The 277,898-nt window shown below is 41.0% G+C and overlaps 2 protein-coding genes across 4 annotated transcripts; one reads left to right on the top strand and one right to left on the bottom strand.

Annotated features, from left to right (window-relative positions):
• Positions 1-35,619: 35,619 nt before the first annotated feature.
• ARFGEF3 (ARFGEF family member 3) lies at positions 35,620-209,611 on the bottom strand. 3 transcript variants are annotated; one of them, XM_032873025.1, is made up of 35 exons: positions 209,439-209,611; positions 201,610-201,661; positions 166,404-166,485; positions 163,058-163,189; positions 145,957-146,025; positions 137,102-137,233; positions 133,972-134,094; positions 130,521-130,563; positions 128,186-128,264; positions 119,899-120,003; positions 118,697-119,030; positions 109,153-109,265; positions 107,490-108,400; positions 94,134-94,300; positions 92,970-93,135; positions 89,399-89,506; positions 88,824-89,039; positions 88,553-88,663; positions 86,986-87,136; positions 85,392-85,712; positions 82,704-82,837; positions 80,660-80,805; positions 78,671-78,850; positions 72,616-72,760; positions 70,990-71,112; positions 59,888-59,991; positions 58,046-58,190; positions 53,516-53,644; positions 51,086-51,262; positions 49,614-49,728; positions 48,747-48,849; positions 48,385-48,516; positions 45,948-46,069; positions 40,219-41,440; positions 35,620-35,811 (listed from the first exon to the last, which is right to left on the bottom strand). In XM_032873025.1, the coding sequence occupies exons 1-35, from the start codon at positions 209,521-209,523 to the stop codon at positions 35,620-35,622; spliced, it is 6,669 nt and encodes a 2,222-aa protein (XP_032728916.1). In that variant the 5' UTR covers positions 209,524-209,611. The 3 variants fall into 3 exon arrangements, with proteins under 3 accessions (XP_032728916.1, XP_032728917.1, XP_032728918.1); XM_032873026.1 differs by lacking the exon at positions 137,102-137,233 and having other exon boundaries at positions 209,439-209,523; XM_032873027.1 differs by lacking the exons at positions 133,972-134,094; positions 137,102-137,233.
• Positions 209,612-255,341: 45,730 nt separating this feature from the next.
• Positions 255,342-268,098, top strand: PERP (p53 apoptosis effector related to PMP22). Its single transcript, XM_032873024.1, has 3 exons — positions 255,342-255,713; positions 264,941-265,081; positions 266,625-268,098. Exons 1-3 carry the CDS (start codon positions 255,500-255,502, stop codon positions 266,849-266,851), a joined length of 582 nt encoding a protein of 193 aa, XP_032728915.1. The 5' UTR covers positions 255,342-255,499; the 3' UTR covers positions 266,852-268,098.
• Positions 268,099-277,898: the final 9,800 nt, after the last annotated feature.

The following is a 277,898-nucleotide window of genomic DNA, read 5'->3' as shown; positions in this document are numbered from 1 at the left end:
ATATATATATATATATATATATATATATATATATATATACACACACAAAAATAAGGGTAAATATGATGAAGGGATGAAATATGACTATAAAGATGAAAAGTTGTAAAGAATCATGGGAAAAAACCCATGAATTCCTATGTGTTGCTTTCTTCTAGCTCTGGAGTTCCACAGTTCTCATTGATCAGAGAACTTGGTCTTGGGTGGATGTTCTTGCCAATCTTCTGGGGGTGAGGCCTATTGTAGTGATTCTCAAATGTCTTTGCTGGCCCTTGCCAGGGGCCAGGCTAAACAATCTTCTCCATTTCACTCTCAGAAGCTATTGTTCCCTCAATGCTTTCTGTACAGCTTTGGAAGACTGGAATGAAGATGGCCACCTCCCAGTCTTTGGCCTGTAGGAGCTGAGAGCTCAGGACCCCATGCCTTAGTGCACTGTCAGAAAAAAGCAGTCAATCCTTCCCATCTCCCTGGTATCCGGCTGTGCTCTGTGCTCACCTGGCCTATGACTGAACACTTTTATCTCTGGCTCATGGCCCCATTCGGAGTCTCCAAACCCAACAGATCCCTGCTGCATGTTCCCCTGCTGCTCATCCTGAGGATGAAGGAGGGTGTCTCCCCAGATCTGCCACTTGTGGGGTCATGCTCAAACAGCAGTGGCCTGACTGTGCCTCAGATCATGGTTTAAGGTAATCCTGAGCTGCGAGCCCACTGCTTGGCTCTGTATCTGCAGCCAGCTTCTCTGCTCTGATACCTGGGTGCTCTGCTGCACTCAGACACCCATGGTCTTTTTGCGACTCAATGAGTCCTGAGACTACACTGTTCCTGCAAGGACTCTACTCCTGCTTAGCCTCTGGAGCAATGTCCCTCAGTGGAGCAGATTTCTAAAAGTTCTGATTTTGTGTTCCATGGCTCTCTCACTTGCCGGGGGCTGGCCCTTCCCCCTGCAGTTTATCGTCCCATGGCTTTGGATTCATTTCTCCACACATCCTACCTTCCAGAAAGTGGTCAATTTTCTGTTCCTAGAATTGCTGCTCTTCTTTGCTTCTATCTCCTGTGGAGTTTGTAGGTGTTCAGAATGGTTTGATAACTAACTAGCTGAACTCCTGGGACCTGATGATATTTAGGTCTTCTACTCCTCTTCCATCTTGCTCCTCTCTCCCTCTGTTGAGTATTTTTTATTAGTAGCATTGGTATTTTATTATTTTTTGAGTTTTAATTTTAATTCTAGTTAATCTACAGTGTCATTAATATCAGGTGTACAGTATAGTGATTCAACAATTCTATACATGACCCAGTGCTCACCACGAGAAGTGCACTCCTTAAGTCCACCACCTGTTTCACCCATCCCCTTCTCCCCTCTGGAAACCATCAGTTCCCAGTTCCCTATAGTTAAGTCTGTTTTTTTTTTTTTAATTTCTTTCTCTGTCTGTCTCCCCCCTTGCTCATTTGCTCTGTTTCTTAAATTCCATATGAGTGAAATCGTATGGTATTTGTCTTTCTCTGACTGACTTATTTCTCTAGGTCTATCCATGTGGTTGTAAATGGGAAGATTTCATCCTTTTTTAGTGCTAAGTAAAAGTTCTGTTGGATATTTGTTATGTTCTAGGCAATATAAAACAGTCTCTGCCCAGGAAAGCTTATAGTTGTGTGTGGGACAAGCAAATGAATAGTTAGAACGTGACATGAAGCATTTTGGGCAAATGTATGCTAAAAGAGCTCCTAGAACCATAAATGAAGGCATCTATACCAAACATGGATGTGAGGAATGGTCTTTTAAAATAAATATACCACCAACTCTTTTCTCACTCCTTTCCAATCATTCACCACTCTCTTTAAATCTTTGCCAACTGCCTTTCTTTTCTCTTGGGCTCAGTTTTTCTCTCTGAAACAACTATTAAGCAAGAACTCTGTCCTATTTTCATTTTAGTCAACTTTCTTCATCTTTTCTTATCCACCATGGTGTGGATTGTGCTAAGGAAGTGGTGTCCTTTTTGTCCAAAGTAAGTTCTGCTGCCCTAGGTCCACCTCCAACCTATGATCCAACCCAGTCTCCTCCCTCTTGAGATCCTGTTCTCCTTTTCCAATATATATCTCCTCTCTCTCTCTCTCTCTCTCTCTCTCACACACACACGCACACACACACACTCCTGTCCCCTTCTCTAATAGCATGGGAGGCCACTTCTATCCTCCATCCCTAGCAGTCACTCTTGAGCCACTTTCTTTCAAATAATTTCCCCTCGGTTCATAAGCACTAGATTATCTCCCATCCTGAAACAAATAAAACAAAAACCTTAATTTTTTTCCTAGGTCATTGTTCCTTCTGTGTATTCCATGTTGTTCTCTTTGACACTGCAATTTAAAAATAGTCATCACTCCTGCCTTCCCTTCTCTCAATTGTTCTTTGTACAGTTTGTCTTCTGCCCTCACCCTTGTCTTGAAATTAGTCTGACGAAAGTCATTACAACTTTCAAATGGATGGTAGATTACTTCCAGTGTTTATACTATGTGGTATTCAGACTGAATGCTCTCTTTTTTTTAATTTTTATTTTTTTTATAAACATATAATATATTTTTATCCCCAGCGGTACAGGTCTGTGAATCACCAGGTTTACACACTTCACAGCACTCACCATAGCACATACCCTCCCCAATGTCCATAACCCCACCCCCTCTCCCCACCCCCCTCCCCCCAACAACCCTCAGTTTGTTTTGTGAGATTAAGAGTCACTTATGTTTTGTCTCCCTCCCAATCCCATCTTGTTTCATTTATTCTTCTCCTACCCCCTTAGCCCCCCATGTTGCATCTCCACTTCCTCATATCAGGGAGATCATATGATAGTTGTCTTTCTCCGATTGACTTATTTCACTAAGCATGATACCTTCTAGTTCCATCCATGTTGTCGCAAATGGCAAGATTTCATTTCTTTTGATGGCTACATAATATATATATATATATATATATATATATATATATATACCACATCTTCTTTATCCATTCATCTGTTGATGGACTGAATGCTCTCTTCTTGAAGGGCTCATTTACTTGACTTTGGGATATCCTGACTCTGCTGCTCTTCAGTCTAGCTGGTGGTGGTTTCTTATATTTCTCTGGGAGCAATGCTTCCCTGGGCTACTGTTTTTGCTCAGCTAATATTACCCAATGGTGAACTTCCCAAAAAATCAAATTTAAATAAAATAGCCAAATAGGTTAAATAGAAAATACTAGAAAAAAAAATTCCATGCAATAATTAACCCAATGATTAATATCATTAATAGCAGCATAAATTGATATCAGTCCAAGAAATATTAACTGAGATTTAAGGATATTTAATAATAAAAGGGTCAATTTGTTAAGGTAACAATCTTGTGCTCACTTCGACAGCACATATACTAAGATGGTATAACAATCCTGAATATATATACCTAACAACCACACTTTAATATATGAGACAAAAGCAGAAGAAATTAAAAGAAGTAATGGACAAATTCACAATTATAGTTAGAGATTTTAACATTTCCTCTCAATATAATTGACCTTGTTAGTATTTATAGAACATTCCATCCAACAACAGTAGAATATAATTCTTTTCAGGATATATGGCATACTCAACAAGACAAACCATATTATGGGCCATAAAAATTCCTAAATAGAAAAGAATTGAAATCATGTCCTTTGGAATTTAAATTGGAAATCAATAAGAAGATATAAGGAAAATCTCCAAATACTTGAAAATTAACATAACTTTTAATAACAAGGATTAAAGAAGAAATCACAAAATGAAATATTTTGAACTGTTATCTTAAGAACTTGAAAAAGAAAAAAAAAAGAACTTGAAAAAGGAGTGGATTAAACACAAAGTGAGAAATGGGAAGGAGACTAATAATACAGTAGTAGAAATCAAAGAAATAGAAAATGGACAAAAATAAGGAGAATTAATGAAATTAAAAGCTGGTTACTTGAAATAAATCAACAAAAGTACCATTTATCCAGATGGGTCAAGAAAGAGAGAGCAAAAATTGCTAACTTTGGGAATAACAAGGGAGTATTACTACTTGAGATATTTAAAAAATAATAAGGAAATATTATGAGCAACTTCAGGCCAATAAACTTGACAAATGAATTAATAAATTCCTACCAAAGCTCACTCAATAAATAGACCATGAGATTTAACAATTACATCCCTAGGAGTCTATGGGAGAGAAATGAAAATTTGTATACATGCATGTATAGCAGCGTTGTTCATAATAACTGAAATGTAGGAACAACCTAAATGTTTATCAACTGATGAATAATAAAATGTGGTTTACCCATACAATGAATATTACTCAGCTATAAAAAAGAAATGAAGTACTGATACATGGTACATGTTATAATAAAGGTGAATGTTGAAGACGTTATGCTAAGTGAAAGAAACCAGTTATAAAATACCGCATATTGTATGATTCCATTTATAGGAAATCTCCAAAATAGGCAATTTTAGAGAGCGAGAATGTAGATTAGTGATTGCTTTAGGGCAGGTGGAGGGGGTGGTGATAGATAAAGTGTATGGGATTTGAGGTGATGGAAATGTTCTAAGATTTACTGTGATGATAGTTCTGCAACTTTTTGAATCTAAAAATTGCATTAAATTGTACACTTTAAATGGGTAATATGGTATGTGAATTACAGCTCAATAAAGCTGTTATATAAAGAAAAAGGTAGATAACCTGAATAGCCACTATCTACTAAAGAAATTAAATTCATGGGGCGCCTGGGTGGCTCAGTGGGTTAAGCCTTTGCCTTCGGCTCAGGTCATGATCCCAGCGTCCTGGATTGAGCCCCGCATTGGGCTCTCTGCTCCGCAGGGAGCCTGCTTCCTCCTCTCTCTCTCTGCCTGCCTTTCTGCCTACTTGTCATCTCTATCTGTCAAATAAATAAATAAATCTTAAAAAAAAAAAAGAAATTAAATTCATAATTTAAAACCTTCCCCCCAAAAAAACTCCAGTCCCAGATGTATTCATTGGTGATTCTACTTAACATTTTAGGAAAAAGAGCATCAGTTTTACAAAAACCCTTCTGAAAACTAGAAGAGAAAGACCACACTTAACAATTAATTCTATGAGGCTACCATCACTTTTCTTTAACTATTCAGTTAGCTACTGTATAGTACATAATTAGTTTTTGATGTAGTGTTCAATGATTCATTAGTTAAGTATAATAGCCAGTGCTCCTCACAGTAAGTGCCCTCCTCAATACCCATCACCCTATTACCCCTTTCCCCACCTCCTCCCCTCTGATGCCCCCAGATTGTTTCTGGGGTCCATAGTCTCTCATGGTTCATCTCCCTCTCTGTTTTCTCCCCTTTCAGATTACCCTCCTTTCCCCTATGGTACTCCTTGCTATTGCTTATGTTCCACAAAGGAGTGAAACCATATGATAATTGTCTTTTTCTCCTTGACTTATTTCACTTAGCATAATCCCCTCCAGTTCCATCCATGCCGATGAAAATGGTGGGTATTCATCCTTTCTGATGACTGAATAATATTCCCTTATGTATATATACCACATTTTCTTTGTCCATTCATCTGTTGAAGATCATCTCAGCTCCTTCCACAGTTTGGCTATTGTGGACATTGCTGCGATGAACATTGGGGTGCACATGCCCTTTCCTTTCACTACATCTGTATCTTTGGGGTAAATACCTAATAGTGTAATTTCTGGGTCATAGGAAGACTACCATCACCTCGATACCAAAGTCAAAGGCATGACCAGAAAAGAAAGCTACATACCAATATTACTAGTGAATATAGATGTAAAAATTATTTTTTTAGATGTAAAAATTCTTAACACAATTTTAGCAAATTAAATCCAGCAATATATGATAATGATAATAATAATAATAATACATCATGAGTATTGTGGACTGAATTGTGTCCCCTCCAAAATTCATATTTTGAAGGCTTAACCCCCAATGTAACTGCAGTTGGAGATAGGGCCTTTAAAGAGATAACCAAGTGTCAGTGAAGTCATAAAGCTGTGGCCCTTATCCCATAGGACTGATGTCCTTATAAGAAGTGGGAGAGGGGTGCCTGGGTGGCTCAGTGGGTTGAGCCTCTGCCTTCAGCTCAGGTCATGATCTCAGGGTCCTGGGATCAAGTCCCACATTGGGTTCTCTGCTCGGCAGGGAGCCTGCTTCCTCCCCTCTCTCTCTCTGCTTGCCTCTCTGCCTACTTGTGATCTCTCTCTGTCAAATAAATAAATAAATAAAATCTTTTTAAAAAAAGAAGAGGGAGAGATGCCAGAGATCTTTCTCTTTGCATATGCACAGATGAAAGGCCATGTGAAAACTCAGCAAAAACATGAATGTCTGCAAGGCAGGAAGAAAGGTCTCACCAGAAACCAATCCTGCCAGTGCCTCAATCTTGGACTTTCAGGCTCCAAAAGGTGAGATAGGAAGTTTCTATTGTTTAAGTCCCTCAGTCTGTGGTATTCTGTTAGGGAAGCTCCAGGAGACTAACATAATGACCAAATGGAGTATATCCCAGGAATGTAAGTTTAGATTAACATTAAAAAATATTAAGCTGATTTTTCACCATATTAACTGACTTAAAAAAAAAAAGAAAAAGAATTTGATAGCCTCAACAGACATAGAAAGAACATCTGACAATCTTCAACAATCACTCATGGGAACAAAAAAAATGTTTCAGGAAACTAGGTGTGAAAGAAACGTTTCTCAGCCTGATGAAGAACAGCTAAATATATTTAATGGTGAAAGACCAATGCTTGTCTGCAAGGGTCAGGAATGAGGCAAAGATGTTCTCTGTCACTGCTCTTATTCAATATCTTATTGCAACTGAATCCTATAATAAGGTTGGCAAAAGAAATAAAAGACATGTATATTGGAAAAGTGACGTGAAATTATTTTAATTATCAGTTGATGAGATTGTCTAGATATTCCATGGAATTTACAAAAAAGAAACGCTCCTAGAAATAATTGACTTTTATTAAGGTCTCAGGATATAAAGTCAGTATAGAAAAATCAATTGTATTTCTGCATATTAACAAAAACTGTTAGAAGTTGAAAAATAATATAAATTATAATAGTAAAAACCATAAAATACTTAGGAACACATTAAACAAAATACATGTAAGAATTCACACAAACTTCAAAACATTACTGAGAAAATTAAAGAAGACTTAAATGGAGAGATATGTTATATTTCTGGCTCAGAAGAGTTAATATTAAGATGTCAGTGATCCCTGGGGACTCCTGGATGGCTCAGTCAGCTAAGTGCCTGCCTTCAGCTCAGGTCATGATCCTAGGGTCATGGGATCGAGCCTCACATTGGGCTCTGCTCAGCAGAGAGCCTGCTTCTCCCTCTGCCTGCCACTCTGTCTACTTGTGCTCTCTCTCTCTTTCTGATAAATAAATAAATAAATAAATAAAATCTTAAAAAAGGGGGTTCCTGGGTGGCTCAGTCATTAGGCATCTGCCTTCAGCTCTGGTCATGATCTCAGGGTCCTGGGATCCAGCCCCACATAGGGCTCCCTGCTCAGCAGCGAGCCTACTTCTTCCTTTCCTTCTTCTGCTCCCCCTGCTTGTGCTCTCTCTGTGGCTGTCTCTCTCACTTTCTGTCACTTAAAAAAAAATATGTCAATCATCCCTGAATTGATATACAAATCTAATGCAATCTCAACTCAAATTCCAGCAGATTTTTTTGAGGAAATTAATAAGATTTTCTAAAATATATATAGAAATGAAAAAAACTTGGGATAATTTCCAAAAAACCCTTTTTTTGAAAAAAAAAAAAAAGAAATTGGATGATTTACTATGTAAATCAAGAATTTAAAGATGTACAGTACCCATGTTGATATGATGTACTAATATGTGGTGTGGTACAAGCATCTAGACCACTTCAGGATAATGGAGTTCAGAAATAAATCCAAATCTATTGATTGTTCTGAAAAGGTAATAAGGTGAATCCATAGGGAAAGGCTAATCTTTTCGATAAATGGTGCTGGAACATTTTGAAATCTACATGCAATGAAACAAACCACAAAGCTTCCTTCATACTGAACGAAACAACTAAAAGTAGATCATTGACTTAGACTAAGAGTGATAGCAAAAACACTACTAGAAGTCAACACCAAACACATTTTTTGTGAATCTAAACAAAGATTTCTTGGGTAAGATATGGAAATCGGGAAAATAAAAAATGAATACATCTGATTTCATCAAAATTAAAACTTCTGCTTTTCCAAATTTACTATTAAGAAAATGAAAAGACAAGGCACAAACTGTGATTTGCAAAACCTGTATCTGATAAAGGACTGTATCCATAATATAAAAATAACTTTATATATTATGTGTGTGTTACACACACAATGTTACATTAATTTTGGGTGTATAGTAGTGACTTGACAAATCCGTATGTTATGCGAGGCTCACCATAAGTGGGGCTACCATCTATCCCCATACAACGCTATTACTGTACATAACTATATTCTCTGTGCTGTGCCTTTGATCCCCATCACTTATTTATTCCATAACCCAAAGCCTGTACTTCCCACTTCCCCTCACCCATTTTGCCCATCCCCTAACCCCCTATCCTCTGGCAACACCAGTTTATTCTCTGTATTTATACATCTGTTTCTACTTCTTTTTGTTTCTTTGTTCATTCTTTTTTTTTTTAAAGAGTGTCCATTTAAGTGCAATCATATTGTTTTTGTCTTTCTCTGTCTGAAAATTTCACTTAGTATAATACCCTCCAGTTCTATCCATGTTGTAGAAAATGACAGGTCTTACTCTTTTTTAAGGCTGGGTGATATACCACTGCGTATATATGCCATATCTTATTTACCCATTCATCTATCAGTGGACATTAAGTTATTTTGGTCATTGTAAATAATGGTGCAACAAACACAGGGGTGCATATATCTTTTCAGATTAGTGGTTTTTTGGGTTAAGTGCTAGGAAGTGGAATTATTTGTACACTATTTTCACTTTTGATTTTTTTGAGGGACCTCCATACTGTTTTTCATAGTTGTCGCACCAATCCACATTCTCACCAACATGGCATAAGGGTTCCTTTTTCTCCACATCCTTGCCAATACTTGTTACTTATCTTTTTGATTCTAGCCATTCTGGCAAATATCTTACTATGGTCTTGATTTGCATTTCCCTGATGATTTGTAACCTGGAGCATCTTTGCCTGTGTGTGTGTGTCATCTGTATATTTTCTTTGGAAAATTGTCTAATCTTGTCCCCTGCCCATTTTCTAATTTTTTTTTTTTAGTGTTGTATAAATTCTTTGTGTGTTTTGGATATTAACGCTTTATTGGGTATATCATTTGAAACTATCTTTTCCATTCAGAAAATTACCTTTTTGTTTTGTTAATGGTTTCTTTTTTTTTTTTTTTAAAGATTTTATTTATTTGACAGAGAGAGAGATCACAAGTAGAGAGAGAGAGAGGAGGAAGCAGGCTCCCTGCCTAGCAGAGAGACTGATGTGGGACTCGATCCCAGGACCCTGAGATCATGACCTGAGCTGAAGGCAGCGGCTTAACCCACTGAGCCACCCAGGCATCCCGTTAATGGTTTCTTTCACTGTGCAAAAGCTTTTTATTTTGGTGTAGTCCCAATAGTTAATTTTTGCTTTTGTTTCCCTTGCCTGAGGAAGGAAATATGTTGCTAATGACAATGTCCAAGATATTACTCCCTATGTTTCCTTTTAGGAATTTTATGATTTTAGCTCTCACTTTTAAGTCCTTAATCCATTTTGAGTTTATTTTTGTGTATGGTGTAAGAAAGTGGTCCAAGTTCATTTTTTTTGCATGTAGCTATACAATTTTCCCAACCTCAATTATTGGAAAGACTGTCTTTTCCCTCATTGTATATTCTTCCTTCCTTTGTTGTAGATTAATTAGTCATATAAGTGTGGGTTTATTCCTAGGCTTCCTATCCTGTTCCATTGATCTGTGTGTCTATTTTTATGACAGTATCATACTGTTTTACTAGAGCTTTGTAGTGTATCTTGGAACCTGGGTTTGTGATACTGCCAGTTGTGTTCTTCTTTCCCAAGATTGCTTTTCCTGTTTCAGGTCTCTTGTAGTTCCATACAAATATTCAAATTCTTCTAGTTCTGTGAAGAGTCCTGTTGGTGTTTTGATAACAGTTTCGTAGAATTTGTAGGTTGCTTTGGCTAGTATGGACATTTTAGCAATATTTTTCCAATCCATTTCTTGCAATCCATGAGCATGATATGTCTTTCCATTTGTTTGAGTTGTCTCCAATTTCTTTCATCAATGTCTTATACTTTTCAGAGCATAGGTCTTTCATCTCCTTGTTAAATTTATTCATAGACATTTTATTCTTTTTGGTGTAATTGTAAATGGGACTATTTTCTTAATTTCTCTTTGTGTTACTTTGTTGTTAGTGTATAGAAAAGCAGAGATTTCTATATGTTAATTTTGTATCCTGCAAATTTACTGAATTCATTTGTCATTTCTAGTAGCTTTTTGGTGGAACCTTTAAGGATGTACCATATGGTACCATGTATATGGTACCATGTACCATATATATGGTATGATGCCATATGGTATGATGCCATGTGCTAACAGTGACAGTGTTACTTATTCCTTACCAATATGGATACCTTTTATTTCTTGTCTAATTGCTATGGTTCAGAATTCCAGTACTATATGGACTAAAAGTGTTGAGAGTGGATACCTTTGTCTTGTTCCTGACCTTAGAGGAAGTTTCTAAGTATTTCACCACTGAGTGTAATGTTAGCTGTGGGTATTTAATATATGGGCTTTATGTTGTTGAGGTATATTCCCTCTAAACCCACTTTTTTGAGAATTTCTCTCACAAATGGATGTCAAATATTGTCAGATATTTTCTCTGAATCTTTTGAGATGATCATATGATTTTTTATTCTTCATTTTGGTAATATGGTATATCACATTGATTGATTTGCAAATATTGAACCATCCTTATATCCCCAGACTCAATCCCACTCGATTATGGTGAATGATCTTTTTATTCTTGCTGTTAAATGCAGTTTGGTAATGTATTGTTGAGGATTTTTCATCTATGTTCACCAGGGATATTGACCTACAGTTCTCTTTTTTTTGTACTGACTTTGTCTGGATTTTGTATCTAAATGCTGGTCTCATAGAATGTATTTAGAAGCTTTTATCCCTCTTATATTTCTGGAATAGTTTGAGGACTATTGATATATTAAATGCTTATAAATATTTTAATGTTTGGTAGAATTCACCTGTGAATCCATCTGGTCCCGGACTTTTGTTTGTTGGGAATTTTTTGATTACTGACTCAATTTCATTACTAATAATTAGTATGTTCAGATATTCCTTTTTTTCTTGTTTCGGTTTTGGAAGATTGTATGTCTCTTCTTAGAAACATTTTTTTCTTGGTTGTCTAATTTATCCAATTTGTTGGCCTGTAATTTTTCATAGCCTCATAACCCTCTGTATTTCTTTTAAAAAATTATTTATTTATTCGAAAGAGAGAGTAGAGAGAGAAGCAGAGAAAGAGACAGACAAGCAGACTCTATGCTGAGTGTAGATCTTGACAGGGGCTTGATCTCACGATGCTAAGATTGTAACCTGAGCTGAAATCAAGGGTCAGACACTGAACTGACTGAGCCACCCAAGTGCCCCTTTAAAGATTTTACTTATGAGAGAGAGAGAGAGAGAGAGAGAGAAAGAGAGAATGAGTGGAGGAGGGGAAGAGGAAGAGGGATAAGCAGACTCCCCAATGAACATGGAGCCCAACAAGGGCCTTAATCCCAGGACCCTGAGATCATGACCTGAGCCAAAATCAGATCTTTAACTGACTGAGCCAGCTGGGTGACACAACCCTCTGAATTTCTGTGATGTTGGTTGTTATTTCTCCTTTCCATTTCTGATTTTATTTATCTGAGTCCTTCCTCTTTTTTTCTTGATGAGTCTGGGTAAAGGTTTATCAATATTGTTTATCTTTACAAAGAAATAGCTTTTGGTTTTATTGATCTGTTGTATTTTTTAGTCTCTATTTCATTTATTTCTTCTCTGATCTTTATTATACCCTCCCTCCTATGAACTTTGGGGTTTGTTTTTCTTTTTCTAGCTTTTTTGGGGGGGTAAGTGTAGTTTGTGTATTTGAGATTTTTCTTATTTCTTGAGGTAGGCCTGTAATGTTATAAATTTCCCTAGACTTGCTTTTGTTGTGTTCCAGAAATTTTGGACTATAGTTTTTTTTTTTTTCCCTTTGTCTACATGTGTTTTTATTTATTTGTTTCTTTTAAATATTTTATTTATTTATTTGACACAGAGAGAGAACACAAGCAGTGAGAGTGGCAGGGAGAGTGAGAGGCAGGCTCCCTGTTGAACAGAGAGCCCAATGCAGGGCTCAATGCCAAGATCCCATGATCATGACCTGAGCCAAAGACAGATGCTTAACTGAGCCATCCAGGCATCCTTGTAATTGATTTCTATTTTCATGCCATTGTGGCTGGAAAAGATACATGATATGATTTTAGTTCTCTTAAAATTTTTAAGACTTGTTTCATGTCCTAACATATGATCTATCTTGGAGAATACTCCATGTACACTTGAAAATAATCTGTATTCTGCTGTTTTGGGATGCATTGTTCTGTATATATCTATTAAGTCTATTCGGTCTAATGCTTTATTTAAAGACACTATTTCCCTATTGATTATTTGCCTGAATGGTATATCTATTGATGTAAGTGAGGTGTTAAAGTCCTCTACCATTAATGCATTGTTGTCAATTTCTCCCTTTGTTAAGATTTGCTTTATTTACTTAGATGCTCCAATGTTTGGTGCATAGATAATTACAATTGTTATAGACTCTTGTTGGATCAACCCTTTGACATTAGGTAATGCCCTTCTTTGTCTCTTGCTAGTCTTTGATTTAAAGTTTGTTTGCTTAAAATATCGCTGCTACTTTGATAAGTGATTGCTCTACTTTTTTGGTATGTTTCCTTTTACTTGTGAATTTTTTTCCTTTCATAATTTTCTTACTTCTGATTATGACCTTTAGGAAAAGGTCCACTTAAATGTCCCTTAAACATTTTTTTATAAGGCTAAATTAGTGCTAATGAACTTCTTTAACTTTTGTTTTCTGGGAGACCATCTCTCCTTCAATTCTGAAAGATAAACTTGCCAGCAGAGAATTCTTGGTTTTAGCTGAAAAATCAGCTGATAGCCTTATAGGGTTTCCCTTGTATGTTACTAGTTGCCTCGTTCTTGATGATTTTAAAATTATCTATCTTTAATATTTACTGTTTTAATTATTATGTGTCATGATGTGGACCTCCTCATGTTCATTTCGTTTGGAACTTCTGTGATTCTTGAAGCTGGATGTTTTTCCCCTTTCCAGGTTTGGAAATTTTTCAGCTATTATATCTTCAAGTATGTTTTCTGTGCCTTTCTCTCTTTTTCTAGAACCCCTATAATACAAATGTTTCTTTGCTTGATGTAGTCCAAGAGATCCTTTAAGGTATCCTCACTTTTAACATTCTTTTTTCAGAAAGAACTCTTATCATAAGAAGACAATGTGACTAAATGCATAAAATATTTGAACAGTATTTCATCCCCCCCATCAAAAAAGGGAAACAAGAACACAGAAAGATTCTCAACATCATTAGTAATCAAGGAACTGCAAATTAAAGCTATAATGAGATGTCACTACATATCTTTCTAGAATGGATGAGATTAAAGAGATTTTAATCTCCCTGATAATAAGAACAGTTTTTAGCAGGGATATGGAGTAACTAGAACTAGTATACTGTATGTGGATATGAAAATAATGTCACTTTGGAAAAATGTTTCAGTCAAAAAAAAAAAAATTAAAACCTGCAATGTCACCACTTGGTATATACCCAGGAGATTTGAAAATATATCTTTACATAGACACCTATGATTGTTTATGGTGTTTTATCCATAAAAGTCTCTAATTGGAAATAAGACAGTGCACATCAACTGAAGAATGCCAAAACATTGTAAGAATCCTTACATTGGAACACTTGGCAATTTAAAGAAATGAAATTTTTTTAAAGATTTTATTTATTTATTTGACAGACAGAGATCACAAGTAGGCAGAGAGGCAGGCAGAGAGAGAGGAGGAAGCAGGCTCCCTGCTGAGCAGAGAGCCTGATATGTGGCTTGATCCCTGGACCCTGAGATCATGACCTGAGCCGAAGGCAGAGGCTTTAACCGACTGAGCCACCCAAGTGCCCTAAAGAAATTAATTATTGACACATGCATCAACATGCAGGAATTTCTGAAAACTTACCCTTGTATAAAAAGTCAAACACAGGGCGCCTGGGTGGCTCGGTGGGTTAAAGCCTCTGCCCTCGGCTCATGTCATGATCCCAGAGTCCTGGGATTGAGCCCTGCATCGGGCTCTCTGCTCAGCGGGGAGCCTGCTTCCCCCCGTCTCTGTCCCTGCCTGCCTCTCTGCCTACTTGTGATCTCTGTGAAATAAATAAATAAATCTTTTAAAAAAAGAAAGTCAAACACAAAAGAGCATACACTGTACAATGCTATTTATATGAAACTGTAGGGAAAAAAATATATAAAGAAGGAAACAAAATAGTGGTTGCCAAAGGCCAGGTTGGAGGGGGATGACTGGCTGGTAAGGGGATATGGTTTGGGGATGAAAGCATTACCTATTATGATTGATGTGTTAGCCACACAGTTTTTTATTTGTCACACTTACCGAATTGTACACTTAAAAGTGGTGGATTTCACTATGTGTAACTTGGACATCTATAAAAATTATTTTGTTTAGAATGCAATAAGAATGCACAGTACATGAGGTACACCTGGAATTGTTTGGGTAGGTTGGCAGGCTTGAAGGAATTTTTGGAAAAGCAGAAGCTGACTGGGAGCTCCATGAATGCAGGAGGATGTCTTTCTTGTGCACTACTGTGTATCCAGTCTCTGTCCTTGTGCTCAGCACATGGTATGTGCTCAGTAGAAACCTACTGATTGAATGAAGAATGATAGTCTTTCCGACTGTCAGAGAATGAAGATTGGGACCAAGAGAGAGCAGCGTGAATTTCCAGAGATTGGCAAGGAGAGGACAGGAAAGTAGAATAAGCCAATTATGTGGAGCCCTCAGTGCCACGATTGTATATATTAACTATACTCTAATGTTAGTAATATTAAAGCTACGTTCTGTGAAAACCAAACAAATTAATACATGATCTTAAATTTTTAAGGAGGAAAAATGATACACGAATTCCTCTGGTAACAGTGTGGATGGAAGCTAACGGAGAGGAGAAAGTTTGGAGTGAGTGCTCTCAGTGAGGAGAGCATTTGGGAGGCTGTTGAGACATGTGGGTCAAAGGAAAGTTCAACTGTGGTAGAAATGAACATAAAGAAGGTCTTGGAGATCTTTATCCTTTCCTTTTTGTGGACTTTTGATTTGGGCCTGGAAAATATTTTCCTTTTAAAAACAATTTTTTTGATTATTTAGAGTAATCCATGGCACAAGGATTAGAAAATTAAACATAGAAGAAAATTAACATGTCTATTAATTTTATCAACTTAAAAATTTTAGTATATATACTTCTGATTTGTGCACTTATGATTGTATGTATTTTTTACACAAATATGAAGGTTGGATAAAAAAATGTTAAGTTGGAAAACTGCAGTTTAAGGAGTCTTAGGTAGTTTCTGCTTTCTAGGGTAGATCCTTCCTTTGTGTTGGGAGATATCCTTCATTCTAGCAGAAGTCCCAGATTGTTGAGGAATTGACACCATTGCAGAAATTTCAGCCTGAGTTGTGTTCTGTTTAGTAGAAGTTGATAACTGGTGGTAACATGATTTGCCCCTTACACTTGAAGTTATTTTCTACATACAATTGGAAACTTCAGCTCTTTATGCCCGACTGTGAATGGGGGTCCATATTTGGGCAAAAGCAATGACATTTCTCCAAGTAATTGCTTTCAGGTGGAGGGACTGGTAGACTATGATTGGACTGCCTATCAGACAGTGTGACCTGGACTGAATGAGGTCTTGGGGAATGTTCTTTGGATTTCTTACATTGCGAAGGACTGAATCATGAGGATTAGATCAGAGTCTAGTTGTTGTTCACCTGTCCAATCATCCCAGGACAGAAAATGGAATAAATATTAAGTTTGAGGAGAAAAGGATGGCTATAGCCTGGAGGGCAAAGTGGGTCAATGTTTCAAAGGAGACAGTTGACAAAAGAGTCACAACAATGGTATGAAACAGGTTGGGGGGCTGAAGGTGTCCTATATTTCTCCCAACCTTATTCCTAGAAAGTTTTAAGGACTGTGGAATTATCAAGAAAAAACAAGTTTTTTTTTTTTTTAAGGTAAGGAAGTGGAGGGAGCTGTCTAGAAAAATATTGCTGAGGAAAGGAAGTTTATTAATAATAGAGCAGTTATAAGATCACCACTGTAACTGGATCAAAAGCAATAAACGTGTAATTCTAGAGAATGACTGCTCCATCTTTTTGGGCTGCTATCACAAGACACCATCAACCGGGTAGCTTATAAACAACAGAAATTTATTTCTCATAGTTCTGGAGGCTAGGAAATCCAAGATCAGGAACTGGCAGATTCAGTGTCTGATGAGAAGCTACTTCCTGGTTCCAGATGAATGTCTTCTTGTGTCCTCACATGTGGGAAGGGGCAAGAGAGCTCTTGGGGGTCTCTCTCATAAGAACACTAATCCTATTCATGAGGGCTCCACCCTCTATCTGAATCACCTCTGAAAGACCCCCCCACCTCCTAATACCATTACATTGGGGATTAGGTTTCAACATATGAATTTTGGGGGGGAAACAGTGTACAGTAGTAACTCATTTTTTTTTAAAGTAGATTTTGGGTCTAAGCATAAATTAGACTAATAGAAAACTTTGATTTCTTGCTATTTTGAAAAATATTTAGACTACCTTGTGCTATTCTGAGAATTAAATATTCAATTACTATATATCCCATTGAATTTTGCCTATTCTAGATTAATACAAATTTTTAAAAATGCACAAATAAATGCTAATTGGGTGCAGTTTTTTGATAAGTTTTATAGCTCTTTAGGTTATTTTGCTTTAATGAGTTTTTGAACAGGCCTATAGGTCAGTAGTAAAATGCATAAGCTCTGGGGCGAGATTGATTAGTGTTCTACTTCTATTTAAACAGAAATGAGTTTGAGTGATAGGTAATTTCTTTAAGCTGCAGGTTCTTCTGTAAAACATGGATAATGCCTTGCTCAAAACTGTCCTGAGGATTTTATGAAATAATCCACGTCAAATGCTTTGTACTTAAGATGTTCTCAGTGTTCACCACAGTGAGGATAGGAAATGCTATTTCTCTTATTAAAAGAGAATTATAAACTTAACAAATTTAACTCTGAAAGCTCTTTGGTCAAAATCCCCTTTCTCAAGTCTTTTTTAAATTGATATATAATTATCATACAATGTTATGTTTCAGGTATGCAACATATTGATATAACAGTTCCATACATACTTTACTCAGGGTTCACCACAATATGTGTAGTCACCATCTGTCATTATACAACACTATTGCAATATTATGAATTATATTTCATATACTATATTTTCCATCTCTCTGACATTTATTTTGTAACTAGAAGTTTGTACCTCTTAATCCCCTTTGTCTATTTCACCCATCTACTTTCTGGTAACCATGAATATGTTCTTTGTATTTAAGAGTCTGGTTTTTTTGTTGTTGTTGTTGTTGATGTTTGTTTTTAGATTCCGTGTATAAACGAAATGATATGGTATTTGTCTTTCTTGGTCTGACTTATTTCACTTAGCATAATGCCCTTTAGGTCCATCCATGTTGTTGCAGATCACAAGATCGCATTCTTTTTTATGCCTGTGCAATATCCCATGGTGTATTTATACCAAACTTTCTTTATCCATTCATCTGTTTATGGACACAGGTTGCTTCCATCTTGGATACTGTAAATAACATTGCAGTAAATCTAGGAGTGCATGTATCTTTTCAAATTAATGTTTTTGTTTTATCTGGGTAAATACCCAGTGGTGAAAATTATTAGATGGTATGGTACTTTTAAGTATTTGAGGAAGCTCATGCTGTTTTCCACAGTGGATGTGCCAATTTATATTCTCATCAACAGTGCATGAGCGTTCCCTTTTCTCCACATCCTTGCCAAACTTATTTTTAGTCTTTTTATACTTATCATTCTGCCTGGAGTGAGATGTCTCATTATGGTTTTGATTTACATTTCCTTATTTATTTGTGATGTTAAGCATCTTTTTGTGTGTCTGTTTTCTAACTGCGTGTCTTCTTTGGAAAAATTCAGGTCCTCCACCTGTTTTTTAATTGGATTGTTTTTTGCTGTTGAGTTGTATATGTCTATGTATTTTGAATATTAACCTTCTTATTGGAAATGCCAGTTGCAGAGATCTTCTCTCATTCACTAGGTCACCTTTTAGTTTTGTTGATGGTTTCCTTTGCTGTGCAAAGAGTTTTTACATCAGTGTAATCTTAATAGTTTATTTTTGCTCTTGTCTCCATTGCCTGAGGATACATATCCATAAATACGTTGCTAAAGGTGATGTCCAAGAGATTACTGCTTATGTTTTCTTAAAGGGGTTTTATGGTTTCATTTTTTTAAATTCTCATTTTTATTTTATTTTTCCCTTTAGTTTGGTTGTTTTCCATTACTCTGTCTTCCAGATCACTGACTTGTTCTTCTACAACCTCTAATGTGCTGTTGATTCCCTTCAGTCTATTTTTAAATTTTAGGTATTGAATTTTTTCAGTTCTGATTGGCTCTTTTTCAGGTTTTCTATTTTTGTTGTTGTTGTTGGCATTCTCACTGAGTTCCTCCACTTTTTTGTTAAGTCTAGTTAGTATCTTTATGACCATAACTTTGAATTTTTTATCGGGCATATTGCTTAACTCTTTCATTTAGCTCTTTGTGGTTTTGTCTCATTCTTTCATTCGGGACACATTCTTCTGCCTTCTCATTTTGTCTAACTCTCTGTATTTGTGTCTAGGTGTTTGGCAGGTCAGCCATATCTCCTGGTCCTGAAAGTAGTGGCTTTGTATAGAAGAGATCCTATGGCGCGCCACAGTGCAATACCCCCTGGTCATCAGACCATGTGCTTCAGGGGTGTCCTCTGTATGGGCTGTTTGGCCCTACTGCTGTGGCCGAGCTCCAACTGCTTTCTGCCCAGCTGGGTTCAATATCCCACTTTGCCTACTATGAGCACAAGGGGTAGGGTTTGTTTTGCCTGCTGTGGAGAGGCCTGAGGCCACCAGAGGTTCATTGGTGAGTGGGAGCAGCAGTCAGCCTACATGTTGGCAATTAACTTCCCTGCCTCAGTTGTGGGCACACTGAATGTCAGGACTTGCTCCCTGAGCAGCCAGCTAAGAACCTGCGCTGTTGGAACTGTGGATATTACCAATGTGTGGAGTTATCTTCCTTTCTGGCCAGGGCTGCTTACAGGGTGTGGTGCTTGTGGTATTCCATTTGTGATTAGGTTCACTGTGGGTTTGTTTCCTGGCCATGTCTTCACCCTTCCTACCCTTTTCAATGTGGCCTTCTCTTTGCCATTCACTGTGGAAGGTCTGTTTTGCTGGTCTTCAGGTCACTTTCAGAGTTAGTTGCATAATTGTAGCTGACATCTCAGTGTGTTCATGGGATGAGGTGAGCTCAGGATCCTACTACTCTGCCATCTCTCTGTCTCCCTTCTTGATCTCAACTCTTTAGACAAGAATGTGATCCAAATAAAGACTGGTAAACTACATTCCCTCCCTGTCCCCATGGATGCTGAGGGACCCAAGTGGGATTGAGGGTCACCTGCTTCAGATTCTGTGGGTTATGCTATGGAGTTTTGCCACTGATACATTTCTGGCTAGTAGGGACCTGAAATTTGGGTATCTGGTGTGGCTAAGAGAACTTGTAAGTATTCATGCTAATTATTTCATAGTGTTAGCTAGGTTACATATTCCCCAAGGGAATATTTTATTTACATGTGACTTATTTCTAACTCAAAAAAAGGTTTTAGGTTGTTAATAAGCAAAAACAATACAAAATGAAAAAGCAAGGGAATAGGTGCTACTAGGGAATAAAAGTGAAACAATTCTGTTCACCTTGTGGAAGACTTGAACTTTGACTCAGACTTGGACTTGAATGCTGTTTTCTAGCTGCCTCCTTGGGAAAGTGATCTTCATGCACTTTCCTTCCATAAGATAACATGATTGACTCTACCTTGTTTAAGTGTTGCAATGAGTGAATAAGGAGAGTCAAGAGATGCAGTAGGTAGAATGGTGCTTGTGGTTTGCTCATTCCTTATTCCTCAACATTCCTGTTCAGCCTGAATTTAGTTCTGAGTTTCCTGGAAACTAAAGCAAAACTGAAGAAGTTAATATCTAGTATAAGATCAAATAACTGTTATCAAAGACCTTGGCTTTGAATTTGGGAAGAACTCCTTGGAGTTTCTTATATAAGAAAGCAAATGAGTAGTGTAATGGGTACCTACTACTATAAATATAGATTTATAAAAAGACAAATTTGGCAATTTTTGTATCGACCTTCTTTAAAAGCCAAGGACATAACATTAAATCTTAATTTGTGAAGGCATTTCTAAAGGAAGGTGAGATAATTTGGTTTGAATACATAGCTTCTCAACAGCATAACCTAATGCAAGAATAAAATTAGAAATTCTAAAAATTGTGTGTTTATAAGATGACCCTTAAGTTTTTCATGAGTATTAGCTCTCTCAAGTTATCCTTTGGCAAAAAGTTAGATTGCTGGATTGAATACAACTGTCAATTGAATTTCATGCTGCTTATTCCTATAGCAGATGAATTTATTCTGTATTTTCTATGGTCATAACTCCAAACTGTCTCTCATTGTGAGGACTAATGCAACACAATTATTTTGAGAGTACTGATTGAACAAAAATGTTTGAATTTAAGTTTGTAGGTGATTTTATCTGATTGAGGTTGGAGGTACTGCACAGGGCAAGTCTACCTCCAGGCTGTTAATTTCATTTAAATTTTAACCTTGAGGTGTATCATGTTCTAATGGAGAGAGCATGGCTCTCTGGTCAGACTGAGGTTTGAATCCTGGCTCTGCCAATTACTAGTCACGTGACCTTCAGAAATTTACTTTCCCTTTCATTTCTTGGAGACTTTGCTTTCCTCATCTGTAAAATGTATCTGAGAAACTCACCTGTGGAGTGTTCCTGGGAACAGTTGTACATAAAGTGCCCTACACAGGTCTAATTGAGATAGTGAACGTTGGATGTGGGGTTTATTTAGGTTCTCCACAATATAATGCTCCATTAAGACAGGAAATAGTTTTCTTACGATGGATTAAGTGTGGATTATCAGACACTCCTGTTCCTTTAAAAAGTCCATCCTCTCATTCTTGCCTTTCTCTAAAAAATGGCTACTTCTGAGGCACCTGGGTTGCTCAGTTGAGTAAATGTCCAACTCTTGATTTTTGGCTCAGGTCCTCAGAGTCATGAGATCAAGCCCCATGTTGTGCTCCATACGCAGTGTGAAGTCTGCTTGGGGTTCTCTCTCTTTCCCTCTCTCTACCTCTGGTCATATGCACCCTCTATAAATTAATCTTTAGAAAAGGATTACTTCAATCATCTATGAATTCATTTTAAAAACAAAAATAATGAAGATATGATTAAATAGTCTTGTTGCTCCAGGGTTAGTGCTGTAAGTAAAATTCCCCTCAATTTATTTCATTGTCTACAGACTGATAATGTAAGATTGTGATAATAAATGGGTTTGACCATTTATTCATCAGATTTCCTCAGTAAATAATTGCCAATATTAGTTATTGAATATTTTAGAATAAATATTAGCTTAGAATTTAGTAGTCAAATTGATTCCAGACTTCTAAAGAGTTAATATATTCATTTTTTTAAAAAAAGATTTTATTATTTGAGAGAACGTGTGCATGACCAGGGTGGGGGCGGGGGACAGTGGCACAAGGAGGAGCAGACTCCCTGCTGAGCAGGGAGCCCCATGTGGAACTTGATTCCAGGACTCTGGAATCATGACCTGAGCCAAAGGCAGACACTTAACCAACTGAACCACCCAGGCGTCCCTGGTATATTCATTAGTGGGAAGCTGAATCTAAATAAGAATTTAAAGTTAATTCTTTTGATTTGATATTTTGCCCATTTAATCTTTTAACATTGCTAGCTCTATTTTTTTATTTTTGAAATATTTCTAATTCAAAACAATTTTAAAATTTACATGAAATTAGTCTTTTTTTAATTTAAAGGGCCAATCTGACATTAAAAACATTGAATTTTTCCATTTTTCACAATATGAGCAGAGGAAGATTTTAGGACATTCTATTTTTTTCCTACAGAGCTTTAAAAATTCAAACCAACTGGAATTTGTATAAAATTCATGAATACGTACAGAATTATATTTTTAGTAAGCTTTACTCTATTGGAAGGAGACATTTCTTCTTAGTCGGAAAAAAATCTGTGCACTGTCCCCATTTGAATGACTCCAAAGCAAGAGCTTTTGTGAGAATTTACAGGAACTGTCTTGCTATCAGAATTTTGGTCAGGAAAGTGGAATGGTTTATGTTTCAAGTGCCATTGGCAATCACTTTACCAGCCCTGTCATATGGCAGGTGAGGGAATGAGACTCAGAGGTAATTTGCTGACAAACAGTGCTAATCTGGAACTGGAATTAGGGCTTCTGATTCCCAGGTGATCACACTAAAATATAAGGTGACACGAGAGAGAAAATGCTGTCACCCCAAACGTGATTTGCTGCATTTACCCCAGATTTACAGCCATTCTTCCTTATGAGAATTTTGGACAGAATTTCTCTCTTTTCTTTTCTTTTTTTTTTTTTTAAAGATTTTATTTATTTGACAGGGAGAAAGAAATCACAAATAGGCAGAGAGAAATGGGGGGAAGCAGGCTCCCTGTTGAGCAGACAGCCGAATGTCCGGCTCGATCCCATGAATCTGGAACTATGACCTGAGCCATAGTCAGAGGGTTAACCCAGTGAGCTACCCAGGCCCCCCTTTGGACAGAATTTCTTTAGCTGATTATTGTGCCATAGATTTCTTGCAGTTTGGAGAAGTCTATGAATCCTTTTTCAGAATAATTTAAAGTATTTTAAATACCTTTAAGTGCATATGGTAAAATACATTTTATTAAAAAAGGAAACGAAACTAGTGTAGTTATCAAAATATTCACCTTTGAAAGAGTATATACATATATTCTTCCTCATTAACACATTAGATAACAAGATCTAGCAGTGGTTCTAATAGCAACTTTAGTGCTTCCCAAGTATGGGAATTTTGTAATAGGGAAAGATCTGTAGCCTTTGTGGGAAACCAGTCATAGGCCTGCCAACATCATGGGGGTTTGTTGCCTATAAGAAAAAGTGAAGGACATGTTAAATTTCAGTTATAAGTCTGTGAAAATAGGAGGTGCCTGGCAGGCTCAGTCGGTAGAGTATGTGACTCTTGATCTTGGGGTTGTAAGTTTGAGCCACATGTTGAGTGGAGAGATTACATAAAAAAAGAAGATAGGGAAAACAAATCTACAATTTTTCCTTTTCTTGTTCATCGACCCCCTAAATTCTCGGGAATCCCAAGTTACAAACCTCTGCTCTAAAGTGCAGCCATCTGGGCAAGTAAAGGTTTGAACAGCTACAGTATTTCTGGGCCTCCAACTTAAACATTTGTATTTAAGGACCAAACTTTTCAGGTTTTAATTTTAGGTCAGATTATACATCAGATTCTTAGAAACAGATTCTTTGAGTAAGAATTTTAGAATAAGGTGAAGCATCTTAGAATAATTTTTGAAGAGTGATCCATAGGTTTTCTGTATCAGAATACTTTCAAAAGCTTATTATTGCCTTGCAGATTTCTGAGCCCTGCCTCATTTTTCCTGGGTCAGAATTTCTGAGGCAAGGCGTGGACACCTGCAAGTTCAACAATCAGTCAAGTGGATGTTATACACATCCCAGCTTGGGGCTGTCTAGGGTAGCTGAGCTAGTAATGGGCATACATGAGCTAGGTGGGAAGATGGCTTGTAGGCAGGGGAGGCGTGATTTTGACAGAGGTTGAGGTCACTCTGCAAACTGTTGTCCTGTTATATTTCTTATGATGATTACATAAAGAAACTAGTTCTAAGTCTGCATTCATCTATAATACAGATGGGTGGGTGATGTCTTTTACTGGTTAGATAAAACCTGAAGTGGGACTATTGCAGCTGCTGGTAGAAGAGGAGGTGAGCTGCTTAGGTTCACCCAGAAGCAAATAGGGGGAAGGATCTGGAATCAGGTGGAGAACACTGACTGGGTTTATCTGCAGCAATGGAGCCCTGTCCATTTGGAGGAACCAAACTGCCCTTGGTCAAAACAGCTCATACATCCAAGTGGAGACAGTTTGGGAGCCCAATTCTTCATGATCTAAGACAGACTTACTCCCAAAGGGGGCAGACAACTTTTTGACACTGAGGGCCACGGACATTGAACCTGAGGGGGTCTTGTCAATTGTCAACTCAGTTGGCCCTACCTTGGAAATAACTTTGCATTTGTGGGGGCAGCTGTCTCCCCTACCTACCCTCCATTCCAATCACCTTACAAAATCAAACATACTGTGATTTTTAGATTATTCATTACAAAATCAGGTATAAATCTCAGCCTACAATTTCATGTATCACATTTTGATCTCTATTTTTTTCTGACTCAATGAAAAAAAGTATTCCAAGCTTCTGCTCTCTACAGGTGCCTGCTCGCTCTGCTGCTTCTACACCATGAGGGTAGAGATCTTTCTGATACCCTGTGCCACTCCCAGAGACTGGGGTTTTTTTCCAGGCTAGCTGGTCAACCCGCAGCCAAGGAACACCATGCAGACCGGCCTTCTCTGGGCTCTTACAGTCTTGTCATTGCAATGGTCCTCCCTGACCTGCAGTATTTCTGCTACTAAACCTCTTTTCCCTGCTTCCTTATATCCCTGGGGATTCACTTCTAGTCAAGGACAAAGGAATTCTTTCTCCTTATGTTTCTACCCTAGAGAGTTTGTCTATAATCTCCCTTTCGATGGCATTCTTCCCTTAAAATCCATATTAAAAAAACCCAAACTGTGTGTGTATACATACATATATATGCACATGTATGTGTATGGCTTAGGCTTTTGGAGTATTAGAGCCAGAAAATGTCCCAGGCAACTCATTGTCATTCTGCTCCATCATAACCCTCCCCTGAAACAATGAACCCCTGAGCCAGTTACCTACTTAAATATGGGGAGAAAAAAGAACATGGGTTAATATCTCGATTACTTGTTAGTCACAGGATTCTACTTAATGCTTTTGAAGAAAGACTTATATTCAAGAAAGAAGCCCTGGTAGATTCATCTATGATCTTTGAATCAGGGATCTGGTCCTGTAATTCTGTATCTATGCCCATTCCTGAATATTGGCCAGTCAACAGTTTCACGAAAGACACAGTCCCGGTTATTCTGATAAGTAATGAATCCCGTGCACCTATGATTATATTAACTTATTACTATTTGATTCCTTGGAGTGGCATGAGAGGGAAGGAAGCAGGACACAGGTCAGCTGTCTGTGTGTGGGGTGGGGCAGAGCATCCCCCCTGCACTCCCACCAAACCCTCTGCCAGCCAAACCTGGCAGGGGGCTGAGGGAGACCTGGTGAGAGGAGATATAATTTTTATCCTTAGGGCATGCTCTAATCCCCAAGGGTTTTATAGACTTTTCCACCTCATTGGAATAAGAGCTACTTAAAATAAATTTACCAATTTAATAATGTAAAATTTAACTCCCTAAATTTGTACTAATTTAAACACTGCCAGTGTCTTCACTTGATAAGGCTTGGTTTTCCAACAAGCCCATTTCCAAATAGTTTGAACTGACAGTCCGTGGTAGTATCTATTCCTCCCACTTGAAAGAAAAATCTATTCTAGGCTTTTAGAATAATGTTACTTTTATAACCTATTGTCATCTTAGAAAACCCATTGAGTATTTACTGATTCGATGGAATATTGAATTTTTAACTATCATATAGCCAACAGTATCTTCTTCTTTACAACTGGTAAATTAACTTTGATTCTTATTTTTTCAAGTTGAGGTATGATGGAGCCTTCTGCATCACAACATTTATCATCTAATTTATCTTCTTGAAGGTTATTCTCTGCAAGAGACTGGGAAACCAGGTCAAAGTCAACTGAAGTTCAGTGTTTGGTTTCCCAAACACTGTTGTAAATTTGATCCTTTCAGGTTGAGATCAACTTTTTTTTTTTTCCTGATTTAGAAACTGCTTATAAACTTTTCTGGGATTTAATTATGCTGTTGCCCCCTCTTAGTTTGCATGAGATCATTAAGCTGGAGAGTTTGTTTCTCTGACAACAAAACATTTTGAGCTATCAGATTAAGTTAGTGGGGCAGATTGGGGGTGCCTATGACTTGATGTTGTAACTAGGAACCTATAAATAAAAATAAACAAGGAAGAGAGAAAAGGAAAGCTTTTAGAGTATTCTTTCAAAGGCTGAAGATAACAGGAATGTTTGTCAATATGTGAAAGCCACAATATTACATTATGCTTCAATTTTATTTTCACTTTCTTATTGAACGTACCTTTAAGCCAGATGGGAAAGTGAATTTTCTAATGAGCGAGATGAAATATTTATCAAAGCTAGATTATGCAGGTTTTGATCATAAGCCAAATAGCTGAAGCATATCAAGTCTCTACTTTAAAGAAATACATATAGATTAATGCACATATTATATTCATTGCTAGATATTAATAATGGAAGAACTGGCTATTGACCTGGAATTTATTTCCAAAATGTTGGATTAAAGAGATCTGCATCTGGGCTGCTAACCTCCTTGTATATGATTGGCACAGAAGTTAAGCTTTCTGTGTTGGAGTGTATTCATGGGTATGAATGTCAAGGGCATGTACACATGAGGTCTCAAGTATAAATCATCTTGCAAAATAGTGGCGCTATTTCTGAGATGGCTTATTCTCCAGCACATAGTAGTACTGCATTTAGTAGTCATTAACATTTACAAAACACTGCAACTTTGGGGCTTTCGTGTTATCTTGAAGCAGCTCTGAGGTTAGAGTTTTTATTCATTTTACAGTGTGGGAACCTTGAGCTCTGTACTCAAATGTTGTATGGTTTTCCCACTCCCGGGAAGGGGTGAAGCTTGGGATGTGGACTCTGCTTTTCAGGCTCAAGTCCAGGGCCGCCTTGGCTCTGCTCCTCTCCATCCATGAACATGGTTGGTCACTTATGTTTGTGATGTCCACATGCAAAGTATAGTAGTATCTATTATAGTTTTATTTCATCCATAAGAGGAAAGGGACAGTGTCTTCGTGATACAACTGTGAGATTGCCAGTGTATGATAGAATGAGAATCGTGGTTTAAAGTCATGTACACAGATTCCATCCCTAGGCATCTTGTACTTCTTTTATCCTTCTAATGGCCAGCTTTGCACAATTTAGGCATGATGATGCCTAGGCTTATACTATTACAGGCTTTTGAAATAGTTTTAAAGCTGCAATTTAATAAGACCATGACATTAAAAGTGGCTGTATTTTCTTTTCAATAACTACCTTCTAATATTATTTCTATTAATTGACAGATTTAATTATTTATGAACAAAAGGTAACAATTTTTGTAATGAATAAATTCCATCATTATCTACTGATATTATGAATTTATTTTAAAAAATTAAAATAATTATAGGGGTGCCCTCCTGGCTCAGTAGAGCATGGGACTCTTGATCTCTGGATTCTGAATTCAAACCTCAGGTGTGAGGCCTGCTTTAAATAAATAAAATATTTAAAAATTATATATATGTTATATATATATATATATTTCTTTAAATGTACTTTCTAGGCATGTACCCAAATTGTTAACAGCGACCATCTCTGTGTTATGGAACTGGAAGGGGCCTCTTCATTCAGTTGTGAAATTCCATGGAAAAAGGAACCTCATTCTTTTGGCCAAATTCTATAAACATAAGGTATTTATATAAATTATTTTGATATACCTATTAGGTAAAGAAAACTGTTTCACATAGATTTTTTTTAATGCATTTGAATTTTTATTCTACAACACAGGCAACATAAATACAATATCTTTTAAAATATTTTCTCTTTAGAATTTTCATTTTCACTTCAGATAAAATGTACACAAAATACACTTGCAAGCTTGCTTACAGGGACCTGTTAAACAATGAACAGACAGAGTCTATCAAATCAAACAGTTTATCAACATACAAAGGAGGGTAGTTTCAGGGTTTTTTTAAATTTTTTTTTTTATTAATGTGAGCAAACTAAATAAGAAGGCAAAATAAAAACTGTACTTCCTTGACAAGTCCTTTGGAGTAAACAAAATGCTTCAAGGCTCCTGGTGAATGGGATTGCAAGGATGAATTCTGCATTTTATAGATAAAATGGTATACTGACTCAAATCATTATGGCTATACCAAGCTTCATTTATTTATAATTTTTAGTGGAAACAAGTCAATTCTTTGGCATAGTATAAGAAGGGATAAAAGAACCCTTACCACCCACTGGCTTTATTTAGAGTGGGAAATGGTAGTTGGGGAACTGTTTATAATGTAATTTATTTCTCTTAGAAAAGCAGGAAAATAATCTGAAATAATAGTCTTTTGGCATGATTAGGGCAATAAACATCTTATTCTTAGCTCCCTTCCTCCCACCCCCACCCATCCACTGAAAACAAATCAACAAAGAAAAATAAGTGAAATTACTCTTTCCCTCTAGGCACCTGTTCCTGCCCCTATCATGCCATACCTGGATATCCTACTGTATGGTTTCCATTGAAGTGAAACCCAAAATATCAACACCATTAATCTTTGTCCAGTTTTGCCTATTTAGCAGGAAATGAATTTTTATTACAGAGAACCACTTCCAACAAAATTTAGATGGAAGAATTGCCAAGGGAGGAATACAAGGTAGCCCACATGTAATCATGAGGTAGCCATGGGTGACCACGGGTGGCTGGTAGTGTCAAGGCCCAAGATTCCCTAACTTGAAAACATATTCTATGTGGTAGCTCAAAAGACTGGCTTTTAGATTCCTCCCTTCCTTTTTTGGCACCAGTTGGTAACATAAGTCGGAAATAAATTATTCCTAGAGATTAATATTTTAAATTTAATTTGAAAATCAATTACTATTAGAAGAACTAAAAGCAAACCTAATTTCCAAAACAGATTATGGAAAACAAAAGTGAAATAAACCACTTCGATTATTTCCATCCACAGAAGCAAGAACTTGATTCTTTAGTATCATTAGCACTTTGACATGCTTTCTGATCTCACTAATTCTGTCATTACTTTCTGTTCATACAATAATCTAAAGTAATTTAAATGATGTCAGAATATTCAAGCAGAAGGCTTTAGAGAAAATTAAATCAATAAGAATTATATGTAATTACTATAGTTTATATGTGGATGATAATTTTAAGGTACTTAATTTTTTTCTCTTGAATTATTCGACGATCCTTATTTTTTTTTAATGCAAAAAGAATTTCCAAAGCTAATTAATCAAAGTGTTAGGAAGTAAACTAAGGCCCCACCTATATTTGAATTATGATTTCACTGTATTCCCAAAGCATGCTGATGCATGTGTACATTTCTCCCACCATTGGAAGATGAGAGAATACAGTCTTTGCTGTGTGGATATGAACACAACCATATTTATGAAAAGTCCTTAAAACAGGCACATGGACTGCTCAAAAGGGAGTTGTTCAGTTTGTAAATTTCTTTGAAACCACTTGGTAGACTCTTGACAGGTACACAGTAAATTAAAATATTAATCTACACCTGTTAAGTGAAAGATGAAGGTACATCAAGTAGTGTAACATCGTTTTGAAGTGTCAATATTTGGGTAACTAATGAGAGAGAGAAACCTACTGGCAAGCAAGCAACTACTCAAAAACCTCTGGAAGCCAGGAGCCAAGGCTGTGACAGAGTTGAGACGGGAACAGGAAAACTGTAATGCCAGAAGAAACTCAAACCCTACATATTGAAATTTAAAATCACATCAGTACAAGTCAAAGGGTCAACATGATACAAACGATTATCCATAGAACCAGTGTTTCTAAATACAAAGACAAGAAGTTTACACAGATCTCACTGTTCCATTGAACAGATACATTCATTGTCTTTTAGCTTGTAAAAAACCGAATTGTTGGTATAATAAACCTAGAAACTGGGAAGATAGAATAGGAATGCTGTAGAGAATCCAATCCCAAGTTGTCTGCCCAAGGTTCAGTTTGGTGTTTCTCTTGAGCTTGATAAGTCAGGCTGATCTTAAAGGTAGTAGCTAGAAATTTTTTCAAGGCGGTTCTCAGAGTGTAGTCCCCAGAGGAGCAGCACTGGCCTCACCTGGGTCCTTGTCAGAAATGCAAATTTCCAGGCCTACTAAATCCGAAACCCTGGGCGTGGGCCCAACAACCTGGGTTTTAACAAACCCTCCAGGTGATCCTGATGTGTGCTAATGTTTGAGAACCACTTTAGAACAAAGTCAAAGATACTACACAACCACTACTTAACCTTCAGGATAGGAACTAATAGTACAAATAATTCTTGGTGGTTGAAAGGCTGGAAGGACCATAACTGGATGGGATTGACCAGCAGCTGATAAAGTTTTCTTGCTAAGATGGTCAGCCAGTCTCTCCTCCCTGGAGCTCTCATGCATTATGACACACAGATAGAAGGGAAAGGTTTTGTATGGTACTAGTGGTGTGGTATCGAGTTTTCTTTAATTAGTATGTGGTGTCATAGTTTATGAGGAAATTGAGCATTGTTCTCAACTGAGTTTCTCATAAATTATCCCCGGGGATAATTTTTTTTTTTTTGGTCTGTTTTCCCTGAAGCAATAATTGTGTTTTGGAAATCTAAGTGGTGTTCTAGTCCAAAACTTCATATTAAACTATTTCTTACTTCCACATCAAATACAAACAATTACAAGCAGAGGAAGAGGAGCTCACAGAGGAGAGACAAACAGTTTTCTAGATAGCTCCACTACGAGGGAAGAGAACACAATTTTTTTGATGAAGCATAATTATGAGTTCTTTACTAGTTTCACAAGTCTTGCCCCATAGCAAGTTCATATTTCCAATAAAAAGTGCTTAAAAAGAGTCTCTTGCTTTTTTAAGGCCACACTAAATGTCCCTAGGATCACCTAAGAGGTACCCATGTGTATCCAAGTTCTGTCACCTGCTTAATGTAATATGTTGGATTTTCCTTCTGCCTGTTTCCTTGTCTGCAGAGTATGTAGAAATATTTAGGCATATGGCACATGGTTACTATGGATATTGACCTGATGCCCCCAGTACCTGGATCTTTAAACAATCCTGTCTTACCCGTAGCTTACTCTTCGGAGAGTGCATTTGAAAACTGGTTATAATTTATTTTGCATATTCCCAAACTTTGATGATGACTTCCATATTTACTACTGTATACTTCCCAGGGAAGTAAGTAGAGAGGCACTGTTGGCTACAGGGCACTTTATTTTGAGTGGTTAAATGACAATTGAAAAAAGTTTACCAACTGTGTATGTCATTCTGGACACAGACTGCCACGCTTTTCTGCGTAGCAGCTGGCCATGAGCAATACTATTCCATCATTTCCAACTAATTAGGAAAGTTTTCTAAATTACCACGGAAGGCCTGTTTTAAGATTCAAGTTCAGACCTTGTTTTATTTTCACTTAAAATATTATGTTACATGTGATCTTTCTCTGTATAAACACTAGCTTTTTCTTTTTTTTTTAACCCTATTTGAAAAATCCCTGTATCACAGCAGATCTGGGACACCGATCAGATATTTTCAACTCATTTTAACTTTTTAATTCCTTGAAACACTAAAGTGCTCACTCTGTGTACTTCGAGCACAGTGTCCTAGAGAGCATGGCCTTCGAATTCAGGAACACCTCTTTGGCAACGAATTTTGCCATTTATTGGCTATCTCGGGCCAGTTTCTTAACCTCCCTGGGTCTGTATCCTCATCTGAAAAAATATGAGGAAATCTATGCCCGTTTGGCCAGGTTATTGTGAGAATGAAATGCTAATGTAGGTCAGGTCTACATTCACAGTGGCTCTTGACAAATGTCACCACGCCCCGCAGTTTGTAAATTCTTGCTATGGTTACCAGCTCCCAACAAAGGTCTTTATTCTGCTTAGTTTGATGGGTGGAACACAAAAGGATTTTCTTTTCTGAGAAAAACTTTCCTACCTAAGCAGTCTTGTGATGTATTTGGAGGAAGTCCAGGGTTATCCATTATACAATTGCATTACCTTCTTATGGTTATAGGTCATTTGACTTTCTCTACTGACTCTGTATAAGCCTTCTTCTTAAAACAGCAAAAACTAAAAGCCTGGTGATACTGTACCAAGAAGTTTCCATTTAAAGGTACTTTTGAATTATGTTAAGTCTTTGTCACATTTGATTGCAAATATTTTAATCTGAGCTGTTATGTATGTTACAATCTGCCTTGATCAGTCACTAAATAGCATAAAGATGGTAGAAAATGTCCTAGTTTTATATTGATGGTGAAGGCTAGAAAATAATCATAAGGGGAGAGATAATAAGGTGGTGTAAAGAGGCAGCCCAACCATTTTTAGAAGCTAATCAGGAGAGGCAAGAGCTGGGAGAGATCTTAGCCTTCCATCAAACTCTGCCCTTATGGCAAGGAAAAATCTGATGATAAGTGTGGTCTACTTGGCGGCCAAGAAATCCTAAACACTTTCAATTTTCTAGGTGCTTTCATGATACATACTTTAGCAAAATATTAAAGAGTAATTCCCAGCCTTAGAGTAAATACAGGCAACTGAAAGCAATGTGAAAATCTTATTCTGCTTAGATCAGTAAATATATGGTAGTGACTGTTTTTAACCACCAAGGCTGTCTTGACCTTGGTCTTTCAGAGACCTTGGGCAAGAGGGAGTGAAGGAAGAGATGGGGAAAGGCAGAAAGAAAGACACCAAGAGAGTGTGAGAGGTTGACCAGGGCAGTCTGGAAGGGGATCGCTTATCTACTTAGGGTTCCTCTCCACCCCTGGAGAAGACGGACTTCACTGTGACCTGACGTCTATTCATTAGAGATTGTTTGCATCAGGCAATATCCTTTTTTACAACCACAAATACCTCTGGGAAGCATTAAGGTTAGCTTTCTGCTTGAAATCTGATGTAGATCTGGAGCACGGGGTATGCTGGGAATGGAGGTGGGCAGAGACCAATGCAGGCCTTGGGGTAGACTGCAGAATAGATGATGGGAAGGGGCCAAAACCGTCTTAAAAACTGTAGGTAAAGAACTATGTACAATTCCTCACTTTTTAATTCTTGGAACCTGCGATCAGTTTATCTTCATAAACTAGCCTTTGATCTCATAATAGAAAATCTATTTTCTATTTTCTATTTTCTATTCTATTTCCATCAGAATGGAGTCTGATTAGTCTGATTTCTACACAATTAACATACTCTGGGACATGACATTCTACATTTAAGACTGGCTTTCCTTGAATTTTTATACTTCTTAAAAAGTTGCTACATATAAGCATTTTATAATCATTCTGATTTGACACTCTACTGAAGCTTCTTCCTCACCCCCAAAGTAAATTTTGGGGTCCTCATGGGGAAAAGGGGAGCTAAACCTCAGATAAGCAGTAAATCGTGGTGGTTCTGTTTCTTTTTGTAGCTTTTGTTAAAACAAAATAGAGAAAGTACCTTTTAATTCTACTTCCAAAATATAAAAATTTTATAGGCTATAGCTCATTGCTATCCCCAAAGGTCATTGCTTAAGATCAAATAGTTGATCTGTTTCTAAACTTATTTGTCTATTGGGTAAAACCTGAAGGCAAAGAGAGTGTGTTGTGGAACTGAAATATGTCTTCTGAACCATGTGGTGATTTCCAGATGGTATATGGAATGCTGGGGTTCTTTCAGATTGCCTAAATAAATCAGGAAACCCTGTCTTCATCTTAACCTTGTAGATAGTTACATATTTCTCAAGGAAGACAAAGTTTACAAATCCAGCACTGAGTAAAGTTCTAAGTTTTAAATCCTTACTTCTATACTAAAGAGTTGATGTTTTATTTTAAAAGAATGATACTCAATTATGAACACATTTTTAGGGCCTGGGAAAATGATAACGTATGTCTTAGCAACTAACTCTACTTTCTAGAATGTACATGAGTGGGCTTGACTGAGGTGTTTCAATCATTAAGAACTACGTAAGGTGTTTCAATTTAAGAACTACTAAGTATGTTGTAAATAAGATAAAGTTTCCAAATTAATTTTCTAGTTCGATCTAAAAGAAAAATCCATGTAAAAATAGCCATTTAAAAGACCTCAGACATACGGTAAATTTACTTTCCTGAGAGGACAAATATTTTAAATTGAAAAACTTAATTTCCTAAATTTCACCAGGTCCCCTCCTCCTTCAGTTTTATTTTCTTCTGAGACTAGAGCTTAGATGTCTGACACTGCAATTTCATGTGACGGTTGTATAATATTTTAAGGTTTCAAATGACTTCCTCCCAGTCTCCTTTCTCACCCTGCCCAGCTGTCTCCCTACCACGCCACTCTTCCTGCCCCGTTCCCTGAGAAGTCTGCTCACTGGATGGAGAACGGAGTCCTTTCCTCCAAGGGTGCTGATACAAAATGAGTTGGATTTTTAAGATTTTGTTTTCTTAAAAGCCTGATGTTCTGCCTATGTTCAGATAACTGGAGCATAGAAATGTCTGTGCAACAAGAAACTAAGGCACCGTTTTTTTCTTTCCCTTCCTGTTTGGCCTTGGGAGCAAAAAGCAAAGACTAATGGGAAGCCAGGGTGGCAGGGCAGTCTCACGTCTCCTGGCAAGAAATGTATCAGTCACTGTACTGGGAGCTGTGTGTCAACAGCTGTCAGGACATAGACTTAAAACCTTGCCAGGAAAGCATTTTCTTCCTTGAGAAATAGGGAAATAAAGGCACAACAGCACCTTAAAAGAAGTTGGTTATGCCAACCAGAAAATCTTAACAATTTAGGACAACTTTGAAATGTTCTGGAACATGTTACAGAGAAAGTCATCCCTTTCTTGCTTATGACACCCAGAATTGTTTTTCCAGCTGTCTTCTTCCCTGCTAAGCCCATAATCATAATGGAAATCTTCCTCCGATGAAGAACGTCCGCTACTAGATGCCAGAGTGCCTACACATCAGCATGACTTACCAGTGGATATTTCCTTAACAACTGCATTTAAAAGGAAAAACATCAAATGGATCAGTGTGGTGTTTTCAAAGGAGTAGTCCATCAAAGGGACCCTTTTGGGAGTAGCATGGCAGGCAAAAGCACTGGGAAATAGACATCAAGATTTAGAAATGTGTCAAAGAATGGAGACTTTTCTGAAATGATGTGCAAAATCAGAGTATCATTGGTGTCCTCCAAATACAAGATGAGTGTCCAGAATGGCCCCAGTGCTGATTAGCGAGGGACGGGTAGACACTGGTTTCAGTAGGGCTGGTGGTGGGGCAAATGTTATCCGTTGGGGACTGGTGGGCATTCTCTAACCTTTGCGATTATATTTCCTCAATGTGAGTCTTCTACACGATGATGTCATAGACCCGGCCCACTCTGCCCAGCCATTCCCTCACAGCCTGGCGCACTCTGATGTCCGTCACGTGGCAGGTCAGCTGGCTGATGCACGGGAACACTGCTGGCTGGAGGGCTGTGAAGGTCTGGTCTGGAAGGATCTGAATCTGATTAAGAACGGTTAGCACCATGTTGGTCCACGCCTACGAGAAAGGATTGAGGAGAATTATTAGCAGCTTTTCTCTAGGTTCCTTTGAACTCTCGGGTGTGTGGCTAAGCCCTGCCAATTGGCAGGTGAGTTTTCTCAGGCTTTAGGTTGCAATAAATCAGTCTTTAGTAATTTACTATGGCTAAAAGTTGTCATTTTAAGTTCATCTACACAAGGCAGAGCAGAGTCTCCTTTAACATTAGGAATACCTTATTTTCAGGTTTCATGGACTACCGGCATACCTTGTTTTATTGTGCTTTGCTTTACTATGCTGTGTTTCCCAGATAGTGCTTTTTCTTTCTTCTCTTTTCAGACTGAACATCTGTGCAGCCCTGTGTGGAACATGTCCATTGGTGGCACCATTTTCCCCACAGTATTTGCTCACTTGGTATCTCTGTGTTACATTTTGATAATTCTCACAATATTTCAAACTTTTGCATTATTATTATATTTATTATTTTATTTGTTATGGTGATCTGTGCTCAGTGATCTTTGACGATGCTATTACTTGTTTTGGGGTGCCTATATAGAATGGTAAACATACTTGATAAATGTGTGTGTTCTGACTGCTCCACTGACCAGGTCCTTCATCTCTCTCCTGCTGCTCAGGTCTCCCTACTCCCTGAGACACAACTGTTACTGAAGCTAGGCCAATTAATAACCCCACACTGGCCTCTAAAGTTTTCAAAGAAAAGGAAGAGTCACAGATCTCTCCCTTTAAATCAAAACCTAGAAATGATTACGCTTAGTGAGGAAGGCATGCGGAAAGCCAAGATTGGCACAAGAACCTAGCTTCTAGCCTAGGTAAGCCAAGTTGTGAATGCAAAGGGAAAGTTCCTGAAGGAAATGAAAAGTTCTACTCAGTGAAGACAGAGATGACAAGAAAGAGAAACAACCTTAGTGCTGATACAGAGAAAGTCTGAGTGGTCTGGATAGAAGATCAAAGCAGCCACAACATTCCCTTCAGCCAAAGCCTAATCCAGAGCAAGGTGCTAACTCTCTTCAATTCTGTGAGGGCTTGGGAGGTGCAGAAGCTGCAGAAGAAAAGTCTGAAGCTTGCAGAAGTAGGTTCATAAGGTTTAAGGGAAAAAGCTGTTTCCATAACAGAAAGTTGCGAGGTGAAGTAGCAAGTGCTGATGTAGAAGCTGCAGGAAGTTCTCCAGAAGGTCTGACTCAGATCATTCACGAAGCTGGCTACACTAGACAACAGATTTTCAGTGTAGATAAAATAGCTGTCTATGGGAAGATGCCATCTAGGACATCATAGCAATAGAGGAGAAGTCAATGGCTGGCTTGAAAGAACAGGCTGACTCTTTAGTTAGGGGCTAATGCAGCTGGGGACTTTCAGCAGAAACCAGTGCTCATTTACCATTCTGAAAATTCTAGAACCCTTAAGAATTATACTAGATCTACTCTACCTGTGCTCCATAAATGGAAGAACAAAGCCTGGATGACAGCACATCTGTTTACAACATGGTTTACTGAATATTTTAAGCCCACTGTTGAGAACTACTACCCAGAAAAAAAGATTCCTTTTAAAATAATACTACTTTTTGAAAATAGTACAGAGGTTGCTCAAGAAGTTAAAAACAGAGTTACCCTACAACCCAGCAATTGCACCATTGGGTATTTATCCTGAAGATACAGATGTAGTGAAATGAAGGGGCACCTGTACCCCATTGTTCATAGCAGCAATGTCCATGATAGCCAAACTGTGAAGGAGCCAAGATGCCCTTCAGCAGATGAATGGATAAAGAAGATGTGGTTCATATAGACAATGGAATATTACTTAGCCATCAGAAAGGATGAATACCTACCATTTGCATTGACATGGATGGAATTGGAGGGGATTACGCTCAGTGAAATAAGTCAATTAGAGAAAGACAACTGTCATATGGTCTCACTCCTATGTGGAACATAAGGAATAGTGCAGAAGACCACAGGGGAAGGGAGGGAAAACTAAATGGGAAGAAATCAGAGAGGGAGACAAACCATGAGAGGCTCTTGACCCCAGGAAACAACCTGAGGGTTGCAGAAGAGAGGGGGTTGGGGGATGGAGTAACTGGGTGATGGGCATTAAGAAGGGCCCATGATCTGATGAGCACTGGGTGTGATATGCAACTAATGGGTCACTGAACACTACATCAAAAACTAATGATTGTCCTATATGCTGGCTAGTTGAAATTAAAAAAAATAAAAAATAGTACTGCTCATTGATAATGCTCTGGTTACTTAAGAGCCCTGATGGAGATACACAGTGAGATTACTGCCATTTTCATGCCCACTAACACAACATCTCTTCTGCAGTCCATGGATCAAGGAGTCATTATATAAGAAATCCATTTTGTAAAGCTATGGCTACCGTGGATAGTGATTCCTCTGATGGATCTGGGCAAAGTATATTGAGAACCTGGACAAATATTCACTATTCTAGATGCCATTAAGAACATTCGTGATTCATGGGAAGAGATCAAGACATCAACATGAACATCAACATTGGAAGAAGCCGATTCCAACCTCATGGATGACGGTGAGGGCTCAGGACTTCAGTGGCAGAAGTAACTGTGGTGGGAACAGCAGGGGAACTAGAATTAGCCTGCAGATGGGACTGGACTGCTGCAATCTCTTGATAAAACTTGAACAGATGAGGAGCTGCTGCTTATAGATGAGCAAAAAAAGTGGTTTCTTGAGATGGAAACTACTCCTGGTCAAGATGCCATGAGGATTGTTGAAGTGACAACTAAGGATTTAGAATATCATATAAATTTAGTTGATAAAGCAGCTACAGGGTTTGAAAAGACTGGCTCCCATTTTGAAAGAAGTTCTACTGTGGGTAAATGTTACCAAACAGCATTGCATGCTACAGAGAAATCGTTTGTGAAAGAGTCAATGCAGTAAACTTTATTGCTGCCTTACTTTAAGAAACTGTCACAGCCATCCCAACCTTCAGCAACCACTACCCTGATCAGTCAGCAGCTATCAATGTTGAGGCAAGACCTTCCATTGGCCGAAAGACTGGCTGAAAAGGTCAGACGATGGTTAGCATTTTTTAGCAATAAAGTATTTTTTTAAATTAAGGTATGTGTATAGATATATATATTTCTAGATATGCTATTACACACTTTATAGACTACAGTATAGTGTAAACATAACTTTCACACGCACTGGGAAACCAAAAAATTCATCTGACTCACTTTGATATTTGCTTTACTGCAGTTGTCTGGAGTCAAACCCACAGTATCTCCAAGGTATGCCTGTACACAAATCTTATTTATTCCTCAGATTTTTAAAGGCACTCTTGCCTTCTCATAATGAAATTTCCATGGGACATAGGACATTCTTAATTATCAGTCTCTATAATGCCTAGCAAACTGGAATAGGACTACCTTCCCTCAGAATAACTTTTTTAAAATCATAAGCAAATCTCCAAGACATGAAGAAAATGAAGACATGTTATTTGTCAAGAAGGTCATCTATTTTAGAACAAACATACATTTCCATTTGATTGGGCTTTTACAAATCTAGTCTGCTTTTTCTGGATTCTGAAGTTTGGTTCTACATTCAAGTACCTTATAGGAAAATAAGGCATCCTGCAAGAGTCATGCTAAGTCCAAATTTATGTTTATTCTGAGAACATGTTTTTGTGTCAGTTCACAGAATCCTAGGATCTCAGATCTCCCAACTTATGCCTGTGACAGGAGCCCAAATTTAAACACATGGATTATTTTTAAAGGGTCTCTATGACTCTAGATCCCTCTGTTTCTCTTTTACCGTCTCATCTATTCTTAAATTGAACAAACAGTACTAACACTTTTCTTCTCAAGCTGAGTTTTTGAAGTACCATGGAATTATGAGTATTAAATATATGAAGGAACAGGAATAATCAAAGCCCTCTAAAGAATGAGATGTGTTATGTGCTCCTAATGGGTTAGAAAACCTTGAGATGAAAACACTGGTATTCACGGGTATAACCACATAATAATAGGCACTTCGCTTTTTTTCCTTTACGTTTCTTCCATGCCTCTTCCAATCATCAACTCAGGACCCTATGCCAGTGAAAGCACATCTCGTTTAGAAGTTTCAGCTTCATCTTGTTTATCCAGGTGAGTTCTGAGTTCTCAATATCTTGTATAACCCTTAAAAATAATTCCTGAAGTTATGTAAGAGTAAAATTTCACACTGCTCTATTGACCCAGATGGATGCTCCAGCTTAGGCTCGGCCCACCCTCTGACTTTGGTGGGGAAATGGGTTGGTCTCCTACTGATGTCTATTGATTTACACAATGCGTGAGTGTTCCATGAGGGGGACACGTCTGCCCCTGGAAGGCTAGCCCCCCCCCCACCCCCAACACACACACTGCTGGGTGTGCCTCCCGGCATCCCCAGGCTAATGGGAACCCACCTGGATCTGTGCTTCCGCGTCCCTCACAGAGACACTCAGGGAGCTCCCGGTGGAGCCGGAGCGGGGCCTCTTCTCCTGTCGCAGCAGCTCAGGGCCCGCGCTGAATGAATGGCGCATCTGGCCCTGGTCTATCAAGTGCTGGGGACGCTGAAGCAGCGGGGAGTCCTGGCCCCGCGGACCCAGTGGCTCTCCCTTCTTCTCCCCTTTGACCTCTTTGGGGAATGTGGGCAGGTTATGCTGCTGCTTCCTCTTTTTGTATTCGGTCATCAGTTTGGAGATGGTTTTGTCGGCGGCCATGGTGTAGATCTTGTTGCCTGCGTTCTCCCACCATTCCTTCTTCCGGCTTGGGTCCTTCTTCTCCACCTTGGGGCTCGGCGGCAGCAGCAGCAAGTCCCCGCCGCCCGCCCTCAGGCTGCCGGCCTCGCCGGCATGATCCCGGGTCTGACTCCGGTCGTCCTCGGAAGGGGTGTCTTTCCCCGAGAACCCCCCGGTTGAGGGGGTGGACGACTCTGACTGGAAGGATGGAAGGATGAAGAACGGGTCAGTCTTGAAGACGGGGACCTCCTCCAGGCTGCTCTCCAGGTCCAGGTGCATCTGGATGTAGTTGTTGCACAGCTCCATGCACAGCTTGTGCAGCCGCTTGACCAGCCACACCCAGTCAGCGTTGCTGATGGGCTGCACGCTCAGGGAGGGCAGCCGGGCCCGCCACTGCCTCTTCTCCTTGCCCCTCGGGGGGCTCACCTGGGCCGTCTCCTCAAAAATGTCCTCGTCTTCGGATGAGCACTGCTGGGACGAATCTGTGCTTCTCTCCTCGTCCTCAAAAAGCACCTTCTTCACTTGCTCGGCGGTGATGGTTTCCTGGTTGGTGAGGACAGCACAGACCAGCGCGTGGAAATAAATATTAAAACTCATGGCGGACTGGCGGTAGAGGTTGGCCGCGCCTCCAATGCCCGACACCTTCTTCAGCAGGCACTTCAGCCCGGGGCTGGTGTCGAACTCCCGCGCCGTCCTGTATGAGTCCAGCAACAGGTCAAAGATGACCGCCAGGTTCTGCATGGAGATGTACCTGAGGAAGCCGGCCAGCTTGGCCTCTGGGACTTGCACTGTCTTCTCTTCCCCAGGGGAGGGGCCCTTGACGAACTCTTCTAACAAGATATCATACAAGTTCTGGAGTAACACCTGGTGGGATAGCAGGCTCACCACAATTTCCCTGAAAGAAACGCTTCAAATGAAAAGAAGGGATTGATTAGTAGCCTTCTTCCCAATGTGGGTTACTTTAAAGGGATTCCAGTGTTACACATTTTAGAATGACATAGGCAAAACTATAGGCTAAACTGCTTTATTTCAATGCCTTCTTTTAAAAAGGGCAAATTTGGGGGTGCCTGATTAGGCGGCTTCCTTCGACTCAGCTCGTGATCCCGGGGTCCTTGGGGATTGGACCCCGCATCAGTCTCCCTGCTCAGCGGGGGCGTCTGTTTCTCCTTCTCTCTCTGCAGCCTCCCCAACTCCGGCATGCTCGCTTTCTCTCTCTCAAGTAGAGAAATAAAATCTTAAAAAAAAAAAATTAAAGGCCAACTTCTGGAGCCATTACATGATCACCATTTTAGTCATGATTAATGGAATTGCCGATACTTCCTAAAATCTAGGCACTGTATGATATTACCGTTTTATAAAAACTTTTCAATATAGGCACAGTAATGGGATACAACATTTGACATTTTATTAGTCATAACATGAAGGAGATAAAATCAGAAAGTAATAACGTCTGGTCAATTCTCTGAATTTTAAGTGTCTTTCTTCTCTACTGTGTGGGCTTTTTTCTCAACCCCAAAGTTGTGAGCAATCTCACTGAAGTCTAGCTTTCTAGGGACCAAACCAGTTTACCAGGATTAACTTTTAATGCCTTCGGTGAGTGGATGTAAAAACTTCAGTGCTTCCAGCACGTGAGATGAATGAGGTCCAAACATTCGCAATATTAATAAATAAGTCAAGCTTTCTAAACCAAACCTAGGAGAGAAAAAGCCATGTTCGCTCAACACGTACAATTCTCTCCCGTGTCTGTTCCTGCTATCATGGCCCACGGGACACCTCTGTGGACCCTGAATGCTCTTTTGGATCCACTGAGATGCCCCTCAGGTCAGCTGTGTGGCATGGGGGTGGGGCGAACCCTCCCCGGACACCTGGCCAGGACTCCTGGTTGAGAAGCGGGCACAGCCCACATAAGGAAGCCTTCAAAGTGCCCTTTGGTGATTTGGCCTCTTTTGTTTGGTTGGATTCTTAGACTAAGAAAACAATTTCAATTCTAGGCACTACCTTTACTAAATATTTTAATTCACCCTTGTGGTTTGTGGTTTATGGTTTCACTTTGTTTTCAGTGCTCTTGGAATTGCATGAAAGTAGCTTATGCCATTATGTTGCAAACTAATTTTCCTCACAGGGTAATTATAAAATTATGATGCTTGGATTAATTGCTTATTTCAGAGATCCAACTATTATGTCAATATGTCTAGCCATGACCTTGCATTTAAAAAGGACTCTTTTAGCAGAAAAGAACACAAATGCTTCATACACTTAAGGGCTGAACTTGCCCTTGGTGGGGTGGTACACTGAGGGAACACAGTAGGCTCAGCCTAGATCTGTCATTTACAGACTCCAACCCTTTCTAAAAAATCACTGAAGTAATTTTTTCTTTTTGGTGGTAAAATATACATGTTATAAAGTTGCTACTGGAGCCATTTTAAAAAGTACAATTCAGTAGCATTAAGCACCTGCACAATTTTGGGTAACTGTCACCACTGTTTCTAGAATCTTTTCATCCCAAACTCAATACCCCTTGAACAATAACTCCCCATCCCCTCCCCCCTCCTTTTGGTAAATTATTTAAGGTATTAGGAACTGTGAATATGCATTTTTCTGGAGAAGAGGGCTCAGAAAGCCACCAATTTGGTCTAACGCTTCATGTCTACAGCTATAGGACGCTAACTAAAGGGAACTTCTGTCACCAGGCACTCAGGTCTGTTCCCTTGTCTGTCGGCCCCAGGACACTATGCAGGGCAGCCTGTTATTCCTCTATGTCCCAGGGCCTGGGAAACTGGTGAGAACAGTACTCAGTAAATGTCCAAGACCAACGGAGTAACAGACAGATTGGCTCTATGCACAGGTGCCTGCACAGATTGCTACCTGGAGGAAGTGTTCTCCTGGGGAAACGGCTCAGACACCTCAACCCGTGCCCCTGGCAGCTGGACTCCTGCGGCAGGAACCACAGTGAGAGGTGGGAGTCTGACCAACCTTCAGAAGGCATGACACCACAGCCCACAGGACATGATCTGTTACCTTTCCTGAGAGCTGGAAAGCCCTTTCCCAGCAAATATTTAAAAGGACGGTGGATTTGAGGCCATGTTTGAATTTTGGAGCATCTTTATCAGCCAAGATCATCCCCTTTGATGCTTTAGGAGACAAAATTGCTAAGGGTGCATGTGAAAAGGACAGAAAATTCCTTTTGCTTTAGGTTCAAGCCACACGATGCACAATAAGAAAAGAAAAGAAGCCAGGACAATAGTGAGATAAGCATTTCAGAAAGGCACGGAAAGAGTAAAATAACTGGTTACAGAGTGCAACTTTTCTTTTAAAAATTTTTCAGTGTTCCAGAATTCATTATTCATGCACCACACCCAGTGCTCCATGCAATACGTGCCCTCCATAATACCCACCACCAGCCTCACCCAACCTCCCGCCCCCCACCCCTCCAAAACCCTCAGTTTGTTTCTCAGAGTCTACAGTCTCTCATGGTTACTCTCCCACTCCAATTTCCCTCAACTCAATTCTCCTATCTCCCCATGTCCTCCGTGTTATTCCTTATGCTCCACAAGTAAGTGAAACCATGTGATAATTGACTCTCTCTGCTTGACTTATTTCACTCAGCATAATCTCTTCCAATGCAACTTTTAAAGATTTTATTTATTTTACAGAGAGCGAGACACAGTGAGAGAGAGAGCACAGCAAGGGGAGTGGGAGAGGGAGAAGCAGGCTTCCCACCAAGCAGGGAGCCTGATGTGGGGCTCGATCACAGCACCCTGGGATCATGAGCTGAGCCAAAGGCAGACGCTTAACGACTGAGCCACCCAGGCATCCCCAGAATGCAACTTTTAATCACCTATTCTGACAGGAGCTAAATAAAATCAACAGATAATTTCTCAATTTGTTGTCCCCAAGTGTTTCAACCTTTTTCTCCACCGCCCGTTACTAAGGGGACTGTGCAGTGCTTCTGAGGCCAAGTGCAAAGGAAAGCTGTCCTCCTGGAGAGTTAATTGTCCAACAGGTGGCTGACATAAGACATGCTAATACTAGCTTCAGAGAGAAACGGACCCAGAATTTCAAGTACCACATCTTAAAGCTCACATACGTGGTGGTTTGGGTAAAGTTCGGGGCTATCCCTGCCAACGTGATTTAAAACCACACCCAGATTTCTCTTTATTAATAGGTCTTTTTTCCACGGGTGACTTCAACATGGACCTTTGAGGATACACTGGATGGTATGTACAGGAACCTTCCGTAGGTCTAACTATAACTCATGCTATATCTTTTGCTAAGCTAAGAACTGCTCTGTAATAAGAGTCAAATCCATGTACGCCAGATGGCTCCCTGCCTTTGTGCTTGTGTGCCCCGGGACAGCTGGTCCAGTCTCTCTGAATGTTTCCCTGTGGTAAAATGGGAGTGGAAACAGCCGCTGTGGCTCACATATAGTGCTCAAATAGTCATCGTCATTATTTGTGTGCTGAAGTTTAAAAATGGGAGATTTCAATGGAGGCTATTATCTTCAAGTCTAGGAATAAGAGTTTTTAGGCAAAATGATAGTCTTTAAAAAGGGCAAGATTAGGGGCACCTGTATGGCTCAGTAGGTTAAGCATCGACTCTTGATTTCAACTCAGGTCATGATCTCAGGGTCTGGGATTGGGCTGCGTTGGGCTCCGCATTCACTGGGGAGTCTCCTTGAGGTTCTCTCTCCTCCTCTCCCCCCCAGCTCTCTCTAAAATAATAAATGAGTAAATCTAAAAAGCTTAAGATTCATGTGGCAGGGCACAGATCTTTTTGTCTCCTGACAGTTGTATTGCTCATGAGAAGTTGATGTATTTCTCCCCAAAACAGTATGAATCATGCCTTACGCTACAAATTTGTTTTAAAAGGCATAGTATGGACAATACTATAGACACACTGAGTTGTGTCCCCTCTCCTCCCGATTCATATGTCAAAGTCCAAACCTATAGTACCACAGAGTGACTGGATATGGAGATAAGGTCTTGAAAAATAATTAGGGCAGGCCCTAATCCACCGTATGTCCGGTGTCCTTATAAGAAGAGATTAGGATGCAGGCATGTACAGAAGAGTGATCCAAGTGAAGACACAGGGAGAGAACATCCAACCAGAAGCCAAGGGGAGAGGCTCTCAGAAGGAACTAGCCCTGCCACTATCTGGATCTTGGACTTCTAGGCTCCAGAACTGTGAGCAAATGCATTTCTGTTGTTTGAGCCACCCAGTGGAGGGTACTCACGTGAAGCGTGGAAGCTCTGGTTAAAAAGTGAACAATTTTCTGTAAAAACCCTTGCTAAATGACTCTATGAATATTTTCAGTATTCTTAGCCAAAGCTTGGATTACAAGCAGCCAGAAGTGAAGATAAACGGACTTCCCTCATTCTAAGTTGTCCACATGTTTAAGCTTCTTCGCTGCTTACCTTTTCTTGGTGTGTCCATTTGGCTTCTCATCAGGAGGCAGTTCAATAATGAGCTGACAGGACTGTGCGTGATCGAAGTTGTTCGGAGTCTTCGGTGAGCACTGGGTGTCCAACATAAACACCTGCAAAGGTATGCAAAGGTTCAGTTCGGAGCTCCATCATCCTCAACATGGCTCTGCCAGGGACTGGCTGGATGGCTCTGGGTAAGTTGCTAACTCTTCCTACTCATCTCACCTATAAAAATGAGGTTGATAATGGTCTTCTACCTGGTGTGTTTGTTGGGAGGGTTAATATGTATCATGTACATATAGTGTTAGAAGAATAAACATTCAGAAGTTAGCAGCTGACACTAATACTAATAACATATTTTATAAGATGACAACTCATTACACTCCAACTAGCAAGCGCTGATATTTAATATTAATTGAGAGTAAATAAAGAGGGGCTGTGTTTGTAAAAAAAAAAAAAATCTCTGATTTTGACATCTGTGTGGTATTATATTCTGTCCAACACAGGAGGAAGAAATTAATTAGGGTCCCCTCTCCGGACTCTGGATGTGGACATGCTACTCTACGGGACGGTGGGAAAAGTGACTAAAAAAACTGTAAGCACTTCTTGATTCTTCCCTTTGAAAATAGAAGTACTTTTTTCTTTTATTTTAAAAGCTTTTATTTATTTATTTGACATACAGAGATCACAAGCAGGCAGAGAGGCAGGCAGAAAGAGAGGAAGGGAAGCAGGCTCCCTGCTGAGCAGAGAGCCCGATGTGGGGCTCGATCCCAAGACCCTGGGATCATGACCTGAGCCGAAGGCAGAGGCTTTAACCCACTGAGCCACCCAGGCACCCCAATAGAAGTACTTTTAAATGTTTTCTTTCCAAAGTTTTTGGTTAGGGACTGAGGAAGAGAAAATATTAAAAAGTAAAAGCTTCACTAAATGGCCTCTCCCTTTTTTCTCCATTAACGATCTACTGTTTCAGAAGGTTCCGTGTTCTTGCTGTGTGGTGGGATGTAGTTTGGAAGCCCATTGTGAGCACAGGGGAGGATTGTTAGCAGTGTGATGGACTCCCCTTAGGGAAGCTATCCTGTCAGAGGATGGCCTCTTGGCTTCTTGTTACGGTGCCTTTCTGTGGTGGCTGTTCGTTACAGCTGTGTGGGCCGAAGTGGATCCTCACTGCAGCCTTGTTCCTTCTCTTCCAACCTCTGCAGACTGGCCATGGATGCTTCAGTGGGATGTGCTCTCTCCCTTCCCGACAGAACCGTCATGTCCTGGGCTGTCATGAATGTGGACAGCAGAGGGTGGGAGAAGCAGAGAGTGGAAGGTTCTTGACCCACCCTGTGAGGTGTGCTAGGGAAAGCCCTTTAGAAACCAGACCTAGCCAGGAAACGTCTCAACTGATAATCAGGGTATCCTGGATTATTTATGTCCTAAGGGAGATTTTATTAAGGATTTGAACAGATCTTCTAGAAAAAGGGTGCCTTTGAATATAACCCCCAATTCACTTTATTTTTCTAAAGAATTAGAATACTTAACCAAAAATTTAATCCAACACTGCATATACATTTATAAAAATTGCTTAATGTTTTAAACATACCACACATTTGCAAAATATCTTCTGCATGCGAAGACATACTTCAAATACGTCTGTTGCCACTAAATGATAGACTGAATTCTCAACAACCACTCACTATTTTGAATATATGTATATTTAGGGACAGTGCTTAATCCTGCTGCTGGAAGCCCCATGCAGTCTATCTCAGAGTTAGACTGACATGTCACTTAAGTATTTGGGGGCATGTCTGTAGCTAGTGCTAATGTTGGAAGGCCTTTTGTGATTTAGTAACTCTCAGACTCAACAGACATTAAGTAAGTGTCTTCTACATGCCTTGCTCTAGGAACACCAGGGGAAAGTATATAGAATATGTTCTCTGCTCAGGAGATCACAACCAACTTTTCTGCCTTCTGACATTTGCCAGAAGAAAAAAGTCATTGGTACATGGTGATCCCTGCATGTGTAAGTATATTTTAATTTTACTTATGACTTACATTCCACTGAAATTAAGTAGCTTGAAAAAGGCTCTGAAGGGGAGATATAAGGAAAAAACCAAATAGGTCTGCCATCCTTAGGCACTTGTAGACTGCAAGTAACATCAATATTTAAGCAAATATGGATAATATAAGGAGTCCAAGCAAATCAAGTGGTATATGAAGTGTAGTGGCCAGGGAGAGAAAGGACTTTAGCTGATCTGGGCACTGCAGGATGCCCTAAGAAAGAGATGGTAGAGAGGATTCTAATGCTATTGACTGCGTTAGTCATTCCTCATCAAGAACAGTACTGACAAGATGTCAGAGCCAGGAGGGGTAGCTCCCTAACAGAATGAAAGTCTGGTGATGCAGGACCATCAGGAAGAAGCTTCTAGAAGTCCCCAGTCCTTACCTGCTGAGCCATGGCTCGAATGCGCCAGTACTCCGCCTCGGCACTGGGGGAGGAGGAGGGGGCTGCCACCCTCACCTGGCAGCCTTCCCCACTGAAGCTCTCGGTGCCGCTGTGGAAGCAGCCCAGCAGATCCTGGGGAGAAACACAGCAGAGGTTCCCTGGGTGCCCCCGGCCCTGTCCTGAGTGTCCCTCAGTCTGGGACAAAAGCACTGCTCTGACAGCTTCTTTTTCTGCCCCTGTAGGAGTTCAAGAGAGGCTGCCTTCCAGGAGGAGGAGGGCGGCATCCAGATACCCCACCTGACAGGCATGAGGGGACAACGGGAGACGGGAACCCGCTCTAGCTCTCTCTGCCAGCAGTTTACCTTCACGGGCTTGAGCGTGGCGGAGAAGGCGTCCTGCAGGGCACAGCAGGCCAGCCTCCACATTTCTTCAGTGAACACGGGGCCCGCAGTAACGAGGACGTACCTGTTCGAGGAGACAAGGAAAGGATTCTTGAATCTGTACGTGTTGTTGCCCTTACAGAAGCATACCCAGATTCATCCCACAGCTTCCATGCACGCCTTGCTCCCTCTTGTCTTCAACCCAGCTGGTGTTCCACTGTCCCAACATGATTTCCTAAGGCATTCCACTATAAAATATCAATGGGTCCCCATGACAAACAGGGCAATGTTTCAATTTAGGCTTGCATGCAAGACTGTATATATTCTGTACTATTTTTTCCATTCTAGCCCCATTTTCTACTACTCCTGGACAAATACCAACCAAAATAACTGTTACTGGTGACTCCAATCTCCATGCATAGGTCTGTGATGTTCTGCTTACAATTCCCCAACTAGCAAGAGCTTGCCCACCTTGGGGGACCTAACAAAGTGTCATCAATAGAAAAAGCTCTTGCTGACCATCTAACTCCCCTGCCCTCCTTCGCCTGTAGAATAACTCCTTCCTATTATCATTTTCTATGCATCTCTTTCTGTTATGTCCCTTAGAAAGGGCTATAAACCTCTCAAGGGCAGGGGCCTTGGCTGACTTCTCATGCAGCTGAGTACCTCTCGTATAATGCCTACACGATAAATATTTGCTGATTAAACACTGAAATGAGGAATTACTGGCATATACATGCAGACATTTTTACCTTTAGAAAGCAATCCAAAAGTGAATTGCTATAATAAAATAATCCTGTTGGATTTCATAATAAAAACTGTGGAGAGCTAGGGAAGGTTTTTCCTCACCTAATACAGGAGCAGCCCACTCTGGAGATGGTTTCTGTGGGCTTGGCCACACAGGCTACCAGTAACTCAAACAGGTCCTTCAGCATCGTGTTGATCATACTCTCATACCGGATGTCTACATGGAAAAGTAAAACCAAGATTTCACTCAACCCTGTTGTAAAGGAGGGGGTTGAAAAGGCATCTATAGCTAAAGGAGAAAGTCTGAGCAATAAAAAAAATATAAATATCTGGGGAGAAAAAGTAATTTTCTTGGATTTTTTAAAACTTGATTTTAGCTTGTATTAATCATTTTATGATGAAGTATGTGGCTTTGGTGTGTTGTACATTTTTCAAAGTTATGCATATAAGTTATGCATATAATATAATGCATATATGCACAAATCTACCTACACAGAATAGAACACAGAACAGCCTGAATAGTAGCTAGTAAAAAAAATTTAAATTCTTAAAAAGAAAAGAGAAAAATGAAACGTATACTTCCCTTACACCTGATAGACTAATTAAATGCTCCTGGCAAACAAACCCTCTCTCAGCTTACTATCTTCAACTTCTCAGTCTGGCTTCAGTCTGCACACTATCCCCAGATTAAAGAAAATGAGACCTTCCCAAATCACATTCTATTTTCCCAATTCAAGAAATACACCTGTATTCTTTTCCTCAAAGTCCTTGTGATGACACAGATCCAATTTTCAGTAGCCTCCTCAGTGATTTTGTGCTGGGCAAAGCAACGATCTAGTTGAGAACATCTACCCCTAGGGATAGTTACCGTTACATGTGGAAACACCCACTTGTTTTCTTTCTCTATTAATGTTCCTTTTTTGTGGAGTCAAGTTGTCATTAAATCTAATAGAGCTACCCATTTCTTATCTTTGTTTTTTGACTCTCCCTTGGGGTAAACATCTTATGAGTTTCTCTAACCTCTCCAACAAGGGAGCCCCTTACCTCTTCTTTATAAAGAAAAGCCAAGGGCATATAGAATTATAACATCTAGGGCCAACAGTGATTTTTTTTTTCTGACTTCAATATACTATCCACCACATGCTTTTTCAAAGTGCCACAGATATTAAGATGCTTCACCCTTAACCTCCTAAGCAGCTTCTTGCCTATAACTGAAGCTTTTGTTAAAATCTTCTCTCCTCCATTTAGCCTCCCAGAGGAGGCAGGAGGCTATACCCCCTTCTCACTCCCAGACCACAGGGCCAGTTCTTTTTTTAATTGATTATATACTTGAATTTGCCTCCCCTCTTCTCATGCACAGATCTACTAGATGGCATTACATTTCTAGTCACATACGTATTTTAAGTGTCAAGTTTCATTTTGATAATCTAGGAGAAGGTTGGCACTGACCATATACTTCCCTTTGAGAAATTTCCAGACAAAATCATACACTGGTATTTATAAGCACTTTTAGACAGTGATGCTTCCCGTGAAAAAAATATGCTCAGCATGGACTTCTATGGGAGCATAGATACCTGAGTGTATAAAGCTTTGAATGTGCTCCACCACCAGCTCACAAGACAGGCCAATGGCATGCTTAAAATTGGCAGAAGCTGCATCCCAGTATGAATGGTCTTTATGGCTACGACGGAGCCACACAGACATCACAGGGAGGAGAAGGTGAACAACTGCATAGATACCAAATCCTGGTCCTGAAAAAGAAAAATTAGCATCAGAACTGTGATTGCAACAGCTTTCCTATAGGGAAATGGAAGTCACTGCCATGGCTTGGCATGGCCCTTCTCTTTCACAGGAGCCCTCCTTCCCCCTCTCTTAGAAGCTGCAAGGAAAGAGAATTTACTACTAATTAGGGAATATATGGCCTTCGGTGGCATTTTTCTTTAAGATTTATTTTAGAGAGCATTTGAGCAGGAGGGGCAGAAGGAAAAGAGAGCATCTCAAGCAGACTTCCTGCTGAGTGCAGAGCTGGACATGGGGGATCGATCCCAAGAGCCCGAAATCATGACCTGAGCCAAAATCAGTCAGAAGCTTAACTGACTGGGCCACCCAGGTGCTCCTCTTTTTTGTTTCTGTATGAATTTAGTTATGCAAATGACACACAAATAAATTCATAAAAATTCAAATAATACCCATAAAGCTAAAGTATCACCTGATTAACTCCAGTCCCCAGATGTAAACATACAGATGCCTATACACATATAAGAAAATAACTTCTAAAGTGTACATACAAGTATCTATAGGAAACATCAAGAAACACATTAACATGAGTTAGAGATCATTCTGTGTCAGTGGATTTAGATATTCCTCATTTTTACTGCGACAGACTGTTCTGTTGTTTGTATACACAATAGTTATGTCTCTGTTCCCTTACTGATGGACAGTTAAGGTGTTCTAATTTTTTGCTTTATAGATAATGCTATAGTGAAAATCCTTGTGAAAGTGATCGGTTTTTAAAGCTCTGATCACAAAAACAAGCATCCGTTTCCTAATAAACAGAAAACATAAGAATACAAAGAAGAAAGAAACCTTGCCCACAGAGATAATCACATTTTTGTTCGACTTCTAGTCTTTTTGAATGTACGTATGTATTTATAGATGCATAAACTTTCATGTTGTGATTATATTCCATAGTATATATACCTTAAATGTTATTCACAAATACTCATTTGAATGTCTGTGGAAAATTCATCTGCCCTTATCATAATTTACTTAGCACATTTAAGGTGTTCATAATTTTTTTGGAATTCAGAATATTTCAGCAATCATTATAAACCCATTTTGTCTTCATCACCATTAATTTCCTTTGATGATAGATTTCTAGAATTAAGTGCTCCTCACATACATCTAATGGCAATGTGAAAACAGGAAATATGTACTAACTAGTTAAAGAGTGGTATATAATTAATTCTACAAAGTACCTGCTTATTTTTGGATAAAAGATATAACATTCTGACATATGGGAGTAGCTATGCTGGATTTTCTGAAAAAAATTCTCCTATACGCTTTGCAATGGATCTTAAAACAGTATCAAGTATGAAGTCTTCATCACTTTGTGATAAATAACAAAACTCTTATTACTCTGGAATTAACTAGTGGGTTCATTTGTGGTTCTGATTGTGAAAACTAAAATTTCTGTAAGTTGCTTGGATCTTGGCAAAATTTGCATGGGTTAAGTGCACATGCTAAATTTAATTAATTCAAAAGAAGAAATAAATTCCTCAGGGCCATTCTTTTCTTATACTATCAAGGTATAGATGATCACTACAAGTCTTTTTCCTTTTTTGAGAGAGAGAGAGCAAGCGAGTGTGCGAAAGCACGCGTGAGCAGGGGGAGGGGCAGAGGGAGAGAGGAAGAGAGAGACAATCTTAAGCAGGCTCCATGCTGAGCATGGAGCCCAATGTGGGGATCATCTCATGACCCTGAGATCATGATCTGAGCTGAGATCGATAGTCAGATGCTCAACTACTAAGCCACCCAGGTGTCCCTACATGTCTTTTTCTCAATCATTAAGGATCTTGCTGTCTTAATATTATATATGCTTCTGAGTGGTTTATGTCCTTGGAAACTCAGCGGGCCCTACTGACAGCCCTGGGGCCAAGAGCATGTAACATCTAGCTAAAGAGGAAGCCTGTAATCATGGAACAGAGCAAAGCCAATAACCCTGCCTCGTTATTGGAGGGATCCAACACACCCAACTAACTGGATAGCACACATTATTTGTAAATGGACTGGTGGGAATATATGTCAACAATAACAGGACATACCTTAACCTATCACTGCCTCATTGTCATTCAACAAGTGTTTACTGAGCAGCTATTATGTAGGAGGCTCTGTACCAAGTCTAGGGGTAGAGCTGTGAAATGGGCAGGCACACGGAAATACCTTCCTGAGAAAAGTTTTAGGTATCACAACTCCCCACAAAAGACAGACATAGAAATTCTTACCAGGTGTTTTCGTCACGTCTCTCAACAGCTCAAAGAGTAAATCCAAGGTTGGCGGTTGGTGCTGACGTGGACAGTTGGACACAGCCGCTGTCAGCTGCTCTAGGAGGATGATCCACACTTCTATCAGCCCTGGAAACCAAGCAGCAGATCTTGGTGAGATCCAGTTAGACACAACACAGAGTCATTGTAAGAGCCAACTAAGTGTCATTAGCATGGCAGAGTGCCACACGGTGTGGTAGCCCTCAGTGTCTACAAGCCTGGGCGGATGATGACTAACAGGCTCTAACAAAGTCAAAGGGAAAAAAAAACCAAAATTTCTTCTCATCCCCCTACAGGAAGACGATTATGTGGTAAATTCTACTATAATGAAATAAAGGTCAGTTTTCTTGGGATCTGACAATACCAAAATAATAAAATATCATTTTGCATCATCTTAGTATGTTTTTTAAAAATTATTTTACTGTAAATATGTAACATACTTATATATATGTATATACTTTTCTTGTAAATATATATAAATATATAACAAAAATTTGCCATTTAAATCTTGTTACATATACAATTCAGTGGTATTCATGCACAGTTTTGTGCAACCCTCAGCCCTGCAACCAGTAACTTTCTGTTCTCCCCTCATTCCAGCCCCTGGCAACCTCTCATCTACTCTCTGTCTTTATGAAGTTGTCTATTCTGGATATTTCATATAAGTGGAATCATGTAGTATTTGTGTTTCCGTGTCTGGCCGATTTCATTTAGTGTAATGGTTTCAGGATCCATCTGTGTTGTACTGTGTATCAAATGAATAGTATTCCCTGGAATGTTGTACCACATTCTGTTTGTTCATTCATCTGTTGATGGACACCTGTGTTGTGTCCACCTTTGGCTGTGGTGAGTAAGGCTGCCATGAACACAGGGGTGTAAATATCTGTTTCAGTCTCTCAATTCCTTAGGGTATAGACCCAAGAGAGGAATTTCTGGGTCATCTAGTAGTTCTGTTTTTGAAGAAATGCCAAATTGTTTTCCATAGAGCTGTACCATTTCATATTCCTGTGAGGGTTCCATTTTCTCCACGTCCTTGTCAAGACTTATGTTGTTTTTTAACTACAGCCATCTTGGTAGGTGTGAAGTGGTTTTGCCCCATGGCTTTGATTTACATTTCCATGATGACTAATGACGTTGAGCATCTTTTCATGTGCTCATCGGTTATTTGTAGATCTTTTGAGAAATACGTATTCAGGTCCCTTGCCCATTTTTAAATTGTGTTGTCTTGTTGGGTTTTAGGAATTCTGTATATATTCTGGATATTACAACCTTATCAGAAATAGGATTTACAAATATGTTCTCCTTTCGATTGTTCTTTCACTTTCTTGATAATGCCTTGGATGTACAAAAGTCTTGAAATTTGATGGAGTCCATGTCAACCAGTTTTTCTTTCGTTGCTTGTGTGTGCTGGCCTATTTACTTTGCTCTTCTTTGTGCCCCATTTTCTCCAAAGGTCCATCATTCATCTCCCATTTCACTCTTTTTTTTTTCTATCTATACATTATTTTGAATATAACTGCCCACCTTGCAGTCGGCACTGCTGGCGCTCTCTCATCCTGGGTACATGCAAATCACTTCATTTACTGCTCACAGGTGGGGAATGGTACTCACAGCATCGACGGAATCACATGCCCAGAGTAGCACACCTCTCAGCACACACCTCTCTCTTCCTCCTCCCCTCCAGAGTTTCTTTTTTAAAATAAAATACTAACTTTTAATGTTGCTCATTACTAGAGAAAGGAAAAAGCATGAGAAGCTTTTTACTACAACTGAACAATTTTAGTTTTGCCATTTACAGAAGCACTGTCTGAGCCAACATTTCTGCTCACCCCTGCCTTTGGAAATCTGTGAATCTGACACTCAGATAACTGCTGCAAGGAAGGGACTTGACTTCCCTAGCGCCATCCCAAAGGACCCAGGACAGAGAATAAAAAAAATAGTCTACCCTACATTTTAATCCTAATACTTCTCATTTTCCTGTGAAAGACAACTGTCAAAAGATGACTGCTTTTAAATATTCCCATTAATCACTGGGGCACCCAGGTGGCTCAGTTGGCTAAGTATCTGCCTTTGGCTCAGGTCATGATCCTGAGGTCCTGGGATTGAGCACTGCAGTGGGCTCCCTGCTCAGAGGGGAGTCGGCTTCTCCCTCTTCCTCTGCCCCTCCCCTCTGCTCATACTCTTCTCTGACTCTCTCTCTCTCAAGTAGATACATAAAATCTTTTAAAAAATAAATATTCCCATTAAGAAAAATCTACTGGGGCACCTGGGTGGCTCAGTGGGTTAAAGCCTCTGTCTTCAGCTCAGGTCGTGATCCCAGGGTCCTGGGATCAAGCCCCGCATCGGGCTCTCTGGTCAGTGGGAAGCCTGCTTCTCTTCCTCTCTCTGCCTGCCTCTCTGCCTACTTGTGATCTCTGTCTGTCAAATAAATAAATAAGAATCTTAAAAAAAAAAAAAAAGAAAAGAAAAGAAAAAAAAGGTCTACTTCCACAATTTTGAACATCCCCATTCAAATTCAGATTCATTTGGTGTAGGAAGCTACACCCAACCCATGAACCACAAATATAATAAAACTAGGGGACAAAGGCTCATGAACCTCAGAATATAAGCAGTGTGAACAAGCTAATTTATAGGAAAGGCAGAAGTCAGAATCACATGTTATGCACCACTCTAGGGGGTATAACCAATAAAGTCCACATGGAAAACTCCATGGGACATGGGACCTCACTTCTTCAACAAATGAAGAGCGAATGAAAAAGAGTTGGAGAGGAAAATCTAGAGATTGTAAAGGACTTCAGAGACCTATCAGCCAAACACAGAGTGCAGATCTTAGATCAGTCCTGGAAATTCACTGACATAAGAAAAGGGAAATGCTAACACTGAATTTTATATTCAATAATTACTGTTAATTTTTTTGTGTGATAGTGGAATTATGACTATGTTTGTTATATTCAAAGATCACATACTGAAACATTTACAGATGAAATGCTATAATGTCTGGGATCTGATATAAAGTAGCGGATGTGAATGGAGGGAGGAAATAGAGTGAGGGTGTATGTGTAAATATACGTAATAAATTGGCCATAAGTTAATAGCTGAAGCTGGGTGATGGGTACATGAAGGTTCATTATACCAGTCTAGTTTTACACGTTTGGAATTTCAATAAGAAAAAAAAGTTATTTGCTTTTGGAAACCAGAGGAATAACATCTAAGAGCATATCAATTTTTAATACTAAGTTGAAGCCTTTGTTTTCAATTCTTTTGTCTGAGCTAGCTATGCTTCATATATAATTATAAATTGAAAGATCTCAATGAATTGATAATGTGGAAAAGTTTAGATAGGTCTTGGCTGAACTTAATCCTTAAAAAATGGAGTGCCTAGAAAAAAAACCAATGGATTAATGATTTGCATGAATGGAAAGATGATTGCTGACTGCCACGTACACAAACCATTTACAACAGTTTAAGACTGTATTATAGATAAACAACACTAGCTTCTGTTTATAATTGTCTGGGTTGGAGGTTTAAGAGGCTAAGTAAAAATTCTTAACTAATCATTAAATGAAACCTCTATTGAGCAACATCTAGCCAATTTCCATTTTAATAGTTCTCTATATTAGCTATTCTTTCCTATGGTTTTTCCTTAAAATTAGTCTCAACTAGTGAGGCTTTACTGTTTGTAATCCCTATGGAAAACTGTAAATCCTCTTGCTACTCTAAGTGAATTTATAACAGAAAAATAAAACAAAAATTAAAAACAAAGAAGCAAATTAAAAACAACCTCTCCCCAAAACTCCTTTTGCAAGGGTGTGAATCAACCTATGCCAGTTATTAGTCCCCTTTAAGGATGTAATTTCCATTTTTAGATCTAGAACAGGGCAGGGTCGACTGAATCAGAAGACAAGCATGAGCGTGAGTTAACCCGTCTGAAAATTTCCCAAAGTTACTAGACTGAGCTCCAATCCACAGGAAATTACATGGGAACTAATTTGAAACACATTCTTTAAAATTATTCTTTTAATGAGCCTTCAGTTCTACCAGTCACAGATAGACTCTCTCTTCAGTAGTGGCTTAATTTCCCCAGTCTCTAACCAAATAGTCCTGCAGGAAGTAATTATATAATGATTGTGTTTCCTAGAAGGTATTAAAGACAATTACCAGCCAATTTAAGTACCAATGCAACCACATTCCAATTTGCTAAATTATAGAGAATTCGGAGTTAGAAACTATATTTAGTGGAGTCTGCAGATCCGCACAGAGCTTGGAGGGAGGCATCCATCTAAAAAGGATGGGTTTGGAGACAAGACATCAAATGATGTTTTTAAACAGTCCATGGAAACTTTAGGTAGGCTTGTGCTGTTAAAGTTAAAAACAGTAGCAACATAAATGCGTGATCATTCTTACGATTTATAAGGTACCGAACTCAGGGCTCAAGTTTCTGGGAATACGAACACAGCAAATAACCTCATTCAGTTCAGTCAATCAACTCACCAGTGTCGTCATCAAAATCTGACAGGACCGACTCCATTCCATCCTCGCTGCTCGCCGACTGCTCCTGAAGTCTTCGAGGCAAGCTAGCGAGTCGCCCACTAAGGAATATTGGCTTCAAGGGCATTTTGTAGATTTTGGCCAGTAACTAACGGAATACCAAATTGCAATTATATGTCGGAAAAAGCTGTACTCTGGGTGTTGAAGAAGAATAAAATTGTATACCAGCAATACTGGGGTTAGGGAAAACCAGAGAAGCTCCCAACGTATGGAAGTTTTGAGGCTGTTCGTGATTTGGACTCAAACAGTAGCTTATGAGAGGCTTCTTATCCCGTGGAGCTGACGAAATAGCATTTAATGGAAACAAAAAGGTAGAGGGAAAAGGCTCTAGGGATACTTTTTCAGCATCTCAAATACCTATGAGTTTTACAGACTTTTGTAAACTGACCCAGGGAACCACAAAACATGTCAAGAGTTTTTGCCTATGGGAAAGTGTTCTGTGGGGATCACTGAGAAGAGGTTCTCTAGGTAAATGGGATACCAGACTGACTTCCCCTGCCCTTGCTTCAACACCAGGGCCAGGAGGCCAACAGTAAGTGGGGAAAGAGAGGCATCTGTGGGCCAGGGGGGACAGATGAAGGTATGGAAGCAGAGCTGACAGACTGCCCTGGGTTCTTTATTCCCCTCACTGCTAGAGCCCAGCCCCCCAGGAATCCTCATTACTGGGCCAAATGCCCAAGGATCTTCATGGATTAGAAGTGTGCCTGCTGTTCTAGAAAAAGAGTTGTGGGTGAGACAGACAAAATTCCTGTTCTGGGGTCTTACAGTGATCCTTTCACAAAGAATAAATAAAATTTTGGACATAAAAGCTATAGAAAATATTGGGTGATACTAGAGTAACCAGGGTATGTGGGAGCACTGGTGGTGAGCTGGTCGATACTCAAGCTCTGGTCTCTCTGAGGAGGTCGTGTTTCAGATGAGAGCCAGGAAGATAAGGAGTGTCGCAAGGAGATGCAGGGAGAGGCCATTCCAGTCAGAGGGAAGAGCCGTGGCCCTGAACATTAAGGCACCATGCATCTGAGGGGAAGAGAATCAGTGTGGTTGGAGCCCAAAGCGAGAGGGAAGGATCTGAGGGTGAAAAGGTAGCTGGGGTCCCGCCATGTGGGGCCTTGTGGAGGCAGCTGGGGGAAGAAGCTGGGGCTGGGGATCCTTTCCAAAGCCCTGGGATTTCACACTATTGCTGCTATCCCCGTGGGAGTGGTTCCACAGACTGGAAGAGGCCTGGTGACATGACCCGCAAAGATAGGAGGGGGCAACTACTGAGCATTACTGAGGCCTGGGGGAGAAAGGGCTTCAGGAGGGAGCATCCTCTTTGGATAATGGCAATTACTAGGTTTAGCACAATGAAGGGCGCTGTTCCCTTTGATAAGTGTAGTTTCATGGGATTTCTTCACTAGATCTTGACAGAATGTGCCCCTCTTTTGTTTTCGTCTCTCTTCATTGGTGGCATCCCCACCATCCACGTCCTATCATGAAGACTTCCCAGGACCTCGTGACCTCTCTCCCTATATCCTGACGAAAATATAGAGATTACGACAGTTTCTCTGTCTGAGTATATGTGAGAAGTTTCAGAGATTTCAATTCAATTGTGTGTACCAGCACATGATTATTCCCTTTTTCTCTCCTTCATGGAAGAGGTGGGGACAAAAATTCCTACTCCAGATCTAAGCCCCCAATCTCCTCAGAGTCAACAGAAAGTGTTTCTCTTGGGCTTCGGCAAAAGACATTCAGGCAGGTTTTTGAGTATCATCTGAGGTGGGTTTCAGGGCCTGGAGCTCAGTGTACCTGAGAGCAACGCCTGAGGTAATCCAGGGCAGGGAGGCACAGGTCTGGGGATGTGGCTCCGGGTCCGGGGACGCAGTCTCCTATTTCCTTACAGTCCACCTCTCCTGGAAGACAGACAGACAAAATTACTTTTGCGTTCGCCCTTCAACGGGAGACCTATTTATTCACACAACATTCGTTCATTAAACGTTGGCTAAAATAGAAGAAAAAATGATCCTGAACTCTGTGACCCTGAGATGAATCGTTTCAGTCATTTTTTTTCCCTCTGCCTGGTGTACATGCAGTTGGGAATGATACCGTTCTTATTTTGTTGGGATTAACCCATTTTGTAATTCCCCTCTTCACTAACCTATACTTTCCCCATATTCTACCACAGTTCCTGGCTGGCCAGAGTTCTTTTGTACCTGGCCCCATTGGAATTCCCTTCACTGTGCCCCTGCTGTGGGTGGTGTGACTGTGAAGCTTGATGATAAAGAACAATCCTGGTGACAGGCCACACGCTGGGCTGGAGGGAAGTGCTAGGTCACTGTCTGTTTGGAAAAGGACCCATTTGCTGCCAGTGTTCAGTGCTGAACAGTGATGATAAATTAAGTCCCTGGGTAGAGTCTGAACATCTGGGGCTTGGGGATGGAGACTACTGAATGGAATTGAAATGGTTTCTATTTTTTTTTGTGGTACGTATCTAGAGATTTCACAGATCTGGAGAGCATCTAGATTTCCTATAAGTAAATAGTTGAGGAATACCAGTTTTATCCTCATGTAATGAATCTATTTCATACTCTTAATAAAATCATTCCACAGTACTGTAATTGTTTCTAATTGTCTACAGTCATAGCCACTAAGCACCCTCCCCTGTGGGTAAACACACCTAATTACGAGGCATTAGTTAAAAATCAGACAAAGAGGCATGCCTCTCCTTAGAAAAGATAAACAGTTGTTATTTTAGATCAGCGATTGGCAAGCTATCTGTGTAGAGGGTGAGACAATAAATACTTTAGCCTTTTGGGTCATCATGTTTTTGTTACAACTCCTTGAATCTACCATTGTAACCCAAAAATAGTTACAGACAAATGACCATGGCTGTGTTCCAATAAACTTTATTTGTAAAAACTATTGATAGGTTGGTTCTGGCCTGCAGGCCACTGTTTGGCCAGCCCCTGGGTTGCGTTAACATATTTTACAACATAAAAACACAGACTAGGTCAAACTCATGTTGAAATAACCCAGTGGGAATTAAAATAAATTAAATTCATTTTTAAATTAAATTAAAAATAAATTCATTTCTTAGCCTGTTGGTCAAAGTGAGCATCCCCTCTGGTTTTGTCTTTTTAACCAAGGCCGCTGTGTTTCACATCAAAGTCTGTGCAAATGGCGCCCCCTGGAGTCCGGGGCAGGACATAGCCAGCTTGGCAACGGAAGCTCTTTGGTTCCTGCAGACTCCATGCCCCACACAAGTAACTCCCCTTATAATTCACAGAAAAAAAAAAAAAAAAAATCTTCCACGTGCATACCAATTATTCTGCATCTCTATTTGCTGCCTCTATCTCCCTCCCTAAGATAAAATCTCAAATTTGTAACTTGCTGCTAGGCATTTCCACTCGAATGGAGTTTCACAGAAGCTCAACCTATCTAAATGTCCAAAGATAGAATTCATAACTTGTTCTTCTCCTCCACACCTAACCTGCTCAGCTTTTGAACACCTTATTTCTGGGTAACACCAGTCCTTGGAAGGGGAGCAGAGAGCGGTGCTCAGTTCCTACAGTCCAAGCCTCCACTGGAGCAGGGCCAAGCCTCACAGATCCCACCCCTACCATAAGCTGGAGCCAATCACATCCTGTCTCCTTTCTCTCTACCTGCAGCTGCCCATCCCCATGTATGGGGGCATCAGCCTGCCAGAGTTCATGTGGTTGTATCATTCTTTACATAGAAACCCTGGGCACCTGGGTGGCTCAGTGTGTTATGCCTCTGCCTTCGGCTCAGGTCATGTTCTCAGGGTCCTGGGATTGAGGCCTGCATCAGGCTCTCTGCTCAGCGAGGAGCCTGCTTCTCCCTCTCTCTCTGCCTGGCTCTTTGCCTACTTGTGATCTCTGTCTGTCAAATAAATAAATAAAATCTTAAAAAAAAAATTCTATTTCCACTGAGCCACCCAGGCGCCCCTCTAAGTTATTTCTTAAAAAAGAAAACTTCCCCACACATTCTGGATTCCTTGAACCTTCCCCAAATGCCCCCTTCCTTTCTTTCCAACTCATCACCTATTATCCCTTTTTTGTGGGTACCTCCAATATACCCTGTTTTTTAGAAAAGCAAACCTATAGCTTACTCCACAAATTTCAAATGTCACTTCCTCTTTGAAGCCTGCACGGGCCCCCACTACCAAACATCTCTTTCAGGAGCTTATTTCTGCTTAAATGCCTTTTTCCTTTTTTTCTTTTTACTATCCTCCACAAAAGTACTCATCTTACTGAATTGTAGTTATTGATTTTTGTGTGCTTCTGAGAAAAGGCTGTGAGCCTCTCATAGGCGGGAAGCGTGTTTTGTTCATTTTTACACCTTCACGGTACATATGGGCTGTTGTGCCCCACAGTGGGCACCTAACTGCTCACTGAATAAGAGAATACCAGTAATTATTCTTTTTTTTTTTTAAATTTTATTTTTTTTAAACATATATTTTTTTCCCCAGGGGTACAGGTCTGTGAATCTCCAGGTTTACACACTTCACCGCACTCACCATAGCACATACCCTCCCCAATGTCCATAATAACTCCACCCCCCCAACCCCACACCCCCCAGCAACCCTCAGTTTGTTTTGTGAGATTAAGAGTCACTTATGGTTCATCTCCCTCCCAATCCCATCTTGCTTCATTTACTCTTCTCCTACCCCCTTAACCCCCATGTTGCATCTCCTCTCCCTCATATCAGGGAGATCATATGATAGTTGTCTTTCTCCGATTGACTTACTTCGCTAAGCATGATACCCTCTAGTTCCATCCACGTCGTCGCAAATGGCAAGATTTCATTTCTTTTGATGGCTGCATAGTATTCCATTGTGTATATATACCACATCTTCTTTATCCATTCGTCTGTTGATGGACATCTAGGTTCTTTCCATAGTTTGGCTATTGTAGACATTGCTGCTATAAACATTCGGGTGCACGTGCCCCTTCTGATCACTACATTTGTATCTTTAGGGTAAATACCCAGCAGTGCAATTGCTGGGTCATAGGGTAGTTCTATTTTCAACATTTTGAGGAACCTCCATGCTGTTTTCCAGAGTGGTTGCACCAGCTTGCATTCCCACCAACAGTGTAGGAGGGTTCCCCTTTCTCCGCATCCTCGCCAGCATCTGTCATTTCCGGACTTGTTAATTTTAGCCATTCTGACTGGTGTGAGGTGGTATCTCATTGTGGTTTTGATTTGTATTTCCCTGATGCCGAGTGATATGGAGCACTTTTTCATGTGTCTGTTGGCCATCTGGATGTCTTCTTTGCAGAAATGTCTGTTCATGTCTTCTGCCCATTTCTTGATTGGATTATTTGTTCTTTGGGTGTTGAGTTTGCTGAGTTCTTTATAGATTCTGGACACTAGCCCTTTATCTGATATGTCGTTTGCAAATATCTTCTCCCATTCTGTCAGTTGTCTTTTGGTTTTGTTAACTGTTTCCTTTGCTGTGCAAAAGCTTTTGATCTTGATAAAATCCCAATAGTTCATTTTTGCCCTTGCTTCCCTTGCCTTTGGCGATGTTCCTAGGAAGATGTTGCTGCGGCTGAGGTCGAAGAGGTTGCTGCCTGTGTTCTCCTCAAGGATTTTGATGGATTCCTTTCTCACATTGAGGTCCTTCATCCATTTTGAGTCTACTTTCGTGTGTGGTGTAAGGAAATGATCCAATTTCATTTTTCTGCATGTGGCTATCTAATTTTCCCAACACCATTTATTGAAGAGGCTGTCTTTTTTCCATTGGACATTCTTTCCTGCTTTGTCGAAGATTAGTTGACCATAGAGTTGAGGGTCTATTTCTGGGCTCTCTATTCTGTTCCATTGATCTATGTGTCTGTTTTTGTGCCAGTACCATGCTGTCTTGATGATGACAGCTTTGTAGTAGAGCTTGAAGTCTGGAATTGTGATGCCACCAACTTTGGCTTTCTTTTTCAATATTCCTTTGGCTATTCGAGGTCTTTTCTGGTTCCATATAAATTTTAGGATTATTTGTTCCATTTCTTTGAAAAAAATGGATGGTACTTTGATAGGAATTGCATTAAATGTGTAGATTGCTTTAGGTAGCATAGACATTTTCACAATATTTATTCTTCCAATCCAGGAGCATGGAACATTTTTCCATTTCTTTGTGTCTTCCTCAATTTCTTTCATGAGTACTTTATAGTGTTCTGTGTATAGATTCTCAGTCTCTTTGGTTAGGTTTATTCCTAGGTATCTTATAGTTTTGGGTGCAATTGTAAATGGGATGGACTCCTTAATTTCTCTTTCTTCTGTCTTGTCGTTGGTGTAGAGAAATGCAACTGATTTCTGTGCATTGATTTTATATCCTGACACTTTACTGAATTCCTGTACCAGTTCTAGCAGTTTTGGAGTGGAGTCTTTTGGGTTTTCCACATATAGTATCATATCATCTGCGAAGAGTGATAGTTTGACTTCTTCTTTGCCGATTTGGATGCCTTTCATTTCTTTTTGTTGTCTGATTGCTGAGGCTGGGACTTCTAGTACTATGTTGAATAGCAGTGGTGATAACGGACATCCCTGCCGTGTTCCTGACCTTAGCGGAAAAGCTTTCAGTTTTTCTCCATTGAGAATGATATTTGCAATGGGTTTTTCATAGATGGCTCTGATATTATTGAGGTATGTGCCCTCTATCCCTACACTTTGAAGAGTTTTGATCAGGAAGGGATGCTGTACTTTGTCAAATGCTTTTTCAGCATCTATGGAGAGTATCATATGGTTCTTGTTCTTTCTTTTATTAATGTGTTGTATCACATTGATTGATTTACAGATGTTGAACCTACCTTGCAGCCCTGGAATAAATCCCACTTGGTCATGTTGAATAATCCTTTTAATGTACTGTTGAATCCTATTGGCTAGTATTTTGGTGAGAATGTTTGCATCTGTGTTCATCAAGGATATTGGTCTGTAGTTCTCTTTTTTGATGGGATCCTTGTCTGGTTTTGGGATCAAGGTGATGCTGGCCTCATAAAATGAGTTTGGAAGTTTTCCTTCCATTTCTATTTTTTGGAACAGTTTGAGGAGAATAGGAATTAGTTCTTCTTTAAATGTTTGGTAGAATTCCCCCAGGAAGCCGTCTGGCCCTGGGCTTTTGTTTGTTTGGAGATTTTTGATGACAGTTTCAATCTCCTTACTGGTTATGGGTCTGTTCAGGCTTTCTATTTCTTCCTGGTTCAGTTGTGGTAGTTTATATGTCTCTAGGAATGCATCCATTTCTTCCAGATTGTCAATTTTGTTGGCATAGAGTTGCTCATAATATGTTCTTATGATTGTCTGTATTTCTTTGGTGTTAGTTGTGATCTCTCCTCTTTCATTCATGACTTTATTGATTTGGGTCCTTTCTCTTTTCTTTTTGATAAGTCTGGCCAGGGGTTTATCAATCTTATTAATTCTTTCAAAGAACCAGCTCCTAGTTTCGTTGATTTGTTCTATTGTTTTTTGGTTTCTATTTCATTGATTTCTGCTCTGATCTTTATGATTTCTCTTCTCCTGCTGGGTTTAGGGTTTCTTTCTTGTTCTTTCTCCAGCTCCTTTAGGTGTAGGGTTAGGTTGTGTACCTGAGACCTTACTTGTTTCTTGAGAAAGGCTTGTACCGCTATATATTTTCCTCTCAGGACTGCCTTTGTTGTGTTCCACAGATTTTGAACCGTTGTATTTTCATTATCATTTGTTTCCATGAATTTTTTCAATTCTTCTTTAATTTCCTGGTTGACCCATTCATTCTTTAGAAGGATGCTGTTTAGTCTCCATGTATTCGGGTTCTTTCCAAATTTCCTCTTGTGATTGAGTTCTAGCTTCAGAGCATTGTGGTCTGAAAATATGCAGGGAATGATCCCAATCTTTTGATACCGGTTGAGACCTGATTTAGGACCCAGGATGTGATCTATTCTGGAGAATGTTCCATGTGCACTAGAGAAGAATGTGTATTCTGTTGCTTTGGGATGAAATGTTCTGAATATATCTGTGATATCCATCTGGTCCAGTGTGTCATTTAAGGCCTTTATTTCCTTGTTGATCTTTTGCTTGGATGATCTGTCCATTTCAGTGAGGGGAGTGTTAAAGTCCCCTACTATTATTGTATTATTGTTGATGTGTTTCTTTGATTTTGTTATTAATTGGTTTATATAGTTGGCTGCTCCCACGTTAGGGGCATACATATTTAAAATTGTTAGATCTTCTTGTAGGACAGATCCTTTGAGTATGATATCGTGTCTTTCCTCATCTCTTATTATAGTCTTTGGCTTAAAATCTAATTGATCTGATATAAGGATTGCCACTCCTGCTTTCTTCTGATGTCCATTAGCACAGTAAATTCTTTTCCACCCCCTCACTTTAAATCTGAAGGTGTCTTTGGGTTTAAAATGAGTTTCTTGTAGGCAACATATAGATGGGTTTTGTTTTTTTATCCATTCTGATCCCCTGTGTCTTTTGATTGGGGGCATTTAGCCCATTAACATTCAGGGTAACTATTGAGAGATATGAATTTAGTGCCATTGTATTGCCTGTAAGGTGACTGTTATTGTATATTGTTTCTGTTCCTTTCTGATCTACTACTTTTAGGCTCTCTCTTTGCTTAGAGGACCCCTTTCAATTTCCTGTAGAGCTGGCTTGGTGTTTGCAAATTCTTTCAGTTTTTGTTTGTCCTGGAAGCTTTTAATCTCTCCTTCTATTTTCAATGATAGCCTCGCTGGATATAGTATTCTTGGCTGCATGTTTTTCTCATTTAGTACTCTGAATATATCATGCCAGCTCTTTCTGGCCTGCCAGGTCTCTGTGGATAAGTCTGCTGCCAATCTAATATTTTTACCATTGTATGTTAAAGACTTCTTTTCCCGGGCTGCTTTCAGGATTTTCTCTTTGTCACTAAGACTTGTAAATTTGACTATTAGGTGACGGGGTGTGGACCTATTCTTATTGATTTTGAGGGGGGTTCTCTGAACCTCCTGGATTTTGATGCTTGTTCCCTTTGCCATATTGGGGAAATTCTCTCCAATAATTCTCTCCAATATACCTTCTGCTCCCCTCTCTCTTTCTTTTTCTTCTGGAATCCCAATTATTCTAATGTTGTTTCGTCTTATGGTTTCACTTATCTCTCGAATTCTGCCCTCGTGGTCCAGTAGCTGTTTGTCCCTCTTTTGCTCAGCTTCTTTATTCTCTGTCATTTGGTCTTCTATATCACTAATTCTTTCTTCTGCCTCATTTATCCTAGCAGTGAGAGCCTCCATTTTTGATTGCACCTCATTAATAGCTTTTTTGATTTCAACTGGGTTAGATTTTAGTTCTTTTATTTCTCCAGAAAGGGCTTTTATATCTCCCAAGAGGGTTTCTCTAATATCTTCCATGCCTTTTTCGAGCCCGGCTAGAACCTTGAGAATCGTCATTCTGAACTCTAGATCTGACATATTACCAATGTCTGTATTGATTAGGTCCCTAGCCTTTGGTACTGCCTCTTGTTCTTTTTTTTGTGGTGAATTTTTCCTCCTTGTCATTTTGTCCAGATAAGAGTATATGAAGGAACAAGTAAAATACTAAAAGGGTGGCAACAACCCCAGGAAAATATGCTTTAGCCAAATCAGAAGAGATCCCAAATCGTGAGGGGTGGGGGAAGGGGATAAAAAAGAGGTTCAGAAAGAAAAAAAAAAATAAAATAAAAAAGAAAAAAGAAACAAATAAAAAAAGAAAACCAATAATGAAAAAAATATAAAAAGGAAAAAAAATATATATATTAGATAAACTAGTTAGAAAACGTTAAAAAAGGGTAAAAGTTTAAAAAAATTTAGCAGAAGAAGAGAAAAAAATTGAAAAAGAAACAAAAATTAAATTAACTGCAAGGCTAAAGAATCATGGGGAGAAAGCCATGAGTTCCTTGCTTTGCTTTCTCCTCCTCTGGAATTCCGCTGCTCTCCTTGGTATTGAAACTGCACTCCTTGGTAGGTGAACTTGGTCCTGGCTGGGTTTCTTGTTGATCTTCTGGGGGAGGGGCCTGTTGTAGTGATTCTCAAGTGTCTTTGCCCCAGGCGGAGTTGCACCGCCCTTACCAGGGGCCGGGCTGAGTAATCCGCTCGGGTTTGCTTTCTGGAGCTTTTGTTCCCTGAGCACTTTCCGTAGAGTTCTGGAGGACGGGAATGAAGATGGCGGCCTCCCAGTCTCTGGCCCGGAGGAGCCGAGAGCCCGGGGCCCCACTCCTCAGTGCGCCCTCAGTGAACAGCGCCCAATTGCTCCCGTCACCCTGGCCTCCGGCCACGCTACGAGCTCACCGAGCCTGCGACCGGTTCAAGGTAAACCCGAGCTGTGAGCTCACTCCTCGGCTCTGTCTTTGTAGCCGGCTTCCCCGTCCTAATACCTGCAAGCTCTGCGACACTCAGACACCCCCGATCCTTCTGTGACCCTGTGGGACCTGAGGCCACACTGACCCCGCGTGGGCTTCACCCCGGTTAAGCCTCTGGAGCGATGTCCCTCAGTGGAACAGACTTTTAAAAGTCCTGATTTTGTGCTCCGTGGCTCCGCTGCTTGTCGGGAGCCGGCCCCTCCCCCCGCGATCTATCTTCCCATCGCTTTGGATTCACTTCTCCGCCAGTCCTACCTTTCAGAGAGTGGTTGATTTTCTGTTTCTAGAATTGCTGTTCTTCTTCTCTTCGATCTCCCGTTGGATTTGTAGGTGTTTGCAATCTTTAGATAAGCTATCTAGCTGATATCCCACAACCTGAAGTAGTCTCAGCCTGCTACTTCTCCGCCATCTTGACTCCTCCCCAAGAATGAATCTACCAGTAATTATTCTTAAATGAAATACAAGACTGTGACATAGTAGCAAATACATATATTGGTCTCTGTTCCCAGTTCCCCACACAGAGCCCCTAAAACCCTGGTAATTTCCCAAGCGATAAGAGCACTGGAAGCATCTTGTGGTTTAATGTTTGGTATTTGACTCCAATTCCTGACACAGAACTCCTAACTCCTTGGGGTTTCCTGGATGATAGGAAGGTCTTCTAATCAAGACAACATGTGGTGTGCTCTTAGATGTGGATTGGTCACCAGAAAGACCAAACTGCGACTAGAAGTTGAGATGTTTAGCCACTTTCCACATCCTACGGCAGAGAGCCTGGAAACAGAGTTAAAGATCTGTCCTGCCTACGTGATGAAACCTAAATAAAATTCCAAAAGTATGGGGTGCAGAGAGCTTCTGGGTTGGTGAACACATCTCCATTGTGGGAGGGTGCACACCCTCACTCCATGGGGACAAAAGCTCCTGTGTTTGGGACCCTTTTGGATCTCATCCAATGTATCTCTTTGGGTATTCATCCGTATCCCTAATTATATCCTTCATTATATAAGAAAGGGTGAGCATGTTCTCCTGAGCTCTATGAGTTGTTCCAACAATTAACCAAATCCAAGGGGTGGGCTCATGGAACCCCCAAAGTGTAGCCATGTCAAACTTGTGGGTAACCTGGGGATCTACCTTTGTTTTGGCATGTGAAGCGGAGGGGGGAGTCTTGTGGGACTGAGTCCCTAACCTGTGGAGTCTGAGCTAACTCCGGGGAGTGTCAGAACTGAATTGAGTTATAGGACACCCAGCTGGTGTTGCAGCATATTGCATGGTGTGAGACCCTCACACCCCACCCCTATGTCCAGTGTCAGAGCACTGTGAGGGTGCCAGTCAGAGGGGGAAGGGAACAAAGAAGCCACCCAGGGTGAGCTTTTCCTATAGAAGAACTGAATTTTCTACCACCTGAGACAAAGATTCATACTTAAAGATCTTCTTGTGATGGAGATACTAAATTACTTGGTTTTTATTTAACATAGAGCAGAGTTAAAACAAATAAATAAAATCTGATGCTGTAGATCACAAGAAATCTTCCTCTGAAGGCTAGTTTGTAAAATCGATGAGAAAGTGGCCATGGTTGTCCTGCTCAGTCCTCCATTCTTTGGGGTATATGTAACAACAGAATGAGGCACATGTAATACATAATAGACTATAATAACAATGGTCAATACATCAGACTTGTTGCCTCTATCCTGAAACTTGCATTTTTGTTCCTGCTCCCCAAGAAGGGGAACATGAATGAAGTCCCCTAATTTCTTTGTGTCCAGTCTTTTTCTGCAAGTGAACTGCTGACTATTTAGCAAACATTTTAAAAAAATATTATGAACCTTATATTGTCCTTCTTCAAATTGTTCTTAGCCTCCGGGTGTAAGAGTACTCCCTGGTGAGGTTCTCAAAACTTTAAGACTTCAGGTCCTTCTCAAATTTTTGGTTTCACTAACTGCCCTCTCTTCTGTTTCACCCCAGATCAACTTGGGCTCCATAAAAAATCTGCTTCAGCAGGTCAAATTGTATAGCAAGGCTCTCCTTTGTTCAAGCGTTGCTCAGTGAAGCGGAAAATCAGGCCTTGTGTGTTTCAGAGAAGGGGGAATTTTACCCTCCAAAGAAATGTTATGATTAATATGGCCCAGGAGTAGGCATCCTAAATTTTTGCTTAGGAGGAGCTGGAAACTCAAGCTCAGGCTGGTAATTATGTGACATTGAGGACAGCAGCTCCCATGTCAGGAAGATTATAGCATATGATACTGAATATTTTAAGATTCAAAACGAAGTTGGAGTCAAGTAACATATAGATTGAAAACATGCTACACTACAAGAGCATTCCAGGAACATGATGAAAAATAGCAACCCTGGACAGAATCCCGGCTGCTTTTACAGTAAGCTTTCTGCTTCTGAATACACAACGCATACCGCCATCTGCTTAAAGCCCAGGCAGTGGGCTTACTGGCTCTAGGCAGGCAGTGGGCCCATCTCCAGGGTTTTTCACACACAGTCACCCAGGAAAGGGCCCTCCAGTTGTCGTGAGGGACGACAAGAAGACTCCACTCACCCAGTCCTTTGACAAACTTCATAAGGCACATGATGTAACTTGTGGCCGCATTAGCAAAGACCTGGATGTTGTCAGTATTGAGAAATGCTTCAAATACATCAAACACTGGAGCCTGGCTCTTTCCTAAGGGAGGAATATTAAGGACATCAACATTACCCTTCAGGTTGTCCATACTCGCAGTACCTTCCATGAAGTCTTGGAAAAGACCTATACCACTGGAGGAAATTCCTGGCCTTTTGAGGGGACAGGGAGCTTGGCTCCAATGCTGTCCTTCTCAGCTTTGCCTGCAGGGGGAGCTGCAGGAAAGCTACAAATACCAGAGAGCTCTTCCGCAGGGACAGGAGGGTAAAGCCCACTAAGTGCAGCGCTGTGGCAATGGGTAGGTCTACATCCTTGGGAAACACGCAGACCTCTGGGATTCCACACACGTAATTATAGGGAAGGGAAGGTTTAGATAAGCCCTGATGGCATATACTAATTGATTCACAACTGTGCAGGAGAGAGTTAACAGGCTCAAGATTGCTATCCTTAGAAAAGCTGGTTTACAAGATTGGCCGTTGGCTCACATCTGGGAACTTCGTTCTCAGAATATTCCTAGGCAATAGTGAACTGATGAGGGTGGTTCACTGTGCCTAGACTATGAAAACAACATGGTTTGTTCTGAACATTGGCTTTCCTCTGGGGAGTCTGGGATTTTGGTAGGTGCTGGTCAGGGGCTACTTAGATGGCCAGCTCTTAGCTGGGTCTCCAAAGGGCTTCGCTGGGGAGAAACATCAGACTCATGTTGCTGCATTTTCACTCCCAGAGCAGAGTGTGCTCTGTGGGACCCTTGGGGGAGGCTGAGAGCACACGGTAGCCTGCACAGGAATTTGCCTTAATTCTGTGTCTTCTGCCCTTACAATCTGGTTTGTCCTCACCATGTTGCCATGATAATCTGAGCCATGCAGTAAGACTTAGCTTACCTATATGCTGAGTCCTGTGCATCCCCTGTTGGGTCTCTTGGCTTGCTTTATGGGTCCCCATTCATTTCCAGCTAAGCTCAATTTCCCTAACTGGGATTCAACTGTGTTATGATGCTTTTTTGCTTACTAGGAAGCAAATAATGTTTGCTTTTTTGGCTTTAGGAATGAACTCAACACAGATATGTATAACTGAAAAGACAGAAGTGTCGGCATTTGGTCTAATCTATCAGTGAGAGCAGGGCCTGATAATGCTCAGGGTTCTTGGTCTGCCAGCAGAACTCAGAATGGGTGCCCCTGCTATAACAGGTTCATTTCCTACCAAGAAAACATGGCTGAATGGTAGCCTGCCCTATTGTTTAGCTTCTTTTGATAGCATGAAAATTGACATCAAGAATTCATACTTTATGATAAAAATCATCTACCCATTCTTTCCTCTCACCACCCGTACTTAATATAGTACTGGAAATACTCCCCAGAGCAAGTAGACAAGAAAAATAAATAAATAAATAAAACACATCCCAAGTCAGAGAGGAAAGAGTAAAATTGTTTGTAGACCACATGATCTATTTTGTTTAGAAAATCCTAAAGATGCCACCCAAAACTTTATAACTAATAACTGCATTCATTAAAGATTTAGGATACAAAATCAAACACACGTTCTTACCCATGGAGTAATCACCGACCAGATACTCCTTCACCTCAGACTTGTTTCCACTGTGCACAGTTTCCAGGGCACTGAACAAGGGCCTCCATCCCGACTGGATTTGTGTGGAACACACCTCAACTAGCTCACCAATGGATGTCACGACCTGGCAGAGGCAAAGGGGGTGGCACTAAAAATCTTTCCCTTAAAAGCAGGAGGAAAATTTCTGGGAAGGGGGATATACTTCTCCGCTTCCTATTTCTGGGTTCATTACAGTGAAAAAAGAAAAACCAGAATTCATCCAAACCCACTCAAAAATCTCCTTAAATGAGCTGCCATATTGCATTAATTTGCATTTGCTAATGGCTAATGTTGAGCAACTTTTCACATGCTTATTTGCCATCTGCAAATGTTTTGCTTTTTTTTTTTAAAAAACTTTTTGTCTTCTCATTATTATCTTTTCTCAAAGAAAGACTGATCGATTTTTAGAGAGTGAATGTACGCGTAGATGGGGAGGGACAGAAGGAGAGGAAGAGAATCTCAAACAGACTCCATGCTGAGCGTAGAGTCCAACATAGGTTCAGTCTCATGACCCCGAGATCATGACCTGAGCCGAAACCAAGAGTTGGACGCTTAACTGCCTGTGCCACCCAGGCACCCCTCATCACTGTCTTTTTTTAGTGAGTTGTTAGAGCTGTTTACGTATTCTAGATTCAAATCTTTCCTCCGATACATGATTTACTCTTTTTTTTTTTACAGCTTTGTCTTATTTTTTTAATGGTGTCTTTTAAAGAACAAATTTTTAATTTTGACAAAATCTAATTCATCAACTTCTCTTTTTATGGATCATGTTGGTGTCATTCCTAAGAAATCTTTGCCTAACCCGAGGGCCCAAAGATTGTTTCTAATAATATTTGTCATACTGGTGTTCATTTGGCTGGAGGTTAATATGGCTACCCCGGCCGTTTGATGGTTACTGTTTGCATGGCATATCATTTTCACCTCTTCTACTCTCAATCTTTGTGCCTTTGAATGTAAAATCTGTCTCTTGTAGACTGTGTATTATAATACCTTATTGTTATATCCACCCTTACAATTCTGCCTTCTGATAGCTTGGTCATTTCATGTTTTTTAACATTTTTAAAAAAGATTTTATTTATTTATTTGACAGACAGAGATCACAAGTAGGCAGAGAGGCAGGCAGAGAGAGAGAAAGAGAGAGAGAGGAGGAAGCAGGCTCCCCACTGAGCAGAGAGCCTGATGCGGGGCCCGATCCCCAGACCCTGAGACCATGACCCGAGCTGAAGGTAGAGGCTTTAACCCAGGCCACCACCCAGGTGCCCTGTTTTTTTAACATTTTTATTGAGATATAAATCCTGTATGATAAAGTTCACCCATTTATACTGTACAATTTGGTGTTTTTTAGCAGATTTAGAGAGTTGTGCAACCATGACTAATCTAATTTTATAACATTTTCTTGACCTGCCTATGCCCCCAAGCCAGCACGTGCCAGTAGTCATTCCCTCCACAGAACCCTACTCTCTGCCCTAGGCAATCACTAACTTACTTTTTCTCTCCTTAGATTTATTATGGACATTTTATACAAATGAAATAAAATGTGGGTTTTTTTTGGTTGTTTGTTTATTTTGGTGACTGGCTTTTTTCATTTAGTGTAATGTTTCCAAGCTTCATTCATGCTGTAGCACAAATCAGTACTGATTTTTTTTTGTTTATTACAGAATAGTATTTTATTGTGTGGAAATACCACATTCATCCATTTATCAGCAAATGGAATTTAGGTTGTTTCCAACATTCTGGCTGTTATGAATAATGCTGCTCTGAACGTTTGTGTCTAGATTTATAGGGATATAATAGAATTTCTTGCCAATAGACCTATCTTATAAGAAGTACTAAAGGAATTCCTTCAGACTAAAAGGAGATAAAACAGAGTAAGTCAGTTTCACAAGAAGAAATGGGTGTGTGGGTTAATATATTTTTTAATTTTAAAAGCAATGTTTACATAAACACTGACTCTAACATTGTATTTTTTAATTTATTAACTATAAAGATGTACATAGCCGTGGCAAAAAGAAAGGGGAGAAAATGAAACTATTAGAAGCAAAGTTGCCATATTTTGCTAGAATTAAGTCATTATTAACTTGAATATTGTGATAAGTCGAAGATGTATATTCTAATCCTTAGGACAACAGCCTTGAGAATAACACAAAAAATAAATTAAAAAGAGAGGAATCAAAATGATACACTAAAAATATGTTTAACACAAAAGAAGGCAGTAAAGGAGGAACAGAGGAACAAAAAACACATTTTATGTGGAAAAGAAGTAGTAAAATGACAGATGTAAATAAGACCATTTTAATAGTATTAAATATGTATTTGTGAAAAGAGGCTCCACATCTTTAGTCATTAAGGAAATGAAAATCAAAACCACAATGAGATATCACTTCAGACCACCTAGGATGACTACAGTAAAAAAGATGAAAACATATATCCGTATAAATCCAGACACAAACATATGGATATATGTTTTCATTTTTCTTGGGTATGTACCTTTTGAGGAACTCCCAGACTGTTTTCCATGGCAGCGCATTTAGTAGCATATGGAAATTCCAATTTCTCCACATCCTCATCAAACCTTACGATCTTTTTTACTGAAGTCATCCTAGGTGGTCTGAAGTGATATCTCATTGTGGTTTTGATTTGCATTTCCTTAATGACTTCCCTTTTCCTTCCATCCTTCCTTCCTCTTTCTCTCTCTCTCCTTCCTCTCTCCCTCCCTTCTTTCCTTTTTGCCTTCCTTCCATTTCCATTTCCCTCCTTCCCTTCCTTCCTCTCCTTTCCCCTTTCCTTTCCTTTCTCCTCTCTTCCTTTCCTTTTTCTTTGCTGAAAAGTCAACATTTTATATAACATAAATTGTGGCAATGCTGAATTCTGATTAATTTTTGAGTTGTTGTTGTTGTTGTTTTTCCTAAATAAGGGGTTGGATTTATACTGTGAAATCTGTCTCTTCCCATGTGTGAGGAGCCAGTGTGTCTGATCAGTTTCTTTGTTTTTAGGTCTTAGATTTACTATTTAACAATCCTCCCCATGTCTGAATAGGTTAGGGGTCAGCTGATGATTTGGCAGAAATTGTTCTCAGACAACTTGAGCCTTTAAGGCTTCCATCCTCCTCAACCAATCCACATGTGTAGGTTGGGGAAAATATTCTAAGTTTAGCCAGGTCTTGTTTTTTACTTTCTGATGTGATTTGTATGGTCTATACTGCATATGCATATGTTTCATTCAGCCAGAGATGCGTGAGGAATTGATCTAGTCTTTCTGTAAGTCTCTCTGGTTTCCAGGGACTCATGTTACATTTCTTATTCGATCACTGCTCACTATAACCTTAGGCTAGCAAAATTGCAGTTTCCCCTGTTCACTACTCCTCCTCCTCCTCCTTCTTCTTCTTTTTAAAGATTTTATTTATTTATTTGAGAGAGCAAGGGAGAGATAGAGAGTGAGCACAATCAGGGGGAGTGGCAGAAAGAGAAGGAGAAGCAGGTTCCCTGCTGAGAGAGCCCGATTCGGGGCTGGATCCCAGGACCCTGGGATCATGACCTGAGCCAAAGGCTTGATGGACTGAGCCACCCAGGCGTCCCTCTAAGTCTTCTTTAAACTAAATCTGTCCCTTATAGTGGAAAAGCTGCTGATTTTCTAAGTTAGCTTCACACTAGTCAAACTACTATACTAGCCAATAGCTTGAGAGTAAGGGTGATGGGGACAGTGTTTGGCAAGAGGTCACAAACTTCCATTGTTCTTAAGCAAAGTTCTGGCAAGAAGGATTTCTAAGCATAAATGCTGCTCAATTTGTTGTCTGCCCTTGGTCAATTTCCAGAAACCTGAAACCATTGATTTTGACAATTTTGTCTTGTTTTATACTTGATTTTTGTGAGGTAGCTTTATTAACTTTTTCATGCTGCCATAGCCCAAATCCCTCCAGTTCTAAATCTTTCTTTTCTTTCTTTTTTTTTTTTAAAGATTTTATTTATTTATTTGAAAGGGAGAGAGAGAGAATGAGAGAGAGAGCATGAGAGGAGAGAGGTCAGTGAGAGAAGCAGACTCCCTGTTGAGCAGGAAGCCTGATATGGACTCGATCCTGGGACTCCAGGATCATGACCTGAGCCGAAGGCAGCTGCTTAACTGACTGAGCCACCCAGGTGCTCCCAGTTCTAAATCTTTCTGAACACACTGAAGCATAGTTATTTTAAAGTCTGTCTCTGATGACTCTGGATCCCTGGCTAAGCATGTGATTATGTGTTTGTGTGTGTGTGTGTGTCTATTTTTATTGTTTTTCTTTTTGTTGTCAGTGACGTGTTATTTCCTAATGAGCCTGATTATTTTTGACTGAATGTACTGAATGTAGACACTATATATGCAAATCAAGAAATAATTTGAATCCTTGGGATGACGTCATCTTCTGTCAGAGAGTTGTTTTGTGCTAGGGCAGAGGCCCCAGAACTTGCAAATCATCTAATCTCATGTTAGGGATTGGGATTATTTAAAGTTGGGGATTATTTCCTGGTATGATTAGTCTATTTAAGTTTCACTCTTCTTCCTAATATGTCCCTTTCTATTCATGGTTCTGTCCCAGGATGTCCGTAAGTTACCAGACTTGGTGGGCCCCAGATTCCAGTTTGGGATAGTTTTTCAATCTTGCAACCTCCTTTTCTGAAATTAGTGGATTCCCTTTTCAGGAAATGTCACCTCCAGCACCAGGCACAGACTCTGGGTATTCTTCTTCTTCTAGACATTGGCCTCAGTTATTCATTGCCTTATGTTCCAATATCTAACAATGATTAAAAAAATTTTTTTTATCCAACTTTTCCTGGTTGTTCCCTGTGGAAAATTGATCTGACCTACTTAATTCACTATGATGGAAATCTTCCAACTTAGTCTTTAGGCATTAACTCACTTTTCATTTTGCTTTCTTTTGTTTCATTAAACTTACTTTACATTCCTATTTAATATTTTAAACTTTAAACTTTAAATTTAAAATATTTAAACAACATTTCAACTCTTTTCAGTCCTGACTGTACCATCTGTTATTCCAGCAGCTTGCTCTGAGCATTGCCTTGTCTCCCTGTGTGCTTTGTAATATTTTGGAAATACTGTGAACTCACCTATCTGGGAACTTTATTTGTGGGATTCTTTTATGGCCCAAGTTGAAATGAGTTCCTCTGGGAGAATTTCTGTTGCTTTTGTATCATGCCTGTATAAAGTTTTTCAGACTACAAAGGTGGTGTAATTTCATACACTGACTTGCTAGAAGGGATAGCTTGTAAATTTAAATCCTGTAGAGTTTTTTTTTTTTTTTCTTGTTTGTTTGTGTTTTAGTCTCTATGAAGAGCCAATGTTAGAGAGAGGCTGCTACTATCCACAGGAGGGTGGTATTGGGTTCATTTTGAATTCAACGTTGTCCTGAATGAACACCAGTCTTACACAGTTTGCCCTGAGATTGATCTATTCCTGTGGCCTCAAGGATGTGCTAAGCAGACCTCTGCTTCACCCAATGGCAAATTCCCTCATGGCAAAAGGCTTAGGACTCTACTTAGTGCTCTGGCTTCCCATGGTTACTTAGTTTTGGACACATTAGTACTCTTGCCTTTCTTGCCAGAAAGGGTCAATGCATTTACAAGGAATTTTTAAACCTTTATTCGACCTTTTTGGTAGGATTCAGAGGCAGAGGATCTGTCTGTTCCTAGCCCACCATTATGATATGAAGTAAACAGTTAGTTTCCTTACTGTCTGTCTCCTGGCAGAGGTACTGTAGTGATGAAAGAGTATAGCTTAGGTATATCGAAGTATGCACTGGTGCAGCTAGATTGCCTAGGTTCAAACCCCGGTTCCACTAATCATGAACCACGTATCATCAGCTAAATTGCTTGGCCCCCCTGTCACGGATTCCACAAAGGATTACTGGAAAGGTGAAACATGCAAAGACCATAGAGCAGGGCTGGCCAGGGCACTCAGGAGGGGCCGGCTCTGATGCTGGTGATGCTGAATTCCACACGCCACTGACCTGGTCTTGGACATCCTCATCACACAACTCCAGCTGCATGATACGCTCAAAAGGTCGGAAAAGTGCTTCATTAAAGTGAAAATGAGGTGGCTCATTCCAGTCAGTGAGAACCTCCGTCAGTATATCATGGATGAAGGAAACAGCCTTCTGAGACACGTGCCTTTCCTTATGGCAGGCGGCCTGCAAAATCCAAGGGAGAGTAGAACACCATCAGGACTTTACGAAGTAAGAAACTGGTCTCTTAAACTCCTAACCCACTTCGTTGTGGGGAGGTAGAAGAAGCAGCAATTCTGTTGACGTAAAAATAAATAAATGAAAATAAAAATAACTCCAAGGAATAAGTATAGATGAATAGCACACTAAAGTTAAATTTTTAATAATTTAACTAAAGATCACACACAACTCTAGTTTCACCTTAATATTTTTGAAAAAATGAGACTTTCTAGTAATTTCCTTTTCATTTTTCTTCTTGTAACATGACAGTTTTCTTGGATGGTAAAGAACACAAGGACTATAAATACACTGGAACCTAGTCTGGGAACTGCCTATGGCCTCATTCTAGCCATGTTCTGAATATGATCAGAGGTGTCACCTGTCCCTCAAGGAAGTGGGCCAGTTGCCCCCAGGATGGTCTAACTGGCTCACATCTTTGTATGCATGCCCTTGTGGAGCCCTCTCTCTCACTGACCTTGGGCTTGGATGTGTGATCTGCTTTGGACAAAGGAAAATTACCAAACATTGTATCAGTAGCGAACTGGAAAATAGCTCTAATTTGGGGTTTGCCCTCTCACTTTTCTTGGGAATCCTAAGAATACCACGTGAATGAGCCAGGGCTAGTCTGCTGAAGGGAGAGACACCATGAGGAGAGGCCCCCATGTCCAGCCCTCCTAGTCAAGGCTATCATGAACCAGCTGACAATAGGTGTACAAGTGAGGCAAGAAGAGCTCAGCCAAGCCTAGCTCAAGCCAGCTCAGATACCTGAACCACAGTATCAGGAGCTAAATAAATGGTTGTTGTTTTATGTGGCCAGATTTTGCGGGTGGTTGGTTGTTGTTTAACAGATAAGTCATAAACCCTGTTTTTCCATGACTAAGTTGTGATTTTCTATTCCTTTTCTTTACTAGAATGTTCTCAGTTTAGTGAATTAAGTTCCACAAAACACTTTATTTGGTGATGTAACTCTGCCAGATTAACACTGAAGAACTAATAAGAATCGTTATTACTGAAAAAGGAGGTAATAATTTTCCCACGAACTGAGAAGGAGCCAGTCGTTATGTACTGAAATGCTTAGTTCATAGGATATAATTTAACGCATGCACTACTTTGTATGAGAGTGAAAGGGGTCCTAACATTAATTTTGTTGGGAAAACTAGGGCATATGGTTCACCTACTTACAGCGTACTTCCCAGAGTACATTTAGCTCTCAGAAAAGAGAGACTGGCAGAACAAGAGGCATTGTTCTTTATACATAATCATGTATAAAAGTGAAACTCCTGGGGTGCCTGAGTGGCTCCGTGGGTTAAGCCTCTGCCTTGTGCTCAGGTCATGATCTCAGGCTCCTAGGATCAGGCCCCACATTGGGCTCCCTGCTCAGCAGGGAGCCTGCTTCCTCCTCTCTCTCTGTCTGCCTCTCTGCCAACTTGTGATCTCTGTCTGTCAAATGAATAAATAAAATCTTAAAAGAAACAAAAAACAAAAAATAAAAAATAAAAGTGAAACTCCAGCCTCAGGCTGAAAGTAAAGCATAAAGATCGCAAAGCCAACTGTGGGAAGTACTTCACCAAGTCACAAGACTGTAAAGAAAGATTGGGGCAAAACCAGGGTGGGGCTGCCCTTTGGGGTGATTCTCTAGATGCCCAGATGTCGTATGGAGACCTGTGATGTTTGTGCGTGGGTGGGTTGGGAGCCTTAGCCTTGCTCCGAGGCCACGACGCTCTTCAGCCCACCCCACATGGAAAGTGCCGTGAGGGCTCAGCTGCAGGGGCTCACCTCCACCAGGTGTGGGGCCACGAGGCTCCAGCAGCGCATCACATGGAGCAGCGGCCGCGACTTGCTCCGCACGATCCTCAGCATGGCGTCCCCGAGGCGGAAGAGGTGGAGGGCGCTCTTCCGGTCTTGGGTCGATTTAACTTCTCCTAGAAGGCGGCAAGACCATAAAAGCCATAAAGCCCAAACACAGGGGTAGTTTGGCCTTTTCTCAAGCACAGAGAGGATGAAAATCAAAGGGGATGAAAAATAGGGTGGTAGGATTAGTCAATGCGGGCCAACTGAGGGAGGAGAGGACCCAGGGTTCAGGAGGGACGAGGGGGGTTCACTCAGCACCTCTCCTATGGGCCGCCATATTCCCAGGGCCTGCCGGGACAAGCGTGAGCACTGTTTGTGGAGAAGGGGGAATGGCCTGGTGGTTAAGTAGGATGGGTGGGGACTCACACTGCCTAGGCTCAACTCCTGGCTGCACCATTTAGTAGCTAGGCTATGTTGGACCAGGACTTTCTCTCTGTAGGCTACATTTCGTGTAAAAGTGGGACTAACAGCACTTACCTCTTCAAGTTACTTGAAGGATTAAATATGGAGATCCTCACAAAGTGCCTATCGCAGGGCTGGGCACATACTAAACACCCCCTGCTGTTAGCCATTAGCATTACTGCTGTCACGGTGTCATCCACTTTGCCAACCCTTAATGGCACCTCTTAAGTGCTTACCAAGCAGGTCAGGCCCCTTTCTACTCAAGGACATGCTTGTTGAACCTGCTCTGTCTTGCTTCAGTGTAATCCTTACCTCCTCCGATCTTTTGCTACTGCTCTGCCCTGTCACCTTGGTCTTCTCCCTTTTCATCACTTTCTTCTTCCTCATGTCCTACTGCTTCTCCTACATTGCCTACAAAATGCTGATCATTATCTTGCTCTTGAAACCAGATTGCTCCTTTCTAATTAATCTTGCCATAGCAGATAAACTTCAAAATGACAGTAATATTATTACCAACTCACCTAAAAGAGTGTAGCTGGAAAAGATGGACGCAGCATTTTAACTCCTATCTGATTCATCCCAAAGTAAATGCCTCCTCCTCCCAGCTGCCTCTTCCTAACCCTGCTCCTTGCTTTTTGGTAAGCTGAGAGCTTGCTGATTTTTCAACCCCAAACACTTTGAAGGTGGCCCCCAAGTCCAGGGCTGCTCTGGAAGTTCGAGGGGTCTGGGAAGTTGGCGTTACAGAGCTAAGGTTTTAAAGTCTATTAAAAACTAGCAGGGAAAGGACTGTTCTTCTCAAATCAGAATCTGCAGTAAGGGTCAAAAGGCCAAATGCATGCACTAGAAATTCAGATCCCTAAAGATGGGACCTCAAGAGGCTATATGACCCAGCTTGCTGGTACAGTGTGTCTCCAGCATGTAGTTCTGTGGCCCTGCCCAGACCCATCAGGACAGAGGTTCACTGCTTCAGCATGACAACCTTGGCTACTGATGGACCATTGCATCTGTGAGCAGCCTACCACCCGTTTGGGACCCTTGGGTAGCTCATTACAACTGTGCTCCCTTCAAGGTCCTCATCAGTGAAGACAGTGACATTGACCTATCGTTAGGGATGTGCCTCGACAGCAGTTTTTCTAAGAGTAGCAAGCAGCTTCTCCCCCTTCCACTCTTCTCTCCCCCCAGCCTCTTGTGGAATCAGGAGTTACTTCTGCAAGCAGCTGAACTGAATGAAACAAGAGACATGGCTTGTGATATGGGGAAGGGGGTCCCACCCTCATGGGAACTACCTGCACCCTGAGTAGCCACATAATTTTCTCTATCTTAAGCACAAAACTTTGCAGAACCACCTGGCACAGTTCCAGTGGGAAGAGGGGCAGCCCTGGCCACAGCAGCATTTCCCCCAGCATGCCTGAAAACTGATGACAAATCTGCACTAGACCTTAGCCAGGGTGACCATGTGTGATGAGAATGGGGATTCAAGTCTTCTTGAATCTGAAAGCCTCTGCTTTCAGAGATCCGGGCTGCTTCCTGCTGATCTCATGGCATGGTTCTTCTGAGAAAGAATTACCTGGCATGGCCAGAGAGTAATCCACTGTATCTGTAACAGAATGGAAGAGCTGGGACTGGGATGCTTTCTTCAGCTGGTAGAGGAACCCCCCCAAAGCCATCAGGTTCAATTTGTCCGTGGCATCTTCGAAGAGCCTGGAGGAAAGAAACAGATTTTTTACCAACAATTCCACCAAGTCTTTGTGGTAGAATGATGATGGTAATTTTGTTAACTGTGAGTAATGAAAATGTGTAAAACTGTAAAGAAATGTGCGTTATGCTTCTCTACCTATTATTACTGTGTATAAGTCTGCTCGAACTAGGAGACTTTCATATAAAGGGCACAGACCATTAAAAAAAAAAAATCTTTGTTTCTGCATGGCGTAGCTCAGCCATGCTGGGCACTCATAAAACATTTGGCAAGAAGCTGAAACTTGGCAAAGCATCACCCCCTAAAACTGAGTAACTGGGAATGGAATCCTTAGAATTAGTTTTAGCTTCATAAACTATGTGATAGAAAAACCCATTAAGTCAATCAAGTCTTTTGCTGGGCTACGATTGATGAGTCTAATGTTGGGTTTGGTCTTCAGAAGGATACAAAACCAAAATACACCCAAACCTGTAAGCCCCCTAGGGGTGGGCCTAGTTTAATTATTGCCTCTGACTCATACACCCAGCGCCCTGCACGCAATGGGAGCTCAAGTAGCTACTAAAAGAACAAATATTCCCTAACATAATGAACCTCGCAGGTTCCTTCTGTTTTCTACTCTGCTGGGTGAAGGCATTTCTAGCAGAAGGAGGAGGGTAGGAGGTAGCAGGGCTTGGAGGAGGAGCTGAGGCTCGCTGGAATTCAGAAGGCTGGCATCCGATGTGGGTTTCTATGGCCGGCCTTTCACTGCTCTTCAGTCATCTGCTGCTTGCCCACCAAATCTGTGCTTACATCAGAAGGGCAAGCAGCAAGAGTCAATTATCATATGGTTTCACTTATTTGTGGAGCATAACAAATAGCATGGAGGACATGGGGAGTTAGGAGAAGGGAGTTGGGGGAAATTGGAAGGGGAGGTGAACAATGAGAGACTATGGACTCTGAAAAACAATCCTAAGGGTTTGAAGAGGTTGGGGGGTGGGAGGTTGGGGGAACCAGGTGGTGGGTATTAGAGAGGGCACGGATTGCATGGAGCACTGAGTGTGGTACAAAAACAATGAATACTGTTATGCTGAAAAAAAAATTCAATGGATTGAACTTGTAAAAAAAAAAAACCAACTAAATAAATAAGATTAAGAAGTGCCCCCCCCAAAAAAAAAAAAAAAAAAAAAAAAAAAGAAGAACAAGCCCCCCCCCCAAAAAAAAAAAAAAAAAAAAAAAAAGAAGGGCAAGCAGCCCCGTGGGCTGTCACATGCTGAGCAAGGGAGAGGGTCTCCAACAGGAATTGAATACAGAGTCCCTTTTGAAGAGGTTATATGAGATGTACAGGTTTTAAGATGGGAATTAGTAAGTTAAGCATTTACAAATGATGGAAACAAAGACTTTTTCCTTGCTATTTTTGTAAATCCAATTTTAATGTCATTTAGTGTCTGCGTCCTATTAACCACTTCTTCTCTCTCGTTGCTAGTAAAACAACAGCAGTGAATATTATGGTGCGCTGGATGCTTGCATACTACTTTCCAGATACCAGCACACTTTCCCAGCCACCTTGTTGGATAAGCTGGGAAAAGAGAATACTGCACGGAGTCTCAGCATAACTCTTTATGCAGACATGACCTTGTAGTTGATTAGTGTCAAAGCCAGGAAAGAACTCAGGTGTTCTGAGCCCCCGTGAGTGCTGTTTTACTTTCCCACTCCCCTGCCTCGGGCTCCCTGTATAAACTTCACTGCCCTGGGGCTTGGGGCACAATGACCCAGTGTGGACAGTGCAGTGTGGTGGGACGACATGTGACGTGACAACCAGCAGCAGGTTCAACATCAGGAGGTGTTGCCACTTGGGGCTGGGGTTATTGAGTTTTTCCTCTCAACCTCAGTATGGTTAAAGAATATATCACCCCCTTAGGTGTGGGACTATAGATAATAACTATCATAAGAATAATGGGTTTTTGGTGGCACCTGGGTGGCTCAGTCAGTTAAGCATCTGCTTTCAGCTCGGGTCATGAGCCCAGCATCCTGGGATCCAGCCCTGAGTCAGCCTCCTTGCTCGGCACGGAGCCTGCTTCTCCCTCTCCCTCTGCCTGCCGGTACCCCCTGCTTCTGTTTTCTCTCTCTGTCAAATAAGTAAATAAATAAAATCTTAAAAAAAAATAATGGATTTTTATGATTTATCAAGCTCTGTCTTAAGTGCTTCAAGTGTAGTAATTAATTTAACCTTATGACTGCCCTGACAGAGGCTGACTTTATGGCCTTATTTGACGTGAGGCAATCAGGGCCCTGGGGGGCAAACCTGCCCAAGATCACAGAGTAAGTGCAGGGCACTAGCCCCAGGGAACCCGCCTCCGGGTCTCTGCTCTTAATCAACAAACAGCAGTTCATTTTAAGTGTGGGGCCTGATGGGAGACAGAGGTATGTTTGAAAAAAATGAAAAAAGAATCTTAAATGACTGGCCAACACATCTAGTTGTCCTGGGAGTGATTTGAGAGGAGAGACATGGGTGTGGTGTTGCCCACTGGTGCTCTGCAGGGAGCACTCCTCTGAGGTATGAAGACCCCGGGGCGCTCTTACCTGTCCGCCTGGGTGGAAAGCGTGAGCACGGCCTTGGCGGCACTGCTCCCGGTCATGAGGCTGCCCCCGCGGAAGTCAGAGGCCCGGCCTCGGCTGCCTTCCCTGACCAGCTCTTGGATGGAGAGGGGCTGGATGACGGGGGCTGCGCTCAGGGAGCTCTCTGGCTCTAGGCTCTGCTCCGGGGCCGAGCCCTCACACTCTGGGTCGCCGAGGAGTCCGGAGCCCCCTGACGCCTTCTGGGGCTGGCTGATGGTCAGAGGCGGCTGAGAGGTGCCGTCGCTGAAATGCGTGTGCTCCAGCGTGCCTACGTACTCACAGACCCTAGACAGAGGCGCAGACAGACAGATGTTAGGTCATGTAGCTCAGCAGGCCAGCTCTGTAAATCCCACTGTGAGAGAAAGAAACCCCACCCAGCTTTGCCGTCCCCCACTCCCCAATTTCCTTTCTTCTCTTGTCAGAGCAACCTCTCCCTCTCCCCCCTCACTATCCATATTATTTTTCTTTTTTTGAGTTGGACCAGATGACTTGGAAGTGGGGTAAGTCTTCCTCAGACTGCCTTCAGTGCTGGGAGGAAAGGTGGGTAACAGAAGCCCTGTTCATCCAGTTCCATCCTGTCCGGTTTACTGGCTGATTTGGACTTGGGCTGCCTGAGGGAGTTTTCCCAGGGGGCCCTCTCTGCTTCTCTCTAGTGCTCTGATGAGGACTTGGGAAGCCCTTCTTTAGGATCCCAGCCGGAGTGTGCATGTGCCTGGCAGGCCCGCCGGACACACTGGGCCCACTCTCAAGGGCTCTGCCCAGCCATGTCCCAACTGGCCTCAACAGCATCTAGTGCTGGTGCTGGGGTCGTGCCCTGATCGTGGCAAACCCAGAGAAGCATCACAATGTAGGGGATAGCTGCCAACTTCCAAACTGTTCATGCCCAACAGACCCTGGGGCTAAGATGGTTCATAAGAGGCCTGGTAACCCAGAGAAGTCCAGTGACTGATAAAGACCATCCCGGATAACCCACTTTGTGTTCTATGCTCAGGCAATTTTTTGATTCCCTATAAAATGCTCTGGTGCAATTTAAGTCATTTTCTTTTTCCTATTTTGCCTGTGAGTGCAACGAAGAGCAGTAGGACACCAGCTCCCACGCTGAAACCCATTTGCTCCAGGCTGATTCATACTGGCTCTTTTACGTGTTCCCCCCAAGACGGGGTTTGCAATCCTTGAACGACCTGCATGCTTCTCTCTTTGAAACCCAACACTTACAACTGTATTTGCTTTGAGGGCATCAAACTGAACCCAGATTTGGCTGGGGCTCTGGGTGAGGTCTAGGTGCCTGGGCCCTGCCCTTGTCTGCCCCACTGCTGCTCTTCCAGAATGGAGCTCAGTGCAAGGCATCAGGCGCGCAGTGAGGAGGCAGTGAGGAGACAGCCTGGCCCCTGCCCCCTGCCCCATGCCGGCACCATGGACACTGCTTCTCTGTCCCAGATCAGCCCAAAGCCAATGCCTGCAAGACATGCTTTTTGTCTTAGTCTCGTGAGGACTGTAGAGAGATCATTGCTGCTTCTGCCTTACTGTAACTGATCGGGGTTGGGGGATCATCATGCACCTGAACACGTGGGGCCAGCAGTCCGGGTTGTGGCTTCCCATCTCCAGGCCTACACTGAGGATGGCGTCCATGCACAGGACGTGGGCGGTGTGCAGCCAGACCCCCTGCAGCTTCCCGATCTGCTCCAGTTTCTGTTCTACCTTCAGTTTCACTATGCCGGAAAGACATTCATTAATGTAATGGTCCAAGACAGGGCCAGAGAAGGATAAGAGAGAAGGGATAAAAAGGAGAGAATGGGTTACCATGCAAGAGCAAAAGGGAAACAGCAGATGTCACTTGATGGCACTGGTAGCCAGGTCCTCAATAGCACATCCCTGTGGTTCAGTGTCCAAGCTACACAGCCCTCAGCCCCTTGGACGCTGGTGAGCCCAGTTTGGCAGCCTCACAAGGTGGATGGGGTTCTTTACCCCAGCTAAAGTTGTTTGCACCCAAGCCCTTCCTCCACCCATGTGCTACACTGATAAGACAGAATTCCTGGTAATCTGTGAGTTCTCTGAGGTTTATTTAACATCCTAGGTTCATGGTGATGATCATCTAAAATATATGTATACATATATATGCTCTGAGCCCACGATCATCAGATCATTTCCTGAGTTTACATTTATACTTGTGATCTTCAAATAACACTTTTTAAATTGTAGATAACTAATGAGAAAAGATGCAGAGGGTAACTTAATATGTCAATTATGCAAAATGCCAAGGCAAGGCCCAATGTCAACATCCTCCATGAATAAAGGTATCAACTCATTGGAAGATGGATCCCGTGGGATACATGAAGGATGGTCTTGAGTCTAGAAACACAGCACGCTCACGTCAGAGGAGTCAAACCATATTCCTGCTGTGAGAGGCAAACTGAGTTTTAGCCAAGTGTCTTTGTCGTATGGCTGTGATACTGATTTTATTTATTTGTATATAACTAGGACATCAATTCTGGTTTTATAATTTTTTAAGAACTTTAAATGTAAGGATTTTTATGTAATTTATGGTTGTGCATATCAAGTATATATACTAATCATCCATTTCATTGGCTAACCGATTTTCACAAGTTAATAATCAACTCTTTTGGGAGTTCACAAAGCTCAGGTTTTTCTCTTACAAGAACAAAGTTTTCCTGAAGCCTCTCTTGGGGATTTCCTCCATTTGATTTCCCTCTTCAGAAAACTGGCTTTTCTGCCTTTCCCTGCTAGGACCTGAGGAGTCTTCAGATGGGTACTCTGTGCAGTGCCAAAGCATGTGGCCAGATGAGGACAGAAGAACCAACAGCTCGGCTAGGAAGGACTCTGGTGTCCCACAGGACTCCTGTGAGCAGCCATGAGCACTTTCCTAGTCAGCAAGGGCCAGGATGTCTCTTATCTCCAAAGGGATCTACAGAGGTGCTCTGCAGGGTCAGCCGTGTCAAAGAGAGCCACACCTGGAATCTGGACGGATCCAGACGGGGACTTCGCGACTGGTGGCAAATATAGGCTGCACATGCCACAGGGATCGGGGACAGGGATCTGCTCATGTGTGCGGGTGTGTGCAGATGGCACAGAAGGCGCCAGGTGGATTCTGGCCCTTCAGAGGTTACCTTGGGCTATGGCGTCACTGGGTTCTTGGACTTCCTTTTCCTCTTTTTCTTCCTGGACACAGGAGGCAGCTGCCATCTGGGCAAGGGCTGAGGCGCAGTTAGCCGCAACTCCTACAGAGATAACAAACGATCGCAGCTCACTGAGTCTCTTCTCCAACCACTTACCAACAGGGCCCTTCCAGAAGACTTGTTTGCCACTAGGCCATGCCCCGAGCACTCCTCAGGGATGCCCCTCAGGTCACGCATCAGGGGACATCACTCCCTCTGGTACCTAAAGCACAGCTCAGCCGCGCAGCTTTCCGCAGCCCATCGAGGCTCATGCAGATGGCATCACGCTCCTTTTGGTTCTGCTCCTTGACGCCTTCAGCTCCCAGAATGAAGGCCAACCCTTTGGAGCTTCCTGCCATCCGGCCAGTCAGTGGGGTTGATAAAGTATCGATGAGGTTCTTCCAGCAGCCCACCAGAATGTAGCGAGCAAATGCCACACCTGGAACGTGAAAGGGCGGAGGCATCACTTTCCAGAGGCAGAAACAACCCGGCAGGGAGCAGCATGGGATCTCCTGACCATCCAAATAGCAAGCCTGAATTGTGAGGCATTCTGCTACCGGAAATATAATTTAATGGCTATTGGATTGCATTTTACATTAAACATTTGTGTGTTTATAAATAATGAATGTTGCGTCATCAGCAAGACGTTGCAAAGTAACTTCCATCAGGCACACTTTTTCTGACAGGATAAGACGTTAATTCATCTACATCAGCACACAAAGCTGCCACTTAATGCTTTAACTGCTGGTAACATACGTGACACATGCATATTCATAAACTCAAGACCCAAGTCATTACCTGCCACTGTGGAGTCATCAATTCTCCTGCCCTGGGTGAAAGGGGACTCGGTAGAAGCTGAGGCCATCAGCTGGCCCCCAATCGCACTGCTCTCTAAGCCATCGATGTCTGTCAAGGAAAAAGACAAGGTTTTCCCTGATTAAGAACACTCCAGTCAAAAACAAATGGCCACCGCAATATTATTTCTTCCCAAACAAACATCCATTGGCTCTATTATGTAGCAAGAAAATAATAATCTTTTATCAGAATATTAAAATTTTTGTTTAATCTCATAGTTCAGTTTTCTTTCATTGCTAGAACATTCTTGTTAGGCTGTTGTATATTTTTTACTTTAAAAAAGGAAGATAAACTCTGCTATGTCTGTTGTTGGAAAATCTACTGATTTAGAATACTTAGATGTCTGAATACTCCTTTTATCCAGAACAGTGACATTATTGCCAAGTTTTATACATGCAGGTTGCCCCAACCTGGATTTCTCTTTCAGAGTTTCCTCATAAGAATAAAGAAAAGAAGAATAGTATCTCTTTGGTCAGATAATCACATAATCTGATTCCAAAATACAACAATCACTTCATAATAATACCTTACAGTTTATGAAGTATTTTCACATTTAGATTTTTCTGTCAACTCTAAGTAAGTAAGCAGGATAGGTAGTATTTTTCCCATTTCACCAAAAAAGAAATAAATATTCAAAGTAGGTAAGCTACTCAAGGCCATGGGGCCACTAAATGAAGGAATCAGACTTAGTATTCACGTCTTCGGATTCCCATCTGGACCTCTTTCCATGACATCATATACTCCATCCAGCTCAATACAGGAATCTTAACTCTCCTTCATTTGAATTTTTGTTAAAACACTCATTTCTGGAATTATTTCAATGAAACACTTCTTAATATAATGGCAAGAAGAAACTGGCCTGGGACTGAGAAGCCTTAGCTCTGAATTAAGTAGCCTTGTAGCCATGGGCTAACCTGCACCCTCTGGGCCCCAAATGTCTCAGTGGAAAGGAGGGAACCACTAGAGAAGTGATGGAATTGGGGCATGCATACTTGAAGGCAGCTAACATAGCTGAATACCAGCCGGGGAGAGCATGGGAAAAGAGGGTAGCTGAAGTTTATTCCTTGACCTTAGAACTTGACCTTCACCAACAGGATGAGCTTTCTCTGCATGCTGTTTTGAAATTATTTTATTATATCTTTGATTCTTATAGTAAGTCCGAGAAGACTAGAGACTTTTGGCAACACATCTCTTTAAAAGTTGCAAAGACAGCAGATCTTAAAAGTTCTGACCACAAGAAAAGAAAATTCTAACTACGTAAGGGGATTGACATTAACTAAACTTACCATGATGGTCATTTTGCAATAACACACACCACACACACACACACACACACACACACACACACACACACACCATATGATATGTATCATCAAATCATGCTGTATACCCCAAACTAAAAAATGTTTCATGTCAATTACGTCTCAACAAAACTGGGGAACAGAAGCAGGGAGAAACCTCAATGGCTACTGAAGTGGGAACAGACCCATTTCAATCACATTAATTTGACTTACAGTCAAATGGTCTTATAGCTTTCACTGGAAATTGCTGTTTCTGGAAGTTATGAGGTTTCCTGTATGCTAGGTAAAGTACTGCTGAATTCAAGTAATACGAACCTTATCTAAGCACTAAAATTCCGGTACTACAGAACACCTTTCCATGACATCAGGAATGGCCTGTTTGTATAACATTGATAATAAGATTGCTGCTGTTGCTTTTCCCTACATGTGACGAAAAGATCAGATGGAAGCTTCCAAGCTCCAGGTTAATTGCTGCTCAAATTCATTTGCCATTTCATACCTGGAATTTGCCACAAAGAATCACAGAATTTTATTTTGCAGAATTGTATGGAAAAACCTATGTTTTTATATCGTTTTGTGTCTAGAACTCTCCCGTGGAGGTAGCGACTGAGCTTACAGTTCCGTGACAAAGAGGTGGCTGATACACAGGAATGTGTGACGCATGTGGCTACTGTGAATGGCCTGTTATTTCTTCATTTTTATAACCACTGAATGGCTCCCTTTGTTAAGGTTCAGGTAAGAGAGACACAGAGATTCATTTTGGCAGAAACTGTGGTCTTTGAAAATTAAAGCTGGCATGTTTAGGATCCTTACCCAAATCCCAAGGCACCTTAAGCTCTGGGAAGTACCTTCAATCCCTATTGGAGGGATTTTATAAGGAAAGATGGAAACCGCGCACTACTTATAGGCTGCCTGAATAAATGTCTCACACATTTATGAAGTCCTAGATTTCAAATGGATATGAAAGTTATCATGATTAGTCAAACACAAATTAGTCACCTGTCCAGTGATCCTGATCCCTACAGTTAGGGACCTTGCCCTTGCTTCTCCCAGTTGCATCCTAGTTCTAGAACCAAGACTCCAAACGCCAGCCAATGATGAAGGCTCTGTCTGCTGTGGACAGACCACACTATGTGTCTTGACTCCCTGCCTGATTCCTAAAGAACACCTCAGCCTAAATCCCTCTTTGTTGGGTTTTATCTGTCAGTGGTCTACTCTGCTACCCTTGTAAGAGCCTCCCACAAACTGGCCGCAGGTAACATAACATTGCCTTTGGACATCGGATTTTGCCTCCTCCCTGGACTGTCCTGCCCCAGTCCAGTTGGGATCCTGCCCATGTGGCCTGCCTGGTGCAGAGCCATGCTGAGCTAGGTGTGGACACGTGACATGATAGAGGCAGGGGAGGTATCTGGCATAGGACTGTGCCCTACATACCCTGTCACCTGGGGCCATGAGATGATAACTTGGATCAGAAACCAGTCTGGGAACTCAGCTCAAACAGAAGATGAGCCTGGATATAATATATGAAGCCTACTGATGGCGAAGGTCTTGAGCACTCCCTGGTCTATGTGACACCGTAGCTAAGCCGTGAGAAGCCATGAATGACTGCTTTCACACACACACACACACACACACACACACACACACTCAAAAAACAAAAACCCCTGCTTCGTGACCACACCCCATAGAGCTCTCTATGCTCTCATGTAAAATTTCTAATAAACTGGATTTTACAAACTCTGGACACTGAAAAGAAAGATGCTGGGTAACCTCTTGGTATTATTTCAAATTCTCGTATAGTCAGGAAGGGAACAGAAGCCAAGTTTAAGATCAAGCATTTTACATTTCTGGCAAATTCGGGAGCATTAAATGATATGGGGTTATCTATTAGCACATGGGAATTTCCAGGAATAATTCTGGGCTCTAAGCCCAGAAAGTACTTCATATCCCTAGAGAGGCCCATCGTTTTACTCTGACAGACACAGGTGCTAAGTAGTCCTTATCTAATGGGGCACAGTGAGTCCCCCAGTGTCCCATGTGAGAGACAGAACATTCCTATGAGATGAATTCATGACACTTCCCTGAAACTGTTACCAGTTGCTGGGGAGGCTCTATGGGTGCTGTTTCGAGGCTGGCTTCTCTGAAAGGGGCTTTGGAGTGTCTGTCCCCCCTCCACACCAAGAGTCTCGGAGCTGTGTGAGGAAGCCACTGACCGGTCAGCATGGTGATGAGGGGCAGGCTGTTGTCCTCCGGGCTGCCCCAGTAGCCGGCTTCTCCAAGCATGTTTCTGTCGAGCACCTGATGGTAGAGCTCCTCAATCCAGGCCTGGGAGAAAACCATCAGCACGCCGCTGGTCTGGAACTGCTTCATGAACTCTTTCTATGGAGAGGATCACATGAGAAGGTGACTAGATAGGATCCCTCACAAATGAACACGTTTCCCTGCTGCCGCTTCCCTTCAGGCATCCCCTACCTGAGTCAAGGTTTCTAGAAAAAATAAAACCTTATTGATTGGGGGCAGGTAGGGGTGTGGTTAAGGGAAGGGGAAACCAAGATGGGGAAGTTCTAAACTTCATGAAGTTCCTTTTACTTACAGTATCTTTTTAAGAAACCCCGTAGAAGGATTAGGAACGCCGCCTCTCATCTCTCCCCTCTTTGATGTGTGGGGCGACTAGAGACGGTGCAGAAATATGAACAGAGCAGCTCCATCTCACTGCCCCAAGAGCAGCAGAGATGGAAAGTGTTCCCTGAAAAAGCCTATGCGGCTCAAGAACTACTGGATTTATACCCGTTACCCCTGCGGATTTATAGTATGCAGCAAACAAATGCAGCTCGACGGATGGAGGCTCACAAGCTGACATGAGGGCAGAGACGGCCACTGGACGATCAGCTTGCACGAGGTACTCTATTTCTGACCAGTGGGAAGTGTTGGTTGTGGGTTATGAGTAGATCTGAGTACATTCTGGAAGACCATGAAGAGTGTTGTTAAAGCAGGTCTTGATTTTCAGAGAAGGGGACCATTCCCTGCCCATCTTCTGATGTTTGAACGGTCTGTTCTGATCACCAGTTTCGGAATGCAGCTCACACATGTGTGTGTAACAGTGCCACTGGGGGGACATTCCTGGGCCGCCGGCAGGCAGCCAATTCTAGGCACTTGGGTCCTTGCCTCTCTGGAGCAAGGTGGGTAGCCGTATGGCCCATTGTACTCTGCAAACTGCCCTGCATCTCCCTCGGCCCGTCACGGCCCCCCACCCGCATTGCCCATGCCACGCTAGTGGGGAAGAGAGCACACCATGCCTCTCCTCCCAGGACACTGGTGGGTGCTCGGCTCTCCAGCCACCTGTCCTCAGAGGGTCAGCACAGAGGCGTCAGGCTCACCATCATGCCTGGCGCCAGGGTGGGCCGCTTCCGGTAGTAGTCGCCGTGGGAGAGTTTCAGGTTGAGCAGCAGAGCACAGTGCGCGGCCGTGTACAGGCTGTCTGCGTTCATCAGCATCTGCAGGCTGAGGTTGCCGGTCCCATCGAACCCGGGGGAGTGCATCATGCCTGTGGGGCAGAGTGCAGACACCACTTGGGGCTACAGACAAGGCTCCCGGCAAGGCTGGCTTATGGAGAGCCCTGACCTAATCCTTGTGACAGGAACATGCATCCTATAGGACATTTAAAACAGCTACAGCCAGCAAGGAGCATTGTGAAGGTCCCATATATGCCCTAGCCTGCTGGGGATGGGGATGTACTCTGGAGTGAAGCAGCTTGGGCAAGTTTGGATGAGCTACTCACCAGCTACTTTGGTAAAATCACTCAGACCCTCCAAGTCTCAGTCTCAACTGTGTCCATCTCCTGCTCAAAGTCTCCAATGACTTTCCATCACAACAAAATAAAACCTGGACTTCCCCTCCTGTTTCTCACGCCCCAGGGCCACCAGGACCTGTGCTGCTCCTTAGACTACACCAAGACTGGGCCTGCCTCAGGACCTTTGCATTTGTTCTTGCCATTCCCCAGAATGATCTCTCAAGATTTCTGGAGGAGGTACTCCCTTCTTTCAGGTTTCTGCTCAAGCATCAGCTTAACAGAGGCCTTCTCTTCCAGTTCTATCTCAGACAGCTTCCCCCTGCTCCTACCACTGCTGTGCTATTCTTCCTTCTCACCTTTGTTTTGCATTGTTTTCATCGCCTTGATGTCATTTATGCCACCCTGCATTGTATTAACACATCTATTTATTGCCTGCTGTCACTACTATTATCTACTATTATGTAAGATCTATGAGAGGGCAGGACTTTATTGGTTTTGTTCACTACAGAGGACCCAGTGCCTAGAAAAGTGCCTGGCATATAGAAGACCCTTAAGAAACATTGCTGGGGGGAGGGCGGTAGGGAGACAGTGGTTGGGTTATGGACATTGGGGAGGGTATGTGCTATAGTGAATGCTGTGAAGTGTGTAAACCTGTCACTTTACAGACCTGTACCCCTGGGGCTAATAATAGATTATATTTTAATAAAAAAATTAAAAAATTAAAGAAAAATGTGCTAAGAATGAACGAACATGTTTGTTATGAGAACTAGATGTAATAACACAGGTAAGATGCTTAGTGAGGTAACCCATTAGTACATACTTTAAAAAAAGTAATAGTGTTCCTCAATAAACAAAGCAGAATTCCCATATGACCCAGTAATTATGCTCTTTGGGTATACAGTATGCCCCAAAGAATTAAAAGCAGGGATTTGAACAGATCCTTGTATACCAATTTTGCTGCATCATTATTCACAACTGCCAAACTATGGAGACGATTGGACTGTCCATCAGAGAGGAATGGATCAACAGAGTACGGTACACACATACCATGGAGTTCGGATCCATGCTTCACCATGGATGAACCCTGCAAACATGCTGACTAAAATGAACCAGGCACAAAATGATGTCTATTGTATGATCCACGCAGAGGAGGCTCAGGCAAGAGGAGCCAAATGTACAGAGACATTATGAGTAGATGAGAAGTCACCAGGGGCTGGCGGAGAATCCTTTCTCTTTGGGATGATAAATAAAATTCCTGAAAGTCAGGATGACGGTAATACAACGTTGTAGATGTAGGGAGTACCATTGAATTGTACATGTAAAAATGGGAAAAGTGGAAATTTTTAAGTTTTATATATTTTTTATCCCAATTAAAATAAATAATGTAATATATCAAAACCACTGAACTGCACACTCTAAATGGGTGAATTGTATGGTATGCGAATTATATCTCAATAAATTTTATTTCAATAACGCTCTTAAATGAGGAAACAGAGTTTTAAAGATATATGTAAAGGAATAGCTGTTGGTTCTTCCCTCATTATTTTTTCTAAACATCATTTTATGCTTAAAAATTTTTCATTTTGAAGGGCTCCATGTGTTTTATACAAATTAACTGAAAGAAACAAAGAAACAACTATATGTCATAGATGGGCTTTAAAGATGGGCTTGTTTGGCCAGAGAGGATTAGTGCCTTGTTCAAACTTCAGAGAATGTGGGGGACAAACATTTCTCAGGCTGGGTTCTTTTAATCTGGTCCCACATCAGCCTCAGTGCTCCTCTTGGTCCTACATACACTCTGATGCTTGGTTTTGAAATGTGGCTGAAACAGACCATCCGAAATAATATGCATGCAAACGACACATATCTATATGATCTTCATATGCTTAAAATTATCCTGTGATCAAAAAGGTACCTCTTTGTGGCACCTGCTTCCCCCTCTCTCTTGGCCTGCCTCTCTCCCTACTTGTGATCTCTCTCTCTCTCTCAAATAAATAAATAAAATCTTTAAAAAAAAGATACCTCTTCTATAAAATGCAAGAGTTTTCAACACTAACAGTCAAATATATTGGAAATACAAATTTGTAACTGGAATTGTTACTTATATACTTACATCCCTGTGGATTTCTTTCTTTTTTTTTTTTTAAAGATTTATTTATTTATTTATTTATTTATTTATTTATTTGACAGACAGAGGTCACAAGTAGGCAGAGAGGCAGGCAGAGACAGAGAGAAAGAGGGAAGCAGGCTCCCTGCTGGGCAGAGAGCCCGATGTGGGGCTCGATTCCAGGACCCTGGGATCATGACCTGAGCCGAAGGCAGAGGCTTTAACCCACTGAGCCAGCCAGGCACCCCTCCCTATGGATTTCTTAATGAATATGCTAACAAGAGGACATGGGCCAGAAGAAGCTTTGAAGCTGAAAAATCTTCAAGTCCTTTGTTAAATTTGAAAACAGCATAAATATCCCTTAGTGGGCATTAAGTGTATAGCTTATTCCCATAAAACCACTTTACTCAGTCAAATGTTAGGCATCTCCCCGGCTTTCCTTTAAGAACTTTGCAGCTGTTATAAGAAATATTTTGTTGAGGGAACTTTGTGATCATAGGTGGAGGTGCATTTATAAAAGGAAGGTTGAGAGTGAGATTAAAAAATGTCATCCTTAGGGTACCTGGGTGACTCAGCTGGTTAGGCAGCTGACTCTTGGTTTCTGCTCAGGTCATGAACTTGGCGTCCTGGGATTGGGCCTGTGTTGGCTTCACATTTCGTGGGGAGTGTGCTTGAGGATTCTCTCTCTCCCTCTCCCTTTGCCTCTATCGCCTGCATACAAGCACTTTCTCTAAAGTACATGAATAAATCTTAAAAAAAAAATGATATCCTTGATCAGGACATGGGCAATGTGTTTCTTCTGTGATGGCCCAGAGGAATACTCCATACTCTTAAGGTCCTGATGGGGTTGGTTCTAGTCTCCGGAGGAGATAAAGGACACATGATGGGTCTCCTTCTAGGGTAAATAGAAAGCAGATCTCAGCATTGTTGGTATTTAACTATCCAGGATCATAGATGAAAGGAATATTTGAATCTGTGAATTAGGAAAATGGTATTTGCAAATGGCTTTGATTTCAGGCTTCAGAAATAATTTCTTTTAACGTTTTAAAACCAACCACTATTTACCTTGGATATGGTTTGGAAAACCAAGCACATACTCAGATGCTGAAAGGGAAGAAGGCAGCTGATGTGTCTGCTGACACAGAGACCCAAATCACTAGCAGAGGTGTGACAATGTTCTAGAAGGGCTAGTGCATATGCGGAGTTCTGAAATGATTTGTCAGGCCTGTTAGGAGCAATCTGTTGGTACTGACCTCTCTCTCTGTAAGCAGGCTACTTTCTTACATTACAAGGAGCTGGCAAATTTGAGAATAAAACAAAAGGATGTATAGTCTATCAACTTAAGGAAGACACTCATTTTCTTGCCATACCAGATAGAGTTCACTGGTGATGTTAATAATGGAAATAACAAAATAGCTACAATGTATTAAGTGCTTTCTAATTTTTAGAACCAATCTCTTCTTATACTTTATTTCATTTGACATATAAAGTCTATATTGATTGCCTTCCTTTATTTTCCCAGGAAGGAGAGTGCCTCAGAAATATTAAAGTGGGGCACCTGGGTGGCTCAGTGGGTTAAAGCCTCTGCCTTCAGCTCAGGTCATGATCCCAGAGTCCTGGGATCGAGCCCCACGTCGGGGGTCTCTGCTCAGTGGGGAGCCTGCTTCCTCCTCTCTCTCTGCCTGCTTCTCTGCCTACTTGTGATCTCCGCCTGTCAAATAAATAAATAAATAAAATCTTAAAAAAAAAAAAAGAAATATTAAAGTAATTTGCCTAAAGTTATATAGCTAGAAATTGCAAAGGTATTTTGGGCCCAAACTCCAGGCTTTTTGCACAATGCCATGCTGTACTTGTTTCTAATGTTGTTAAAAGATTGTACTCTATCATGTCCCTCTCAAACAGATACTCTATTTTAAATTCATCCTCTGATTGGGTTCATTGAAGTGTTATAAATTTGGAATGACAAACTAGGAGATCTGACCTTTAACACATTCTGGCTACTTGTTTTTTCCAGTTTTCTGTAACTAAAGTTCATTCTCTCCCTCTATAATTAAGATGTTCTTTACTGTCAGGAACAAAAGGCTGGGTCACTTGCTTGATTGCCTACCGGTAAAAGACTGGATACAAAATTAGCATAAGTGACCTTGAAACATCTCCTCCATTCCTTAGATAATGTTTTTTTTTTTTTTTTCCAAATAAACATTACTTATGTCACTTAAGAGTACTAAAAAATATAAATAAGAGTAACTGGTCCCTGCTTCTCCCAAGCCCCAATGATACCCATCCCAGCACACTTAGTTCCTTGTATGTATTGTGTGGAAATATAATCACAAATGAGATCATACTACATACACTGTACCATGACTTGGTGTTTTCTTAGCAATACATGTTAGATATCTCTTTTTATTTTATTTTTTTTTTAGAGAGAGAGGTGTGTGAGTGATGGGAAGAACAGGGAGGGAGAAGGAATCTTAAGCAGGCTCCATTCTCTGTGCGGAGCCTGATGCAGGGCTCGATCTCATGACCCTGAGATCATGAGCTGAGCCGAAATCAAGAGTCAAATGCTTAACTGACTGACCCACCCAGTTGCAGGTACCCTTAGATATCTCTTGATACTAGCACTTAAGGATCTATCTCATTCTTTTCAAATAACTAGGCATATACCACTGCATGGTTGGAGTATGATTTATTTAACTAATGCTCTCTTGGTAGACATTTATGTAGTCTCAATTATAACAAAAAGCTGAAATGATGAAATGATGAAAAGCTGAAATGTCTTTTAACACTTATGCAAGGGTATCTGTGGGATAAATTCCTTAAAGTAGACTAAGGAACATATATAAAGCTTGACAGATACAGCCCAAATATCTTCCCAACAGTTTATAGCAATTTTTCTTCCTACCAATGGTACATAAGAACACTGTTGTACCTACTCAGCAATACTGGGGATTATTGAATTTCTAAACCTTCGTAACAATAGTATATGATTTTTGGTTGCATTTCTATATACTAATAACAAAGTCACAGAAAGAGAAATTAAGAAGACAATTCCATTTGTAATTGCTCCTAAGAGAATGAAATACCCTGCAATAAACTTAACAAATGAGATGAAAGACCTGTACTCTGAAACTATAAAACATTGATAAAAGAAACTAAAGATGACACAGATAAATGGAAAGATACCCTCTGCTCATGGGTTAGAAGCTTTCATATTGATAAAATGTCCACGCTACCAAAGCAATCTACAGATTCGATGCAATCTCCATCAAAATACCAATAGCATTTTTCACAGAGCTAGAAGAATCCCATAATTTGCACAGAACCTTGAAAGAAACCCAAATAGCCAAAGCAATCTTTAGAAAGGTATCACAAGGGGCGCCTGGGTGGCTCAGTGGATTAAGCCTCTGCCTTCGGCCCGGGTCATGATCTCAGGGTCCTGAGATTGAGCCCCGCATCGGGCTCTCTACTCAGCAGGGAGCCTGCTTCCTCCTCTCTCTCTGCCTGCCTCTCTGCCTACTTGTGATCTCTGTCTGTCAAATAAATATATAAAAATTAAAAAAAAAAGAAAGGTATCACAATCCCAGATTTCAATATATACTACAATGTTATATTCACCAAAACTGTGTGGTATTGTCTCATAAATAAACATACAGATCAACAGCGCAGAACAGAGATCCCAGAAATAAACCCATACTTACATAGTCAACTAATAGACAAAAAAGGAACCTCTAAGAATATACAATGAGGAAAAGACAATCTCTTCAGTAAATGGTGCTGGGAAAACTAGACAGCTAGATTCCGAATAAAACAGGATCACTTTCTTACACTAACTCCAAATGGATTAAGGACCTAAAAAAAGTGAGACATGAAACCATAAAACTCCCAGAAGAAAAATAGGCAGTAATTCCTTTGACATTGGTCTTAGCAACATTTTTCTAGATATGCCTCCTCAGGCAAGGGAAACAAAAGCACAAACTATTGCGACTACAACAAAATAAAAAGCTTTTACTCAGCAAAGGAAACCTTCAATAAAACAAAAAGGCAACCTACCGAACAGGAGAAGATATTTGTGAATGACATATCCAATGAGGGGTGGAAATCCAAAATAGATGAAGAACTTGCACAACTCAATACCGAAAAACCAAATAATCTGATTAAAAAGTGGGCAGAGGACCTGAATATATGTTTTTCCACAGAACACGTACAGACGGCAAATAGATACACAAACAGATGCCACACATTGCTAATCATCAGGGGAATGCAAACCCAAACCACATGAAGCATGATCTTATGCCTGTCAGACTGGCTAGAATCAAAAAGACAAGAAATAACAAGTGTTGGTGAGGATGGGGAGACGAAGGAACCCTCATGCCCCTGCTGGTACAGCTCCTGTGGAAAAAGGTATGGAAGTCCCTTAAAAAATTAAAAATAGAATTATCCTATGATCTAATAAATTATTGAGTATTTACCCAAAGAAAATGATGGGGTGAAAAATACATACCTCTATGTTTACTGCAGCATTATTTATAATAGTCAACCAAGTATGGAAGCAACCCAAGTGTCCACCCATAGAGGAATGGATAAAGAAGATGTGGCATATATATGTTTACAAACACACGCATCATGGAATGTTATTCAGCTGTTAGAAGAATGAGATCCTGCCATTTGCGACAACATGGATGGACCTAGAGGGTATCATGCTAAGTGAAATAAGGCATACAGAGAAAGACAAACACCGTATGATTTCACTTACAAGTGGAATCTAAAACACAAAACAAACAAACAGAAAAACAAAAAGCAGAAACAGACTTGTAAATACAGAGAATAAACTGATAGTTGCCCAAGGGGAGGGTTGGAGGATAAGCAAAATGGGTGAAAGGAAGAGAGAGATACAGGCTTCCAGTTATGGAATGAATAAGTCACAGGAATACAAGAAACAGCACAGGGAATAGGGTCAATGGTATTACAGTGTAATAGTGTTGTGTCTTGACAGAGGGTAGCCACACTTGTGGTGAGCACAGGAAAATGTCTAGACCTGTTCAATCACTATGTTGTATACCTGACATTGCTGCGACATTGTGTGTCAACTGGACTTCAGTTAAAACAAAAAGATTACACTATTTTACTTGGTAATATATCACCTTAAGTCCATGTTTCCAATTTTTAAATAACATAGCTATTTTATTTTCTGGTGATAGAAGTCATAAGAAAAAAAATTTAAGGGGTTTGGAAAAAGGTACAAAGAAGAAAATGAAAATAATCTGTAATTATATCATCATGAAGTATTAACATTTGAAGTTAATTTTGAATCCTTTTTAAAATTACATTATGACCATTAACTGTACCATTAAATATCACTTGAAAACATCATTTTAAACAGCTACGTAGTGTCCTAAGTGAACATAGTAGAAATCATTTAACTTTCCCCTTATTTTGGGGCATTTAGGTTATTTCTAGTATTTGTGCTATGAAATATGTATCATATACATTTTGATATAGAAATCTGCTTGAGTTTCTGGTCCCTTAGTGTAAACTCCTGTGGTTCTCTCAGGAGCCAGTGAGATGATGGGCTTCCATGGCCTCTATCAGGACTTTTCTGTCAGGACTTGGAAAACTGTCCCACATTTCCTGGGCTAGTCTGCAACTGCTTTTCTTATTATGGCCAATAAACTCCAGAGGGCTTTGTGTTCTTGAACAGAGCCTCTAATTTACCCATCCATTCATCCCTCCTCCATCCACTCCTCCCCCACCAATGCAGCAGGCACAGTGTGGTACTACGAACAGGTCTCTGAAGTCAGACTGTGTACACACCTTGGTAGCTGTGCACCTTGTTTGACTTAGTTGACCTCTCTGTGCCTTAGTTTTCTTACCTATAAAATGAGAATAAGAATACTATCTACCCTATGGGGTTCTTATGAATATTAAATGAATTAATATAGATAAAAGCCTTAATCAATGCAGAGCTATGTTCCTGTTAGTTATTATTATCCTTGCAGATACATATCAATGCTGAGAAATGACTCCAAGGAAAGACACCAAGACATTTCAGAGGCAATCTCTGGGTGGTGTATAATTATGGTTTTTTAAAATCTTTATATTATTATATTCTCCAAATTTCATATTGCACAAATGCCAGGGTATTGGAGGAGGGTTTTGTTAGACTACTTATTCCCTAACCCTGCTTCCAGAATACTCCTCTTCCTCCTTTCTTAAAGCAAACGAACGACTCCACCAGCAGCAGTCATCTTGGCAAATGAGGAAACCTCAGGATGAGAATCCCATGTTAACAAAGGTAGGGCAGGGAGACAGGAGAGTCAACACAGAGTGCCGGACAGCCTACCCCAGCCTACCTCAGATGTAATTTAGGAGAAAGAAGCTGAATCTTAAACACTTGAGTTTTTCACCAAAAGCAAACAAATCTAATCCTAACTGATAGAGGCAGGGTAATACATTATTTATTTGAGATTTTCTTTCTGCATTTTACCTTTTGTATTCCACAGACATACTCTGGACTGTTCAAATCCCAGGGCCAAAAACTGAAGCTGGCAAGAGCATACTTGCCTTCCTGGTTTCGTATCCACAAAGCCAGAGATCCTTCCAGGGATGGTGGTCTATTCCCAGAAGGCAATGAGAGGAGAGAAGAAGCAGCAAGGCAGAGAAGGGAGAGCCCCAAATGGGCCAGGGTTGGAGGTCTGTGGCTTCCTGCTGCTGGCAGTATGGGGGGCATTGGTGGGGCCTCAGAGGAGAAAATACAATGGTGCTCAGGGGCTCCCAGTCTTGCCAGAGCAGTCCTGGCACCATGCTGGCAAAATCACAGGATGTCAGGGAGCCTGTGAAGTGGACAGTGGGGGCTCCTTGGCCAAGTGAGGTGAGAGGCCTCCCTGTCCAGATAGATCCCACATAAGCTCCAGCTTCTGGTTTTACCCTAGGATGGGAACCTGAGGGCTAACATCAAATGTTTGGCCACCCAGGCTGGCTGGAGGGTCTGCAGTCAGGTTTGCTTTAATTCAAAGAAAGAAATATTTCCTGCATAACTGAGATTCATACTTGCTATAGTATCCTTTATGAAATTTGGTACTTTATAAACATCACCTGGCTTATAAATAAGCCTCATATGTGGTCACAGAGAATCCCGAGATCATAACGGAACACCCCGCATCTAAGGAGCAGCGACCCCAAGGCCACGTAGGTGCCTGCGCCCCTCTACTCGTTGCTGTGTGAGGCTGGTCTTGCTTCTTCATCCGGGAGGGGCACTTCACACAGATGCCACTCTGTTCTGCGCAGGATGAGGGAGGAATTTCTGCCGCTGTCAAAGCTCACGTCCACTCCCGTCTCTATAAAACCTATTGCGTTTGGATGTTTTCAAACTCCCCCACCGTAAAAACCTTTCATTGCCTTCAGAGGAGAGGCTCCCTTGAATCATGTGGAATTAAGGGGCTCGTTTTAACCGGATGTTAGTTGTCTGAGGACAGGGTCCCTGAGAAACACTGAGCTAGTCTGGTCTCAGCCGCAGAGCAGACCCTGATACAAGTCAGGGGCAAATGCTCAATGGGAGCTTTTAACAAAATAAGGTTTAAAGCTTTTGACATTGAAGTAAATAATGAGCAAAATACCTGGGTTGTCACTCAGGGAGACTCTCTTCATTTCCTGTTATTATCTTTTAAATGTTGTCTTGGATAAACAAAGGCCATCTGCCTTCTCTCTCGTCCCTACAGGGTACAGGTGTTTCTCTTTTACTAGTCTTTCATCTTGGAGATGATGCTGGCAGTGGGAGGCGGGGATTGGCAGGGCCTAAGTGGACCCAGGCCAATATCTAGCAACTTTGGCCTACCCCTAGCAATGGTCAGTATGATCCATCAAACCACAGCTGTGACTGAGGAGACTGACCTTACTGGTAGCGGACCACAGCATGATGGGTCTGTAATTTGTAAAGGCAGACCAACTCCTGACTGGTAAAAATATTGTGGCGTTCATTAGAACTAAAAAGACAAATGACTAACTCAGTTATCGACAATTACTAAAAATTATATTTGGAAACAACCAAAAGACTTTGAAGTCTCTTTTCAGTGTATTGATTCCTACATATAAAAATCAACGTCACAACGTATTGGGTCTGATGGGACATTTTACTGACCTCTAAAATTTGAGCAGTTTGCAAAATCCATGGAGCTACATTCTGGAAAAACTGAGTGAAAAAATTTACCCAAGCTCTGTTCAGCATGTACTGTAAATAAGTATCGATTTGAAAGGTACAAAAACACAGCTGGTAAGATTTGCTTTAGCTTCAAATTTTACAAAAGACTTTGCTAGGATTCTGTTTCCTAATTCTTGTAGGAAATGAAGCAGGGCCTTTGACGATCAGTCTTTACACCAGAACAACTTACTTATCTGGAATTACTTAGGGATGTTGTTGATAAATATGAAGTAATCTGAATGTCAGATCTTACCTAGGTAAAGGCTGAAATTTCTGCAGCTGAGTTGTTTTATATGGATTAGCTTCATTTTATATATGTATGTATCTGGGGGCGGGGGAGAGGTTGAGGGAGAAAAAGAATCTTAAGGAGACTCCACGTCTGGTGCAGAGCCTGATGCGGGACTCGATCTCACAACCCTGAGATCATGACCAGAGTCGAATCAAGAGTTGGACACTAAACTGACTGAGCCACCCACGTGCCCCCAAATTATTTTAATTTTAAATACAAGACCCTAAATATAATTTTTCCATTTGTTAATGATTCAGGGCCACCAGTATCATAACCAGTGGCAGTGCTACAGTCTGATATACGGCTGTTCCTTGGGATCACTGATGTTCCCCAGCCTGCCTGCCTTGGCACCGGGGAGGCTGGTCAGAGCACCTGCTGAGCTCCTCTCCCCATGAATACTACCAGCTGAGAAGGAGCACAGGCTCAGAGGTTCTACCAAACCCCCTCAAAAGGGAAGTGAACATTCCTTCCAGTTCAGGCTTTACCCATGACTCACTTCTTCAACCCATGCCATATTCCACAGGTTAAGGGACCAAAGAACAAGCTTATGAATCTACAGTCAATACATATTTGTTGAGAAGAAGTCATGTATATCATGTATATCTTGAGGCCCCTAGTTCAGAGCATAGTGAAGCTTCTCTATAAATGCTGACTGATGAAGTGTCACTGGGTGTGTGTGTGTGTGTGTGTGTGTGTGTGTGTGACAGAGAGAGAGAGAGAGAGAGAGAGACAGGGAGAGAGAGAGGAGGAGACAGACACACAAAACATACTAGTAATGTTCAATAAAACAATAACAAATTTAATGATGGTAGCATAAAAGATATTAGGAGAAATAAATTTTTAGGAMGAGTATTTACATATTATCTTAGTATCTCAATGAAACATGAATTTTGCAGATGGGTGTGTGTTCCTTTACACAAATCGAATATCCTAACTTTATTTTTTGTATTTAATTCCAAAAGGACAAGTATCAAGAAAAAAAATATTGGGTAGCCTTAAAAATAGGAATTTTTATGTCTTGAAAAGAATCATAGTCCAGTTAGGAAAGCTGAGAAATTATATGTCTCTTTCCAATCTCTGGATAGGTTGAGAAGTCTAGGAATATTAGTCCAGGACTGAAAGTTCATTACCTCTGCTGGTACTTACAACTTTAGATCATTCTCATATTAAAAAATGTCCTTCCTTAAATATACCTGAGTTAAAGTGTCTTTTTTGTGTCCTTTTGACAAAGGACAATCTGGTCAGTTTCTTAAAGATACTTATTAAGCTACCTCTTAACAGTACAGCAGTGAGCTCTACCAAGATCCAGTAAATGGGCTAGGATTTTTTTTGTATGTGTGTGTGTGATGTGCTCTTTTGTTGGAAGACTGAATATGTGTTAGACACAGTTGCAACATGCAAGGAGTTCAAAGGACAGAGGGGAAGGTGGATGCATCACAAATAACTTGATAGATGTGGTAAGTGCAACGACAGACACATGCCCAGGCCTTACAGGTGGAAGAGCAAATGGTGATCCTGACTTTTAACAATGCAGTGTTCATTTTTAGGATTAGTCCTTTCTCTGTGAGCACAAGACCAGCAAGTTCCAACCAGCTTGGTGGGTTGTGGTCAAGAAACCCTTGAGTGTCAGGGGAAGGCACAGGTGATTACCTAGGAGTAAGGCACTCCTAGGTTGCCATAAATGTTTGCATCCATCTTTCTTTCTGTAGTCCTGTGAGATAATTAGTCTCCACCCACTTCCTGGCACAGAGCTCCTGAAATCCTTACAATTTCCTGAATGATATGAACTCTAGAAGGATCTCTTGTTCTAGTATTTATCTTTGACCTCATCCTGAGTCCTAAAACCCTTGTAAATGCCTAAGTAATAAGAGCACCAGGAACGCCTTTTGTTCTAAGGAGGTGACTCTGGGTGGGCTGCTGGTTGGGGACTGACCACCAGAAAGCCCCCCACAATGATCAGATGCTGGGATATCCCACACTGCAAGTTCGAGGGAGTCAGCCTACAGCTGATTCAAACCCTCATTTAAAATAGTTGACATACTGGTATACCCAAGTGCATGGCTTTGTGATTTTTAGACACAGAGGTGTAGAAGCACACTAAGAACTCAAGGTTTTGAGAGTCAGAGATTGTCATTTTGTTTCAGTCAGCAGCAACTTTCTAGAAGGTAGCAAGCTCTATCAATCTCAGAGTATCCCAGCTATCAGCTGCCTACAATTCCAGCAGGCGCCAATAGGTCTTACATGATTAAGATGTTCTGAGCACTTGAAACTACAGGCCAGACGGCAATTTCCCATTTCAGCAAAATGCCCTGAACACCCTTCCTGACTCGATAGCCAAGCCCCGTTTACAAACCTGAGCAGAAGGTAGAGGCGAAGTTCTGGAGGGCCGAGTCCACCTCTTCCACGCTGGGCAGAGACAGCAGGCGGGGAAGGAGGCTTTCCAGGGACTGCAGGAAGAGCCTGGCACCGTGCTGGTCCGCCTCCTGGTTCTTCAACAGTTTCAGGGACAGAGCGGCGGTCCGCAGGGACCGGTGGCCCAGGCAGTCCCGAGGGGTCTGCTCTTCGTCTGCCAGCGAGCCGTTGTCCGAGCCGATGTCCGACACGTCCGACCTCCCCGAGTCCTTCTCCGCCGCCATTGAGTACTGATCGCAGGAATCGAATTCGGTCCGTGAAAGGTCTTGGTCATCCACGCTGAAATTGCTCTCGCTGTACCTGGAGCCGTAGGACCTCAGCCTGCAGTCCACCGACAGGAAGTTAGTTATGTCGGGGAAAGCAACCGTGTGGCTTCTCTGCACCACATCTGGCTGGTCCACGGCTTCGGCCTCGGGCACCTTGCTCAGCATCTCCTTGCTCTCGGGCACGGCGGGTGACTTGAGGCTGCTCTTGTGGTGGTCCGCATGCTCCTCGGGCGTCGTCTGGCCCAACTCGCCCTCCAGCGTGGTCTGGCCCGTGTCGGTGGTCACACTGATGCTAATGTCGGGGCTCCTCTCATTCCCCAGCTCCCACGACGTGTGCTCCGAGGACAGGACGCGCCGCTGCCAGCGGAAGTCGGCCTCGTTGATCTCCATGGAGTCCCGGCTCCACTCGGCGCCATCCTTCAGCTCCTCCAGGCGCAGCAGCAACAGCTGGACCTGGCCTTCGCTCAAGCCCTTGCCCTGGCTGAGCTCATCCAAGGCCCCGAGCAAGGTGCAGACGCAGGATACCGCAGCATAGCATGCTTCGATGCCGCCCTTGATGCATGCTTCCGTCATGCCATCCATGATGCTGAGGGTCCAAAGAAGAAAACAGCGTGAGAAACATGGTAGAATGCTCAAAAAGGAACAAGAAGTGTCAGCCTGGTAAACAGTACAGTATTCAAGAGAGATCCTCCGATCTGTATGGAATTAAATGGTCTGGGCCAAGGAGGAAATGAAACTAACATGCCTGGGCCCACAGAGGAAAACCTTCAGGTAGAGCGGCCCACCTTGAATCACATTCTCTCTCAATTGGCTGGTTTATTTGGATATGCACAAAAATTCCAGATGGACTTTATAATCTCCACAAGGACAGAGGACAGGCATTGAATAATCTCACTTCTGTATTATGTTCAGTTTTTCACAATGCCAATCCGATAATGAGGACATCCTCTATAAAACAAACATGTTCCTGAACAGATGCATGTGAGTACAACTATTACAAATCAGATAATATTCAGTTTTCTAGGGGAGGGCTAAAGGAACCTTATAGTACTGTGATTCAAAAAGTTTTTGCCTAAAATAACCCCAATGAATAATAGTTGTACATTTCACTTTGCATACTGGGTTTACTTTAAGCCAATATGAAAATATGGAAAGCACATGATCATAATACATTGAAATAAGATTTCTCATATGGCTTGTGGGAACATTATTAAACAATAAAATTCCACATAATGCAGATTCATAAACGTTTCAGGGATTTTAAAACAAGGTCAAATGTATTCAGAGAAAGAGTCCTCGCCAAGCAATAATAGATGGAAAAGGGGGAATGTAGCATACAGTTTGAGAAGATCCAGATGAGACTTTCTTTTAGAAATTGATCTTTTTCTAGATTCTGGTTCAGTGGAGCTGGGTCCTGCCAAGTCACAGAGACGCTGTGGGCTCCCAAGTAGCTTTAAGAAAAAGGGTGGAAAAATAAGTGTAGTGAATACCATAAAAAAGCACAAGGTTTTAAATTGTGAGCTCAAGTAAGCATGTATTTTAGAAAAAGTGAGTGATATACTCTAAGGAAAAACACAACTATTAGGAACTACAAATCTTAATAAAACTGATCTAGTATTCCTCTTGTCATGGAATACACGGGTTCCCTGCTCCCTAATTCAGGACTGGCTTAGACAAAGCAAATTCTCTAGGGGATTGTTTCAAAAAATTTTATAGCCCAGAATCATAAGGCACTTGCATCTACGCTCTTTACTGAGAATGGCCTATAATTTAACTTCTCTGTACTCTCTTTGTCTCATTTTGCTATCAAAGCTGGTTAGCTTCAAAAACAGGACTGATCAAGTATACATGGAACATTCTCTGGGGTAGATCATAAGTTAGGGCACAAAACAAGTCTTAAATTTAAGATAACTGAAATCATAGCAAGCACCTTTTCTAACCACACTGGCATGAAAATAGAAATTAATTACATGAAGACAGTATCATTACACTTTAAGGAACTGGAAAAAGAAAAAAAGTGAAGCCCAAACTTGGTAGAAGTAAATAAAGATCACAGCAGAAATAAATGAAACAGAGACTAAGAAATAATAGAAAAGATCAATGAAACTAAGAGTTGTTTCTTGGGAAAGATAAAATGGACACACCACTGACTAGACTTGCAAAAAAATCCAAAAAACAAACAAAAAACCCATTAGATTTAAGTAAATAAAATCAGAAATGAAAGAGATGTTAAAACTGATACCACAGAAATACAAAGATCATAAGAGACTCCTATAAAGGATATATGCCAACAAGTTGGACAACCCAGAAGAAATTAATACAGTTCTAGATGTATTCGACCTATGAAGACTAAATCATGACGAAAAAGAATATCCGAACTGACCAATAACCAGTATGGAGATCAAATCGGTAATCAAAAGCCTCCCAACTGGATGTGCACTGGGTGTTATACGCAACTGATGAATCATTGAACGTTACAAAAAAACTTACGATGTACTATATGCTGGCTAACTGAACATAATAAAAAAATTAAATTCATATATTAAAATTATTTTTTAACATGGAAAAAAACCCTCCCAACTAACAAAAGTCCAGGACCAGATGGTTTCACCAGTGAATTCTACCAAATGATCGAAGAAGAATTAGTATCAATCCTTCTCAAAAAATAGAAAACGAGGGAACTGTCCCAAACTCATTTTGTAAGGCTAGCATTACCTTGACACCAAAACCTGGCAAGGATACCACAAGAAAAGAAAATTATAGGCCAATATCCCTGAGGAACATAGATGCAAAAATCTTCAATGAAATGTGATCAAACTAAATTTAACAACATATTAAAAGGATCATATACCATAAACAACTGGTATTTATTTCAGGGATGCAAAGATGGCTCAATGTGCACAAATTAGTGGAATGATACACAACATTAACAAAATGAAGGAAAAAAATAGATCATTTTAATAGATGCAGAAAAAATATTTTGACAAAATTCCACAACCACTTATGACAAGAATTCTCAAAAAGGTGAACATAGAGGGAACATACCTCAACATAATAAAGCCCACATATTATAAACTCACAGCTAGCATGATATTAAAAACAGTAAAAAGCTGAAAGCTTTTCCTCTAAGATCAGGCACAAGACAAGGATGTCAGTCTCGCCACTTTTATTCAATATAGTATTGTCAGTCCTAGCTACAGCAATTAGGCAAGAAAAGAAATAAAAGGGATCCAAATTGGAAAGGAAGCTGTAAAACTGTCACTATTCACAGATGGCATGATATTATATATAGAAAACCCTACAGATTCTATAAAAAACTGTTAGAACTAACAATTCAGTGAAGTTGCAGGACACAAAATCAACATACAAAAATCTGTTGTGTTTCTATCCACAAATAAACTATCAGAAAGAGAAATGAAAAAAAATTGTGTTTACAAAGCATCAAAAATAATAAAATGCCCTTCCAACCCACCATCTGCCATGGAACTACCACCAAGATGTAAAGTTTCATGAAAACCCTTAAGGCTGAACCCTCGGCTATAGTAGACAGTGTAAAAGCCAAGATTCAGGATAAGGAAGGAATTCCTCATGATGAGCAGAGACTGATTTTTGCTGGCAAGCAACCGGAAGATGGATATACTTTGTCCGACTACAGCATGCAAAAGGAGCGCACTCTTCATCTTGTGTTGAGACTTCGTGGTGGTGCTAAGAAGAAGGAAAGAAGAATAAGTCCTACACTGCTCCCAAGAAGAATAAATGAAGAGAAATGGCTATTCTGAAATACTTTAAGGTGGATGAGAATGGCAACATCAGTCACCTTCTTTGGGAGTGCCCTTCAGATGCGTGTGGTGCTGGAGTTTTTATGGCTAGCCACTTCGACGGATGTTATTGTGGCAAATGTGGTCTGACCTATTGCTTCAACAAACCGGAAGACAAGTAATTATATATGGGTTAATAAAAGACATGAACATTCAAGAAAAAACAATAAAATGCCTAGGAATAAATTTAATCAAGGAGATGAAAGATTGGAATACTGAAAATTGTAAGACATTAATAAAAGAAATTGAAAATGACACAAATAAATGGAAAGATATTCTGTGCTCATGGATTGGGAGATTAGTATCGTTAAAATGTCCATACTACCCAAAGCAATCTGCACATTTAACGCAGTATCTACCAAATTTTCAATGTATTTTTCACAGAAATAGCACAAATAAACCTGAGGTTTGCATGGAAACTTGAAAGACCTGGAATAGCCAAAGTAATCGAGAAAGAAGAACAAAGCAGGAGACATCACACTCCCTGATTTAAAATTATATTATAAAGCTATAATAATTAAAACATTTATATAATAATTTATATAATAATTAAAACAGCATTTATATAATAATTAAAACAGCTTTTAGGTACTAACTAAAAACAGACATGTATATCAGAAAGTATAGGTTTATTTCTAGGCTCTCTATTCTTAGAGAGCCTAGAAATAAACCTGTACATATATGTCAAATTAATTTACAACAAAGGAGGTAAGAATAGACACTAGGGAAAGGACAGTCCCTTCAACAAATGGTGCTTGAAAAACTGGTCAGAAGCAAAAGTATGAAAACGGACCTCTGTCTTATACCATACACAAAAATTAACTCAAAATGGATTGACTTTAATGTAAGCCCTGATACCATAAAACTCCTAGAAGAAAACACAGGCAATAGCTCCCGGACATGAGTCTTGGAGAGGATTTCTTTAATCTGACACCAAAAGCCAAAATAATCATGTGGGACTACATCAAACAGCAAAGGAACTGCTGACAAAATGAAAAGGTCATCTACTGAAAGTATTTGTGAGTCATATATCTGATAAGGGGTTAATATCCAAAATACATAAAGAACTCAAGTAACTCAATAAAAAAGCAAAAAACCAAATAATCTGATTTAAAAAATGGGCCGAGGATCTGAATAGACATTTTTCCAAAGAAGACATATAGATGGTCAACAGGCACATGAAAGATGTTCAATATTAATAATCATGGGAAATGCAAATCAAAACCACAATAAGATATCACTTCACATCTGCTAGAATAGCTATTATCAAAAGACTAGAAAAAATAAGTATTGACAAGGATGTGGAGAAAAAAGGACCACCTTGCACAGCTGATGGGAATGGAAACTGGTACAGCCACTATGGAAAACAGCATGAAGGTTCCTCAAAAATTAAAAATAGATTGCCATATGATCCATTAATTCCACTTCTGGATATTTATCTGAAGAAAATGAGAACACTAAATCAAAAAGATACATGTACCCCCATGTTCACTGCAACATTATTTACAATAGCTAAAATATGGAAACAACCTAAGTGTGTCTCAGTGGATAAATGGATAAAGAAATACACACATACACACACACACATACATACATACACACACAATGGAATATTACTCATCTATAAAAAAGGATGAAATCTTGCCATTAGTGACAACATGGATGAACCTAGAGGGTATTATGCCAAGTGAAATAAGCCAGACAGAGAAAGACAAATGCTGTATGATTTCTCCTATAGGTGGAATCTTAAAGAAACAGACAAAAAACCAAGCTCGTAGTTACAGAAAATGGACTGGTGGTTGCCAGAGGTGAGGGGTGGGAGGATGGAAAAAAATGGATGAAGTGGGTCAAAAGGTAAAACAACTTCTAAAAATTAAAAAAAAACAAAACAAAACCAAATACGTTGAGAAGCATTTCCTCTTTCTACTTTCTGGAAAAGTTCATATATTATTAGAATTACCTACTCCTTAAATGTTGGTATAAATATATATATATATATATATATATATATATATATATATTTATGATTTCATTTATTTGGCAGAGAGAAACACAGCAAGAGAGGGAACGGGAGAAGGAGAAGCAGGCCTCCCACTGAGCAGGCAGCCCGACGAGGGGCTTGAACCCAGGACCCTGGGACCATGACCCTAGCCGAAGGCAGATGCTCAATGACTGAGCCACTCAGGCACCCCAGTATAACTAGTTTTTAAAGTTATATGGGAAGGTCAGTTTTTTTTTTAATGGAAATATTTTTTATATACTGATTTAATTTCTTTTAAAGATTCTAGAACTATGTAGGTTCTCAATTTCTTCTTGAGCCAAACTGTTAAAGGTTGTATTATTTCCCAGGGATTTATCTATTTTATCTAAGTTTTCAAATTTACTGGTCTCAGTGGCCTTAATACCTTCTTTAATGTTTTAATGTTTATAATACCTGTAGTTACATGCATGTTTTCATTCTTATTTCCACTTGTTTTTACTTATTCTGGAATTTTTTAACTGTGTTTATCAAGAGTTTTTCAACTTCCTTAGTCTTTTCAGAGTCCTGGTACTTTTCACTTTATTGATCCACTCTATTTTCTCTTTATCACATTCCTTTCTGCTTTCATCCTATTTTCCTTTCTACTTTCTTTGAACGTAATCTGCTCTTTTCCCAGCTACCTAACTTGGAATATTAGAATATTAATTTTAGGTTTTCAATTTTTAAAATACAATCATTTTAAGCTATGAATACCCTCCTATGTACAGCTTTGGCTACATCCTACAAGTTTCCATGTATAGCATTTTCATAACTGTTCAGTTCTTACTAGTTTTTATTTCCATGTGGTAGAAATCTTTGCAGAGAATTTCAATTTGAAGCTAACTAATTCAGGAAAAGATTGGGTTAAGTGTATTGGAACAGACTTCCTATCACTAAGCCCATTATTTTCAAAGTAATTTATAGTCACAGGAAAAGGTATATTAACTAGAAAAAGTTATATCTTCAGGGGCACTCTTCTTTCCCTCCCTCCTTCCACATTTCCTTTGTACCCAGAAATTGCGAATGTCTCTTAGAGGTATAGCAATGAAGCTTTTCTCTCCACATTTTTTTTTTTTTTGACATTGAAAAAGTCAAGTTTCCCTTTCTTCTCTCTTTCCTTTCCCCTCCCTCTCCCTCTTTTCCTCTCTCTCCTGCCCTTGCTCTCCTCACCCTCTCCTCCCGCCCACCTGCTCTCTAACCACCAGCCTGCCCTGCATCCAAGGGAAGGGGTCAGGCCTAAGAGCCTCCAGCTGCCCCCTCTCAGGCTAGAAAGAAAGGTGCATTTCAGAGGGATAGCTGTGGGGAATCTCACTTTCTCTTGGAATCTCATTACATTCTCGAATCTAACCTTACCAGTAATAAGTTAGATGACATATTTGAATCCCCACATTGATTTTGGGTTTATTTCTCAGTTGTTTCCAAATCTGGAAGGAAAGCAATCACGCTTCTAAAGAATCCTCAACAACCACTTGAAGAAAGGCAGGGCACGCAGAATCTGAGCTTCCTCCAGTGGGAGGGAGGGATGTGCTGTCAGAGGCTGGGGTGTCACAGTCTGATAAAGATTAGGGAACTCCTGGGCACCTGTATGGCTCAGTTGGTTAAGCATCTGCCTTTGGCTCAGGTCATGATCCCAGGGTCCTGGGATGGAGCCCTGTGTTGGGCTCCCTGCTCAGCAGGGAGTCTGTTTCTCCCTCCCCCCTGCTCATGTGTGTGGTCTCTCACTCTCTCCCTCTCTCAGATAAATAAATAAAATCTTAAAAAAAAATTTAAGGAACTCCTTCTGAAGCCAAACCAGGGAAAGAGGAAAGGAAGCAAGGTGAACTTTTGATTACTGTTCCTTTTTTGGGAAAGCAGAAACAGAAAAGAAAACTGTCATTTGAAGAACAAAATGTCCTGTCTTTGATTAATAGGCACACGGCGTGTATGGCGGGGTGACAAGTCACAAAGACAACAGGGAAATAACACACCAAGTGCTCAAACTCTGAAAGGTTGAACAAACATCCTGGGTGCCCAGTGGTTTTCCTTGTGTGCACAGATGGCACATTTTGGTTTCCAAGTTACCAAGCTTCCCAGCTGATTGGTTGTCATAGTGAGTGGAGTAACCCGGCCCCCATCGGTCAGCTGTGCTCCATGGGGCAGCATGGCCTGGCCATGCTACTCATGTAAAATCATCTGGGGGAGAGCTAGACAAATTGATGAGAAAGTGGAAAACATGCCAAATTTCCTGTGCGGTGGCCAATAAATGTTTATTGAGAAAATACATTTAGACACCTATGTGCCCCGTAATGCGATGTATTTACTTAGCATTCAGGCAGCAAGTGCATCTGCCGTGGGCAGCCGCAAGCTCAGGACCAGTCACGTCTGGGTGGGAAAGAAATGTTTCTGCTGTTCTCAAAACACCCTCTTTGCGGATATTCTGTCCTCAGGTTCATCTGTCATTCAGCCACAATTCCCTGGGCACTTACTCTGAGGCAAGCACTCTGCAGTGTTAAATAAGGGGGTGGGCAGGGCACACATAAGAGTAACATACACACACACATACTTGAAGAGACAGGAAGTTTGTACCAAGTCATACTGGGAAACGATCAGTGGGATGGGACATAAAATTAATTGCTAAATGATTTAATTTAAAGAATTTCATGGTTTAAGGAAGCAGAACTGTAAAGGAGGAGGATTTTGCCAGCAGAGGCAGCAGTCCTTAGAATGTCTGGGTCCACCTGGTAGCCCGGCTACTCATAAGGACTTTGGGCAAGTAACTTCACATGGGGCCTCAGCTTCCCCATCTGGAAATTGGGCATGGTATTCTTTTCCTAAGAGGGTTTGTAAATAAACAAACATGTAGTGCCAGCTACACCTAGCACAGTGGAATCACTTCTGGACCCTGCTACAGGGCATGGGCCCTGGGGAGAAGGGAAGGGAGTCTGAATAGAGGCAGGAAAGTGGGATCAGGACAGAGCAGGGTCAGTCAGATGGAAGGGGGGTGAACCTGGGAAATGATGGGAAATGAGAATGGTGAGAGAAGGATCTGGAAACTGGGCAGAGTAATTCAGTCTTGCTGAGAGAGTCAATAGGAGCCATTAGAGCCTGAAAAATACTTAACGGTGGTGACTTATGAGCCTAAATTCAGAAAGACAAAAGGAAGAAAACAGGCAGGCGGCAGACAAGGAGCTGAGGGAGAACTGGTATACTACTCTTGGCAGGAGGTCACAAGGACCAGCTCTTTTCAGCCTCCACACATTTCTTCTTTTCCTTAGGATAGCAATAAGCATGCCAAATAGTTACCTAGCACTTTATACTTACAGAGTATTTACACCAACGTTATTGCATTTTGAGCCTTTGGAATATTGCTACTGTGTAAAGATAAAAAATTGTGAGTTCAGGGTTAAATGATTTAGCTGCTACAACCTTGCTGGGGAGTGGCAGAGACAGGATCCAAACCCTGACTCTTCAACTCAGTCTCACCAAGGGGTAGGTGAGACAGCATGGAAAGGGACTCCCAGAATCATCTGCATTGCAATATCAAAGTGTGGTAATAAGTGTGTTGCAGCAAAAGATGATGGGTTTCAGGTCAGAGGGACCAGGGTATACACCCTTCCTCTTTCTCTGTGACCTTGGGAAAATCATCTGACCCCTTGGGATCTTAGTTTCCTTGTGGGAGGGAAAATTCCTTTTCCCGGCATTGTATCTCTACGAGAAGGAATATCCAGTGGAATAAAATTCTGGAGCTCTTTCTTTTCTCTCCCTTCCTTCTGATGGAGGGGGAGTCTCATCTGACTGGTGGATTTAGAAGGAATTGAGCATGTGTAGCCAGTCCCTCCCTCTTTCTTCTCCTTGAAGATCTGCTTATTCAGACAAAGTCCATCTTGTGTCCCCAGTTATACACTCAACAAGGGTAGGGCCAGGTCCCCAAGGGAGGGCCACTGCTGTCTGGGTGGTAACAAACTAGTCTAGTCTCACTTGCCTCCAAAGCCGTATTGGGTTCACCAACCTAGGAGTAGCCAGGTATTAAAGGTGACCTCTTTTGTTCTCATTGCCTCAGGCTGTGATGGGGGAAAGAAATACCATTCTTCACAGGTAAAAGTTGATATATAACATCAAAGAGCTATTAAGAATACTAAAGATAATATATGTGAAGTGCTGGGCATATAGAAGGTAAGAAAAAAAATATTATGGTGTGCTCATAGATTTCCTTGAAGAACAATGGAATCTGGATCACTCCTTCTTTTCTAGAAATATTGAGTTAGAACTTTCCATTGCTCATTACAGTCAAATCTTATTAAAACAACACGAAGAGGCATTTTAAATTAAGCTTTTGAGAAACCGATGAGTAGCAAATATTACTTAAAATAAATGAATCATCAACAAAGGAATTTTGTTACTCTGGGTTTGTTGTTGTTTGGGAATAGGTACGGAAAACAAAGCCAATGAACAAGTTTACAAGTACAAAAATGCCGATCACTTTTCTTTCTGGTTATTTACAGGAAAGCAGAGAAATTCTTCTTTGAAGTACCTCCTCAAAATGGTGAAAGATGGGATCTCTATTATAAGATGGACAAGTCTACCTTCTCACAGGGGTCATGATGTTTGGGATATGTGCCCTAAGAAGGAATGCGGCAAAGGGATTCCTTTTACCAGTCAGAGATTAGCAATTTTTTTTTTTTTTTTTGGATAATGTACAACCTGAGCATAAAATCAATTTGAAATCCAATGTTAGCCAAAGGGAATAAACACCGATATCTGCACAAACAGTACCTAAGAAAGAGAATGCAATCAGCCTGCGGCCCAGTCAAATGCCTGCAGCTTTAATTATCAATGACTTTGCATCAATGAGCACCGATCAACCCCTCCTCACCCAGGCTCCCAACACATGCACCCACACCCCAGCCCTAAAGATACAGCCTAAAGATTACTGGATACCACGCGGTAGCAAGTAAGTGTTAGCAGGTGATCGGCAAACATGTTCTGAGTGCTTCCTGTAGGAAAGCTACTGTGTTCAGATACTGCCCCCCTGGCAAGCATGGTGGCCTTCTTCATGCCTCCCTACCTCTTTCATTATTTTGATGGCTTCCACCCGGTGCTGGGGTGGGGGATAAAGCAGCACACGGTGATAGAGGGACTGGAGCACGGGCTTCATGGAGTCCACCGACCCCACCAGCCGGACCAGCTCGGCCGCAATGTAATAGATGGTCCGAGCCACGGGCCCACTCAGGGCTGGCGCGGTGGACGAGCAGCCTGACCCCCGGCCGTGGTCAGAGACTCCCGGAGATGCAGAGTCTGACTCGATGCCTGGGCCAGCGCTGCTGCTGTGAGCGGAGGTGATGCTTTTATCATGGATCGGATTCCCCAGGATCACGACGAGAGCAGGGCAAAGGTTTTTCCTGGGAAGAAACAGGAGGAAAAAAAGGTTTTGCTAACAAGGCAAAAGGATAAGATGTGAATACAGTCCTGAGGGTAAATACCAGATGCCACAAAAATGACTAGTAAGGGCGGGGTTCTTTGCTGCTCCTCTTTTGGGCGACATCTTGCCCCCATCTTCCATGTCTCTCCATCACTTCTCGGTATACGAACAGAATAGCTTTTTCATAACTCAAGGCAGAATGAACTAAATAAAAATACCAAGAGAAGTGTTAAGAAACCATCTTATATAAAGAAACTGACTCAAAATGCTAAATGGCTTAGTTAGAAAGTTTCATTTTACCATAAATAACAAAATTATTTCTACTTCTAATGTGAGAAGTTAATTTAAATTTCTGACACATACACTGTCACATATCCTTCGACTTGCTCCCCGTGGAAAAGCCCAGGAACCCTGAGCAACTAGCTGGCTGCTTGGCACCCTGTCACCTGTGGGGCCCTCTGGCTATAATAGAGTGACTAGTCTTCAGGCTGAGACGGAGAATGTACCAGGCAAGGGCTAAGAATAACATTCAATAGCTCTTGCCCCGCCCTGAGCAACTTTCTGGGGCCTTTGTATACTTTTAGGATGATCTAATAACCTAGAAAATACTCTCCTCATTCTTGAGTCGCATGAGCCCGTGGCATCAACAAAACACAAGAGGCCCTCGGATCTAGCTTCTGTATTTTGATCCAGTGCATGTGAGCAAAACAATTTCTCTACTTTCCCTCTAAATACTATTCACACACAGATGAGGTGACCAGTTGGGCATGGATGCCATGGGCAGGGACCCGGGTGCAGAGCTGGAAGGGGGACGAGTCTGGTCGGTGTGGGGGGCATAGGGGGCTCACCAGATCAGGTCGGTGAAGGCTCTGTGCAGGTGCATGGAGGACGAGGAGCTGCTGAGCACGGACAGGACGCACTCCAAGTACAGGAGCTGCAGCTGCTGCTGGTCACTGCGGAACAAAACCAACACACAGACACATGCACAGGAAGGCAGAATTAAAGAGGGGGTGTGTAGGGAGCACATGGAAGAATGCCAGGCATGAGAGAAGTGCTCATTTTGGTGGGGGGCAGTTAGCATGAGGGGTTGAATTGCATCCCTGCGTGTTTCTATGTTGAGGACCGAACCCCTGGTACCTCAGAATGTGCCCTGATAGGAGACAGGGTCTCTGACACAGGCCATCAAGTTCAAGGGAGGTCCTTTGGGTGGGTCCTAACCCAATATGACTGAGGTCCATATAAAATGGAGAACACTGGGCACAGAGACACACACAGATGGAGGACAATGGAAAAGACATAAGGAGAAGATGGCCGTCTGCAAACCAAGGAGAGTGGTGTGGGACAGATCCTTCCCTGAAGCCCTGAGAAGGAGCCAGCTCTGCTCATATCCTGATCTTGGACATCCCACCTCCAAAACTGGGAGACAGTAGATGTGTGCTCTGTAAGCCACCCAGTCTAAGGAACTTTGTTACGGCAGCCCAAGCAAACTAATACAGTTCGGGGGAGTTTTTTTTTTAAATTAACAGACTTCGTTTTTCAGAGGAGTTTTAGATATATAGAAAAACTGAGCATGGAACAGTTACCGTGTTCTACCTCGCTGGCATTTGCTACCATTAAAGAACCAATACGGATATTAAATTCCACAGTTTATTCCAGAAACATTCAAACTCTTAATATGTTCAATTGTCTAAACTTTTCAAAGACCACTAATCACATTATCTTTTAAATGGTCAACATTTTGGGGCACCTGGGTGGCTAAGTGGATTAAGCCTCTGCCTTTGGCTCAGGTCATGATCTCAGGGTCCTGGGATCGAGCCCTGTATGGGGCTCTCTGCTCAGCGGGGACCCTGCTTCCCCCTCCCTCTGCCTAGCTCTCTGCCTACTTGTGATCTCTGTCAAGTAAATAAATAAAATCTTTTTTAAAAAATGGTCAACACTTTACTAATTTGAATTTGAATTTGTTTTGAAGGTAACATGGTTTTTCAATGGACAAATTATTTTTCTCAGAGTTATTATCATGAGATTAATCCATACAGCCAGATTTAAAAAAAAAAAAAAAAAGACAACTTCAGGGGATGCATGTTCTTATACCCAGGCTAAGTTTTCTGCCTAATCCACCAGCAAGTATTAAACTCCAGGTGGGTGGTAAGTGACCAACAGGAATAAGGAAGAATTTGCTGTTTGAGTGCACATTTATGATATAAAATAAATATAATAAATACTTCTAAGAGAATTCATTCAGGAGTCCTGTATGTTCCAAAAAAGGAGGAACTTGCTTTGAAAATCATTTTTGGTTGTATATCTTTCCTCCTAACTTAAATAAATGCCAAAAGGAAGTTTAATACCCATAACAGTTCAAATAACTCCCAGGAGAAGGGGGTGGACACGAGAGGCAAGACCAGTGACAGGCAGACTAGAAGTTGAGACAGAAAGGAAGAAAAGTTTACATCAGCCCATCCCAAAGCCCCAGAGATTACACACATACCATTGCCAAACTGAGAAAGTTTGTACAGATGCAAGACGAAGGATCTCAAGACGGGGGTTGCTGCGGGCCCCTCGTTTAATGGCTATGTTAGATTTTTGGCAATAGGTCTCTGTAAAATCGACATCAAATTCTAAAACTGGTTGGCAAGCTATATCCAAGAGCAAAATCCTGCCTATGGCCTCATGATCTAAAAATAATTTTTACGTTTTTAAGGGGTTGTAGAAAAACAACAGAAATGAATAGGAACAGAGGTAGTATGAGACCTTCCACAGAAAAAGCTTGCTGACTCATACTCTATGATGATCTCCCTTGTCCAAAGAGAACTGCACAATGATCCAAATAATGCCATTATTCTGAAGAAGGGAATTCCATGGAGCTCTTGGGTGGCTCGGTCGGTTAAACATCTGCCTTCAGCTCAGGTCATGATCCCAGGGTCCTGGGATTGAGTCCTGCATTGGGCTCTCTGCTCAGTGGGGAGCCTGCTTCTCCCTCTCCCTCTGCCTGCTGCTCCCCTACTTGTGCTCTCTTTCTCTGTCAAATACACACACACACACACACATATATATATTTTAAAGGGAATTCCGCTTCTATTTGGATATACTCTTCCACACCTGCTGGAGGGGGAAGAAGAGGTGGGTAAAGGCTGAGTTTCCACAAAATTATTACCATTTACCAAGAGGAAGGTGGTGGTTGGAGGAAGAATATAAAAGGTAATACCTACTTAGCCCTTCTGGGGCCAGGGAAGGACTTCATATTTCTATACTCCTACACCCACAAGCTTCCCTATGCTTTTGTGCAAGACATCATTCCTGACCAGAAAGAGCACATTCTTCATTCTCAAGGGACTAGAGAAACAAGGAAGCAAGTAGGTAAAGCATTGTGTAAGAACGGCTGCACATGAATAATTTAACACAAGGTTCTATGAGAGTATATGGGAGTGGCATCTAATCCTTAGAAAGATCCAGAAAGAATGTCTAAAAGAAAAGGCATCTTCGTAGAAACCTAAAGTTCAAGTAGGAGTCTTCCATGTCAGTGCTGGGGAGAGGGTGGTGTGTGGTTGGAGCGGACTGTGAGGATACTATCAGCGAGAGGTGGGCCTGGGGAGGCGGCAGGGGCCAGGTCAGGAAGGGATTAGGAGGACTTGTTCTGGACTTTATTCTGCAGGTAGGAAAGGGACAGGACCAAATGTATCTTTTAGAACAATCATCCTGGAAGCTGTAGAAATGAACAGATTGTAGAAGGTAAAACAGAAGGGTCATAAACCAATAAGCCACATTTTGAAAAAGTTCTGAAAGGACCATCTCTGCTATAGTCTCAGGTTCGTCTTTCTGACCAATCACCAGACTTATTACTCAGCCATCAAAAAAAGAAATCTTACCATTTGCGATGATATGGATGGAACTGGAGGGTATTATGCTAAGTGAAATAGGTCAATCAGAGAAAGATGATTATCCTATGACTTCAGCACATGTGGATTTTAAGAAACAAAATAGAGGCTCATAGGAGAAAGGAGGGAAAAATAAAATAAGACAAAAGCAGAGAGGGAGACAAACTATAAGAGACTCTTAACTACACGAAACAAACTGAGGGCTATAGGAGGGGAGGTGGGGTGGGGGGATGAGGTAACTGGGTGATGGGCATTAAGGAGGGCACCTGATGTAATGAGCACTGGGTGTTATATGCAACTGATGAATCCCTGAACTCTACCTCTGAAACTAATACACTCCATGTTACTAATTGAATTTAAATAAGATATAATAAAAAAATTATTAAGTGTCCCTATTCAAAAACATCTGTTTTTCAAACTGGCAGTCTCACATCGCAGAACTCAAAGAATTATAGACGATAAAGATTCCCAGTTTCTGAAACTGGAAATTGACCTGCAGAAAAGCCACGAACAGTCAAGGTTCCTCTGAGTACCTGCAGAGAACACACGCAGCAGCAATACTGCAAGCCCGAGTCATCACACCCGATGACAGAGAGGAGGCATCGCCAAGGTAACTGGCCTGGGAGTCTCCTTGGAGACCAAACACAGCAGCTTTTCTGTGGGCTGCTGCAGTCTGGAAAAATGGGTGCTCATGGCCTTGCATGAGTCACGTCACTAAAAGAGCTGTCTGAAATGTAAGCGACCTCCACACGTGTGCCTTGCGAGATACACACGGTCATGTGCCCTGTGTGTGTGCAGTTCTTATTTGTCTGACTGTAGACAGACAAATATGTGGAAGGCACAGCATGGCGAGAAGCCAAGAAGCGAGCCAACCCTTTCAAAACACAGGAGGAAAAATCTGCCAACATGGAGGGTTGCGAGTCCCTCGGCCGGGTTTTCCGTTGGAGCATTTCATGGATGGCAGGTTGAGGAGCTGCTGGTCTTGTTCTCTGCCCATCTCTGAACTTCTTCCAAGGTTCAAGAGCCATGGAGAACGACTCTCGTGAGTGGACCAGTGGGCCCTGAAAGCTAAGGAGGCCCCATCCCGGCAAGGTCCCTGAGAAGGTAATCTGGCAGCACGTCCTGGATCTCTGGAGTTCTTAGAATTTTGTTTGATGATGAATCATTTGGATCTTACCCCTTCCTCCTTGAGACAATTCAAATTTAGGTAGCAAAAGGAGAGAGGGACTTACGTCATTGTGTAAGAAGTGGAATGAAATTAAACACATGATAGGAACACCTGGCCTTGCCTCATTGGTCCCAAGACAGCTTTGGTGTACACTAATCTCTGACGTTCGGCACTGGGAGAAGAGGGAAGTGGGGAGAGGCTGATAGGAGACCAATGGGCAGAGGATGAATAAGTATCTTTCTAAGCCCAATTATCCTTCCCCAAACCCTTGGATTTAAAAAGCATCGTGTAACTCAACATGCCTAATATAGAGTTCTATTAATAACACATCTCCAAGGCATGTGAGTTATTCTGCGTACCTGGATGAATTTTGTGAATCCTCCCGGGAGACTGAGTGTATCATGAATACATACCCTTACAGAGTGAAATGAGGTATGTGGGCACTAATTTTTGGAAATGGTTGTTGAGGGAAAGTACTGACCATAGTGTGATTTCAGAGGAAGAAGATATTTAGAAGGTAGGAGAAATATCAAGTTTAGCTAGTAGAAATAAAAGGAGTTTGGGTAGCAAATTCAGAAGAAATTGTAAAAGATGTGGAAACTTAACAAGAAGAATAAAGAGAACTACCAGATTGAAAGTAGCCGAGAGTATGGCACCATCTGACCAGGTGGCCTTACAGGTCTCCTGTTGAAGCTAATGCTTAAGCAGGCTGTAGCCCAGTGTCCTTAGCAACAGAACCCTCATCTTAGGGAAATGGAATCATGATGGGAAAGGCCATACTCAAACACAGTGGACAGTCTCCAGAGGCAAAATGATGGCTGGGGCATTGCATTGAAAAACCAAGCAAGACCATGGGAATCCTATAAAAACCATTAATCTCTATAACAACATGCCTAAAGCCATCTTTGAGTTAACGTCCAATGAGAAATCCTAGAAAACCATGTATGTGCTGCATGAATTACTTTTCCTGTTTAAAATCAATTCCCAAGTCATATGGTTCAGAAAATGTTTTCATCCTTTTTTTAGTGACTGATAGAAATCTATGCCCTTTAGTTGGTAATATGTGTATACATGCATTTGCAGTGTGTGTTTGTGCAATGTATTTTCCTAATAATCTACAAATGTCTGATGTAAGAAGTTCAATGTCCCAAACTGCATCATAAACCGGAAATAGCACTGACAATTCTAAAAGTAAACAAATAATTTTAGAATATCAAATATTTATCACGTTAGGCACTATGCAGTTAAAAAAATTCCATTTATCCCAAACTTCCTAGAAGATACCAATACTGACGATCTATAATAAGTACAATAGGTGTAACCTCAGACTGTCCCAGGTATACTAGATCATGTGGTCACTCTACAGATGGCAGTCCCTTCAGCTGATGTTAGAGACATCTAGGTTTTAAAGAGCCATGAACTTGAAGCACTTATTGGACCTAGCTGAAGACAGTCTTGACCAGTGAACAATGGTATGTTTTAAATCTATCATTCATAGACCTATAGATTTGTTCAGACTTACCTTGGTGGCTGATTTTCAATTATTAATGGCATAACTACCTCGAGGTTTTTTAGTACTTAAAATCTTAGTTTTCTCTTAGTACACTGTTCAGTAAAAAAATGTTCAATTTTTTTCCCCCTTGATTGCAAGGTGATGAACATAGCCTTTATATTTTTCAAAGTTTTGATGGTCTTTGTTTTTTTCCCTCATAATGCTGAGACCTAAGGGGGTGGAGGATGGAGAAGAGGCATCTTTGACAGCTGGCGACTGCCTAGTTACTACCAGCCAGCTGGGATGTCTCCCTGGGGAACACAAACAATTTCACAGAATGTTAATATTGGATGAGGACTCTTCACAATGGCAACAGAACAAAATGAAAGCCAATCTATGAATTGGCCTGATCAGAGATTTAAAAAAAGGAATCCTGTATGACTACAAAAATGACCAAATATCACCCTCCCCTGTAAATGACTCCTGTTTTTTCTACAATGGCAGCTTCTTAACTGTTCCTCCCATCAGCTAAATAAAAATGAATATGTCCCATCCTGGGAATGCCCCTACTTTCTGACAGCACCCAATCCTTGAACAGAGCCTCGGTTCCTTTCACCCACTCCAGATCGCCTAACTCTGGTTTGAATCCATAACAATCCTTCCTAACATCCTTTGCCTGATTACCCTTGGCTCCCCAGAGTGTACAGCCTTCTTCATTAATACAAGTTGATAAACCAAATTCTCTTAGCCTCAGGTAATCTTTGGTTATTGGGACTCAACTATCTTTTAAGTAAATTTTCTCATTTCATTCTTACAAAAACCTTAATATATTTTATATCACTAATACTATATCACATACAAATAATAATAATTAATATATTAATTATTTTACAGGATATATAAGCTTTCAGTGGTTGAGAGCTCTGCACAAAGTCAAGAGGTAGTAAGGAGCCAAATGGGTTTTACCCATCTAATGCAACAAAGATAATGTAGTTGAGCCAATAGTGATTAAACACCAGATATGTTTATATCTCAGGAGAAAACAAGCCAATGAGAAGCATCCCCCACCTCTGACATAACCACTGGCTTTGCCATGAGGTAGTGGAACTAGGCAGGGGTGGAAAGGAGTGAGCACTAGAAGAATCGAAACCTGGGTCATGGATACGTAGAGTGAATATATAACCTATCCCAGCCAGGACACTGTCAAGAGTGAAGGAGGGTGATTATGATCATACAGAATAGGTACAACCTGGAACTGTTCCAAGGTAATCAGGTCACATGAAGACTCTACAGATGAGGTCATTGTAGTTGGTGTTAGAATCTTGAGGTTAGGATCAGAGTCTGGGTCCCAGGCCTACTGCCCTAACTCTCCATGGGTCAGGGGAGATGGAGACTTGAGCAGAGTAAGGAGAAGCCAACTACACATGGCATCTGCTTTTAGACATATCCCCTCTGAGGAAAAATAATGTTCTGCCCAGGGTCCAGGGGTGAGAGAAACTTGCAGGTGGGGCTTGTGGAAGAAGTGCTTTTCTTTTTCGCTTGTAGCACCTATGGATTCACTAGATCTCTTCATTGTTTAAGTGCCTAATATGAAGGGAACTTCATTTGGTCAAAATGTACAAGTGACCTAAAGGAATGATGGATACACCATAAAGAAACCATTGGGCAAAAACTCGAAAGAGTCATTCTAAGCTTACCTTTCAAAAATCCCAAGTTTATTTAAAAAAGAAACAAGAACAAAAACAAAAACCCAACAAGTTTCTGCAACTCTTCCAGCAAAGTGAGAAGCCTCACTAATGTCTCAACTAGACTATGTCTCCCAACTTATTAGTATATAGGAAATTCTATGAGTAAAAGTTTTCTGAATTACCAAATATTCTAGTTACTAGCAAATTACAGTGTCTTTCACAACTCAAAAGGCATTTCAGAATTGTGTTGTAGATTTTGTAATTAATTATATATGTAGCTGGTAGAGGCTTTTCATCTCATCTTGGAAAGTCTAGTCCTTTTATGATTTGGCTTTACTAAAGATGCATGAATTAATAAGTTAACTTACTACATGGAGAGTTAGAGCAGTGGATATCATCTATATGATCTAATATTGAGGATTAAACTGGCATACAAAAAATGAGTATTTAAAAGAACAATGTGTTCTTTTCAAAAATATGCATGTGAACTCACAGGCTCGGGAAATGTTAGAAGAACTATAGAAAGACCAGAGTCTGTCCTTGCCATTAGCAGAGGTCAGTGAGAAGACTCTTTTAGAGTCACACAGCTGGGATGTGCCCGGGTTACATCAACTAACTTTGTTAACTACCTCTTAGCCAACATTCTTCTCACTCAGCTCCATGCTTGAGGGATTAAATCTTCTTTGAAAGCTATTGTTTTCCCATTTCTCATGAGAAAGTTATATCCTTCAGTCATGGTATTGGTAGTGTGGGCTTGCCCAAAGTCACTGAGTAGATTTCTCAGGATTGGCAGGTGAATACCAATGGGGGTAACCATTGCCCCTATAATCTGTAATTGTAAGTGATGCTGTAGACAAAAGTTATCTCAGAAATAGACTAGTGGTGAATAAGAACACCAATGTTGAAGGCACTTACTTAATGGCGGCTTGCAGCTTCTCACACAGAACAGTGAGCACAGAGACAAGGTCATCACAGAGGGACTCAACTGTTGACCCTTCAAACAGAAGAGATTACAAGCATTAGACATTGGCAGAGGGCACTAGAAGCTTCCTCAACAGTCCTTCTCATCCTCTGCTTTTGATGTTTTCAGGACTGAAAAGAAGGTTTTCAGATGCTGAGCCTTCCTCAGGCCACTAAAATGATCATAGAAAATATAATTATTCATTTCTGAAGTAAAACACTTCAAAAATTAGGTTCAAAAAGAAAATGATACATTGTTTACTATTATAAATTAAACTCATTCACACTTAACAAAAGGAGAGTTCATTAATTTAAGAAACAATACAACTGACAACAATTTCCACAATATTTAGGTCGGTAGACTACAAATGTATCCCTTATTCTGACCTTTGAAATTTCTGGATCTCCTGAGCAGATTTGAGTTGTATCAAAGAGATAAAATGTGGCAGCATGAGAGAAAGATAGGCTTCTCAAACTAAGGAACCAGGGAAAGATGGCAAAATAACTTACTCCCCATTTGCACTACTTTACCTATTTTCCCAGCATCCTCTGGGCACACAGTTGCTAACAGAGCAATGACCAAGCCAGAAGAAATAATTTTTCCTCCAGACATGTTCATGTTCAGAAGCTAGCAACAAAACACCCACAGAAGCACTGAATGTATTGGAGAGAGGGTGAAATTTAGAATCTGGTCAGGTACTGGTCCACAACTTGCTGACCATGAGAGTTTGGATAAGCTTCAGTTCTCCCTTTGGGGGAATGGGTACAAATAATCCCAATCTCACAGAATTGTTGGGCCCAGTGAAATAACAAGTGAAAGCGTTTGTTTTTCTAATAACAAACACCTTTGAAGATCTATACAATTGGGGCTGAGTATTTGATGAATGCAGAGATAAAAAAAAATGAACATGAGGTCAAGAATGATGGAGAAAAAAATGGCTAGAGCGTAAGACAGAAAACGACAGCGAAGTCAGAGGAGGATGGGAAAGAGAAATAGCTAATCCTGAGAATTTATGCTCTTCCACAAAGAAACAAACCTGAGAAATGATAAGACAACAATAAGACACCACTAAAAATAAATAAAACCCATAAGTAGTCCTTAAACAAAGTTTTAGATAAAAGTCAGTGGGTCCATCCACTTTTTACTAATATATATTTTTTAAAGATAAACCTGTGGCCAAGAGGACTTGGACCTCCTCTTTGGTTTATAAAACCAAAGTGAAGGTTTTATAGAACCACAATGACCCAAGAGAGGGAAAGACAGGTGGAGCACGTCACTGGGAGCTTCCACAGGTGGCGAGATGCTGAAGCATGTTCTGGTCGGCAGCCCAAGAAGGCAGTGAGGGGGAATGAAAGACACAAGCTCCAACAATCTTTCAGAGATGACTTAATGCCTTTCTCATTTCTTTCCTTCATTCTGTGTCTCCTAATTGTGGCTGCTTGGCTGCATTTCTTTCCGCCTTTTATTCCCCTTTTCATCCTCTCTGTAACCAACTTTCCTCTCACCTCCATCTTTTCTTATTATTAACATGCAAAGATATCAAAGAAAAGCAGATTTTCTCGTATTTTTTTAAATTACTGAATAAAATATGAGATAAAACATGTTTCCATTTTCTAAATTCAATGGTTTGAATTTTTCATATCTTTTCAGAAAATACTACCAAACTAAGAAACAAAACAAAAGACCCCAAAAAACAAAAGACAAACTGCTTGTCAGTTATAGGTAGACCTCTGTTTTTCCTTTTCCTCTGGGTCAGAATGAAATTCCTTACCTGGATTTCATCTGCCACCTATATTGAGCTGTTTGTCCTACTGTCAGATTCCCTGTGAGATTCATTTTTTTTCATATTAAAAAAATGGCATTTCACCAACTTATTGTGGTACAGTAGCTCTACGCCAATCAGGTTTCTACAACCCTCTACCCAATTCTCATTTTAACAATTAATAAACCTTACTTCATGGAAAACAAAGCAAAGCAAAAACAAAACAATGACAACAACAACAACAAAAACAAAGCCACAAAAAAACCCTAGCCTCCAACAGGGAGTTATATGAAAAGTTACTCTCCTTCACAGAGTTGGAACAGAAATAAGTGTAGGGGCAGAGTACAGGGCCAGAAGGAAGGTTAGGGAACAGCTGATGAAGTACTAGCTGGTAAAGCAAAGCTAAGCAGAACCTCCGGAGAGCTCCCTGAGAGCCCCACTCACCTCTATATTCCCAGCGCCAAGCACATAGTAGGCATTCTTAGACTCACTTTTTAAACTGAACTAGCAAAAATCAAATGCAATACCTTGATTCCTGAATTCCTGTGGGACATCCGGGTTTTCAATTATCTAGCAAGGGAAACACACACAGGACAATTAGGAGATTCAGGCACAAAAATTCCTGACTCCTACACCATGGAAAATCCTAGGGAACAAATGTCATTCTGAGTGCTCTGGGCTCAACGAACTATCCTAAGTGGCCCTTCCAGGTCTTGATAGCATTTCATTACTCATGGTATTTGGGAGAAGCCTCTGATGTCTGGAACTGAGCTCATCAGTTCCTAAAATAATTCATTCCAGACTCCACAATCTTCACAAGGTTTAAGCCCTTTGCTCACTGTATGTATGATTCCAGGGCACTGAGCTAGGGCCTGGAGCTGTCCCTATGGAAACAGATGAGTTACCTTTGCACAGACGGCTTGTTCCAAGGTCACAGCCTATACTTGAGTTGGCACCTACTGAATACAGACTCTTAGTAATGAGAAGGATTAAAATAGAGGTCTGTAGAAAGGTTCTTCAGTCTTCCTACCTCTGAGCACTGGGAGAGAAAAGGGTATTTTCCAGCTGATCAACTGCCAGACATAGAAATTCTTCCAGGGCACTCTTTTGTCTTTTAAACTTGTTACAAGCACATATTTTTACTTTTCTTTGTTCATCAATTTGCAAGCTCAGCAGCTTTCATAGCATTCATGGTGAAAGGCTATGTCAATATCAACAGCTCAGCAGTGGCTAAATAGAGAGTGTAGAATAACATTTTCTGGAGAAAATACATCTGAATCATCTTTAAAGGACAGGAGAAGCACTACCACCTACATCCTAGTATTTACATGTGGCATTTTTGCTTTTTGAAATTAGTAACTTATAATTTAACAATGGTTTTCATCACCTAAATAATTCGACAATAAAGCTTGATAGTAACTCCAAGATCCTGATGGCACAAAATCAAATTGTGTGATCTGTTCTGGGAGTAGGGATAGCTATTAAATTGAAATTACAGGTGACCCATGAACAATGTGGGGGTTGGGAGTACCAATCACCCCTAAAAAAAAATCTGTATGTCCCTTCTGACTCCCCTAAAACATGACTACTTAGAGCATAGTGTTCACTAGAAACCTTACCAATAACATAAACAAGTCAAGAAACACATATTTTGTATGCTGTATGTAAAATATTTTGTTTTTTCAATAAAGCAAGATAGATAAAAGAAAGTATTAAGAAAATCATAAGAAAAAATACAGTACTATATTTACGAAGAAAATCTATTAGTGGACTCGTGTGGTCCAAACCCGTGTTGTTCAAGGATCAACTGTACATTTCCTGCTAAGGGTTTTGGCATTCTAGATTCATTTTCTTTCTGTTGTATTTAAGCCTTCCTAATTCTGAGGTGGCCCATGAAGCGTTCCTGTGAGGGGTCATGGTACACACTACATATCTTCCCCAGGTAAGGCTAGGTGGGCTGTGGGCAAACACACAATCTCTTTTGAATGAACCTCTCCACTCCTGTAGACCACTTCCCTTTACTAGCTTTTTAAAAAATCACTGTTCTTAGCTGACAAAACTTAGGTCTCCCGCAAGTAGACATCGCATATGCTTCAAATATTAGCATCCTGAGAATGATTTTTCTGGGACATGGAAACATCTCCGGGGACTGCATGAGTAATGGAAAGGAAATGACAGGAAACACTAATTTTCCACCTAATTTGGGATCTTGCCTCAGGTTGGGTAAGTCCAGATGGTCCATGATGAGCAGGACCAGAGGGCTTGTTAGACACATAATACCACAAGCAAAGGAAGATAAACCTCTGAGTTTTTGAGTTTTTTTTTTTTTTTAAAGATTTTATTTTTAAGCAATCTCTACACCCAATGTGGGGCTCAAACTCATAACCCCATGATTAAGAGTCGCACACTCTGTGTTTTACCCTGACCTCTATAATGTGCCTGTTATCCTTCCTACAGAAGAGCAAGGTGAGCTAAAAGGCTGAGTCATTTCACTTAAAGCCTCATATTCTCCTCCTTAACATTTCAAAAATAAGATTAAGTAAAGGGATACAATGGAAATCACTTTGAAACTACAAAGTTTTATTTAAATGTTTCATCTCAAAACATGGAGACACCATTAGTATTACATTATTTCATCACATTGCATTTAGCAAGGATGAACTATGAATGTATGATTAATACAAGATTTTCAATGTCTTAGGTTTACTTCTTTTAAAATGTGTTTTTAATGTTTTTTGGGTTTCTTTTCTTAGCTTGTTTGCTATTTATAATCTGAATTTCTTTTTAACTACTATTTCCATGCTATAATACTCAGAATCCTAATTTAAGTGAAGTAGTTTTTAACAAAGGGTAACCTAAGGTAATACTCTCAAGATAAAACAATTTTTTAATAGAAACTTGGGCTGGGGACATAGCAAATGTAAAAATGTAAACAAACAAACAAACAAACAAAAACCAACAACCACTAAAAGAAAAAAAGTGTTTGCATTTTCAGATTAGTGTTGCTTTTTCAAACCCTATCTGCTGCAGAGGCAGAAGCCCAGCGACTTAGTTCTGGCTCTTTTACTGATAAGCTCATTCATTTTAGATTTCAATTTCACTTTTCTGGGCTTCATCTTCCTCATTTGTAAAATGAGGGCTAAAAGAATTTGACTAGAAAAACCCTAAGGTTCCACTCAACTGTAAAAATTAGAAAATAATTGAGGTTAAAAATTGGAAATAATTTAAGTTAAACATGAGAACTTCACTTCTATAAAGTTAACTTCTGAGATATTTCAGACCACCCCTGAGATTTCCTATTCTAGAGAATAATAAAGTGTTCATTTCAGAATACTTCTTGTAGATTTTTAAAGAATTTTAATCTGAATTATTCAGAAGCAGATAAAAAAAAAACCACATACCTATTTTAAAGAATCATCATCTCCTTCATTAACATTCCCCAAAGATAAAATATACGAGAAGCCAACGACATTTACATTTTTCTTGGGAACACTCATTTTAGACAGTCTGTTCAAGTTTAGATCAATAAGTGCCAATGGACTTTGGTGACAGAGAGAAGGCAAATCAAGCTTTACTTTGATGGTCCCAGAAGGTGAAGAAAGATCTGGAACAATCTTTTAGTTAACAAAGAGCAACAGACACCAAGCCTCAAAGCATGTAATTAATTGCTATTAATTTTGCCTAATTTTGAACTTACTTCTGGTATTTGTTAGGATATTAACATAATATTTTTATATAAAATTTTCAATAATGACTAAAAAATGATAGGAACCATAAGGAAAAACGACTCTCTAAACTTTAAACAGGCAAAAATATAAAGAGCTGAATTTATAGAAATGAATGTTCTTCTAAACCAAGCAAGCCTCCCCCACTGCTTCAGGAGGAGGCCGCCCTAGCAGCAGGTGGGAGAGGAGGGAACATCGAGGGTGTGGGACACACAGCATGCAGTTACACAGAGACGCTGGCAAGCCCGCTCACCATGTTCTCCTGCCTTTGTCGTAACTGTAAAGTCAAGTCACTCAGCATTTGACTGAGAGTTGCCCGCACAGCCGTGTTTATACTACGTTGGTGACAGCTACATATGTATGTCTCAATGCACACCTGGTAAAGAGATAAGATAGCAACATACACGCTCTGTAGATACCAGTTCATTACCAACATGCTTTGGAATTAATCAGAGAAGACAGTAAATCCCTCTTGAACAGAAAGTCAGCCTGATTTAGGACTAATTATCAATGAGTACTATAAATCTTTAAAATCCCTGAAAATTTGTTTTTAAGCCTATAGGCAAGTAACATTTTCCTAAAGATTATCACTCTCAGAACTTACTGTTCTGAGCATCATAGGAGAATGCAAAGGAGTGATTTTTAGATATGCCAGATAATTCTATCGAGAGCAAACTCAGGTGTCTGGAAATTAATCTGGAAAAACTCCTCCCATGGTCAAACAGGAATAGAATCTACTCACGCCCATGTTATGAAGCATGGAGAAAGGGTTGTGAATCCCTTTCTCCTGCACTGTAAACAGTGATCTTGGATTTATGCTCTAGCTGTGTTCTGGAAACCTGATACAAATGGACAATTGGCTGGGTAACTGAGCAGCGTGGCTTAGGGTGAAAGTGTCTCTCGATGACTACGTTGCATCTGAATTGGAAAAATTATGGATGGACTTTAGAAACCTGGCGAGAAGTCACAGGTTTGGGTTTCCTGAGTGAATCTTGTCATTGCTCATGTCCTCTTAGAGACTTCCGCCAGCTCTGCTCATGGAGTTGTTATGGAAATTCTGGTTCCTCCGTGGTGGAAACATGGGGGCTCCTAAGCCAAGGTGACTGCACCCACCGAGGGGGCTCTCATCTCTTGTTTCAAGGCTGACATTTGAGAGCTGCAGAGTAGCTGCTGGACGACTGCAAGGACTCCTTCCTGGGAGAGAGAAATGCCTGCCAGGGCCCTGTTTCTCTTCCCTATCTATTCAGCAGATGTCATGCCAATTGTGGCCTATGTGGGTCTTGTGAGTCTGAATGTCTACTGGGATCTGAGTAGACTCCCTGATGGCTGCAAGCATGGAGAAATCTCAATTTGGGGATTTGATGATGATGATGTTTAATGTCATGACTTTGCAGATTTTATTGCCTCTAATTCTTCTGGAAGCTATAGGGATGGTCATAACAACAAAAGCGTGCTTTAAATTTACCTGCTGCTTTCTGTCTATCAGGTGGGTCATCCTTTCCTGTTTACTAAGTATATTTAGACCCACAAAAAGAAAGAGATTTAATGTACCTTAATTATTTTTTGAGGGATAACTCTGAGATTATCTATAATCAAAATAAAGTGTTCTCACCTCAGTGACAAACTTAATTTGATGGATAAGAAGGGAGATTGAAGAGATAGTAAGTGTTAACCTTCATGGCCGCTAATGCTTATGCTGGAACATTCTTTCAGGCCTCACAGTCATAACTTTTCAGTAAAATTAATAATGTAAAAGTAAATATTCTCCAACAGTTAAATTTATCTATTGAATCCTTAGTAGTCCGATTGAGGATTTACAACTCATAAATTTAATTGGAAGTTGGCTTAGATTAATTTGTTTTTAGCTAAAAAAGAAAAGCAAATTCCAAAATAATTTATTTTTCAAATTGCCATCGAAGGGCACGTCAGTTTTTTTTTTTTTTTTTCAGCAGAACAGTATTCATTGTTTTTGTACCACACCCAGTGCTCCATGCAATCCGTGTCCTAATACCCACCACCTGGCACGTCCGTTTTAAATTCATTTTCTCAAATGATCATGGATTAGAATGTATGCAAAGGCACAAACTATACATAGGTAGAAAAAAGCTGTCTTCATCCTGGAATGCGTTTACTTGGCATATCATGAAATGATGTGCAAATGCGGGAAATACATCTAAATGAGTGCGGGGCATCACTTTGAGGCAACAAATGCTCTGGAGTGTCCTTCAGCAGAGCAGAACTACTCGTGACTCAAAATTTAACAGTTTTCTTTAAATCCCATGTTCTCCCCAGAAATCTTCATAGCTATTGATCTTTAAGATCTCTGAGCTCTGACATTAATTGAAGGGGGATTTTGAAGCTGCAGAAGCATTAAAGATGAGAAAGTAGCTATTTTGAGAGCTAAACTCATACTCAGTCTAAGCATGCTTCTTTTAAATTCGGACAGCCATAGCGGCTCTACAACCTCCCTTCAAAAATTTTATTAGTTGCTTTAGAGCCATAAATGAAAGCACGGATGAGGAACCAGAGTTTATGTAATGCACATGGTACTGTATCCGGGCAAGAACTTCCTAAATGCCAAATGTATTTCTTTGAGTTTTAACATCACCACCACTTCTAGTTGCTAATCTCAGGGGTACAACACTGGGAAGGACTCCTTGCATGCTTACTTGGCTTTAAAAAAAAAAAAAAAAGGTATTACTCTGGGGCACCTGGGTGACTCAGTCTGTTAAGCATCTGGCTGTTGATCTCTGCTCAGGTGTTGATCTCGGGGTTGTGAGTTCAAACCCCACGTTGAGCTCTGTTCTGGGTGTGTAGCCTACTTAAATAAATTTTAAAAAGGGTTAATCTAAGAAGCTCACTCTGCTTACGATGGATGTGTAAGTACTTACTATGATAAAAGGGTATCCTTTTAAATATAAAAATGACCATGTACCTGATAATATTACTATCTTTAATTCCACACAAAGAAATGCTCTATCAGCTATCTTGACATTTTCTAAAAAAAAAAAAAAAAAAAAAAAAAAAAGGTTCTCATATTTTTTACAATCATAATAAATGGGTAAACCAGGAAGGGTCCTAGAAGGAAGGTTTTCATGACAAACCTGACCACTATACTCCAAGCCAATGCTTTTTCCCTTTGTAAATGTTTTTCTGCCTCTTCCTTGGGGTAGCGCTAAAATAAGCGCACTGAATTGAAGTCAAGAGAATAGCGAGTCCAAAGGCAGGCTGAGTTTCTGGGAAAAGGCTCATCAATTTCCTCTTATAGTATTTCCAGTGGCACTTCTACCTCCCCGTGCCCTTTGCTTTTGTAGTGCAGAGTTGACCCTTAAGGACCCTAATCCTGTATCTCTACCAGAGGCTTAAAGGGCCAAGTTAAATACCTTGTGAAAAGCCACAGGCCCCTGATGGCCAGGGAATGCACGAAGACACAGGGCAGTGAGGAGTTTCGTAACGGACTTTTTAGCCATTTCATGCATTTGCGGATGTCCAGCTTTATGGCATGCGAAACACAACTGAGGGCAAAACCACAGAGTTAATAAAGCAAAACAAATGCCGAAAGCAGAAGGAAAAAGAGCAAGAAAACACAGTCTGCAAGCCATACATAAGCAACCAGAGTAAGCAGTATCCTCAAGTAAGAAGATGGATAAATAACAGTACGCGGTTAAACCCCAGGCAGAATCATTATCACTTAATACAAAGCAGCATAATAGAATGTAATTGATACTCAGCGTTGGCCAAAGTGATGACAAATTTTTAAGTAGCCGCCACAAGAGAAATCTGTTTAGCTTCGCAAAATACATATGACCTTCACTTTGTTGAACTGTGCATTTGCCTTCTCTTTCCTATCTGAATGGGGTTCCTGGCACAGCTTTGTTAAATCTGTGTATGATACTGAGTAACAAGTTCCATAGACAGATGGGATAGTGTGTTTTCAATGGGAAAATTTTTATGGAGATGAAAAATAATGTATGGTGATAAAAAATAGAAAGATCAAAGGCTGAGCTACAAGAAAGCAGAAGAAATGTCTTTTTATATAGGGAAGTTACGAAAGCTTGCTGATCACACTGGAACCATGGACGATTTTGACCATTACTACAAGTCTCAACTCTACACTGAATCATGATGACAACCTGATGGCCAAGGCGCTTCCAGGTGAACAGCTGTAACAGGCGGGAATGTGACAGAAGGCACCTCAGGAAATGGTTCCTGCTGATACGCACACACACACATGCGTGCAGACGCGCGCGCACATACACACACACACACACACACACACACACCAACACACACAATAACTGAAGTTATTATTCCTAAGGAATACGTGTATAAGTAAGCCAGACCCCCAAGCTGGGTCGGGAAATGTGTTCATTTTCCTTTTGGAAATTTTTCAAGAGCCTGAGCATACATGCACACCTCTGACTGTGACTTCCCTTTTCCTCCTCCATATTCCTCTTGGCTTAAGCTGGCATATTAAAATGGCTTAAGGCACCTCAACCCTTTAATTCCTGCACTGGGGTCCCCAGAAGGTCTACTGAACTCTAGCCCTGCCCTATGAACTAGCCCAAATGAAGTAGAGAGGATCTCTGAACCACTCTCTGTGTCTTCTAACTCCATGCAAGTTCTTCAAGAACTGTGTAAGTCAGACGTTACAGGGAAGTGGGGAAAATCTTTGCAAAAGGACTCGTTTGTTCAAAGCCCATCCAGCAGCAAATAAGCAGAGAACAGACACTTCCAAGGAGTCAAATCAGAGTCAGTAAAGACACAGGCCCGGAAGGAAGAAAAGAAAGGGTTTCCGGAAGGGAAAGTGGAGATGCTCCTCCTTAGAACAGGATTTCCTTACTTCAGTGGCCTCAGCCAATTTGATACAACAGTCTGGGCTCCTTTGACCAGTTTTCTTGCGAGGAGGTGGGGTTACTCTTCCCAGTTTTAGGTAGAACATAACAAACAAGATGCTTCCAAGAAAAACTGACCGGGTCTCCTGTGTACTTTTCCTCTGGATTTTATCTGTTGGCTAATCTGCTCCGTAACTGTAGAATATTTAATTTGCTGCATGTCTCAGGAATAATGCTACTACATCAAACTAAAAGAACCAAAATGTATCACTGAACATTTAGGAGTTAGAAGTCAGCCCAATTAAAAAATATACTTTAGTGACAACTAGAATCATTAAATCGGTATCTCTGGTAGCAGGTCTTCAGCCTTAATGGTTTTGAACTCCCGTGGGGTAACAAGGGACACTAAACGAAACTATAAACATATAAACATCAGGTCATGTGATGCTAGCATAAAGCTCAGAGAAGATAAACTGAGTATCGATGCATAAAGACACCCAAGAAGGTGGCACATGCCTGCCAGTCACTTGGATCTATGGTCACAAAAAAAGTAAAATTCTTCAGTACTATGGTTCCCATGTGAGAACACCACACAGCTGCTTTCTAACGAAGCACCGTGGTGAAGATCCAAGGTGGATGAGATGCCTACAAATGTCAGTTGGTTGCCAATATTATTATGGCAAGATTCTACCAACATTTTCTAAGACTAATAGTAGCGAGGAAGCAACATAATACAGTGGTTAACAGCCCATATTTGAAATATAGAAAGTCTGAATTTGAATGTCTAGCTGTAGAAACTTGGATAGCAAATTATTCTCACTTTTTGTGGGATTCTTTATCTGCCTTGGTTGGGGTAAAGATGGGAGGAGAATGTACAGAAAACACAACTTATTGACACACACTAGCGACTCAGTAGCTAGTAGCTACCATTATTAGCTGGTTATTGTTATTAACCAGTGTTTGGCAGTTGAGGGATGGATGGACAGATGGAGTGAAAGAGGGAGGACCCTGAAACAAAGAACCTTACACAAAGAATGGTCTTTGAGACACTTTGCTTGGGCTTGATAGGATAAAATACTGGAAGTTTCCCACAAGTCAGTAAGATTGAACCAGCAAATACACATTTATAAACAAGGCTTTCTCACTTTGAAAAATCCCTCAGAGAAACCTTGAGCAGACTTGAAAATTAACCATTTTCAAATTTGTTCCACAGAGCTTCTGGCTATGGCTTCTCTTCTTCCTTTACCCAAAGACTTTGGCAATTTTTACTCCCATGGCTTCTTCCAATATTAAGTTACTACCTCTGGAAAACTCAACAGCAGATCTGCTCATTTGGGCATCATGCTAAGAGAAATCTTGGTTTAGCTTTCAACCAATGGCAAGAAGGATTATGTATCCATAGGGAGTTTTTATTTCTAATTATTCATGAAATTGAACAGAAAACACATATTGCATATTTCATAATTACCCATTTCTAAATTTGACGATATATCTTATTCTTCCTGTATCATGAAAAACTGTGATCTGAAAAACTTTCATTATTACAATTTAATTAAGCAAGTTAATGTGAGACATACAAATGAAAGTTTATTTACATTTTGAGTGCTTAATGATCCTTTTACTGTTTCAACAGTGCCTTGGGGGAAATGGCCTCATTCTTCATAGTTAAGTACACATGCCTATTTCCTGATCAACAGGTTTCAGGGTAAACACTGTTCTTGAGTGAAAGTCACCCTTGCAGCAGGGTAAGAAAGAAGAGGATGTCTGGATTTTTTCTCAAAATTTCCACAGGAGTTTTAAATGGTTTAAAATTTTTTTTTTTTTTATAAATTGTTTCCCAAGTTAATAGCAAAAGTGACAATACAACATTCTTTTTTCATTAAGTTAAAGGCTTATTTTTATGAAAAGTTCAGATACAACTAAGAAAGCTTCCAGGAGCTAACTGGTGGTTTTAGGCTGAGATGTCCTACTTTTGAAAGCAAGATGCAGATTTTCAAAGGCTAAACGAGCAGGTGAGAAGCACCTGAAAACCTACAAAATCACTGCACTGAAGTCTACAGAATGTTATTCTTTTTTTGAGGCTGTATAATTTTCTTACATATTTAATTCTTTCTGTTGATGCAAAATCATTTCTTAAGTGACTACTACGGTGGGAATTGAAAGGTTTTGAGCTGTTTTGCAAATTTGAGGAATGATACAGGCCAGTAAGAAAAGTGTTTCTTCCTCTCTTGATTTCAGAGGGTCCTACTATTTTTCTTTCTTAAATTATCTATATATGAGTCATCTAATAATTTAGTATTTATAACTATGGATCCATATGCTTATAAATTGTTGCTGTGCTTTTCATATAAATAGATCTACTCAGCCTGTGCCAGATTATAGAATTACAGAGTGAGGTGGGGGCATTCACCTCCCCCTCTTTTTAAAGGCTGACAGTGGGCCTTATGGTGAAAATCCATGCCTTCAGAATCACCTGGGAAGTGTTAGTAAAAATAAGATGTGTCCCACTGAGGAACAGTGGGACACCCTGTAGCAGATTTGACCCTTAAAGCATAAGAAATACACTTGATATATATCAAGCACTGACAAATGGGAAGGGGAAAGTGTGGAGGTGATCTGGCAGGAGATGAAGGGTGGGAGGGATAGGAGAATCAAAACCTTGTACTTATCAAGGGATCACAGTCGAAGGGATGCTGCTGCTGGTAGGATTCCATACCTGGTTGGGGAAGACAGTGCTCACCTGGGTTTTAGATCATTTAAAAGGAGGTTATACTGATATTCAGACATGGCACTTTTTCCCAAACTTGAGTAGGCCCATGAATCACAAGAGGGCTCCAACTAGAAAGCAGATTCTTACTCATGAGTCTGGGGTGGGGCCTGAGGTTCTGTGTTTCTAACAAGCTCTCAGCAGCTGCTGATGCCTCCGGTCGGTGGACCACACTCGGAGGTTTTATGGCGAAGGCTGGTGGGAGAGAAGAGTCACCATCAGGGCGGCTGTTCTCAACCTGATGTCCCCAGCACAATCACCGGGGACCTCTTGCAAAATGTGTAAGCACAGGTCCCCCCAGGAGCGAACAACTCAGATTTTCTGGGGCAACCCTAAGCATCTTTTTTTTTTACTAGCACTTCCCAGGTGATTCTAACATGCAGCCATTTGATGAGAACCACCAATGCGGGAGGAAGGCTCCAAAGGTTGGTGGCTGTAAGTGTCCCACACAGAACAGGGGGTTTCAGGAGTGCAAAGAGCAAAAGCCAAAACTTAGTCAAGGAACTACTGTAAACAGCCAACCTTATAGAGGAACATAAGCAAACTTTTAGAAGCCTATCCCTTGTGCTGATCCTTGATCGTTGTTAGTCAATGCTGTGTACTATTCACTTCATCAAAAGACATATTTTCAAGATAAAAGGCAAGGCTAGTTTCACTCCAACACTGTGTCTGCACAGTATTCATCACTGAGCACGGTTTGGGATGAAGGGGGGTGGGTAGCCTCTAGGAGGGTTCCACCATTTACAGAGGAGGTCATCAGGGCCCCCCGGGGGGAGGGGGCTTCTAGAGCCAAGCTGGGTGCTGTGTGCTGCACGGTGTGAAGAGCAGAAGCCCAGTCAGACCTGCTGGTCTCGCCTCCCAGTTCCAGCACTGCTGAGCTGTCTGACTTTTGGAACGTTGGTGCCCCTCTCTCTGTCTGTCAAAGATGGATAAGAGGATGTCCTGCTTCACGGAATTGCTGTGTGGATTTGTAGGATTTCCTGTAGGCAGAGCTTTTAAAACAGTGACTGGCCCAGAGTAAGTGCTAAATGAACATGAGGGACAGCTATAGAACATTGTCTTTGAGTTGAGGTACTTGTCTCTCGCCATAACCAGGGACATGATATGTTCTCGTGCCTCCTCAGAATTACCGGCTCTGAGAGAGAGTGGCCACTGAGGGCTCAGAACTAGAGCTCATGCTTTGTAGAAATAGGTGGGGCGGTGGGCAGGCCTGATGGATAAATGGCCACTATTCTTCTCTGAGGGAGGTGCACACTCCAGGGCGTGTCTCTTGTTGGCTCTGGGATCAGGGCAGCTGGAGACGGAAGCCCTGGGTCTAGCATCTGTGGGGCTCGTCATGCTTGGGGTCACTCTTCCTCTCTCAGCAGACTGGGTTGGAAATGTCCTTCCCATGGACTGGACTGACAGAGGAGCGGGATTCTTACTCTCCTGAACACGAGATCTATGCCAGGTCTGTACTAGCACAGAGGAGCAATTCTGCATGCTGCCATTCGTTAAGGAACTTCGAAATGATGACTCTTGAGGTGCCTCGGTGGCTCAGTCATTAAGCATCTGCCATCGGTTCAGGTCATGATCCCGGGGTCATGGGATCGAGCCCCGCATCAGGCTCCTTGCTCAGTGGGGAGTCTACTTCTCTCTCTCCCACTGCCAAAGTCAAATAAGTAAATAAAATCTTTAAAAAGAAATGGTGACTCTCACGGCCATGACAATACAGTCTCCACAGCCCTGTTCTGTCCAGGGACCTGAGCAAGGTGGCAGATGGAGGGAGGCATGGGAGACCTGGCCGACAAAACCATGTCCTGCTGTGAACAGGGAGGTGGAAGGGCCTGCCTGTGGGCCTGCAAGAGAGGCAGAGCTTAAAACATCATGTGGGGGCTTGCACCCTAATGGGAGACCCCCACCACCCTATACATAATGGACTGTTCATTTTCAAGATCTTCACCGAGTCCTTCCAAATTCCAGAGAATATGGTCTCAAGCCTTTATCATAAACTCTGAAGTCCACACGAGCATGGGGAACAACACATTTTTCTGTGATGGTTTGACCCCGGCTTCACGACCTTCATACAGTTGTCCTGCTAGGGACTCTTCCCCAACTAAAGGATCGCAGAGGGCCAGAGTGGGACATGGAGAGCTAGTGAGCTAGTTACCGCTCCCACAGGAAGCCGCCTGATCGATGCCCCATACTTTCAGGGTCCTGGCCAGATCAGCACTGCCCAGCGGACCGTGGACGTCATCATCAAGTGCAGCTCCTGACAGCAGCGGCGTGAACTTACTGCAAGGCTGGGTCTGCCCCAACAGCTTTGCACGTGGATTCTCTCCCCACTTGTCCAAATGGCACAAGCACACAGCTAACACTGCCTTCACAGAAAACAAAAGCAGGGCTGGGGAGGTAGCCAAGGCAACACAGCAGGTGGGCAGGAGGTGAGAGCGCTGGGGTTTACATCCAAACAGTGCTCCTCCAGAGCCCAGAGCTCCACTTCTCCCTTCCTGCCACGGCCACCGCTAAGCTGGAAGGCCTCTGTCTCTATATTGCTTTGGGGTGGAGAGTTTTTTTTTCTTTTCCAAAAAACCAAAAAAAGCTTTGTTTTTCCTTTGTAGGTTTTGGTAGAGACCACTGTGTTTTGATGCTTTATTCTATCTAGAAAGGCCTGCGGAGTCTCTACTCTGCGTTCTAACTACCTGCCGTAAACAGCCTGAGCTTGGGCACGTCATGGCAGTGTTTCCACTGCTCAGGAATGACGTCTTGATCAGATTCACATTCAAACACTGGTTCCCGGGAGGATGGTAAAGGCAACCTTCTCCTCCTCTGGAAGGAGAAGGGAAACCCTGGTAGCTCTCTCTCCCCTCTTGAAGGTCCTGAAACAACCTGTGCCCCATTCCCCACCCATCAAGCTCCATCAGCTGGGGTGTGGGGGGTGAGGACTGGCTAGGCAGGAACAGCTGCTTTCCCTTCTCACCCTTCACATGGCAAAGGGCTAACAGGCCACTTAGATGCCAATTTGTTTTCTTGCTCTAATTAGAAACTACATTTGTCATTTAAAAAGCGAACTGACGCGGCATACTGAAAATAGTCCAAATCACCCAGAGCGGAGGCTAGTAATTGCCAGGGGTTGAGGGGAGGGGAGGGTAGAGAGTTACTCTTCAATGGGTCTAAAGTTTTAGTTACACAAGATGAGTAAGTTCTAGACATCTGCTGAGCGACATGGTGCCTGTAGTTAACATTACCGCATTGTACACTTAGAAATGTGTTAAGGTAGATTTTGTGTTAAGTGTTCTTACCACACTCACCATAAAAAAAGAGAACCTGCAAATAATAGGAATACTCACAGGTGTCCCTTAAAAATCGCCTGAAAAAAAATTACTGATAGATATTCTGTTTCTTTACCTATACGGAGTAAAACATAAATAGGTTAAAGAAAGGTGTTCTTTCTACCTATATAAATACACATTTGGGAATTTACATTGTAGTTAGAAGTCAGCTAATCATTTCTTGTTCTTTTGATAGACACATAAAAATGTTCAATGTGCTCAAAAATAATTTTCTCTTACTCTTCACTCTTTAAGGCACACGATACCATAAAAGGCACAAGTAGAGGACAACAGAAATACTACTCGTGATAAGGTTGACTATGTGAGTTGATGGATATTTTAATTAGTTTCACTGTGGTAGTTATTTCACAATATGTATGTATATCAAAACACTAAGTTGTAGACTTAAAATATATAGAATTTTTGTTTGTCTTTTATATCTCAACAATGAGAAAAAGAAAAAAAAGAAAACATGTCCAAAATGCTACATTTCTACCTGGTATACTCAAGAAATGATGATCATTACTATAAAAAAAACATATATACCCTTGAGTGCTGACAGTTGAGCTTTTTCTTCCTAATTTCAGAATTCAGATTATCATTGCCTCTTTGAGGTCTGCACATGCATTCCTGTCAAAACACATGAATCCTGAAGATACTCTTTTCAAGAAATGGAAGGAAAATTATTCTAAGTGTATTAAAGTATAGCTTTGGAATGCTGACGTTTCCAAAAGCCAGAGGCATCTGCCAGGCACTGGAGAAGCCAAGAATTCTGTTGGACATACTTTTGGGAGTGCTGGAAGGCGCACAGTTCCCTAGCCTGCAACACAGATGGGAAAGAGAAGGCTTTCCAATGATAGTTATAAAATGTGTTTATTGGGCTTTAGGAGACAGGCCTGTAATTTCATCAGTAAAACGTCCCTCTCACTCTCGTACCTGGTTTCTTGAAAACCATTTTTTTAAATCAAATGCTTTTCAATTATTCTTAAGAAAAATAGACTCAGAAAGCAAAAGGAGGCGCAGCGCCTAGGTACAGGAGCTTTGGGAGAACCAGTACTGTTATTTCCATTTTAAAACCTCAAATGAAGCAAACCAAAGCATGCAGAAGAGCATTATGACCAAGGGTGAAAGATCCCACAGCCTGCTTCCTACAAATCAATTCCTTAGTGGAAACTCCCCAAGGTAATGATCAGAGAAGGGCTCACCCTACTGCTGGGCCTCAGTTCCCCTCCTCCCGGGACTTCTCCCAGCCTGGGGGAGGCAGCTGTGAGCAGGCAGCCAGGGAGCACAGCACATGCTCACTGGGAGAAGGGGGAACTACTCACCTCGGCAATCTTCAGCACTGCGCTTCCGTTCAGGTCGAATGTCGGAGTGTAGGTGATGCAGAGTAAAACCTTTAGCAACCAGGAGGTGAGGGAGGAAGGGAGAAAGAAGGGGTTAAAAATTCAGAAATAAAGAGAAATGTGGGGCACGTGGGTGGCTCAGTTGTTAAGTGTCTGCCTTCAGCTCAGGTCATGATCCCAGGGTTCTGGGATAAACCCCCCCCCCCCCGCATCTGGCTCCTGGCTCCCTGCTCCCTGCTCAGCAGGAAGCCTACTTCTCCCTCTCCCACTCCCTCTGCTTGTGTTCTGTCTCTCGCTGTGTCTCTCTCTGTGTCACATAAAAAAATAAAATCTTTTAAAAAATAAAAAAATAAACAGAAATATGATTTCACATATCACTTGTGCAGCCCTGTTTTCATGCCTCCTTTTCTTTTTGCTTTATTTTAATTTACTCAGTTATTTATTTAAAGATTTTATTTATTTGACAGAGAGTGAGCACAAGCAGGAGAAGCGGCAGGCAGGAGAGGAAGAAGCAGGCTCCTTACTGAGCAGGGAGCCCGATGCAGGATTTGATCCCAGGACTCTGGGATCATGAACTGAGTCAAAGGCAGATGCTTAACCTACTGAGCCACCCAGGAACCCCTGCTCTTTGCTTTATCTAACATTTCTTCCCATGCTACTCACTGCTCTCTAATGAGTAGCTGCACATTGCCCAGTAAAACAGAGACTAATACTGTAAGTAAAGGGAGCTACCCTCTCCCCGCAGGGAATGGGCACTGCAAGAATGGTCAGAAAAATCATTCCTCAGTAACTTGAGGAAGTCTGTCTGATAATAACAGGCTCAGTGCTATGCACGGTGTGTGAATTACCTAGGTTGATACTTTCAGTAAATGTGATGATTATTGTCCTTATTTCCCTGACAGGGAAATTGATGCTTAGAAAGATTAAGCCACTTAAGACCATACAAGTAACAAGCTCTACAGCTGAGATTTGAACCCAAGGAATCGGACTCCATGCTGTGAACCACCGTGCAATCTGTCCCGTCCTCCTCCTAGACCCAGGCATCATCATACTTCTGTTCCTGTCCCCTTCCCAAATCCCCAAGGGATTAGAAATTCTTTAGCAGGCACTTCCCTCTTCCTTCTTATAACATCCCCCAAGATGCTGCCCAGCGTTTACTTGTTCATCTCAGGTGACCCTTATTCTACAAGATAGACAATGAGTTAGAGACATTTGCAAAATCTTTAATGACCACTAAAAATCTCACTTTGTATCTGTAGAGCTATCACAGAACAGATGGACAAAACAGATGGACAAAAGCCTGCGGCATTTTAAAAATTGTTTCTAATTTTGTGGATAAGAGGCAAGACTCTCCCTGTTCCATCCTTTGACTTGCGGCACTGTGAATTTTCTCCCTGCTAGTCTGAGATAGAACTGCCGGTGTCTGCTCCTTGATCTCAAACCCAACACCTGGGTCCTGCCAGCAACTTGGCCTGTCAGTGGGGGTTGCCTGAGGAGGCTTCTTATCTGGTACTGCCCAATTCATGAAAGAATGCTGAAGCCTCACAAATCTACCTAATTCAGGATATACACCTAATCAGCACAGCAAAAAGTGCAATTGCCAGATGGGACAAGGAATCTCTCCTAATCCCTCAGTCTTAGTTACTGGCCAGGCCACCCTAGGAACAGCTGCCCCTCCAGGGAAAACAAATATGTACGTGATTAAACAAGGAAAAGGGGATTTTTGCCAACTTTATAGTCATGAGCTTAGATAAGTTCCTTGCGGGTCTGTCCCTCAGTCTTTTGATCCTTAAGGTGCCAGACACCCAAGAGTCAAGTCCAGATAAAAATCGTCCCATGTCAAGCAGGCTGACAGAGATTGTGGGAACAGCTGTCCTAAGTCCTCCTGGGAAAAGGCTTTCTTCTGTTTAATGAATATCTTTGGGGGTTAGGGCTTGGTAGACAAGAAGTGATGAAAACTGAGGAGAGACAGCAGTGTCACCAGGACCTAACTGGGCTTGGAGGGAGTCCATATCATCTAATGCCTCTGTATTTGGTGGTACCTTTGCCTGAAACCCTCCTGTCCTTGGCTCTTCCTGCATTTGTTCCTCATGTGACTCAGAGAGGTGTCCTCCTCTGACAACAAAACCCTCTAACTGGTTTGTCACATCTCTTTGCTTCATGACTTAAAAGCATGTGCCAGTCTCATAAACAACTGGTTTACTTATTGATAATCTTCCCATTAGACTAAAACATCCACTGGGCACCTGAAAGACCCTCAAGGCTTTCTTATATGGTGCTGTCTTACTTTGAGTTTTTGCTATGTCACACAGCTTCCTTTTCCTGAACTGCTCCCCCCGCTGTGATTCCTGGCAGGTGAGTGGGAGGTTATGAGGGACTGATGGAGATGGTGGTCCAAGGAGTTGGGAAATGGCTTTTCCATCTGGGCTCTTGGCTTTTTAAGTATTTACAATAAAGACTGGCAACTGGTAATACTTTACAAGGTGAAAATAATGGCAAATATTTGTCTAAATTGGTTACTGTTACTTCGAAGACTGGTGATCAGCTTTCTGCCCTCCATTACTCTGTACATCCATACAAGGTGCACAAGAGTGGATATGGAAAGAAATTTTCAAAAACCAAAGTGGTTTTCTGTGACAAGAGATGCTTTCAGGCAGAAGGGGTTGGGGGAAGTGGGAGCAATACCAATGGGGACATCTTCATGAAGGACACTGAGTCGGTGGTATTTGGTAATCAAGGTTCTCTGGGGAACAGAGAAGGGTCAACTTCCTTTGCCACAGGGAAGCCAGTCAATATAGAATGAGGCCCCCTAGCAACAGTCTGAAGGAAGCTGTGGATCCCTGGACCAAGCTAATGCTGATAGAGTTTAAAAGATCTTTGAAAAAAGGCTTTCCACACTTCATGTCTGGCCACCAATATCCAAAGACTCATGGAATTATTTGCAAAAACTAAGAACAACTAAAGAGAATGAAAGCTCCTTAAGCTCAGGTAGAGTTTCTGGTGTCAGAAGCATAGAAGGTTTTAAATACAGGGAGGACAGTTCTCCTGGGCCCCTATGACTCACATGGTCTATATAAAGAGCACAGTGTCTGGCAAGGATGACTCAGTAGACAGAAATGACTTATCACAAACAATCAGTGGAGAAATGGCTGATGTGCCCAATGCCTAGTAAGCATTCATTCACTGGATTAAAACAAAGACTGGGTAGGACATTTGGGGGACAGCTAATGAATTCAAAGAATCTGATTTCTGTTGCATCATGAGTAGGCAAAAAGTTCAGATTCACATTCTGCACACACTGGCCTCAAGGAAAACAGGAGTGACTAAACCCTGAGGGCGAATCCATTAAAAATACATCCCTCACAAGGTCAGTAAAGCTTATTGACTAAGTCATTGTTGTTGCTGAACAGCAGGAACTTGGGTGATTGGCAGTGTCTCACAATTCAGCTTGCTGGCATGGCCTCCATAGAGGAGCTATGAGGATAGGGAAACAGGTTTTCCAGGAACAAGGTTTTCCAGGAAATGGGAAAAATCATTGCAAAGGCTGAGAGAAATCCCAATCATTAAAAAAAAAACAATAATCAAATAGCTATGGTATATAAGAAGCAACCCTTCAATTTAAAAGATGTATAGAAACTTTGGGGCACCTGGGTAGCTCATTCAGTTAAGCATATGCCTTCAGCTCAGGTCACAGTCTTAGGGTCCTGAGATTGAGACCCATATCAGGCTCCCTGCTCAGCCAGGAGTCTGCTTCTCCCTCTGCTCTCTCTCTCTCTCTCTCTCTCTCTCTCAAATGAATAAATAAAATCTCTCTAAAAAAAAAAAAGAGGTTTATGATCATAAATTTAAACATGTCTCCAAAGGCAAAGGAAACAAAAGCAAAAATGAACTTTTGGGACTTCATCAAAATAAAAACCTTCTGCACAACAAAGGAAACAGTCAACAAAACAAAAAGGCAGGAATGGGAGAAGATATTCGCAAATGACACTATAGACCAAGGGCTGATATCCAAGAACTATAAAGAACTTCTCAAACTCAACACCAAAAAACCAGATAATCATGTCAAAAAATGGGCAGAAGACACGAACAGACACTTCTCCAATGAAGACATACAAATGACACATGAAAAAATGTTCATCACTAGGTATCAGTGAAATTCAAATAAAAACAACACTGAGATACCACCTTACACCAGTTAGAATTGCAAAGATCAACAAGGCAGGAAACAACAAAAGTTGGAGAGGATGTGGAGAAAGGGGAACCTTCTTACATTGTTGGTGGGAATGTAAGTTGGTGTAAACACTTTGGAAAAACAGTGTGCAGATTCCTCAAAAAATAAAAAAATAGAGTTATCTTATGACCCAGCAATTGCACTACAGGGTATCTACTCCAAAGATACAAATGTAGTGAAAAGAAGGGCCATCTGTACCCCAATGTCCACAATAGCCAAAATGTGGAAAGAGCTGAGATGCCCTTCAACAGACAAATGGATAAAGAAGATATGGTCCATATATTCTATATATTTCTTTGGAGCAGCTTAGACATATTAGTTAAACCTGTGCACCCTCTCTATGCCTCATTAGATTTATAAGCTTCTTAGAGGAGTAAAGTGTGACTTTTTGATGCCCACCATGTTTCTGGCAACTTGCCAGGCCCCAGGAGGTGTGGTGTCCTGGTCCAGGCTCGCCCCTTCTGATGCACGGTCCACATGAATGATGACCCTCAGAGTTTCAGTGAGACTGTGCACCTTCATACCTGGTCATTATTGTGAAATGTGTAGAAAACATATTAAGACAGCCCAGTCATACAGAAGAAAATTATCCTGGGAATCTGAATGGCAGAATCAGGTTGGTATTGTGTACAATCACAAAATGGCAGGTTTTGTGACCATAAAAGTAAAAGTAAGTAGTAAAAGTATTCATAAGGTAAGAATCCTAGAGTTTCTGATGACTTGGTTAGGGTGATCAGAATTCTGTAAGCCTCCTTTAGGAATGTCCAGCCACCTAGCAGGACATTCACTCTGGACAGGGAAAAAATCATCTCTCCTAACCAGAGGCCATCTCCCATGAGACTCATGGAACATTTTTTCCTTTCTGAGACCTTCTGCTATGCTCTGCTGAGAACCTACCTTTTGCGGTCAACATAGTAAATGGTAGCTTGCCTAAGATTTAGGATTCGAAGATCTCATTTCTGCCAAGGTTCCAAATGAGTCCTCTCCAGGACCATTCCTGCAAATACTGGAGTGGAGAAGTGGTTCTTGACCTTAATGGGTAGCAACTGCATGTCTACTTTACATCTAACCATGTGCTGCATAACTCAGGCTTCCATTCATGGATCCAACAAGTATTTATGGGTGTGTTATTAGGGGTCTGATCTAAGGCTGGTGTTGGGCATATAGTACTGAACCAAAAAGACACCCTGATCCCTGATCTTGCAGAGCTAACACCTGGTGTTGAAGACCATCATTAAATAAGGGGTTGCAATAAATTGTAATGGGTACTATGACTGGGAAAATCACTGTACTCTGGACAAGCTCTCAAGGTCTAATTCAGAGCATACTAGCCGTAATGCTACTTTCATCTTTTCATGGACCTTTAAATTTAATACACTACAACACACACTATTAATAAGTTAATCCTAGGAAAGAAGACATGGGTTCCATAAAGAAATGTGCTGATTTGGGGGAGTCAAGGCCCACTGAGGACACAGGGGTATACTAAGGAATTCTTCTTTTCCTCTTTCTTAAACTATTAAAATTACCTTATTTTACATATGAGTGCATCTTGAGGTGACTGTAGTTTCATTTTTCCAAATACCAGATGTTATTTATAAATCAAACCAAACAAAATCCACCAGAGCTCAAAAAAGTAGCTAAAACCTTGAGTACAGCCCACAGAAGGCCTTGTCTTTCCTGGTGCATGGAGAGGAGGAGACTCTCTTCAAATTCTTAATGCCAAGTGCATTTCAAACCCCAGCTCGGGTTCTGGCTGAAAATCTAACTTTGTTCCTTAATGCACAGTTCCTTCTGGCCTTTGCTATGTCTTGGCATGAAACTTCATAAAATTAAAAATGATTGCATAATTCCTTCTCTTTAGAAACCTTCCAGTTCTTTTTTTACTCTGTCAAATATGGCAAAAACAAGGATGGGAACTTCAGTGTTGAGCATGGGAATTCTGAGCCACCAAATGCCTTTCCATTCAGTGCAGGGCATGTCCCACTTCTGCCCCTGCAGCCTTACGGCGTGCGTACCGCTGACAGTATACCTTGGCCATGAAGTAGAAACAGACTTGAAATACAAGAAACAAAGCAGACTCCGTTTTCCAGAGATGGCAGAACATGTGCCATCAGAGTGGGGTTGCGGGTAGTCACAAAGTACATACCGAATGTCCTGGTACATTTTCTTTTATCTAAATGTAAAATATGGCTGCCCAAAATAAGCATTTTTTTCCCTTATTTTTTTTTTAAAGATTTTATTTACTTATTTGACAGACAGAGATCACAAGTAGGCAGAGAGGCAGGCAGAGAGAGAGAGGGAAGCAGGCTCCTGGCTAAGCAGAGAGCCCGATGTGGGGCTCGATCCCAGGACCCTGGGATCATGACCTGAGCCGAAGGCAGAGGCTTTAACCCACTGAGCCACCCAGGTGCCCCTCCCCTTATTTTTTGATCAAAGTTTTTCAACTTCAATACTATGGACATTTTGGGTCAAATACTTCTTTTTCTGGGGGACTGTCCTGTGCATTGTAGGGTGTTAGCAGTACCCCTGGCCTCTCCCCTCCAATGACAGTGGCAATCCCAACTGTGTCAACTACAATATTATGAGAACCCCTACAATATTATTACTCTTCTTCCAGAAGCCTCCAAGCTAGAATCCAGAACTTTCAGATGGCATCTGGGAAGGACCCACTGATCCTTCATTAGGTTTCAGAGACCCCGGACTGAAAGTAACAAGAAGTAGTTGATCTATGACCCTTTATTTTGGTTCAAAGAAAATAAATGAAATTATTGTATTGCATGAACCCTCTACCCCTTAGGACTTGAACTGACTTCTCTTAGGCTCAGGTGACAGATAATTTGAGAAATCACTTTCTGGTTCAACTTGCCCACATTCTGGCAAATGGCTATTCTGAGATTTTTTTAGTCCATAGAAAATATTTTGCTAGTGTTCCTGAGTACCCAGTTTGGAAAATATTTCTAATTATTCATTGGCATATGGTTGTGTCTTTTCTGGCCTTGATTTGGTGCCTCTAGTAGTTAAGTCTGATATTCATTCATATTTATTAATATGACCTTAGCACCTAATTCTAGGAAATACTATAACAGTGATTCTGTAAAAAATTTCTTTGTACATATTAAATCATAATGAACTTGGCTGATTCACTTGAACAAATAAATAAACCATTCTTATTCTTTCCTCCAAATTCTCTCCCTTGGCAAGTTCCCATAATTTCTCCCTCTAACTGGAGACTCAAAAATCTATCATTGGAGCCAACATTTCCTCCAAGTTTCCATCCCTAATTTCAACTTCTCAACATCACCATTGAGTATATGCAATTCCATGAAAATCATTAAATCTCCAACATGGTAAACAGATAATACTTCCCCCACCTCTCAAATTCCTAATTATATAACCATTAAAATTACACTTGAAGAAGAAAAAAATTACACTTGAAAGAATAAATATAGCCATCCGGGAAATGTTTATAATCTAAAGTGAAAAGAAATAAAAGTCTATATACATAATTAATATAACTGTGAACATATACATACGATTAGAAACAAATATTCAAAAGCCAGTCATCCTTATGGAATTTACAGTGAACTTTCCTCCACTTTGGAAAGCCTCTAGTGCTAAACTCCTTGTATTTCTTTACATGACCCTTTAAAAATATTATGATCCTTTCATATCTGACAATGTGAACTCACTATGTCTCTCTTAAATTGGCTCCTTAAAATCCATCATTCAGTCAGAAACTCTGGTTCCTCGTCCCATCATCACCTTGGATTTTTCCTTTCCCGCCCACTTACCACCTACTCCAGTGCCAGTCACTGCGGCTCCTGCTTCTCTCCCTGCCTATCGACTCGGAGCACGTGGATGCACCTGTCTGCACAGCGTTGCTAAGGACCCTTCCTATTGCTGCAATCTGATTCACATCCTCAGGACTTCTCGCTTAGATTCTTACAATAAGCTAGTTCACCAGTGCCTCTGACTCAGTCCTGTTGACTTCGGACCATCCTGCAAAGCCCTTCCTTCTTCCTGTGCACCTTCAACATCTAACACTCAGCTCTGGAAGTGTCCCTTTCCCGCTTCCTCTACCAGGCCCTAGAGAATCTCCCCCAACCTAACCTCCAGACTCATGGCTCACCCACCTTCAGGAATCCCAGTGTAAGCCCACACTTTCTAATCCACAGGGCTTTTCTCCTTTACCAAGAATACCCATCCTCCCAAAAAAATTGTCTTAATTCTGTACACCTTTCAAACTTCAACTCAAATAGGATCTCCTCCTTGAAATGCTGATCTACCCAGCTCAATGTAGTTTCTCCTTCTGAATTTTTCCAACTCCACTTCTGTGACAACATACACAAATACTTTGAATTATGGTAAATATCATTATCTCTTTCTGATTAGTTTATGAGCACTTGCCTTTGAATGTATGGCTTCTGATCCTACCAAGTTTTATATATTGCTGGTAATGAAAATACATTCACTGAACAAACCAATGCAAATAAATCTAAAAGAAAACAAATCAAAAGGCTCAATGAATTATCTTTTTCTAGGTTAGTCTGTAACAAACTTATTTTGACCTAATCTCACAGCTGATGGTTTAAGAAGTAAATTTCATGAGCACATCCCAGATAACACCTTTACTCCTTCCTTCTCTTTTCTTCTCAGACTCTCCCCAGAATGGGCACCTAATCTCAGATAGTCTCTGCTCATATATACTCAAGGATTTTGATAATTTCATAAACAATGCTTGTAGACATGACCAACCAAGTTCCACAAGATAGTATTTAAAGGGCTAAAGCCAACTTGATTCTCTATATGTGAAACATTTAACAATTTAATAAGTATAAAGCTCTTCTAGAATATCTAAATCATATGAATTGTGCCTAGCAGGATGGAACTGAAATTTATTGGTGTAAATGGTGGGGTGTTTTCTGTAGACTGTGGAATCATGGCAAATGGTTAGGACCCGAAATATATGTAGATGGACAACTGATAAATCAGAATTTACAGAATTCTTCTTTGAAGCTACAATTCAACAATAGTAAATATGATGAAGCCCTTATTTAGAAATCAGAAATATATGATGAAATACACATTCTTCCATTATGACAAAAAAAAATTTCCATTATAGGCTGTATAGAGGGCAGGACTATAGAGGAAGAAAAGAGATAGGAAGAAGAAACTCCTAAAGCAAAGATAGTTCTAATGTTCTGGTTCATAATTCTAATGAGTTTAGAGATATTCATTTTATCATTATGCTACACATCTTCTTTTCTAATAATTGTAACAACAATGAAAGCTAACACCAACCCCATGCTCTGCATTGTTGCAAGCACTTCTTTCATATTAACTCACTGAGGGCACAACTCTAGGAGGTATGCATCATCATTGTTCACATTTTACAGATCAGAAAATTGAGGAACAGAGAAGCACCTTTCACACGGTCATCAGGCGAATGATGATGTTCGAGCTCCAGATCTGTGCCCTTACCACTCTGCTACCAGGTATTTTGAAACAAAGAAAAAGTAACAAGAAGTTTAAAAACAGTAGAGCCTAATGATTGTTTCATAGAACAGTTACCCTCTGCCATCTCTTACTCCCAGAGACACACTTGGCCACTTAAGTGTTCCTCAGGGGATTCTATCTAATGCAAGAGAGTGTTCTTCTTTCATTAGGTTCCATTATTTTTCAGAAGCCATAGGACTCACATTGACCTTGCAGTTTATTAAACACAAGTCTGAGAAGTTTTCTTCTCTACCCATCCAATAGCACACATCCGGAGACCAGATCAAGTCCCAAGCCTTGCTACAAAGTTTTTGCAGAAAAATATAAAGAGCTGAAAAAGTAACCCTGCCACTGACCACTGTGCAAGCCCAGACAAGTAGCTGGACCACTACAGCTTCCATTTACCTCTAAAAAGAAGGATCTGATGATATGTGAACTTACTTCCATTCTAAAGTGTGAAGCTGTGTTAATCCTTCTCATCTGTGAACTCACACAGGGTAATTATCTATCATCATAAATTTAGTTCCTTTTGCTTGTTGCTTACCCTCGTGGTCAAACCTTCGCCTCTCCATCCATCAATAACTAAGTTAACAAGCAATTAGTAAGCCATGTGCCAGATGCTCTGGTTGGCACTAAAAGGATAAAAACAATACCAAAACATGTAATTAGTTTTCACTAACTAGTGAACTTTTCCTGTTATGCCTGGACCAATAGTTAAGGAGTAACCATTTGGAGAGATTATAATGTGCACTCTCCCCAAAGGGCCCACTGTAGGTAGTCCCCTGGGCCTTGGCTAAACTCCTACCTCCCCGAACACAAGGCCACCCTCTTCTGCCCCTGACAGAAGAAAGGTAACAGAGGGGATGATGGGCCAGCTGCCTTTTGGGAAAATATGCCAGACTGTAATCCCCATGTGACAAGTGATTATGGAAGACTGCCAGTTATTGTTCAACATTGTCCCCTTTGTTTTCAAGAACAGAACTCTGGACACACAGCTGCCCCAATAAAGACTACACTTCCCAGCCTTCCTTATGATGGAAAGTTGCCATATATCCATGGCCAATAGCTTGTAAGCAGAAGTGTCCTCTTGCCAGGTGGCTGGAGTGTGAACCATTGATTGAGGATGGGGCACCATCATGGACCACAAGGTGGAGAAACAAAATTCCAGAAACAAGGATAATGACCTAAGTCTATGAAAAAATGAAAATAAACCTCTGCCCTGTGTCAGCTGAAATGAACTCTAATTAATACAACAATCTTTTCTTCCCTTTCTCCAGGCCTATCCTCTTGTCTGATTCTTTATGCTTTAGATGTCATTTTATTTGCTTATTTAAATTCAACTAGCCACCAACATTAGTTTCAGATGTAGCATTCAATAATTCATCAGTTGGGTATAACACCCAGGCTCATCCCCTCACATTAAATGTTATTTTAAATGTCACTTCTTAAGAATAGCCTTCTCTGTCGTCCTCTTCATCTGTCCTCCATCAGGCACTATTAGAAATATACTTTTAGGTCCCTAGATTTTTCTTTCCTCGTGTTCATCACAATATATGTGTACTTACGTGTTTCATTGATTTCTATCTCCATTGCTAACCTCCAAACAGACTGTTTCTTTTGGTTTTGGTTTCATTTTCTTCACCAAAGATCTTCTGTGGCTTGCATAGTGCTTGGCACACAAGAAGCAATAAAATATTTGAGGAATAAATGACTGAAACAATCAAAGGATCTCCCTACTTTACTAGAAACTGTGGACCATCCACAGTGAACAGTGAAGGTCTCTCCATCTGTACTTGCTTAATAAAAATTACGAGGAAAATCTGTAAAAACATTTAGCAGAACTGTTCTCAGATGTATTCAAATGGCATGGCATTGGAAATTGTGACACTTAAAAAAATAGATAATGTGAAAATACCTTCATCTCAAAAATAATGCATACTATTGAAAGGAAAATTGCATTTCTAAGATTTTGGTGTTTGCTTCTTACTTCTTCATATATTTTTATTGTCTCTCTGAGGCAGTCATAGCGGAGAGTAAAGAAACCTGGGAGAAAAACTTAGTAAGAATTTTATCAGTGTGTGTACAAAGTAGGAAAAAGGATCATCATTCAATCTTAGCAGCAGGAAAATGGGTGGTTTAAGAACCATTTACTTAGCACATCCACATATTTTACAAACTTCTCTGCATTAATTACAGAAATAATATGTTTGTAAACAAGTCAGATCAATCTCTAACAATGGTACATTAAAATTAAACAGTTTTCATCAAATCCTGGATTTTTCCTTAATACCAGAGATTGCTGCAGATCTTCCAGATTGTCTCAGTAGCTTTAGACTAAGAAGGGATTTCTCTTTGTTACGAGAGGGGAAGACAATTTAACCATTTCATCCTGAAGCTGCACTAACGATCGTTTCTCACATGAGGCACTCCGGAAGACCCACTGCCCAGAGTCATGGGCATCAAAGCTAACCATTGGATAAAGAGCCAGTATGAGACTCCTCCATCAGGACATGACGGAGAGGAATTTAGAAACAGTCCCTTTATTTGGTCTCTTTCTTTCTCCCAGACCAAGGCACTGACTGCATTGTTGGTACATAATTTAAAAGCACACTCTCCTTCTCACTCTAAGACCGGAGTTCTAAATGGACACCTTTGGTCTATCTATCTCTACGGCCATCAGCTCTTTCTCCATCTTATCTGTATTTTCTGTAGGTGTTTGGTTGGCTTTTTGGTAAAATAGAAAAATACCTCAACATTAAATGACATGCTCTTGCCCTCCTGCCAGCCTGATCTCAATCTCAATCCTTCTCTATCACACACACACATACACACACACACACACAGCCATTAGATAATTTGGTGGGAAAGACATTGATTCTTCTTCAAACTTGAATCTAGGTCTTGAAACTACTAAGAGAATGTATGGTCACGGAGGGTGCCAAAACCCCACAGGGTTCTGAGCCACTATTAGCTTTGCTCCTTATCAGCCTGTGACTTAACTTTTCTACTCAATTCTCTTTTGAATAGGGATAGTGCTAACACCCAGGTGCCTTTTAGAATAGACTCAGAAGGCAAGCGACCTAACCCACTGTTTAAGAGTGTAAGTTTGACCTCCAGCGGCATTACAGGGCAAATACTGGCCCCGCCATTTGACTAGATGTATGACCTGAGTGTGAATGTACAGTATTGACCAGCACATCTGATGCATAGTAAATATCAAATTATCAACCCCTGTCATTTCTCCTTGAAAAATTGTGAAGGATCCCACCAGTATCATTTCTTTTGTTTTTGTTTTTGTTTTCTCACGATTCTCATTTTCTTTTTTTTCATTTTTTTATTTATTTTCAGCATAACAGTATTCATTGTTTTTGTACCACACCCAGAGCTCCATGCAATCCGTGCCCTCTCTAATACCCACCACCTGGTTCCCCCAACCTCCCACCCCCCCCACCTCTTCAAACCCTTCAGATTATTTTTCAGAGTCCATAGTCTATCACCAAAAGACACACCCAAAGTAAAACATCTAATAACAGCACATCCATCAGATGCTTTCTCAGTATTCATTATCACATTCTTCCTTATCCACAAAGCCGGCTGCCTCCCTCAGATAGGATGCTCACACTTCTGACACATTTCTGGAGGCAGAAGGCCAGCCACAGTTCCCTTCAGTTTTAAAGACTCAGCCAGCTGTATCAGCTAATAACCTCTCTACCGGTTATCTATCGGGAAGAAGGGGAAAAAAAGTCCTAATTGCTCTAGTTGGAGATGTCATTAGTTATGTACCCGGCTCCTGGGGAGTCTGCGTGGCATTTAACCAAATGGCACCCACCATGGGAAAACGTTACCAAAGCAGGCAAGTGTTTAACCTAAATATTAAGTAGTTCCCTGCTGTCTGTTAATCCTTTACTAAGATAATCTATCTTCAGAGAAACCTTCTTTCTGATTCTACAGTCCTGATCCTTGATTTGCTCAAGCTATAAAATTTTTATTTGGATTCCATGGCTGTTTCCATAAATCATAATAAAATAAAATTTTTATTTGGAAACATGGCTGTTTCCATAAATCAAAATTGTCTTTTCTCCCCCTTTTGTTAGTAAAACCATGCAGAACAGATCTTAGACTAAGTGATCAAACGTCACTCCGATTTAATTTGTCAGGAGCAAGCATCATTGATTTTTTTTCTTTAACCCTCCAGTTGAAAGTCTAGGGCCTTCTTTCCAAATGAGAACACTACCTTTGAAATCTTGAGTCTCGTTATTAGATAGTTTGTTTAATCTCTGGGAAACTTCAAAGAGGAAACCATATTATTTTCTCTCCAGGAATTTAATACAAGTGCTCCACACTCTTAAGAGTGTGGCAGGGTTCAATTTCTCGTGTTTACAAACACTACCAGAGAGCAACGTGTGAGTAAAATGCATGGCATAGCTTCTTAAAAAAATGGCACCTGGAGTTTGTCATAAAAATGGGCTCTGCTGTGGTTAGACAGAAATAAATAAAAACTGAATGGTGTGGCTTTATTGCTCCTGAATAACGTCCTGGTATCTGAAAATGCCTACCATATCTCACTTTAAAAGATTTTCTAGTACCTACAAAATATATAAAATGGATTTTTATAGGAAATGCCTAGTTTAGATCATTTATCATGAGGATGAGTTATATAAAGCATTAAGAATAAATATACCCTTCCTGTGTAATGGGGATCGAGCCTTTCCTTGAGGGCTCATCCAATTCTTTCTTTTGGCGAGAACAAGTGACAAAACCATTTTAATATGGTAATGATATTAGCAAAACCAGGGTGTATTTGGGAGTTTTAAGTTGGGCCATTATAAGTAGGATAGCACCCAAGAGAAAAGGGCACACGCTTCTAAAGCTGTCTGAAGTTACTGCAGAAATTTTTCCTGCATAGAGAAAGGGTATAAACACTATTATTATTTCTAAGCCAGAAATGCTATAATTTGGGTATGTCTTTATACCCAAATAATTTAAATGTCAGAAATAAGTAATGATCACGGAACCTTCCCTCGTGGACTCTTACGCTCGGACCACCGGTTCTGGAGATCCACTTGAGGCTAATAATATCACTTGAGGGTATAGTTAGTTATCTTGTCTAAAAAGGTTTGTCTAAGATAAAAGTACAGTATAAAAGAAAGTAACTGAAGGCTAGGTTTGTTGTAAACTGAAGTATTTTTTTCCCCACTCCCAATGTTTAAATGGTTAAAATGATTAATAGCGTAAGGCAAAGGCCCTTCTCTTTTTAAGCATTTTGGAAATCTAATTTTAAATAATAGCAGGCCAAATTACTATTTTCTTCTTGTCTGACAATGCCTGATTTCTTCCCAAACATTAATGTTGAATTCTATCATGGTGTCATTAGAAAGTCCATTAAGATATGCTTTCCAGAATTTCCAGCAGAGTTAACATGTGTCAACTTCTGTCCTCAGCAAGGCTAGCAGAAGGCACTGCTGGGCTGGAACGAGGAAGCAGGCCTAAGTTTTCAAAACAGGTGTTACTCTTGACATAACCATTAAACATCCTGCTTCTCTAAGACTTGTAGAAGAATGGGCACTTTCTCCTTCTATTTCCATAAGAATGTGAGTCTGTGGGGCGTGTGTCTCCTTGTGACACCACAGCTCACCCTCCAGTACATGGAGACCTAATACTACAAGAACAACTCAACAGACTGGTCTTGGAAGCCACAAAAGTTAACATGGCAGCCGGCCTTGTCTGTCTCTCAATGGCGGCATGGAGGAAGTGGAGAAGTCAAATAAGTTCTAGAAGTGGTTGCTCTTCAGTTCCTATGAATGCACAGCTGCCAAATGGATGTCAGAGGACAAGGCAAAACTGTGCATTACAGAATCAGAGAGAGTTAAAGACGAATGAGATCTTCGGGATCGGCTAGCTCCGGGATTCTCAATGTTTACTTTAAGAATAGTCATAGGGGCACCTGGGTGGCTCAGAAGGTTAAGCATGTGGTTTTGGCTCAGGTCATGATCCTGGGGGTCCTGGGATTGAGCCCTGAGTCGGGCTCCCTGCTCAGTGGGGAGTCTGCTTCTCCCTCTCCCCCACTTCATTTGTGCTCTCTTTCCCTTTCTCTCAAGTAAAGAGTGTTTAAAAAAAATAATGTTCCTAGACGCACCCACTGAGACTATGACTCAGCACCCGCAGGTGGGAAGTAGTAGGCATATGCCAACACTTGTAAAGCACTGGCTTTATGCCAGATACTGTGCTAAGTTCTTTACAAATATCACTCATTTAATCCTTGCAACAATCCTGTTGGGTATGTGCTACTATTTCCCACATTTTATAGATGAGGAGACCAAGGCACAGAGAGGTTAAGGAATCTACCTGAGGACATCCATCTGAAAAGTGAATCAGCTGCTTCAGAGTCTCAGCTCGTCATCACTGCACTGAAATTACCCGTCAGCTATGGGCTATGCTGAGGCCCAGGGCACTGAGAAAATATCATGACTGAAATCATCTTCTCTGAATGGAGAAACTGAAACCCAGAGGAGTGACTTCTCTTACCCGAGACAAAAATCCTTCAGTGCATTTCCAGGAAGAAATCAACCATTCTAGGACACCAACTATTCTTAAATATTCCTCTATACTTATTCCTCCAGGAGAAAATGAATAGATGGCATTATTAAAAGCCAGCCCAGTGGTTCCAGCTGTGTTGCTCTGACTGAGGTGCTGTTCTGGGGCAGAGATTTCCATCCTCTGCAGCTCAACTCATTGTTCATTCACAGGATAAGACACATTCCAGAGTTGGCATAAGGAGCTCCCAATCATGGTGATCGGCAAAGGGAGGGCAAAGGGAAAGGAGAGGGAGAGGTGCCATCCCCCAAATTGGTAACTGAAATGGGGGAGATAAGGTTCCCAGAATTTGAGAATAGACAAGAAAGAATGGGATTCTAATGTAGTTCCCCAAGTTGGTCTTCCTGACCCTAAACTGCCTATTTCTAAAGCCTTAGTATATGTGAAAACATCATTCGGTCACTGCTTTGTTTTAACATAAATAGGCAGCAGAATACCCAGAATGACCAGATCCACTCCCGTGCATTCTCTCAAAAAGTGATAAAGACGTTACCTAATAACATTGGATGTGCAGGATCAAGCCAAAAAATCATATAGATTTACTGAAATTCTATCTTTTTACCTAGTTATCATTTCTGTTCAACAATCCAGGTAATTCTGGGGGACCATAAGCAAGAATAACCATATATTCCAAATGAAAAGGGAGCCGGCATCACCACAATATGGAGGCATTTCTAGGCTAACAGTGAGGGGTTGGGGCAGGGGGGGACAGTCTGTTCCCATCCCAGTGACGCAAACCAGCAGCCACATCAAACCAACCTTCATCACTTCCACCTGCAGGTCTTCATTGAGGGAAGGCGTCACTTTCACAGCGTTCAGGATCTGATTGAGCAGCTGCTTCTCATCAGAGTCTGTTTCCATGGATACAAACCTCTCTTCTGACAGAAGCTTCTGTAAAGAGGCACAAGGCAATGATCACAGACAGGCTTTCCCCTGCTGCCATAGTCAGTTGTATCTTAGTATATGATGAGGATAATTTTTCGTACTCAGGAGCCCTGTCGGTGGAGGCCATTTGGAAAGAACTCATGCTACATGCCAACAAACAAGGACAAATTCATCAAACCTTTCGCAAGGTTGGGCAAAGACTTTTTTTTTTTTTTTTTTGATTTTATGTATCCATTTGACAGAGAAATCACAAGTAGGCAAAGCCGTGGGCAGAGAGAGAGGGGAAAGCAGGCTCCCCGCTGAGCAAGGAGCCAGACATGGGGCTCGATCCCAGGACCCTGAGATCATGACCTGAGCTGAAGGCAGAGGCTTTAATCCACTGAGCCACCCAGGCGCCCCTGGGCAAAGACTTTTTGCTGCTGTTAGAGAATTCATTCTAAATAACATGGTGACCATACAAGTTGTGTGGTTGGTGGAGACAGAGGATGAATGTGCCCAGGGCCATCTAGCGCCTAACCAAAGTCACATTCACACATAACCCTTTGTGAACATAGATTTGTCATAGGAAAGGAGGAGGTCTTGTAGACAATAAGTTCATTTTTCAGATATTTCCTAACGTGAACAATCATTTACCCAAGAAGTATTCATGAACTCACAAATCTTAATGTGTTTCCATCAGAAAATGAATCCCACAAAAACTAAAATGAGACATTCACTTTCATGAGGTCTCTCAGGAGATACTATACGTCACAGTTCTTTTTTGTGAGGGGACAACTCTCATTTTCCATAAAATTCTTAGATTGTACAAAAACCCTCCCTAGAACTCCTACTCCTTCATCTTTTCCTGGAGCCATAAGACTAAGCTAAATTTTCAGAAGTCAACTGTGAAGTCCCCCTAAGTCTTTTCTTCTCCATATTAAACCTCCTGGAGCATCTTCAAATGGTCCTGGTGTAAGATGGCTTCACAAATGCTCTCCTGCTTAAAAACGGGGCCTCCAGAGTGACTGTCACACTTGAAGGGGTGGTCTGACATTAAAGAATTATGCAACCAAGACCGGTCCCTAAGGTTCCCTAAGGTACACTCTGAACTTCGGGTGATTAAAATCTGTCACTGTTGGTTGATCCCTGGTTAAAAAAAATATCATTCTGGTGAGTGATAATGGGGAAGGCTAGGCATGGGTGGGCATAGGGGGCATATGGGAAATTTCCATACCTTTTTCTCAATTTTATTGTAAATCTAAAACTGCTCTTTAAAAAAAATCTTAAAAATGTTTAAGATGGCAGAAGGGAAAGACAAAAATAAATGGGGTCTTTGGTGGCACCATTGAGCGGTCACACCCAAATCAGAAATGCCTGCCTCTAGAATTCTAGTTAAGTGAGATAATTAAATATGTTTATTGCTTAAAACCAAAATCTGAAAAACAGCAATGCCTGACTTTAATTATATTCTCAGATCAAATGAGCTTAGTTGTAAGTCACAGTGCATTCTAGGCTGACTCACCCTGAAATCCCTAATTCTCATTCTCAAGGGCTGCAATTAAGCTATTCTATTTGAGACCCTAGTGTAGGATTTTATATTTATCCCTGTTAAATTTGTCCTCATCCCATTCCACGTATGGTTGCAGCCAAGAACCTTTGAAATTCTGACTCATCCTGTGTAAGGACTCCCTCTTTCAGTGGAATGTCACTGTAGATCCAGAAAACAAGTTCTTCAAACCTTCTCAGGACCCCCTGACACTGGTTCATATCCTCTCAAAAGAGATTCCCTGCCCCCCACACTGTCACACAGTGCATGCCGGGCACCCCGGAGTTAAATTTATATACACACGTGTTTTTACTTGATGTGATAAGGACTGGAAAGCCCTGCAAGAATGCGAAAGTTCAGAGGAAGTAACAGGGTGGTAAGAGGAAAGCTCACTGCCCAGCAAGTCCCTGGATTTAAAGTGATAGAGCAAGCCCGTGCAAACACGGTTTTGTAAGCTTGGAGTGTTTGGGAGTTAAAAAAGTAAACGAGGGGGAGCGCTCCAGGGTGGCTCTGTCGGTGAAGCGGCTGACTGTTGATTTTGGTGCAGGTCATGATCACAGGGTCGTGGGATCAAGTCCCATAACAGGCTCCAGGCTGAGCAGGGAGTCTGCTCAAGATTCTCTTTCTCCTTCTCCCTGCCCCCTGCCCCCACTCTGCCCCCACTCTGCTCGCTCTCTCGCTCTCTCTCCCTCTCTCAAATAAATAAATAAATAAATAAATCTTAAAAAAAATAAATGGGAAATCTGTACATTTTCTTAGAGAAAAGGGAACATACATGGCAGGTCAAAACAAACTCCCATTCACACCCATGGTTGGCCCAATCATGTCGGAGAAAGCAAAGAGTTTTTAATATCACTGACAATGTTTAAAAAGGTCTAATATTAATGCATATTAAAACACATTATCTAATTTCAATCCACTGGAGAAAGAAGAGCCATAGTCTTCTCACTCTTTCATATGTATGAGAAAGACACTTAAAGGATGAAATAGTACACGCTAATGTGAAAAGACATCTGACAAATGCCACCAATCCACGGCCACCCTGAATAAACCCCACAGGCTTGTCACTTAGGAACTAAGTCACTTACAAGCGAATATATTATATAGTCATCACTTTCACACTGTTGGAATTAGACCTATTCTATACGGTGTAAAATATGAATGAACAAATGCTCAGAGAAGGAAAGTGCTCAAGCAATCTGACTTTTCTGATTAGGCTAAAATTTTTCCCCCTCCCATTCTTGCTCTGGAAACAAAACACATGAATTTGTTCACCAACCTAACTGTAAAATAGAAAACAAGACAAAATCTTTCCGGTTTACTATTAATTCTCCTTCCACGGAACCAAAGAAGCTGAATGTACGTAAGATTTGGATTGGTACAGAACTTAAGGTGTCTCTCTTGGGATCCTTTGTCCTCCTAAAGGTGGACATCCCCTAAAGTATTTCATTTCTGTGTGAGCTTAGCTGGGAATCAGTGGCAGATGACAAACGCTCAGCAGTCTAATGCTATGTCCCAAGAAATGCTGGTAAATATATGAAAATTTGGGTATCCTCTGTGGTTATTACCTAGTTCAATCAGATTGTGGTCCAGGTCTTTAAACATCTAGTATTTAAAATGTTAAGTATTTGCTCTTTCAATGCCAAAGTAGCCTGTTAATTTCTGTTACCTGGTTGTGCCCAGTGAGAGCCATACCTGTATTCCTGCCAGAGCATGTTGGGCCAGTTTCACATTCTTGGATTCCAAAGCCAACTGGAGAGGAAGCAAGCATTTCTCCCTGGCAAACACATAAATAAGGACAACATATGAGCTCAGCAAAGCTGGCAGTCAAGTGATACAAGCCTTATGCATACCCACTACCAAATACTGCGACACACATACATAAAAACCATAACCGAGAATAAAAATGCACATGGACTTAAAAAAACACACAGCAAAAAAAAAAAAAGAAAAACAAAAAAACCAAAAAAACACCAGTGCAGAAATGAGAGCATTTCCTTGGCCACAGGAAGAGCCAACACAAGGATCCTCGAGCAATTGTTTTGGTGTACAAATTATTACGTGGCAGCAGTCTCACTAGTCTGTGCACGTGCCTCACTCTCTCGTAAATATAATTGCTACGCCCAATACACCTGGGGTGAACAACTCTAGAAAGCACCATTGATATAGATTACAATGTTTTGCTCATACCTCTTGTCTACAAAGTGAATGCATCACCACCACTACTCTGCTTCATCAATATAAATTGAAATTCTATTAACGTGTCAGTTTCTCTCCAATTCAAAATGTTCAGCAACAATTTATCATTTTTAAATTCACTTTTTAGTCTCCATCAGGTAGAGGTGCATTGTGTGATGGCTTCTCCATAAACATGTTTCCAGGACAGAAATATAAATATCAGCATCTTTAACCAATGAGAAGTCCCTGGTACCATGGGAAGGATGAAAAAGACGTATGTGGAGAGGTACTCAGATGTTTTAAAGCTTAAAAAAAGAACTGGGCACTAAAATATGTTAGGAATAAACCAAAAGAGCTGTTTAAAAAACCCATCTTTCTGTTAGAACATTCACTCTAAATAATTAAACAATATCCAAGAATTTTAATCAACCTATTATTTCCCCATGGAGCTACACTGGCACAACAAATGGAATGTTACTTAATTTTATCAGGATCCCCCACCCCCACTTAAACCACAGCAACCTCATTTTTATCTGTTTTCTATTTTCAGCATAAACTGAAAGATTCATGGAGTATGAAAGCTACAGGGTGAGGCTATGGGATTTCGTCTTTGGAGAACTAAGGGTCACTGTTGTAGAGCACAATGAAACAGAAAGTTAATTATAGCTCTGATTCCTTCCTATCAGAAGGATGTCAGGCCCTGCAGCCCTGCTGCTTTTCTGTGGATCCTCCAACAGCAGCTCAACAACAGATGAAGCAAGAGTCCCAGACCATCCTTGATGCTGGCCACAAAGACAGAACAAAGGAAGACTCCATTAAAGAGAACATGAACCTTCCCAGTCCTTCTCACCTCTCCCCTCACCAACCCAGTGCTACAATAGCTATTTTTTTGTGACAGTCTATTAACACTGCGGCCGTTTTTCATTAGACACATCCTGTGACAGATGGGTAAATTACCCAACTATGTTCCTTCCAGCTGGGGGGGCTGGAATTTTGTCACTGTACCCATTACCACCAGCTTACCTACCATTATAAGGCAAACTTGGCTATGCAGTCAAGTAAAGCAGGAGTGGCTGAATTGTTCCCAAGTTTATTTTTTTTCCCCCTTTGGTTTAATCATAACCATTTTATAAGCTGGACAAATTAACTGGAAAGGTGAACGCTGATAAGTAGAAATAACAGGCAGATGGAGTATTAACAGAAGAACCACAGAGTCTCATCTGCAAACCCTTGAAACAAATTTCCATGAGGATTCATTCACTGGAAAAGAACTTTCTGCTCATATTTGGAGTCAGATCTGCCAGTGAAGGCTCAGTACCGGTGAGCAAGTATGTAGGTCTAAAACCCCCATGGTCTCACAGCCCAGAGGAAGGAAAGTCTCTGCTGAGTGGCCCTGTGCTGCAAATGCATAAATCGCACACATCACCCACCAAGGGCACCAAACAAGAGCAGAGGCCACACTCGGCAGCCACAAGGACGCTCTGGAAATGCTGAACCTCATGACCTTTGGTAAGCAGCCCTGTGTTGGCATATAAGCAGCTACAGACTCCTATGGCTCTGCTGTCTTCAGAACTAGTCTTTGGAATCCTCATTCCACTTTCTCATTTACTTCCACATTCACACCATTTGTACCACAGACCTGAGCCAAGCTGTGGACAAATGTCAGCCCCCTCCCCCCAGGGTTGTACCATGATTCTAGCGGACATCACTGTGTGGCCTGCTTCCATGTGCTAGTCATGGTCACTGACTGAAAGATGTAGTGGTTCAGCTAGGTTTGGGCTGAATTGAAAGGTATCAGTGTTTAGGGGAAAGAATCACATAGACCCGGATTATTTTAAATTGTATGATCTCAAGATACTTAATTCTGTTGGCTCTTACTTCCCAATCCAGAAAAAGGGCATCTGACGACCAATCCTACAGGGTAGCACTAAGGAGTACAAATAATGTATCAGGGGTTGGCAAACTTTTCCATAGAGAGGCAGGTAATAAATATTTCAGGTTTTCCGTTCACGTTGTCTCTGACCTAAGTACTCAACTCTGCCATAGTTCAAGAGCAGTCGTAGATAATACAGAAATCAATAAGCATGGCTATGTCCTAATAAAAATTTACAAAAACAGGCAACAGGCCAGATTTGGCCTACAGACTCTAGTTTGACCAGTCCTGATACAGATAAAGGCAGCACAGATCATGATTTCCCGCAGGATAATAAGATCTAATCTTGTCAGAGTATGTAGAAAGATTTTGTCCAGGATATGGAGCTAACGGTCCTGGGAGGACTTTGACAAAACCAAGCTCTCTCCTACAGAGAGATCTTTTAGGACCAAGATCTCTCTTAGTAAATACTGTGTTTTGAGAAAGGAGACGGAGTTCATCTAGGTGCGAAGCCAAGGCACTCCGTCCATCCAACCATCTATTCAACCAACATTTAAGCGCCAGCAAGACACCATCAGGGTGCTCAGAAAAATCTGGCCAAAACCACAACTGAACAGATACTTGCTTTCATTTCATTCAAGGAAAGACAGAAAAAAACAAATAAAATTAGCCCTTATTTCTCTGTTTAGTATCTGTCACTTCAACCTTAAATAAGCATTCTTATCTGGTTTTACATTTGAGAAACCGGAGGTTCAGAGAGGTTCTGTAGCCTGCCCAAGGCTGTACTGCTAAAATCTATTGGATACAATCCAAATGGGATTTGACCCCCCAAGACCAAGTTCCTTCCAACACCTTTTAATCTCAAAAGATCAAAGCACAATTAGAATCAATCTGTTTCCTAACCTTTTTTGGATCATGAACGTATCTGGCACATGACCCTCTTCCTAGGAAAAGTACAGAAATCATGTTGAGGACTCATGACCACCCCCCCAAGTGCCAACTTCATATGGATCCCAGTTAAAAGCCCCCAACTTCAAGGGAAAGGACCCTGCCCAAAATGGCAGAAATTTTGATGGGTCAGGGAAGAGGGACAGGCTCCCTGACTGGGCTTAAGAATTCCGCAAGGATAGGCTTTGAAGTGATATTATGCTGAGCCCTGGGGCAGAGAAGGAGAGTGTGTCTGTGTGTGAGACTCTCTTTAAGATCCCAGGTTTCTTCTCCTCCCAGAGCCAGCAATGCCCTCGATTAGTATCACAAGCCTCAGCTCCTGACTTCAACAGGAAATGAACACATGGGAAATGAAAGAAGCTCACAGGCATGGCTGATTTCATTGTTTGCTCTGCGGTTCCGTGAAAACTCTGCTGTCTTAGTTTTTTTAAGTGATTTTAATAAAAGAGAATAACAGGCCTGTTAATTGGGTCTCAGGATGAAATTTATAATGAAGTTGCAAGGTGGCGCACACCCGGTCCCCTTTGCCCGTACTGTATTAGAATAAATCATCTTTTGATCTTTCTAGATGCTGCCTCATTGGGAAACGGGCATACCAAATATTAATATTCAGTTACACTAAGTGATTATTTTTATGCACAGGCATGTGCAAGTTCCCTCTAGCCTAATTAAATAAGGGCAATGGCCTCAGGTTCCATGTCCTGACATGCAATTATTCCTTAAAGAAGAAGAATTAGCCGTATTGCATATGCATGTGGAACTCATCATCCCACGACACTGTGTCTGGTTGCGTCAAGGAGACTAAATCTGTTTCCTTTACTGTGTTGTTAAGACCAGCGTTATAATTGGGCTAGAAGAAAGCAATGAACACGGGGCAACTGAAATAGGTCAACAGCAGGAAAGTTAGGATTTACCAAAAATCAGCTTTCAATACCAACTTCAATATGAACTTGAAGTAAAACCAAATCAGTTCCTCAATGTTGGCTGATTCCTCTTGGATGAACACAGAGACACTTTAGACTTGTAAGGTCTGCCGACTGTCCAATTCTAGGATTCTAGGATCCGAGCCATTTATTCGATAATTGCCTGAAATGCTTCATATAATAACCATGGCTCTGATCGAAAATCAGAGGCTTGTATGTGCAAATGCCCATGATCACATGTTCATCTTTCCTATTTTACTTAATTACAACTTTTGAAAGTAGAGATTTAATTGTCAACAAGGTGAAGAGATAGGAGATAACCTGTCCAAGGTCCCATGTTTGTAAATGAAACAGCTGTGATTTAAACTTGGACCCTATGTGTCTTCAAGACCCACAGCCTAGACCTCCCCAGTGCCTTCACCAGTACACAGCTCCCCACCAACTGCGGCATTAAGACACATGGCTTTAAAAACAGCAGTTCAAATGATTCCCAAGTAAAAAGACTGGGGCAGGCATCAAACAAGTGATGTAAATTACCTTATTTTGAGTGACCATTGATGAAGCAATGCATTATATTTGACAGCTGGTATGTAGTTATAAGAAGGTATAGACAGTTTAGATGCATGGAAAAGTGTGGCTTTAAAACCAACTGCTGAGTTCAAGCTATAGCCATCCACTTTTCCTAGGGGCCACAGACATTCCTAATTTTAGTTCAGGAGGTTTTTTTCACTGCTTCCCCTCCGCCCTTGTGTGACACTTGGGACTTTATTATTCGTGTTTATGAATACCGAGGCTGTAAAGAGTTTATATCAACACCAATGAATTTTCATTGACTAAGGTTCACCAGGGCCAATTCTATGGAACCAATTGGAATTTAATTGGTTCCTTAATTCACTTCCTCTGCTGTGCTGTTAAATAGGTTTCCACTGTATCGTGATTTTCATTTCTATTTTAATAAAATTATTTTTATCAGTATCAATCTTTTATATTTTATACCAAAGATTAGATTCACCCTCTAGGAACTTCTTTAGGCCCTATGAATGCGACTTTGAGCAACATAAAATTCCTTCTCTCCTGCAGCCCTTCAAGATTTCTTAGCAAGCCTCCTGCAATTATTAAGTTGAGCACATGAAATTACCATTTTTGCAGGTTGGAAAGGGTTGAATATCAGCAATTTTATATGATTTAATCTATTCTAAAAATCCCAAATAATATAATATGGTTATGCTCATATTTTCTCTCAAAATAAATATTTTCACTATCATTTTGTGATAAAATGTTTACACGTACCTAAAAACATTCAAACAGTACAGAAGAACAGATAGCAATGAAAGTCAGTTAAGGTACTCTCTAAGAGTGAGCTGAATGTTGGTGATGCGTGTTTTTAGACAGTGGCATGGGGGAATCTTTTTTTTTTATACTTTCTATTTCTATCAATTTTTATATAACTCTAGAATATACTTGCATAATTTGAACAAAATACTTTTTAAAGCCATAAAGCCATTGGCTCCTTACAAAAATAACCATCATTGCATTTCCTTCTGTTCAGCTCAAAAAGGTGAGTGCCTTTGCTTGTACTTAGGCAAAATATTAAATATGGAACTGAACTTTCTCCCATTTCTTACTGGTACTCACACTGACAATCCATGTATTCTTATTTTATTATTACTATTATCATTATTTTTAGAGACAGAGAGAGAGCACGCACGCATGCACACACATGACTGGCTGGGGAGGAGGGGTGTGATAGGAGAGAGAGAGAGAGAATCTTTAGCAGGCTCCACACCCAGCATAGAGCCCAATGACGTGGGGCTCGATCTCATGACCCTGAGATCATGACCTGAGCCAAATCAAAGAGCTGGACATGTAACTGATTAAGCCACCCCGGTGCCCCATTATGGTCCATATATTCTTTATAGCAATTATACCTGCTGTTGTTGTTGTTATTGTCGTCCATAAAGAAAGCCTCCATTTATACAGATAGGCCACACTATGAAAATTGATTTGCTTTTGTAATGAAAAGCATACTTAATTGCTTGTAGTTGTCCATCAGTTGTCTGAAAAGTTGTAAATACTATCTGGATTTTTTAAAAATTTAATTAAAAAATTTTTTTATTATGTTCAGTTAGCAAACATATAGAATATCATTAGTTTTTGATGTAGTGTTCAGTGATTCATTAGTTGCCTATAACACCCAGTGCTCATCATAACGCATGCCCTCCTTGATACCCATCACCGAGCTACCCTATCCCCCAAGCCCCTCCCCTCAGAAACCCTCCATTTTGGAGTCCAGAATCTCTCATGGTTTGCCTTCCTCTCTGATTTCTTCCCATTCAGTTTTACTTCCTTCCCCTGTGGTCCTCCATGCTATTCCTTGTGCTCCACATGAGTGAAACCATATATAACTGTCTTTCTCTGCTTGACTTATTTCACTGAGCATAATCCCCTCCAGTTCCAACCATGCCTAGGTAAATGGTAGGTATTCATCCTTCCTGATATCGGAGTAATATTCTATTATATATATGAACCATGTCTTCTTTATCCATTCATCTGTTGAAGGACATCTTGGCTCCTCCCACAGTTTGGCTATTGTGGACATTGCTGCTATGAACACTGGGGTGGATGTGCCCCTTCTTTTCACTACGTCTGTATCTTTGGGGTAAATACCTAGTAGTGTAATTGCTGGATCATATTGCACTTACAGTAGCACCAAAACCCAGAAGATACCTAGGAACAAACCTAACCAAAGAGGTAAAGGATCTATCATTTAGAAACTACAGAACACTTATGAAAGAAATTGAGGAAGACTCAAAGAAATGGAAAACATTCCATGCTCATGGACTGGAAGAATAAACATTGTTAAAATGTCTAAGCTGCCCAGAGCAATCTATACTTTCAATGCCATCCCTACCAAATGCCACTGACATTTTTCACAGAGCTGGAACAAAGAATCCTAAAATTTGTATGAAACCAGAAAAAAACCTGAATTGCCAGGGGAATGCTGAAAAAGAAAACCAAAGCTGGGGATATCGTGACACCTGACTTCAAGCTATATTACTACCTGGATTTTACCTTTGCTATCTGATAGATCTGATGGCTCCTCCTCTCTAGTAGATGGGTGTATGAATGGAGGTAGGTTAAATTTGTTCAAACTCTAGAATTTACCTTGAAAATCATATTTTTCTAACATATAAGAGCCAAACTTATTTTCTTCACATTTTTTAAAATAAAAGAAGTCAATTCAGAAGAAAAAAGCTGCAAAAGAATAGAAAGTAACAAACACAAAACATTATCTTGTTACATTCTTGTGATGGGACAATGGTAAACCCATTTACCTTTTTAAAATACAGAACAGGATGGGTCAAGAAAACAATTACATAAAGGAGAATGCATTTTTATTTATTTTGAAAATAACTTTTTCCAGTTTTATTGAGACTTACTGACCTATACCATATTAATTTTAGGTGTATGGCATAATGATTTGAAATATATGTATACTGCAAAATGATAGCCACAGTAAGTAGTTAACAGCTAACACCTCACATAGTTATATTTTTTTCTTGTGATGAGAACTTTGAAGCCTCTTAGATGAGAACTTTGAGGCCTCTCTTAGAAACTTTCAAATACACAACAGTGTTGTTAATTATAGTCACCATGCTGTACATGACATCTCAGAACTTAATTATCTTTGGAAAAAAATGAAAAACACATCATGGTTTGATATTTTCCCCCACAATCTGGTAATACTTCTGCCATAAGATATACATTCTGTGTAATTAAGTAGAAAAACATTAAATTTTTTTTTTTTAATTTCTAGAGGAAAAGAGACATGAAGTCCACACTCATCACAAGGGAGGCTGCTCTAGAATTTATCTTTTTCTATAACTATTGAGTGTTTATTACGTTCAGGGCATTGTACTGGGCACAGAGTACAGAACAGAGGGAAAAGCAGACATCATTCCTGCCCAAGATAGGGACAAGTGTCAGTTCAACCTTCTGATCTTCAAAAAGAAAGAAAATGACTGACAGTGTTAGCATCAAGGCTATTAAGGTGAGCTGAGCCTATAAAGACAAGAGAGTCCAATAAAAGGATCAAAGCAAGTGGCCTTCTCTTTCCACCAGACACAAACGTTGTATTAGACACAACATATTGGTTTTTCTTTGGCTCGAGTGTTCTGTCAACAGCCGGCCAGACGATCTAATTGATACATGAGGGAGGAGCCCCGCTAGTGTAGAAATGCCATTTATTAATAAAGGCTTTAGTATGCTGGGCACCAATTTAAGAGCTTAGGTTATAATATAATCTGCTTTAAGCTTCATGCCAAGCCAATGAGAAGGGACAAAAAATACTGGCATTTATCGATAAGGGACAGGAGCATAAGAGAGAAAATCTCACTCCTGGAAATGAGGTGGGGCACAATAGGAGCCGTGACCTCAAGCTCCTTGGCCCCAGAGGACCTTAGTGGTTACCATTTGTCACTCTCGAACCCTGTTCCAAGACAGGGTTAAGCATTTTACACCCAGTAAGCCTGTGGAGGACCTTTCATGAAAGACAAAGGAACAGCCCAGCTCCTTTCTTCCTGTCCATTGTCAATCCAATATTTCCTCACATCATTCCCCATGTCAACCATTTACACACGGACTTGTACATTTTTCCACTGTGAAACACTAAACTCTTACTCACCTCCATCAACACACTTAGCGATTCCTCACAGAACCTTTCCCTGTGGCTCTATGAAAGGTTTATTCTTTAACACTTCCATAAAAATTATTTGTCCGTAGCTATCCAGAGCTTACGAACGTGAATATAGTTTCACCGAGGATTTTCCATTCCATGAATCTGTTCTAAAGAAATCATTATACATGTAGCGAAGGTTTAGATGCAAAGGCTTTTCATTGTCATTTTATTTATAATGTAAATAAGGTTAAAGAAATCATGGCACATTTATAGAAGGGAATAATAGATAATAATTAAAAGTATTCTGGAAAATTTTCATTGACACCGGAAAACGCTTTGAAATCTTATGCCAAAAATTTAAAAATGAAAATGCGATGGAGAATATATACCGTGTCATGGCCCCGCTCTGAAATAAACCATTACTACAATTATAGAATAGGTGGAGGAGAGAGAGAGGCTGGTAAGAAATTCCTCAGAACACATCCAAAATCTCTCTCTGCCTGTTGGGAACATGGATGATTTTGGTTTTATTATTATGTGTTTCTACATTTAAAAATTTTTCAAGAATATATTACCTTTAGAAATAAAATGTGAAGCTAGCCTTGTACTACATGAGCAAAAACACCATCTTACTTTCCTTCAAAGCTTTTGGCCCGGGACCCTGAATGGCCGTGTTTCCCGTAACAGCTTTCATCTAATCCTTCCTGAGCTGCTTCTGTGCCAACTTCTCATACTCTGTCAAGTCACCACCCTTCCCTCTTTATCAAAAACTAGGCCATAATTCCTGGAACAGTTTCCCTTCTCCTTTCCTCTAAGACATTCTTTTGCCATTTTTCAAACACTCCCTGAATTCTTTCTTCTCCCTCAAGTCTTTTTGACTGAAAATAGGCTTGCTTGTCACCCTAAAATATAATTACCTTAGTCATGTAATCTAAAATAAGTATGCTTAATTTCATTTTGCTTCTTTCTAGGACAGATTTTCCCACAATCAAACTTTTGGGCTTATCATGTAATATACCAAGAGCATGCAGCCTGCCTCTAGGACTGGTTCTGCCCTGAACCATAACACAGAACCACATGCGTTTTGATACTTAATGATTTTTATTTTTTTTATGATGGAAGTGTTCCAACTGGCAGTTAAGAGGTAGGACTCTGCCCAGAATTTCTGCCATGAAGAGGCAAAAAGCAATAAACCACCAAAACAGAAAGGATCGCTAACTCAAATATTCAAATCTTAGGGAAGAAGAAAAGTAGCTGGACAATACAACATAATCTTTTTTATGTGCTGACAATTTTATGCAAAAAGGTAGCTACCTCATGAAAAATAACAATTAATGGTATAAATATCTTTCAGAAAAGCCTATGTAAGTAGTAACTTGAAAAGGCAAAACCAAACCAGTCACATTGAGACAAAACTGTGATTTATGCTTTATTCAGAACTCAGTGACCTGTTAAAGTTCACAAATAATATAGATCTACACATTTTTTAACAGCGACTTCTCGTCACTTAAATGCCATGATAGTGCAATTACAGGACTAAAAGTAAAGTGACATTTTTCTGTGAAATAGAAATTGCTGGTTGTGATGTCAAATGCCTTTAAAAAACCAGTCCATTGGAAGGTCAGCCCAATGGGCAGAACTAAAATTTGTATTCCTCAATTGTCAGTAACTGCCTTGTGAAAAGTACATAAGATTCTTAGTATTAAAATGGTCTTTCCAAAAAAAAAAATTATCTAGCCTACCATATATGTCCAGACTCTGTATGAAAACTTAGGCATATAATGAAAAGATACCTGGCTCATGTCTACATGGAAGCCACAGCCTCAAGGAAGGAACAGACATGGGATATTATAAAAACATAGGTAAGAAAGCAATGCACACTTTATTAAAGTATAAACAGTCAATTAGGAATGTATAACAGGAGTAGGAGAGATCCTGTCTAGAAAAATTCAAGTGTCTTCATGGACAAGGTGATATTCATTTGGCCTTGAAATTGGGGGTGTTGTATGGGACTTGGTAAACCAGGGAAAGAAGTGGGAAAGACATACCACGCTGAGGTTGTAGGTGCAAAGGCACAGAGTGTGTTCATTATGACTGGATAAGTCATAGTGGGAAGACTTATGAGAAAGGAGCCTTACCTTTGGTAGGGTAGATTCTAAACAGCTTTTGAAGGGTCTTTGCATGCTATTCCAGAGAAACTGGCCTTTAGCCAGTTGAAAATGAGGAGCTAATGGAAGATTTTTAATCCAGGGAAGATTGTGACCTCAGACATTTTCTACAAAATGGAACTCTGGCTACAATGTAGGGAATGATAAAAAGTACACTATCATGGAATAAAATTCTAGAGTCCAGTGAATCTGCATCAAATTCAGGCTCTGCCAATTATAATCTGTACACTTAGTAACCTCTGCAACTCTCATTTTATATATGGACCTAATATCACCTACTGGAGAAATATTACAATGATTAGATAAAAAACTACATTAGAAAAATTCCTGATTCCTTACCCTAAGATTTACAGCACTCCTGAAGTTTCCTTGCCCAGCCCCCGTCTTTTGCCACCTCTGGCTCTGTCCTGCCCCACAAGGGTCTCATAGCATGGGTCTCAAGACTACAAGCTATGCAAATAGCTGCTGTTTAGCCAGCCCTTGGGCCTAGACATGCAGACATCGATGGCATCATCTGCCTTCTGAAAGATAAAGCCATGTCCACATGCAGTTTTTGGAAGGAGACTCAGCATCGTCTAAGAGGCAGGGAGTCTAAGAGAGAATTCTGAGGTCTCAAGTGCCCAGAGCAAAAACTGAGGGGATAGGGTGGGTTCTAGGTGGAAATGTTCCCTCCACCTTGATGAGGACAAGAACGGGGCCTCTACAACATGAGCCCAGAGAAGGGTCACACTTCTCCCAGGACTTATGGTGATATGATAGTGCTTAGCATGTTGCACATACTCAACAAATTATTATTGTCTTTGGTACTTTTTCTCACTGTCACCACTTTCTTGTTACTATAGTTTTGTTGTTGTCATCACTATTTACTGGAGGCAGCAAAGCCTGGAGAAAGGGACTACACTGTTATAAGGACCCAGTGCTGAAAGCACAATGCAGTTAGGCCATATTCAGGAATGGAAAGGAAGAATTGGAACCTAGAGATAGTACAGAACTGGAGTAGAGAGGACCTACTGGAAGAACAGTTTTGAGGATGGAAATGGGATGGATGATAACTGTATCTTTATATATTGTGGAATTTCAGATTCCTTTGGGCATCTAAGTATTGGTAAGTACAAAACTGGATGTACTGGTTTTGAGCTCAGGAATTAGAAGATCTCCATCTTAAGGTAGCTGAAGCCTTGGAAGTGATTGAAACTTCCGAGGCAAAGTACAGGAAGAAGGACAGCAGAAGGACACAGCTCAGAAAAATCTGTCCAGCCAGTGAGTGAAGAGAAGAAAGGATGCTAGCAAAGAAGTCAGAGGAAGCTGTGATGCATAGAAAGATGGCAGAAGGGAAGCTGTCCTTCAATGATATGGCCATTCAGTACTAGTACCTACTAATCACTGAGTGCCCGCTCTGTGCCAGGCATAAGGACTGGCCATACATCCATGATCTCATTTAATTGAGTATTTACAAAACTGTGATTACCTCCTTGTGATCAATGAGCTAACAGGCTCAGAGATGGTAAGTACTTTGTCCCATGTCACTTAGCTGTTGTACAGCAGTAGGTCCCATTAGAAGCATAACCTTACTATTAAAACAGGAAAAACAAGGAACACTTTGGTTATTGCTCTAGAGGAGATGTGGAAAGAAGTAGTAAGCCCATCCATCAGAGGAAGCTATGAGCTGGGAACTTTCCCATAATGTTAGAACTCATTTAATCCTCATGGGAACTTGGACGGTGGCCATTATCGAGTTCATTTTACAGTCCAAGTCAAGGAGGCTTCCAAAGTCACATACACATGAAAAAAGTGGTAAATGGATGAGTCCAGATTCAAATGTAAGGACTATGCAACATGAAACCCTTCTCTCTTTCCTAGCAGCATGTTACCTTTCCATCATGAGGAAGCAAAAGATAAAAGCAGAGGAGAAAGGCATCTATAATATGGAAACAAGCACAGGCATCCCTGAAAATTAGCCAAAGTAATAAAAACTTTTTATTTTCCAGGTGACCTATGTTCTCCCCCACAAAACAACCCAGCACATGAAAGCCAGTGCAATAGTCCCCACTTTTGTCAGGAGAGGGACATCTGAGAACTGTTTCCAACTAATTAGCACACTCAGATATAAAATGTATAGGCCTATAGGCCACAGAAATAGAAAAATCTGTATCCTTTACTGTTTTTGACTTTTTATCTACAGCAATAAAATTTTCAGCATTAAATTGTCAAATTTAGTCCATGATGTAAAACCTAAGCATCTGGCTAGTTTGAATATAGGGAAAGGCCAAGAACAATACATTAAAGCTTAATCTCCAGTGTCAAGATAGACTGTACCATTCAAAGCTAACAATCGTTCATCACAGGCATGCTCAGTGCTTTTAAACCTCATGTCCCCTCTATTTACATGTCCCTCCGTCTTTACAAATTCTACCTTCCTCCACGCTTCCGCCTGACCCTACCAGCATTTCTAGAGTCCCTCCTCGCTGGGTCAGGGCCTCCCCTACCCTACAGGATAGAGTAGCTGGTTACACAGGTGGTCAGGGATGTTGTTAAATAACTGTGGAGGGAAATATATTCACCTTTCTTGGCTCAAAGTCAACTGGTAACGAAGGTCCTTGTGAAATCTACTAAGCAAGTGAACTGTCTTACTAATATTACAATGGCATACTACACCTTAAAATTGAGACCATACCTTTTTTTTTTTTTTAAAGATTTTATTTATTTGACAGAGAGAGAGCGAGCGAGCACGTGTACAAGCAGGGGGAGCTGGAGCCAGAGGGAGAGGGAGAAGCAGGTTCACAGAGCAGGGAGCTTGATGCAGGGCTTGATCCCAGGACCCTGGGATCATGACTTGAGCCTAAGGCAGATGCTTAATGACTGAGCCACTGAGGCGCCCCAAACTGAGACTATACCTTCAAAGAAGAGAAGCTCCCTAGCAGTTTATGCCAATTTTTGATCAATTGCTAGAATAATGAGGGAAATACTAAAAATGACTTTTCCTATGGTATACCAATTGGATGGAATTTTAATAGACTTCAAAATGTTTTTAAAGAACTCCTAGTGGCACTTGAAAATTGTTTTCAATACTAAGTGAAACTAGCAAGTTGCAAAACATTACATACCTTGTGACCTAATTTTTATGACATACATTCAAAAGAAAATAAACCAGTGTTAAGATTTATTATCTCTAGATGATCTAGCTTTTGCATCCAGCTGTCAAAGGTGGAAGTTCAGGCTTAACCAGTTATTACTGGGTCCTAGCTGTTTCATACCTCAGTGTCCTCATCTATAATGTATAGATGTAATGAAACCTATGAATAGTTCAAATAACACGGCATTGTACATCAAGAATTACATTTTGAATGTAGGCTTTTGAATTTTCTACAGTATGAGCATACTTTACAATGTAAAAACATTCCTCCCCCCCCCACCGTGAGTGTGTCATTTGTGTATTCTCTTACTTTCTAGATAATTTAAAACATGTATATTTCATACTGTAGGACACAATGATTCCTTTTAGACCCATCTCTTCTGCCACTCACAAACATTAACTCAAAATGGATTAAAGACCTGATCTGCTAAACTCCCAGAATATAGAAAAAAATCTCCTTGACATTGGCCTTATCAACAATTTATTGGATAACAACCAAAGGCACAGACAACAAAAGCAAAAACAAACAACTGAGGGATCTAACTAAAAAGGCTTTTCACAGCAAAGGAAACAATCAACAAAATGAAAATGCAACTTACAGAATGGGAGAAAAATATTTGCAAGCCATCTATGTGATTGAGGTTAATATCTAAAACATGTAGGAAATGTATACAACTCACTAGCAATAATAATAATAAACAATCCTATTAAAATAGGCAAAGAAATGGAAAAGACATTTGTCCAAAGAAGACGTATGAATTTTCAGCAGGTACATTAAAAGGTTGCTCAAAATCATTAATCATCAGGAAAATGCAAATTCAAAATCACAATGAGACATCACCTCACCCTGTTAGGATGGCTATTTTCAAAAAGAGATAACAAGTGCTGGTGAGGATGTGGAGAAAGGGAGCGCTGTGCTCTACTGGTAAGAATGTAAATTGGCACAGCCATTATGAAAAACAGTATGGAGCTTCCACAAAAAATTAAATATGGAACTACCATATGGCCCAACAATCCCTGGGCATATACCCAAAGGAAATGAGACCAGTATCTCAAAGAAATATCTGTATGCCTATGTGTGTTGCAGCATTATTCACAATAGCCTAGGTATGGAAAGGACCTCAGTGTCCATCAACAGATGAATGGATAAAGTAAATGTGGTATCTATCTACCTAGATATTGATATATAAATATAGGTCTATACATAAATATATAAAAATATAGATATCTATATATATACCAGATGTACCTAGGTACCTATACTTTAGATATTAAGCATAAATACACAGACACACAATGGAATATTACTCAGCCATAGAAAGAAAGAAATCCTGCCAAGTGTGCAACATGGATGAACCTGAGGATGTTATGCTAAGTGAAATAAGCCAGAGTCAGAAAGACAAACAGTGCACGGCCTCACTTATATGTGGAATCTAAAGAAGTCTAACTCAAAGAGAGTAGAATGGTGGTCACTGGGGGCTGAAAGGTGGAGGAATAAGGAGATGTTGGTCAAAGGGTACAAAGTTTCCATTATAAGATGAATAAATTCTGGGGATGTAATGTACAACATGGTGACGATAGTTAGTAATACTTTATTATATACTTGAAATTTGCTAAGACAGTAGATCTTCAGTGTCTTCCTAACACACAAAAATTGTAACTAAGTGAGGTGATGGATATGTTCATTAATGTGATTGTGGTCACCATTTCACAATGTATATGTATCTCAAATCATCACTCTATACGCCTTAAATATATGCAAATTTCTTTGTCAATAAAGCTGGGAAAAGCCATTGAATACCTTTTTATATTTTGAAATTACAGCCTCTGTCCCACTAAACACCCCACAGTTCTTTCCCCATCGGCATGAAAAATCACGTTTGGCCACTCACGTACAAAGATCACGTCCCTTAAAGCAATACATTTTGGCAATAAACATCAGAGAACCATGATGTAAAATTTTATATTCCCATAAATAGCAACTTCTCCCAACAGTCATGTGTGTGTGGTGTTTTAACCACTGACTATCCCGAAAGATCCCGCTCTATAAGCGCTCTCGAAAAATAGGCCTTGGGTGAGAGCAGAAAAGAGCGTTTTATTTCCTTATTAGCCGTCTGCTTTAAGCATAATGTAGATTTTATGCCTCCCCTCATCCCTCCTGTAGACTCCAATGAATAAGATCCATGTTAATCTGTCACTCAGTAGCCTCAGGTCTGGCAAAATCTGATAAGAAGACAAACCTGCTTCTTGGGATAAATTTAATTTTAAAGGTTGGGATTGTGTCTGGGCGCTAGTTACCCTTCAGCCTGCTAACCTGCCTTGGAGCCCAGGCATCCTGAAAGCAGCTGTATTTGCAGCAACACATCACCAAGGGGCTGCTTTATTCCACTCAAGGTGGTTATCGACTCTTACACACCCACATGACCTTCCTAAATGAAACACATACTGGAAGAAAAACAAACATGCCCCATATTTTTTTTTTTTCTTTTTAATGTAGTGAAGAGAAAAAGTGGCAGCGGATGGCTCTCTTAGTAAAATGATTATAGATCAGGACAACAAACCCTGCCTGACAAACATCCCAGGCTGGGGCGTGAACACGAGACGTCAAGGGACTGAAGGCTTGGCCAGATCAGGAGGGCCGTGATGGTGCTCCTCTGCCTTATGGTGTTACCATGAGTCAGCCTGGTGTTCCTGTCACCAGTCACAACCCCCAGAGATCATGGGGAGTGAATGCCACACAGCCAGCTGCTACAGGCTTGGCTCTCAATGGCCTACATCCAAATAGAGACTTGGTGAGTTTGCCAAAGTATGTATATGGGTCCCTACAAAATCCAGGAAAACAAGCGGAGATCCTGCAGGCTCATAAGGATGTTAGTATGGAAGAAAGGGAAATTTGTAGACAAATGTGTATTCAAGTATTTTAAACACTATAACTAAAATTCTGCTATAATTATTTGTAGTGGCAAAACCTCATTAGGTAAAAACCTCTGGCTAAGGAAAGGGGTCTCTTCTTCTATAAGGTTAAAAAAAAAAAGGACCCCATTCATTTTCTATTCTAATACTGATCAGAGAGGTCCCCACTATGGAAAGCTGAGATTAATGGACTCTATCACCGAAACACTTTTCCAACTGCTCAGATGCCTTGTCACTAGGGTGATTCAACACGGTGTTCGCATCACTGTGTTCTTCCCCATGCGTCAGGGGGCACCCTCAGTTCCAGCCGAGGGAGGCAAGAACACGCCAACCAGCTCAAAATGACCAAGTACTCTGCTGCTAAAAGACAGGGTCAAATACCTTGGAAAAATGTTTATACTCCAGTTTATGGGCACTAGCTGGCTGTCCTTCCTCCCTGGGGACTCTGAGGGACCCGATGTCTCTCTGTAGGCTGGGCTCCACCCAGTTGTCCCTGAAAAGCCAAAACTATCCATGCTGGGAAACTGGGGTAGCTGGGTCTGCCCAACAGAAAGTCCAAGGTATCTGGGCAGGAAGCCCACCCCGCCCCCCAACCCCGGCTCTGGTTTAAGTATAAGGCTATCGGAGAAGATCACAGTGCCAGGGAAGGCAATGGAGTCTGTTAAAAGAACATTGGCCTAACTTGGAAATTGGTGATTTTGTTTTGGCCAAGAAATGTCAGGGATAATGCTGAGCATATTACTTTGGTCTTCTGGTATGCAATTTCTGTTCACAAGACAGGTGCAGAAGCTTTCTAGACTCCTTTGAAAGGATGGGAAGGATAAACAGTAGGGATATGAAAGAGCTTTGAAAACACACATTTTATGGGAAATAGTTGGGAAGCGCAGTAAGAAGAACCGCAGAGGCTAAGGAAACCGGCTCTTAGTCTTTACGTCTCAGCCATCCTAGCAGTGAGATGGGGGAGCTCTGTCACCTCTTCAAAGTCTCATAGCCTCTGCTTCTTTGAGCTGTGTGGTTTGCAGTTGTCAGCCTTCTCCCTGTAACTTGATTACAACTTTGTTTTTGGCTGATGGCATGCCCAGCCTCAAGTGGTAAATCAAGACTGGTCTAAGTTGCTCCCAACAATCCTGGTTCCTACTTTCACTGTCTTCCTCATGGCTCTTGAAGTACTTTGGGTTTCCTGATGAAAAGGGCAAGACCCGTTTAGTTGGCTCTGCCCTTCTGTCTTTTGTCCTTCTGCCTTCTATCTGGGGTGAGGGCGTGCTGACTATGGCTGCAAGAACCATTTTGTTGTATAAAAAGCCAAATATAATGGAAGTTCAGCAGTATCCTAGACATCCCAGACTGCCTATTACAGGAGGAAAATAAGCCCCATCTTGTTTACACTATAGTTAGGCGTTCCATTACTTACAGCTGAATGCATCATCACTTACATACTACCAAAGCCAATTTCTTTCTTTTTTCTTTTAAGATTTTATTTATTTATTTGAGAGAGAGGTAGAGAGAGAACAAGGGAGGGTGGGGAGAGAGAGAAGGAGGTTCCCCATTGAGCAGGGAGCCCAAAGCAGAGCTTGATCCCAGGAACCGGGATCACAACCTGAGTAGACGGCAGAGACTTAACCCGCTGACCAGCCAGACACACCCTAAAGCCAATTTCTAGAGAAAAGCCAATATTCAGGTAATCACACGTGTGCCTTCTGCCCCAATATGTTTCCCAAAGGTGAAAGGGGAAATGAAGGGATAGACAGGGACAACAATAATTCCTATTTTAACATATCTAGGTGACAATATTCAGCAAATATCCATTGAAGACGTAGATTATATTAGCTAAAAGAACAACTTTCAAGTCAAACCTGTACTTGAACCTCTGTCTATCCTGTATTAGCTGTGAGAGTTCATGGCAATGATTTTATCACTCTAGCCTCAGTCTTCTTATTCAAATATAAATTATTTTCGTACCTATCGTACTTACTGCAAAATTTAATAAGATAATGTATAAAGTCATTAGTACAATTCCTGGCATAGACTGATGCCTCACACTTGGTCTCCTTCAATACTGCGGGGAGCTACGTTACACTGCGGGGCTGGGAATAAGGATGACAGAGTTTAGAGTCTAGCTGCAGGGAAGTGTATAAGCAAATCAGTTATTTGTGGCAGAAGAGGAAGGCTACAATATGCCCCAGTGTGCCCAGGGTGTGGGAGAGAGTGCCAAAGCCCCAGCTCCAGGCCCCCAGACCTTGTAAATGCCACAGATGTAAATATTCAGTACTATTGCCCCAGAGTTACCAAATACTTATTTTAGAGTTTCTTTACCCTTATCCCATAGAAGAAATTAAAAGGTCAGCAAAATGGTCAAAATGCAGCCAGGCAACAGGAAAGGGACTCCACCTAGAGATCTCCCGGACTGCCGCATTCACCTGAACTCCCCTGGACCCTGGGGTCACACGGATTCCTTTAAAGTGGGTGTATCAGGGAGAACACTTTCAGCTGCGAGTGACAGGAAATCAACTCCCTAAGCGGCTTAAACACGGAGGCAGGTTGGCCCCAATTCTGGGTGATCCAGTACTCGGATGACACAGCCAAGAACCCAGGTTCTTTCCATTGTTCGGGTGATCCACTCTTTAAGTGTCAGCTTTACCCATTATCCCCACCCCATGCACACTCCCCCACCCCTGTCCACCCTCCACAGGTTCCCCTCACAGCTGCAAAGCAAGCTGTGGCCATTGCAAGCAACACTGAAAATGAGAAGTCTCTGGGAAGAAAGAACTTCCCCTTCATGAGTCGGAGAGAGCATCCCTCTCGCATTCCATTCTGATACCCCTGACACAGGGCACAGTCATGGCCAGATGGGACAGTCACACCTGTGATGGGGCAGGCTCCTCTGAAGCACAGGATGGACAATAAAAGCAGATCATGACACTCAGTCAGGTCCTGCAGGTTAAGGTAGGGGGTGATTGGATGTTGGGTAAGCGATCAGAGGTCTCTGTTCTGGGGGAGAATGATGGAAGGTGCAGAGAATTTACACATGCTGACAATTACCTCCTAACTAGGAAAACCCCTGCATGTCTTCTGGTTCAAAACCAAACCAAACTATTGCCTTTAGGTATGTACAGGGTGCAGTTCTACTGGAAATTTGGGTTCTCCCCCTGTCCCCATAATTCCATCAACAGCCAGCCTCATCATGGACTGCCACAAGTGGCCAGCTCAAAGACACTGCTTGAGTCTAGAAGCAAAAGTGGAAGAGGAAGACAGAGTGCCATTAGATTTCACCTTCCTTATTTCAGATGCTAGAATTTACAGAACAACCCTTGAAACTGCCACAGCGAAGTTTCACTGATGGCACCTGCTCAGGCTCATTTGTCTCTAGTTCCCAAGCACCAGTTAGGCCTCTCTGGGTTCTGAGTGAGGGATCAGAAATAACACTGCTTTAATTCCGACTCTTATCTGCTCCTTTGTACCTGAAATCTCTTCTTCTATCTAAAATCACACTTTGAAAGTCAGCACAGAAGGTAGGGGGAGAAACCGAAACAAAGAACTTGAATCTTGCTGCAAACTGCCCAAACACCATGAGCCTGCTTTATCAGGTGGTGTTTCACTTCTGATTTCATGTACATTCTGTAAAGCACCATCTTAATTAAAATCTTAAGCAATCTTCATTAGACCCCAGTAAGTATTATTTGCAGTGCTGTTCCAGGGCAATTTCCATAGCTCCAGGGGATAACGCCAGTGTAACAACGTGACCCAGGTGACAGTTCCACAGGCCTGGGCGGCACAAGACAGGCCCACTTCCCTACAGAGCATTATAACATGATTGCTGTGCAGGTCTAAAGCTTGGAGCCCAAGGACAGGGGCTGGAAAGGGCAGGCCTGGAAAGGGCAGGGTTGGGAGAAGCTCCAATTCTCAGGTAAGAGGAAGCGTTGGTGGCTTAAAAAAAAAATTAATTATTTGAGAGGAGAGAGAGAGAGCGTGCAAGCAGGGGGGAGGGGCAGAAGGAAAGGGAGAGGCAGAGGCAGAGAGTTTCAGGCAGACTCCTTACCCAGCATAGAGCCTGATGCTGGGCTTGACCCCACGACACCTGAGCCGAAACCAAGACTCTGATGCTCAACCAACTGAGCCACCCAGGTACACCCAGTTGGTGAATCTTAAGAAGGAAGGACTGAAGGATTCAAGATTTTGACATCTAAAATGGGGAAGAGGGATGCCCGAGTGGCTCAGTCTGTTAAGCATCTGCCTCTTGGTTTTGGCTCAGGTCACGATCTCAGAGTCCAGAGATCAAGACCCCTGTCAGGCTGTGCACTCAGCAGGGGTCCGCTTGAAGATTCTCGCTTCCTCTGCCCCCCCACCCCATATGCACTCTCTCATCCACTTTTTTGCTCTCTCCAATAAATAAATAAATCTTTAAAAAATATAAATAAATAAAATGGGGAAGACATGGTTCTCAAAGGGGAACCTAGATGCCCAAGACCCTTTTAGAGGGTCCATGAACTCAAAAGGATTTTCGGTCTCAATCTCTCAGGAGTATATGGTGGACTCTATGAAGAAAGAACATCCGCCATTATCTGAACAGGCAATTAAGATTCCTTTCCCATTTTAAACTGCTTATCTGTATTAAGCAGGATTTTCTTTATCTCCTTCAACCAGAGCAACATACTGGAACAGACTGAATGCAGAAGCCAAGCTGAGATTCCAGCTGTTTTCTTCTACACCGCTGCACAGGAAGGATTTGCAAAAAATGTAAAATTCTTCTTGCTAAATTTTCTTAAAGTAGTTACTTCTCATAAAAAAAAGTCATTTATATTAACATGTCATAGTTTTCTTGTTACTTTTAAGAATTAATAAATATTTTTTAAACTTTCTGTTTTAACTTCTAGTGTGGTAAATACTGATAGATACAATCCAATATTTTTCCTAAAAAGCCCTTTGGGGTCTTCAATAACTTTCAAAAGCGTAATGGGTTTTAAGACCAAGAAGTCTGAGAACGGCTGCACTGATGTGACAGATGAATGCAGATGTGACAGTGAATGCACTGATGTGACAGATGAACTTTCCCAAAAAAGTGGTACATGAGCACATGACGGGATATTACTCGGCTGTGAAAAAGAAGGAAATCCTGCCATGGATGACATGGCTGCCATCCTGCCATGACAGCAACATGGGTGAGCCTTGAGAACACTGTGCTAAGTGAAATAAGTCAGAGAAAGACAAATACTGTATGATTGTTCTTAAAAGTTCTCATTACACATGCACACAAAATGGCAGCTATGTAAGGGGATGGGCATTAAGTACCCTTATGTGGTAATCACTTTACAACGTAAACATATATCAAATCATCCCGTTGTACACCTTGAACTTCCACAATGTTATGTCAATTCCATCTCAGTACAGCTGGAAACAATATACACCTGTAACGTGGAGGGACCTGAGACAAGGCCTGTGGGCTAGAGGCTGCTCTCCTGCTCAAATGCTGAGAAGAGAGAAGAAAGGAGGAGGTAAATCTGTGTCTCTTCACCTGCAGCGGAGGGAGCATGCAAGCACCCTGAGCCCTTCTTTGGGGAGACAGAGTCTGTCTCTGTGGTCTGGAGCAACGTCTCTCTAGATCTGTTCTTCTCTGCATCAACTGGTTGGTTAATGATCGCACGGGGGTAACAGAGGCACCATACCACCTTTCACTGTCCATCTTCAGTTACAGAAGCTGACAGACAAAATGACCAGCTCAGGGTCCCAACGGTCATACATGGAAGAACAAGGACTTGGACGCAGGACTTAACTTTATTACAGAATTCCCTGTTTCCTTTCCCCTCGTGTGGCGTGCTCTCAGAGGGGAGATGGTCTGTTTTACTTCCAGCACACAGGATATGGCCTGTTTGGCTGACTCTGAGCCATCTGCTGAGTCCCCATCTGCCACTGCCTCTCCCACCACAGCCCAGACCCCCTCACACTGTCTTCCTACTACTGATCACAGCTCCAGACGCTCCAGGCATTCAAGACAGAGCTGCAAGGCACCATCACAAGCAAATATTTATGAAGGTGTCCGCTGTACTGGGCTCTTGGGCGTACACACCTTAAACTAACAATCACTTTCTTTCTTAATCAAATATCCTTTTGACTATAAAATGACAGCTATATTTTTACTATGCCTGAGACACATGAGCAATGTCATGTTCCTGGCCCCGTCTTCCATGTCCAGCTATATTTCAGAATGGGGCTTAAAATCCCATGGGGCAAATACCATCACCCTCCCCAGGTCAACCCAGGGGAACACAACGCACACTGTGTTCAGCCCGTCTCTGCCAACCACAGCTGGACTTCTTCTCTACCAACAGACTCTGAAATAAACATACAAAACCCCTTTTGTCTTTGAAAGTCTTTTCTCCCAGCTGATAAATACAGAAAAACAAAACAAGGCTCACAAAATAAAACAAGCAATGGGGCAAGTTACAATTTCGGAGAGAGAGAGAGAGAGAAAAATCTTTAAAATACAACAGTACTCTCTGGACTTCATTAAATTAAAAATTAGCTCAGGTCAGCTCCCTCCCAGAATGTGATCTAGACTGGATGTGTTTCTTTTCTTTCTTTCTTTTTTTTTTTTAAAGATTTTATTTATTTATTTGACAGAGATCACAAGTAGGCAGAGAGGCAGGCAGAGAGAGAGGTGGAAGCAGGCTCCCCGCTGAGCAGAGAGCCCAATGTGGAGCTCGATCTCAGAACCCTGGGATCACGACCTGAGCCGAAGGCAGGGGCTTTAACCCAATAAGCCACCCAGGTGCCCCTAGACTGGATGTGTTTCTTTAGCGTAGTATGACCCTGTAAAAACCAGGCCTGTGCTAACCCTCCTCGCAGGAGTCCTGAAGGCTTGCTCGTCGTGACCCTCCCACATCGGCTGCTGCTTACCCTCGTCCTTACTCAAGTGAGCAGAAGCTCAGAGAGGTAAAGGTTAGTTAATTCCATAATGACTCGAGTCTCCCTAGTGGGTGCTCAACACCAGTTTCAGATGAAAGTCCTTTATCTTAAGGTCTCTTTCTGCCTCACAAAGAGGAAAAGTCAGTTTAGGTCCTTCGCTGGCAACGTTCTGTATACGCACAGATCTCAACAGCTTCAATAATTCACGGCTCTTCCGTCAGCCTGAATACACGACACCCCCTCTTTTAAGAGCTCTGGCTCCTTGGAAGTTGCATTTAAAGTTGTTTCAGTGACAGGTGATCTTAACCCTACTCCTGCATTCGTCAGTTGCTCTCTGAATGTGCAGGGGCTAAATACAGATTTCCCATGCTCTTCTCAACGCTGGTGCTTCATCAAATAATCTGCTGCATGAAATGTAGTTTTCTGTATCTTGGCTTTTCACAGAAGCTATGAAGAAGAAATAATAGACCTCTGTGATGAATCAGCACTGGTGGGGGGGAAATACCCCACAGTAAGACAGTAAACTCTGGAGGTTAGCGGTTCCGACGCTGCCCCAGGCCGGCTTGAGCAGTGCAGCTGCCTACAAGGTCTCTCCACACCTGAGTCGTTCCCCTCCCTCAAGGAAGGGCTGTCACGGTGGAGACCAGTGTGCATGGTGCCTAGGAGAGGCCCTGTCACATAAGAAAGGTTTTCAAAATGTCAACTTGTGTTCTTAATTGTCCCAAAATTAGTTGAGAAAATATGAATCAGAAGGCTATTAAGCATGCTACAAGGCACCACATTAACAGAGTGCCGGACTATAGAGGAGGTAAAGGAGATCTCCTGTGTCAAGTTTACTGAACTTCACTTGAAAAGACACACCAGGGTATTACTGTATAATTACACAATCGTACTGCTTTATAAACAGTTCAACAACACAGAAATATGCAGTAGAATGAAAACAGAAAAAAATATAAAATATTTAATAAATGAAGATGTCCAAAGAAACTAAATGATTTTAGTCTTTGCACCATGCCTTCCCCAGTAGGAAAAAAAAGTCCTACAGGGTGAACAAGAGAGATACAAACAACTCACTGAACCATTCACATCACAAATCAATAAGCTCCAGTCCCTACCCGTCTTCTGGAATCCAGTGTTACAACCCATCAATAGAAACAATTTCTCAGAGGTATACTCTGAAATAAAGTAGGAAATTTGGACCTAAATTGCCTGTAAGGCACAGTTTAATTATAGAAACCAAACATAGAATAAAAAGTCTACCTTCCTTCCATTCAAAAATAATAAAGAGGCTCAAGAAAGAAGATTCATGATAGGATTGTTATATTTTTTTTAAAATGGGGTTTTATGTTTCCTTCCAATACTTCCCTTTAGAACCAAGGGCGATAAAATAAAGATATCAACCGCTTGTCATAAAGGAATGATACGTGGCTGGCTACTCTTGAACATTAATATCTTGCACACATCCCAAAATGTCAATCAAGCCCAATATCCCCTACAACCTAGTTGGGTGGGTTATGCACTTATTTAATTGACTGATCATTTAAAAGTGCTTTTAGGTCAGGGGCTATTAACAAGGAGAAACTTTATAATTGACAGCTAATTGTAGGTCTTCCTTACAAAGGGAATAGAACAAGAAAACCATTAGGATTGGCCTACAGGCTGGCAGATAACACAGAAAAAGCTGTTTGTAAGTTAGGAAATCCTATAGTATTGTTACTTATGCTATGTTCCAAGGTGACAGGAATACTCTTTGTCTTCCCTAGCAGCAGGAAAAGGAAAAAGAGAAATTAGATCTTTGGGGCACCTTGATTTCGAACATGGATTTCAGCATCCCTACTGCTAAAGGCTTCTCTACATGTCACATTCTTCTTGCCAGTGGGTTTTTGTGCCCAACACAGAAATATCATTCTCCTCACTTGTTTAGGGCAAGCCTGATCTAGGAAGATAAACATCAGCTCAACTCTAGGACAAGTCCTTGTTCACTTAAATGGTCCCCATCTACCTCCAGCATCTACCTCCTCCCTTTCATGATTTGCTGAGATAAAGAATTCTCTATAACTGAAAATGAGCCAGTCTTAGACTAACCAAAGGGTCTTAAACCTATTATTATTATTATTATCATCATCATCATCATCATCTTCCTATTGCAGAACCAGGAAAAGATCAACAGAGCCAAAACTGACTTATATTTGCCTGCTTCTGCAAAGGGAGGTCAGCTGTACTAGGGAAGAAAAGCAGAAGCCAGAAAGAGGTAAGACCTCAAGATGAGCTTAAATCCACGAGAAGCACAGATGTTTGAAATTCACCTGGAAGAAAGTGGAAGACTCGTTAGAAGCACCTGTCTGGCACTTCTGCTAACAGCCGCCATTCAGTTAGTACAGCTGAAGACAGGACCTGGGAATTCTACATGAGCATCCCTTGCTTCCTCCTCTGGACGACAGGAGCTGGCAAGGAGAATCCAAAACTCCTCCATGATATAAGAAAGACAAAAACAATGCCGAGATTGAAACTGTCTGCCAAAAACCATGATGGAGGTATTTGCTGTTCTCATCCATTTTAAATCAGTCTTTCCCAGTTGATGTGACCATGTTTATTTCAATTAAAAAATAAATATTTTGCACATCCTGTTGAAGTGGCTCCAGGATTCAAAGCATAGAATGGAAACACTAAAACAGATAAAAGCAGCAGAAAAAGCCATTAAAATAAAACCATACTGGGGTGCCTAGGTGGCTCAGTCGTTAAGCATCTACCTTCGGCTCAGGTCATGGTCCGGGGCCTGGAATCAAGCCCCCTCATCAGGCTCTCTGCTCAGCAGGAAGTCTGCTTCTCCCTCTCCCACTCCCCCTGCTTGTGTTCCCTCTCTCGCTGTGTCTCTTTCTGTCAAATAAATAAATAAAATCTTAAAAAAAAATAAAACCATACAAAGAGTGGGAAGATACTGTGGAAGGTTCTCTCAAAGCATAAATGCTGATGAATGTGGAAAGATCAGTAGTTTCCCCCAATCAAGATAGGGACGCATGTGCCAGCATCTGAGCTGAAAAAAGGATGTGGACCAGGCAGGCAAAATGAAGCAGAAGGCTGGGCAGAGGCTCATCCAGGGTGGGGACAGGAGTGGTGTGGGGGGACACAGACAAGGACAAATATGGGGAAAAGTGCTGTTAGAGCCTTTCTGGGAGGAGCAACTGGCAGGAGAAAGGCAATTAGGCTGAGGTTGGCTCTGAATAATCACAGAGAAGGTGAGTGAAAGGCGGCAGGGCCGTGGCCGGAGTCATGTCTGGGATTGTTCCCAGAGGGGCAATGTCTGGCCAAAAAGAGGTTCACTGCCAATGGCTGTCTTTTAACAAGATAGCTCGAGGATTCCTTTGACATTTTTATCTCATCTATACCACTCTCGTGGTAAATAACCTGGGCTAAAAGAAGGGGCAAATCTGGGGATGAGCGTTCTTTAAAACAGAAATACTCCCAAGTGGAATTCACGTTGGGAGTGTGGGAGGGGAGGCAGCTTGCCTCTTCCAGGTGGGCCAATGAGCGCTCAAATCCTTGCACAGTCAATGTCCTTTGGCACAGAACATTAATCAGGGTCCCAATAAGTACCACCAACTCCTAACCCCTGATTTAATACACATTAGGCTAGTCAGGGCTTTGGCTGAGGAGAGAGTGAGGAATTTAAGACTATACTAGGTGAAATCAATGGATTGGGTGTTGGGCTTCTGGTCCTAGTCTCTGGGACCTCCCCTTTCAGTCAATGAGATGTGACAAGTCCTATTGCTAAAGCTGAGATTCCATTCTGGCATGGATTCTTCCACATGTTTCCTAAGAATCTAGGAGATGAGGCACAGGCTCCCTGGGATATGCAGTGTGATTCGGAGAAGAGTTTCATCCTGCAAACTCATACAGAGCACCACAGTAGGGGATGAAAAGATGAAGAATTTGGGTGCCTTTGGCTCAGGTCATGATCCCAGGGTTCTGGTATCGAGTGCTGCATTGGGCTCCCTGCTCAGTGGGCAGTCTGCTTCTCCCTCTACCCTTCCCCCCACTTGTGATCTCTCTCTCACTCTCCTCTCTCGAATAAATAAAATCTTTAATGACTAATTTATATATATGAACTTCTTGAGGATAAGGTTTCAGAACAGAACCCCTAGATTTAAATGCCAACCTGATGGATAAGCGCCATGAGAAATTTACGCAGAGTGTAGTGAGGGCACAGAGGAGAGAAGGATCTCGTCTAGCAAACACAGCTCATTCTTCAAGGATAAGTAGGATAATGAAGTGGGAAAGGCTGCATGTATATGAGACACCCAGTGGACAATTTTGATGAAAAGAGCGGCTCAGAAAAATACTTCCTGTTTAAGGGAATTTGGGATTGGTAACCAAACACCACAGACCAGCCGTTTGGGCCTAAGCTTTGGCATGAGGAAAGAAGAGGATTTGTAACAGCAATGCTTTATTTCAACTTCTGAAAGTTGGGCCCAGGAGGAAGGAGGAATGGGGGCTGGGAAATGCCTTAAGTAAAACACTAGTACACGTGGGACAGCATATACCGGAAGTGGGGAGTCTTATTAATCATGGCCTTCATCGTGGGAAAGAGCTTGTTTCCCTGATGGTGCATGCAACTGAGGTTCCACTCAAAGCAAGGCAGAAACCAAGGTCCTTCATAAGAAACAGTCTGTGGAATCTGAAGGGGACAGAATAAAGCTTGACTTGAACGTGGTGGCCCCAGCAGCCATGAGAAGTTTCTGAGAGCACCGGGAGTGCAGGGCTAGAACTCTGGTGAGATGACTGAGGCACTGACCTTGGGCACAAAGTTTTAGGGAGCATTAAAAAACTCAGTCAGCTAGATAAACAATATTTTAATGCCACATTTTTTTTTGAATTCAGTATAATTAACAGGGTTATATTAGTTTCAAGTGTACAATACAGTGATTCAACAATTCCATACATGACTCAGTGCTCAACATGATAAGTGTGCTCTTGATCCCCTCCCCTATTTCACCCATTCCCCCACCTCCCCTCTGGCAACCATCAGTTTGTTCTCTGTAGTTACGGGTCTGGTTTTTTTGTTTGTCTCTTTTCTTTTTGTTCATTTGTTTAATTTCTTAAATTCCACATGAGTACAATCATATAGTATTTGTCTTTCTCTGACTTATGTTGCTTAGCATTATACCATCTAGATCCACCCATGTTGTTGCAAATGCCAAGTTTTCATTATTTTTATGGCTGAGTAATATCCCATTGTATACATATATATCTCATCTTCTTTATCTATTCATCTACTGATGGACACTTGGGTTGCTTCCATAATTTGACTATTGTAAATAATGCTGTGATAAATTGAATAATTTAATTGCTGTGATAAACTTGAATTAAGGTTTTCATATTCTTTGTGTAAATACCCAGTAGTGGAATTACTGGATCATATGTTAATTCTACTTAATTTTTTGAGGAGCCTCCATTCTATTTTCCACAGTGGCTGCCCCCATTTGCATTCCTGCCAATAGTGCACAAGGGTTCCTTCTTCTCCACATCCTCACCAACACTTGCCTCTTGTGTTTTTGATTTCAGCCATTCTGACAGGTGTGAGGTGTTTTAATGCCACATTTTAAAAACTCAAAATGAATGCCAAATTCCATGATGAAGGAAATACCGAACCCTGCACTTGCATGACTCCGCCTCACTCACCCCACCTGGTCCCAGTCGAACGGGAATGAACCTCCTGGAAATCTGACAGGAAAGACAGAGTAGAAAATTCAGAGAGCCAGGCAGTTCAACTATGGCAGCAAACTGGTGGTGGCTTAAGGTCTCTGGGCCTTCACATGGGGTGAAAAGCTTCCTTCTTGCAGATTTATGTAGAGCTATGTGAGGATATCGAGATCCATAGTCACCAGAATTTGGAGTTTCAAAGCCACTGGAGAAGGCAGCTGGCAAACCATTCTTGCCCAGATGCCAGCAGAGAGACTGACCACACCCAACCAAGACTCAGAAGCAGAACAACATCGCAAAACTCCATTAGACAGGGAAGACCATTTTGGGAGAATGTGCAAGCAGGTCAAGAATGATCTAGAAAAGGTGGAGACTACATACAACAAGAGTACTGAAAGGCCCACAGAAGGCCCCTTTTCTTTTTCACAATTAGGGTTGGATATAATATAATATAATATAATATAATATAATATAATTTCTGAGGGAAAGATGATCAGACAGAACCAGGTATCATCATAACCAAGCCATCACAAGGACAGTGGGGCATGGAGGAGGATGGCTGATGAACCAACTTGCAGGCTGCCAAACATTCCAGAAGTTGTGGTTAAGCCCAGGTAGGCTTAAGCCAGTTGTTTCCTGCCAAGCAAGGCTGGCGACAGTTCACAAAACACAGACATCAGCCCTGAACATTCATAACAAAAACCACCACAGCCCTGAAGATTCCAGAAATGACCAGGTTATTTTGGTTCTATCATTTGATCCCCAGACCACACGGGAAAAGCTAGGAGGTAGAGAGGGTGAAAGGATAAAGTAGAAAAAACGTCTGAGAACAGAAAACATTTCCCGTTAACTACTGATATTTCTTGACCAGTAGCTTCCCAGTCTTATCATCACTTGGTTGAAAACCCAGTGGCTAACAACAAATGAAGTCAACAATGCTTTGTGCTCACTTGACTAGGTCAGAGATAGTTCACCAAGTCTAAGGGAGCACCCTTAGTTGCCTTCTGCTTGTAAAACAAGTAGAATAAGGAAATGGTGACCCCAATCAAAGGAGGAGCCTGAGCTATCGATGACCTCCTTTTTGAGTCTAGGGACACTTCAACAGCCCACTCATTCACAGATTTTCAAACCTGTGAAGACATGGAAGGACTGAAGTTTAAGAAGAAGAAGGAAAAGAGAAGCAAAAGTCATGAGGGGACAGGCTCTTCATGGAGGAAGGTAAGGACCCTTAAACTCACTGCCAAGCTCAAAAGCAAGACTTAGGGTACGAAAGACAGAATGACTTTCACATTACTACCTACTAACAAATTCAGAAATATTCCAGAGGACAGGATCCCTGGGCCTTCCTCCATCACTGACACAGGCTCCCACCCGCACTCTGCATGAATCCCTACCCCTGTTGCTACAGAGGCTCCCTTACCAACCATGAGAGTGGACGTCTATTCACTAAGAGCCTGGGGCGGAAGAGGCAATGCCTCTGACCACTCCTTATCTTCACCTAAAATGTTTTACCACAGGGGTTCTCCCCTGCAATGCTCTACATATGACTGAGTCCAGTCACTGGAGTGATGAAAATTATTCATGTGACATCTGGACAATTTTAGTTTGGAGAAGAAGTCCACAGAGCAATCAACAGTAAAAGAAAAACAGAAGATAATGCAACCACAAGTCTCTAAAGGTTTCAGTTTTCTTCTGATCTGAGCTATCATTACTAATGCACACAACTGAGCAAAACAGTATGAGTAATTATTTATCAGAACGTTAATATAGTTAATGTAAAAAGCAATCAGTCGGTGGCAAAAGAAAACTGAAGAAAAACAGCATAGCAAAAGTATCTGAGATTTGAATTATTCCCTATTGCCCTTTCTGAAACAACAAAATATCTGTAAATAATCACTTCTAAGCAATTATCAGAAATGGAAATGGAAATTGAATATGAAATCAGGAGAACGCAAGACATAGTTAACTAATCTGGTTTCTTTCTCATGTGCTAAATAGAAGTGTAACTGAAGAAAAATAATTAAAATATAATTAAAAAAAATAATATATTCAAATTCTTTCTTGGGTATACATAATTACAATGACTAGATCTTTTTTATTTTTATTTTAATTTTTAATTTTTTTTTTTTTTTTGAGCAGGTACTCAAAGAATAGAAAGATGCTCTGTTAAACGCAGTGACTGGACAGAGTTAAGTACTCTCTGGGTTTCAAAGTGCCTGGCAGCGGAATCAAAGGATTGAAACAAAACTGATTTGATAACAAAGAGACAAAAGCCCATTACAGCATAACTCATTATATCACTTCTCTTACGATAAAGGGAAATAGTAAATCAGACAAATATTGATTCAAGAGCTCGTTTTTTGTTCTAATTATGGCTTCTTCCCATACCCTAAAAGAGGCTTGAAAACTATTATGACTCATGGTCAAACTGAAACCTCCTTATATGTATACAATTCTACCATAAATACACAGTGGCCAGCACAAAACACGGTTTTCCAGTTCTGCGTGTCTTTTTCCTCCTCCTTCTGAATATAAAACCTTTAAGAGCAATGCTCACATCTGCTTTGTCTCATACATAGGGTATAGTTCTCAGCACAAAGATGTTTGGTAGACCTCGCTGCACACCGAGAACACAATACACACACACAGGATGACCTTGGCAGCTCTTTCTCGTTAGGATAAACACTCCGATTTATCTGCTAACAGTGGTGAAGATATGAAAAGACACCGATATATATTTGTCCACAGCTCCTGATCCGGCATCCTTCCCAACAGTTTGGTGACACCCACCGGCCCCGCCCTTCTCTGGGTTGTACAAGATGGCAAGCTGGCTCTGGGGAAATCTCAAGGCCATGGGTGACAGGAAAGCTAAATGGCATGGCTAAATGCTGACCAACCATGTTTAGGTCCCATTAACACGGCATATTCTCTAGCTCATCTTTCCACGCCCCCAACACACATACCAAGAGTTGGAAAATACCAGTTGTCTTTTGATGAATGTTCTTAACCAGCAGGCCAGGAGGCTTCTCCAGTGTCATCGCCGCCTTCTCACCCCTAACACTATAGGCAGAACTTTCATCACAGACCCAGAACCACAAGAAGCCCAGCTGCCAGGTTCAACAACCCTCTGGATCAGGAACTCGCCTTTAAGATGCTGTTAACCAAAATTTTTGCTCAAACAGCCACTAAGAAAAAGTTAAAGTTCTGTTTTTCATGTATTTTAAATTGACATTTACATTTCTTCAGCATAATTTTAATTAATGGAAAAGGTTACGATTCTGGCATATTGAAAGTACAACAATTTTTAATATAAAACATGTCAGGTCTTTAAATGTATCTAGTGAAATCTAAATACCACAACAGTTTGAAAACCACCTTCATCCAACAAAAAAGTTTATGAGCAAACTCTTCTTTAACAGTAAAAAATGCTACATTGGTCTCTTTTCTCCTTAAACTTATATTTCTATTCTATTTCCCCAACTTAATTTTCTCTCAATATAATATGTCTTAACTCTTGAGAGGCTTTTATTAATCTCCCTATTACTTTTCTGTATAACAAAATGTGTATAAAGTGATTTTTAAAAAATTTCCTATGTCCATACTATTTAAAAGTGTTCACTTTTCTTCTGGTTCGAGGTGTGATTACTAACGGACCCAACTGATCCAAATAACATTAGTGAATATTTATAAGAATGTTAATGTAGTTAATATGGAAAGTATACTTTTACTTTGTCTTTTTTATTTTTTTCTGTTACATTAGAATGCATTTCTAAAGAAACAGATAAGCCAAGTTTATTTTTCTCCAATTACTTCATATACCTATGGATGGAATATTCCTTATTGCTATAATAAGGTGGGGATTTAACATCATTTCCACACCTTTTCACTTTTATGGATGTAAGCAGTAAGAATCCTTATTTACATAAAGAAGAGAATGAAGGAGACTTACCATCAAAACGTCTTTTTGTCTATTATCTTATAATTAGATTAGGTCTTCCTTCAATTTTGTTGAAAGCCAAGATGTAAAAACTAACTTACAAAAAGATGTGTGGTCTGGCCATTGTATTTGGCCTCTTTACTGACACAAACACTAGTATTTTCATAGTGCTTTGTTGGTGGGATGAGACTTTTGCACCCCAGGACAACACACCACAGTAAGGTTGGGTAATAGCTGAGCCTTCCTTGGTCAAGGAGAAGAGGGACTCTAATAGGTAAGATAGAAAAGGAGATGTAGCAAAAGCAGTTTTCAGAAAGAGTATCTATAGATGTTGGGAACCAGGAAACCATCTCCCTAAACCATCAACACCTTCATATGTCTTAGAAAGTCTTCATGTTCTCCTGTGTGCATGGATACCCTGCCTGGAACACGCCCCCACAACCCCAGGCAAGAGCGTTATTGCCAGACATTCTATCCATTTAGCTTTGTACACATAAAAGTACATTTGGTTTGATTAATACATGAATTCCCCTACAATATATCAGCTTGTAGCACATACTATAGGAGAAGCAATAAATTTTTTAAAAGCACAGAATCATAATTCTTGTTCTTTCTATTTGTAGAGGTGGAAAACACCTAATAAATCATAATGTCCTACAGTATAGAACTTTACTCAACAAAAGACTGTTTAAGTCAATATTTTTAATAATGTCAAAAAATCTAGAAATCATTCAAATGTTTAATAATAAGAAAATTACTGAATAAATGTTACAGCAGCCATATAATGGAAGAATATACAATATTTTAATTTGAAGAACATATATTGACATTAGAAAATGTTCTTCATATTATGTGGCCTCAAAAGATAAGGAAGAAACAAACATAAATAAAATTCATACTAATTTGTAAAAATGTGTATATGTAAGGAAAAGTCTGTTAAGAAAATCTGTTAAACAGTTTTCAATGGTTATCCTTAGGTGATGTAATTATAGGCAACTTTCTTACTTGTTCTTTTCAAATGTCCCACACAGGGCATTTCTTTCATGATAAAGGAGAATGGGGAACCGTAAGGAAGGTGGGGAAACAGGCTCACTACCTCTGGCTTGTTGAATATGGCTACAGAGTTTGTGAGAGATGGTGTCCAGCAAAGGGACCAGTGGGAGTTTAAATTCATCCCACAGGGTGTAGGACTGCTTCTCCCCAGCAAGGGGTGAGGGCATTTCCTAGTCTGCAGTGGAAGATCTTGCCCAATGTCTACATTCTCTCTTAGATTCTGGACATTTTTCTCCCTGACCAATTTTACACTTCTACCTCATTCCTCAGCTGCTTTCTCTGGATTACTGATTTCACTCACTCCACACATGCCTAGAAATCACTGCAGTCAAGTTCCCATCATGTTAACCTCATGAACTATCCCAGATTATGGATTTAAAAAAGAGCGTTCAGTCAACAAGTAAAATGCTATATGCCAGTCAGGTTATCTGGGGCTTCAGGAAGACACAGTGGGCGATTTTTACTTCCACCATATTTTACAACTCCAGTCTCCTTACCTCAGCAAGTGTGGAGGGATCTTGACAATGGTATCCACACCACCCAGGGTTTCTGCAGAAGGAAAATTACAAAGTTAAAAACAAATACGTATAGACTGAGAATCTGCAGATAAATTTCTGTTAGTTTCTTTTTTCCCTGGAAATTCCTATAATTATACATTAGTCAGTTCTCAATTATCTGCATGCAAGTCATTCATACCTAAAAACCCTCTCTTGATAGCTCAAAAAACTTCCTCAGAGCAGTTAAAAAATTAGGATACATTTCCCTACAGAAACACAGAACGAATAACTAAATTTCAACCTGAACCAGAATTCCAATTTCATCTACAACTGGCTAAAATGTTATATTCTTGCAATAAAAATAGAAAAAGGACAAGGGAAACAAAAGCAAAAATAAACTCTTGGGACTACATCAAACTAAAAAGCTCTTGTAGAGCAAAGGAAACAATCAGCAAAAACAAAAGGTAGCCTATTGAATGGGAGAAAATATTTGCAAATCATATATCTAATAAGGGATTAATATCTAAAATACATGAAGAACTTATACAACTCAACACCAAAAAAATAAATAAATAAATAAAAATCCACTCCAAATGATCCAATTAAAAAAGGGACAGAGGACCTGAATAGGTATTTTTCCAGAGAAGACATGCAGATGGCCAACAGACACATGAAAAGATGCTCGACAACACTCATCATCAGGAAAATGCAAATCCAAACCACTAGTAGATATTACCTGACACCTGTCAGAATGACTAAAATCAAAAAATAAGAAATAAGTGTTGGCTAGGATGTGAGAAAAGAGAACCCTCATGCACTACTGGTGGAAATATAAATTGGTACAGCCACTGTGGAAAACAGTATGGGTGTTCCTCAAAAAATTAAAAATAGAACTACTATAGCATCCAATAATTCCACTACTACTGGGTATTTACCTGAAGAAAAAAAAAACAGTAATTCAAAAAGATATAGAACGCTTATGTTTATGGCAGCATTATTTACAATAGCCAAGAAATGAAAGCAACCTAAGCATCCCTCAATAAATGAGTGGATAAAGAAAATGGGGTGCAATATATATAGTGGAATATTACTCAGTCATAAGAAAAAGAACGAAATCTCATCATTTGTGAGAGGGTAGGTGGACCTCGAGTACATTATTCTAAGTGAAATAAGTCAGAGAAAGACAAATACCATATGCTTTCACTTATATATGGAATCTAAAAAACAAAACAGATAAACAAAAACCAAAAATAGACTCATGAATATGTACAGAGAACAAACTGAAGATTACCAGAGGGGAGAGGTGTGGGGGATGGGTTAAATTGGAGACGGGGATTAAGAGGTATAAACTTCTAGTAACAAAATAAATAAGTCACAGGGATGAAGAGTACAGCATAGGGGATATCGTCAATAACATTTTAAGAACTTTGCCTCGTGACAGACGGTAACTACACTTATTGTGAACATTTTGTAAGGTACAGAATGGTCAAAACACTAAGTTGTACACCTGAAATATAGTTTTGTATGTCAATTAAACTTCAATTTAAAAAATAATAAATATAGAAGGGAAAGCTCTTTCCTTGAAATACTGCTTCAACACCCTCAAATAATCATTTATAATCGTGAGAGCCTCGATGTTTACAAAGCATTTTACACAACATGTCATGATGCTCACATACATTTATGACATGGTAGATAAAACTTTTTTTTTTTTTAATCATCCTATAGTTAGGGATATTGAAAGGAGGCTCACCCTCAAATCTCATTAACCCAGCCTGGATGTTCACTACTTTACCGTTGCTGTGGATTATTCACACTACTCCTGCCTCCAACTGCAGAGATAATGAAACACTATACTCTTCCCCCTCCCCCATGGCCCCCCAGCCAAAGCTGTTCTATTTCAATAGCGCTAACGATTCTGTACCCAGTTCCAACATGTGTGGTTGGGGGAGGCTTCCCCACACGAACAAGTAATTCTCTTACACCAGCTGGCGGTCCTACCATTTAATTCAATTCTGACACCGCTGACTCCGAGACAGCATCAGATCCCACAGTTAAGGGCTCAGTCCTACAGGACTGCACCCCCTCTTCAGACCCCAATCCCAAATCCAGGTTGTTGTCTTGGCTTCTGACCGGCCAGCTATAGGCTGAAGGTATGAATGACCCCCCTCTTTGGGTTCAGTTAATTTGTTAGAACAGCTCACAGAACTCAGAGGAACATTTCACTTACTACAATACTGGTTTATTTTAAAAGGACAAAACTCAGGAAGGAAGGGCCCAATGGAAGAGAAGCATGTGCCAAGGTATGGAGAAAAGGCGAGCTTCATGTCTCTCAGGGTGCTGTTCTCCCCATGTTTCCATGGGCTTACCAACCCAGAAGCTCTCCAAACCCCATCCTTTTGGGTTTTTTACAGAGGCTTCATTATATAGGAATGACTGATTAAATCATCAGCCATGGGAGTCTGAACGCAATCTCCAGCCCCTCTACCTTCCCTGGAGGTCTGAGGAGGGACTGAAAATTCCAACTCTCTAAACACACAGTTGGTCCTCTTAGCAACAGCCCCCACCCTTAGGTGGCTTCGTTAACATGACAAAAACACTTTATGGTCCTCTTCACCTAGAAATTCAAGAATTTTAGGGGCTCTGTGCCAGAAATAAGGACAAAGACCAAATATTTATTTATTATTAGAAATCTCAATATCACATGTTCTGATTTGTTTCAAGTTTTTTCAGCTCAAACTGTGTTGATTCCTTTCTTCATGGCTTAGAGTCCTCAAGCCCTGTCGGTATGAACCAGTTTCATTGGAGAAGGAGAACTATTTCTGCTGGTCTGCTAAAAGATCAGAAGGAAAAATAGATACCAGATGTATCTCCAAGACTCAGCAGTGAGAGCAGTCTAAAACATGATGAGAGGATCTCAGCCTGTTGTGGCCAATGGAGCAAAGAATGGGTGTAGGCAAGACAATCCGCAAAAGAGAAAGATAGGATCAGTAGGGTCAGGGATGCTGTGGCCGACAAGGCCAAAGGAGGAAGTGGAAGAACTGAGGTTAGTCATTAAGATGAAACAGGATAACCCTAAAGCAAAACCCTGAGATGCAGGTGTGGGGAGCAGATCAAAGGCCAGTCAGGTCAGTGTGGCCTAGTGGTTAGCAGGACAGGGCCCCGGACAATAGGCTGTCGCTCTCCAAGGGGAGGTGCTGACACTCAGCAACCAAATCCTGGCAGTTTTCCTCATTAGACAGGGGGGTTTATATATAACTCAAGATGTTCAATAGCGCCCAACCCTACAAAGGCTAACCAAGAACCTGAAGAAAGAAAAAAGACAAAGGAAAATCGCAGAGCAGCCATACTGAGCATATCCTCGTCAAGCGGAGACGCTGAGTAGGTTCCTGCACTGGGTCACCTGGGGAACCCAGGGGCGGACTAGTGAGGGAAATGGGTGCATCTCATTCTCAGCTGCTGACCTGAGGCTGGAGATGGGTGTGGTCAACTCCAGTGGGGCTGGGAGGAAGGGAAGAGGCCTCCGGGCTGACTTCTGAGAAACTCAAACATTTAGGCAAGGGAGAAGTGCAGGAGCTGTGTTCCATGCAGCTGAGAATCCCTTAGCTGGATGGGGATTCTTCACCACCAGGTGGTGGCATGATGGGAAATGGAGATAGACAGAGGTGAGTGGAAGAGGGAGTGGAAAGCCAGGCTGTGGCCACATGCACTACAGACTTTTTGAGAAGTCGAGCTGTAAACGTAACAGAAACTGGCTGGAAGGAAAAGTAGGTGGAAAGGGAGAGGGAAAGCAGGGGGGATAGACTATTCTTCTTTCCCTACCTGGTGTTCCAGCCCCTAGTTTTCTTTCTCCTCTCCTCCATTTCCAAATCCATTTTGAAACAAGTCTCCTGATATGTGTAAACACCACAGGTTTCTAAAATGAAGACATGGTCCCCGGCCGTTCCAACGTTTCAATATTCTGTGTCATCCAGCCCAAGAGCTCACATGCTTCCAAGATCACCAGTCTTGAAGAAAAATGCCATTGTCTCCGCTCTCCACAAGCTGTCACCGTCCCTTATTCTATGACCTCGTCAGACCATTTCCTCACTGGCAAGAAAAATATCTAACAACCTAACTTGCTCAAAGTAGAGGGAAGATATATATATATATATATATATATATATATATATTTTGCTTGTTGGTTATTATGCAGCCATTAAGAAAACCGATTTTCAGAGAAGTATCAATGAAAACATAGAAGATGCTAAAGCTAAGAAAAAACAAATGACAGTCTGCCATAGATAGTATGACCCTCTGCAGAAGGGAACTACTCCAAAATGTGATTAGCGTTCTTTCTAGGTTTTGAGATTACAGGTGATGTTAGTTTTTTTCTTTATACTGTCCAAATATTTTTCAATATTCTAAAATGAGCGTAAGTAACTTTTGCAAACAGAAAAAAAAGATGAATTTCACTTAAGACCCAAACAAGTCATTAATGGGCTGATCTGTTTATAAACATCTGCTTCTCTTATTGTAGGTGTGAAAGCCACACAGAAGCATAAGGGACAGTCCCTCCATTCAAGAAGCACATGTCTACACTGTTGACATTTGTTGTTTGGGCTGACCAGCCATCAGAAACAGAATCCTAAATTTGTTTTGAAGAAACTATCCCTTTCTGAGTCAGGGATTTGAGTAAGCCTTGTAGCCTAGATCGAAGCCAGATAGCCCATTCTATTCCTTAGCTGGAGGACTGGTTTGGGTATACACATGACCCATTAGGACCAAGAGAGAAAAAGTGAAACCGAAGACTGGGCAGGAGTGACTGGAAGAGCCCCACTCTCTTGAGATGATCTGATGACAGGCAAGTGGGAGAGGACCCCTTTCTCCTGTGATGGCCTACATATGGCAATGATGTCTCCATCTCCTATGATGCTTTTGGTGGGAGACAACTCCTCTCTCCTGTGATGGTTTTAGTGGGAGATGACGCCTCTCTCCTGTGATATCAAGGTAACCCCTTTCCCCTATAATGGTCCAAGTAGGAGATAACCCCTTTCTCTTCAGATGGACTAAGTGTGGAAATGACTCTTCCCTCCCATGGTGGTTTTAATGGGGGTTGATCCCTCTCCCTTCAGATGGTCTATGTGGGCTGATGCTTCCTTCTCATGAGATGGTCTCAATGTGATGATTCACAAGCCCAGGAGACTCAGGAGGAGTGTTTTAATCTCCCCAAAAGAGCAGAGCAAGGTCCTTGAACTGTAATTCCTGAGCCATATTCAACCCACATCTAGCTTTACAGGGGATATTTAGTGACGAGAGTGAATAAATTCCATTTTGCTCAAGTCAGCTTGAATTAGGGGTTTGTTGTTGTTGTTATTGTTATTGTTGTTATTGTTGCTGTTGTTTTGGGCTCCTGAATACAATATTTCTCAATTATCCTCCCCCTAGAAGAATTGTCATGGCCAAATAATTCAAAGTATTAGGTGCTCTAAGGCAGTCATGAAGGCAGGGCACTGAACCCAGGGGAGGTACGGATTTGCCTGAAGAGCCCAGGGAATGCTTCCTATGTGAGTTAGACCTTAGGAGTCTGGAAAGGGAATTCCCAGCATGAGTAAAGGCAGAGAAGCAGACAGTGCCCGGTGTGTTCACAGAAGAGCTGCAGCTCACTGTAGTTTATGAAACCCTTGGGGGTCACAGGGCAAGAAGAAACAAGAGCTGGGGTTAGATTCTAAAGAGTGTTCTAAGGAATTTACACTTTAATCTAGAAAGAAATTATGGGGTTGAAGGGGATGTGTTTTATAGTAAAAAACAAAAACAAAACTAACAACTGATGGAATGGTAGAAAATGGACTGGAGCAGAAAAGAGAGCAGGAAGCCATATAGTCTTTGTTCATGCTCCCTTCTCCCTTCACACGCCCTCCTAACACCCTCCTTACAGGGAAGAAGCATTGTACTCATCCTTCTAGCCCCATGCTCAGTACAGGGGAGGCCTTCATAAATGTTTGCTAAATAAATAACTGAAGAGAAGAAGGAATCCACAGCTGACCCATGATTTCAAGGCAAATCTACTTTAAAAGCCCTACCAGCTCACAACAATTTCCTCCCCACCCCACCCATGACCCCATATTCTATGCCCTCTTCTTTGATCTGTTTTCCTGATTTACTCATCCCAACCCTCACAGTGAATGTCAGGCACTGTTACTTAACTATTTCATGCACTCTGTCTTCCCTCGGTAACTACAGAAGAACAGTCACTGGGAAAGGAATCAGAGCCACTCCTGTGGTCAGGTCGGACTCCAGGCTTGGCTCGGATACCTGCCTCACGTGTGGGCTTCTCAGATGGCTTCAAGGATCTAGACTCAGCAACACTGCAGTTTAACTTAACAATATGTTGAATATCAAAATTTAAACATTAAAAATACTCAATTACTTTTCTCCTCCCTGTTATCTCAATCTGCTTAATTTACAGCAAAATAATAATGAACATAGGAATGGCATGTTTAAAGCACAGTCAGGCCCGGCTTTATTATGTTACTCAGCCATCTGTGACCCTTCATTAGAGGCATTTGGGAATCTAGCGCTCAATGGCTCTGCTGAATGACAATGGCAATGGAAAATTAGTACTGTGGCTTTAAGAGCCTAGCTGCTCAAGTATATCTGGTCCCTATTCCTGTAACGTAAACAATGGTCAAGTTCAGCCTACAAGATAAACTTCCATGACCTATGCAGATGTCAAAGAAAAATGACGTTGCTAGGATTGTCTGTACACATACACCCAATATATGTGAATTTCAATCTTCTGAATATTAACAGAGTCACCTAAAACACCACCAGATTCTACATTTAGTGGAAAACCTGCTAATGGCACTTCTCTCTTTTCAGGTTGTACGACAGTGGTGTCATATCACGCACTGATTGCTTTCTGATTAAGAGAGAAAGAGATTCAATCTTATTTTGTAATTGAATGGCAACTGAGGAATGGCACACAGGCTTGGGCCAGGCCAGGGGCCCCCAATGCTGCCTTGGTTTCTCCTCCGCCTTACCGTGGTTCGATCAGTGTCACCCAAAGTGTGCTCCTGATCCCTCTGCATTCCCTTCCAGACAATTCTGATTGCCCAAATTCGTGCCGAATTGGAATGAATGTCTTGCAGTCTTCTTTGAGGTGGGAGTTGGGCAAACCCGAGTCTGATGGGAATCACAGATGTGCTACCTGGAACTTATTTCAATACTTGCACGGCTCACAAATTTAAAATCCCACCTGTCTGAAGGGCACACCACAGCAGAATTGCAGAGGTAACGCAATCCCATACGCATGTAATGTTTCATGTACAATAACCATGGAAGCTAATACTTAACAAGCTGGCCTCTATCTGGAAAATCAAAGAAGCCATTCCTTCCTGGTCACATTCGCCAGTGTTTCGAGATCAGAGTTGATGGTTCATCTTCCCCTTTTCCCACAGGCGCTTGGAATCAGGCCCCTGGATTCGCACCGGCTGGTGGTCCTGTCTAACTCGGAGATGGGTGACCATCGTCCACCTTGCTGGGAATAGGGAAAAGGGGGCCTCCTGGCGGGGAGGACCACGGTTCCCCGCTAAGGTCTGGTAGAAGACAGAGACCAAAGAAGAGGCAGATGGATGTCAACGCCCGATCCAAAATTCTCATATCCCGCATCAATTCACCGAGGCAACTCTCTCAATCGCGCGAAACGCACGCATAACAGCAGCTCAGCGGAAGCCCCACGCATCAGGGCCGGCTCAGCCCCAGCCCGCGCGGCCCTCCGGCGGCGGCGAGCAGAGGCGCGGGAGCCCGACCGGCCGGCAGGTGCCCGGCGCCCCGCGTCCCGCGCTTACCCAAGGCCCAGGTGCAGCTCTCCTTGATGGCTTTGTACTTGCTCCCGGACGCTTCCTTCTGCAGCTTCCTCAGGATCTCTTCCATCTTGACCTTCGCAGGGTCTCGGCCACCGACAGGGAGAGGAGCGCTCTTGGGAGGCCCGGCCGGGGATGCCGCCGCCTCCGCCGCCGCCGCCGCCACGGCTTGGCTCCCGGTGCCTAGGCTGCCGCGGCGCTCGCCCCCCGCCGGTCCCGCGCGGCTGCTGATGAATCACGCCCGCTCCATGCCGCGGGCCACGTCAGCCCCGCCGCCCCGCCCCGCCCGCCGCCCCGCCCGCCAGGGTCAGGTGCGCTCCGCGCGCGCGGCGACGAGCTGGAGCCTGGAGGCCGGAGGCCGTGGTCCCCGACCCGGCGCCGAGGCAGGCCCCGGAGCCACAAGGCTTCGCGGGAAGGTGGAAGCGGATGTCCGGAGCTGGCTCGCCTGCCGGGCGTTGGCCCGGCGCGGCCCCAGGGAGCGTCTGGTCGGCCCGGGCAGCCGGCGGGGAGGGGCCTAGCCGCTGTCCCCCCCCCACCCCCCCGCCCACCCGGATCCCTATCCGCTGTCCCCCCCACCCCCCCGCCCACCCGGATCCCTATCCGCGACCCCGCTGCGCGGCGCCAGGCGGGGTGGGATGGGCCCCGCCGGGTTTGCCGAGCCCCGGGCGGAGCGTGGCGGCGCGCGCTAGCATCCCGGTGTCCAGTGCTCACTGTTCAGTGCACAGCCCTTCTGAGCCACTCTGCGCAGGGCTCGGGCGCTACCTGTGAATAGACTGCCTCTCCCCTACCGGGTACCAACACGATCTCGCGGAGGAGGTGGGGGGATGAGGGTTCGTAGCCCTATTACACACAGGAGGAAACCAGGCCAGAGAGGCTAAGTTACTTCCCACACCTACCAGAGTTAGCCTCAAAACACATTCCTAAATCCAAACCCCCTTTTCCTTATTCCCTTGCGCTAAATTGTTATCCTCTGGAGGGAAAAAAAAGGCGGGGGGGGGGGACGCACAGGGGCCCACGCAGCTGTCTAACTTTGGTGGGGGTGGGAAAGGATGGGCAGGAGGAGCTTCCCCAGTGAAGAACACTTTGGCTGAACTTGGGAAACAGACTGTGGGTGTCCAGATACTGGAGGAAGGGAGCGATAGCCAGGGCCGCAGGTCCTGAGAGAGAGCGCGCGCCGTGCTTCCTGGATGGCCTTGAAGGAAAGAGGGAGAGGAAAACAGGAATCTCATTTGGCATCTCATTGTTTCCCTTTTGAGAAAACCGTGACTAGGAGCTAAGAACGGATTTTAAGCATATTCGTTTTTCTTTAAAAATGTCACTGTAGTGGTAGGGAAAAAATTGTTTGCAAAGGAGTAACTGGAACCTGGGAGAACAGTAAGAAGATTCTACAGTAATCTAGAAATAAGTTAGGCCAATAGTAGGTGGAAAGGAATAGAGGAAAGTATAGCCAGAGATATTTAAGGAGTGGAAGCAGTAGGATTTACTGACTGATTGGGGTGGTTAGCGTCTGGGATGACTTCCAGGTTTCTTTTCTGGAAAAAGAGGAGGATTGTGGCCCCATCTTCCAAGTTAAAGAAGAGAAGGAAAGGGTTTGGAATCTGGGGAGTATAAGAGTTCAGTTTTGAGCATATTCAGGTGGAAAATGATAATGAGAAACCCACAGGGTGTTTCACTTATGGGCAGGAACGTAGTACAGTGCTGCATGATAGAGATGAAGATTTGAAAGCCTTCAGGTATTGAGTTATTGATTCCTGGGGTTTGGCAAAGTTTGCAGGAGGCAGTGGATGGAATGGATAGAGCAGGATGCCAGAAAGAAAGCTGGGGTCCCCTTATTCTTTTTAAGAGTATTTATTATCACTTTATGATTAAAAACAAATTTACTAGAAATTTACTAGAAAAAGTAGTAATTTCAGAGATATAAAGTTCTAATAGCTTTGTAATAAAGCTCTTGCAGAGTATTAAAAAACAGATGCATTTGCACATTCTAAAAAAAATGGGCAATGATTGTGAAGTCAGTCCATAAATACAAATAACTTATATAACCTTTGAGAAATATTCAAACACCTACTTATCAAAAGAGCACATACAAGTAAAGTGTGATTTAAAAAAAAAATCAATCAAATTGGCTAAGAGCTGGCCAACTGGACCCTATTGTGTCATAGATGCTAGTGGGAGGGTAATCCTGGAGGGATTCTAGATGTGTATAGAGCACAGATGTGGCTACGATTCAACAATCCTACGTTTAGGAATTCATCCTAAGCAAGTGATTATAGAAGTGGATAAAGATTTTTCTACAAGAATTTCAATATGCTGTTCATTTTTTAAAAGTTGAAAACTATCTACATGCCCAACAGTAAAGAAATGGGCAAAAAAAAAAAAAATCCATGATGTATGCATCCATAAAGCAGCATATTGTATAGCCTTTAAGAATAATGTAGGAGAGGGGACGCCTGGGTGGCTCAGTTGGTTAAGCAGCTGCCTTCGGCTCAGGTCATGATCCCAGCGTCCTGGGATCGAGTCCCACGTCGGGCTCCTTGCTCTGCAGGGAGCCTGCTTCTCCCTCTGCCTCTGCCTGCCATTCTGTCTGCCTGTGCTCGCTCTCTCTCTCTCTCTCATAAATAAATAAAATCTTAAAAAAAAAAAGAATGTAGGAGAGGAATGTTCAGTGACATGAAAAGTGGTTGGTACTACATAGTTAAATGAAGTAAGGAAGTTGTAATATGCTATTACATACATCCATGCACTGACTGATCCCAATTTTATTATTTAAATATTTGAAGTGGAAGTACATAGGAGTTTTAAAGAAAAATACACATGCACGCACAGGAAAATAAACATTTTTCTTTTTATAATTGCAAGGTGTTTTTGTTTTTGTTTTTGTGATAGAAAAAAAAAATAAAAGTAGTATACAGGCAATGGGAGGCCAAAGATAAATACAAATGGATCAAATGGGCATAAGAGTTTAGACAGAAAGTCTGCCCAAGAAGAGTAATGAAGGCAGAGACTGGTCAGCAGATTAATTAAGAGCAGGTAGAAATACATGTATAAACAACTCACTCAAACTGTTGACTATGAAGGAAATTAAGAGTAAAATAGTCAAAACACTTTTTTTAAAAACATCAACTCAGTAGAAAATACCCTTTGCATCACCACCCCCAGTATACCCAGAAATACATATATAGGTAGATTTAAACACTGAAACAAAAGATTTTTTTGAGTAATCTCCACGTCCAGCACGGGGCTGGAACTCACAACCTGGGTATCAAGAGCCCCATGCTTCACTGACTGAGCCAGCAGGGGTCCCTCAAACAAAGTTTTTATTTATAAAACAATCCTTGCTGCTAAATAGAATAGAGTTACTATTAAATAGGATTTGATTCATTGTTGCGGGCATGTTTGCCTGTTCTTAAATTTGTTCCAGGCTGGAGACAGGAGGATAATGCCGCATGCGCAACCCAGGCGCAACCCAGGTGTTTTGTGTTTTGATGTCTATTCCTTCCCACTCTTTTCAGTTATTTTGGTTAAAAATTCTGGTTCACAGAAACACGTTGCTGTGTATGCTACTTATAACAATACACATTACTTAGCAACTGAAGTTACAAATGTCAGCAGATTCTTCTTTAATCTTAATCCAAAATGGTGATAAATTTATAATCATTCTTCAATGTATTTGAATATCAAAGCATTAATAAGTAATTTTCCTTTTTGGGCATCAACTGTAATGTAAATATGGATTCAGGATTTTGAAAAACAAAGGAATCTTTTACCCAATTTTTTTTTCTTGGTATTTCAAATTTCTTTATTGGAAATGTTTAAAGTTTGAAACAGAGACTTGCAATATCTCTAATGTCTTTAATTTTATTCCATTCAGAGTGTCTTCACTAATAATATTCTCTTTCTGTGTTGCAAAAGGTTGAGGACATATAGTAACCATGGTGACTACTTAAAATGTATTTTGTAACTGTTGTTTATATTAAGCATCTTGAAATGGAGTGTAATTTTTCCCCTATGGTTCCAAATCCAGCTATTAAAAAATGTTAAAAATATGAGTTATATGTGCCAATTTTGTTGCTAAAATCCCATCTCCAAAAATGATAGCCAAATGAGATTGCTTTTAAACAGAAAAAAAAGTGAATCCCATTCCTGTGTTCATATCGCTTAATATTTTTCTCATACCAGCCAATAACTCCAATATAACATAACACATGCAAATATTAGCTAATGGAAAGGCTAAGCTGCTTAACAATGACCCAATGATACAGTGGTTGGCAGAACATAGACTTTTATTTATAGTTTAAACTAAGTTGTGAGTCAGTGATGGGGGTTAGCATAGCAGCTCCAGAAGATCATTCGAGGACCATATACCTCACATCTTACTGCTCCACCATCCTGGAAGGCGTTTTTTTCCCAAGATGGGTCCTAGGCAGGTTTCATTCTAACTGATAGGGAGAAGAACAGAGAGTATATGAGACCAGGCTTCAGATGTAGAAGCCATGCACATTCCTTCCCCTATATTCCACTGGTGAGGACAGTTGCAGAGATGCACTTGGATACCATATAGCTTATCTGGGACTTCAGGGCCCCCACCGCAGATCTCTTCCTGTGGCAGAGGGAGGAGGATTTGGTGGACGGCCACCAATATGAGTCACAGCTCCATTTTGAACAAAACATATCAAAAAGTAACAGTTCTCTTAAAGAAATTTAACAACTATTGCTACAATCACTTTCCAGAGAGTCAGCAGAGATTCAGCAGAATTCTTAGGATGCCAAATGTATGAACATGTGTGAACAGTGATTTCAAGTATTAAAGTAGAATGAAATTCCTAATAATATTTTAAATTATTCTGCTATGTTTCCTGGTTATATTTACTTCCAAATCACTTTCAATTCTATTACAATTTACCGGTTTAATTTATATTTTTCAAACAGTGTTTTTCCAATTCTATTGAATTACCCAAACCACTTATGTATTAGCTTAAATTGAAACAACACAATAAATCCTTCATAAAACTTGTCACATATATTTGACATAAATGGAACGTATAATAACTTGAAGTATTAGTGTTCTCATTAGGTAGAATCATGCAACCTATACCTGCTTCTGCCTGGCTAATAAGTATTAATGGTATTCTGTATATTCTATGGGCTGTATTATCACTTAGCAGTATGGTTTTAAATTTCTCAGCCAATTTATCATCAAGAATCAAGAAGCTGTTTTTTCAGCAACTATGTGAGTAACTTTCTCTTTGGCCACACCTATACAGCTAAATATGATAGTAACACTTCTTGATTAACTAATGTAAAGGGTGAAATAGTGTTGACAAATTTGTCTTTTTTTCTTTCTTTGAAAATATGTGAGAGCCTTATCAACAAGTTTGACTTGCTGTATTTCCAAGTTTGTAGTTTCCTTTTTGTAAGACTTTAAATTTTCATTTGCAATATCATGGCGCCTTGGGAAAGAAAAACAAAGCTGAATGCATCACACTCCCTGATTTCAAATTATATCACAAAGCTATAGCAATTAAAACAGGATGGTATTGGCATGAAAACAAACACATAGATCAATGGAACAGAATAGAGAGTCCAGAAAGAAATCCCTGTATATACAGTCAATTCATTTACAGCAAAGGAGGCAAGAATGTGTAGTAAGGAAAGGATGGTTTCTTCAATAGATGGTGCTGGAAAAACTGGACAGGCACAAGCAGAAGAATGAAACTGGATCACGAGCTTCACCATACACAAAAATAAACTCAAAATAGATTAAGGATTTGAATGTAAGACCTGAAATTATAAAACTCCTAGAAGAAAACATAGGCAGTAATAAGCTCCTTGACACTGGTCTTGGGAATATTTTTTCTGGACTTGACTCCCAAGCCAATGGCAACAAGAGCAAAAATAAAACAAATGAGACTGCAAAATACTAAAAGTCTTTGGCACAGCAAAAGAACACACCAATAAAATAAAAAGGCCACTATTGAATAAGAGGGGATTGAGAGGGAGACACACCATAAGAGACTCTTTATCTCACAAAACAAACTGAGGGTTGCTGGGTGGTGGGGTGCAGGGAGAGGGTGGTTGGGTTATGGACACTGGGGAGGGTATGTGCTATGGTGAGTGCTGTGAAATGTGTAAACCTGATGATTCACAGACCTGTACCCCTGGGGCAAATAATACATTATATGTTAATAAAAATTTTTTAAAAGGCCACTATTGAATGGGAGAAGACACACATATTTGCAAATCATATATCCACTTATGGGTTAATATTCAAAATAAAGAATTCATACAACCCAATAACAAACAAATAAAATCCTAAACAATCCAATTAAAAATGGACAGAAGATCTGAATAAACATTTTTCTAAACACATAGAGATGGCCAACAGACACATAAAAACATGATTAACATTAATCATCAAGGAAGTGAAAATCAAAACCATAATGAAATGTCACCTTATACCTGTTAGTATAACTATTATCAAAAGAACAAGAAATAATAAGTGTTGGTGAAGATATGTAGAAAAGGAAATGCATTATTGGTGAAAATATAAATTGGTGCAGTCACTATGGATAATAGTATGGAGTTTCCTCAAAAAATTAAAAATAGAACTACCATATGATCCAACAATTCCACTTCTGGGTATTTAGCTGAAGAAAATGAAAACACTAATTGGAAAAGATATAGGCATCCCACATTCATTGCAGCATTGTTTACAATAGCCAAGGTATGGAAACAACCTAGGTGTCCATCAGCTGATGAATGGATAAAGAAGATGTGGTATTTACATTTACACAATGGAATACTACTCAGCCATACAATGGAATGAAATCTTGCCATTTATGACAACATGGAAGGACATTAAGAGTATTATGCTAAGGGAAATAAGTCTGACAGAAAAAGACAAGTACCATATGATTTCACTTATAAAGTGGAATCGAAAAAAACAAAGCTAATAAACAAACAGACAAAACAGTACTCATGGATACAGGAAACAGCTTAGTGATTGACAGAGGAGAGGGGAGTTAAGAGGTGGACGAAATGGGTGAGGGGGATCAAGAAGTACAAACTTCCTGGGGTTATGGACATTGGAGACGGTATGTGCTATGGTGAGTGCTGTGAAGTGTGTAAACCTGGCGATTCACAGACCTGTACCCCTGGGGCTAATAATACATTATATGTTTATAAAAAAATTTAAAAAATTATTTTAAAAAACCTTTAAAAAAAAGCCTTTACTTAAAAAAAAAAAAAAAGAAGTACAAACTTCCAATTACAAAATAAATGTCATGAAGGGCACCTGGGTAGTTCAGTGGGTTAAGTCTCTGCCTTCAGCTCAGGTCATGATCTCAGGAGCCTGGGATCGAGTACCGCATTGGACTCTCTGCTCAGCAAGGAGTCCGCTTCCTCCTCTCTCACTCTCTCTGCCTGCCTCTCTGCCTACTTGTGATCTCTGTCAAATAAATAAATAAATAAAATCTTTAAACCCCCCCAAGAAAACCTAAAATAAATGTCATGAGATATAATGTACAACATGGTGACTAGAGTCAATAATGTTGTATTATAGGGGCACCTGGGTGGCTCAGTGGGTTAAGCCTCTGTCTTCAGGCTCAGGTCATGATCTCAGGATCCTGGGATTGAGCCCCGCATTCGGGCTCTCTGCTCAACAGAGAACCTGCTTCCTCCTCTCTCTCTCTGCCTGCCTCTCTTCCTACTTGTGATCTCTCTCTCTCTGTGTCAAATAAATAAATAAAATAAAAAATAATATTGTATTACAAATGTGAAAGATGTTAAGATGCTAAGAAAGTATATATCTTGAATGTTCCCATCACAAGAAAAATATACATTGCCACTTTATATGGTGATGGGTGCTAACTAGACTTATTGTGGTGACCATGTTGCAATGTGCACAAACATCAAATCACTATGTTGCATCTGAAACTAATACAGTCTTGTCAATTATCTTTCAATAAAAAATAAATTCTAAAAATACTACTTAATATATTAATATATATTTTTATCAACTAATATCTGGTTATTAATACTTTTAATACCTTCAACTATCTGGCAAATGTTAGATAAACTAATGATCTCTTAAAAAAAGAATGTCACTGTAAGTAATACATTTTTAGTGTTTTAGTGGTTTTGAGCATTTGAAAAGCTATACTTAAACCTTTTTTTTTACTAAGCTCAAATTTTAAAAAAATGTATTGAGTAGAAGAGACATTTGTCCTAATGTTGTCACTATTCATAAGTCCAAATTTGGCAGTTCAACCAAAACATGCTTCTGTGTTTTTTAACATCATCATTCTTATTTCTTCTAATAATGAAATAAAAATAAACTATCTTAAGAAGAATTTACGCAAGTTTGATTAAGATGTATGATTATTTGCAAAGTCAAAAAATGCCTAATGCTTATGCCTAATCCAAAAATTCACACTGAAAATTATTAACTCACAACCAAAAGTTAATAGGAACTCTTGCTGCCCTTGCCAACAGTGGATAAATTCTTCTAAACCTCACTTCATAATTAACTGCAAATTACACTGACACGAATTAAACTATAAACCATTAACTCTCCTGATACAATTATGATCAAATCCAGAAAACCAAATGAAACACCAGTGCACAGAAGGGTCAATGGCCAGCTGGCTCCCAGCCAATGCACACAGTCATTACATCCCCTCCATCAGCTGTCACTCAATTCAGTTGACCCCAGTATTTGCTACAGTGTGAACAGCATGACTTAGAATGTAAGTGTCACATTCCAATATTGAGGGTTCCATAACACTTCTTTTCTAAAAAGAACACATTCTGGTGAAAGAGACTGATTTCACAACCCATTAATGGGTAGACCTGAAATTTGGAAAACACTAGACCAATGGGAGATTTAAAGAGTCTACCGGTGAGAAGTATATTTATACAGTGAAAGAAAAGAGACTTAAAGGTAGAAGTTGAATATGTAGGAGGCAGCCAACCCAACAGGTGAAATAGGCATCGTAAGAGGAGGGAAAGATCACATTTGGTGTACAGAAAGTTATCAGTCCAGGGAGGGTCTGAAGACCAACCTCTGAGTAAGGAGGGGAGGATGGAAGACTGGGTTTTGGTGTGTTTAGGGATTTGTGATACCTTGTTTCCTTTGTGGAACAGGAAGATATTTGGTGAATCTAGGAGATGTAAATAGAGGAAATGGGAAAGAGAGGTGTCCGAGGATGCATAGGAAGCTTCCTTCAAGTGACAAGGGCCCTGGAAATTCCCTGTATATGAGTGTTTATGGAACAGTCCCAATTCAGCAAAATTTCCAAGACTGGTGATATCTCATGACTGTGCTATTATTTGCTTCAGATGCTGACCATCCATGTTGATGATGCTAAATCCAAATTTCCAGCTTGAATTTCCCTTTCAAGTTTATTTTGGCTAATATGCAAATCATTGATCTTTTCAGTTATTCTGGTACCTAATTCACAGTATACTGAAGAAACTTGTTCACAATACTGTTTAACCCAAACAAGCACCAGTATAATCTGGAAGTAAAATAAGCATGACTTTAGATTAAATTCAATGTTGTATTAAATTCAGTCTAGGAAAATAGTATTTAATTTGAAGATGGCTTACAAAATCATTAGTGATCTTGAACATTTAAAAAAGCAAATAATTACTTCCAATACATTCTACGTAATTTGTATAAAATATAGTGTATCTTTATTGAGGGAAACATTTTAAATATCCCCCCAAATAGGTAACATTAACAATTATTAACATTTAAAATGATTCCTTCATTTGCAAAGAAGTTTCTACTTTAGGAAAAATTAATGTTATCTGTGTACTTAAATATGATACAATTGAACTTTTGCTTCCGGCTATGATTCAGGACCTTTTATCAGAACAAACTTACTGTTGAAAGACATTATAAAACTGAATTTAAAAAATTAAGATTGCTTGTTTGAAGGCATCAGAAACAACCAGGGCATCCAGGATTTAAGGGTCAAGATCCTAGAGAGAAGGGGAATGCATAGAAGTGGGTCAGATGTTCTCTTTTTTCCCTCGGAGCACTGCCAGTATGTCACAGTACATAGAAGGCAAGTAAAAAATGGTGGCCTAGAGATGTCAGAGTTCCCAAAGTCTGGGAAAACAAAACTAGGAGTTCTGAATTATTAAGACAATTAGAACTTGAGGAACCAAAGTGCCAGGGAAAAGGGAAGCGCACAGTGTGAAGCCTATATAAAGTTATAAATAACATTATAAACAATAAAATGCATGACTCAAAGACTTGACACCTGCTCATTAATAAAATTTTAATAAATAGCCTTTCTCATAGATGTGGTATGTCTATGTGTGTGGATGTGTATATCTATATGCATACCTTCATATGCTTTTATGTAAGTGAGGTAAAATTATATATGCTCTTATTATACATTCTGCTTCTTTTCACTCAGTGGTATGTGACAGGAAGTTTCCTTTTAAATTGTTGTTTATTTTTCTATTGTATGACCCTAGCAAAACTTAATCAATCCATATTGTTGGTTCCAACTTTTACCGTTTAGAGAAGTCTTCAGTGAACATTTCTGTGGTTATTACATGACTTCCCTATTAGAATATCTTCCTAGAGTAAATCTCTAGAAGTAAAAATACTGAGTCAAAAGGCACACACAGTTAAAGTGTTTGATGACACATTGGCAAACGAGATTCAAGGAACACGGATGTTTGCTTCCACCAACAGTGCACAGAACAACCTGTATTTCTACTCTTCAGCGTTACAACATATTGAAAATCTTTTCCCCTTTCACCAACTGAAGTGGTGAAAAAGTTGTTCTCTAATTCTTGTTTTAGTTTATAACTAAACGTAAAAGATGAGGTTGAACATCTTATTTTTATCACCTCATCTCTGCCCATTCATGTCTTTCGCCCATTTAAAAAGTTAGGATATTACCTCTTTTTATTAATTTGTAAGAGTTGATTTTATATCAGGGATAGTAATTTTTATTGCAAATGTATTTCTTAAATTTGTAATTTGTTTTTACATTTTGTTTATGATTCATTATATAGACATTTTAAAGTGTGTGTGTGTGTGAGAGAGAGAGAGAGAGAGAGAGAGAGAGACTTTGGTAGCAGATTCCTCTTTATTAATTCTCTTTCTCATTGTTGCCAGCAGCAATCTTCTAGAAAACCATGAAGGAACATGAACTTCTTCACAGGTGTGAAAGCAAAGGAGATTGTGTTGTATTCATCAGTAACTTAGGCAGAAGAAAACACAAGTGCTACTATAGGCAATATGGTGATGACAGAAATAGATAAACCCTTGGGAGAAGAGAAAGGGAATTACTGTAGATGCAACTTCGTAAAGTCTCCTATAAGGTTTTATATTAGTAGAACATTCCAGTTCTTTAGAATGCTCTGTACTTCACCATCATCCATTCCAAGTCTTAGCTTCTTAAATAGACCCTGCAATAGGCCATAGCAGCTTCTATTAATGATTTAGAAAGGGGGAGAATCCCCAATTCTGATATTATGTGTGCAAGAAAGGGAGGTGTGCTCTCAGAGTCTCAATTTGAAGTAAAGAATACATTCGCCTACAGACACATTATTATGAGTGCTGACTAAACTGACAGGTGGAAACACTGTGATAAAGGCAAGCATCCAGACACTTACAGGTTACTTTGCACTGTTTGGCATCTGAATATTCTTCCATTTTGGGAGCGATTCCTCAGAAGCTCAGAGAAAAACCCTGTCATCCTGTGGATGCCAATGTATGGCATCTATTTCTTCCTCGTCGGTGCATCCATTGGAGATTCTGACTCTGAAGCAAGCACCAAAAAGAAGGAAACGACATAGGTCCATGACAAGAATGTTCCTGTCACTGCTTCTCTTCAACAGTGGACTGACTAAAGATTACAGGCAATACAATGAAACAAGAAAGTAAGTACATGAATTAAGAAAAGAACAAATAAAACAGTCATTATTTGTGGATGTTATAATTATCTACATGGAATATTCAAAAGAATGTAGAGAAAAATGGTCAGATTTAATGAGTTTAGCAAGATTTCTAGATGTAGTATCAATATAAAAAGACAATTGCATTTTTACTTATTAGCAAAAACAAACAAATTTAGTAGCATAAAGTAATATAAAGCATCTAGGAATAAGTATAAGAAAATATGTACAGATCCTTAGTACAGAATATTATGTCTCTACTGAAGCATTTTAAGAAGATTCAAGTAAGTAGAGAGACATATCTTGCTTCTATAAAGACAAAATATTTGACAACAAGCAATTTTAGTGAAATTCCCAGTGGGTTTTTTCATGGAACACAAAAGGCTTAATTTAAAATTCATTTGGCTCCTTTGTGTAAATTAATTGACCAAATATACATGGGTTTATTTCTGGGCTATTTTGTTCCATTGATCCATGTGTCTGTTTTTATGCTGATATCACACTGTTTTAACTACCTTAGTTTTGTTATGCAGCCATGTAAGATAACCAAGACTATACAATGGGGGAAAGACAGTTTCTTTCAATAAATGATGCTGGTAAAACCAGAAAGCCACATGCAAAAGAATGCAACTTGACCACTATATTACACCATACACAGAAATTAACTCAAAATGCATTCAAGACTTGAATGTAAGGCCAGAAATCATAAACTCCTAAAAGAAAACATAGGTGGTAAGCTCCTTGACATAGGTCTTAAAGAATATTTTTTTTAGTCTAACACTGAGAGTAGCAACAAAAGCAAAAATAAAAACATGGAACCACATCAAACTAAAAAGCTTCCACACAGCAAAGAAAGCCACCAACAAAGTGAAAAGGCAGCCTACTAAATGGAAGAAAATATTTGCAAATAATATATTTGATAAAGGGTTAATATCCAAAATGTATAAATAACTCCTAAAACTTAATAGCAAAAACAAGGAATCTGATTTAAAAATGGGCAGAAGATGGGGCATCTGGGTGGCTCAGTCAGTTGAGTATGTGACTCTTGATCTCAGCTCAGGTCTTGATCTCAGGGTCATGAGTTCAAGCCCCATGCTGGGGCTTGAGTTCAAGCTCAATTTCAAGTTCAAGTCATGAGTTCAAGGCTCCATGCTGGGCATAGAGCTTACTTAAAAAAAAAAAAAAAAGTGGACAGAAGACCTGAATAGACATTTTTCCAAAGAAGATAAAGAGATGGCTGGCAGATTCATAAAAAGATGCTGGGCATCATTCATCATCTGGGAAATGGAAGTCAAAACCACAATGAGAAATCACCTCATACCTGCTTTAAGAGTTACTATAAAAAAGACAAATAACAAATGTTGACCAGGATGTGGAGAAAAGGGAACCCTTGTTACACTGTTGGTGGGAATGTAAATTGGTGCAGCCACCACAGAAAATAGTTTGGAGTTTCTATAAGAAATTAAAACCACAGCCACCATATGATTCAGCAATTCTGCTTTTGGGCATTTATCCAAAGAAAACAAAAACACTAACTCAAAAAGAGATAATATACACCCCATGTTCATTGCAGCTTTATCGACAATAGCCAAGATATGAAAATAACCCAAGTGTCCATCGGTGGCTGAATAAATAAAGAATTGTGGTATATACATGCAGTGGAATATTATTCAGTCAAAAAAAGAATGAAATCTTGCTTCTTGAAGCAACATGTATGATCATGAATGCATTATGTTAAGTGACATAAATCAGAGAAAGACGAATACCATATGATCTCTCTTACAAGTCAATCTCAAACAAACAAACTCAAGCTCATAGATATGGAGAACAGATTGGTGATTGCCAGATACAGGTGGCTGGAGGTGGGAGAAATGGGTAAAAATCTTAAAAAATTTTAAAAAATTTAGAAGCAAAGACAATTTGTGAGATCATGTAATTGGGTAAAAATCTTAAAAAATTTTAAAAAATTTAGAAGCAAAGACAATTTGTGAGATCATGTAATTAAATTAGAGGAAAATATTTTCTCAAATTTAATTAGCTATGCATGCTGCTGTAAAAATCAAAGATCTTAAAACCCACAACATTTTTGATGATTCTTGCACATACAACAAGCAATTCTCAGACACCACCTGGATGGTGTCTGAGAATGCAACTCAATTCTGACACTAACTACCTGGAGACAACATCAGATTCCACAGATCAAAGGTTCAGTCCTGCAAGACTGCTCTCCCTGACCCATCCCACTCCGGACAGCAGTCCCAAGCTCAGGCCGTTATCACCACTGCTATTCAACATAGTACTAGAAGTCCTAGCCTCAGCAATCAGACAACAAAAAGAAATTAAAGGCATCCAAATCGGCAAAGAAGAAGTCAAACTATCACTCTTCGCAGATGATATGATACTATATGTGGAAAACCCAAAAGACTCCATTCCAAAACTGCTAGAACTTGTACAGGAATTCAGTCAAGTGTCAGGATATAAAATCAATGCACAGAAATCAGTCGCGTTTCTCTACACCAACAACAAGACAGAAGAAAGAGAAATTAAGGAGTCCATCCCATTTACAATTGCACCCAAAACTATAAGATACCTAGGAATAAACCTAACCAAAGAGACTAAGAATCTATACACAGAAAACTATAAAGTACTCATGAAAGAAATGGAGGAAGACACAAAGAAATGGAAAAATGTTCCATGCTCCTGGATTGGAAGAATAAATATTGTGAAAATGTCTATGCTACCTAAAGCAATCTACACATTTAATGCAATTCCTATCAAAGTACCATCCATTTTTTTCAAAGAAATGGAACAAATAATCCTAAAATTTATATGGAACCAGAAAAGATCTCGAATAGCCAAAGGAATATTGAAAAAGAAAGCCAAAGTAGGTGGCATCACAATTCCGGACTTCAAGCTCTATTACAAAGCTGTCATCATCAAGACAGCATGGTACTGGCACAAAAACAGACACATAGATCAATGGAACAGAATAGAGAGCCCAGAAATAGACCCTCAACTCTATGGTCAACTAATCTTCGACAAAGCAGGAAAGAATGTCCCATGGAAAAAAGACAGCCTCTTCAATAAATGGTGTTGGGAAAATTGGATAGCTACATGCAGAAAAATGAAATTGGATCATTTCCTTACACCACACACGAAAACAGACTCAAAATGGATGAAGGACCTCAATGTGAGAAAGGAATCCATCAAAATCCTTGAGGAGAACACAGGCAGCAACCTCTTCGACCTCAGCCGCAGCAACATCTTCCTAGGAACATCGCCAAAGGCAAGGGAAGCAAGGACAAAAATGAACTACTGGGATTTTATCAAGATCAAAAGCTTTTGCACAGCAAAGGAAACAGTTAACAAAACCAAAAGACAACTGACAGAATGGGAGAAGATATTTGCAAACGACATATCAGATAAAGGGCTAGTGTCCAGAATCTATAAAGAACTCAGCAAACTCAACACCCAAAGAACAGATAATCCAATCAAGAAATGGGCAGAAGACATGAACAGACATTTCTGCAAAGAAGACATCCAGATGGCCAACAGACACATGAAAAAGTGCTCCATATCACTCGGCATCAGGGAAATACAAATCAAAACCACAATGAGATACCACCTCACACCAGTCAGAATGGCTAAAATTAACAAGTCCGGAAATGACAGATGCTGGCGAGGATGCGGAGAAAGGGGAACCCTCCTACACTGTCGGTGGGAATGCAAGCTGGTGCAACCACTCTGGAAAACAGCATGGAGGTTCCTCAAAATGTTGAAAATAGAACTACCCTATGACCCAGCAATTGCACTGCTGGGTATTTACCCTAAAGATACAAATGTAGTGATCAGAAGGGGCACGTGCACCCGAATGTTTATAGCAGCAATGTCTACAATAGCCAAACTATGGAAAGAACCTAGATGTCCATCAACAGACGAATGGATAAAGAAGATGGGGTATATATACACAATGGAATACTATGCAGCCATCAAAAGAAATGAAATCTTGCTCTTTGCAACAACGTGGATGGAACTAGAGGGTATCATGCTTAGCGAAATAAGTCAATCGGAGAAAGACAACTATCATATGATCTCCCTGATATGAGGGAGAGGAGATGCAACATGGGCGGTTAAGGGGGTAGGAGAAGAGTAAATGAAGCAAGATGGGATTGGGAGGGAGATAAACCATAAGTGACTCTTAATCTCACAAAACAAACTGAGGGTTGCTGGGGGGAGGGGGGTTGGGAGAGGGGGTGGGATTATGGACATTGGGTAGGGTATGTGCTATGGTGAGTGCTGTGAAGTGTGTAAACCTGGAGATTCACAGACCTGTACCCCTGGGGAAAAAAATATATGTTTATAAAAGATAAAATTTAAAAAAAAGTGAGAAAAGAAAAAAAAAATGTCCAATGCCTAATATGGTGCCTGGCCCATGACGGTTATCCAATTCAAATATATATGAATACTTGAGTGAATCATTATACTTACATTACTCCAGGTGTCTGGAAACATCTATCTTTATGTTTCTATTAGATGTTCCGTCTTATATTGAAACTTTAACTCTCCATTTACTATGGGAAAAAATAAACAATATCAAATCTTTTTGGAGGTAGGGATACTTTTTTTTTTTGAATGGCTGAACAGTATTTTCTTTCTTTTTTTAAACTTTAAATTCAATTAGCCGACATATATTACATCATTAGTTTTTGATGTAGTGTTCAATAATTCATAGTTTCATATAACACCCAGTGCTCATCACATCATGTACCCTCCTTAATACCCATCACCCAATTACCCCATCCCCCCACCCACCTTCACTTCAGCAACCCTGAAGAGGTGAAGAGTCTCTCATGTTTTGTCTCCCTCTATGATGACTTCCCATTCAGTTTTCTCTCCCTTCCCTTGTGATCCTCTGCACTATTTCTTATATTCCACATATGAGTGAAACCATATGATAATTGTCTTTCTCTGATTGACTTGTTTCACTTAGCATAATTCCCTCCAGTTCCATCCACATCTATGTAAATGGTAAGATTTCATCCTTTCTGAGAGTTGAGTAATAATCCATTGTATATACATACCATATCTTCTTCATCCATTCATCTGTCAAAGGACATCATTTAGATAAAGGATTGCACTTGGTTAGCAAACTCTGAGAGACTCACTGAATCAATAATTTAGTGGTTGGAAGAAAAGTGATTTTCTCTTGGCACTAAGGATACTTCTTGAATACAAGAAGCAAACAAAATGAGTTTCCAGGAAGATGGCACAGTAGGAGGACCCTAAGCTCACCTCGTCCCACAGATACAACTCCATAACACTCACATCAGTTCAAATAACCCAGAAAAATGAAGAATGGAAGAGACTGTCAGAACAAACTCTGCAAATGAATGTAGAGAAGAGGCCACACTCAAGAGGGCAGGAAGGGCAGAGATGCAGTAGGGAGCTAAACCCCATGGCTCTGGCCACTAGAGGGAGGGAGCAGTGGGTATGGAGAGTGATGACAATCAGACTATTACATCAGGAGGCTGTCCAGGGAATACAAATCCCCATAACACTTGACTTTGAATATCAGAGGGGCCAAATTTCATGAGGTCTTATAACCAATGGGAATTAAAGCCTAGAACTTTAAAAATCGATAGGCTTGGCTCTGGGACAGCCCAGAAGGTGATAGAAAGCTGAGTCCCTGACCTTAAAGATTCAGTGCAACAGACAGCCCTCAAAGATAAAGCTTAGAAACAACAGTTTCAAAACTCCTGGGGCATATGGGAGGCAGAGTTAGTTACTAATCTCGGAGTTCACTGAGGGACCTCTCAGGGAACAAAGGAACCGGCAGGCACCATTACCCTCCCACTTTCCCCAGCATAATCTTACAGCCTCCTGCAGGAACAAGCCCTGCACAAGTATTCACTACCTACCTTGCTTATACTGACTATGCCCTGCCCTCTCCAGCTGGGCCTGCTTCAGTCCTCATGCCTCTGGTCTCCTCCCCAGGAAGACTGGTGCAAACCTTGCCAACACTGCATCTCCCAACTTCCCACAGAGGACATGAGCACCTTGTTAAAACTACACCCTCTGATGAGGCACGTGGGCAGCTGCTAGCTAAATGGTGACTCTTGATGTCAGCTCAGGTCATGATCTCAGGGTTCTGGAATCAGCCCCGTGTTAGGCTCCATGCTCAGTGGGGAGTCTGCTTGAGGATCCTCTCCTACTCCCTCTGCCCCTCATCCTGCTCACTCTCTCTAAAATAAATAAATAAATAAATAAATCTTAAAAACACGCACACACACACACACACACACACACACACAACCTCCACCCATATGTGTATACTTAACAGAGTGGATCCAGCTGCCCCAGACTCTACAGTGGCTGTGAGTCCCCTGTAGAAGGACCAGTGATATCTTGTTAATAGTGCGTGCCCTGCCCACTACTTTCAAGAGCAAGAGACATAGCTGACTTACCAGAACACAGAAATAGACATAGAGAGTTTGGTAAAATGAAGACAGAGGACTATGTCCCAAATGAAGGAACAGGACAAAATTACAGCAAGAGACCCATGCAAAATGGATTTAAATAATACGCCTGATAGAAAATTTAAAGTAATGATTATAAAGATACTCACTGGACTTGGGACAAGAGTGGAGGACCTCAGTGAAATCCTTAACTCAGAGATAAAAAAGAACCAATCAGAGATGAAGTACACAATAATTAAAATTAAAAATAAACTTGGTGGAATAAATAGGCTAGAAAAGACACAGGAATGAATTAGCAACCATGAATCAGAGTAATGGAAAGTAATGAAGCTGAACAAATGAGAGAAAAAATTATGCAAAGTGAGAATAGAAGCAGGGAACTCAGTGACTTCGTCAAGTATAATAACATTTATGTTATAGGGATCCTAGAAGAAGAAGAGAGAGAAAAGGAGACAGAAAATTTATTTGAAGAAATAATAGCTGAGAACTTCCCTAATCTGGGGAAGGAAACAGATATCCAGATTCAAGAGGCATAGAGATTCCTCAATGAAATCAACAAAAGGATGTCCACACCAAGATACCTATTAATTAAAATGGCAAAAATTCATTTAATCAGGAAAAAAATTAGAAGCAGCAGAAAAAAGAAGACAGTTACATACAGGGGAAATACTAAAAGCTATCAGATTTTTCAACAAAAATTTTGCAGGCCAGAAAGGAGCCATATATCCAAAGTGCTTTCAGCCATATATTCAAAGTGCTGAAAGGGAAAAATCTGCAGTCAAGAATACTCAATCCAGCAAGGCTATCATTCAGAATAGAAGGAGAGATAAAGAGTTTCTCAGACAAACAAAAACTAAAGAAGTTCCTGACCACTAAACCAGCCCTACAAGAAATATTAAAGGGGTCTCTTTCAGTAGAAAGAAAAGGAATGGCCATAAATGAGAGTATGAAAAGTAGGAAACATAAAAGTGGTAACAAGAAAAAAAAAACTTATCTGAAAAACCATCCAAGGGATTCACAGAATAAAAGGTTGTAAAATATGACACCATATACCTAAAACATGAATTCAAACTTGAGCAACCATCACTTCATATAGACTGCTATATGCAGAAGAGGTTGTATACCAACCTAAGGTAGCCACAAATTAAAAACCAGTAATAGATATGCAAAGAATAAAGAAAAAGGAATCCAAGTATTCACTTGGAATTAAAGTGAACTAAAGAAAGTGAACTATGAAAGAGAAGAAGAAAAGAAAGAATCAGAGAAAAACTACAGAAACAACCACAAAGTAAGTAACAAATTGGCAACAAATACGCATTAGTAATTACTTCGAATGTAAATAGAATAATGCTCCATCAAAAGACGTAGGATGACAGAGTGGATAAAAAATAAGACCCACCTATATGCTGCCTAAAGGAGACTCATTTTAGACCTAAAAGCACCAACAACTTGGAAGTGAGGGAACAGAGAAACATCAAGCAAGTGGTTCTCAAAAGAAAGATGGGGTAGCAATACTTATTTCAGACAAAATAGACTTTAAAGCAAAGGTTGTAATAAGAGACAAAGAAGGACACTCTATAATAAGACAGGAGACAATCCAACAATAGTAAATATTTATGTACCCAACATGGGCACACCCAAATACATGTAACAGTTAATAACAAACATGAAGGAAATAATTCATAGTAGGACAATGGTAGTAGGGGGCTTTAACACCCCACCTACATCAATGGACAGATCATCCAAACAGAAAATGATTAAGGCAAGAGTGGCTCCCAATGACACACTGGATCAAGTGGATTTAACTGGATAGCAATATGCAAAAGAATGAAACTGGACCACTCTCTTATACCATACACAAAAATAAACTCTAAATGAATTCAAGACATAAATGTGACACCTGAGGCCATAAAAATCTTAGAAGAGAGCACAGGTAGTAGTTCATCTGACATCAACTGTAGCAACATATTTCTAAATTAAGTCTCCTGAGGCAAGGGAAATAAAAGCCAAAATAAACTACTGGGATACAACAAAATAAAAACTTCTGCATAACAAAGGAATCAATCAATAAAACTAAAAGGCAACCTATTGAATGGGAGAAGATTATTTGCAAAGGCATATCTGATAAAGGGTTAGTATCCAAGATATATAAAGAACTGATACAACTCAACACCTAAAAAACAAAAAATCCATTTAAAAAATGGTCAGAAGACATGAACAAACATTTCTTGAAAGAAGACATACAGATGGCCAACAGACATATGAAAAGATGTTCAACATCATTTGATGTCGGGGAAATGCAAATCATAACTACAATGAGATGTCATCTCATACCAGTCAGAATGACTAAAATCAAAAACAGAAGAAACAACAAGTTTTGGTGAGGATGTGGAGAAAAAGTGTGCACTCTTGGTGGGAATGTAAACAGGTGCAGCCACTATGGAAAATAGGATGGGGGTTCCTCACAAAGTGAAAAACAGAACTACCATAGCACCCAGTAATTTCACAGCTACTGGGTAATTACCCAAAGAAAATGAAAACACTAATTTAATGGGATACAAGAACCTCTAAGTTTATTTCAACATTATTTACAATAGCCAAATTATGGATGCAGTCCAAGTGTCCATGGACAGATGAATGAATAAAGAAGGCATTGTACATAAATACAATGAAATATTATTCAGCCATAAAAAATAACACAATCTTGCCACTTGCAACAACATGGATAAAGCGAGAATATAAAGTTGGTGAAATTAATCATTCAGAGAAAGACAAACACCAAAAAATTTGACTCCTATGTGGAATTTAAGACAAAAAGCAAATGAGAAAAGAAAAAAAGAGAGAGCAACAAACCAAGAAGTAGACATGGACTCTTAATTATAGAGAACAAACTGATGGTTTCCAGAGGGGAGGTTGGTGGGAGGGATGTGGTGAAATAGGTGATGGGACTGAGAGTACCCTTATCGTGATGAGCACTGAACAATGTAGAGAATTGCTGAATCGCTATATTGGACACTTGAAACTAATTTACTACTATATGTTAACTACTCTGGAATTAAAATTAAGAATAATAAGAAAGAAAGAACCAAGCAAAATGGACTTCACTTCTCTCAACTCCAGTGATTCTAACCTTATTGTGGGAAGGACTCAGAGGTGCTAAGAAAGAGAACTAAAATCAACCAAGCACACCTGACCTGTAGGAACTAGAGCAGCAATGTGCTACTCCTGATGACAGCTCTACTGGGTGCAGTGGAGGCTCTGGGAGTACCCGACTGATGGTGAAAAACAGCTGGCTGAGCTGACTGGCTGGGGGAGAGGACAGGTTCGGAAAATGAAGAGTCCTAAGCATGGGCCTGCCTTTTTTTTTTTTTTAATTTATTTATTTATGTGTTTTAGAGAGAGATATTGAGTACCAGCAGGGGAGGAGCTGGGGGAGAGGAGAGAGAATCTCAAGCAGACTCCACACTGAGTGCAGAGCCTGATGCAGGGCTCCATCCCATGACCCTGAGATCGTGACCTGAGATTACCACCTGAAGAACATCAAGAGTCGGAAGGTGAGCCAACTTAGGCACCGAGGCACCCCACCAGCCTGCTTTTTTAAAGAAGACACTTTTGGTCCCAGGATTAGGAGGAAATGAAAGTTGTGTGTTAGGCACAGAAACTATGCAGCAATGTCCTCTAGAGCAATCCTCTGATCTGCCGTTGTGACACTTAGATATTGATTGCTGCAGAAATGTTCGGTTTTCACAAAACTTGAGGAGATTTTTTAAGAAATCCAGAGGTGAGCAAGGATGAATATTTATCCTCTGTGACTTAGTTTTTTTTTTTTTTTAATTTAGGGGAAACATTATGTATATTGTTTTATAAGCACAGGTCATGTCCCTCAGAAGCTTATGGTTTTAGTACAAAAACAAATGTAGAAGGGAATGAAGAAGCAATGTGTTTGAAGGGGAAGGAAATTCTGTTTGCCTTTATGGCTGGAAGGTCTCTTGAGTTAGCTGCAGGCATGCCCAGAAAGGAACACTTTCCTTTTTATCTTTACAATTGGACTGGGCTTTAATATTAAAGATAAAATGTACATTTGATTTAATACTTCATCAGATAATATTTTAACTATTAATCTTCACTTTACAGGTAACTCCCAACTTATGAATGACTTAAAAACCCCAAAATACTTTGTTGGGTCTATGCTTGGAAATGTTATAAATATGGCTCATTCTCAAACTCACAAAATCTTATTTAATCCATCATGAGGATGAAATATTTCTAAGTGTAGCTCTTAGTATTCCCAGAAAGAGACACCTGACTATCACCTCATACTCTGAATCCTAAGCCCTAAGTCCTGAGAGTCCTGAGAATCCTGAGCCCTGATGATTTTGTTCATAAGGAAGAACGCATGGAGGTGCCATGGGCTGGAGAGGCCCCACCCAGATAGACGTTCCTGGTGGTCTCCCCAGCAATGGTGGGGAAGGAATCCTGGATGAAGGTGTCAGTGATGGGGGAAGATTCCTGGAGGAGGATATCAGAGACAGGAGAGGACTTGTGGGCATGTGGGCATGTGGTAGTAGTTATTCATTTGTAAGTGTTTTTGTAAGTATTATTGCAAGTCAGAAGATGTTTCTATATATAGTAGTTTTTAAACATTTAATTCTTTTTAAAAATGTCTATGACCATAACGTTACTACAATATTATTCACTGTAGTCCACTAGCTGTACTTTTCATTTCTGTGACTTACTTACTTCATACCTAGACATTGTACCTCTTAATCTTCTTTAATTTTTCACCCTTCACCCCACCCCCTCTACTGAGGGAAATATACCACTTCTCTCGAATATCAGCACTTGACAGGTGTTGGAGAGCAGGTAATTTGACTCTGAGGACTTTGGTAAGATCTGGAAGAATGGGAAAGTTTTAACTTGTTTATTAGAAATATATATTTAATATACATTTATATGTTATTTAATATATATAATACATTAATATATTAAATACCATGTGAAAAAATGACAAAGTTGACATTTCCCATGAAAATTCAACTTCTTTACCGTCTTGTATACAAGGTTATCCACACCTTCATACAGGTGAGTTCTTCTTTTTTCTACCTATGCAGAGAAGATTTTAAAAATATGAATTCCTGGGATAAAGATTCCGACTGACTGGTAACTACAATGAAATCCTGTGATTTTGATGGATTCTTTTCTAAATTTTGAGTTTTAGGCAAGAATTTATAACATATAGACTTCATAAAAATGTTTCCTCCTATAGAAAATAATAAAGATAAATACAAAATGACCAAAAAATGTATGACAAAATGAGAAAAAACATTTATAGTATATAAAACAAAGGTTTAATATCTCTAATAATATATTGTTATATAGATAAGAAAAAGAGTAATACCAAAGAAAATTGAATGGGAAAGGAGAAAAAGGGGTCACATAAAAAGAAATACAAATGGGGCACCTGGGTGGCTCAGTAGGTTACAGCCTCTGCCTTCGGCTCAGGTCATGATCTCAGGGTCCTGGGATCGACCGCATCAGGCTCTCTGCTCAGCAGGAAGCCTGTTTCCCCCTTTCTCTCTCTGCCTGCTTCTCTGCCTACTTGTGATCTCTGTCTATCAAATAAATAAATAAAATCTTAAAAAAAAAAGAAGAAATACAAATGACGAACAAATCTTTGAAAAGGTGTTTAAGCTGCATGTTCAAAACTGAAAGCATAAAATGGTAAGAACTGGGGCACCTGGGTGGCTCACTGGATTAAGCATCAGACTCTTGCTTTCAGCTCAGGTCGTGATGTCAGGGTCCTGAGACTGAGCCCCGTGTCAGGCCCTGCACTCAGTGCAGAGTCAGCTTGATTCTCTTTTCCTCTCCATCTGACCCCCCTGCTTGTGCTCTCACTCTGCAAAATAAATAAATAAGTCTTTAAAAAAATACTATCTTTATGAGATTCAACTCTCATATACCACACAATTTACCCATTTAACCTATAACATTTACTGATTTTTCAGCTTTTCAGAGTTCTGTCATCATTCTACAAACTCCCAGGAGGGAGAAATATGGGTGGAAACCGCCTAGCTTCTGTTTACTTATTTCCCCATCCCATGGCAAGATGATGACCTAACTGTTTGGTACATTTAGAAAAAGGGACTGAGTATTTTGGCTGAGCCTCTTCTGGGCTTCTGTTCCTTTTGGAACCAGTCCTTCTGCAGAACACATACATTCTCTGTCCCTCCATCTGATAAGGCCTGAGGTGGCCCAGTGGCCAGTGTTGATAAGTGCACAAGGTGGCCCTCTACTCCCTCCTACGGTCCAGCTCCTATCAGTAATCAAAACCTGATTTTGCTCTCCATCTGTCTAGTTCCTGCATTGATCATTCAATCATTTACAAACACAGAAAGGGATGAAGGTAGGGTTGTTTATTAACCTCTTGCAATTCCCAGTGAGAATGAGTAAGAAGTAGAATGAAAGCTTAGCTGAGGTGTGGGGGGCAAGGGAGGCACACTTGGACAATAACTAGCTTCGCTGAATATATTTATTTTACAGAAAAGATTTTCAAGGCACAAAGATACTAGAGAAGTTTGAGTTTACATGGTTAGTTACACGAGACTGAGTGAGAACACAGAAATCTTGACTTTTGGAACCAGTGCTTTTACCTGGTCATTTTTCAAATAGTTAATACACTGTACATTAGGACCCAATGTTTATAAAATTCACCAGTGTGCACTTGTCCTTCCTTCAAAAAAATATTTTAGGAGCAAAATTATTGCCACATATAAGAAAACAGAAAAATCTTTATAACATTATACACTTATTTCTTAGGTATATCTGAAACTCTCTCAACTTCAACTTGAATTATTTTAAATTCAATCCTGAAAAAACCAGGACTTGGTTCATATATCTTAAAAAAAAAAAAAAAAAAGATTACAATTTCCTCACACTTGATCTATGTTTTCTGTCAGACACATAAAGATACATCAGAATGAGCTATTATGATGTCCTTGTAAGAAGTTAAATTGGCTGTGATTTAGGGAACCTTCTCATTCCATACATTAAAGAAAATATCTTTTGAAATCTTGGATAAAAAACAGAAAAACTGAACGTTTAAAAGAAAGTATGCACTACTTGGCTTTGCAAAGCGCCTCATTCTGTAAAGACCCAGCACGACTGCGATTACTCACTATCTCTTGCAGATGCTGACAGGTACTACCCTTGCCACTCGGGAGCCAGGCGGGAGTGGGAATCCCCGCTTCTGCAGCCGCTGAGGGAGGCCACCGCACTTGGGGCCCGGGGCAAAGGGGCTCTAACCAGAGTGGGGCGGTTCCTAGCTCCGGAGTCCTACAGTCCACAGCACTTTCCTCACACGCATGCGCACAGGCCTGCTGCCCGCCCAGCAGGACTCCAAGCTTGCACAGGTGTACTCCTGCCTTCCCTCCCAATTATTTCTCCACTGACCTCTGCCTTCCTTAGCCTCTATCCCCATTTTCGTACCTCACTGGGGACAGACTTGTTCACAGACTATTGATGGCCGGACGCGAGAGGAGAGCTAACAGACTCACTGAGGCTTGCCGCAAGAGTATAGTGTTTTGAATAATGAAGGGAAGACAGCTTTGTTACTACTTGGGAAAACAAGTCTAACAAATACGTGAACTTCTGTGTTTGGCTCAGCTTGGCTCCTCTAAGCTTCCAAGCAAAGAGTGACCAATCCCTGCTGACCTCCGAGAGGTCTTGGGAATAAATGAGTTCATAAGAACTGTTAAACAACTTCGAGGAAAGAAGAGAGAGTTAATAATGCCAATCACAGAGTTATTATGAATGTAAATGAAATAAGAGATGAAAAGTACTTAGTAGAGTTGAATGCTTAATAAATGCTAGTTCCATTCTATTTTTCCCTCTCAAATTCCAAGAGTATGTGTGAAAAAACCCAATTGCCTTCTTGTCCAGTATACACTTTTTTTTTGAATATTTTATTTATTTACTGGACAGAGAAAGAGAAATCACAAGTAGGCAGAGAGGCAGGCAGAGAGAGGGGGAAGCAGGCTCCCTGCTGAGCAGAGAGCCTGATGTGGGGCTCAATCCCAGGACCCTGAGATCATGACCTGAGCGGAACGCAGAGGCTTAACCCACTGAGCCACCCAGGCGCTCCCAGTATACACTTCTCTGTTCATGTTTGAGGACCTAGTGGCAAACCTCTGTAAGGGCACAGTGTTGCCGAGAAACAGAATTCAACATTTCAGATGGTGACACTGCTACCAAGTTGCCTCCATTCTTTGTGTGTTGGGAGTGAGGATTGTCATTTCAGGGTTTTGAGCTTGTGCAATGGGGATGCTAAGTGTGGACCTCTGGATGGGTATGGAAATCTTTTCAGGGAAGAATGCTATGTAGTGAGGTCTCCAAACAAAAGGGACTGCAGAAACCATCTTTGAAAATCATTTCAGTTCTTTTCCCATTAGTGTAGCGTATATGCTAGACTGAGGTAAATTGTTTCCCCACCCCCTACCCCACCATTCACATTCACTAGAAACCAGAACGAGCCCTTATTTGAAAATAGGGTCTTTGCACTTAAGGTGAAGTCATGCTGGATTCCAGAGGGTCCTAAATCTAAGGATTGGTGGCTTTATAAGAGAAAAGAGAGGGACATTTGGAGACACATAAGCAGACACTCCACAAGGGAGATGGTCATGTGACAATGGGTGCAGGGTTCCTAGCTTCTCATGGCTATCTGCAATCCTAGACTTTTCTTGGCCATCAAAAGCTGGGAAGAGGCAAAGGAAAAAAAAATGTTTTTTCTGGAACTTTTAGATGACCCTGCCAGCACCTTGATTTCAGATTTTCAGCTTCCAGAACTGCGAGAGGATTTCTGTTATTTTAAGCCACTCAGTTTTGTGGTATTTTGTTATGACAGCCCCAGGAAATTCATGTAAACACTCAGAAGGGAAGGGATTCTTGCATACCTCCCTCTCTTTGGATATAAATGATATGCCACTCCTGTGAGAGTTCTCAGTTCTCTTTCTGACTTTTTCTCCTATTGATGTTTCTTCCTAGGCTCTGGAAAAGCTACTTTGCCTGGTAGCCTATGATAGGCATCTCCATTTGCCCAGGATGTGGTTTTAGCACTAAAAGTCCTGTGTCCCAGAGATCCTTTCAGTCCCAGACAGACTGGGACATTTGGTGACTCTGTCTGAAAGGCCCTTCCTTGTTACATAGCAGATGGTTCCCTCCAGGCAGAAACGCTTCCTAGAAGTGCTATAGGTCCTGAGGGATTGAGGGAGATTGACTCCCTCAAGAGGAGTCCCTTACGTCTTCACATGAATCTTGGTGAATACACACCCAGACATACTATTAACAACCATACGGTTCCGTTTGCCCAGGACATTTCCTGTTGGCCCAGAGTAACATTTGGAAGATAAATTTTATGTACCCCTCCCTTACTACAGAAATATATTCTATAGGCATGGAGTCTAGGAAGTCATGATTTTAATAAGCACCCTGGTGATTCTTATAATTACCAAAGTATAGCTTCAGCATAGAGCCTATTCTATCCGTATTTGACTTACCAGGGCAGATCAATGATTTTTCCAAAAGCAACGGACCTACACTTGCCTGAACAAGAGCAGTGTGGATATTATAAGACTTGGCTTTATTAGTTAGGGTTTAAATTCATTGCCAGCATAGGATTTATTTTACTACAGCAGGATTTATTATTATTCTGATTATGCAAATCTGCTTATATATATCCTCACTTCCCATTCTCCTTTTTTTCCCTAAATGATTTTTCATCTCAAAACACAGATTCCCACAAAGTGAATGCAGTCAAAACTATTTATCTCTGTGTGATCAACCCTGCCATAAGCAACAGCCCTTAAATAATTCACTTTCTGTTGTGCCTTAATACAGAAGATGCCATGAAGTTTCAGTGAAGTCATTCTCCAGCATTCTGTGAGCATGGAGAAACCTTGAGTCCAGAAAATAAATTGGTCTGTCGTGTATGACCAGTTCGCTTTGTAATTTGTGCCTGAATCATGAATAATCATGAATAATAACGTCTTCTTAGCAGCATTTTTTAATGAATGAAACAGATACAGAGGTTTTAAATCATTTTTATCTCTTATATGTTTGTGAGTTATTCTCCCGTCATTTATAATTTGTGGGCAGAGCAGATGGCAAGAGCTAATCATCAGGTAATGTCATCATAAAACACTCTCCCCACCCCTCAAAAAAAGCAGAAATGTTCTATATTGAAAACATATTTCATTTATTGAAGTTTTTTTTATTCCATTGGAATGCATCGCAAGAAGTTATGACATTAGATAAAGAGACATTTCCACATCAGGAAGTTCAAAAGATTAAAATGGCACTGAAGTATAAGTTAAAGGAATTCATAAATGTTTCAGAAAACATTATAGTAGAATTATTACTATCATTTGAGAGAAGGCAGGGACTGTAATAAAGTAAGATTCATTACAAAGCCAAAATTATTTTTCAAGCCTCTGACATATTTAGATAGAATCTCATGTCAAGTCAAATAATTATGAAATTAAAAATTGCTTGAAGGAATGCTTGGAATCTTATGCTAATAAAGGCTTTGCTTTAGAGGATTGTTTTTCTGTGAAAATGTTATGTTTTACAAATTTCTTCTAAGCTCTCAAGGTGTACAAGCACAACAAAATTCTTCTAAGAAGCGGAGGGGAGAGGAACTTATTGTAAATACTTACTCAAGTATTTCATTTACTCATTCATTGATTCATTCACCAAATAGCTATGAGTGTCTGGCACTGGGCTAATTTCCAGGTGTGCAGCATTGGAATATACAGACAGGGTCTTTCTGCCTTCAGGGAACCATCATTTAGGAAGGGAAATACACAATCCACAAGCAATGAATGAACAAACAAGACATTTCAGGGTGGGCAGTAAAGGCCCAGCTTGGCAGCCCCAAGTTTTTCAAACCCTCCACATTTCCAAAAAAAAAGCCCTGTCTTCAGGAAGACTGACCCTCGACTGGCTCCTGGAAGATAACCACTGAGCCCTTGGAATATCCTGCCTGGGTAACAGTGTTTTTAGTTGGGCAATCCTATGTCAGCTTGATCTTTGTTGGGCTGGAAGACTGGGTAATAAGGTCAGTCACATGGGTAGTACAAGCCTGCATCACTGATCTGTAGTAAATACCCTGGACACCGAGGCTCAGTGCACTTCTCTGGTTGGCCATACTCACAGGTACTGGCATACACTGTTGTTGGGACAATTAAGGGTATTTCCATGTGTCTCCACTGGGAGACGCACCTGCAATCATGCCCCGACTTCCCCTTGACTTGCCCATCCACCTTCTCCCTTTGTTGATTTTGATCAACAAAATAGTATCCTTTCACTGTAGTAAACCATAACTGTGAATAAAACAACTCTTTGAGCTTCATGATTCCTTCCAGCAAGTTGTTGAGTCTGACCATGACCACATTCAATGAAATAAACAGGGTGATGTGTTAGACTCACTGGGGCAAGTTGCCTTGTTAGGATGGGAAATGGATTGGAAGCTGAAGGATGAAGAGTGTGCTGGGCATGTGAAGAGCATAGGGAGGTGTGTTCCAGGCAGAGGCAATAGTAACTGCGAAGGCTTGGGGACGGCAAAGTAGTCGGTGGGTTGGAGGGAAATTAGGAGGCCAGGACTGAGCCTGATGAGTGGAAGCAATGTGGGGCCAGGTGGGGTTGGCAGGGTTAGTAAGGGCCAGGTCAGGAGAGGCCCTTAGGTCTCAGGAAAGAGTTTAGGTTTCATTACAAGCAAATGAGTCTTGCCTAGTGAGGTTACACCCAGTTCTGTTTCTGTTACATTTTGCTACACATAAACCACAGGCACCTGAAGTCATTTTTACCAAGGGGCTCACAGTCCTATGGCAGAAGATGTAAAACTTAGAAGAAATAATCACCAAATAAAGTGAGTCCTTGGGCACCGAATATGCAGCTCAGAGAAGGAAGACATTATTCTTTCCCCATATGTTTTTGCTCTGAGTAGCAGTCACCTTAAAGCTCAGTTCTGGGCAGAATTTCAATTTTAAGTTATTAAGAAATACAAATGCCCAATACCTACATCCCACCCTACTCAAAATGAGCTGAAAATCAAATCAAGGGGATGCCACTTTTTTTTTTTTTTTTTACTTATCAGACTTGCAAAAATGATTAACACTTATAAAATGCAATGTTGGCAAGCACTTGTCAGAACTTTCATACGCTCTTAGTGGAAATGGAAACAGGTGCCACCTTTTTGAAGGGCAATTTGTTAATATCAATCAGTTGACATATCATCTTTAATCCATTATTTCCACTGCTACAGATTTATCCCTAGGGATGAATACACAAGAGGATGTTTGTTGTGGCATTGCCTGTAATAAGCAAGAAGCTGCTAACAACCTCAATATCCATCAATAGAAGAAGGGTTGCCTTAATTATGGGTATTTTATATAATGGGATTCTGGTGCACAATGAAAAGAGAATGAGAAGAACTGTGTCTACAAGTATAAAAAAAAACTCAAGTCACAAAAGCAGAGCCTTATGAACCGTATCATACCATCTGTGTGTCACATACTTCTATGTGCCTAAATGACCTGCAGAAGGAATCATATAACTTGTGCTTTTTTCTCTTAAAATTAATACATTCACTACAGAAAATGTAGATAAATTTACAAGTGAAAAATAAAAACCACTTAAAAAATTAAGAAATTTCTTGATACCTATAACTTACCACCCAAATGTTAGCAGTGGTTAACATATATCCTGTATCCCCCCAGTCCTTCCTCAGGCATACGAAGATACTGTTTTAAATTTTAAAGCATGTTGCGCCTGGGTGGCTTGGTTGAGCATTTGACTCTTGATTTTGGCTCAGGTCATGATCTCAGGGTCATGAGATCGAGCCCCGTGTTGGGCTCTGTGGTCAGCAGGAGTCTGCTTGAGATACTCTCTCCCTCTTCTTCTGCCCCTCCCCGTTGCTTTCTCCCTCTCTCTCTCTCAAATAAATAAATAATTTTAAAAAAAGCTACATTTAGGTAATGGTGGCAGAACAGACTTCTTGAAACAAGGAAGGGACAGGTGGGTAACACTGCCCCCCCATGCTTGAGCAGAGAAGATGGAGAGATGCATGCAAGCTTCAGGGGTCATTGGCCTCTCAGACGATGCTCCTCTTGATTGCAATGGGGGCTTTATAGAGTGTGGCCGGAAGCTCCCTCCAGGTCCACAGGAGAAAGAGATGCTTAGATGTCAGTCTTTAAGGCAGATGTGTCAGATCTGTTGCAAATCCTTGCCAACAAAGGGCACCTGAGGTCCCTGCCCTGGCTTGGCTTTCAAGGGCCATACACTGGCCATCCCCTGACTGTGCCTTCCACCTGGAATAAAGAATCCACAAGGCCAAGGGGACACAGCCACCCATTGCCTTCATTGGTCCTCTCTGGACCAGGTTCTGGGTACCCGTGTCCCATAATTTCCCTGTCCTGATTGCCTGAGCTTGGGTACATACTTGCCAATGTCCCAATGGGTACCCTTAGGCCTATGTGGTAGCGAGGGGCAGCTGTTTGCAGGGGCTCTGGCCAGAGCTTGTCATGTGGGATGGGGTGCGCACACGGGGTTGCACAAGGTGTTGGCAATACGGGAAGGAGCCAGAGATGGGAAAGAATGGGGGTGGGTTGGGAGTCAACATTCCATGGTTTCTAAATTCAAACCTGTCCTTCCAGATTGTTAGGAAGTTATATTTGTTGCGATAGGAGAATAGAAAAGATTTTATTTCAGTTTGTTGCCTTGATTTATAACTTTTACATATTTAAAATGTGTTCTTTGGCCTCCATTCCTAGTCTCATCCCAGGCTCCCCAAATATTCAGGTATAGGTCTATTGGGTTTATTTTTTCCATCAACAACAATTTTACTGTATGTTGACTGTATGTAAAGATGTAAGATAAGGAGGTAAATTTATGGAATTGTCTAGAAGAGTCTCAGAAATCATCTCCAATATCTTTGCCCTAATTATCTTGCTATCTCATGAGAAAACTATTTCAGCGTAAGATTATCTGGATAATTGATTTCACCTTACATTCCATTTTTATGACTGTGTTAGCAGAGTGTTTTATGGATGATGAAAATGAATTGCAGAGAGACTTAGTGTGTTTTCCAAAGACATTGAATTAGCTGCAAAATCAACTGAAACTCCAGTTACTTCCTGGTCCAATTCTCTCTCCATAATGTTGCCTCAGAGATCAATCGAGAAGAGTGAAATCTGGGCTAGTGCTCTGAGATTTTGGGACAGAGCTAAATATGTTGCAGAATCGGCATTTTAGGGGATGGCACCATCTGGTCTCTTGGAAGGAGATTTTTTTTAAAAGATTTATTTATTTATTTGAGAGAGAGCGACTGCACACAAGCTTGCAAGTGGTGGGGAGAAAGGGGGTGGTGGGAGAGAGGGGGTCAAGGGGAGGGGCAGAAGGAGAGGGAGAGAGAAGCCCAAGCAGACCCTGTGCTGAGTGCAGAGCCCAATGCAGGGCTCAATCTCACGATCCTGAGCCAAAACCAAGAGTCAGGTGCTTAGATGACTATACCACTCACATGCCTGAGAAGGGGACTTTAAATCCATTCCACCACTACTTACTAGGCACACTGAGAAAGCATCTCCCCACCTTCTATTCTTAGCTTATCTTCACTCTCTCATCTCTCTTTCCTTTGGAAGTACAGGGCAAGTTTCTCAGAACTCCGCTAGCCTGGACACATTCTTATCCTCATCCCACCATGGGGTAGCTGTCCTTCAGGTCCCAGAACTTCCCAAATATTCTGGTCAGGAGAGCCAACGGCCAGCATTCTAGAACCCCAACTGGGCTATATCCTAGATTTCCTAAGTAGTCCCATGCTTTTGTCCTGTTGTTTGCAAGACACAATACGGGCAAAGCCCCAGAATTTCTTTAGTGAGGGCTCCATGACATTCCTGACAGTTGGAATTGTTCTTTTTATCCCAGATTACTTATATCATGCTCTGATCAGTAAATTCATCTCTGACATTGCCTTTATGGCAACTAGTAACATAGTCATATGCTGTTTCATGAGTTTTTAGATAGCTGAAAAATTAGGAATCATTAAAGGCACATTTCATCCTTTTTAGAACATGATCTCAAGAGGCAGTGATGTATAAGTTAAGAGACCACAGGCTTTACTAAGCAGACTGAGCAGAGTCCTAGGTACCAATTCTTCTCTGTGAGACCTTGGGCATGTTGCTTAACCTCTCTGAGCCTCAGTGTCCTTACCTGCAGTGTGAGGGTTCCGGTATCTCTGTGTTAGGGTTTGGAGAAGGAAGGAGTGCAGAGCATGCGTGGGAATTGCTTGTCGCAAGTCCTGACTCACCCTGGGCACTCATTAAGTGATGCTTCTTACAAGGTCATCCCTCCTTCCTTGTACTTTGTGGTGCCCCAGGGAAATTTTGAAACAGATGCTAAGTGTAGTTACCTAAACCTGTACTCCTCTGAGGCCAGAGAAGTGTCATTATCTGCTAGAACAAGTTGCTGGACCTTGACAGCCTATGGACATTCTCTGCAGCCAGCAGCCACAGCTGGGTTGAAGCGCCCGTTGAGACCCTCTCCACCATCCTCTTCCAACCTTCATCCTCACCACGGAGGTCCATCAAGGGTCACTTTCCCGCTCAGTATCCAGCTCAGTCACATAAGCTCCTCACCATACTGAGCCAGGCTCCCACCCTCCCAGCTCGCATCACCTCGTCCCTGGGTGCCTGTTTGCCAACCATGAGGCTGCGGTGGGATGTGAGTGGGATGCCATCATGACATGTGCCCAGAGCCACTTTCCTCCCTATGACCATGCAACTCAGTGTGAGGACCAGTCTGCTGGGCCCTCCTGTTTTGTCTTCATGGTGTTTTCAAATTCAGGGTTTTGTTGGTCATCCTTGCCAGTGGACTGGGGTAGGGGCATTTGGCTCACCCGGGCAGCCTTTGACAGCTTAGGTCTCCAGAAGAAAGGTTAGATGTCTCTATTTCTTCCTTTCAAAAGCCACTGAGCTGCTTATACAAAATCCCCTGCCTTGTCCTAAAAGCCTTCAAGTGTCCACATCTACACCTAGTACAAACATACCCACATGACTCCATACTCTATCTCTTAAGAGGAATTGTTCCTGTCCCCCAAAACTGTGGGCTGTTCACTGTCCCTGAGCATGACTCATGCAAATCTATCTGTGGTCACTCTCTTTTGTCCACTTTGTCAGGCTGGGAAGCTTGTCTCCTTTGCTCATCATTTATATCCCAATCATCAGATATCAGTGTATTACATAAATATCTATTAAATGACTAAACAGTTCCTCCCTCTTGAATAAACCTTTTAGCACACTTACTTATTTAGAACCTAGCTTTCTTTTAAGGTGCATTCTGGTTTTGCCTTCTGTCTGAACTGTTCCGTAAATTCTAAGAGTGGCTTCCAGTAACCCTCCCCTTTGGGAAATCCCCCCCTTTGAGTCGGGTGGAACCTGGGATCTGTGATCGTGTCACCTCATATGGCCAAGGAGAGATGATCTGGGTGGGTGCAATCTAATTAGACAAGCTGGTTAAAAGCAGAGTTTTTTCTAGCTGGTGGCAGAAGAGGAAGTCAGAGAGATTTCAGGTGTGAGAAGGTCTCCATGCACTGTGTCTCTGAAGATGGCTTTGAAGATGGAGGAGCCCCAGGAAGAGCGAGGACCTGACTGACAGCCAGCAAGCAAACAGGAACCTTGGAGGAACAGTCACAAAGAACCGAATTCTCCCGGCAAGGTGAATGAGGTTGGCAGCCCGCTCTTCCCCTGAGCCTAGTCAGACCTAACTGACCCCCTGATTTCACCTCGGGAGACCCTAAGTAGAGAAAACTCTGAATAGTAGTGTGAGCCCTCTGGGACTTCAGAGCTTCGGCTCTGGGAACTAACAACTCGGTGTTATTTAAAGTCACCAAGTTTGTGGTAATTTTTTATACAGCAACAGAAAACTCACATACCAGCCTCCCCGTAATTTTCTTTCCAGCTCTCCTCTGAATTCTTCCTCGATAGATCTCCACTAAGTACTTAGTCATAAATACTTTTTAATGCTACTTATTCTCATGTATATTCCAGTAGGCGCTGTCCTCCAAATTAAATTGCAAACTCAAATTAAATTTATAGATAAATAATCAATCTATATTTCTTTCTAGCTGCCACATAACCAACTGACAAAGTGCCTGATTAACTCATAACTATTTTAAAAGAAACACTGCTTTACATCTTTGGAAAAGTAAAAAAGTGACCCTCTTAAAAGAAAATAACCATAATGAAACTGCAAATTGCACATCGATCGTAAACTATTTCATAACTCATCAAGTGGTTTGGAAACACCAAACAAATCCAGAAGTCCCCATAATTAATTTTTACCATTTGGGATATCAGTGATTTTTTTTAAGGATTTTATTTATTTATTTCTCAGAGATAGAGAGAGAGTATGAGAGAATGAGCGCACAAGCAGGGGGAGTGACAGGCAGAGGGAGAACCAGGCTCCCTGCTGAGCAAGGAGCCTGATGTGGGACTCGATCCCAGGACCCTGGGATCATGACCGGAACCAAAGGAAGATGCTTAACCAACTGAGTGACCCAGGCATCCCAGAAATCTCAATGATCTTTTTAAATCCCCTCTAGGATTCCCCAGCTATATGTCAAGATTATATGGGATAAGTAAATATTTCTCTAAGTTTTGCAAATGACATAATCTCAAATTTATTAAATTTCTCAAACCAGAAATCCATCACTGGCTTATTAAAACAAAGCATTCCTGTGTCATACATTGTGTGTGATGCATAAGCATGTGTACAGGGCATCAGGATGAGAGAAAGAATGGAAAGAAGAGACCTCCTCATGTGAGTTCAGTGAACCGAAACAGTGGCAACAATGCAATAATGGACAAGAAAAGTCACTCTGCTGAGTTCATTCCCAGAAAAATCAATCTGCAAGTTTGACAGAACAACTTGAAGTTACTCTTTTTTTTTTTTTTTAAAGATTTTGTTTATTCATTTCACAGACAGAGATCACAACTAGGCAGAGAGGCAGGCAGAGAGAGAGGAGGAAGCAGGCTCCCTGCTGAGTAGAGAGCTCGATGTGGGACTTGATCCCAGGACCATGGGATCATGATCTGAGCCAAAGGCAGAGGCTTTAACCCACTGAGCCACTCAGGCACCCGAAGTTACTCTTATATTCTATTTAATATTCCATGTGAGTTCTCAAGAGCCAACATGCTCCTTTCAACACTAATTGAACACTAATAAATGATTGATAAATAATAATTAATAACTAAATAATCAATGAATAAATGAATGACCTTGGACTGCTGCTCCACACCATCTCTCCATCTGCTTCACAGGACAGCTGAGTCAGAGCAGGCTGATTCCCTGAGCTGAGGAATGGCTGTTTTGTCCTCAATAGAGGTACTAAATATTACCTAACATTTATATTCATAAGAATATGTTTTTCTTTCTAATCTCTACCCTTAGGGCAATCCAATTTATTATCTGGCAGTTTTATTTTCAGAAATCAAGAGCTACGGAGCCTGGCTGGTTAAGGGGATGCCGTAGGAATACAGAGAGGTACAAACCACCTCCTGGAGGTTTGCAGGTCAGCTGAAGAGATAATGCGGAGACCTGTGTGGAGGCAGGAGACAAGGCCAGTAGGGGCTGGGCTGAGGTGGGCTCACACAGCGGCTCAGTCATAAACAGGAAAGAACTCGCAGAAAGCGCCAAATAAAATAAAATGTCTGCATCAGCCACAGATTGCAATGTGTGAATTTTAACTACTACTACAACAACAACAAATCTCCAAACACTGATGGTTCCTTCAAATTGTTAAAGAAACAAATCCGTGATTTTCGATACCACTGTGTGCAGCCTGGACCCAGGCTTTTCATCCATTTCCCTATCTTGAGAGAATATTTTTAAAAAGTGTATTTTAAAAGCACAGTTGACACATTGAGGTCTTTGTTGAATATTTATTGGAAGTTTTCCAGGCTGAAATAACCCTAGAATATACAACATGCATTTTAGTGATCGTCCCAGGGGCACAATAATCATCTTCCTACTAGAGGGGAGGTGGGGAGAGGGAGAGACAGAGCACAGTCGGCCTTGGTTTGGAAACATGACTAGTCTTCAGATATAGACCAGCGACGGGATATGTGCTATAAATTTAAAACGTAGCCCAATAGATTAAAGACTCTGCACGCTAAAAGTGAGTTTTAGGTGTTAATTGGGCAGACTCTGCAACCTAATGTCTGGGTTTGAGGCCCAGCTCTGCCACTTACTAGCTGAGTTATCCAGGAAAAGTCATTAACTTCTCTGTGCCTCAGTTTCTTCATCCGTGATATTATAGCAATAGTCATCCATTGCTCACGGGACTGCGAGGAAAAGAGAAATGCATGTGTGCTTGAGCAGGCACTGGTACATGCTAAGGGTTGGTTACTATTATTATTATTATTTACATGATTAGTTGCTATTATTATTATTCGCATTGTGGTTACGTGCCAAAACCTTAGGAGAGTTGGCCTGGGCTTTAACCCCAGTTAACCTGAACTTGTTGGGTGATCTTAAACAAGTAATTCAAACTCTATTTTAATATCTGTATTTGCAAGGTAGAGGTCATCATTGTATCTACCTCATAGGATTATGCTGAGAATAAAGTAATTCATACTTATCATGTACAAAGACTAGTGCCACACACTTTGAAGCACTCAATAAATATTAGCATTTATTATCTCTAATTAAAGCTTGGGTTCCAGATGACATGGTTTGAACTCAGTATCTCATTGTTTTCAATGAGTTCCAAGCTTGGAAATTATGTTGAGATGTAACTACGTTCTACACAGAATGTATATCTTGGCTAACCCTTCATTTCCAAGTGCTGTGCTTGCGTAAGAAACCGCTGCTGATGGAAGGGACATAGCACAGATGTGGTGCAAGTAGATTGGGCCTCAAGCCCCCTGATTTACGAAAAAAGTCTGGACCAGAAACAAATTTGGAAGTTTCCAGCATAATATCCAAAGACATGAGAATAGTGGCTAAAATGAGTTACTTAGTAGCTCAGTTTCAGTTTTTTTCTTCTCTGCAATGGGCATAACAGTATATAACTTGAAGACAGTCAGGAGAATTCTAAGAGATATCACGTGTCACTTTGGGGAGTCCTTTGACCACAGCAATTCTAAACAAATGTTAGTTGCTTCTAACCCCTGGAAGGCTATCAATGAGTCCCTTTTGGAAAGTTGTCCCGATGGTCCTAGGGAGGAGTATGGTATTGAATTTAGGTAGAATTAGGTCATGGAGAGCACCTGGGCCTGAAAACAGCCCTGTCTCTCACTCTTAATAAATGAGCCAACTGCTCCAAGGCTGAGAGTGCGGCGTCCCCTCCTCTGCTCCCACAGCCCTGGGCACAGCCCTCCATTAGCAGGGCAGCCTGCATGGGCACCAGCATGACTTGCTGGCGACATCTTCCCCCGCCCCTGAGCACTGCGTGGGTGGCTACGGGGCCTGTCCTCTGTATTTCTACACTATTTCCTGGCACAGTGCTGCGTGCATGAGAGGAACTCAATAAATGCTTCCCAGAGAAATGAATGTATAAGCGGCATGATACAGGAATATAAAGGTCCAAACAGGGGAAATAATCAAACATAGCAAGGGGAGGACAGGTCTTAAGTGCTTGTTAATGGCCATTGTAAATGCCAATGTGTGTTAGCAAAATAATCATATTTTACCTATCAAGTGAAAACGAAAAACCAGGATAGAAAATTATAGAGTGGAATCCTAATCTAAAGACAAATGTATTTATAATATACTGTATACACATGTATATGTAGGAGTATGTCCATGTAGAAAAAAAAAAGTAGAAGTAGAAAGAAACGTATGAGAATATTAACTGTGTTTCTGTGTAGGTGGACAGCATTATGAGGATTTAACATTTTCTTTCTTATGTTCTCAATAATTAAAAATTGTATCAGAGTTCTATCAGAAGATAAAGGCACTCCAATTCTTTTAACAGGTGCAGGCAGGGACCAGCCAGCTGCTGAAGACCTCAGCAAGTGGGGCAAGTTTAATTCCAAGTGCCATGGGCATTGTTGTTTTGTTAAAACCTTCTGTAGGAAAGTGATCTGTATCTTTCAACATCTCTCTGGCTGCTCTAAGAGGAAAAGAATGGACATTAGAAAAATCAATGAGGAAACTATTACAGTAGCCCAGGTGAGAAAGGATGGTGGCTTGGAGTAGGGCAGTGATAATGAACTTGCAAAAACTACATGGATTTGAGATACATTTTTGCAGGTGGCAGCTGAAGATTTTCTTATGGGTTGGATGTGGAGCAAATGCATAGAGGATGGTTTCTAAGAAGCTAGAAGATGCTGATATTAATAAATGATACTTATATTAATAAATGGTATTTATTAATATGAGTAAGACAAAGAAGAAGGTATGAAGATGAAAGAGCTCAGTCTGGGCTGTTTTATGTTTGATATTATCTGTGAGACATTCAACTTAAAGCTCAGAAGGGAAGTCTGGCCCAGAAATAAACTTGGAAGTTTCCAGCATACTGTCTAAGCCTGAAGTAGTTAGGATCATCTAAAGAGAGAATGCAGGGGGAGAAGAAGCTGCTGGGACCAAATCCTGATGAACCCCCTTGGTCCGGCCACAGGCTCTAGAAAAGAAACCTGTGACAGGCTGGGAAGAAACAAGAAGAATGTGTGTTAGTAGGAGCCAAGGGAGAATCTCAGCTCTTAGAGCACACAGGGAAAAAGTCTAAAACAAAAGATCAAAATATTAGCAGCAATTGACTCTGGTTGAAAAGATAGAAGCAATTGTCTATGGATGATGTATCCTTTATATTGTCTGTCTTCAGACTTTCTAAAATAATACATTTATAATCACAACATAAGAATAACATTTAAAATAAATAAATAGCTTTTATTTCTGAATATCAAAAACTTATTTTTAAAACTTGAAGGTGAATGATGGATTATGGGGTTTTTTATTTAACTTTATATGAGGAAATGACTGATATTGGAGTTTCATATTTTTTGTATGAGAAAAATGATATACTAAGCAGTGTAGAGGCATTTAAAAATTATATTTTAGAATAGTTTCAGATTTATAGAGAACTTGTGATAGTACAAAATTCCCCTAGCCTCCTGTACTTACTGTTCCCTATTATTGACATTTTACACTAGTATAATACATTTCTGTAGTTAGGAAACCAATCTGGACACATTGTTATTAACTAAAGTATAGAGACATTTAAAATATCATGCTATATAGCTATTAGTTTTTCTATGGATTAGATCAATTTTAAGTCTTGCAAATGCTATGCTGAAAAACTGTATTCTACTGCCACCTACTGTTCCAAATATATATATATTTCAATTTCTAGTCTTAAGAATTTTTTTATTTATGTGTACTTTCATAGCATTTTAGAGCTACAGGTTTCCTTGCAGTTTATTTTTTAGCCACTTCAACAAATAAATGAACATACTAAAGTTCAGAGAAGCCAAGTCTCATAGCTACTGACAAAACCATCCATCCATCCATCCATCCATTCATTTATTTGTCAATTACTTAACACCTGCATTAGAAAAGATGCTGGGAATACAAAGACAAATAAGACATGGTCACTTTCTTCAAGGATCTCACAGTCTAATGGAAACACACATAAAGATTACTATAAAATGAAGTGAATACTACATATGGTTCACGTGTTCTAGGAGCACAGAGAGCACATAGTTACCTTAGATTGGAGGTAGGGATAGAAGGAATATGCCAAGATTCAGGGAAGTTTTCTGGAGGCCATGGTGTCTGAAGCAGATCTTTAAAGATCAGTAGGAATTAATAGGTGGTTGGGGAGGGGGCTAGGAAGAAAGTTATTCGAGAAATAACATCAGGAATAAAAAGCAAATATGATATCATGAATGTGAGGAAGAAAAAGACTGGACTAAGTCATCCAGGGAGAATGTGAACAGTAGAAGAGAATGAGAAGGACAGTCAGAAAGGTCAAAAGTGCGAGCGCCATGGCAGAGGGAGGTGTGGGTTTCCAGGAGGAAGTCATCAGCACTGTTGAATACTCTGATAATCTTATTAAGAGCTGCCCTAATGTAGTGGCATGAGCAGAATCAGATTGTGATAGGCTGGGGAGAACCTAAAAGATGAGAAGGCAAGCAGAGGGGACAGATGAGGCTGGAGAGGCAAACGGGCTAGACCACAGGAGAATTTGTGTGTCACTTTTAGGAATCTCATTTTTGATGGCAGAGGCAATGAAGAACCAGTGAGGGGTGCGTCAAAGAGAGTGTGAGGTTCAGATCCGCATCTAGCTGGATCACTTTGGTGGTCTTATGGAAGATGGATTTTAGGGAGAGGGAAGTGTCCAGAACTAGAGGGGGGAGAGCAGTGAGGGGCAGCTGTGGCGGTGAAGGTCAATGACCCCGGGGCAGGCAGAGGAGGGGCAGAGCAGAGAGTGCACTGCAGAAATATTTGGGAGAATGTGTATTTGCACATCTTGAATATATAGGTAGGGGTTGAAATCATCAAAGTGGATGATGCAACACAAAGAAAATGAACAGAAGGGTGATATGGGAAAGAATCCCAGAGAATCCACCACTGGGTGAAGACGGAGGTCAGAGGACGACGAGCACATTATGGAAGGCGGGAAGGGTTGGGTGGAGAGGTTCATGGAGACCCAGTGAAAGAGAAAGAAAAAGCCAGTCCCTGGCAGGTGGTAATTGTTCTGGCAGCCAATAGCTAGGCCAGGATAACTCAATGCTGAGCATGAGTAACTTCACAGGATATAAACATCAGATGAGGTCACTGTGTCATTGTGATAGAACAAAATAAAAACACGACCATTCCATAATCATATCTGAACGCAGGAAGAAAAAAACCCACCATGCGACTACAAAATAAGATACTGCTCTTCCTGATGTAATTCAGAACAAAACACCCACATCTCTGAACCCCCTCCTAAATCACCTGACATAAGCCTAATCTTTGTGGCTAAGATCTCCTAACATCCTCCCACTGGGACATCCCCGGAGTACCCCGTGGTGTGCTGTGTGCTTTGCTGCAGAGTGAACAAATCGAACTTTAACTATAGGTGTGTTTCTTTTTTTTAAAAAAATATTTAATTAATTTATTTGACAGAGACAGAGCACAAGCAGGGAGAGCAACAGGCAGAGGGAGACTCAGCCCTCCTTCCCTGCCCCCCCCCCGCCCCGCCTCCTCCGCCCCAGAGCAGGGAGCCTGATGGGCGGCTTGATCCCAGGACCCTGGGACCATGACCTGAGCTGAAGGCAGATGCTTAACTGACTGAGCCACCCAAGCGCCCCAGTATAGGTGTATTTCTGATGATCTTTGAGCACAGGGCTTTAACATCTTTATAGAAGCCAAGAGAGTAGAAAGTTTTATGGAGGAAGACATCACAGTATCTAGTGGAATGAAAAGGTCAATGATATCTACTGAATTTGGCAAATAGGAGCTTACTGGTGACCACTATGAGAATATCTTTGGTAGGATACTAGGGGTAGATGCAAGGGTGTGCTTTTATTAGCTTGAGAGAGATAATTATGTATATTTCTTTCCAATGCTGTGTTCAGTGACATCAGGTGGTAACTGGAAATCAGCCTTGGGAGAGTTTAATATGATAGAAATTGGCAAATGCTACAAATCAAGGATTTGGGGGGTCAGAAAGTTGGTAAACATGTACCATCACACCACTGGGTAGACTAGACAGGAAGGAATAGGAGGGGAGAGAGTGGAGACAGAAATTTGCAGGAACAGAGGAAAAGAGAGATAGGACAAGAACTAGAGGTAAAGCACAGGGTCAGCAGTGAGAAGAAGACTTCCGACTACCTGATTTCCTGTCCCGCTGTGCTCATTCTACCTGCACGTGATTACTTTGGTTTACGAGTGAGAAGATGACAGCTTAAATGGGACCATTTCATTAAGCTCAGAAGAGACTTGGTAGTGGGTTGGATGTTTACAAAGGCAGAGAAAAGGGAAGAAAGAAGGAAAATTATGGAGGAATATTTTCCAGATTCTTACAAATGGTTATTGTGGTAAATAGCACCGGCTCTGGCGACAAACGGCCCAGGTTAGTGTATGGGTTTGCCACTCAGGGACTGTGACTTTGAGCAAGTTACTGAACTTTGTGCCCCAGTTTTCTCATCTATATGAGGATGATAATAGTATATACCTCATTTGTGATGTTTATTGCTTTTATAATCATAAAAATCCAAAATTATAAAAATAAAAACCTTTTTTAGATACACTTTACGTCATCAGGCGCTCTGCGATTCCTAGATTATCCAGCAGGGGGAACTACTGAGCTGCCTATTCACCACTATACGCCGTCATTTCGCTAGTATGGCTAAGAGGAATGATTGCATTGTCTGAGAAAACTTAACGATCTATACAGTTGATATTCTTGTAAAGAATCTGTTCCTTATAAACATGTAAAGACCCCTTTCCAATCTTAGTAAAGTGGGAAACTGACGTGAAAATCATCACTATCACCCCTTTTATTGTAGCTGTGTGTTGGCACAATTCTTTGTGCTTTACATATATTAGCATTTTAATACTCATTACGACACTACGGGTGAGTACTATCCATTTTAGAGATAAGGGAACTGAAGCACGAAGAAGCTAAGTGTCCCAATGTCACACAGCTGGTATGAGAAAGGATCTGAACCCGAGTCATCTGGTTCCACAGTCTGTGAGACCTATATTAAGTACTTTCCAGTTAGAACCCAACCAGGGTTTACTCTCTTCCGGAAATTCTGAAGAGCTACTTTCCTTGCTTTCACCTCAACATGAATGAGCTCTTTTCCTCATATCTACTGGAACAAGAAAAATAAGTTATATTTCGTCCAAAATCCTTTAGAGATCTTAAGACCCATGAAACTCACTTTGCTTCTGACCAGTTCTGTATTTATTTGTAGAATGTGATATTCCCCCCTCACAAATATCTTACAGACACAGCTAATTAAACAAATATTTACATTACTTTTGAAAACCCCGAGAGCATTTTTTTTTTATACAATCTACACCGTATGCAGTTAACTCTTGGCGGAAGCCTCCCAGCCCCATTTATGCTATTATTTCAAAGTGAAAATATTTGCCTCTAAGGAAAATATGTGAACTTGGCTTATGTCAGACTAAGGTTGAAGAGATTTTTTTCATGTGGCTTCAAACACGAACTTTCTCAGCACGTTTCTTGTAACAGTTCTCCAAAATTGCCAGAGAACCATAAGACAAAATAGTATTCTTTTTCTATTGAGAATACCAAACTGAAATACAGAGAACTAAATTTTAAACATTGCTAAATATTCCCCCTTTCTCTTATATTAAATTGGTGGGAAAAGCAAGGGATTCAGAGGAGAGCTCTGAAGGTACGAGGTAAGATGTGACCTCCATTAAAAAATTGTGACCCTCATTGGATGCTTTTCATGATTTGCCCAAGGCGACTGTGGAGCCTGGCACTGAGAATTTGTTTCTCCTCAGTGGTACTCCCAGCTGCCGTTCCAACTCCTCCCCCAGCCCCACACTTGAGTCAATGGTGGTGACAGGGCCCGGACACTGGAGGTGGGATTTTAGGTGCTGGTTGCATGTTGGCATACGGTTTTTATTTGGAGAAGCCCCAAAATAGTAAACGAAAAGAGTAGATTAAGTGGGCTTAAATAGCGACAGACCTGTGATAGGGAGTGTGGACTGCTGCAGACGGGACCTGAAGGTTTCTGGGAAGCCTGATGAAACTCTTCCAAGACCGAAGTGAGCATCTGTTAAACTCAGTACATTCATGCATTAAATGTTAATTGAGCCCCCCACCCGTCCCCGCCAACATCCAGACACAGTGCTAGACACCAGGGATACACAGATAAATAAAACATGGCCTCTGCTGGCAAAGAGCTCCAGACCCAGCAGGTTAGGCGGGTACATAAGCAGATAAAGAGTATGAAGTGAGCTACGGTACAAGGTACAAAGGTGGAGCCCGGGAGGAAGTGGCCACCTCTGCCTACGAAGGTCAGGGACGGGCTCCTGGGTTGCGCACACACGTTCAAACGCAGTGCAGCATTGACACACAGGTAACAACGTGAATACCCATCTCAAGCTGCTTGAAACTTAAATATGGGATTGTTTAAAGTCAGACCATTATCAGACAGCAGAGATTAAATATTTAGCTGGTTTACACGGATTAAAACGGGCAATCGGTGAGGCACTGTGAAAACCACATTTGGCGTGAGAGGCTCCAGGAAGCGGGAAATGGGGCAGTGGGGAGGTGAGGAGGCGCGCGTGGCTGCAGCCCGGCCCCCCGGCCGGCCCCCATCCCTGGACCGGCAGGGCGCCCCGCGGCTCCCGGCCGGGCGCGGGCGGGTTAGGCTCCCCCACGCCCCGTGTAACCCGAGCCGGGCCCCGCCTCTCCCCGCGCACACCCCGGCCGGCCGGGCAGGTCGGGGCGGCGCGCCGTGAGTCACCGGAATCTAGGTGGGGCCCAGGCGCCCCGAGCCGCGTCCTCCCGGGAGCCGCCTCCCTGCGGCCTCTTCCCTTTTGTCGCGCTGCCCGCGCTCGCGGGCCAGTTTCCGCGGCGTCCGAGCCCCGCGCGCTCCTCTCCTCCGCGCCGCCACCGTCGAGATGCTGCGCTGCGGCCTGGCCTGCGAGCGCTGCAGGTGGATCCTGCCCCTGCTGCTGCTCAGCGCCATCGCCTTCGACATCATCGCGCTGGCCGGCCGCGGCTGGCTGCAGTCGAGCGACCACATCCAGACGTCCTCGCTGTGGTGGCGATGCTTTCATGAGGGCGGCGGCAGCGGGTCCTACGATGATGACTGCCAGAGCCTCATGGAGTACGGTGAGTGCCGCCGCCTCCGGGAAGCCCTCCGGGCTGCGGCTGGGCCTTCGCCGCCTTCGGAAACCGCCCCAAGTTAAAGGACTGAACGGGGGCAGCGGTAGTGAGTGATTGCAGTGGGGGTGGGGAGGACTGTGTTTAGAGCTTAGGTTCAGGCATCCGACCTGAACAGAAGAAAGCAGTACCAGCTTTGAGTGGCCAAAACCAGACCCAACACTGAAGCAAAAACGGCCCTAGTTTAAACTATGTTTCGCGTAGGCTTTGTCGGTTATGTGCAAGAGATTTTCAGCCGTCGAAAAGGTTTAGGTGAGGAAATACAATGAACAAACTGTATTTTCTTGAAGACCTACTGAAATCTCTTACCATTACACCTCCTCCTCTGATTCCTCATAAGATTAAAATAAAATATTAAAATATGTGCCTTCCCCAAGGTCGGTGTATCGTTTAACCGGAACTAAGTGAAAGCAACAAAAAGGCCCTTTCCGTCCAAGTGTTAGAAGTCATGATTTCAAGAGGGACCGCAGTATTTTTAAGCAGCAGGCTAGTTCTTGTTAGCTTTAGGGGGTGTCTTTTTGACTTAAGTCCGCCATTGTTGTTTAGAAAAACTTACTTATTTTAATCTGATTTGAAATCGACGCAGCAAACACATCTTCTACACCAGCAGAAGGAAGCAAAAGGAAGTTGACAAATTTAATATAGTGCAGATCGAGTATTTTATTTTTCCAGCATGGGGGCAGCCTGGGTGTTCTTCGTAATAGGCAGGACTGGAGAGGAGCACAGTCCTGTCTGCTGCCACTCCCTTCTTAGGATAGTGGGGAAGAACAGCCCGGATCTATTGTGATTAGCAGTGTTTGCCTGGGGTGCAGGCGAGAAGGGTTGAAGTATGAGCATAATCCAAACTTAAAGCTAAATGCTACTGAATGGGGCCTTAGCAACTGAATTTAATAGTTTTAAACTCAGAAAGAAGGCTACCCTGCCATTTCTCGTTCCCTGCCTAGGACCATTAATTTGATTCTTTACTCTGAAGTGGCCCACGGCTTCCAAGCACAGTGTTTATTTGTGGTTCTGGGGGCCCCTATCCAGAGCTTGGTGCTGTATCTTATCTACTGTGGACTGTTTGGAAATTCCCACTATGAGCTTTCCCGCAAAGGGAGGCATGGTCCTCATCAGCAGCTAATAAAATGTAAAGACTGCATGGAATTTCTCCTTTCCTTAAAGTCTGTGTTTTTTCTCTCTTAAAACAAATAGAGTGCCTGCCAGTGTTTCTATTATCTCAGATCTTTTAGGTTTTAAAAGGGAATTAATATCTTTGAAGTAATGTGTTTTATCGTTTAATCTTTTAGTTAAAATGCATTGGAGCTCAGTCTCTTGTAGGGGAACTTAACAGGACTGCTTAAACAGGTGTGTTTTTAAACAGACTTGATAATCATACTTCAGAACAAAGACTAGTATAGACCCAAAGAGCACTCTGCAATCCCCCCGCATGTGAAGTCAGCTTAGTGCACCACAGGAAGAGAGGAGCTGGTAGAACCACCACCAGCAGCACTATTGCTGGGACATGATCTGGCCTGCAAGGCTCTGGCTGTGACTCCAGCCCTTTTGGGAAACTCACTACAATGCAGTTCTTATTTTTCTTGACTTGCAAGATGAGCTCACCTTCGTAGGGTGTGGTGTCTTGAGCCTCAGAATGATATAGTGCTTTGTATATGGAAGGGAATAAACAGGTTTTGTTGGTTTAATTTTTTAATTAGAAGTCTAAAGCATTAACTCTTTTAATTGTAAAGGCAACATTGATCCATTGTATAAAATATGTTTCAAATTGATGTAGAAATTGGTCTTCGGTAAAGTTCAGTTTTCCAAGTTAAAAAAATCTATTGCTACCTTTATGATGCAGCAAGACTGATATTCATTAAGTGGGTGGTGGCTTTAACATCCCAATTAAGTTACTCCTATGACCTTTGGAAAGATAAGTATGTGTCAATAACACGTTAGATGAAGCTTTTGTGCAAGACCTAGAATCAAATCATGAATCCAGGATCCACTGTCATTATTTGTTCGTGCGAAGAAGGATATAGATGTGAACTCCCCAAAGAGAGGTCCATCTCAAGTTCCTGTGGTCAGAGATGAGTTGAGTGTTTATTATACTTAAACTTCATTTTCTGCCATTGACTATTGGCTAGTTTTGCTTCACAATCGAAATTTTGGATTCCTATACTGTAGGGCGATTTTCTAGGCATCTTTAACTTTGGAGATTTTCAGATAACCAGTAAGGCTTTTTGGAAAACAATATGTTTACAGGAGATTTCTCTAAAATGTAGAAAGCAGTTTATACACACTCCCACATATGTATAAACACAACAAGGAATAAGGTGGATGGCTCTAATTAAAATGATATCTTAGGGGTGCCTGGGTGGCTCAGTTGTTAAGCATCTGCCTTCAGCTCAGGTCCTGATCGCAGGGTCCTGGGATCGAGCCCTACATCAGGCTCTCTGCTCAGCGGGGAGCCTGCTCCTCCCTCTCCCAGTCCCCCTGCTTGTGTTCACTCTCTCACTGTGTCTCTCTCTGTCAAATAAATAAATAAAATATTAAACATAAAATCAAATAATATCTTAATATAGATGATTGAATGTGTGTATCGACTCTTAAAAAACTTCTTGATATATACTAGAGTGTAAATGTGATTTACATGGAGTAAATACTATTAAGAAAGCATATCTTTTTATTACAAAGTGCTTGGCCATCTCTTTCTATTAATTAATATTCATAACCTTAGTATGTTCATTTTGATATTAAAAGCACAGATTATTCCTGGCAAGTATTGGCAATAACACTAATAATAGAGACGTTTTTGTAAAGGGAAATAGTTTCTTAAAACTATGTAAAATGCAGAACATGATACTACCCATTAGAACTATGCAGAATGCAGAATATTATATTCCCCACAGTTATCAATGGTTTTTTGAAAGAATTTCAGGTTGCTACATCACCTCATTTTCCCTCATAAATGAACTAAATTATCCGCTGAATATTTGCTTTTACCTGATATTAACAACTACAGAAATACCCAGTTTCACAAATACCCATTTAATTTTTAAACAAAATCATGAGCATGTAGAGCATGGAGAGAATCTCACTTTTATATTTGTCCAAACAGGAAGAGAACATTGCAATGATTGGTCTGATTTCACCCGTACATAAAATGCAAACTTGGATTTGCATGCATGTTCGTGCATCCTGTTTTTGTTCTGCCAGCACCCTTTCTTCTCCAGTTTTAAGAAAAAAATACATCAGGAGGTTATTTTAAATATCAATGATACAGATTTCAAATCCCAAGCAGGCACCTACTTGTCAGGGTGGAGACTAAGGGTGATGAGTCTATGTGTCAGGAATGGCAGTGGAGACCCAGGGCAGCTCAGTTAGAGTGCCTGCCTCACAAGTACAGAGCCTCCTTTTTACCAGACGCCTTTGAATACCGCACAGTGCATTGAATGGGCTGTTTTCTGCTTTTTGTTCGCTTGTTTGTTTTTTGGTTTGTTTTGCTTTTACATGAAATCAGTCTTAGGTAAGCCCAGGAATCAGAGTATTATAGGACCTAGTTTTAGATCATTTAGCCCTATGGTTCTTAAATGTATAGGAGATGAGAAAGATAAGCACAAAGGGAATAGATTTATATCGCGCTAAATTCAACTTAAAGGACTTCATGTTGAGATTAGGCTCGTGAGACCCTTTGACGGGGAGGCAGGGTGAGGTATAGAAATGTTATGGTTTTATGAAATTAGGCATTCGTGGGATAGATTATTCACTGTGGGTGGATGTTCATGGTTTTTACACAGCAAAATAAAAAATTGGCCACTCAATTGATTTTCATAATTAAAAAAATATAAATTTATATTGATTTATAAGATTCAGATGTGTGGGAACCAACGACTGGCCCACTGGCTGCATTTAGCAGGAACTGCCCGGGAGCCTCACTCCCTTTTAAGTGGCCTAACTTGTTTTCTCCCTGCTAGCGGACACAGACTCCCAGGCTATAATAGAAGGACATAAGAGCACACCTGTTCAAGCTTTCACCAAAGTCTGTGCTCATCAACACCACCCACGACAAGCTAAGCCTCTTCCCTTTGTTCCACAACTTAATTCAGTTCTCTGGACGCTGTTCTCTGTCTAAAAGTACTTGTCTTGTACTGATGGAGCTCAAGTATGCTTCCACGTAAATGCTACTTCCCAGCTTTTTTCATCTGACCCACTTTCAAGTCTGTGAGGATTGCTTCCCGATTCCGGGCTAGTTATCTTCTCTATGTTCATGGTACACAAATCCCAGTGTTCACATCTTGCTGGGTAGGATGGTTTCCCCACTGAGATGTTAAAAGAAGACCATAAAGAGAGAACGTATCACGGTTCTATAAAAACCCAGTGGTAAGTAGTTATCATCAGGCTCAGTTTCCGGAGAAAATGTGGAGCATGTCAAGAATCTCACACCAGCTGGATGCCATCCTATGGGACCTTGACCTTGTTTCACTGCCTTCTAAAGCTTCTGCAAAATCGCTTCTTCGATGTACATTTTTTTGGAGGCCTGTGACGAGTTGTTCTCTTGATTTTTGCAAATCAACATGTCCAGACGAGGGGCATCAGCATCACCTGGAAGGTTGTTACTTCACAAGATAGCCACGTGATTTGTAAACACTTTCCAGTTTCAGAGGCCCCGGCCTGTGTTCCTGCCCATTACCTCTTCATTGGACACACCCCAGTCTTTTTGAATATATACTCCACCCATGGGTTATCTTTTAACATTTTAATTTTTCACCCATGATTTTATCCAGTTTTCAGTTCTGTGACCCAAAGAGTCTGACATAAAGAACACTATACAACCAGTATGAGATCTGACCCATTCTCAGATTTACTAGGTAGGGCCTTTGTACTATTAATAGCTGAATCTGTTGTTCTGGAAAGGAACCCTACTCAAACTGGGCGGCAGGTTGGTGTCTGCAGGACACTGAGTAAGGGGCTAGGCCAGACTGTTCTGGTCAGGGTATGGTGGCCATGTATAAAACTTAAAAAAAAAAGAATGCAGCAAATCCATTATAAGAAAAACTAACTTTGGAGGAACGGTTAGTGACAGTCTGCCAAATGTTGCTCACAATACTAAAAATATTAATAGTGCTCTCATCTTACAGTTGTTTTTTTTTTGTTGTTGTTGTTGTTGGTCCCCTACCCCGCCACAAGATTCAGTTTGGTTAATGGTTTCTAGCTTGGCATTCAAGGTATTTATTTATTTCTACTGTCTACCTATTTATTTATTCGGCTCCTTTCTTATCAATTGACCTCACTGGTCTTTTCCTAGCTGTATTTGACTTGTAACATCGTGTTTTCACATGTCATCACTGGAAAAAAGAGACGGCATTTTTCTCATACAAAAATCTTAAAAGCATTTCCTAGGAAAAAAATCAGAATTTCTTCAGTGACTGATAGTGTTGATTTAAGTTTTAACCTTTGCAAGTGATGGCAAAATTAGGTAAGCTGTTCTTCATCCAAATGGATCTTTAAAGAATCTTATTTACAAGTGGATTTATAAGGCCGCTGGTTTCTTTGATAGTAGGAACTTCTCCAAATGGCACTTAGAAAAAAAAATTAGGATATAACAGATCATATATAACACCAAATTCATCTTCCCTTAAGGGGACGGAACAAACAGAAGCTGTTCCTGCACAGAAACACAGAATCTGGTTACCTGGAGTCCTACCTGATTTGTGGTTTCTGTTCAGACAGTGCTAATTGAGAACAAGAATCTTCCCTGCCCTCTATCACAAAACACAATTAGGAAAGTCAATACAATTTGCATATAAAATAATAATGGTGGACAGACTCGTCTTCACAATGAAAAAGCACATTCTGCCTTTGAAGAGCCAAAGACCATCTGTCTGTTCAGTCATGGAAAGTTTTTAAAAAAATTGATGTTTTTCTATTGGGGTTGGTAGATAACGGTATAATTTAGATCATGGTATGATATAAAGATATAAATAGTTCCCCAAAGGGTTGGGTAAATTTGCAGGTAGTAAGCTCATCCTGGGTAATTAGGTGAGACCAATGGTACTTGGGGGTACAGACTCATCTCAGCTTTTCAAAATGTATGTCATGGAGATTTGCTCTGTCTACATGGCTGTATGTCATGGCAGAATATTGGGCTGGGCTGACCCTGCTCAGACCCGGGAGGGTCCATCTCATCATTTTACAGCAACATAGTCATTGATATGAGAAGGCAGGTTGTCTTACTCCATATTCATCAGCCAGATCTTCAAAACCATGCCAAGATCTGGGTCTTCAGTGATAGTTAAGTGATTCCTTCTGGGTGTTCCCATGCTGTAGGAGCAGGTTACATGCCTTCTACTTCCAGAGGAGCCTTTCTCAAGACAAGAAGGCGCTTAATTTGCCATTTTGATTTTCTTTAGACTCAGCATGTTAAGTAAACAAGCCACGATGCAATTATTTCACACAGCATAGGCCGGGTGCTTAACATGGGCTGTGTTTCTGTTTGTGCTCACCTGTTGGCTTCAGGTTAGGTGAACTGGCTTGCTGGTTTCTTAAGTTCTTTCAAGTACTTCAAGCTACTGTAAATTACACCTCAGCTATCATGTTAGAGGGAGTAAGAATAGCAATAGTCTGTATTCATCTTCCCCAAATAAATAGGAGTAATTATTGATGTTGCTCTTCGAAGCTACATCACGCACGACTTGTTTAGCTATACGTACAAAACCTTAATCTGTGACTGTCAAGGTTTGGTTATCAAAATATGCTCCTTGTTAGGGAGTTTTATTGTTGTTATTGAAAATTCACATTCTGCTATGCAGTTTTTCCCAGCGTTTGCATTCCTCTGCATGCTTATGTAGATGTCACCTTTTGTTATGGTTTGTAAACTGTGAACTCAAAAGGAAAAATCAGTATCTACTTCTTTGAATTTAATAGTTGGATTTAATTGAATGTAATGATTGGTGGTAGCCATAAAAAAAATCTATAGAATGTGGCTATAATTGACCGTGGGTCACATCCTGAAAATTATATGACCTTGTTTTTGCCAGGGCTGCATCTGGTCCTATAAGGAGATTAATCATCTCTCTCAGTTCTTCTCACACTTTAGCATGGATGTAAGAAACGTCAGTAAGGTGCAGATGCCTGGGTACTACCTCTTGAGTTCTGACTCAGTGGGTCAGGAGTAAAACCTGGGTGGATGTGCACATGACTCTCTTTCTCGAGTACAATACAGAGGAGTAGGTCAAGAGCGCATGTTTGTCCATCAGTGAATGAATGATTGGATAAATAAAATGTGGGAGATCTGTACAACAGAATATTTTTTGGCCACAAAGAGGGATGGAGTACTGGTACCTGCAAATACAGATGAGCCTTGAGGCCACTATGCTAGGTGAAAGGAGACAGTCACAAAAGGCCATGCAGTATGGATCCCATTTATAGGAAATGTCCAGAATAGGCAAACTGATAAAGACAGAAACTAGATTAATTGTTGCTGGAAGCTGAGGAAGGGGAGAATTGTGAATGACCTCTAATGGATATGGGGCTTCTTTTGGGGGTGATGAAAATTTTGGAATTATAAGCGGTGATGGTTGCACCACGCTGTGAATATAGTAGAGACCCCTGAATTGTATACTTTGAAAGAGTGAATTTTATGGATTATAAATTACATATCTGAAGAGTCATGCTTTGGATTTATCCAGGTTGGAAATCAAACTCTGCCTGAACCACTCACAGTGGCAATTGCTATGTGGCAATGGGCAGGTCATTTGAACTTTCAAAGTCTTAGTATATCCTCATTTCTAAAGAAATGATGATAAACATTTTTTTAAAAATTTTTAAGTAATCTCTATGCCCAACGTGGGGCTTGAACTTACAACCCTGAGATCAAAAGTCCTATGCTCCACCAACTGAGCCAGCCAGGTGCCCCAGTAAAGAAATGATGGTAGTATGAACTTTTAAAGTGTATTGTGGGGGTGTCTGGGTGACTCAGTTGGTTAAGCTTCTGACCCTTGATTTAGGCTCAGGTCATTGATCCCAGGGTCGTGAGAGAGAGCCCCACATCAGTCTCTGCAGTCAGCGTGGAACCTGCTTAAGATTTTCTTTCCCCTTCATCTGCGCCTCCTCCGCCTCCCTCTCTTAGGAAAAAAAAAAGACATTAAAAGTTATTGTGAAGATTTAGTGAACTAATGCATGTCCAGTTCTTAGCACAGTGCCTGGCCAGGGCAATTACATCATCAATGTCAGTTAAGCCCTCTAGAAAGCAGGTTGTGTGGGAAGAGATTTTTGAAATCAGTGCAGGTTGCACAACGGGAATTACTGACTGGAATTGTTAGCCTGGGTATCATGGCTCTCCTACTTCCATGGGCTGACGGTAGAACGATACAGGACTGGAGGTGCCCACGCAGATTTTCAAAACCAGAACTCAATTTTCACTTCATCCTGATTGGTTTTAAGAGTCCTATCCATCATTAAGAACTCTTGCGCTATAAATTCTGAATACTTCAGAAGTTAAAATTTAGACAAACAATAGGATATGTTTATACCTAAACTTGTTATAAAAATCGAAGCTTCTTTATAATTAAATCACTTTAGTGCACCTCTCTGTCTAGTCATAAGTAAGCTTTTCAATGGTTATTTTGGCACAGGACCAAACGTTAATACAAAACAAAGATCTTTTTAAAGGTATTTGAACCATTTCCTAAAGAGATTATAACTTAATTTTTCAATACCAAAAGTATTGTTTATTATATGTTATGTTAGAACTTGCATGAACCTTTTATTTTATTTTATTTATTTATTTTTAAATATTTTATTTATTTATTTGAGAGAGTGCAAGAGAGTGAGAGTGAGAGAGAGCATGAATGTAGGGAGGGGAAGAAGGAGAGAGCCTTTTAAATATACCTGTTTATATGGCCTCTTTATTACGTGAGAAATGAATGAATGAATTCTAACTTTCATTTCAGAGCTAGAAACATTTACCCCAAGTCTGAGAGGAGAAGGTATTACCACAAGTAATTTATTAGTGCCCTCCGTATGAATTGCCTGTTCTTCCCTTGAAATATGGAGATGCTTAATTCCCGTCAAAAACACTGTCTTTCTACCAAATATAAGTAGTAGAAAATTAAAAAAAAAAACTTCTATTGATACTTTGATAGGTGATTTTTAAATGTGGCGTGTGTGTCTTATTCATTTCTTTTCTCTTACAGCATGGGGAAGGGCAGCGGCTGCCATGCTCTTCTGTGGCTTTATCATCCTGGTGATCTGTTTCATCCTGTCCTTCTTTGCCCTCTGCGGACCCCAGATGCTCGTCTTTCTCAGAGTGATTGGAGGCCTCCTGGCCCTGGCTGGTAAGACAGGTTCTTCATTCTTACCTTCAGTAGGCATCACTGTAGTACTGTCCAACCCACAATCCTTGACAATTACACTTCCGGGTCTGTTGTCAGGAGATGTGTCACCATGCATAGAAGTAACGGAGACATGGGCTTTTAGGTCTAGGTCCCTTTCCTTCTGTGTCTCAAGCAGTACCCCATGTTTCCAGTCCATGCTGCGTGACCCCACGTCCATGTCCAGTGACACCCCTGCTTTAAGGGAACAGAGCTGACAACACAGGGCTGACTCACTGCACTTTTTCCATTGTGGCCCCAGGGCTGTCCTCCTGTGAGCCCCATGCTGAGCCCATTTTGCTTATAGAAGGAATGTTACAATCTTATGATGTGGCGGGTCATAGAAAGTTTTTCTGCAGTGGGACAGGAGACCCTAGGAGGGGCCAGGTCCGGAACTTGTATCATAGAGCTGATTCTGCAGCATGGGAGACTTCGTGATGCAGGTGGGTGTGGTCAGAGTGAACATTTATTAATGGAATACCAGAACTAGGGCTCTCGGAGCACAGCCGGTTGGCACCGCTGGGTGTAGACTTAGTGTCTTAATGTTACAGAGCGAAGATGTGTTCCTACCCTCTGACGTGGCAACAGACATGGGAAATATGATGTGAAAAGAATACAGAGCACAACATAGCATGTGTGTGCTCATTATAGCTCCATGGAGTTATGCATGTTCATGAAAAAAGAAAACAAAAGTCAATTTAATCAAGTTCTTATTTTTAAAGTTGCTTAAAATGTTCATATGATTAATAGTAATTGTAATAGGGTGACTCTAATGCCAAAGAGGGTAGAAGTCTTCTTGAGCTGCATTTTCTTTCTTAGATCCTCCTTACACTCCAAGAGAAACACTCCTGTGTTTCTCTTCCCCCAGCCTGGAATGCTGTTCCCTCTGACCTCCATCTCTCCCTTTCTATTTACTCCTCAGATTCTCGCCTCCTCCGCAGGCTTTCCTGGTGTTTCTCTGTTGATCATTCACATCATTGGCTTGTAGATTCATTTAGTTACTCATTTATTAAATGAATATTCCAATTGTGTGTTGTTAAATATCAGTATTGTCAAATATATGTGCGTGTGTGCACACACGTGTGTAGGTGTATATATATTATTTTTGCTAGCCCTGAAAATATTTACTGTGTTTGGCACAGGAAATACCAAGATGAAAACCTACCACCCTGCTTTCAGTGGTACACCATAGTTTTGTACTTTTTACTTTAGTAAACACAATGCTTACACACGTACTAAAGAGGGGTTCTCTAATTGCCTTTCGTCTGTGTTTCATATAATCAGCATTCAGCTCAGTGCCAGGTCTCTGTGACATACAAGAATCAATAAAGTGTTTTGGCTCATGCTGAATAGATCCCTCCCACCCCAAGTCCCTTTCATTGACAGGAAGTGGATTTAACACTTATTTAAAGACAAAAACCAGTTGTGGAAGAGGGAGTTGACCTGTCGTTCCCATGCATTCATTTGTGCATTTGTATTCACTTTGGGATGTTTTTCTTCCCTTTAGCTGTATTCCAGATCATCTCCCTGGTAATTTACCCTGTGAAGTACACCCAGACCTTCAACCTTCATTCCAACCCTGCTGTCACTTACATCTATAACTGGGCCTATGGTTTTGGGTGGGCAGCCACGATTATCCTGATCGGCTGTGCCTTCTTCTTCTGTTGCCTTCCCAACTACGAAGATGACCTTTTGGGTAATGCCAAGCCCAGGTACTTCTACACATCTGCCTAAGGTGGGGAGTGAGCAGAAGATCACCGCTGCCAAGATGAATCCCAGAGCAAGACACTGCCTTCGCCAGCATCCTTTGAACCCATTTTGTGGGCAGTGTTCATCTCATTAAACTAGTCAATGCTAAAATAATTTGGGAGAAAATATTTCTTAAATGGTGTTACAGTTTCATACTCATCTTTTATATATGTTTTGTAAACAAAGCTTACTTCTTTAAACTAATGACCTATAATATGCCAATATCCCCTTATATCTATAAATACCATTTATATGACATTTGTAAAAGAATATGAATATGAAATGTAACCACTGTATAAGGCAAAAATGAGAAAGCTTCAAAGATTGGACTGACCTGATCGAGTTTCTGCTTTTCCCAGGTGGAATGGACTGTGTCCATTAAGAGCCAACGAGAAGAGAGAGAGATTAGTAAAAATTGTCAGTGACCAAATATCCTAAAAGAAATGCAAAAAATAAATATTTTCCAAGCCTTCACTTATTTAAAGAAGTGAAAAAGCTGCCTCAATGCATATTGTTTGTGAGAATTCCTAACTAATATCCTGATCTTTTTTGTGAAGCTTTCTGTTACCATGATATGGCAACTAGGAAAGTATTCTTTCATACCCAAAGCCTGCAGCATGATTAAGGCTTCCTTATGTAGTGAAAGGTTAAGACGAATTTTTTTCTTGTAAAGTGGTTTATAGGGTTGGGGTGTGGGAAAATGCTGTATTAATAAATCTGTACTCTTTTGTGTCTATATGTTCAGGAACACAGTAGATGGATTCAAAGATGGGCTGGGTCTAATTCATCATGACTGATAGGCATGAACCGGTGGTTTAGCAAAGCTTTCAGAGTTCCATTCCTCTCACAAAGTGTCATTAAAATAGCCGAAGGAGAGGAAGTGGCTTGAATTGTTCATCTCAGGTTTGGCTGGGCTCTAATCATATAGACACAGCTTCTGGTAGATTGCAGTTGTAAACACCACCTTCAATGTAGGCAAACCTGGTCTTCCTTGGAAAAAGAGATACAAAATACCTGATGTAAGACATACAGAATTCAGGGATGTGAGATTTCTCTGAATGGCAAATAGAGGATATATCATATTGACTTTGTTTTGTTTTGTTTTTACCATTTGTATTTACATAGTGAAAACCAATTCATTTTATATATCAAATTATTATTTTGTAAGTTGCAGGATAAGCAATTGCAGTTTTCATTATGAAATTTTCCCAATAAACCAGGTGTTTAATCTTGTTCCTAGTTTGTAGTTTTTGGTCTTGCTTTTTTTCCTTTTTCAGCTCTGGGGAAGGGAATTTTTAAAAGATGCTTTGGATGGGGCAAAATAATAAGAACATTGGATAAAATGAAAAGTAGCTTTTTCTTAGCTTGAAGGATCTTGCTTATTTTAGGTTTCCCATAACAAGTTTGAAGGGACTTTCGTGGATTCAGGGAGTCTGCTCCCTGGACTTCTTCCTCAATGACCAATACCCAACACACAGATCCTATACAGCCTCTACCCAGTGCTACCACCAGAGGGAAATTGCCTAAGAGACTTCTCAGGGAATGTTTGTGTGGTGTAGCAAAGGTTCATTCTTCTCTCATCTTCCTGCTTGAAATGGGATCTTCTTCCACTCAGGGAGTGAGACAGCAAGCAGTTTCTTCTATTCCCCTTGTCCACATTCCCTTCTGATCCTGGTTTTACAGTATGGGTTGTAGGTTAATTCCCCTCTGGTGTGTGGAAATGTGAAAATGGGTTGTCGGGTGGCATGGTGGGAGATTGGACATACTTCTTAGTGCTTCTATTGGCTAGTTGGCTCTTGGTGGTCAATTTTTCTCTGTGTTTTTCAAAATATGAGGTTAATGTTTCTCATCATAAATTTAGAAGAAAGTCACCTGGGTGATTATTTATACCAAAAATTTTCAAAAATTCCGTGGCAGGTAGAGGACTTGAAGTGATAACTAACAATGCTAAAAATGCCATCCTCTAAAACAGAAGTAACTCAAAAGATAATGAGTAGCTAGACATTAAGAAACTAGAACACCCATTATACCTCAAAAGTATTGTCAGATACAAGGTTCTCTAAAGTGAGCATTCCTGTCTTTGGATATTTCCCTGTCCAACTGTCTTCTTCACCTCCTTAATAAGTTACACACTATATTCTAATGATGTACATTTAGAAAAAAATATGGCTTCCTGGGACCAATGGTCTATATTAACAGAAGAATTTCAACTTGAAATGTTTATAACAAAGACACACTGAGTGTTGTTACTTTGGCTAAAATGTTCCACTTCTTTCAGCCTTGCTCAGGAATAGCCTTGTTGATTGATTTTTCACCAGAACAGATACATTTATGTCATAAATGGAGCTACAGAATTCCAGAGCATTCTGGAGAGTAATGAAGAATTTGACTAAGAAACCATCTGAAGACTAACTTTGCATTGCATGGCATTTCCCCCAGTAAAGCTAGGTGCCTTTTGGCTCTGTAATTATATCAAGAGTCTCCACCCTTTAAATAAGCAATTATAGGTTCCCAAACAATTATCTCACGCTCACGGTATAAGTAGTCAGATATGCTTGGTGCCATCTACTATTGAACTTAACAAAGAAGTAATATGTCAAGTTGTTTCAGTTGTCACACAAGATAACTATGGAGTGTAATTACTTTTAGCTTCAAAACCATATACTGCAGAACTGACAATAAAGTTTGATAGGCTTTCCTTTTCTAAAGAAATGAAAACAGTGGGAGAATATAGTCCTAATATCTTCATTATGTTGATTTTTGCTACAAACTTCTGCTGAAAGACAGTCCTATTCATAAAATAAACACGGATGCTGAGTCAACTTGTTTTGTTTTTCTAGGCATACCCAAAAAAGCCATATTTGAAACTCATCCAACTTTGGCACTTGCTGGCTGTGCAGGCTTGGGGCAGTTTACTTCCCACTAGCCTTATAACCTCATGCATAAAATGATTGCAAATGATCCTTTTCTCCTTCAAAATTCTTTGATTCAGTGTGTTTGTATTTGTTAATTTACTTAAATATTCTTGGGAAAAAGCAAATAGGGTAAAGTCAGGCTATTTTTTTTTAATGTGGCTTTTTTCCAAACTGACTTTCACAGCTAGAGACAATGACTAAAATTTTAATACTGTGACGGAATTTTCTATAATTGAAAATGAAAGAAGATTCCTATAGTTGGAAGAACCATTAAATAAATGAATGTGAACCCTATCATGAGCATAAGTAACCTTAAAGCTTAGAAGAAAAGCTTTATGTATATTCCAGGGAACTTCTGATTCAAGATGGTGTAGTGGACTCCATTAAATCCATCATTTCTGACCACTATGGGAAAAAAATGTAGAATAATAAATAAGTACTAGAGGAATTAAATCCATACCAAGATAAAGGCCCATTAGCTGACCAGAAGCTTTGTCAAATTTGAGAAGATGAAAAATGAGTGATATCGTCAACACTGGAGTGAAGCTACCACCCTGAATAAACTCAACTTGGCTGTTGGAGAGTTAACAGCTGTGCTGCCTGATAAGTGGCGAAGAGGTGTGGAGTTTGGGGGTGCCTGGGTAGCTCAGTTGTTAAGTGTCTACCTTTGGCTCAGGTTATGATCCCGGGGTCCTGGGATTGAGCCCCGCATCAGGCTCCCTGCTCAGCGGGAAACCTGCTTCTCCTTCTCCCACTCACCCTGCTTGTGTTCTTCCTCTTGCTGTGTCTCTCTGTGTCAAAAAAATAAATAGAAAATCTTAAAAAAAAAAAAAAGGTGCAGAGCTTGGAGCTGGCAGAGAAAAGAGTAGTCCTGGAAAAGGGGGAGGATGTATATCAGGGCAATTGGTCTGCTCCATGAAGAGTGTGCCCATTGGTCTGTCCCCCCTTCCTCCCACCAGACTCTCCTACCCCTTAGAGAAGGGAACAATTGACCTGTAGGCAAAACCCAGAGATGACAATCGCCCTTATTAAATAGTATGGTCTGTTCTAAGTGCTTCCCATCTACTAACCCATACAAACTCAACTTGACCCTCTGATATGGGTTTAGTTTATTATTAATTGCTCAAAGGAGGAATGAAAACATAGGAACATGAAATAACTCTCTTAAGATCAGACAGCTAGTAAATAATAGGAATAATAAGTGCAAAATACGGTGTTACGGTATTTGGTGTGGTGGGGAATAGTATAGTAGTTAATACTACCAGACGAGTACTTGTGGGCTTCCCCCTTCCCCCAATGTATTGGTGTGGGGCCCTTAACCTCTTCTACTTCTCCATACTCTAGGGAAGGATGTGCCTTCCCAGTGTGTTTGGGGGACTGGTGGGGAGGTGTTGTGTAATGGGAAGGTGTAGAGTAAAGGAGAAGGTGGAGGCCAGAAGCATAAACGGTGAGGTCTGGGTGGGGGCAGCTAAAGAAAATAAATGGGAGAAAGGAAAAAAAAATGATTTAATAATAGATTTCTAGGATCTGTGTATCTCACTGCATGGAGTTGGAGAAATGCAGTCCACGCTGGTTTGAGTTTTCATGATTGTGCTCTCTTCTTTTGGATCACTTCTCTGTGATTGGACCACGTGAGTCATCACTTTGTAAGTGTTGCAGGTGTAAGCCAGTTTCCAGATTATCCCAGGGATGTGGCTGAGACGAGAGGATCCGGTCTTGACTTGGTGGCTTGCTGGATAGGGCCTCGTAAATAAAAACCCAGCAGCATCTTTCTGAAGCACTTGTTTTTAGTCTTCTTAACATGCACTGCTTTTGATATCAAAGATTACAGGTCTTAACTTTTTTAGACATTAGAATCATCCATACATTATAGAATGTCATGAGTCTTCATTATTTATTTATAGGCAACCTTGAAATATGCGTGAGCACATAGTATTCTCACAACATATAGAATACCTAGATATAGATAGACCATATTTTGTCCTTCAGCTTTTGTTATGCTAGAGAGTATTCCTTATCAGAAATAGAAACAAATAGAAAAAGGGCTCCTTTTTACTTTCCTGCCACACTGTATAGATCTTTTTCACCTAAGCACTCTTAGCATAGGAAGGTGAGTACACAGCTCCCAGTTTCACCTGATTGTCTAAACAATCGTTTAATCTGAAATATAGCCATGCTTTTTTTCATATAAAAATATTTTGCATTGCAGTTATTTAACTCTCCACCTCCCTTCTCCAAATCTTCAAATAAAATGGAGCAGATATGAGTGAAACTTGACCTATTTGGGGACATCATTGTCTGCTTAGAAGCCATTGTTTGAACTCCCAGTACCTTGACTTTGACTCAGGTGGAAGTAAATGTTTATAATAGTCGATAATAAAACGAGTAAATGTTTATAATAGTCCTCCAGTACTTAATTCCCTTCCGTAAAAAGAAATTCAAAGAATTACCAGGAAAACCAAAACAGAAATTCCAGCAATTTTGAAATCTAAATTGTTGTGAAAGAGGGATGACTCTGAACCAGAATATTTCATACACTTATGAAGTAAGGAATCCCACTCCTCCATCAGGGGCAAGAGCACATAGCTCAGGGAATTTGGGACGAAGAGACTGCATTCCAGCTCCTGCGTTTGAATTCTCTCCTTTCCTCACTCCTTCTGCAACTCTTTGTTTGTTTGTTTTGTTTTGCAATGGAGTGTTAACAACAGGTCTACTGAGGTCAAAAGATTGCTGTATCTCACCCTTGTGGATTTGGTTTCAGGTTTTAAAACTCCTGAAGACAGGTCAAGATTGGGACCTATAAACAATAAATCTTGGAACACTAAAAAAAAAAAAAAAAGAGAGAGATTGGGACCTGCCAGTCAATGTTCAGAGTCTTGTTTGAGATCATTCTTCCGGGATCTGGGCTTGCCTTGTCGCATGTACAGCTCATTGTTCCTGGATTTCACAAGTCTGCTAATTATCTGGGTGTGTTTTCTGGGTGTGGCAAAGGGGAGGATAACACACCTCAGGTGTGGGAAAAGACAGCCGAAAAGGAAAGTTAAAAGAGGCTCAGATCCTGTCACGTTAAAGATGTTCCACTTGTACTCCTCTGTGTTTCATTGTCGATCTAGGAACTTACTCTCCTTAGCTGTGGAGATAAAGAAAAACTCAGAAGTTGTGTGTGTATGTGTGTGTGGTGTGTAAAGCTAGCTCTCTGGTGAAGAAATGGAACCCTGTTGATCTAACTGAAATAAGGTTGTCTTAGTGATAATGAGTCACCAAATAATCTTAATAGACAGTTGTACAATGGTCTGCTCAGCCAGTTTTTCCAGTACAAAGATTCAAGGTAATTAGCCTGCAATTATCAACTGTTTTTGAATGGGTTACTTTCAAGAGGGAACACAGATTTGGAACAGAAACTGAACTAAATCACTAAAAGTCAATTTAATGAGACTTTGAAAACAAGTTCCATATGTGAATCCTCTGTTTCTCTTTCTATATTTTCTGTTTGGTTGACAGCAGATAATCTTTAATTAACAGGCTTCATTGACAATGGGTGCTTCCAAATGCCACCGCACCCAATTTCTAGTCAAGTAACACCACAATGCCTACACATTTTTTTTCAAGGAAAAGAAAAAAACAGAAAGAAAAAAATGATTTCAGTCCAGACAGAAAAGGTTGAAAAACTGAAGTACGTATAGGAAGCTGGCATTGGCAAGGATGACTTTCATGCTGATAGACCATTGGAACAATCGTCTCTTCTGAAGATGTTGGTCAGAAGTTGGATACATCGAGACTGGAGTGATCGCCATGAGAAGAAATGAATTCTTGGCAGGCCCCAAACAAATACAAATGCCTCAGAACAGGATGTTCCCAGCCTGCCCTCTGGGGTGGTTCTCTGGGTGGGGGCTGCGCCATCCCTTAAAAGGAGTCCCACTGGGCAGCCCTGGCTGGGAGATCAGGGGATCCAGACACCACAGTGGAACAGTCCTCACTTCAAGGAGGAGCCCCAGTAGGAATGAAAATTGCTTACCAGGATTATTTTGAGAAGTTAGTCAAGCCTTCTTCCATGTTTCCCTGCACACCCCACCCCCATTTGCCTCCTCGGATTTTCCTCTGTGAGGCTCAGAAACAGAGGCAGCTCTCACCATCGACATCAAGGACTTATTACCAATGCGAACACACTCCTGTTCTCCAATTTATGTCTTTAAAGGGTAAATGCAACATTCAGAAATATCACCAATTAGGGCGCCTGGGTGGCTCAGTGGGTTAAGCGGCTGCCTTTGGCTCAGGTCATGATCTCAGTGTCCTGGGATCTAGTCTCACATCAGGCTCCCCAGGGAGCCTGCTTCTCTCTCTGTCTCCCATGAATAAATAAATAAAATCTTAAAAAAAAAAAAAAAGAGAAAACACTAATTCTGCTTTAAAAAAAAACACCAATTAAAGTCAAAGCTGAGTCAAGTGATGTTTGTCATTTTCTAGTCACACGTGCTGCAAATACACAGACCTTAAGGGAAACTACACATTGAACGATATGTTAAGAAGTAATAAATACCCCAGTAATGTTCCTCAGCTCAGATGGTCGCCTGCACACTTCCGCTCTGAGAGGCTAACAAGAAGCTTCCAGCCACAACTGGCTGATTTTTAGCCTAATTGTCCTAATGGGGCTCTCTGGGAACCCCTGCATGAGCTGTCTGTCAGGAATGCACAAAGGGGCGCTGTCCTAGGACCCTGGGAGAGCTGAGTTGCTGAAGGAAAAGCCATTTCAAGCGCGGAGTCTGCTAACCTTCCGCATGAGTCACCTCAGTGTAGCTGGGCTGGTCCTCAGGGGCTTCTGTATAAAACATGCCTAGCTGTTCACATGCTTTCACACAACAGATTTTTGTTCTAAGAAGAGGTAAGAAAAGTGTTAGAACTTACGGCTGTGTAATCCTAAGGCCACTTTGGGAACTACACAAAGAGTGGCAGACTATTAAACCCGAGACAGCCTGTTGCTGTGGTCTTTCTCTTAACCAGTCCTCCATGAGGAAAGCACTGTTTGGGGACTCGTGTTTGTTTTGGTAACGGAGCAGCCCAATCTGTCCCTTCAACCTGTCCCTCAAGTCCTCACAGCATGAGTTAGAACTGGTGGGAAAGTGTAGACAACTCCTATATTCTGAAACATAGCTTTCTCTTGAAACACCTTTTCCATTGACCAAAGAAGGTGGGAAAAACAGGCAAAATGAGAATCCGCAAAGAGGCATTGGAGGGCTTATATTCATGCCAAGCTGGCATGTTCAACATGGGTTTCTTATTTGCAGAAATAACTGGTAAGAAGGTACAAATGCTTTTAAGACTTTTATGAAAAGGAAATCATCATATAGAATTGACCTAATATTCTCTGCAGAAGATGGGAGGTCAGATTTTCACAAGATGCATATAGGAAGTTCCAAAAACTATTCCTCTTCTGGATATTAGCAGTTATTACCAAAAAGGATTCTACAGTCAAGTAATTGCAATAATATCAGCCTTGTCTCACTTCTTTACTGTGTGCCAGGCTCTTATTTGATCATAGCAGTAATCCCATTAGGCTGACACATGATCATATCCATGTCAGAGTTTGGGATACTGAGATTTAGGGACGTTAGTGACTTCCAAAGGAAATAATGGGGTCATCATTCCAGCCAGGTGCAATTGATTCCAGACCCATTCTCTTAACCAAACACAACTGTTTCGGGGAAATACAGAGGTAACTAAGGTTTAAAGAATTATGTTTTAGGGCACCAGGGTCACTCTGGGTCAGTTAAGCACCTGCCTTCAGCTCAGGTCATGATCCCAGGGTCCTGGGATCGAGCCCCACATCAGGCTCCCTGCTCTGCGGGGAGCCTGCTTTTCCCTCTCCCTTTGCCTGACATTCTGCCTGCTTGTGCTCTCTCTCTCTCTGTCCAATAAACAAATATAATCTTTTAAAATATAAAAAAAAATTAAAGTTTTTTTTGCTTTTTGTTTTATTATCATACAAATTTCAGAACTAGTAATATGCTAAGATGAATTATACATCATCAAGAGGTTTTGAAATCAGAACACTTTCTTTTTCTTGTGGCACATTGCCTCAATTTGGATTCCTGAGATAAGGACTTAGTGATACAGAGTTTATTTGGGAAGAGATCCCAGGAAGCACAAATGAAGGGATGAGGGGAAACAAATTAGGGAAAAAGACAAGTTAAGTGTGTGTGGTCAGATCACTACAACTGGTGCTCACTATTGCTGAGAAGCCTGTACAATGACCCTCAAAATAGTTGTACTGAAGCCTAAGCAGCCTGGGCTTTTTAGCTCATGACTCTGTCTTTCATGGTCGAGATTCACTCCTGGGATTTACATCCTGGCACGGCCGGGCTGAATGTGTGAGGGCTGAGCAAACTCTCAAGGCTCCAGGTAGAGTGCTCAGGCCAAGGACAGAAAGATGGACACAGGGGTGGGTGGGAAGCTGTCAGTGTGTAAGGCAACTGTCCGCTATGGCTGTAGGCTTAATCAGAGAGGAGTCAAGGAGACATGGCTGGACATCTACATTGTCTGCTATAGTCCCTCACTGCTGTCTTTGCTTAGATCATCCCTCCCCCGTCCTGGGTGGACTCTGGTATTAATGCTTCAAGGTGGCTGTGGGCCACAGGCTCTAAGCAGAATTTAAAAATGGGAGGATTCGTGAAATCAAGTATAGTCCCCATAATTGCAGCTCTGGCTGAGGTTTTCACTGATACTTCATTACAGCAACCATATCCCCTTGTGATGATGAAGGTCAATTAACACCAGCATATTAACTTGGATTATTGACCTATTGGTCTACACGCCTGAGGAAACCCAAGGGACCAGTGGTAGTAGCTTTAGGCTCAGTGGAACCCTTCTTATGTCCCCCTCATTGAAACTCACCTCCTCTTGGAGACCTAGACCTCTAATTCTGCATAGTCCAAATTTTCTCTTAGAGGGGGCACAGATTCTCCCAAACAAGACACTGGGAGTAAAGTTTCAAGCAGCTGATCCAGCCCTGAAATGTCTGTGAGCTGGTAGCTTAGCTGAGACTGTGAAAGGCTATTTTAATATTTTATCAGTTTGTCAGCTTCTGGGAGGGATAGTGTATGGAAAGACCAGTGCACCTCATGGTCACCTTGGCTCCCTTAGTTTACGGATATATTATACAGGATCTCATGTCAACAACTCAATATCTCTGTAAGTCCTTGGATAATGGGTCTGGTAGAGGCCATGTAGGCGGGGAAGGGAAACAGAAGTAAACATTAACTCTGACAGGATGAATTGCTGCTTGCTCCAGGATGGAAAGGTCTGATGTCTCTAAGTGCATGGTTTTTTTGAGGGGTGTTTCATCCACCAACCTGTCTCTCAGTCTAACGTCCATTCCCATGTGTGCTCCCTCAGTACCGACTGGATAGATCAACCAGGCCCTGCAGCTCTTTTGGTGGATAGGCCATTTTTCTCTGGCATGAACTTTACTCTCCCATTCAGGATACCATAAGACTTTGCCCTAGTTATTGGTCTAGAAGCAAAGAGGGAAGGAACAATGATAAGGACACTATCACCTCATGAGGCATCTGTGTTGAGTAAGGAACTTTGTGTGGTTCCAGGCAATGGGAGGTAGCTTTTCTCTGTTAGTGTGGAGCTTTGCACCCAATGCCCCCACCCCAGGTCTTAGAGTCCAACTCATTCCCTATCAGAGCCCAATTTTTAACATGGAAGACTTGGGACTGTGTTTCAGTCTCCTTTGTATGTCTATCACCCTTATATCAAACACTAGGCTGGATATCCAACACAGCTTGCCCTACAGATATAGGAGGTCAGGACCCCTTTAAATATTTTCCAGGAGGATCTCTGGCTTTCACATTGTGCCACAGTGAATTGATGCTTGGTTGACCCAAAGATTTTATTCTCTCTCTCCAGTTCACCATCCCACCATCCTTGTCCTTACTATTGCCCTCATATCTTTCAAGTGCTTCAGAGAGCAAATAAGCCAGTGCTTGCTCTTCCAACCATCACAGAGAATGTTTTAGTAATTGTGATGCTCCAGGCTCTCAGGAGTCAACTGCAGGAGTGCCTACCACTAGCAGGGCCATTCTGTCTGCCCTCTGACTGGAGTGAGCCAATGGCAG

This window comes from Lontra canadensis, unplaced genomic scaffold (assembly GCF_010015895.1).
Source record: "Lontra canadensis isolate GAN:19392208 unplaced genomic scaffold, GSC_riverotter_1.0 scaffold47, whole genome shotgun sequence".
NCBI lineage: Eukaryota > Metazoa > Chordata > Mammalia > Carnivora > Mustelidae > Lontra > Lontra canadensis.
This window is presented reverse-complemented; position numbering and strand designations above follow the sequence as displayed.

Coding starts and splice junctions, on each gene's coding strand:
- ARFGEF3 (XM_032873025.1), bottom strand. CDS start 209,523: ATGGAAGAGATCCTGAGGAAGCTGCAGAAGGAAGCGTCCGGGAGCAAG. Junction 89,040..89,398: donor TGATGACTCCACAGTGGCAG/GTAATGACTTGG, acceptor TTCACGTTCCAG/GTGTGGCATTTGCTCGCTAC. Junction 78,851..80,659: donor TGGCCCCACACCTGGTGGAG/GTGAGCCCCTGC, acceptor TGGATTTTGCAG/GCCGCCTGCCATAAGGAAAG.
- PERP (XM_032873024.1), top strand. CDS start 255,500: ATGCTGCGCTGCGGCCTGGCCTGCGAGCGCTGCAGGTGGATCCTGCCC. Junction 255,714..264,940: donor CCAGAGCCTCATGGAGTACG/GTGAGTGCCGCC, acceptor TTTCTCTTACAG/CATGGGGAAGGGCAGCGGCT. Junction 265,082..266,624: donor AGGCCTCCTGGCCCTGGCTG/GTAAGACAGGTT, acceptor TCTTCCCTTTAG/CTGTATTCCAGATCATCTCC.